This window comes from Oryzias latipes, chromosome 10, assembly GCF_053564925.1.
Source record: "Oryzias latipes strain Hd-rR chromosome 10, Olatipes_Hd-rR_3.1".
Classification (NCBI taxonomy): Eukaryota; Metazoa; Chordata; class Actinopteri; order Beloniformes; family Adrianichthyidae; genus Oryzias; species Oryzias latipes.
Genome location: NC_136246.1, coordinates 32,989,673 through 33,257,650, shown reverse-complemented (window position 1 = coordinate 33,257,650; position 267,978 = coordinate 32,989,673). Strand labels below are relative to the sequence as shown.

The following is a 267,978-nucleotide window of genomic DNA, read 5'->3' as shown; positions in this document are numbered from 1 at the left end:
ACCTTCTTCCTAAGCCTGGCTTCCACTACTCTTTCCCACAGCTTCATTGTGTGGCTCATCAACTTTATTCCTCTATAGTTGCTGCAGTTCTGCATGTCACCCTTGTTTTTAAAGATCGGGACCAGAACGCTTCTCCTCCATTCCTCAGGCATCTTCTCACTCTCTAGAATCCTATTGAAAAAACTCGTTAGAAATTCCACTGCTGTCTCTCCTAAGCACTTCCATACCTCCACAGGTACGTCATCAGGACCAACGGCCTTTCCGCTCTTCATCCTTTTCAGAGCCTTCCTAACCTCATCCTTTCCAATCTCTGCTACTTCCTGCTCCATAACAACCACATCTTCCTCCCTTCTTTCCCTGTCATTTTCCACGTTCATCAGCTCCTCAAAATACTCCTTCCATCTTTTCTGTACACTCTCCTGGGTTGTTAGCACCTTTCCATCTCTGTCCTTAATCACCCTTATCTGTTGCACGTCCTTCCCATCTCTGTCTCTCTGTCTGCCTAGTCTAGTGGGGCGGCCGTGGTGCAGCGGTAGGGCTGTCGACTCATGATCATAATATTGCAGGTTCGATTCCCGCCTTGCACGCCCATGTGTCGAAGTGTCCTTGGGCAAGACACTGAACCCCACCTTGCCTCTGGTGGGAGGTTGGCGCCAGTGTTCGGCAGCGGAGCCGCCATCAGTGTGTGAATGTGTGTGTGAATATGTGTGTGCATGGGTGAATGGGACTGTGACTGTAAAGCGCTTTGGGCCTTCGTAAGAAGGTAGAAAGCGCTATATAAGTATACGCCATTTACCATTTACCATTTAGCCTGTCATATAGCTCATCGTAAGCTTTCTGTTTGGCCTTTGCCACCTCTCTCTTCACTCTACGCTGCGCTTCCTTGTACTCCTGTCTACCTTCCTCAGTCCTTTCTACATCCCACTTCCTTTTAGCCAGCCTCTTCCTCTGGACGCATTCCTGTACTTCCTCATTCCACCACCAAGTCTCTTTACCGTCTTTCCTCTTTCCAGATGACACACCTAGCACCTTCCTACCTGTTTCCCTGATAATCTCTGCTGTAGTTTCCCAGTCATCTGGAAGCTCATCCTGACCACCCAGGACCTGCCTCAACTTCTGCCTAAATTCCTCACAAGTTTCTTCATTCTGTAGCTTCCACCACTTGGTCTTCTTTTCTGTTTTCCCTCTCTTCTTCTTCCTGACCTCCAGAGTCATCTTACACACCACCATGCGGTGCTGTCTGGCTACACTCTCTCCTACCACCACTTTGCAGTCATTAACCTCTCTCAAATGACCTCGTCTACATAGGATGTAGTCCACCTGGGTACTCCTACCTCCACTTCTGTATGTCACTCTATGTTCCTCTCTCTTCTGGAAGTAAGTGTTGACTACAGCCATTTCCATCCTCTTCGCAAAGTCCACCACCATCTGTCCCTCCAGATTCCTTTCCTTCACACCAAACCTGCCCATCACCTCCTCATCACCTCTGTTGCCCTCACCAACATGCCCATTAAAGTCTGCTCCAATAACAACTCTCTCTCCTCTGGGGATACTTTCTATGACCTCATCCAACTCACTCCAGAATCTCTCCTTCACTTCTAACTCACAGCCAACCTGTGGCGCATACCCACTGACTACATTCACCATCACCCCTTCAATTTCTAACTTTAGGCTCATCATCCTGTCTCAGACTCTTTTCACCTCTAGAACACTGTTTACAAACTCCCCCTTCAGAATCACTCCTACCCCGTTTCTCTTCCTATCAGCACCATGATAGAACAGTTTGTATCCTCCTCCAATACTGCGTGCCTTGCTGCCCTTCCACCTTGTCTCCTGCACACACAGTACATCTACCTTCCTTCTCTCCATCATGTCTGCCAGCTCTCTGCCTTTCCCTGTCATTGTGCCAACGTTAAGAGTCCCTATTCTCAAACCTATGTTCCTGCCTTTTTCCTTCTCTCTCTGGCAACGGACCCTTCTGCCTCCCCTCTTTCTTCCACCAACAGTAGTCAAATTTCCACCGACACCCTGTAGGTTAACAGCATCGGTGGCGGTCGTTGTTAACCCGGGCCTCGACCGATCCGGTATAGATTCGCATGGTTATTTTGGCAATTTTTACGCCGGATGCCCTTCCTGACGCAACCCTCTCTATTTATCCGGGCTTGGGACCGGCACAGAAGTTACTGGCTTGCAACCCCTGTGGCTAGATTATTCATTAATAAATACCAACGTAGACAATTAAACAACCAACCAATAATTATCTCACAAATGTATAAAAAGATCATGAAATCTGCTTAAATTGGACATATTATAAATGTATTTTATTTTGATTTAAAAACCTGCATATTATTTTATAACTGCATCATAATCTTCATTTTATGATCATATTGATTATTATTATTATAATTGTATGGTTTCTTACACAAACTCTGATCTCAAAATCAACATAGTTTTCCTATTTCACATAGTGAGCTTTTTCAGCAGAATTAGTCTGTCAATCAAACCGGCGGAGCCATCTTTGTGACTGGCTACCTCTTTCCCTGCACCCTAACCACATCGATCAAAGCGGGAAGCGAATGTGACAGTGCAGTTCATCTTCCTCAACACTAGGGGGACTATGCACCTCAACAGAGTGAATTATGCCCCCAAACCAACTCATTTGCCGTGTTACGCAACAAACGCAGAAAGGCTGTTGGACAAAAGTCTGTTTTGGTGTTGCTAAGAGAAGTCGCAAATCAGATAAAGCTCTGCGTCACAGCAGTCCAGCTGTAGCGTCACCAATGCTAATTTGGCCACAACACAGAACCCAGTACTACTCAAGAAAAATTATGTCCATTGATTTGTTATGAAAACAAAAAGGCCAATTATTTGTCATATTGTAGATGTCATTTTAGATGTACATTTTTTTGACCACCAAGTTTAAATTAACAAAAGCAACAAACAAATGTATCCATACAAATAACAAATCTATTTACAAATTATTATTCTTGAACTCTCATATGTCTAAATTTGAGCCTGCAGATATTCTCATTTTTATAACAATAAAATGAATGAAACAAAACAGACATACATAATATAACCACACATCATATCTCTGAATTTATCATTATAACACTAATTTATAAATTATAAATTATTATAACACTAAGCAGTAGTGGTGCTAAATAATCTCATCCTCCTCTTCCTCCCTCTCACTCATTGTGCAAAAAGAATTAAACATAACAGTACAAATAACTAGACAAAACACAGTTAAACAGTAAAACAACTAAACACATTTGGTCAAAAACCCACACTTAAACCCAAATCCATCCAGACAGGCAAAAGGAATGGTATCCCACAATCCCTTGCGGTGCCGATCTAACAGCAGCACCAAAGTTACACCTACTTAATTGAATTAATTTGAACGAAAGTAAAATAAATGTCTGATAACTACGTGTTCTTTTTAAGTTGAATGAACTCAAAAAAATGATTTATCTGAACTGAAGCAAATAACTAATTTAGATCAAAGTAAAAACGTTTCTCTTTCCAACATCCATATGTGGTCTTATCACCCTCTCATGGTGGAAAAAGTATTATCTGAGCTTCTTCATCCACTAAATCATCTTCAAATGGACACGCCATGCTGCTTCACCTCTCTGAAAACAAACTAACCTTCAACTAAACCTTCTACTGACCAGGCTATGTTCAGAGCATGAGTTGCTATGGCAACTTGACATACCCTGAAACATACCTCCATTTCTGGAACCGAAAGCTGAGGTTATCCGCTTCATTAGCCTCAAACTTACCGTGGGAGCTAGCATAACCTACTTTCTGGAATACCCCCCTGAAGTCCAGATGTTGTGACTCAACTTACAGAAAACCTGCCTGGAAACACGAGAACCTTCAGACATCGGCTGTGTATTTGTCGGTTTAAATTGTGAAACATTTAGTTTTTTTTTTTTTTTTGGTTTCTTTGTCCCTGGGATTTTAAAAACAGTTTTAAGCTTGAAATAGTATATCAGCAACAAAACAAGCTCAGTTCCTGGGCTAATAGACCACTTTGCATAAGGAGACATTTTAATCAAAATTTATCCCCCAAATTATGATTCCACTAGCTATGTTTTGTCTCAAGGAAAAAACAATGTTTCTCTTTAAACTAGCAGAACGAGTGAACTGCAGAAGGAGCTGCACCGAGTCTAAATTTAAATCTGCAAGTAATTAGATGGATTGTCTTTTTTATTGCCATATTATGAATCTCCAAATCTGTGGAACACCTGTTTGCATGAACTTTATGAAACGTGGGCGGTGACATGTTATTTTACGTGTCTGAAGCATCTGGAGGTTTTGGTAAAAGTCTGAACATTCAAGTCATCCAAAGTCCTCTGTGCGCTAAAAACCCACAGAACTGGACAATGAGTCCAGACGGCCCTTTGGTTTCAGCGTCCGTCAACCACAGCTGTGGACATCACAGCTGTGGTTGACGGAGACCGCTGTTCCCGGTCTCCAGCGGCTGCATTGGTGGTGTCCAGGGGGTTCCCGCGCCCCTGACCTTGCAGCTCTTTTTCCACACGGTGAGGGAGTCCACGACATCTGAACTGGGTGGACCATATCCCCAAGAAGCAGGTAGGGCCCCTTTTCTGGGCGCACCAGGGGACCCCAATTTTTCCACCGTTGCTCACAGCAACTAGAGCCTGGTCCTCAGGCTCACTGTCCCATGGCCCTGTCTGGGGCCTCTGCGGGTCGGTATCTGCCTTCCCAGTCCGGGGATCAGTTTCTGCCGGTTCCACCGGTTTGTCCTCAGTAGGGCTGGCGGGCAGGATACCCGGGTATGCTGGTCCCGGCCTGCCTCTGGAGGCGGGGGCGGGTGGGGGCTGCCAGGTCTGGTCTTGCAGCTCCATGCATGTGAGGGTGATTGCTCCTGGGTCTTTGTCCGACGAGGGAGCTTATGGGTGCCTGGATCAGCCGGGCTTCTGCGCTGTTTGCCGACAGGTGTGGCGTGCCAGGCGTCCTGCCTCTGCTGGAGCATTCCATGTGATCTAGAGACACTCTAAGAAGCACACATTCATTCAACCCACCTGCATATTCACTTTTGAACAAATATGGGCATTGTTTACTGTTTTTACACTCCTGTCTGTGTGCTTAACTTAATTTCAGTCGGTGATCCCTCTGAAAAGTCGATTTATGAATATCCTTAGAACCTGTAAATAGTTGTAAATAGTCAAATAGTTGTGTGCACACTTCTTGTTGGTGTGTGGTATGTGATAACTAAGGCATGTAATATACTTATGACACTCATGACTCTGTATCGACAGCTCCCCCTCTATCCCCCTCATATCTAACATCCCACTCTCTCTCCTTTTTTCCCATCCGGTCCAACCAGGAATGCATATAAATAATAATAATAATAAAGCTTAGCCTCAAATACAAAAGGGGTTTATACAAATACACCTTTTATTTGTCAGAAAATCCATAAACTCCTGTTGTAACAGTCAAATATGCCCAACACAAGAGACCTATAGCTCTGATCTGCTCGCTCAGCATTTGGACAGAACAGGTTAATGAAAAAAAAAAAAAAAGAGGATTTCACTTTGTCTGTTTCACTGTTGTAGAAATACAATGATCTCTGTGCATCAGAGGATGGTCAGCTAATGGTGTTTCTGCTCCTCGTAGTCTCTGCAGAGATCCACCCAAATACAAGTGTTTGTGCATCATTGTGTGTGTGTGTGTGTGTGGGTGTGTGTGTGTGTGTGTGTGTGTGTGGGTGTGTGGGTGTGGGGGTGTGTGTGTATGTGTGTGCATCAGTGTTTACTTCGGTCTGTTTGTGGTTGACTGCTTATGAAGAAAGAAGAGGAGACTTGGAGACAAGTGGCAGCCTCCTCTGTGCTTGCAGGTCACTGTTGGCAGTGGTGGAGGCGAGTGACACACACACAGAAACACAAACCAACAAACCCACAACACTCACTAGAACAATACAATGAAGATTCTCATTCATCAATGCCACGTTTCAAGAAGAGAGAACAATGACCCTACTTCATAACATAGACACAAAAACACACAAACTTGTAAGGTTTTATAAATATGTAAGAATAAACCTCAGATGCTGTTCTCTAAAAGGAAAGCTTGATTTGATCAATTTAACCCACTGAGAGTCAATGAGGTGGCAACTTTGATTAATAGTCTTCAGTCTTTGGTCATCAAATGATCAATGGCTTTTGCTCTAAATTATGAGACGGATTAAATTTACTGTTTCTTTAAACAAAAAAGACTGGAGACTAGTGAAGTCCTGAGTCAGAGTCATTTATTTCTTGAATATATTTCTTTAGCCAGTTTATTACCTTCTCTCCCCGACATGACCAAACCCCTATCAGTGGTCGGCCTGGAGTTCCTAGACAAATATTAAGTTTCATCTGAGAATCAAATATGTGACTGTCGTGTGTCTTCACCTTTTTCTCACCTTTTTCTCTCTATAATGTCCTATTATAGAGGCCATCGGCGGTTTCCCCGGCCGGTTGGCTGCCTCGGTCCCGTCGAGGCCTGACCAGAGCTCTTCTAGGGCCGGCGTTTGGGGGTGGGGGCCTGGGCTTGCTCCGGGGGGGGCCGGCGCTTTCTGGCTCCTCTCTCTCTGTGTGGGGGGGTGGTGCTGGGCCTGGGGTGTCTGCGCCTCCGGGGGTGGGGCCCCGGGGCTGGGTGGGCCTGGCCCCCTTGCTGGGGGGGGGGCGGGGGACAGCTGTTTGACCACCGGGAGACAGTCTATCATCTGTCCCCAACTTACCCCCTTCCTCATATAACCTCATAATAGGGTGAGGGGGTGGGGGGCTTAGCCTGCGATGAGCCTTGGGGGGGGGGGGTTACTAGGCAGTGGCCCCCCTCCTGTGGTTGCCGTATGGAGTGGGCCCCCCCTCTTTCGGTTTTATTTGCACCTTAGACATGTAGGGCCCTTGGTAGGGGGGGTGCTTGGACATCACTGCCTGCAAGCAGCGGATGTCCTCCTAGCACCCTACCCGCCAATTTTAACCGCACCTTAGACATTTAGGGCCCCTTGGTGGGGAGGGTGAGGGGACGTCACTGTGAGTAATCAGGAGATGTCCCCTTAGTGCCCTACCCGCCAATTTTAACCGCACCCCCCTTAGTACACACACCCCTCCCCCCTCAATATATACATCCCAACATAAACACACACACATGCACACACACACCCTTTCAAACACACATACACGCACACACATTTTGCAAGGAAGGTGGGACCTGGGTCCGTCTGTCCCCTGCCTCTTCCCTGGTGGGGGGTACGGGCCCCTTTGCAGCGGCGGCCGTGTCCCCGGGGTGCCGGCTTCCTGGGCCCGGCGGTGCTCTCTCCGCGCGGTGGGGGGGGGTTCATATTACATCTGAGCCGGGGGTGTCTGGTCCCTGGGGGGTGGGTTCTGGTCCTTGCTCCTGAGTGCTGGGCCCCGCCAAATTTCCAACTGTGGCCGAGCCTGGTCGGGCCATATTTACAACACCCCTTGTGGGCCCTCTTTTTTCCCCGGGGTTCCCCCCTCCTGGGCGGGGGCAGCGGGCCCCTGCCTCGCTCCTCCCTGGACCAACCGTGGGCCGGGCAGGTGGCTGCCTGGAGTGCGGAGCGGGTCTCCCTTGGGGGGTCCTGGCTCGTACCTGGGGTTGGGGCGGGGGGATGCCCGGAACTCCTGGGTGGTGGTGGGGTGCTCGTTTGGGGCTGTGGGCGTCCTTCTCCGGTGGGGCCCTGCGTTGGGTTCTCCCGGCGCGGCGGGGGGGCTGCTCTCCTGGTTGGGCTGGGGCGGCGCTCTCTTTCCCTCCGTGCGTCCCTGGCCTCTGGCTCTGGGGGCCTTGCGGCGGCCCTGCTGGCCCTGGCCTGGGTGGCGGGCTTGGTCGCCCGGGCGGCGGTTGTTCCCTGCCGGTTCCCGTGTGGCGTTGGGGGGATTCCGGCTGCCGCTGCTGCTGCGGTGGGGGTCTTGGGGTGGGGATGGCTGGGCACTCGCCCTCCTTCTTGTCACGTTCCACCATCCATTTTAGAAGAACATAAACACTCACCTGAGCATTGGTGTTAGCTCACCTTTGCACTAACAGTTTGCATGACTGAATGACTGAAATATTTCACACTAGTTGGTTTTAAGGCATAAGTATGCGTGTGAACACTATCTGTTTTGTGTACATGTCGACAGGTGGACATTCTTGCAGCTAGCAGGTGTGTTTATAACATTTGAGTGTGTGTGTGGACAGGCTCCGCCCCTTTTTTTTGTTTTTTTTGTTTTTTACTACATTTGAACCTTACCATAATGATTAACAACCAGTAAACTTGTTGCTTTATGCTGCTTCATGGTCTTATCCCCCTTCCCCTCCTATTATCACCCCCTACCCCCCCTCTCTCTAACGTCCCTCTCTCTTCTTCCCCTCTTTCCTTTTCCGTCTGGTCCAACACCAAAGATTTTCAGACATGATTGAAATTAATAAAGTTTGGCCTCAATTACAAAAGGGGTTTATTCAGACATACCTTTGGTTTGTCTGAAGATTAATAACCCCTCTTGTTAAAGTAAAATATGTCCAACACAAGAGGCCCTCAGCTCTCATCTGTCTGCCCAGCTGTTGGACAGGACAAGTTAAAAAAAAAAAAAAATGAAAACTGTCAAACATTTGAACATTAGGTGTGGGGGCCAGCAGGCTCCACCCACTAATATAAAGGCATCTGATTGGTCAGTTTCTAACTTGAATAACTGGAACTACAGAAAAAATATCATGAAAATATTAGAATTATGAGGAACGTGTTAAAAAAGGTACCCCTGCAAGAATGATTCTTCTGACCAATAGAATCACCAGCTAACAGCTGATTTTTGTTTTGGGATTTTGGCTTCTTGGAGTCCACGGGCACGTCCTGTTTGGAGCACCAAGGGGGAGGGGTCACTCAGTCTAGTTCTCACATGGTCAATGGTCCAATCCCATTGAAACTAGAGACTTGATCAAAAGTATTGAAAGTAGCCGAGAGCAAAGGATTAAGCGGGTTCCCAGACAAAACAGATTTAAAGGCAGCAAGGGGCTCAGGCGGTAGAGCAGATCGTCCAGTAACCGAAGGGGTTGACGATTCGATCCCGACTCCCGAGCGCAGCTCGTCTGCAGCTCACCGCTCCCCCAGTGGATGGGTCAAATGCGGAGAACAATTTCCCCATTGTGGGATAAATAAAGTCAACTTTTTTTCTTTCTTTAAACACCAACGTGAGCAACAAGAGTTTGGAGATCAATCACAAAAGCATCTGAACATGGTATTGTTACTGTGTTCTCTCACATATATAAGCCAGGAATCACCTCCTTTATGTTAATATCGTTTCCCACATATTCATGGCACCTAAGACAGAAATGGGAAAAGCTTTCTTTGGTTCTTTCCTGGTCTAGTCGCCTTTGCCCGTCTCTACAAAAGCCTCAACACCCAGAACAACATGAGCGGAGTCTTAATTCAGTTTATCTCCTGAATTATTCATGAGGACTCATCTAACTGCGAAGCAGCCGCTGGTGTTTGGAGGATTTTGTTTTTTTCCACACCTTACTGAGCTTTATATCAACGGGTTTACATTAAAGCTTCCGTTCGTGTTAATGTTGTTTTTCAGGCTTTTCAACTCTGTTACTGCTGGATTTATTGAAAACAAATCCAGTTTGAGTCTCTTTGGACGGTTAATGAAGCATCTGTTAACACAATCAAATGTCTGTAGACGCAGGAGCTGGAACCAACATGGAGATCAGTTTCAGCAGCTCACTTAGAAATGGTTCTTAATTTAGAAAACACCGGTGAAGGGCTGCTATGATGTCGACAACAGTTCCCAGAATGCAACAGTTTTTACTAGCTTTACAACCTTCAGTTAAACATGAAAGTGTGTATTGGGTTAAAGGTGATGAACTAAATCAACCCATCTTTTATAAAGACACGTTTCCATTGACTATAAAATTGCGCAAATTGGATTTGCAACATTAAGTTCGTTTAATGGACACATGACAATTTTGAAAAAGCTCACATTTATCGAAAAAGTCTTTGGGCTTGAAGATGGATTTTGAGGCGCATTGAAATTGACATATTTTGCTAAACTGCAATGGTGACGGACATTTTTCGAACTGCGTCGGACGGTCCAGGCTTCCACGGCGTGCGTTCATTTCTGATGATGCAAACTTCGTCAGCTATTAACCCTTACGTAATCCACACCCAGCAGCCAATCAGAATCAAGTATTCACCCGGACCATGTTATAAATTGTGGTTCACTTTTCATGAGTTTTTCCGTATGGTTACACATGTTTAGAATGTAACTCCCGGGATTAACGTGGGGAACACCGTATTTCATTTCTACCGCACAAAAAAAGACAAAACTACATTTTTGCGAATAATTGAAAGTTATCTAATATAAATCTATTATGACCTCCTTAAAAAATGAAGTACAACGCCTCTTTCCATGTTTGTAATTTCAGAGGTTTGGCTGCTTGTTCATTTGAGTCACTACAAGCTCCAGAACAAAGTGCAGAGTGAGATATCAGCTCTTCATCTCCAGAAGGCCATTGTCATTAATTAAAAATGTGGTTATCTCCTCCGCGCTGCCCTTCATCATTAGCAGCTCCTGTGCTTCACACAGACGCCGCAGGTCACCGTCAGGTCATCTGAGGACGTGGTCAGGCTCCATCAGTTCATTCTTCTGTGGAAGAATCGCCACACAAAGCAGAGACATGTTGGCAAACATCGCATGTCTGCAGTGTTTTGTTGGCAGACCATCCTAAATGTGCTCAGAATACAATATGTTGACTTTTCCTAACGCATATTACAGCTGTCTTTTCATTTCAACAGAGAAAAAAATGAGTTTGCATGTTTTTACATGTGTAGACCTTCATTTATGATTTTAGTCATCTGTGTAGAATATTTGCTTTAAGAGATAAAACAATGATGCCCTGCACATTTTGAATTCGCAGACGATACAACTAAATGTTCATTTGTTAGTGAAAGAATAAAAAGTGCACCAGTTGAGCATAAACATGCTAATCTTAGCATGGACAAGCTCAGTTCCAGAGGATATTACAGGAAAAAATGTTCACAAAGAGCAAAAAAAAAACATTTGATGTTTTTAGTTGGAATGAATGGTGTAGAACTAAAGGAAAAACAAAAGGAGGAAACAGCTGTCGATGATTGACAGCCAGAACCTGGTGTGACAGACAGGGAAATTCCTGAAAACACAATAAGAACCAAGGAAATAAAACTGAAAACCAAAGAGCACAATCCTCACAGATTTAATATTAGTTCTATGAAAAGGAAAATGCCTCCTGGACGCCTCCCTAGGGAGGAGTTTCGGGCATGTCCCGCTGGGCAAAAGGCCTGGAGAAGATCCAGGACGCGCTGGAGAGATTTCGCCTCCTGGCTGGCCTGGGACAATCATGCAGGCCCCCCGGAGGGGCTGGAGAAAGTGGAGGGCATGTTTGCCTAGACTGCTGCCCCCACGACCCGGTCCTGGATGAGCGGAGGAAAATGGATGGATGGATGGATGGATGGATGGATGGATGGATGGATGGATGGATGGATGGATAAAAGGATGGATGGATGGATGGATGGATGGATGGATGGATGGATGGATGGATGGATGGATGGATAGATGATCGTGGAGGACTTTATTTGGAAAATTAAGATCAAAGTCATATTTGAGTACTTCTTAATTCAAATGGTGTTGAATCAGAAGCAGATGAAAAAATACTGTTTGAAAAAGATCGTATTTGTGACGTAGAAAATATGCTGGGCGGGGCCACAAGCTCCCTGCTCTGCTCCATTCTGATCATCCACCTGCAGACAAACGGATCCATGAACGTCTTTGTTTTCCTCATCTGAGCTGGAATCTGGATCAGAACTGTACGGATGGATGGGTCTGATATTGCTGCCATTTTTGTTGCAGCAGTAACGTTATGTGCAGGAGAGCATGCTAACAGATGCATGATGGGAAGATGGTGGGATTACTCTGTGCCAGAAGCCCCACCCACAACTAAGAGGTACATTTCAAATGAACTCCTGACGTTCTGCAGAAACTATGTCCTATAGGAAACAAAACAGATTTTTTTTAAGATTTTGGCTAAAAACCGCATCATCATAAGAAGTCTGAAAAAGCTTTGATAACAATGATGATCAGAGAGGAGCTTTAAACAAACAAATGAATTTTTAGCTCATTTACAGTAAGTATTGGTTCACTATTATCAAACTTTAATACAAAGAAAAGTCTTGGAGATTTTAATATAAAGGTAAAAAATCTTCATATTTAACTCAAAACTTTTTTTAATAATGATCTAATTTCTTATCCTTCATTAAGTAATTGAATAAATAAATGAGATGTTTCTGTTTGACGGTTTTCTATTTCTGGGCTTCACATACATGTGAGCATAAACTGAACATGAACTGAAATGACCCGAGGTTTTTCCTGGCAGAAGCAGAAACGTGTTTTCCTTTATGAGCACTTTGGTGGAGCGGACCATCCTGCACTTGAACCTGGAGGCAGCTGGAGGTCCGTGAAGCTGGCCGCCACGCTGAGCCCCGCATGTCCGCTGCCGGACGGGCCAGACGATCCGCGGGGCCTGTGGCCGTTCTGCAGGGAGAGAACCTCACATTAACTTCCTGGTTGAACAGCAGGACCGGGCATCATCTGTGGCCAAGCTGCGCCCCCACCCCCTCTACTTGTTTTTGTGTGTTCTTGTCATCTTTCTGCTCTCTGAGGGACATCCAGGATGTGACACGGACCGGATCGGCTGAGAGGACTCGGGTTCAGCTCAGCTTTTTTTATCCACAGAAGTTTGATGAGAAACAAAAAAAAAGAAAAATCAACTCTCAAGTCACTCTTGTTTTCTGTAGAGGGAAGGATCAACATTTACTGAAGTAACTTTAGGTAATGATCCTTGGAGTAGTCTTTCTATAGCTCAAGTACTCAAGTACGTTTATGAAGATAAAGAAGTACTTTTACTCAGTTATATTGGGCTGTGTGCCTCAAATTACTTTATTTGTTTGGAACTTTTGGACCGTTTATTCTGAGAATGAACCATGAAGCCGGTTTGGAGTCGACGTTGGCGCTAAACCGTGTTGACGTTTGACTGTTGAAGCCTTCTGGATGTGGAGGATGTTCAAATCTCAGAGAGATGACAGTTTCGTTTGTAGAGTTGCAGCGATTCACTGGAAGAAAACGTCAAACTTTATCAGTTCCAAGCCCACAGGGGTTTCAGTGGGTGAATACTGTAAACAGGAAGCTCCTTTTTGTTGTCTTTTTTTAAGAATTATATTTGAGTTTCAGACCATAAATGAATATTGACTTTTTCATAGGATGCATACTAAGCATTTCTCAAGGTGAAATACTTTTACTGAAAAACATCTTTACCCGCCTCTGGTTCTCAGTGCTTCATTTCCAAAGCAAAGACACTAAAAGAATATAAAACATCCAAGTGGGACGGCGCTTCCACACAATGTTTGGCTCAAACTGTCTGCCGACATCATGCAGTACTCAGCTGGTCTCTGTTCAAATGCAGGTTCAGCAAAACCGTAGACATAAATGCATTAGATCATCTCAGACGTCACCCCAAACGCCTGAAGAAAAGCAGGGGTTAGCTCCGCCCACATCAAAGATATTTTTTTTTAAAAAGACAACGGCAGGACATCTTAGTTTGATTCTCTATTTGGTTTGACCATTCAGTAGCTCACCTGCCAATCAAAAAATACACCCCTTGAAATATGCATATTTGAGCTTTGATAAAACCCTGATGTGAAAAATATACGCACACCTCAGATTTATCATAAATACATCAAAAGATCCTAAAATCAGAGAGCACATAGGCTTATTTTGGGGTCTGCAACCTGCCTCCAGTGGTTTTTGTTAGAACTGCAACATATTTCGCCATTTGCATCAAACTCTGAACAGAAGCTGGGAGTGAAAACAAGGCAAAGAAAATGTTTTATTTTTGCAAATGCATCAACTTGATAAGAAATGAAAAGAAAAACAACATTTCTACCAATATTTGGTGTTTCTCTGGTTCAAACCACATTTCAGAGCAAAACACGGGATTTATGCACTTTCTTTTCCACATCTGATTTATTCAAAACCATCTGCACCTCTTTTTTTTGGGGGGGGGGGGGGGGGGGGTAAAACTCCATCCATGCATGGATTCCCATCCTGTCAGGCATCATTCAGAATGATCCGCTAACAAGGGCTGCAAATAAACACCATCGCTGAAGGTTTTGCAAACCAGAATGTCTGACTAAACCTGCAAAAATTATTTATAATGCATGGGTCATATTTCCACAGGCCTTTGAGCGCGTGTGTTCCTGCATGGGCGGCAGCTCAATGAGCGCAGAGTAAGAGGTGAATAAAAGCCAGGAATTCAGTTAAAGTATGCTAATGGCCTGCTTTGAGGGAAATATGTATTCAGAGAAAGCAGCCAGGACTCCATGCATCAATAAATGACTTTGGGGGCTCTGCTGCCTCTCAGGGATGCTGATATATCACAGGTGGAGGGAGAAGGAGACTGCAAAAGAGAGCGTTTATGTTGAAAATCTATGGAGAGAAAGAGCAGGACATCAATGGAGTAAGAATGAGAAAAGACACGACGGATGAAGCGGCTGGAGTTGTAATTCTAAAACGGACTCCTGCTGAAACCTGATGACTCATCCAGCAGGAAATGCTTTGTTTCACATCAGAGATAAGTCCCCGTCTCTTTTCCTCCAAGGAATCGGTTTCCTGATTGTGTTTTAGCTTTTTGGAAGGGAGCGTTGATGAAGCTGCTGCTGCTGCTGCTGCTGCTGCTGCTGCTGCTGCAGACCGTCAGCCAGAATTCAGAGCTGACCTCCAGACTGCAAAGCTGCTTCAGGATCTCCTCCTAAATGGGAGCTTCTGTTTTTCTGCCTGTTCTGTTTCCATTTAACCTTTATTGAGTTTGTAGATGTTGACCCGCATTGTGAATTTTGTCAGGATCATAATTTACAGAGCTTTTGATTGTAGTGGTGGATGAAGAACAGAGGAAAGCCGTTGTGCTGGATGTGGCAGTGCCAAGCGATGGGAACATCAGGAAGAAGGAACATGAGAAACTGGAGAAATACCAGGGACTCAGAGAAGAACTGGAGAAAGCCTGGAAAGTGAAGGTGACAGTGGTGCCTGTGGTAATTGGAGCACTTGGGGCAGTAACCCCCAACCTGGAGGTATCAGAAGTCAGAGCTTTGTCTCCCCCTCTGGTCACCGGCAGGAACCACCCCCAGAGTTCTAACCACACTTCTTCTCCCAGCAACCCCAGCGCACACGTCCTGGATGCCGCACACCTGACTCTCATGTACGATCACTGACAGTCTACTTAAACTCTGCACTGAGCCTCACTGAGTGCAAAGTATTGCTTGTGCCGCTCTGCCTTCCTTACTGAGAGTTGTATCCAGGCCGGACTTTCTGTCTCCTTTCCCTGTTCTGTGTTTGACTCTGTTTGGCTGCCCCGATCCTAACCTGTCTGTCCTCTGATGATCTCATGCCTGTTCTAGACCCCTGCCTTCCTGACTCTGATTTATCTTTGTGGACTTTTGGCTGAGCTGACAATCCTGCTGCATTTGGATCCAGTTGTCCGTCTGTTCTTGTGACAGGAGGAGTGGCCACAGCTGATCCCTGGAAAGACCTCAGACTTATTAGTCTAGAAAAGCTCAGGAACAGCGTAGATACTGCAGGACCCTCAAGCTCCAAGTGTATATGCAATTATTACATTAATCATACGCAATTGGGCGTCATTTTTGCAAATTTGTGGCTTTCCACGAACTTTCCACGTATGTCTAAGGGACTTTTCACGCACTACTATATCGCGTCGAAATGATGTAATTGGCACAGAAATTTGGGGTCCGATTCTCCGTAATTACCAATTCTGCATATTTGCGGGTGTCTCTGGTCCCTAACCCCCCCGTGTATATAGAGGGAATGCTGAAGTTGAAAAAGCAAAGAAGGTTCTGGGTTCTGTGTGATTCCTGAGGATGAAAGCTCTCTTTCCTCAAAGGCTCCATTATTTACATCCACCTCCATGTTCAAAAGCTCTTCTCGTCTTTGACTACTTTTGAAAACTTTTTTTTTCTCAGCTGTTTGCTGCTTTCTGACATGATTGACCTTTCTTGTACAAGAAAAAAAAATCAGATGTGCTGTAAGAAAAAAGAAAAAAAAAAGCCCCAGGCAGGAAATCTCATGGAAAATGCATGTTTTTCTGCCAACGACAGACCAGCCAAATGATGACAAACCAATTCAAGCCAACTCCCATCCAACAGACTCTGAAGAAATGGCTTCTGATTTGTCCAATGTGGCCTTTGGCCTTGTTAGTCTCTAAAAAGTGACAGACATTCGCAGCTACGTGCCAAGGACGCGGCAACAGGAAGCCGACTGAGGCAGGAGCCTGCAACCTTCAACACTGAGAGAGTCGTTGTGGCCGTTTTCTCAGGAGGAGCCGCCGTCTAACTTCACCCTTCGGAAAAAAAACACAACACCGCTTCATGCTGCCGTTCCTCAGGAGGTCAAGAGGTCAATGCCAAATATAAACTTATTCTGGCATGAATAAAACAGAAGTACAACAAGGAAAACATGTATTTACTAAATATGAATTATTTATTTTTTTAAGGTTTGACTATAACATTAACTCCTTATAAAATTAGAATATGTGTAAATCATTGGATTATCCCACTGCCGCAAATGTACACTATTTAAAACAAAAGTGCCATTTTCTGTCAAGTCTACCTCGATGTGCGGTCCTCCTTTTACCTTCTTATTGTGGTCGACCTGAATATTAACAGCATTCAATTGGTTTATCCAATAAAAACATTCATAACTTTAAAAAAATGTCAGCAAGCAGCCTTCTGGAAAGCAACGTAGCAGCAGTCAGTGATTTTTTTAAGAATACACAACGTTGAGAGAAGATCAAACCAAACTTCTACTTGAAACGTTTCGCCGCTCATCCCAGCGGCTTCACCAACCTGACTGATGTCTTTCAAACCTTCTTCAGTGAAAAAACTCATTTTACAGATGTGGTCATGTGACGGTCAGCTAGCATGTTGGAGAAGCTAAATTGGAACACATATAATTGATTACAAGACTTTAATAATATTCTTATTTTCATTTTCATATTTGTTTATTCAAACTATTTTCAACAATATTTTAAACAAAACTGGATTTTTCAGAATTTTTGTCAGTAAACCAAAATTCAGTCTAATTTTTTTATCCACTAAATAAACACTTGTTAGCCTTCGTTAGCCTGGCATTGACTCTCAGACACAAGTTGCACGTGTGTGCGCGCTGAGGTTCTGGCCCAGCCTCAGCTAGACCCTGCCTTCAGTGCCCCCCAGGTAAAGTGATTTCGAGACCCCTGGACTGGACTAGACTAAGCTAAACTGAGCATCCCTGTCTTTAGACCCTCTTCTCAGTAATAAAAAAACTCCTTCAAGAAAATTAAAAGTAGAAACCTCAGGGGTGTCCACATGAAGGAAGGATCCTCCCCCAGGACAGGCGATGTACCAGAACCCTTAGAGAAGAATTAACTTATCTAACCCTACAACTACATCTGTAAAGTGTAGAGATGAGGTCCACGGTCAGGTACAGGAACACAGACAAGCCAGAGGCGACATCCATGACCAGGTAAAGGAGCTAAGACGAGCCAGCGGGAATCTGAATCAATGCGTGAATGGCACTGCACCAAACAGAGGCGTGGAGAACTAAATGATAAATAAATGATCAAGAATAGAGGAGAGGAGAAGTAACACCTCCCTCATCTCAGTTAATAATTAATATAAACTTTAAATACGGAGGCGCTGAACACCGGCTCACTTCCTCTCCAGGAACGCCGGTCACATCAGAGCTTTCCACCTGCCTGAGGTTTTCCCCCACTCACGCAGGGGGGGGGGAAGAAATTACACGTCAGCCGCATTGTCAGAATGATTAATTTGCCTCTGCATCATGACATAGTAATCCTTCTCGCAACGGTGCGATCAATCACACAACGCCCAGTGGGTTGCTATGGCGCAGCTGAACGCAGGGGCGAGCAGGGCTCCTCCTGTAATACAGTCACAACAAACAGCTTGATAGAGTCTGGCTGCCTGGCAGGAGCCGCAGGATGACGGAGGAAACTCTCTGGAGAAGAGACGCTGCTGGAATTTCACGCATTCAAGAGCAGAAACGCACATTCATGAGTGGAAATAAGAGAACTCCCACCACAAAACCTTCAGAAAGTCTAGCACGCCTTCTGAAGAGGACGTAGAAAAAAGCCTGACTTAGTCGTATGGTGGTCTGCGGGAGTTAGGTTCTAAAATTAACGAAATCCACAAAGATTTCATCTCGATCTTCTAACCATAATCATAATTCTAAATAATATTGGATTTGATTTATCTGCGCTTTTCCAGCCCAAATGTGTCGGTTATTCATTCATACTTGGTGAGAAGCTACAGATGTGGCCACAGCTGCCCTGGGGAGGCGTGTCATTTGGTGTATAATTTAAGTTATGTTGACTCTTACTTAAATTAAACTGTTGCAGTGAAACGGAAACGGTGTATTTAGTTGTTGTGCTATTTTGATTATGTATCGCAAGTTGTATCGTCATCGCAATATTGATCACTAATATCGCAAGTTTTCCTCATATCGTGCAGCCCTGGTTTCATCAGACCAAAGCCCACTTTCCCACATTGGGAGATTTCAAATATCTTCTCACAAAATTAAGCAGAGCTTGGATGTTTGTCTTTCTAAAGGTAAGGCTTCTGTCTTGCCACCCAACCACAAAGTCCAGACAGGTGAAGAAGGCGGGAGGTTGTCGTCACATGTCCTACACAGCCAGAACTCTCCAGAAATTCCTGCAGAGTTGCTGTTGGCCTCTTGGCAGCCCCCTCTTTTTATCGCACCGTGTTCCCTCGCCACAACCTGGATCGTCTTTTGCAGTCACGCTTTTTCGCCGATTCTTTAGCATGTTTGATTTGCTTACAGTGCATTTTGGTCTACGTCCTGATTGGCTGTAGATCTTGACACTCAATCTCCTCTGTGTCTCCTGTGAAGAATGTGTTCAACTTCCCACATTTACAGACATTTTCCGTACTGGACTTAAATTTCCATGACTACAGACTCCAAAACAGCCAGAATCAAACAGTTAAGGTGATTAAAGACTCAAACCTGTTAATTATGAACAAATCCAGGCTACAAAAGCGAGCAGAAACTCAAAAAATAGAAAAATATTTATTTAATTTCCTCCCAATCCAGTTTCCATGAATACAAAGCTGAAAAAAACGTTCAAACCCTGCAGTAAAAAGTACTCGTATTTCTCCAAACAGCTGAACAGTAAATCTTCTTCTTCATTATCAGGTGAACGTGGTCTCCGGTCAGACATCTCTGACTTAGCCGTCGTTTGCTTTCAGCTCAGTAACTGAAGAAAAGACATCAAACTTCGGGGCAGAGAGCTGCATGGATGTTCCCTCATGACCCAACATTAGGAAACACGAGCAGCACCAGCACACCCCAACCGTCCCAGAGCTAAGCTAAGCTTTATTGCTCATAAATTACATATTGATCCAGCGGAGGAGGGGGTGGATCAGGGAATACACTGATCCACGGGATTGACTTCTGCATTTTCTCTGCAGGACACGGATCGAAATGCTGCTGTTCTTCTGTAAGAAGATGCTGCTGCCTCCTGGCATCTTCAGGCTGCAGCGTCTCACCAGACGATGTTTTACACCCACGTTGAGGTTCAGCCGGAGGAGATTCAGAGCAAATCCTCCAAGTTTGAAAGCAAAACAGTAGTTTTTAAGAACTCCTTTCTGGCTTAGACTGTTTTTTTATTTCATCTCTTGTCTTGTTGTCTGTGTGTCAGTCTGTCCCAGAAGGTAATAGATTCACTCGCACCTTCAACCGTGTTGTGTTTGGATTACATCTAACGCTCTCGTTGTGTTTGTGTGTGTCTGCAGGTGTGTTAACGTTACTGGGGGGATTTTTGAGGGAAAACAAACCGCTTTGGAATCACTTTTAAAACTAATATAACTGGTAAATTTACATTTTCTAATGACAAAAATGAGGATCAGAGATCCTGGGGAGTGCATGTAACCTTTTTTTTTAATGAACTAATAAGGGAAATTATGGGATTTCAGTTCAGTCTTCTTTAATCCCTCAAAGACATTTCTAAATTTAAGGAAAACTAGAAGTGCCAAACATTGCAGTTCCTTCAAAAACCACTAGAGGCAGGCTGCAGACAGACATCATTCTTTGTTGAAGCCCCTAAACCCAGCTTCTCTACTTTTGAGTTGTGTTTAACATGAAGCCGTGTGTGAGCCTCCCCTAAACAAAAAGAATGAGGGTCCACAGAGAAAAGTCACCTTTACCCTCAGCTTCCTCTGTCCAGACAGCCGCCCACTCATGACTTTGGTTTTTCGGTTGAAACCAGTGGAAATCAGGTTATGTGGACCGGAACTGGTGTCTCCAAACATGCAGCAACCCACAGGAATGTCCTGTGATAGAAGCCTTGATAACTGCAGCATCTTCAACTAAAGTCTGAGAAATGCTGTCTAACCGTCCGCTGAGACAGAGGCACCCCCCCCCCCCCCCCCCCCCCAACAATGAACAGCCAGGCTATGGAAATGTCGGCTCTGCTCACTGCTGGTGAGTCGCTGACAACCGTCCTTCCCTCCAAAGAAAAAGGTTAAAGTTTGGATGCTTCAGGAGGGTCAGTGCTAAAAGCCCTTCCAATGTTTGTCAGAGGAAAAGGTTGAGATATAATGTAAAGAAATGTAAACTCTGACCAGGAGCCTTTTGTCAAAACAGCGTGTGTGTGTGCTCCTGAAAGGTGTGTGTGTCTTTACATGCTGTGTGTAGTATTACAGCACACCTCACCTTACGCCATCGTGCTTCCTTTTCACAAGGATAATATGAATAGGAGGCTCCAATAGTGCTTTGTGTGTGTTGATCTGCTGCCAAAAGCACCATCTAAATATCAGCTTTCTGCCCCCCCCAGCAGGACAGAAACAGTGCGGCGTGTCGCCTTCAACCCGAGCCAAATTATCAGCCCACTATCACCGCGAGGGGGGTTCCATTAACACTACGAGGTGCGGCGTCACACACCTGACCTCACGCGCTTCAGGGGCGGCGTCAGGTCCACGCGGAAAGCGCTCAGCTTTCAATCGATTTCCTCTCTTCAGTCCAAGAATTTACATCTTGGAGCCTTCAGTTAAAACGCCACAAAGTTTAGAAGGACCCGATGTTCTGGACCAAGGGGGGGGGGGTCAAACTCAAATTCCCAGTGGGCCAGAATGAAGCAGTGCAGTAAAGTCACGGGCCAAACGCGATATTTACTAAAAAATTAACTGCAACAGATAATGTAATGTTTAACCTTTTCACATATTGTCTTCTCATGTTATATTCTGTCGTTACAGCCACGTTAGCTCCGCCCACAAGACAAACAGGTCTGTCTTTATGTTGGTGAACAGAGAATCTGCATCCCGCCTGTCTTCATCCTTTGTTTGGTCATTTTTGTGGAGGGTGATATTAATTTGTCTGATGTGACTGGAGCACGGCTGTCACTGACTGACAACAGATGAAAGGAGCGCTTCGACTGCACGCCAACATTCTGGCAAAGCATTGTGGGGTTTGTAGTATTGGCGGTACAGTATATACCACGGGCCAGCTCTAATGCACATTTGATAGGATCTCGCGGGCCGATCATAATTACACTGGAGTCTGAGTTTGACACACGTGTTCCAGACGCTGAATTGATGACGTTCTTGAATGATTCAGGTTTGATGATGAAGAAAAGCAGAGGATAGATGGAGCTGAGGGAAAACTTTAGAAAAGGATTCCTTCAGAGGAAAAGCCTCTTTCCTCTGAAGTCTGAAGTCTGTCAGTGTGGAAGATTTTAGTCTGTCTTCAGTTACTTAATGATAATTATCCATTTTCTTTAAAAGCGCCAAGTTTTAAGTTAGTTAGGAGTCTAAGTTACAGAGATCAGGAGGGAGGGACTTCCAGAGTTTAGGAGCCGCGTACCCAAAGGCTCGGCGACTCATGGTAACGAGACGGAACTGAAAGAGAACCAGAGGGGTTTGGATAAGAAGTAGGTCGGTGAGATAAGGAGGAGCCAGGTCATGGAGGGTGAACAGCAGGAGTTTGAATTGGATTCTGGAGGTTATGGGGGGCCGGTGCAGCTGGTGGAGAACCGTGGTGATATGACTGAAGGAGGGGGTTCTGGAGATGATGCGGGCCGCTGAGTTCTGGACCGATTGGAGCTTATTGAGAGTTTTTTGAGGAAGACGGAAAAGGAAGGAATTGCAGGAATCTAAGCAGGAAGTGACCAGACTGTGAACCGGGATGGAGGCAGAGCGGACGGCGAGGGAAAGACGTGGGCGACCTGGCAAACAGGAAGCGCCAGGCTTACTCCGGGCTAACAGCCCCGCCCACAACTCACAGTTGAATTTTTAATGAGCTCTCGCCGCTTTGCAGAAACTATGTCTTAGAAAACGGCAAAATCTTGACTAAAAGACCGCTGGGAACAATTTATAAAGTAGATCAGAAGATGATCAGGTGGGACTTAAGTTTGAATGTCTAAAGGCTTTTTTTTGTTTTTCTTCTAGATTTTAATTTAAATTGTAGCTTAAAACAATGAGTTAATATTCATGGTCAACTTCTGTGTGAATTTAAATTTACCAGACTTCCAGTATTGTAGGGAAATTTGGGGAAATATATAGAAAACTATTATTGATTTGTTATTTAAACTTTAAAAGATAGCAATTAATGCAATAAACAACGTTGGTTTTGTGAATCTATTAATTTATTGTATTTTAAAAATCAAACATGTTCAAATTTGTAGATGTGGTTTATGTAAGAATGTTGAAATTTTCTGTCTTTAAAAGCCCCTTAGAGAGTGTTATTTAGCTTCTTATGAGATGAATTTTTATGTTTGAATCATGCAGAGAAAGACGGATCGCAAAATGGAGATGTCCTTCTGGTTTTTAATAAAACAAAGGAATTGTTTGGATAAAATAATTAATTTATTTATTATTGTAAAAATGCTGATTGGTGTTTAAAAGGAAGTAAAAATGTTTTAAAGAACTTTATAGACTAAAACTCTAAGTTGAAGTAATAATAAAACTCTTTCTCTCTACTTTTCTGTCATCAACGACTGTCGACACATTTGATGAAAGTGACTGCATGAATATTTTTAAGGTTTTAAATTGTATCTGTAATGTAAAAAAACAGTTTTATTCCACTATTTAAATGGTGGGGAATCACTCGGGTGCTTTTATATCTTTTATATGTCCCACCAGTTTGAAGATTGCACAAAGCATTTAAAGAGATTAAACATGAAAAAGAAGAAGAAAGAGCCTCCATGGTTGTTCTTTTTTATCCTTTAGTTAAGGACTTACTGGTCTTTAGTTCCTATAAACCCTTTAAAGTGCTCCATAAACTCTTAACTCACCCGAGGTATCTACAAAACCTTTTAAAACTGTATCAGTAGCTTCAGGTTTTTTTAAATCATCATGATGTCCGGACCTGGTCGTGTCTTCTTCCAGAGCTTCTCATCCAACGCAGAGCCCTGAGCGCTCTGAACGTGTTCGCCTTCTTCTCTGAGAGCTGAACAGCAGAGCGGCGGATGTGCAAACAGCATCTGATGACAGACGTCGGCAGGCGGCGCGTCGGGGAGGATTAGGACTTCGGCCGTTCAGCAAACATTGATCTTGGCAGTTCATCAGCAGTGGCTTCATCCTTCAGATGAGCAGCTCCGTCAGGAAGGTTGGGATCAGCGTCATTAGGCGGGTTCCTGATGGAGCCGTTGGACTTCACAACAAACACGGGGAGGAAAATAAATCCATCAAACAGCTGATATGAAGAGATCAACCGAAGCTTCTTAATGATCAAACACAAACTTTAACAGAAGAAATGTTGAAGGAGCTAAGCCCACAACTCAGCTACTGAGATTGTTTTGACCCAGGTGAGGTTGACGCGCATCTGTTTGCTCCAGTCATTAAATGTCCACTCCCATTTTGTATGGCGACACATTGACATTTATTTGCTGTCATTTTGCAAACATACTTGCGTGTGACATTGACCAGCCTGCGTTCTTACGCTCGTGCGGTACTGCGGTCAAATCCATCTCAGTAGCTGAGTTGTAGGCTTAGCTCCTTCAACAATAGTCAAAACCCTTTGCCCTTGAAAGACGGGTCCAAGAACTGCTCTCGGACCCGTCTTTCAAAGTGGGCTCGGTTCGTTGGACCCGTCTTTCAAGGTGGGCTCGGTTCGTTGGACCCGTCTTTCAAGGTGGGCTCGGTTCGTTGGACCCGTCTTTCAAGGTGGGCTCGGTTCGTTGGACCCGTCTTTCAAGGTGGGCTCGGTTCGTTGGACCCGTCTTTCAAGGTGGGCTCGGTTCGTTGGACACGTCTTTCAAGGTGGGCTCGGTTCGTTTCCAATCGGACTGAGCTTCAGTTAGCTCTGAGTTTTCTCAGTCTGAACAGGCTCTGTGCTCGCAGCTGAACATTATGGGATGTAAACAGAGTAGCGGAGCAACGATGAGACACAGCAGCCAGATGAATGCAGGCTCATCAGAACAACTTTTAACGTGACAAGCATCGTTCATCACTGTTTTCCTGACAATCTATATATCATAAACGTGTGTCAACAAACCTTTTCAGCCGTCGTCTCCTCAGAAACCGCCCTGCAGCACCGGACCAAAGTAAAAAGTGTTGGACCTGCCGTTGATACAGACGTTCAGAGTTGGTCATCCAAGTAGAAAGTTTATCTTGACAAGGTTTGCAAAGTGGAGGACTTCCTTAATTCCCTTTGTAGCTGCTTTGCCCCGCCCTCGTAAATCCTGGCCAATGACTGAAGAGATCTTTAGTCCCATTGTTTTGTTTACAAGCTTTGGTTCAGAGCCGAAATGTCCACACAGCAATCTGAATGCAGACCAAACGAAAGGTTCAGGACTCCATCCGGACCAAATTAAGGACTGGGTCCAGACCAACAAACTCTCCCAGTCTAGTCCAAACGTTTGAGTCCCACAAATCCAAAGAAACGTTGGGTTGTTTTAATCTGCATTGAGATTTTAATCTCAAACTAAGTTGTCTCCTGTGAATTGTAGTTATAGTGAGCATGGTTTTGTAAATGTCTTAAAAACGATTGATGTTTATCTCATAGCTGAAATGAAGCCAATTTTAATGAGGTCAATGTTTCCTCCAGACGGAGGTCCAGACAACAACTGAAAAATGTTTGTTCATTTATTTATTGCACTTTATTCTGTTTCCTGCATACCAATGTTCTATCTCAGACATTAGTTCCCTTCTGTCACACATTTGTGCTGAATTGATGCCTCTTCTGGTAATGGAGCAGGATTTTAGCCCTGAGGAAACACAGTTGTTTTGTTCTGCCGTGTCTCTGACTGATGACCACCAGAACCTTTCCTGTGTTCTCACTGCGGTCCTCCATCCTCTGAACCCAGGCTGAAGGTCATCTCGGTTCTGGTTTTTGAACATTCAAGTGGTTTTTTTTTGGACATTCTGTCTCAGATCCAACAGCTTCTGCTGACAGATGGACGTTAGTAAGAAACACGGCGCCTCCAGCTGCTGCCGGAGTCCGGAGCCAAACAGCTTCCATGTAAACAAAGGACCTTCAGTTGTTACGTGTTTGCTGAAAATGTAACTAATGCCCAGAAAAAGCACCAGAGCTCATTTGTTTAGGGGGAGGAGACACAAGATCAAATAAAATGAGACGTTTTTCAAACAGGACAATGACAGAAGAACATTTGGAAAGACGATAATAGACTTGTTGTGGTTGGATTGGTTTGTTCTATTTGTCTGCGTTTGTCTGTCTGCATTCGTTTGTCTGCGTTTGTGCGTTTGCTTACGTGTCTCTACGTTCATCTGTCTGTGTTAGTCTGTCTGCATTCATCTGTCTGCATTCATCTGTCTGCGTTTGTCTGTCTGCGTTCATCTGTCTGCGTTTGTCTGTCTGCGTTCATCTGTCTGCGTTCATCTGTCTGCGTTTGTCTGTCTGCGTTCATCTGTCTGCGTTCATCTGTCTGCGTTCATCTGTCTGCGTTTGTCTGTCTGCGTTCATCTGTCTGCGTTCATCTGTCTGCGTTCATCTGTCTGCGTTAGTCTGTCTGCGTTCATCTGTCTGCGTTTGTCTGTCTGCGTTCATCTGTCTGCGTTCATCTGTCTGCGTTTGTCTGTCTGCGTTCATCTGTCTGCGTTTGTCTGTCTGCGTTCATCTGTCTGGGTTTGTCTGTCTGCATTCTTCTGTCTGCGTTTGTCTGTCCGCCTGTCTGCACATGAAAGTATTTGACAGAATCAGAAACCAGAATTGAACACTAGAAGTCTATGAGCAGACTTCAAACAGTATCGGTCAAAAATAACTTTCATTTGGTCACGTGAATCGCAGATTGCAATTACGACGGAGTTTAAAGGCCAGTTTACAAAAAAATGTTGTTTTTTTTAAGTACGACTTCTATGTCGTACATTTACGAGAAAAAAAAGTCATAACTGTTAATTAAATGTTACATTTTTCCCTATACATTTACAACTTAAAATCTCATAAATTAAGGAGGAAAAAACACCAACGTTGTCTGTTTATCGGAGCGTAGCCTGAAGATGCACCTTTGACAGCTCTTTGGTCACAGTTGAGAGGTTTAAGGCCGTGGACAGCTGTCTTTGCTACAGATAACCAGCTCAAACAGGTGATACATGTACAGGTAAGGAGTGGAGGATTGAAGAGCTTCTTAAAGAAGAAGACACAACTCTGTGATGGACAGAATTTTGTTTTTTTGTAGGAAATACACATACGTTCTTTAAAAATCCAACTTAGTATTTTCCTGGAATTTTTTTTCATCCTTTTACAGTTGAAGCATTTCCATCATGAACATTGCAGACCAAACTCAGCGTTTTAAGTTGGAGAACTTGCAGACTGTGACTAACAAACCCTTTCTGCCTCCCCGCATGTATCTGTGGGATAGACGCCGTGATTGTGTTGCTTCCTAAAGTCTTGAAAAAGTATTAAAGCAGATTCTTACTCAGTGTTTTGAGGTCAGGAGAAAAGCTGTTTCTGTTTCCTCACGCATCGGAGAACAGAGTGCATTTCTGTGTAAACAGGCCTCTTTCTCCGTGCAGCATATGGCTGCTAGTCAAAGGCTTCCTGCTGAAGCCCAACAAACCCCGGAGTTACATAACAGCTCCTCATTCAGTCTGCGGCTCTTTAATTCGGTATCGCAGCCAGTCACCAGAAACAACAATCTAACATCTCCTCTCTGAGCGTCATGGCGTTTGGCTGTGAGGGAAACTCCGTGTCTGGTCGCCTGTCGATCACCTTAACGGATCGGCTGTGCTTCCCCGCCGCTTTGAGGTGACCTGGCTGCAGGAAGTCTTCCAGAACGGCTAAACTTCACGCACGCTGCATCTTTTTCTGCTTCAGGTCATCACACGGATCTGATTCACATCGTTGTGCGTTTATTGACCTTTCAGCCGATAAATCAGCGAATCCCCGTCTGTCCTGCATGTTGTCGTGACGCCGCTGATTCAGAATGTTGTTGTTGTATCTGGAGGATTTTCAGACATTATAGTGACTTTGTTCATTTAAAAAAAAGCCAATAATGATCTAATGATGGGAAGAATTTTTATGACTCCAGGATTTATTTCATTTAGCAGAACCATAAGGGAAGGGTTTAGTTTGTTTGTTTTTATTTATTTTTGATTGGCAGTAGGTACATTTACTTTACTTTGTCCAATCATCCGTTTGTTGACTTTTGGTGAGGTGGGCGGAGCAAACTCTGATCAGTGCGCCCATCCCACTTCAGTCGTCATTTTTTAAGGAATCAGAGATGATCTATCCAGGGTTTACACGGCACCGTACGTCTGTAAAAGTTCCGCCATTGGCCCCCCCCACGTCACTGAACGCCTCACAGCTGGAAAAACACCTGTCCAACACAAAAAGCTGTGATTAAAGACTGGGTGGAGTTGATCGTTTTATTTGATATAAAATGAACCACTAAAAAAATAGTGAATCTTTTAAATTAACTTTGCTTTAAACTCGTGATGCCATAAATCTGCTTTTTCATCTCCACTCTGGTACAGAAAGATAATCTGAGTCTAGTCTAGAAGTGTAACTAAATCAAACACAAGCATGTTTGGACTCTTTTAATTTTAAAAGGCTTAAAAAACATTTCCTGTATCTTTCATTTTTTGTTGCTATAAAACATGATAAATTCTAAAAAGTAAAAACATCAAAATTAAATTAACTTTTAGCCTTTAGGGGAGCATGAAGCTTTTGGCGGCAAAAACACATTTTAGTAAGGAGGCGTTGGCGTGAAAGATGAAAGCTCACAGACCGTGTCGCTGTGCGTTTGTGTAGCTGAGTGAAGAACCTGGCATAGGTGTGTGTCTGTGTGTTCATGTGTGTGTCTAATTATAGTGAGTGCTCCTGTTGTGCGATTGGTCCTTACAGAGTCTGACACTCACATCAACAGAGACTGATGATGATGGATCTGCTTCCACTGCAGCGCCAAAACGCACAAAAACAAACGCACAAAACTCCCCCTTCCTGAAGTCGAGTTCTGCGTGTCATTTAGTCCGTGCACACGCACGTGCATGGTCCGCACGCACAGACTGCCTCGTGGGCATCACCTTAATGAGAAGTCCTGGCTGCTGCTGCTGCTGTTGGTTTGGAAAAAAGGAGGCGGTCACAAAACAGACACACAAAGCTGTGTAGACAGTTGTGTAGTTTCTCCTCTTTGGCTTTTGTTGAAGCGTCGCTCATTTACAGAAGAAGAAATGTTTGTCCTTTTTTTAAGATGCTTGTTACACACAAACCTAAAAAAAAAAGGATTTTACCTCCAAACAAACATTATCCTCATGAACCAACCACACTAGAACCGCCATCCACGTGAACCAAACACAATAGAATCTTTATCCACGTGAACCAAACACACTAGAATCTTTATCCTCGTGAACCAAACACACTAGAATCTTTATCCTCATGAACCAAACACACTAGAATCTTTATCCTCATGAACCAAACACACTAGAATCTTTATCCTCATGAACCACACATACTAGAATCTTTATCCTCATGAACCAAACACACTAGAATCTTTATCCTCATGAACCAAACACACTAGAATCTTTATCCTCATGAACCAAACACACTAGAATCTTTATCCTAGTGAACCAAACACACTAGAATCTTTATCCTCATGAACCAAACACACTAGAATCTTTATCCATGTGAACCAAACACACTAGAATCTTTATCCTCATGAACCAAACACACTAGAATCTTTATCCTCATGAACCAAACACACTAGAATCTTTATCCTCATGAACCAAACACACTAGAATCTTTATCCTCATGAACCAAACACACTAGAATCTTTATCCTAGTGAACCAAACACACTAGAATCTTTATCCTCATGAACCAAACACACTAGAATCTTTATCCACGTGAACCAAACACACTAGGATTTCAATCTACGAACACACACTAGAACCGTCATCCACAGGAACCAAACTCAGTTCCTCTGTGGATTGATGAGACTGAGCTCTCTCTCTGCAGGCCGACGTGAATTAATGAAAGTAACCCTCAAACATCTGTTGAAGCAGAAATAAGGAGGAGGAAGCATCTCAGTGAGTCATCATGCTCACTTTTTACATAATCTGATTCAGATTAGCTGCCGGACTCAGTGGAGTCTCAGTCTCTTCCTCCTCCTCCTCCTCCTCCTCATCGGATGCATCTGCTCACTGTGCCCCACGGGAACACAGCTGGGCTTCAGCTTCCACGGGACAATGAGGAGATGAGGAAGACGAGGAGCGCAGACATCTTTTCTGCTTTGATGAGCCACACATGGCTTCTTCACAGAAGTCTTCATGTTGCTGTGATTGAGGTGAATGAATCCAGAGTGTGACGAATCCGCCACAGATGTTTGCTGCTGTTAGTCTGGGTTGGACCCACAGAGGAGGGGGGAGGGGGGGTTGTTATCATGCAAACAGAGCCGCCCGCTCATGTTTGCACTCCAGAGAAGAGGATACAGTTATGGATCCACAAGCAGGACTTTAATACATCTAATGGAATCATGAATATGCAGGAATCCTCCAAAAGTGAATCAGAAGGTGAACTGAGAGGACGGCTGTGGAGCGTAAAGCCTGCATTTATCATTGTGGGTTCATTTGAACGCCGTAAGTTCAATGCAAACATTTCCACTCCCCTTGTAAAGCCTGAGGTCAGCAGCTGTGCCGGCTGTGATCGATGAGCGCGGAGACGTTGTGCCTCGTCAGCCGGTCCACAATGAGCCAGAATGACCAAAAATCCGTCTGATTGTTTCATCCACAGCGCAAAATATTTTCTTCAGCTCAGAGAGCAGAGACACTTCAGAGCAAATAAAAGGTTTTCTGAACTCTGAAACCCGTTTGGAGAACAAACCCAGTACAGCTTCAGGAGGTTCTCCTGCTTTCATCGTTGGATGAGGATGATACCGTTTAGTACAACCAATGTGGAACACCCCTGGAATGGGTCGGAACCAGGCCAGCTGCTTGTCCCTGGAATGGGTCGGAACCAGGCCAGCTGCTTGTCCCTGGAATGGGTCAGAACCAGGCCAGCTGCTTGTCCCTGGAATGGGTCAGAACCAGGCCAGCTGCTCGTCCCGGGCCTGAAGTAGGTCGGAACCAGGCGACGAAGCGGGTATTTTGACCGGTAAAGGAGTCTGCCGTGTGCAACTTAGGAGATTTTGAAACCAGAAAAGCAGATGTGTAGATGTTACAGCAGATGAGATGTTTAGCCATTTCGTCAGAGTTTGTGGCATTTTGTGAATGCTAAACACAAAAAAACTGCACAATGCAAACAATTTTTTATTCATTCGTAATGTGTGACATCACACCTGACATGCTTTTGCATAGAAAAATAGTCTGAACTTTATTTCAACAAAGACAGAGCTGACAGAGAAATCAGAGGAAAGAAAAATGAGTGTTTTAAATAATAGAGACAGCAAAAAACATTAAAAAAAAAAAAGTCTGGATTTGTTTCTCTTAAAACAGGGAAACTAAAAGTTAGCCATCTCCTGCACAGATTTGCAGCATCTTAGCTAAAAACGATGATCAGTTTTGTGGTGGTTGAACCTCAAACCACCACATAGGTGTAAGTATTTCTTTCAATGGAAACATTTACTATGTTTACTTAAAATAAATTAACAATTTGATTCATTTTGTTTTAAGTGAAAAGTTTCCATCCCAGGTGAGCCCCTCCCATAGTAATCAGCAGAGGAGATCGGGACATTCCACTGAGACACAGCAGGGATCACCAACTCTCCTCATGGACTCTTTGCTTCTGCAAAGGAAATTATTTAGTCCACTTTTTTTAAAGACTACTTTTACATTATACATATTTTGTTTGTTTTTGTTTTCCTGTTTTGCAATCATAGATTACTGAGTTGGTATGTTTGATGAGTTTGTTTCCCTCATGTCTCCAGTATGGTTTGTCCCGGTCTATAAAGCTTCTCCAGGTTGTCAGGGCTGGGGGGGGCCGAGTCTGGTCAGGCCTGTTCAGTTTAATCCCACTTGTTTGTTTCATTTAGTTTATTTTTGCAGTTGGTCCCAAATTACTTTAGTTTTGAAAATATTCTGTTTTGTACTTTTTAGTCTCCTTTACGAAACAAAAATAAAAATGAATTAAAAGATCTTGCAAGAAACCCCTTTGTCCGTTGACTGATTGTGAACCTTTACACGTTTTATTTCCAGAACAGAAAAACACAACTTCTGCCTCCTTCCTTCTCCCACTTTGAGCCCTTCAGGGAAATGTAATTGCCCCGCCCCCCCTGGCAGGATCCGCCTGTCCTCATGCGTTATTCATGCAGTCTAACGTGATGCATGGGTTTTTTTTTAAATGAGAGGTCATTGAGCGTTCCGGCTCCGTGGGGACTACCTGCCTGCGCAGACATGCATGACACGGCGTGCTCTGCGTTCTCCTCTGCAGCTCGCCGCAGGACTCCCTGGGTTCAGTTGTGTCCTTCAGGGTGAACTGCATGATGATACTTTCATGCTTGGTGGGGGCTTCAGGTCAGTATTTACCACATTTAAGAATGAAACATCAAACATTTAGAGCCGCTTTTGTGTTTTCACCAACTCTAACACACGGAACAACAAACGAACGTTTCATCACGTCTGACAGACTTTAGTGTCCGACGCTCACAGAACGTCATTCAGGGTCTAGAACACGTGTGTCAAACTCAAGGCCCGGGGGCCAAATGTGGCCCGTGAAAATGTGTCTCCATCTCCACTTAATTATGTAAAGTGCGAGATGTCCTTTATCAGAACGTCAATTTCTGATAAAGGACACCTCGAAGGACATTTTTCCACTTATACTTACAAAAGGACATACATATTGAATTAAATATTAGTACTATTAGTACTTGTTTTTCACAGAAACTGGACCATTTAGTTTGAGGTGGCACGCGTTGTCATGGTAACCTGCAGCTGGTGTGTGAGAACCCAAGCAGCAGAGGAAAATGGCTTCATTTCAGACTGTCAAAAATAAATCCTATATTTGCAGTAAAGACTGCTGGTTTTTGTCTGTTAAATGCCGTTTTATTTTATTTTGGAGTCGTCTTCTGTTTCCTCTCTGGATCTTTTCTGCCAAAAGAAACTTTCCAAATGCGTTGGTTTTAGGTTAACTTTTCTACCTTGGGGGTTTCGCAGCAGTCGCTTCATGAAAAGGAACGATGGAATTTCCCCACATGACCAAGCGACTTGACAAGAATGAGTCAGATGTGGTGCAGAATCCAGTAGGTTTTGCCTCAGAATCAGATTAGAAAATAAAAAAAATGAAATCTAGGTTGTGTCCAACCGTCCTGGCGGTTGAGTATGGAGCTAGAATGGCGACTTTGGTTTTGTACTTGTAGGTTATGTTCAGTAACATGCACACATTTTAAAGATACAAGTTCCGGGTTTTAGGCTACAGGTACAAAACAGAACCTGCAAAACAGTTTTTACCATATTTGGCATTCCTGGGAGAACCAATGAGTGGCGAATTTTGACCAACCAATCATGTTTCTAAAGTCTCCGTCCAATCATGGCGAGAGGACGGTAGTGCTCCAAAGTTACAAGTACAAAACAAACATTACAAGTACGACACTAAAGCCCCAATTCTAGCTCCGTAGTTGGGGATACTTATATAGAATATTAAGGCTTTGTGTCGGAACTCCTTTTTCAGGTGTTAATCATTCCTTTTTAATGGGATCCCTGGAGCCAATCAGAATTGAGTGTCCGCCCTGACCATGAATTATTCTAAAGAGCATCACTTTGGAATGAGATTCCTCACAGCATTACGTCGGCCTTCATTTTAAACGTTTGCCCAAACCACACGGATCACATTTTAGTTTTACCGTTTGAAAAGTTCCGTGAATTTAAAGGTGAGTTTTAGGGAAACAAGCTTGGGTGTGAACTACAGAGCCGCAGCCCTTCGGTCAAAACACTTCCTGTATTTTTTATCAGGTCTTCACACAAACAGTTTGGTCATGTGTGTCAGCTGGCAGTGAACAGTGAAACTTCACCAGCAGGAAAACACATCCACCCAAACCACTCCGGCTCTCCGCTCGCTGACAGAGCAGCAGGTTTTTCCCTGCTGAGCCTCAATAAATTATTCAAACAGATCAAGTTTGAATCTTGATCCTTGAAAGCTCCTGGAGTTCATCCGAAACCCAGTGTTTTCCGGGATCCTCGCAAGCTGTTGCCAGGCCCGGAATGCTAAAGTTTCCCAGCTCAACTTGTGCTTTCTGCATCGTATCCATGCGTTCACCAAGTTACCTCATGGTGATTTCTGGATTGGACTTCATTTTGAGGGAAAATCGGTCTAACTCCTGTCATGTTCAGTCTGAGACACGTGTCTCTCAAAGGATCGTTGTCGGCGCTCCTTTCTTCATCCCTGCACGGAGGAACAGATCCGTTTCTCCGCCTCGCAGGAGCAGCCAGCGTGCAGAGTGATATCAGGCCCTCCTGAGGCTCGTCGATCATGATTTACCTGGTGGAGCTCTCCATAACTCAGCAGGTCCTCGTGCACCATGAGAGCACAATTAGGTCTCCTGACAGCTGCATATTTCTTAGCAGGAGTAAAGTGGCTCCAACCTTTTAGATTAATCTCAGAGATGTTTGGACCGATGCAACAAAAGGACGACGTCCTGCTGCACTTGGTGCTGCAACAGGAACAAACACATCCCAGACTGACTCCTCCAAAACAAGATTCCTCCTCTTGACAGCTTTTAACGTTATCTGCAGATAGAATTTCACAGACATGCAAAAGATTCTGAGTTTTTCTCTGCAGAGTTCAGTAAATACTGGCTCGTGTTGTCCAATGTCTTCAACTTTAAGACTGAAACACGCAAAAGGCTAAATGAAATAACAATCCCTCCTCACTTTTTAAAATTCTAAAACCGATGTTGTGTATTTTCAGGGCGCTGGCAGCTACGCACTAATTTGGATGGCCAGTGATTATTCATGACATCAACGAGTGGTAGTAATGTCGGAATTTGGAGACATCATGTGCAGCGCCACTTTTTGCCCAGTTGATATCAGACTTGTTGTGCTTGTTCATCACTTTTTAAGGAAGTGTTGTTTAAAATTCGATAAGGCTGGGTTGATCTGTGGAGGGGGGGAAGTATTGCAAAGTTGGCGACCACACCGCTATAATTTGCGTTATGTCTCATTTGGGTGGTACTATTACATTTGTGGAGGTCTAAACAGAGGCAACACTAAAAATAGTAAAGATTGGTTAAAGGATGTTGAAATGGAAGCTAAAAGAATGTATCATAAAAAAAAATCCCAAATGGCGGAAAATCTGGTATGACAGAAGTGGGCGGTCACTCTAGAGACCGGGTGGAGCAACCGGCACCTCCAACTATGTAAACAGCTGAAGCTCCTCAGACCAAAAGACTTGAACATTCACAGACGGGTGATGAGATCTTCTGTGACACACGTGATCTGAAAAAGCTCACGACTCAGATACCACGCTGTCCGTAGACTGGTTGGAGGATGGTATCTGTAAAGATGGATCCTGCCTCAACTGCTCTGACCTTTTCTCTTGCTTCCCCGCCTGAGTGCATCAGACAGAGATCCTCTCAGGTCTCTGATGACTCCATAGCTGAAGCTCTGAGCTTTGGCTAATCTAAATTCCCTGTGTGGGTGGGGAGCTGTTGACCTCGACGGACATGGTCAAGAGTTGGAAGGAATACGTTTAAGATTTCCTTAAGGCTGACAGCCTTCCTTTAAACGATCAGAGGTAGAAGATCCAGCAGTGGGCCAGTCCATCAGCCCGGCTGAAGTCACTGAGGTTGTCAAAAAGCTCCTGGGTAGAACCAGGGTGGGTGAGGTTGACTCTGAGTACCTCAGCCCTCTGGACGGTGTGGGGCTGTCTTGGATGATGAACCTTCGTTTGTGTGGTATTCAGGGACAGGGCTTTTGGACTAGTAGACAGGGGGGGGTCCTTCTTTTCAAGAGTGGGGATCCAAGGGTGCGCCGCAACCACAGTGAGCTCACTCAGCTTCTAAGGGAAACTCTTCTCCAGGATACTTGAGAGGAGAATTTGTCTGATAGTCAGAGCGCTTTGGGGTCCAGGAGGTTTCCAACCAGTCCACATGTGCTTTGTGGATTTGGGTAAAGAGTTCGATGTTGTTCCCGATGTGTTCTGTCACTGTGGGAGGTGGTCTGATAACAAGGGGTTCGGAGCCAGTCCGGTCTTGAGTGAGAGTTTGGTTTGGTTTGTGGTTTCTAATACCAGTAGTAAGTTGAACCCACTCCTTGTAAATGTTGTACTCTGACAGAGATGTCCTTTGTCACCAATTCTGTTCATCATTTTTATGAGCAGAATTTCAAAGTCCTGCCAGAGAAACCAGGCGATGGCTTCAAGGACAGCAGTAGTTATGACAAACAGAGAGACGAAGGAAGGAAGGCAAAATAATTCAAGGTTAAAAGGCGTACAGACAAAAGAAGGGAAGAAAGAATCTCTCCAATTCATTAGTTTAGATGAATTAAGCAAATTGCTAAAGGTGGCCCCTACATGGACGGGAGGAAACGTCCTTCTTAATATGATTGCCAGAGGCAGCCATAACTGAAGGTTGAGGTTAGATGATGTAAAAGCGGGTCGGCCCGGATTATATGAGGGTATTTACAATGTGACGATGCCAGATGAACATCAGGAGAGGAACAGGTTCACCTTGATAGAAACTGCTGCTTTATAAACGTCTCAACACTGAGTTTACATCATGAACATAAATGTTACATTTAAGCTTTTTTTTTTTAACTCTTTAACATCTGAAGTCTTTACTTTTTAACATTTTCCTGCATGAGCAGCACTGGACAGTAAATGTGATTTTTAAAACATGCAAACCTAAATGACCTCCAATTGTTCAGGTCAAGCGCCAGAATCCTAATCAAAAATTAATAAAAAGAAAAATTGAAATAAAACATCCAAACTATTTTAACTTCTGAAGACCCGAGCTCTTGTTTGATGTGTTTTTTTAATTTCGCTTTGACTATGGTCATTCAATCCAGCATGAGATGTCCACGCATGACATCACGCAGGTCTAGAGTGTGACTGATCAGTTTATTGGTGTTGGAGGTGAGAAAAACTAAAAAAGGTCTGAAAAAACATTTCATTACATGATGAAAGTATTTTAAAATCCAGATTCTTTTAACATGAAGAACCGAATCCAAATTCATATCTGAGCTGTATTTCATTACTACAGTTAATCACCGATCAATTTTGTAGGTGTGATTGGAAGGGCGGTAGGTAGAGATGCCATGAAATGATGTTTAGCATTGTTACTGAGCTGATCCAATGCTAAATGATGGATGGGCTGGAGGTTAAATTGTTGTATACAAAAGAGCAAAACATGCTGATAAATTCATCCATAACCACACTCTGTTTTTCTACAGCTAAATACATCGAATTTGTTTGACGACACAAAACCAGACCATAGATTGATAAAATGTTCTGGTTTTAATCAAGTAAAGTCTCGTCTCTCTAGGTTTACAGGCAGACAAATACTGGATTTGAAGTTTCCTCTGTTTATTTTTGCAAACTTAAACTGTAATATGTCATCAATTTTCTGAACCCGCTAAATCCCTGTTGGGGTTACTGGGTTGCTGGAGCCTATCCCAGCCACTGAAGAGTGAAAGCAGGGTTCACTTTGGACAGTCCTTCAGTTCATAACAGGACCACACAGAGACACACTCACACCTCAGGGGCATTTTAGAGACACTGATAAACCTGTAGCCTGTTTTTAGACTGTAGGAGGAGCCTGGAGAAACCCCACAGGAACGAGGAGAACGCGCAAACTTCACACAGAAAGAACCCAACCGGGATTTGAACCTTCTCATCTCTAAGTGAGAATGCTAACCCCAGCTGCACCATGCAGTCTTACTATAGTATCGTGGAGTACAGAGATGTTGGAGCCCCTTTGGTGTGACCTGAATGTCCTCTGAGCCGGTTTCTGGTTAGAACCCGCTCTGTGTGATCAGTGTTTTACAGATTTGAAGGAAAAACAAAAAGCTGTTCAATGACTTTCACCAAAGTTAACACTTGTGACGACAGTCAAAGAAAAACGTGTCCTTAATTATTTACGCATGTCAGCACATTCCTCAAAGTCTGTGCTCTGATGGATTCAATCAACACTTTTGTCAGCTTCCATCTCATCCGGATCCGAACCAGTGATTTGGAACAAACAGGAGAAGAACGTCTCTCACTCTGCAGGTCTGAAGGACAAACAGCTGCCGCTCTTTGGAATTAAATCCCAGGTTTAGTGGAGGAACAATTAGCATTTGACTTTTATATTTGTCTCACTTCCATGAACATTAAACCCATGTCAACGTAACACAACCATAACAGGCGTGAAGACAGACAGGACCCAGAATGCAGTTTGAGTCCACTTCCCTTCAAGAGCATCTCAGCTCATTCCTGAGTCGTTCGTTACTTTCTGCCTCGTCCCAAACAACTTCCTGTCTTTCCACCTTCAGGCGAGGGCAGAACTCCTGCATCGAGTTTCAAGGCAGCAAAAATACATGGTGACACAAAGCAGTTGTATGTACAGTTTTGTCCTGCAATCCTCTTAAAAGATCCACTCCAGTTAAGACAAGTGTTTTTGGTGTTTTTAACATGTTCTTGTAGCATTTTTCTGATGATGGACATAGATAAATAATGGCGTTTGAAGAAGATTGAATTTGTGACGTAGAAAATATGCTGGGCGGGGCCACAAGCTCCCTGCTCTGCCCCATTCTGATAGGGGTGTTGGAAAAAATCAATTTGGCGATGTATCGCGATAGTTCATTTGGTGATACTTGTATCGATTGACAATCTTAATTTCATTATTTATGAGCGTCCTTCAGCATCTGACTCTTGTTTTCCACTTAAACCTCCGACCGCTAGTTGGCAGCAAAAACAACAGCAAGACATGAGCTGGATGAGGTCCGAAATACACGAAGGGGGCTTGACAGCTATTAATAAAGTATAGATTAAACATGACTGACATTAATCTGAACTGAGTTTGGGGATGAAAACTTGAAGCCAGTTTTGCCAAAAACCTAGTTAATTATGTTTCAATCATTTTTGTTTTGTGAGGGCAATTACTTTCTTAAAAGTAACAGACAATTTGGACAGTTTTGTATTTTTTCCTAATAAATGATTTTTATCTGAGTCATCTCCGTGCGCTTGTTTGAAACATTCATTCATCTTCTTAACCGTTTATTCCCTTTCGGGGTCACGGGGTTGCCGGAGCCTATCCCGGCCACTTGGGCGTAGGCAAGGGATACCCTGGACTGGTCGCCAGTCTGTCGCAGGGTGGAATATCCTCAAACACACATCCATTCACACTCACACTCACACCTATGGACAGTTTAGAGTTGCCAAGCAACCTATGTAGCATGTTTGAAACAGTTCTTCAATATAAAACGTGTTTCCCCACTAAGAGCCTGATATTGTAGCAGTCCCTCCTTTTATTCTGAAAGAGACATCATATCCATACTCAGCAGCTGCCTTTGTGTGTGTGTGTGTGTGTGGGTGTGTGTGTGTGTGTGTGTTTGAGTGCCACTTTCACTCAGCCTTGAGATTCCCCGGCAGCCTGCAGGCATCAGAATCAGGGTCACGTTTCAGCGGACACTTCGGACAAAACGCTCCTGAGGAGGAGAGGGAAAGACAGTGTGTAGCTCCGAGTGTGTAGCTCCGAGTGTGTAGCTCCGAGTGTGTAGCTCCGAGTGTGTCTTTGTGTGTCCTGAAGGGCTTCAATGATATCAGACAGATGAATCCAACGTTAAAGGTTGCTTCTGCTTGTCCATCTTCAGACTAATTAAGGCTTGTTTTAGTCACAAAAAAATATATTTTATGCTGTTAAATAGTTATTTTGAAAATTTCCTTTCTTTTTCTCTCCTCTGAATTTGGTCACATTGTGATAGAATTTTTACTGAAGTCAAACGTTTGCAGTGGATTTTTAAGAGCTTAACACAGGAATCTTCCCGGCATCGTTCCCATATGATCTGCTGGGACCAGAACCGGGTTAAGGGTCTGGAATGCAAACCGGTTTCAGAGCTGAATCTTCCAAACACTTAGATTTACATTTAAGTCTGTTTTTTTTTTTTTTGGTTTTTTTGGGACCACATCTAGATATATTGTAATTATTCAGAGGTCTGCAGAGTGACGCTTCTTTACTGTGCAACAGCAGAAATATATGAGTCTAAATCAGCGGTCTGTGGGAGGGGCAGATTCACAGGCTGCAGCTGATTGTTCAGAAAAGTACTGTTGTTAGTACAGAAAAGTACTAACAACACATAGAGGCACAGAGGCTTCATCATTGCTATTTTTTTTTAATGTGAGTACAGAGGCGTATATTTGAAATAGTATTTCTAAATGAGCAGTGGCTAGACTCTGCTTGGAGCTGGTCTAGAATGGAGATGTAAGGCTCCTCCTTCCCTCCACTAGCCTGGGTGTACACCTTGGGCAAGTGTTAGCACATCCCGAGCCTCCCTAGTCAGGGTACGACATTGGCGGTTCTGGCTATCAACTCGATAACAGTTCCGGCAGTCGGCAGTGATGTCTATGTCAACTCGGCAACATCTCTGGCAACAAGCAACAGAAGAGTTATGCAGTCGTCTCAACTATGTTGTGCCACTGGGCAACATAATCTTCTGCCAAGGGACACTATTGTGCACCATTTAGTGTCGTCATCGTAGGTGCAGCCTCACTTTAATCATGGAAGTAAATTCGAATTTGACAAGTCATATTACCGCATTCGGGGTAGCCGATGCGCCACAGGACACGGCCGTGGTGAACAAGAAACGAAATCCGTGCAAATCAAAATCACAATCACAATCACTCTCACTAAAGCTTGGTGCATGGAATGTAAGAACAACAAACGACAGTGATGGTTCAATCAGACCAGAACGCGCAACAGCCATCATAAGTAAAGAACTGGAAAAAGCCGCTATTGATATTTGTGCCTTAAGTGAAGTTCGTCGACCTGGAACGGGAAATCTTGTTGAGAAAAGCCATACAATCTTTTGGAGCGGAAGTGACAAGAAAGAAGCAGGCGTGGGTTTTGCCATCAAGAATGATCTCCTCGCGCAGTTTGATTTAAATCCAACCCCAATAAACGACAGACTTACCACACTACGAGTAATGTTAAAAGGTGGTGACTATTTGACGCTTATCAGTGTGTATGGACCAACTATGCAGAGGACTCAAGAAGAGAAGGAGCAATTTTACGAACAGCTTGGAGATTGTGTAGAGAATGCAAGAAATGACAGCATTATTATTCTGGGTGATCTAAATGCCCGTGTTGGAAAAGACTGGTCATCCTGGCCCTCAGTAGTCGGAAAACATGGAGTTGGAAGCATGAATTCCAATGGACTCATACTACTTGAATTTTGTTCCAGGTATCAGTTATGTGTCATGGGAACCATGTTTCAAATGAAAAACAGTCTTAAAACCACTTGGCAGCATCCACGCTCTAAACATCTTCACCAAATTGATCATGTACTTGCCAACGCAAGTGCAAAACAGTACATCACCACTGCAAAAGTTGACACCACAGCTGATTGCTTTACAGACCATAAACTACTAACCTCAAAATGCAAGTTCAGAATTCAACGTAAAAAGAAAGGTTTGAAACCCCCTAAAAAATTTGATATCACGTTAACTTCAGAAAAGAAACAATGTTTGAAACTGTTTCTTGATGAGAAGCTTCCAGATTGTAACCTTGATTGGGAAGAATTTAAAGTGACCTTGCAGGAAGCTGCTAAACACACTTTTAATCAAAAGAAAAAAGTAGCAAATGACTGGTTCGACGATCAAGACGAGGAGATACAACAACTCTTGAAAGATAAACAAAAGAATCGAAATGAATTACGCGAACGCATCAGGCTTTTGAAAAATCAATGGTTTCATGAAAGAGCAGCAGAGGCTGAACGTCACGCTCAGTCCAAAAACCACAGAGAATTCTATGCAGCTATCAATAAGATCTACGGTCCCAGGAGTAAAACCACACACCCAGTACGGTCGAAAAGTGGCGCCCTTCTTACATCAACCCCGAGCATTAAGGGTAGATGGGTAGAACACTTTAGCGAGCTACTTAACCAACCAACAACTGTTGACGCGAGTCTTATTGATGATATCGAACAGCTCCCAACCGATGTCTCACTTGATCTTCCAATAACTGAAGAAGAACTTGATATTGCACTCAAAAATACAAAACTTGGTAAAAGCCCTGGTCCTGATGGTGTTTTGCCTGAAGTACTTATACATGGTGGTAATACCCTAAAAGCATTCCTTTTCAAGATTATTTCAATGTTCTGGATCACTGAAAACATACCATCAGAAGTTACCGACCCAAACATCACCATCCTCTTCAAAAAGGGAGACCGAAGTCAATGCGGGAACTATCGAGGGATTTCTCTGTTAAGTGTGGTGGGGAAAGTGTTTGCTGATATCCTCTTACAGAGACTCAAACGCATAGCTGACAAGGTTTATCCCCAGTCACAATCCGGATATCGTGAAAACAGAAGTACCATTGATGGAATCTTTACTCTCAGACAACTTATGGAAAAAGCTAAAGAACAACGTCAAAATATGTACATTGTTTTTGTTGATTTTACCAAGGCTTTCGACACCGTAAACAGGGACTTTCTCTTTAAAATCTTGAGTAAGCTCGGCTGTCCACCAAAGTTCGTCAGGCTGATTCAAAGTCTTTATTCTCAAGTTAATGCCCGTCTTATTGTCGATGGAGTCTTGACCGAATCGTTTGAATATAACAGTGGTGTGAAACAGGGATGCAAGTTAGCACCCACACTGTTTGGTATCTATGCTTCAGTTCTTCTTCTACTTGCATACAAAAATATTAGCCAACAATTCAGTATCAAAATTAGATTCCGCTACGATGGTGATCTCTTTGATTTAAAGAGATTGAAAGCCAAAACCAAAACCTTTACTAACTTTATCAGAGAAGCACAGTACGCTGATGACATCGCTATCTTCAGCAACTCCTCACTTGGTCTGCAGACATTGCTAGTGGCATACAACGACATAGCAAAACGAATGGGTCTGTCTATCAATATCCAAAAGACTGAAACTATGTGCATTGGTCCAGAAGAGCAGTTTTTCATCAACGGCAAGCCAATCAAAAATGTAAACCGTTTCAAATACCTAGGGAGCATTGTTACCAGCGACTGTTCAGTAAAAGAGGAACTAGTCACACGTACACAAGCTGTATCATCTGCGTACGGTCGGTTACGTCAACGTGTTTTCGATTCCCATGACCTTACACCCTCGACAAAGCTGAAAGTTTATACCCAATGTTTGACGCCATTACTTACATATGGTTCCGAAACCTGGACACTGTACCGACATAACATCAGTCAGCTTCGGACAGTCCAACAGCGTCATCTGAGGAAAATACTAAGGATAAAGTGGAACGACTACATAAGCAACGAAGAGGTGCTACAGCGAGCGAATGCTGAGGATATTGAAATCACCTTAGTTAAAAGCCGTTTGCGCTGGCTCGGTCATGTATCTAGAATGGATAACAATCGTCCTGTAAAATCCCTCCTCTATGGTGAACTTGACAATGGTATTCGTCCTGTTGGTCGACCGAAACTAAGATATAAGGACACCTGTAAAAGTATTCTGAAGTCAGGAGGAGTTTTAGATCAATGGAAGGAGTTGGTTGCTGACCGACTGCTCTGGAGAAGAACCATCGTAAATGTTTGTGAAGCCGTGAATGCAAACCGAATTGCAAGCTATAACCGAAGAAAGGAGCACCGAGCACGAAAGAAAGCCTTGAATTTCTTTGGAACTTGAACTTGATAGAATTTGTCTTTATTATTTATGCTTTAAAGTGTTTTATCCGTATCGGGTTTAGGCGTATTATTATTATTATTATTATTTCTAAATGAGCTCAAAGTTTGTTATAATTAGCAACAAATAAAAAAAAGCCCTCCAGAGGAAGACGGGACTCAGGTGTTTAAAATGAAACCCGAACACTGGTTGGACGTGGATCAGTGGAGGGAAACGACATCAGGGATTCAATTCAGCTTTAAGCGTGAACCCAAAGGTCAGGAGTCCCAGTCAAGCTGTGAGCCTCAGGACCCTCTCCTCTGTGACCAGGATGATGATGATGATGATGATGATGATGATGATGATGATGATGATGATGATGGTTTATCACAGACATGTACTTTAAAAGAAAAGATGGGGATAAAACTAACAGAAAAAATATCTATAAGGGATTCAGAAGAAGTGCCCCAGACCAGTTTCATTACTACACACAGTACACACTATCTATTGTTGTCTTGTTCTGTCTCTAATGAGTACGCATTCAACCTCAGATACACAAAAAACACACAATTAACTACACATATGTAGGTGAATAAACATACATAAACACTTATTTAGTTCCATTTAAATCTGAATTCCCAACACAACCAAATGCATCCCAACACAAAATGAATTCATATTCACAAATATTTACAGATACATCAGTTTATTTATAATTTTGTTACAATTTTTTTTAAATAATATTTAATAAATGGTGCAATAATGCAGACATTTCAGATCATCTTTGATTGCCCAAAACAATTTTAAGCTTTTATTTTAGATTCATTACAGTAAAATCTGTTCTATTCATTATTTATGTCTTAATTTTCAATGACAATAAAGAATTTCCTAACAATGATGGAAACGTTTGACTAAAACTCAATTATGACATCAACATGACAGGAGGATGGAGTCAATTTGTTGATCAGGAAAGTCCAGAGGTCTTGTCTAGAAATTATAAATGAAACAACTGTGCTTCCTTTATATTCTTTGTGTTTTTATATTTAAATAAAGAAAATAATTTAATAATAAATTATCTTCTTTGTTGAAAAGATGAAGAAGGAAAACCTACTTCCTGTCCTGGCCTTTATTTTGACACTGTGACTTCCTGCTTTGAGCCGCTGGATCCTGCATTTTGGCGGTCTCATCAGGATCAAAGCTGAATGGGAGATGTGGATCGGCTCCGCTGTTTCAAGGTGAGTTCGTTTTTCCTTTTATTTCACTCTGATGACGTTTGAGTTTCTAAAATGAGTTTTTAATGTAGTTAACTAGGTTTGGAGGGAACTTTCTACCTCTTTCCCGCCCCCGTCGCTCTCCTTTGAAGCCAGGCAGGACAGTGTCAGTCCTTCAAAATAAAACAGGAAATAGAAATAGTAAAATAGTTAGTGTTTCCGTGTACTTCGCTCAAGGAGCTTCTATGTTTCTTCAAACGCTGTACTGGAAACACAACATGAAATTTTAATCACTAAAGCCCAAATCTTATGTCAAAATACTTGAAGCAAACGTGTGTTTTTTTTTACTTGAGACAACTGTTAGCTTATTGCTGTTTACGTAAAATGGGTTATTAAAAAAAGAAAAGACAATGAAACTTAAAAGTAAAACACACTTTATAAAATATCATCTTTCTTATAAATCAGCTCCTGGATCACAATGGCTGTGTCCGCATTCCCACCCGACAGTCTATTGACTACAAAACCAGACGTGCCCTGGTTTATTTGGACGCCACGCTCCACGTGAAAATCGACTCCACATCAGTGTTTTATGGCGACTCTTAATGAATTCACTGAGTTCTGAAGAGGGAAACGCTGATGGTTATTATGAAATATACACTTCAATACTTTTTTTTTTGTTGCAGCGATGCACAATGGTTTTTCGCAGAGACTTCTGGGAAATTTCTAGGGCACTCACTGGATTATAGAATTGTAGATTCAGACAGCACAAAAAAAACATGCTATAGAATGAGAATGGAAGGAATTCAGACACAACCTATGTCTTGGATAAAGAAAAACTCAAACCCAATTTTAATCTTAAGTCTGCCCCCCATCATCATAAAAATGTCACAAGAAAATACTGAAAAGTCCAAAAACACCAGTTTCATTGGAGAGGTCTTTGATACATGAAAAGAACATTTGCAATGAAGATACATTGAATCTTTGTCCAGTTTGAATAAAGTTAAATCGGTTTGATTTGATCAAATGTTTGTTTTGATTTGATTTTCATTCATCTTTTTTTGAGTCTTTAATTATCCAAGAAATCTGCCAAAAGTGGAGAATATATGAAAGAAAAACCCTCAAATATTATATATAAGGCAAGAAAAGAGAATTGAAACCAGTTGAGCTTCTGGTTCTGGTGGAAAAGAAGGAAACGACTGAAGACGACTGAACACAAAACACGACTAAATCCTGAAAAAAAAGAATAACTGAAAGAAAAAACCTCAAATGATCCGATAATCAGAACAATAGGAATTCTGATGGATGTTTGAGTTTATTTAAGAGTTGCTCCGGATTATCAAACATTATAATCCAGCCTCTAAACTGACAGATTAAATGATCTGTTTATTATCAATGAAATGCTTGATTGTAAATGTGTGTTTTTTGTGTGAAGGTTGTGTTTTCTATTTACTTGTGCGTCAAAAACAGATCAATATAAATATGATTCTATGGAGAAGTTTACAGGTGGAGACTTTCTCTTTTTTTGTCGTGGTGGTGGTGGTGGTGGGGGGGTGTCACGTTAAATAGATCAGAAATGGAACTCTCGTGTTTTCTTCAAAGGTCCCGCCGTGACATGTCCACGAATACCGCGTGTCTCTTTAAGCGCGGGGTTGTGCGGGGCTGTAAGGTCAGCCCTAACTCGGGCTGTAAGTTCACTAATTTTCCCTGGGGGGTCTCTGCGGGGGGCAGAGATCACGTTCACCACAGCGCCGACAGCCGCAGCCGCCAATCAGCTGCGAGCCTGCGCACCGCGCGGGCCAATGGGAGCGTCCTGTGGGCGTGTCCGTGCGCTGCAATGTGCGTATTTTGGAGTTTGGTAAATGACTGCAGCAGGAACACGGAGCCCCGCGCGCTGCCTCTGCCCCTGCTCCCGTGGGTGATTGTCTGCGCGCGCTCGCCTCGTGCCATGGAAGCGGATCCACGCCGCCCCTGATCTTTCCGCGGGGACTTGCCTCAGTTTTGTTGGGCGCGTGGCGGCGGCGGATGCGGAGCGCAGGAGCGGTCGCCGGCGCGTCTCCAAGTTGACCGCCACCAGACAATGGGAGCAGTTGAGCCGCGCTGCCGCAGCTCCGACTACAACAACTGCTCACCCCTGGGAGACGAGTGCGACAGAAAGAAGGAGACGCAGCAGCAGGAGGTGCAGGGGAAGAGGAAGAGGAGGCAGAGCTTCCTCTGCGAGCAGCAGCAGCAGCGCCGGGACTCCCGGAACAGCCGCTACGCACGGATCCAGAGCGCCGCGCGGCTGCCCCGGGGACGCATGTGAGCTCGAACCCGCCGCTGTGTGAGGGAGAGCGGTCCCGCGCGCGCGAGGACCCGGGGGATTTAAACTGCTGTCTGTTCTGGAGGCGAAAGCCCGCGCGGACATGTCCCACGTCCTGCTGTGGAATGTACACTCCGGACTTTAGAGGGATCGTGTTCTAGTGTGCGTAAACGGCAGCCCGGTGGGAAGATCTCCGGTGACTCCCGACCCCCCCCCCCCCCCTCCTCCTCCACCCCCACTCACCCAACCTGAAAACAACAGCCGGACTCCCCCGGCTCTGTCCATGGTCCTGAACGCAGTCTCTGCTTGGATGTAGCGGATGTGCCCCCCCTCCTGTGTGACAGCAGACCCACGCGTGATGTCTGGGAAGAGTGAAGGCACGAGCAAGCCGCCGCGCGGCACCGGCGGACGCGGGATCTGAGCCGCGCAGAGAAGCGGGACGTTTCGGAAAGCGTTCGTCCTCCTTTTCCACCTCTGAGGATTTTTTTTGTACTTTTTTTTTTTTTTTTTTTTAAAGAGGGGGGTTTATCTCCAGAAGAACACCACCTTCACCCCCCCATCCTCCAAAGAAACCATGAGGGCAGCAAAAATGCGCCGCCTGAACGTGCTGGGGATCTATTTGTGGCAAACTGTAGTATTTTTCAGGTAAGCAGATTCTCCTGCTGTTCCAGGATCCACAACAGATTTACGCGCAGATCCTGTTCAGCTTTGAGGAAACATCCTCTCTTCTACTGAAGTCCAGACAAAACTTTGGAGTTTTCTGAGAAAATGGAAATATTTGCGAAACAAATGCGACACTTAGTGGCTGTTTCATTCCTGTGACGTCAAAACGTAGCGTCAAATTCCACAAACGTCCTTATTTATATAAAATATTTATACAGATGGGCTTTAATGAAGGTCATGGCGTCCAAATAGTTAACATATTACGGAGAATAATGCGTTCACTTCGATTTGTTTTAACCCTTTAACATTGGAGCCGTCACCGGCGACAGCAAAATAACACGATCTTTGAACTACCGTAACTCTTCAAGCAGCTATGCAATTAACGTAATCCTAACAGAACTTTTTCTCTGTAAATCAGCTGATAAACGCTGATCATGTAAACACGGTAAAGTGTCGGCATATCGGCGCAAAAGTGCTTTTTTCCCGTTTTAGAATCCGCTGATTACGCTGATTGCGCAAAAATGTCGCAGAGTAACCGTTTCAAAAAACTAGCAAACATGATTAGAACTAACTAAAGCTCCAGTGTTGACGGGTTAAAGCACATTTGAAAAGGTCATAATTTAAACTTCGTTCAGCAGAAGTTAGCCACCTTCACAGCTAGCATGCTAAGCCTAAAAGGTACTTTTCTAAAGTGAATCATGAAGTAAAACAAGTTCGAAACCCACTCATGAATTAAAAACTGAATGTCAAAAACAATATAAAACATTTTACAGTGGAAGAATCTAATTGTAGAAAGTTGTGTGTGTATAAATATTTGCTGCAAAGCATGCTAACACCACGTAGCATGCTAGTGCTAGTAGCTCATTGCATTTTTAAATACAAAAAAAAATAATAATAATACAAATAAAAAGGTTTGAACAGAATTGCAGTCCTTTATGGAACCAGGAAGAATTAAAACATTTATCTGGAAAAATCTGACTTAATTTTATTTCAAACATTTTTTTTTTAGCATTTAGCATGTGACCGAGGACACAACTGTTATACAACAAAAGAACTGGGAGTGTTCGGAGTACGGCCTTCTGCAATGAAAATGTGGAAATATTATCAGCAGTTTTTTCACATTTTACTAGTCTGTGTTATATCAAAAACTAAAAGTTTAAAGTTCATTCTTTTGTAGTATAAGTATTACAAATTACGATTCACTTTTCCCAGAATTCAGTTCAAACAGGATTTTAGCTTCAACAAAAACAAAAATTCTGAAAAAAACCCTTTTAATGAATATGCTAATAAGCAACAACAAAGTAACAACAAAGAAAAGCCTTTCCGTGGATAGATTGTAGTCCTAGTGTAATGTAATAAACAAGAAATCCTTCTTAAATGTAGCCCAACACGTTTTTGGCTCTTCAGCGTAAACATCCTGGTCTGCAGAGGGGATCCAACCAAACACTCTCCCTACGATGCGGTTCTCTACGTAGATGAGCTCCTTTACCAAAGGTCTTGCTTGACATGATGCTCTGATTAAACATTGATGATTTTTTTTTTAGACAGCTTGAGAAAACAGGACTTTCAGACTCCTGGTTTTGGGTTTTTTTCTATGATCAAAGGTCATTTGCTTACAGACTATTGTTGTTTTTTTCTAAATCCTGTTTTCTGATGCTCTTCATCCTGGAAGATCTCGACCAGCACACAGTGTTCTACAGTCTGGTCTCATGGTGACATGACTTTTGGGTTTTCCTAGAACATTCTGGTCAGCAGTCGGGTTTCAAACACGCGGATTTCATCCTCTGGAATGTGGTTTGGACTCCAGCAACGTCCATAAGATGAGCGTGATGCTCATGAAGCATTAGGGACCCTCGTTGCTGCGTCAGCCCACTTATTCCTCAGAATTAGTGCGGTCTTTGTCCGTTGAGGTGATTTTTTAATTGCATAAAGTGGTTTTAAAATTTATGTTCCACTCAGAGACAAAGGGATTTATGGCGATTCCTCTTGTGGTCACCGTTACTTTTCAATTTAATTTTTTTTTGTACAGCTGTTTGCATCCAGTTAAACACATTGAAGAACGCGTTTGAGACCAAATTCAGAAAGCTGCTAATAAAAGAAAGGAAAGAAATGACGAAGAACGTGAAGACGCTTGGATCGATTGGCCTCTCCACCCTGCAGACTAATCAAATCAGGCAGCGATCGGCCAACTCCTTAAGACGGGGTGTAAATCTGTTTTAACGAGACCTGACGGTTTCTGCCAGAAGCAACCGAACCGAGCCCCGGTCTCATCCACAACCTCCTCCAAACCAAAGCCGTGCATGGCGCCATCAGCGTGAAATCTGCTTTAAAGATGTTACCAGACCTGTTCTCCAGTGCCGGTTCTGGATCCAGACGTCTGGGAACGGCACGTCCTGAAACAGAAACGACTCATTCCTCCTTAAATGGGCCGATACCCGGTGATGAGGAGGATGGACTGGGGATCGTTTTCCTGAAGCTGCTGGTCAAACATCGACCGCTCAGGAATGCCGTTTGACCTGAAGATGTGTGATGAGGGCCTTCTAGAGGGGTCCCTCGATCCTCCAACGTCACCCCTCTGGACCACAGAGATGTTGTGGTGGAACTTCAGAAGGTCTTCATCGTTGGTTTTCAAACAGGTCTTCATGGAAGAAAGGTCCCGTTGGGCCGTTTTAGTCTGCTCTGTGTCCAAACTGTGGCTGATTGATTGAAGGAAAAGTGTTGTGGCTTCCCGTTCATACATGACGAAGGTCGCACATGTCCAACAACTCCATGAAAACAAAAAGGCCAGATTTTCCAGATTTGCCGTATTCAAGAGGGACTGGAAATGAAAGAACTCTTAGCTTTAGATCGGTTTTATTAAATCTGTGGCTGCAGTTTGAAAAAGATCGTATTTGTGACGTAATAAAAGCGCTGGTCAGGCCGCTCTGCTCCATTCTGATGAATCCACTTACAGTGAAAAGGATCCGTGAATGCCTTTGTTTTCCTCATCTGAGCTGGGACGGAGGTGCGAGGGGCTGTAACCGAGCAGGACAGCATGTAAACCGAGAGCTCTCAGCAACAGGGAGGGGAAGGTGTGTGGCGGGGTTGCTCTGCCCCAACAGTCCCGCCCATGAACGCCTGCCGCTCTGCAGAAACTATGGTTGTGTCTGAATTCTGTCCCTACTCACTATAGAGGGTGTTGGCTATTTTCCAGTGCTGTTGGAATCAACAATTCCAAAAGTGCCCTAGAAATTTCCCAGAAGTCTCTGCGAAAAACAGTGTGCATTGAGGCTCACTATATGGGGAATATAGACCACAATGCATTGCGTTGGAGCAATTTTAGCCAAAAACATGTATTTAAATGTATTTTTTTGATAAACCATCAACGTTTTTAGCTTCAGAAGACAGTGGACTCATAAATAATCGTTGTTAACGCTCATATGAATTAGATTTGTGAAATCGATGAGGTCATGTCCAGCGTTTAAAAAAAAAAGTGGTGAGCGTGGCGTCTGAATTGCTTGTAAAATCCAGGGCGCGACATAGAGCCGCACTATATCGATTTTTAGTAGTTAGGGGTTAGGGCGGGAATTCGGATGCAGCCTTAGTCCACGAAGTATGACACAGGTTTTCTGATTTTGGCTAATAATAATAAGAACACTGGAAACTCTTTGAAGACAGATCCGAAGAGGATCTTTCATTCCAGCTCATTTGGTTGCGATGGAAAAGCAGTTTTTTTTTGTGTTGTGTATCGGTGCAAAACTGACATGAAAAACGGCTTTTCCACGTCAGAATCAGCTGATTGGCGTTGATCATGTGAACGTTGGAAGAGTTACGGTGTGTCAAAGAGCGTTTGTTATTTAGGCGTCTCCGGTGACGCCTCAGGCGTTAAAAGGGTTAAATGAACGGAGTGCTCCATTTACCATAATAATAGTTAACTGTGGTCACATTTGTGTTTTTGGTTGTTTTGTTGGTGTTTAAAGGTTTATCTTTTCTAATCAGACGTTCTAAGGGAGGACTTTTGTGAGCGACTCTTTAGTTCTGAAGGCTGAAGAGATCTTTGGTGCTTCTATTATTTTTAGCATGTGAAGTTTAAAGCATCAGTGATGTTTATGAGGATTTTTGTGGGAATTATTTCTCCTTGAAAGGATCTGTTTGACATGAACAAAAACCTGGAGATCTATGAATGAAAGTGTATTTTATGGAGTTCATGGATGAGAAGCTGTTGATACATATTTTGGGGTTTGTAACTCGCGTCAGTAGCTCTAAACTAAAACTAAGAGACAGAAAACAGCAAACAGAAAAGGATGATGTGGCTGATGACCTTGACGTCTGCACGATACCAGGACTCAGCATGCCGTCCTTCAGAGGTCAGAGGTCGGGATCATACTTCTCCATTTTATTCAGCTGTATGCATGAGTTGGATGCTTCTACTTCCACAAGCCGAAGTGGAAAAAAGTCTTATGACAGCAGGATCTGATGGTTGGAGAACTGTGGGTTTCTCTGGGCCGAAGTGAAGCTTTTGATGCAGGCGGCGCCGAACGGCTGCTAGTGCACCCAACGCAGCTCGGCTTCAGTCTTAACTGAAGGATGGGGGCTTTTACCCCTCAAACCATGCTTCCATTAAGGCGATCGCTCCACGGGAACCCGACCAGTTTGTGCCGTCTGCAGCAGATGAGCGCGTCTGAAGATTTTTTTTTCTTTCTGCACCAGTAAAAAAAATCAATTATTTCATTTTGCTTAGCAACCAGCGGTTATGCCTGTCACACGCACAATAGGGTTGTGCCGATTGACGATATCATCGTCCATCGTGATGGGTGACTGACATCCCGATGGAGAGACCACCATCGTGATGCCACGCCCCCGCCACGTTGCGCGTCTACACCATAAGCCGCGGTTACATGTACAAAATATCTTGATGGGATCAATGGTCAGATTAGAATCCAACCGTGTACATGGGCCCAGAAAAATGTTTTCAGAATAAAAAAACGTTCACTAAGGTCACACTTTCCGTCGGAATAAATCATTCGCACATGCGCAGTAGGGTTTGACAACCGGAAGGACATAAATTCCGCCAAGCGGCTTTTTTTTCAAACTTTATTGATTGTAACAATTCAATACAAAACAATGTTAAACAGCGCCGAGCGGCTATATACAGTGACATGTCAGCTCGGTAAAATACGAGATGATCTTCTGAACGTGCTTTTAATAATGTTACGGTTATTATGAAACACCTGTTCGCTCATCATTTGAATTTTAATCCGTGTGGTCAGTGCTTTTTCTGAACGGAGCCAGGATTAGCAGTATGCTAACACGGGCTAACAACATTAGCTTTGGGTGGTGCTGCTTGCTGGCTGCACGTAAACATGTAAGAATAACATCAGCCTTTATATAGTCAGGACACGATTGGAAACACAAATCCGCGTGATTGTTTGAATGTTTTCTAAGGACTGAGCGACATTTCTGCTTTGAAGCTCAAACCGCTGTGTGTGTGCTGACGATCCGAGCTGTGCTCTGACACACACTTTTAGACCCGGTTCTGAGTTCGGTTGCTTGTACCCCTAGAGCTGCGGGACGGATTGCAGTCTTAAATCTCCCACACATAGCGCTCATGTAACAAAGCCCCCCCTTCCCCTCAAACACAAAGCTGTAAGTCCGCGCTCCGCCGGTCCACTTCACTAGTTAAGTGCAGGAGCGGACTACTACTTTTCTATTTTGTTTGTTACTTTTTTGTTAAAGTCACTTCCCTCAGTTTATACTGGATCATCGCGGATGAGTCATTAGTTGGGAAATAAAATGAAAAAAGCAAAAAAACGAAAAGCAGTTATATAAGAACGAAAAATGTAAAAATACCCCCCCCCCCCCCCCCCCCCGACGATGTCATCGTCCATCCCGATGGTTGGCAGCAAACATCGTCAACGGCCAATTTAAGGGACATCGCCCAACCCTAACGCACAATGTTAACACGATTATAGCACAAACCACGAGTGGGTTCACTTTCTTTGTGTCTCTTAAACAAAACACTCAGGAAAACAGCGTTTTTTACAACTGGGGGGGGAAGCATGGCCAATGTCTCAGACTGTCAGTGTGTCCGGGCGGTAAAAGTACAGCGTAACGGCTAAACGTCTGACGTGGGTCAGAAATCTGGACGCCATGGGGACATTGAACATTTGGCCCGCTCCATTAACTGTACATTCGCTTGGTTGCTATGGCGACACCTCCCGATGGGTTGAGTCATTGAAAATCTTTTCAAAAAAAAAAAAAAAACAATAAATAGTTTTAGTTAAAATTCTCACAATGTTTGGACTAAATCTAATGATTGACCTAAAACAAACGGATTCTGTTTTAATGCTAACAAACTGAATTTTAATAAAAGTGAAACAAAAGAAAAATCTTTACGTAATGACCCGGATTAAAACGCCTAAATTGTGTAATTTTGCTTTCCTTCAAAGCTGCAGTTTGTAAATAAAATATTATGGTGGTTTAATTAGAAATTTACGGAGCCCCTAAAGGGGCCAATTAGTAAAATAAAAACTGGTACTCACCAGCTACTAACTGGTACTCACCAGCTACTAACTGGTACTCACCAGTTAGTAGCTGGTGAGTACCAGTTAGTTACTAACTGGTACTCACCACTCGTTTTTTTTTACTTCAATTTTTTTTCTTTTTTCTTCAACGTCCCTTTAGGGGCTCCGTAGATAATAAGCCTCTTAATGAATTAAAATGACACTGAAAGGCAATTATAAGCAGAGAAATGAGCCTGTAATCTGGTCATTTGTTTAGGTCCTGCTTTGCATTTGCCGCCTGCAGCTCATTTTGTGCGTTGTTTGTGTGCGCGGCCTCCGAGGGGTTTTATTTCTGCGGCGGTTTCCACCCTGTGAGAAGTAGCGCGGCGGCAGCACTTGTGCATTCAGAGGACGCCATTCGGTTAATGAACGGGAGGCGGCACACTGCTGCCTCAGCTCGGCGGGCCGGACTCCGCAGTTCCCGGTGAAATTGATATGTCTTCCCCTCCTGTCCTGACCCAGACCTCCTGCTCCTCATTCCACATTCAGCCTCATTACTAAACATTGATTAGCCTGCCAGCGGCGGCCCGGTCCTGATGAATACACAGTTATTGCTTATGCGTTCCTCTGCTTTCACTTCGCCAGTCTGAGCGAACGCGCTGCTGACAGAAGAAAGACAGTTTGGATTTTTGATACACAAACCTGAGAGTTCAGGCAGGAAAACAGAACCAGGAAAACAGAACCAGGAAAACAGAAACGGACATTGTCTACAAACGAATGGTAACTTGGCTTTCAAAGACGTAGACGGGTTGGAGCTGATGTCATTTGAAGTCATTTTTAGTGGAGTTTCTCTTCATGTCTTCCTTAGACTGCTGTTGTGTTTTCATTAGGCGGATGAGATTAGATTACATCTGTGAGATTAGGTCTGTATTCATGCAGAGGATAAACGTAATCTGTCAGAAATGTTGGGATGTGACCTCAGTGTTTGTCTAAGGGGTTCACTTTCAGATTCAACCAAATGAAATCAACTCAGTCGCCATTTTTTCACTTTACGGACGCCGCCATGTTGGAGCCAGGCATCGTCAGTAAACAGAGATCGGTCCGAGTTAGTCATTGTTTCTACGGTAACCATTCTCTCCAATCTGAACCTTTTGGATGGGGGCTGTCAAAAGTATGGAACGTATGGCCAGCAGGCTCCACCTACTTTTATCTGGTTGGTCAGTTAATAACTTGAATAACTTAAACTACAGAAAAAATATCATCTTAAAAAAAAAGAGGATTATCAAGAAGATGTTAACAAAAGGTACCAGAACGGTTCTTCTGACCAATAGAATGACAGAGTAACAGCTGTTTATTGCTCTGTAGAAGTCTAAGGGATTTTGGCTTCTTGGAGCCACTTCCTGTTTGGAGCACCAAGGGGGAGGGGTCACTCAGTCCAGCTCTCATATACAGTCAACGATGGAATGAAACACAGTAGACGGAAGCCATGTAGTCCAGACTGAGACCAGGCCAGCATCCCGTAGCCATGGCAACCATAGTTTTGTTCTTGCGAACGCAGAACAGCAGCGACACGAAGTCTGTTGGTCCCCTTTAGCCAAGTGGATGTTATGTCTGAGCCGCCTTCTTCCTGGCGTATCTTTTCCTTGGACAAAAACACGTAGAACGGATGTTTCTGTATGACTGGAATGTTACTGTGAAGGAGCCGACTGTTCTTCATACTTCTGGTGGAGAGCCTAATAGATGAAGCTGCGAGCTGCTTTCATATCTGCTGGACTTCATTACCCAGCAGCAGCAGCAGAACAGGGTTTGCTAACTGCTCTGCTTCGATGACAGGTGGAAACACAAATGTCAAAGTGGAGTTCAGCTTGTTCTGGATCTCCACTTCAAGCTTCCCGTCTCATTCAGAAAAGTTTTGTTGTTGGTGTTTTTGGTTGCACTAACTCACAGAAACGAAGCCAAATATTCATTAAGAAGACATCTGTGCAGATCTTTAATGTCTCCTGTGATGGACGGTTCAGGGTAGGGTGAACGCCGCCTTCGCCCAACAGGAGATGGGACAGGCTCCAGCATCCCTGTGACCCTAGAGGGATGAAGCAGCTTTGGAAGACGGATGGATGTTTGGAGCATCTTTAAAGAAGACTTAAGGAGTTGTCAGGATTTGGACTGCAGCAGATTTCAGCTTCTCTTACGGTTCAGATGGAAGTTTGGTTTGCACCAAACAAGGTGAAGACTCTGCCTGGAAGTGAGGGTCCTTATCTTCTTGAAGAACCGTTTACAGTAGATGTGGTTCAGCAGCTGTGAGAATGTAAACAAGCTAGCAAGGAAACCCGAGTGTGAAACTGACAGATCTGTCTTTTTCTTTAACTGCTGGGAGTCTAAATCTAGTGGAACCAGAACATTCTGCCAGTCCAGTTTAGTTCTGAGGAAAACAGTCAAACCCAAAAATCCCACTGAGGCTTTCTGTTTTTGTTCCTTTTGGAACCAAATCCGTCCATCCATCCATCCGTCCTATGAAGCTTTGCTAACGTCAGCAGAACCCCCAGACCATCAGGGTTCAGCTCTTCATATTCTATTATCCTTTGAGCCACACAGGCCCCTAACTCCAAGCACCACAGACTGACGTCTAAACCAGCAGTGGAGACTGTAACCCAGTGTATGACGGCATCACTCACACATGAAAAAAAGAGGCTGACAAACATCTACTGTTTCTGGATCCATGAAACGGCAGCATTTTGCCTTTTAAAGCCCACGATTTTGGCTAAAATTGGCAGAATCCGAATAAAAAGATCACGAGGAACGCTGTGAAAATAGACCAGTGGGACTTTAAGACTGCAGGTCTTAAGCTAACGCAGGGATTTAGGTAGAAACCGGCTCCTTGTGCTGCTCCAGAACCACGTCTGCAGAGATTCTGCTCGCCCACCAGAAGAATCTGCTCTCATTTCAGTCCATATGTGAGGCAGAACCAGAGGAACTGAGTCCAAGCGCAGCCACTGAATGTGACACTGTGGTCAGGCCCGAGGCGCACGGTCTGCTTCTGTTGACCGCTCAGGCAGGGATGATGAATCGGAGGGGGGGGTCGGCGCGGCGCCGCAGTTACAGAATGCCAATGTGCAGACCGTGACCGGCGGGGCCTGCCAATCAGTCAGTCAGGATGATTGTCAGGCCTTTGAAGAGCCATTGGCATCTCTGCCTTATTGCTTTTCTGCCAGGCGGGAGGGAGCGGATGATGGAACAGCCATGTGAGGAGGAGGCGTGGCCTAAAGCCGGGGGGATGTGGCTCGCCTCTGTGGAGGGAAAGAGCAGCGTTTATTTAAAAAGCAAAAGCAGCTCATTTGCATGAGTGTGTCGCAGTGAAACTGCAGAACCTTCTGCTTTTCCAGAAACCAGCTTTTCCCTCCCAGGAAACAAAGCCTTCATCCCCTCCTCTGATCGGCCTCTCTGCTCGTTCCTCGGCCTCCTCGCCACGATAACGCAGATTGATTGCCTCCCTGCTTTCTGGGTGCTCGCACAGATCGTTCCTCCGCGCTCCAGCGGGCAGCAGCCCTCAGTATGCAAACCGCTCATCTTCACCTTGAACAGAATGTGCCGGCTGACCTTTTTCTCCATGGATTTCTGTATTCAACAACAATTTATAAAAAATCTCTCAAGTGGAAGCAGCAAGAAATGTAAACGGGGGGGTCCGAACCCTCCCCTTGACTCTCTGTACTGTAACTGCAACACCCCCAGTTGTAGCGGCAGCGGCGTGAGTTCACGGCGGACGGGCGACCTTGAGGTTGGCCTTGGAGAAGCACACGGCTCCGTCAGGTCGCAGAGTAAATCAGACGTGACTCCACCCACTCAGGAAGTCGATGGTTTCCATTTGGAGAAGGTCCTCCTGGTTTCCCCCTCTGACGCTGCCTTTGAGCAAATGAAAGGCCTCACGCTGAAGCAGAAGCTGAACCGACGTCTTCCAGAGAGGAAGAGGCTGTCCATGTCCAAGAAAAGGCCTCTAATTGTTGTATGATCCCCTATGGGGTAAAGAAGGTCGATGACAAGATGTTCTGTCTGACATTCATTCATTTTCTTAACCGCTTTTCCCTTTCGGGGTCATGGGGCTGCTGGAGCCTATCCCGGCCCCTTTGTGGGTGAAGGCAGGGGACAACCTGGACACACACCCATGCACTGTCACACTCACACCTAGGGACAGTTTAGATTAACCAATTAACCTATGAAGCATGTTTTTGGACGGTGGGAGGAAGCCGGAGATCCCGGAGAAAACCCACGCAGGAACAGGGAGAACATGCTAACTCCACACAGAAAGGTCCCCCATTGATGTTGTTCTCCATGTCCCCCAGCCGGGACTTGAACCGGAGGCCTTCTTGCTGTGAGGCAAGAGCGCCAACCACTGCGCCACCGTGCAGCCCTAGTTCAGTCTGATATAAAAAAATAAAATAAATACAAGTTGTTTCTGGTGAAGGACAGTTTTCAAAGTAAAAGCATTCGAGCTTCTGGTCAGAATTAAGAACGAGCAGAAATACTAATCAAAGCTCAGAATTCACATCTGAATGTCAGAACTGTGAGTTTTAAGACTAACTCTCACTGTTGACCTTTCTGTTGGATGGAGCAAGAACATCCACCTGATCTAAACTGCACCCAACAGTAGCCGCAGCTACATGGACAACAGTGATGGGAATAAACGCCTGATCAGAGGAAAAATGCGCCCTGTAAACACGCCGTTCTAAATACTCTGACCTGATCAGACTCATTCGGATCAACATGGAGATAGCTGGTTATGCCGATTGTTGATCCGATTGTGGTGCATAGAAGCAGTTGATTCTGATGGTGGGTCACTACGGCTCTGGTTTAGGTCGTGCATGGACGGCGCGGCGCTCCAGAGAACGCTTTGGAGCACCAGAGGAGCACCGTGCTCCAGGTTTCCTCTGCAGGACAGAGCAGTTCCTGCTGCAGCTCAGACTGAAGGTCAAAGCTGGATTCAGCAGAAACTCCTGCCAGCAGGAAGCGTCTCTCCAGGATTTTCCCTGACGTTCCAACTTCTCCGTTCATGGAGAAGCACAGCTGAAGGGGCGTCACAGACTCGGATCTTCCGGGCGTTTTGACACGATCCGGCCTGACCGCGTTATTTACGACGCGGTTGCAGTGGCTGTGCGGCTGCAGCATTCATCACTCACAGAGCCCATCATAACTAATCATAACATATGGCGCCCATATTTCTCCGCTGTGATCAATGTCCCGAGTCCTCAAATGAAAAACAATCGACTTCTCTGCTCAAGTCGCTACAACTTCAGCGATTATGAACTTCTGGGCAGCTTCATCTGCAGAACCTGATGCGGGATAATACAGTATTGATCAGCAGGTGGTGACAGTTCGCTCCATAAATAACTAATTATTTTATCCAGGAGTCCTCGGGGCTTTGAGCTCAGTTAAGGATGAAATATTGTTAGAATTTATTGTATTTAGAGTTGAATTTGTTGTTTTTAAATGGAGATTATCTCAAATCTGAACTAAAAACATGAAGCCTCAGTGTGGAACTTCTGCACTTATTGTGTACTTGTTATGCTTTTCACACAAATGTGTTACTGAAAAGTTAAACATATAATACAGAAATACCACTAAATGTCTCTAAAATGAAAAAACAGATGAATGTTTTGGTTGTATTAATGTGAGTTTGTTTTCTTCTTAAATCTGTTTGTGGATGAAGTTTTAAAGACATTTATTTTTGGAAAAAACAAAAGTGTTTGATAGGGTCGGTTCGTAATCATTGAGAAACAGGCTGGGATTAGAAAAGAAGCCACTTATGTTAGTCAGACCAACAGAAAACTACACTGAAATATTCAAAGGAAATCACTGACAGGAACATTTGGACCGTCATTATTTTTGTATGTTAACATACGTAGAAATGTTCAGTTTGTTGAAATCGTCCATCTTTGCTGGTGATATAAATGTCTTTTGTTGTGATAAAAAACTGGAGAAGTTTTCTGATTCAGCTGAAATAGAAATAAACCGAGGATTTAACGCAGTCTGCACATTTTCATAAAACAAAGTTAATGACATTTAGAAATAAATCAAGCAACTAAAGAGGAAATCTGTATTTATATTATATAAATTAACATTTAAATGTATTGTTGTAATAATGGAAAACACTTAAGTAATGCAAAAACAATATATGTACAGTTTTATTTTATTAAAGTCAGATTCTTTGTCGATTTCCTTTATTCTACTATAAATAATCTGACTATTTTACTTATTAACTAAACAAACGACATGAGTGTATCTAAGTGGAAATATTGGTTTTAAAATGATGTGTTCTAAAAGATATTAAAAGTTAAACTTCATCATATAAGGGTCTATTTATGAAACGTTTGCTTTGATCTGAAGACATGAAACAATAAATGACATCATTAAGATGAATATTTATCCTACAATCAGGTTTCTCATAAAATGACTTCTCATCTGTTTGAGTTACCGCTTGGTGGAGTTTACATGTCTTCATGAATGTTTGGCTTTTCTCTCCGGTTTCCTCGGTGGTGGACTGAAGAACTGTCCTCATTAAACTCTGCCTTCGCCCCTCAGGAGCTGGGATAGGCTCCAGCAACCCCACCACCCCCGACTGGGACAACCGCGGCTCTAGAAAATGAATAAAAAATGTTGATTTTGTGTATTAAATGTTGGTATTTTGCTTCAAGGGGAGTCAAGTTGCTCAAATGTAGTAATTATAAAACATTATTCAGTAAAAAAAAACAACATTTGCTAATAAATTATGAATCTTTGATAAAACAGCTTTTGGTTGTTTTCAATAATGCATGACGGCTGCAGGACCTGCATCTCTTTGGGACTCGAACCACTAATTTCTTCCTGCATTTGAATTTCAGCCTCTTCGGTAGGAAAACAAGTGAAATAGAAATAAAAAAAAAAAAAACTTTCACCTCTCAGATGTTCTCGCCTCACTTACCTGTTTCAGGTGAACAGAAGCTGCAGGTGGGGGGGGTTAGCTGCCCCCACCTAGACCCAAAGTGGGTCAGGACTTGAACTTAGAGCTGTGGAGCAGTGGTTCCCCACCTTTTTAAGGCCACGGACCAGTATGACGTCTGTCTATTAAATGTAGCTTTCTTTATTTTGGAAGTGGAAGGCTCCTCTTCTGTCTCCTATCTGGGCGTTTTCCACTTGGTAGAGAAACTTTTCAAAGACGTTTGTGTTTACTCATTTTGCTAGTTCCTGGGTTTTACTTTAGCGGTATCCTGTCACATGACCCAGAAGAGCGCCTTGGCCTGCGTCAGGAGGGACATAGACGGATGGAACAGAGAATCGGGCAATTTTTCAAAATAAAACATCGGTCAGATTCCGAAATAAATAAAACTGAAGTCATGTAAGTTATTTATTCTCTCTGTGTGGCCCGGTTCCAATTGACCCACGGCCCGGTACCGGGGGTTGGAGACCACTGCTGTAGAGAAAATAGAAGTTGGAAAATAACAAATTTAAAGACCCACTCCAAGGAAAATTGTGTTTTTGGTGTTTTTAAGGACGCTTCTATGAAAAAAGTGTTGATTCATGCTAATAGCTGTGAATCAGGAGCAGGTAAAGAATACCGTTTCAAAAAAATCGTATTTGTGATGTATAAAACACTCTGGGCGGGGCCACAAGCTCCCAGCTCCACCCCATTCTGATTAGACAAATAGATCCATGAACGTCTTTGTTTCCCTCGTTTGATGAACTCCTGCCGCTCTGCAGAAACTATGTCCTAGAAAACGAAACAGGTTTTTGTATTTTGTCTAAAAGCGGCATCATCATAATGAAAAGACCACTGGGAACACTTTGGAAACAGATCAAACGATGATGCAAGTGGGCCTTTTTTTGAGGTGAGATTTGTTCTTTGTCCAATCCCGGTCGCCCTGCGTCAGACTGGCGACCTGTCCAGGGTAGGCCCCGCCTTCGCCCATGTTGGGGATAGGCTCGGGCAGCCTAAGGACCCCGAAAGGGTCAAAAACGGGTTTAGCAGATTGAATTAATCCACACCATTTGTGCACCAAAAATGCAACAAAAGTGATGAAACCTGAGACCATTCAGGAAGTGAAGTGAACAGAAGATTCCTTGAGGAGAACTGGTCCTAACATTCATGCTTTCCTTCTGTCCGTTCTTTGTTCTCAAAGTTTTTTCTAAATAAAAAAAACCCAAAAACCTTGAGAACTCTGAGTTTTACTGGGGTTTCATCAGATAAATTACTTAGAAGTCTACATTTTGCATGTTTTGGGTGTAAACCTCAATAGATTAGTAAGAATCGTCTTAATGTGAAGAAACGTTAAGTCAAGAAGGAAGAAAACCTCTTCCTGCTGTTTCTTCAATGCTCTTTGAACGTTTCTTTCAGGGTTTTATCAGGACTGATCTTAAACAGAACCAAACTCTCTGACTTGAGGACAAACAGGATCATTTTCTAGTGGAAATGTGCTGTAGGTGGATTAGCTGCTCAAACAGTTTGAAAGTCATGGACGGAGATGGTTTTGTCTCTTCAAACGTCCACATTCCAACAAATGATGATTGATTCTGACAGAACAGGAAGTTGTTGGGATGCTGCTTCCTGTAGCGGCTTTAACCCCGTTTTTGGGGTCTTTGTGTTTGGCTCCGTGGTCGTTTGGCGTCTGAGGCGTTGGTGCTGAGCCACGTTTCTTATCGGCCATCTTCAGGAAGGCTTTTGCTTTCCTGAGTGTTACTAAACACCAGATGAGATCAATTAGAGATTTGGGTCTTCAGAGGCTTTATGAGCATAATGAGGAACACTTAGGGCTAATGATCGGAGCCCTGCCTTCGCCTTTCGCTGCCTCCCCCACATCAGGCCCGGGACGACTCAGCTGTTTTCCTCGCCCGTGCTGCCTCAGCATTGGCCACGGGTCCCCACAGCCAGCATTGATCTGAAATAATGAAAGCAAATCCAGACTTTGATCACGGAAACCCAGAGAGCGGCGGCGTGCTCGGGGGGGGGGGGGGGGGGGGAGGGATTGTCAACAGAAGCAGGCGGAACGGCTTTGGAGCGGCTGCTGGTGAACGTGTGCCAGTTTTGTTGCTTCGTCATTGGCCCCGTTTCAGCTGCTGAAGTGTTTGCATCTCATGCAGAGGAGCACTCCTCGTGTTATTGGTGTCACGCAAAGCAAGACTCCACAGAATCCTGCAGAAATACACATTTCTTCTTCTCTGTGGACTCGGGCGTTTGGTGTGTGACTCACGTTGACCTTGGACAGGCGCTGCAGATGCCTTACCCCGAATACACGACGTGCTGTAATGGGAGCAACGCTGATGCGATGCTGCTACACCCTCAGTTGGAGAAATGTCTTTTTATTAAAAGTTTAGTATTTGTTTTCCATCCTCCACATGAAATTTGTGGGACATTTGAATAAAATTGACTTTTACTTCTTTCAAATGGTGTGTGGGATCAGTTATTTTCTTTCTAAAGATATGTTTGTTCTATTCAACAGACAGATTCTGAGCATCAGAGGTGTTTTATGTATACAGTGATCCCTCGCTATAACGCGGTTTACTTTTCACGGTTTCGCTACTTCACGGATTTGCATCAGGCATTGTGTTCTGCATTCTGATTGGCTAAAGAGTCACTACGCTTCTTCTCTACCTGTGCGTCAAAAACGTTGCAGTTTAATAGGTAGACGTACGTAAAACAGCTTACCAAATTTACATTACATACGTGCAAATTCAACAACAACAACATAATCGATGGTGGCCTGTTGGTGTGTAAGGATGTTTTTGTGAAGAAGAAAAAAGAGCGACAACAACAACTGCCTATCACCATGTTCTTCTCCTGAACAAACACACCTGAAGAAGAAAACACTGCAGAGCGGAGTCAGGATGCAGCGGCTCAGTCTGAAGAGCAGTGAAATACACCTGAGTCACTATTTGTCATACTTTACTTTGTATTTAATTCATAATCATTTTAAATTTTCTCCCGTTTAATCCAATTACTCGGGTCGCGGTGGGCGGGGCTAATCTCCGCAGTTTGAAGCCTTCTGTTCACATCGATGATTAAAAATTATTATTTGACAGTACAGTACAGATGTTATTTGTTTCTAAAGTACTTTATTTGTGAAACAAATGCTTGAGCCTGTAAAATGGTTTGTTCTTTCTTTTTAGAGTATTTAATTGTATAATAATAGTTAAAAAACGAGGTTTCTACCTCACACTTTTGCCTATCACCGGTTCTTTTTAGAATGTAACCCCCGCGAAAAACAAGGGTTTACTTTATTATATATTGCTTTATGACAAGTAGAGATGCAGTGATTGGAATCAAATGGTTCAGATTTGAATAAACTTTTACTTCTTCGTCTGCTTTGGTGTCTCACACGGTGTTCTCCAGAGAAACGACAGAAGTGATCCAATCGACTAGAACCTGATTCAGTTTACGCCACTTCCTCCCATTTTTGTTGGGGGACCATCCGCTTTCAAACCGGGCCGAATCGCACCGGAGTTTTTCTGCACGTGAACAGCAACCAGAGCTCTGTGGTCCAGTGGACCATCAGAGGAGGTGAGCGTGGTAGACCAAATGTTTCGGAGCTCATGTCCCGCCGTGAATGAACTTCATCCTCACTGCAGACTACTTCAGCAAAGCGGCAGAGCTTGTTTCGACACAGGTGCATGCAGAATGAACGGAGTAACACTCCGATGAGCAGACAATGAAGAATGTGGAGTTTCCTGTGAAGGCATATGGCGATCAAACCCTCAACCTCCCAGTTGGACCACCTGGACCTCCTGGAGCCTCGGATTTTATTGGAAACAGGTCCAAATGTGAGCCACAGCTGGAGAGAAGATCCTTTCAGTTGAGAAATCAAAGCAAAAGAGCATTTCAGCAAAACCCCCCTTGTGTTGAGTTATCCACGCCTCACGCTCTGCACCTGGTGTGAGTTCAACAGCCTCACACATCTCATCCACAGCCAAAGCTCTCCTCCTCTGCTGGGAGGGAAGGACTTTGGGAACGGATCCATTCATGGAGGCAGAAAATGCATTTGCGCTGTAGACGGGAAAGCATTAAGAGGAGCCAATTAGACGTACTTTGAGTTCATGCAAATGGGAGGCACCTGGCAGATGTTTGGTGCCTCTGCATATGTGTCTGAAGAGTGGCAGTGAAAACTCACACACCTCTCTGGAGCTTTACCTCTTGGTTTCATTTGTGAACTTAGCAGCTGCGTTTGCTGCTTCTTGTTTGAGGTTTCTCTGGTCCGTCTCAGCGTTTGCTTCCAGGATTTTTATTTATCTTCTCTTAGTTTTGTGACCTAAATACTGAGGTTCTGAGGTTTTTAGTTGAACCGTTGAGGGCTAACACTAGCAGTAGCATAAAGGAGCATTTGAATGCTTACTCTGTTAGCATGAGCCTCTCTTGGTCCTTCTCAGTGTCTCCTACTTTTTGTTGATCTTTGATCATCAAAACGTCACTCGACTAAGATGCTGAGAAATACTTAGAATAAATGAGTTTCAGTACAATGAGTTCAACTTGCTTTACATTCAAAAAGTATTGTTTCATTAAGCTCAAGTTTCCGAACGATGAAGAGGAGGCTGAGATGTGACAAAGGCCTGCCCGTCAGCAGTCTGAACCTCCCCCTCCCTGAGATTCGGCCTGAAGTGTCGTCTCCCACTTCACGTTGGTCGTTGAGGATGCGCGGCGTAATCTCAGTCTGTGATTAACCAAATTGAGGCGTCGTCATCCCGCCTGTGTTTGTTCCACGCTACCTATTCCACGCCGCTTTGTGCCGTCTCCGCGGTGCAGGGCGCCAAACAACAGGAAGTGTCTTTCTGTCGGAGTGTGATCCTATCACACGTGTCATTGTTGTTAAGAGGATTATGTTGGATTTGTCACATTGCAGCAGAAATGATTGCGGCTGAGATAATCTGTGATCCGCCTAATTTTGTCGTTGCCGTAGAAGTGAAGATGACACGCCTGCCGTCCCGTATTGATCGGATCTGATGGTCTGGCAGGAGCCTCAGCTTCTCCTCCGGTTCTCTGGGGAGGTTCTTCAAACAGGCAATTATCTCAGCGGGAGAATCGCTGATGGAAATCCGCTTGATTTCATCGCAGCTTGAGCTCTGATGTCAGCTAATTGTTTAACTAGAACAATTATACACCACTGGAAAGTAATAAATACTGTTTACTTTAAAAAAAAAGAAAAAAGGTACCTACCTAACAGACCTATTGGATATATTGATATATTTTATATATTGCACTGTAATCAGTTTCAAAAAATCTATCTATCTATCCATCTATCCATCCATCCATCTATCTATCTATCTATCTATCTATCTATCTATCTATCTATCTATCTATCTATCTATCTATCTATCTATCTATCCATCTATCTATCCATCCATCTATCCATCCATCCATCCATCCATCCATCCATCTATCTATCTATCTATCTATCTATCCATCCATCCATCCATCCATCCATCTATCTATCTATCTATCTATCTATCTATCTATCTATCTATCTATCTATCTATCTATCTATCTATCTATCTATCTATCTATCTATCTATCTATCTATCTATCTATCTATCTATCTATCTATCTATCTATCTATCTATCTATCTATCTATCTATCTATCTATCTATCTATCTATCTATCTATCTATCTATCTATCTATCCATCCATCCATCCATCCATCCATCCATCCATCCATCCATCCATCCATCCATCCATCCATCCATCCATCCATCCATCCATCCATCCATCCATCCATCCATCCATCCATCCATCCATCCATCCATCCATCCATCCATCCATCCATCCATCCATCCATCCATCCATCCATCCATCCATCCATCCATCCATCCATCCATCCATCCATCCATCCATCCATCCATCCATCCATCCATCCATCCATCCATCCATCCATCCATCCATCCATCCATCCATCCATCCATCCATCTATCTATCTATCTATCTATCTATCTATCTATCTATCTATCTATCTATCTATCTATCTATCTATCTATCTATCTATCTATCTATCTATCTATCTATCTATCTATCTATCTATCTATCTATCTATCTATCTATCTATCTATCTATCTATCTATCTATCTATCTATCTATCTATCTATCTATCTATCCATGTAAAGTTAAAAGTATTTCCTTCTTCTTTTTGTTTTTCATTTCATAGCAGTGTGTCGGTTGAACCCTGAGAACCAACAGTGTCTAATGCTTGATTTAATTCTATTTACTTTTAATTTCTTCCCATTTTATTGGTGAAGTTTTTGCTTTAACGGGTCCGGCTCTGGTTCCGGTGGTGATCTCTCCGGGCTCATGTGACTCAGCTGCTTCTCTGATGACCTCAGCGTTGACTTCTGTCTGTTTTTTTGTTTTGTTTTTTTCAAATTAAAAGGGGAATTCTGAAGAAAAAAAAGTGCAGCAGCAGCAACTGAAGCTCTGAATCCAGAAGAGCCTTTTTCAGACTCTGATGACCCAGTCCTGGTCTCATGTTTGATCAACAGTTCCACATTGAGCCGTGATTCTCCGTCTGCCTTTTGATCAAATTTTAAGTTGTGACACGTTTAGCGCAGTGGCATTTAGCAAACTGCGAGCTTGTCAAGAACGAGGTGTGTGACTAAAGGTCAAAACTGCCGACTTTTAAAGGCCACACATGATTCAGATTCTGGATAGGAGTCGTTGGGAATTGTGCAAAGTGTCATTTTGCTTGTTGATGCTTTAAATTTGAAAAAGGCAAGTCAGAAAAGTTATTGATAAGTTCAAATAATGTCATGTTGGTTTGGAAAACCTTATTGATCTGTGAGTTTTTCATTTGTTTTTAGAATTTTTGGGGGTTTTCTATTTGTAAAATTGTTTTTCTTGTACATTATTAAACATAATTACAAGCTTTACCCAATTTGTACATGTAAAAGAAAAGCCACAGAAAACAAACAAAAACAAGAAGAACGAATACAGATCAACCTGTACTAGTCTGGAAATGAAAGTGAAGCCATCCTTTGAGACATCTGTCCCAATAAAAATGCTTTTTTTAATAGAAGAAGGTTTTCAAAGCATTAATTAGTCTTAGTCATTCAAGGATCCATTCTTCAACTTTTTCCTGAAAAAAAACGTGTCTAAAAGTCTCTTCTCTTTTTAATCTATGCTTCTGCTGGAGCAGTTTGATCATTTTAAACTTTCAAACTAAAAGTCCCATTCATCAAAAGCCATTCATTATTCAGGACTCTGTAAAACTTTTCCTTCTGATCACCAACAGCATCCGTCACTGCGCGTCCTCTGTAATTATCTGCGTTATGATTTATGACGGTGACAACATCATCGGCATCACTGTCATCATTTGGCGGCAGAGACGGGGAGAGAGCGCTCATCCTTCAGCCGAGGAGGCATCATTCACTCAACGTAGAACTTCATCACCTACAGGAGCTTCACGCACATCGCCAAGACTTTGTTTTCTTCCCGAGAGACAAAACAAAAAAAGAAGAAGAAGAAAAGTGGTTTTTGTATTTCAAACACAAATGGGGACGTCCCTCAAAAAGCTGAGAAGAACCTTTGATTGTGATTCAGTGGTTCCTGAAGGATCCTGGGATTCTCAGTATTGACTGTAACTCCAGAACTTTGACTTGAATATTCGGCGGGTTTATCAGTTTCCCGCCTCTGTCTCTGTTGTGACCTGTAGGGTTTACTTTGTTGTTTGGAGGCTGATTAGATCAGTTTGGTGCCCGGGCAGACAGTGTTATGTGCATGCATGTGTGAAAAGGTGTGTTTATACAGAAGCTTGTGTGGGTTTGTGCTCATCCAGATTTGTGCACTCGCTCCGCTGTGTTTGTTTTCACATGTAAAGGCGCAGGAACTCAGATGAGATTTTTTATTGCTTTATTTTTGTTGGTCTCCCGTCACGCTGTCTCTGTAATTCCCATTTTCACCCGGAGGACAGCGATTCTGATCAGCAGCTTCCTGAGGCGGTGACGGCGTTGACTCCAATGCGTGTTTATGAAATGTAAATGGATCTATTTATCATGCCGTACGACACGATTCACCAACTTCATGCTTTGCAGTTTTACATTTAGGGACTGAATATTTCAGCGCAATCGACCTTATCGAGTGTCATTTTAATTCATGTGAGATTAATGCAGCTGCATTCCCTGCACTCATCAGGAGATACAGCTAATGGATCCAATATCCATTCCTTCATTTAACTTTCATCAAACTTTGCACGTTTCTGGAAAACTGTTTTCTACCCATTTGAGGACTTTTTGTCAGGAGCAGCGTCACGTTCCCAGACTTTAAATTGGACCTTTGCATCCCACTTCCCCCATTTGGGGCTGTGGGTCTTAGGCGGCGATCCGCTTTGATTGACAAATTAAGAATAACTAGATCGAACTACAATTCTTACCTTTTAATATATTATTTTAGAATAGTTTCTAAATCTATGACTTTTCACTGGATGTACAAAAATTTAAATTGTACATATTAATCACCATCATTTATATCTTTATTTATTTATTTATTTATTTATTTTTTTTTTTTTTTTTCTAACTTGTCCTGTCCAACAGCTAGGCAAACAGATGAGAGCTGAGGGCCTCTTGTGTTGGACATATTTTATTCTAACAAGAGGGGTTATTCATCTTCAGACAAACCAAAGGTATGTCTGAATAAACCCCTTTTGTAATTGAGGCCAAACTTTATTAATTTCAATCATGTTTGAAAATCTTTGGTGTTGGACCGGACGGAAAAGGAAAGAGGGGAACAAGAGAGAGGGACGTTAGAGAGAGGGGGGGGTAGGAGGGTGATAATAGGAGGGGAAGGGGGGTAAGACCATGAAGCAGCATAGAGCAGGCAGGTTTACTGGTTGTTTATCGTTACGGTACGGTTCAAATGTAGTACAAAAAGGGCGGGGCCTGTTCACACACACTCAAATATTATCAACACACCTGCTAGCCGCAGAAATGTCCACATGTCAACATGCACACAAAACAGATAGTGTTCACGAACGCATACTTATGCCTTTAAACCAACTGGTGTGAAATCTTTCATTCATTCAATCATGCAAACTATTAGTGCAAAGGTGAGCTAACACCTGTGCTCAGGTGAGTGTTTATGTTCTTCTAAAATGGATGGTGGAATGTGAAAAGAAGGAGGAGGAGCGCCCAGCCACCCCCACACCCATACCCCCGCCGCAGCAGCAGCGGCAGCCGGAATTCCCCCAGCGCCACACGGGAACAGGCAGGGAACAACCGCCCCCCGGGCGACCAAGACGCCACCCAGGCCAGGGCCAGCAGGACCGCCGCGAGGCCCCCAGAGCCAGAGAGCAGGGAGGCGCAGAGGGAAAGAGAGCGCCGCCCCAGCCCAGCCAGGAAAGCAGCCCCCCGCCGCGCCGGAAGAGCCCAACGCAGGGCCCCACCGGAGAGGGACGCCCACAGCCCCAGACGAGCACCCCACCACCACCCAGGAGTTCCGGGCATCCCCCCGCCCCGACCCCAGGTACGAGCCAGGACCCCCCAAGGGAGACCCGCTCCGCACTCCAGGCAGCCACCCACCCGGCCCACGGTTGGTCCAGGTAGGAGCAAGGCAGGGGCCCGCCGCCCCCGCCCAGGAGGGGGGAACCCCGGGGAAAAAAGGGCGGCCCATAAGGGATGTTATAAATATGGCCCGACCAGGCTCGGCCATGTTGGAAGTTTGGCGGGGCCCAGCGCCCAGGGGCAAGGACCAGGACCCACCCCCCAGGGACACGAACACCCCCGGCTCAGGTGTAATATGAACCCCCCCACCGTGCGGAGAGAGCACCGCCGGGCCCAGGGAGCCGGCACCCAAGGGACACGGCCGCCATTTATATCTTTATTTATAACAGGAGATCAGAATCAACCCAACATAACAGATACAAACACTGGAATTGAAAAATAAAGACGTTTAAACTAATGTCTCACGCAAAGGTTTTCTGTCCTCTTCCTGGTTGACTTCAGCATTGAACAAAACATAAAATTCACTGTTGTTTTGAATCATTTAACAGCAAATCCTGAAAATGTTCTCCATAGTTTTTCCATTCTAAAGGTTTTGCTGAGAAAACCCCCAAAACTTTAAATAAACATGTTATAGACGCGTTACAATGCAACTTCTCCAACACGCTAACAGATGGTCATGTGACGTCACATAACGTCGTTTTTGTATTCTTTTTGATTTCAAATTCAGTATATTTTTTATTCCTATTGTCAACAGTATTTAAAAATGGGTTTTTCAGAACACATTCAGTAAGCTGAACTTCAGTCTTATTGTTTTTATTTACAAAAACGAAATAGTTTAATTGTGAAAATAAGATAAGCCACCGACACTTTACTTTGAAGATTTATTTACTTCCTGTGACGGCAGCTTATTTAGTTTGTTTAGTTTATATTCCTAAAATCCAACATTATTCTTCCATTTTAGAGGGATAATAACATTACTTGAAGTTTAATTTTCTTGTACTATTCTTGACTATATTTATAAAGATTGCAAATCAGCGATCTGTCACAAGAACAGACAGACGTCTGGCTTGACATGCAGCAGGTTTATTAGCTCAGCTAAAAGTCCACAAAGCTAAATCAGGGTCAGGCAGGCAGGAGTCTAGAACAGGCATGAGAGCATCAGAGGAAAGACGGGGTAGTCAGGATCCAGATGAGGGTCGGGGCAGGCGGCAGGCAAACAGTCAGGAAACAGAAGATCGGGTCTAAACACAACGCTCAGTAAGGAAGGCAGAGTGGCACAAACTATACTTTGCGCTGAGTGAGGCTCAGTGCAGTGTTTAAGTAAGCTAGGACTGATTTGGTGAATGACAGTCAGGTGTGCAGCACTCAGAAACTGCACGCTGGGGTTGCTGGGAGATGTAGTGCGTCCAGAACCCTGGAGATAGTTCCCGCTGGTGACCAGAGGGGATACAGAGCTCTGACTCCTGACGCGATCACAAACATCACAAATACTTATACTTTAATTTTCGGGTACTGATTGCAACCATCTGAGTACTTGGATACTTGTTACAGCCCTACTTAGGTTTGATTTTAAACATTAAATATTCAAATATCAACACATGTCTTTTATTTAATTTTTATTTAATTTAAAGATTATCTTTAGGTCTGATAGAAAATATGTCTGTCAGAAAAAAAATCACCCTAACTGAAACTTTATTTAGTGAATTTTCATGGGTTCTGCTTTTTTCCTCAAAGCTGGAACAGCAGCTGGATGATTGTAATAATGGTTTGTTCGACGGAGGCAAAAGGTGGCAGCACATTAATCTGGGTTTAATGGCAGAGCCGTTTCTTTCAGATTACTTACAGGAGGAAAGCAGTGAAGAAGCTCATCAGTGACGTCCCAAAACAACAATGGCATTCATAATAGAGGCCATTCTGAGTCACCCACACGTTAAGGAACCCAAGCTCATGGACACAACTTTGATCAAAGTGAAATTACACTCTTGCATATCAAAAACGCACTTCTAACATTGTAGAAATTCAAGCTCTGATGCAATAAAAACATTAGAATTACCATATTATTCTGAGTACAAGTCATGGTTTTTTGGCATAGCTTGGCTGGGGGTGCGACTTATATGTGGTTATTATATATTCATTAGAAAAAGCGCGATCAGTCTTAGGCTATGTCGGAATTCAACCCCTAACTACTAAAAACTACACAGTGCGACACTCTAGTGCCCTGAATTCTGAAAGCAATTTGGATACCAGGTTCACTACTTTTTTATTTTATTTTAAACACTGGATATGACGTCATCGATTTCATGAAGTTAATATCTAATTGATATGAGCGTTTTGCGATGATTATTTATGAATATGCTGTCTTTTGAAGATAAAAACGTTCATTAAAAAAATACATTTAAATAAAAAATTTTGGCAAAAATTGTTCAGACGCAATGCATTGTGGTCTATATTTGCCGATCTAGTGAGCATCGACTTCTGGGAAATTTCTAGGGCACTCAATTTTGGAATTGCAGATTCAGACAGCACTACAAACTAGTGAACGCACAATGTAGTGAGTAGTGAAGGAATTTGGACACAATTTTTCCCCGGGGGGGGGTCCAGGAGGCATCCGGACTAGATGCCCGAGTCCCATAACTATTCTTTTCATTTTTTCAATATTTCTTTCAAGTTTAGAGTTCGGATTTGATCCCACAATAAATGTTGGTTTTATTTTGAAGAGCTCTAAACTGCAGTGTCTGTGTTGAGACTGAATGTTGACTTCCTGAAGCATTTCCTTTCTTTATACTTTTGCACTCATCACTACTCCTCTCTTGTTTCTCAGCTTGGCGGCGTCGAAAGAAGCAGCGGCGAGGAAGGCCACGACTCCGATGCCGCCGTCTGAGTTTCTGGACAAACTCATGGGAAAAGTTTCAGGTTATGATGCCAGAATTCGACCGAATTTTAAAGGTAGGATTTGCCACCAAGACTCAGTCGGATAAGGCAGGAATGTAGCCAAAAGTTTGATTTCTGCATTTTATTGAGAATTGAAGTCCATTTCTAGCAAAGCTCACCGCCAGAAAAAGGTTTGTATTTCTTGAATTGAAAGCTTGATCAGATGTAATGCTGTGCTCTCTGCTGAAACTCCCTGATGTCTTTGGTTGTTCTCAATCTCTTGATCTCTTTTACTTCTGCAGTGATGAATAAAGGTAATTCAGAACATTGCTGTAACCCTTTAAAGACAGATTTAGGGTTTCAGACCCCCAAACTTTTCTTTACCTCTCCCTATAACTGCACCTGTCAGAACCTTTAAACAGCATCCCTGTTGCGATAAGTTAGGATGGCTAGCTGCCATGCTAGCTGGCTACATTCCTTGGTATCCACACAGTATCCTGAGTGCTTGTTTTGGTGGTCAAGGTAATGTGCCCCCCTCCTGCTGCCAACCATGATGCATTAACGGTTATGGCATTATAGGAGTTAGCGACTTTTCCCTGAATGTTAGCCCCCATAAAGACACATGTCAGAGGTTTCTGTTCTCAAGCGTCTCATTTCAAAAGCATGACATACGAGTCAACTATTCAGTTTTTCAAAGTAAAATCTTATTCTAACACGGAGAAGCCAAAGACAAACACTGGGCAAAAAGCTGAAGACGGTTCAGACGACACATTTTAAAACACAAGGAAACAGAACTGAAAATGGTTTCATCTCACAGTCTTTCTCACAGGATGTGAACTGGTGCATTGGATTCTTGCTGCATGTTAGAAACAGCAGGTGGTCCGCTTGGATGAAAACTATTTTCTGGGCTGGTGTTTGTGTGTTACTCCACCTTCTTTCGACCGTCCGAGTATGAAGCCGCTGTTCAGTCTGTGACTCGCTTTACCTAAGGCTCATGGCTGCAGTTTGACTTCAGGTCCTTCTAAAGGTTCACTCACTGGCTGCGTTTCCACTGACAATAAAATTGCACGAATTGGACTTGTGATACTAAGTTCACCTAACGGCAACACGACAAAAAAACTAGTGTTAGCACGTGGAGGAAGGGATTTTTGAGGCGTGTCAAGTTAACATGTTTTGCAAAACTGCAGTAGAAGAACTTTCTGAATTAAATGAGTCATGTGACCAACAACCGGATGGCGATGCAGTCCTTGGCCGGAACTGGCGGCCTTGGGCGCTGCACGGCGGGCGCCACCAGAGGTCCCACAATGTCACACAGCTCAGAAAAAGTTGATCCAAAGCTCCTCTGGAAAACCACCATTTCTCAAAATGGCTTCCTCCCACGAGTAAGGAGATCGCCGCTCCACGGCCTGAAGAAGACGCCAACGTCTCCTTAGATGGATGATGATGAGCGCTAGCGCCGTGGCAGAAATCTGAATTTTGAATGTTTCTCAACATTTCTAGAATTTGGACAAAGTTTTGTGAACAGGTGTGACGGAGACGCAGCTAATGAGGACCGAATTTAGAAAAATGCCGGATTCTCAATCGTTCTGAGGAGGTGGTTTGACTCTAAACATTAGGGGTGACGTTTAAACATTTTTGGAAGGGTTTCCAGTGTTTGTCGTCAGAGCTTTAACATCCTAACTGATGGATAAAAACGTCCTACTATTCAGATTTGAATGGTTTTTTAGACTCCAAAGTCCGTTAAATCACAGCAGACAGAGGGTGAACTAAAGATGTTCTGGTCAGGTTATCAGAAATAAGCAGTGAAACAATGTGTTCTTCATCGTTTAGGTTGACCCCGTACCCGCTTAACCCTCTAACGGCCTAAGCTCTTGGAACCACCGTATCCATTTGACCGTTTACGCAATTGACCCATTTTTTTGATTTGACTTTAGTAAAATGTTGCACATAAGTGCAGAGCTTCAGAATCAATTGGCATGACGTTAATCACTTAAACGGTTGAAGATCTACGGTAGTTTGGACACTGGAGCTACAGTTCCGGTGTTCACGGTTTCTTCCATCGACTATTTTTATCTTATCTGGGATATTTATGCTTTGAACTTTTATGTCAGAGTTAAACCAATAGAGAATGTCTGAGAGTTTCCTACTTCAGCACAATTGGACCCTGAGGCGATTTCCTTATTGGACTTCCCCCGTGAAGCGGTACAGAACCAGAAAGATGCTGCACATGTCACTACGTCACAGGAGGAGTTAGAGGAGGGGATTCGGGGCAGGAGGTCCGGACGTCAAGTGTTTTTATTATTTTTACTCTGTTTCAGGTGTAATATTTCCTGATAGCACACTTAGCATAGCATTTATCATAATAGATCCGTAGGTGTGGAGCTAAATTTGATCAAAACAGTTCATTAAAGCCTCTTTTAGACCAGTGTTTTTCAACCAGTGTGCCGTGGCTCAAAAAAGGTTGAAAAAAACTGTTTTAGAATAATATTTCAGGCGTCTTTTATTTGCTAGTGTTATATCTAATGTGGAATGTAAACATCTTTGGAGATAGATGAACGTTTTTTGGGTTATATCTCATGTCAGGGGAAAGTTTTTGGTTATCCCATAATACCTGAGCTACTACAGTATTTACCAGTCATTTCAAATTGATCAGTAGTTCATGTTTTTAGCGTTTGCAGAACTTTTTACTCCACCAAAGATTATTTTCAGCCATTTTTAAAGGGTGCTGTATTTCACTTCACATTTGTATCATTTATGTCAGTTTAGCTGATCTTCCTTTAGGTTTTTAGGATGTTTTGGGGTTTTTTTGGCAGTAAACTAAAAAGAAAAGACTCATTTTAACATTAATTTGAGCATTTTCAGTTTTTTTCACATTATTTTTCTTTTGTTTTCTAAATAAACTCTAAGCCGTCTTTTTTTGCTTCCATTTTTTCTGCACTTCTGAAACTGTTTAATGTTTTTAGGCTTTTAGCGTCTGAAAAAAGCCGTAGATCTTGAAATCCTGGTAAATGAGCAGCATCTCCTGTGGGACCCGCCTCCTGGTCCTCCTCCTTTTTGAGGCTGATGTTGCAGGAGTCCCGCAGGAGAACACTTCCTCTGGCTTAATTTGATCTACAATGCACTTTAGACCAGAGTGGAAATGCTTAATACTTTAAGACAGAAGTAATCTTTAAGCTGCAGGAAGAAAAGCTGAAGCAGAACCTGGAGAGGCGACTCTTTGTCACTGAGGTTCCACCTCCCACCATGTCAGGAGGGGAAGATGAAGGAGACTCCTCATCTTCACAAATGATTAAAGAAGAGGACTTTTTAATGTTTTAAGGACCTAAAATCCTCCTTCATGTTTGGAAATGCTCTAAAGAAGCTTTTCCAGACGAGAGTCCTGAAGGAAAAACGGAGGATGGGAGGATTTTCATGCAGATATTTTAGGATCAAAGCTGAGTTTGGCTCAAAACGAGTCTGTTGTTTCTCTGAGTTCCTTTTAAAAATGCCTGTTTCCTCTGAATTTGATTCAAGTCTGATTTGTAAAAATCCAATAGATGCACTTGAGGCAGTGGCGGGCTTAGCAGTTTGGGGGCCCCGGGCGAACAATAACATGGGGCCCTTTGTACTCATTTTATTTTGAAATCCTTACCTATGAATAACTTTCCCAATGGTCCACTTTTAGACAACATCAATGTCAAGAATCCAAAGAACAAGAATGAGAATTGAAAAAACTGAGTTCAAATTTAAATGTTAAGGATGTATTTTACATTAAAACCATAATTTTTACTTTAAAAAAAAACATTACATTTATTAGATGCACTAATTTGTTAATCCCTCACTTCCCAGAAGAAACAATTGAGGATTTTCTGTCTTTAATTTGTCAGGTTTTAGTAAAGAAGCAGAAGAAACAGAGTTTTTTTTATTCTGTTCTTGTTTTTCCCTTTTTTAATGTCTCTTCCAGCACGATGTCTTCCTTTCTCTTTGCATTTTCCTCTTTTCACAGCCTCTCACATCACTCTGCTTCATTTGACCATTTCTTTAAAATATCCTTTGAATCATCATCTAATCTCTGCCAGATAGTCACGGTTTTCCCCCCTAAAGTCATCTAAAGACAACAAGACCAACAAAAAAACACACAAAATATGAATCGGTTATTCATTATCAGTAATTAATCATCCGTTATTTATGACTTCCTGATTTGATTGAAAGTTCAACTTGAAATTATGGATTCCTACGAACTTTACTAAAATTCACTGATGTTTTACTCAAATGTTAACAACAATAAAAAAAGCAAAGTGGAAAAACACTCAAATAATAGTTTTACTTATCAGCTTATCAAGAACAAAAGTGGAAAATATTCTTGTATTTTTACCTTTCATGAATTTATGTGAGATCAAATTAAAGCAAATGTATTAAACGAAACATTAAGAACTAAATCAAGTATCACCTCAGAATACTCCCCAAAGTACTGTAAAAAGTAACATTTCAATGTATTTATAAATCAAATCATCTTTTATTTTATATTCATACAAAAATCTTAGTTGTTTTTTCTGCCTCATTCTGTCTCTTTAGTGTAGTTTCAGGTCAGATCTGAAATGAAAAACATGAAATATCGTATAGAAAGTGAGGACATGGAATGAAAATGTCTGGAATGTAAAATAATAATATTAAGCTTTACAGTATCAGCATACGCTGAGAAAACTAAAGGAACAATCAACCGATGTCACTCAGGATTGCGTAATCTCAGAACTCGCAGCCTCGTGCTGATATTTAACAGGAAATACGCTAAAATAAGTGATTTTGGTGATGGGACGGGTTCAAATGATTAGAATCAAACTCATAAGTGGCTTTTCTGGAACAGGTTAGTGTGAACACACATCTATTTTCCTATCAGTAGGCTTTACATGGCTCTGCTCACTAACTCTGGAGTCTCTCCACTTGCTGTTGACTGGACTATACCATTGGTGCAGAAGGACATGGGAGGACCAGAGACTTTGACATGATCAGTATTATGCCGGTTCAGTGATTTGGGGTACTTTTTCCACTCTTACATTAAATAATGAAGGATGTAAACTTTATTTTAGACATTTTAGACAAGTGTTCAGCTTGGGGCCCCTAGACTGTAGGAGTCCCCAGTAATTGCCTACCTTTGCCTCCAGTACTTACATCTCTGTTTTTGACCTTTTAGTCAATTGACTTCTTCTTTAAAAGTCATTTTACAGCATCTTGATCGTTGACTGAAGTCTGTATCTATACTTAGGCGAATACCAGTTTGTAGAACTGTTTTTAAATCTATGTTTATGATTTGGGATTAGGGCATGTTTTCATGACGATGAGCGTTCCTTTTATATAATCTGTTTAGCTAATTGCGTAAGGCTCTATTGTTAGCAGACAGGCAGGATGCGAGTTTCCAGACTCTTTCATGGCTGTCAGGTCGACGGAGAGGCAAAGCGTGAGCTCTCCTCCGACTTGCTTATTCATGCAGTTTGCGTTCATGTCTGCGTCTGTCCCGTTCCTGCTAACTACACCCAAGCATCATCCTCCTCATGAAATAAACAGTTTGACATTTCTGCTCCTGAACCAACTCCTAGGAAAGTGGAATAAAAAATAAGACGAGGGATTTAGTCAGGAGGCTAACCCAACCGCAGTCATGCGAGAGTCCTCCAATCTGTTCCTGAGAGTCCAGACGCTCTGAACTCTGCTGGATCTGGTTTGGATATTTTTAGCAGACCTTACCTGTTTTAAAGCGTATTTTTAATTTAGAGTTGCAAAGGTGTTATAATTCTAACTAATTAAGGAAGTCTGCTCAGGGAGGTTCGTGTATTCATACTGAAACTCTTGATCCATCTGAAGCTTTCCAGATGGATCTTTTCTTTTCAGCGGATCTTTTCTGCACCTTTTTTCTTATGCCATTACCGAAAGAGGATTTATTTTTATGAAAATGTTTGATGCCCAACCCCAGGTCATGATGGTACCGCCGCAGGCTGCACGGTGCTGCAGGAAGTAGACAAGAACATTGCTTTCTCTGCAAGTTCTTCCTGTTTTCATCTGGTGGTGGTTTTAGAACCCGGGACCAGTTAGCGTTTCAGAATTCAGAATTCAGATTCTCTTGTAGTCTCCATTCAGACAATAGTTTCGTACCAACGTCTGACATCTTCACAGCGCGGTTGTGTTGCTGACTTCTACAAAAGCGGCTAAGTGTCCATCAATCTCCAGAGACGTCGGCATGAGGACCTTCAGCAGCTTTTTCCGTCCTCTCCAGCTCCAAATCCAGCAGCTGCTCTGAGGAAGCTGCTCTTCGCGGAGGCTGTTGTTGTTGGTTTCAGAATCCAATCTTGATGCCTTCCTTAAGCAATGAGGAAAAACCTTTCTGGTGAGGGAAATGCTGGTCCACACCATCATACACCCCCCACCGTACCATGGCAGTCTTCTCCATCATCTTCACACTTCGATCCTACAATCCATCCTTCCGGTTAGCTGCTCTCACAAAGTTCCCCAATGACGAAGTCGAGAACTGTAATCCTTAAAAACAGCAACTGCTCCAAAACGCCGGCTGTTCCTCCTAACATGGGGGAGACGTCTCTTCTGAGGGTGTTTTCTCCATGGAGTCAAACGTGGCAGACTGTCTCTGGCATTTCCTGTCCTCTGGACCAGCTTGGAGTAGGTACCATGACCAACTCCAACTATGGATGAACGTGAACCTGTTTTTATCCGTCAGACGTGACGTGGTGTTTTGTGAAGCAGACATCAACCCAACGCTGTGGTAGGACTGACGCTCAGAGTCACGGAGGAACCGAAGGTCCTGGACAAACTTTTCATGGACGCAGCTCTGCTGCTGTGTTCAACTATCCAACTTCATAGTGTTTATTTCCTAGAAGTATTTTTACTGACTGACTAACTACAAAACTGTAAAATACATTTAATATACAATCACAAATGTATTCTTTGAATTAGGAGTAAATACTTTCAAAAATGGATTTGTTCTTTCCAATGTTGATTCCAAAACCAGTTTAACTTGTTATAAAAAAGAGTTTTCCCTGTCGTTGTGAATCAGGAATTCCTACACTAAAAGCAGAAAAAACAGTTCATTCCATTAAAAATGCAAGAAATGGATTGATTTAATATGAACTCATTTGGCATCCCTTAATGGAGATCGATTATTAATCCTTTTTAAGGGTAATAGCTCAATACAGAAAATTAGAATGGAGGCGTTCTAAAAGTAAAAATGCTGGAAAACAAACTTCAGAATTATATCAGGAATCTTGTGATTCTGTGTTATTTTCCGTTAAATGCGCTTCGCCGTGCAGCAGCTGTAGACGGGTTTGTGTGAGCAGAACTTCATGAGAAAGAGACGAGTTTCTCCCAAGGCAGCAGAAATCTGGGAGGAAATCACGACTGGAATCTCCATCGTCTGAGCTCCAGCTTCCCATTGATACAGCGGGTTCTTCCATCGAGTAAATGAGAGGAAACGCTCCTGACACTTTCAGGACAGGACATTCATAATCTATGACTTTCTCTCCTCCATTTTGTCTGCCGGCTCTATCCTTCCAGCCCACTTTTCTGCTTCCAGTCTTTCTTCAGGGACTCATTCATGCTTTCTCCATCTCTGATATTCAGCTTCGGTCATTTCCTGCATCACGGTGGTTTATAGGAGTGTATGCTGTTGTCTCTAAGCCCCGCCTTTCTCTGCGATTACATTTCCTTCAGGGCGAGCAGGAGTCAAGGTCATTGGACAGAGCTCCTTCTGCATTCTCGCTTAGCCGTCGTTGATTTGTGAAACAAATTGGACGACTTTGACCCGTTGGAGCGTCGCTGCGGTCAGGGGCCGGCGTCACAGGACAACCTCCTCCCGCTCGTTATGAATGCCCAAGTGTCGACTGGAGTGTCGAACCGATAAATTAGGGTATGAGAGGAGGAGATAGCGAGGGGGGGCGTTGATGGAAAAGCGCCACTGCTGGTGTCTGCGCCGGCGTGATACCCGTTGTGTTTGTGCACACTTGATGAATGGCGCCGACTACAGCTGCGACTCCCCTCATCTTCTCCGCCATAACCTTGTCCTTCCTCATCACTCAAGCCCAACAGCAGCAAGGGCGACCGGGCCTGTGGAACAGAAGCCCCCTGGTCCCCTAACCCCTCCAGGATCTGCACCTGAAAATACCCAAACCCATGAGTTTGGTGGGAATATTTCACTTCACTGTTTTTGCTCTCGAATCCTTTTTCTGATCCACATGATAAGGTAATTCTGTCCCCTCCTGCAGCTCAAACATTTGCTGCTGCATGGCGTTTCGCCATCAAACTCCCGTTTTCCTGCATCTCTATCTCTGCTCAGCGGGGTTGGGGGTGTCGAGGTGGGACGCTGGTTATTAGCTGTCAGAGCCTCACGTTGGTTTGCTCTTATCAGCACTTGTTTAATGGCTACTTAATTGGATTAATGGTCTTAAGGTAATGAGTTTGGGATAGAAGAACGGCGGCATGGGGAGAGAGAAATGGATGGAGGAGAGACGGTAGAGGGGAAAGTATGTAAGGGGTGGGGCTTTGCAAACTGGTCAGTGTTGGAGGCATTGACTGTATATGCGAACTGGACTGAGAGGCCCCTCCCCCCTGGCATTCCAAACAGGAAGTACCCACTGGTTCCAAGAAGCCAACATCCCATAGACTTCTATAAATAAAGAAAAAGCTGTGTCTTTGTCATTCTATTGGTCAGAAGAACCAATCTGGATCTGAAACCTTTATGAACATGTTCTTGATCATTTTTCAACAAAACATTTTTCTGGATTTTATTTTTGCCTCATTAAAAGTTGGTGGAGCCTGCCGGCCCCCACAGCCAATGTTCAAAACATTAAACAGATTTCGTGTAGCCCACTTTCAGCAAGTTCACTCCTGATTGGAGAGTGGTTGCCAGAGAAACGATGACTCCAACTGACTCAGACCAATCACCGCTTACGGATGACCTCTAGCTCCAACATGGCGGTGTCCATATTCCCAAAAAATGGCGACTGACTTGACTTGATTTGGTTGGGGCCAGGAGTTAACCATTTTCTATGGATGATGTCACTCTAGCTCAGTCCAGTTCTCAGATACAGTCAGTGGTTGTGGGGGTCTAGATGAAGAACTCTGAGTGAGGGCAGCAGCAGTCTTCAGAGGAGTTCAGGTCCCCTTTGGTTTGCTGAGACTGTGGAGAAAATCCAAACTCGAATAAACTTCAAAGGTCATGAAACTGAGTCACGGTTAACGAACCCTCAAAACCATTCTGTTTGTCCATTCAGATGTGAACCTGCTGCCTTTTGGGTTTTCTTGAGTTCACCGAACCGAGGAAGAACATTCTCCATTAGGATTTTTCGTCTTGACTGCTTGTTCCGCCAATGCCCCCATCATCATTCTACCATCACCGTGTCTCGCTGTTGCACTAATTGTTTTTTCTCTGAAAGTTTTTTAGTTTGAGTCCAGATGTTTGGGGACTCGAACCCTCCAGAAGCGCCCCCCTGTGTCAGATGATTTGTCTAGAAGAAACAAAACTGGCTCTGTCAGTAGATCTTTTCTTGTCCGTGACAGAAAGTTTAAGGACATTCATGCTGCCGGGTAGAGACCCTCATGAGTGAAGACAAAGAAACCATCCGAAAGCAACCGAATGTTTGATAGAAGCCAAAATGACAAGCTCATTAACTAGAGTTCAGAAGGAGCTGATCAGGAGAACTGCCAAACGAGCCGAAAAAAATGAATGAAGGCTATAAATACCCTCCATCACGTCTCCTTCCTGCTCTAAAGATAGCAGAAACTTGGGATCTCTTTTAGCTTGAGGCGGTGCGAAGCTAATGTGGGCTGTGTGAGAGGAGTTGATGGCTACATTAATCTGTCTTCCTCCCTCTGCACTCCACTGGTCCATGGCTAATAAGTTTAAAAGGAGGGGAATACGGCTCTGTAAAAGGCGATCCGGTCCTCCTGCGACTCCCATCACACCTCTAATTACCAGCTTGGGGAGGAAAAGAAAAGGTCCAAGCCCGCCGTGTCAGTGTTTGAGGCCTCACTGAGAGGCTGAAGATGTTTACAGCCGAGACGCAAACGCGTGACGCCGTGGCTTCAGGCTCGACATGGCAGACATGTCGAATTTGTGGCTGAGAACAACTTTTTTCAGGTTGTTACCCGAGCAAAGTCGCGTGAACTGAGTCCTAATTATCAGCTGTTCTGAGATGGAGAACCCTGAAAGAGCAGCAGTGAAAACCAGGATGGCTGCAGTTAAGGGCTTAGTGAGAAATCGCACCGGGAGGGAGGGAAAAATTGCTTTTCGTGGGTACAAGAAGATTATAGACTTTAAGTCACCTGTCTACAACAGTTCATGGGCACGACGAGTACTTTCCATCCATCTGAGAAGCCATTCCCTTTTTCTTTTCAGTCTGACAATGACAGATTACAATATCGCTGCCGGTCCTCCGCACGCTGTAGTCGCCATCCTTCATGAAGGCGGTTGTCAAGTACAGCGGGCCGGGTTCACCAGAGTCTGATGCAGCTTGGAGGCAAAATAAGTCAGATCTGAATCCGTACCTGCTGCTCCAGAGAAAATCCTGCCGTTTGGATCTTGGTTGATGTTTTGCCACCTTCATAATGAGGGACTCGCCGGCCCCTTCAGACCTGATCTGGACCATGTTTGATGGTTTTAAGGTCTACTTCACCTTGATTGGAGTTTAACCACAGTGTTCTAGGTTTACGCAGTTTTTAGCCCACAGAAAAAACTTGGATACTTTGGAGAACGGCGCCGCGGCACTCATAGTCTGACCGTCACATTGGGATTATCTGGATTTGGATTGGCTGATGTTCCTTCATACGGTGCTGCATCTTTAGGCCTTACAGATTATGAAGGACTTTCAAGAAGCATCTCGAAACATCTATGAGGGTTTGGAGTTCCGTCAGCTCATGTTTTCTCTAAGAACTGATCTCTAAAAGAGTCACCAAGTTGAGGCAGTTGTCTCCAACTAGTTCAATAAAGTCCTAGTGTCTGTATTGTTAGCTGACTTCTCATGTTCTTCTGTTATCAGACACGGTTGTGTTTTTCACACACCTGACCTGACATGTTTGGACGGACGTCTTCCGTCTTTGTCAGAGTCGCCATGCGATGACGACTCTGACAAAGACGGAAGACGTCCGTCCAAACATGTCAGGTGTGTGGAAAAACAGACAAACAAACACACAACCTTGTCTGATATCAGATGAACCTAAGAAGTCAGACGTCTCCAACTGTTCTCATTTTACGTTCTTGGTTACAAAACGTGACTGATTAGAAAACTAAAATTAGAATCTGGACCTCCGGATGGATTCTCTACAGTTTGACAAACTATCAGGTGTCGCATACAGAAATGCTGTCACAAATTACGCTGCTGCTTTGATTTAATTCAAATTTATGTTTAGATTTGCACAATTGTGACTAGCTAATAGTGAAATACCTGAAAGAGAAGAGCACAGTTCCAGTTTTAAATGAGAAAACAATGTGAATAAAATGAACCTGGATCTGTTTCTTTTGCATTTGCTTGTTTTGGTGTCACAAAAGAATCGGATGAGCACTTGAAGGACTCGGCAGAGACTCGAATCAGAACAAGATCGGTGCTAAAATAAGCTGATCCTTCCTGTTTCAAAGGTTTTGAAGGTGCATCCGGAACTAAAGACCTTATAGAAACGATCAGAAATGAGTGCAGAGGCTTTAGAGGCTGTTGCTGCTGTGTGAAGGACACGAGCTTCAGACCTGATGAGCTTCAGACCTGATGAGCTTCAGACCTGATGCTTCAGCTTCACCGTCAGCAGAGTTTGACGGATTCTCTGCTGATGAGCAGAAACTTGCAGACGAGTCGGCCTCTGATCCCATCAGCCCCGGAGTTACGGTCGCAGGAAGTGAGGAGCAGCTTTTGTCTTTTCTTCTGTTCTGGCCCGAACTTTACAGACAAATCCAATAAACGGTGAATCTTCTCTGACACGTCCGGCAGAGTGGAGGATTGACTTTCCTGAAGGGATCGGGAGGAAAAAGGCCTCGTCACTGCGGGGCAATGAATCGCTGGTGCTCCTGCTTTCTTGGCAGCTTCTCTCTGCGGACTCTCTTTGTGCGTCTGACAGAAATGAAATGAGAGCTTGAAGATTTACATCTTTGGTTGGGGGGGGGGTTGATCCTGGCATCAGTCTTGAGTTTTGTGTTGCCGTTGTCAAACATGTAAGTCACTCATCAAACCTGTAGTCTCGAGGAAACTGCGATACCTGAAAGCCAAAAAGAGGCCAAAATCCACCTGAAGCCAGTTTGACATGTAGTCTTTGCATCTTCTCCTCCTCTTCCTCTCTCTGGCCTTCTGCATCCCCCCTGTAGTGCATTTTGCTAGTATCTAAAGCTCCTCCTGATTTAGCTGCATTGCAACTCCTCTTCATCTCAGTGCATCGCCTCTCCTCTCCTGCCCGCTGCAAGGTGGCAGTAGTTTGCGTCTCTGCAGACGTGTGCATCCCCTCTTTCCTGCTAATGCCTTCACAGTATGTTGCCCCCCCCTGTCCTTTCCTGCCCCTCCCGAGCTGCCCCTTCTGCCACACACTCGCAGAGTGTTGGCAGCAGTGTGACACCGTAGCTAACCGAGCCTTGCTGTCTTGTTTTGTACTTAATAGACAAAGCGGTTGTTTTCCTTAAGGAGGAGAAACAACCCAGACATGGAAAGGTGTTGTTAGTATTTGCTGTGTTTAATTCTGATCTTTTTTCTATTAGACCCCAAAGGCTCCAAAAATGAAGCTACTCACAAGAAAGGTACTTTCTTTTTTTTTTCTCTTTTGATTTCTGACTCTTCTTCTTCTCTCCCTCCCTGCTCATCGTTTTGTGTTTAACTCTGAATTCTGAAGGCATATACGTCTCTACATGTGTGTGCTCTGACTGAACGTATCCAGAAAGACGTTCAGTCACTTCCACAGCTTCCTGAACGGAAGCACAACTGACTGAGTTCCCGCTACAGCAATGTGAGATTTTCCTTCTCTGCAGTCAGTCGTCATTTAGTTACATTTCATCACGACTTCTGCCTCACAATGAGATTCTGACGACTTTGTGCTGCAGCTTTTGTTTAGAGACCCATTCCGATGATAATTGTGTTCTAACATGTTCTTGTGGCCTTTTTCTGATCATGGAGGACATATAGAAAGAAAGTTAAGATCATTACTGCATCATTACTGCATTTATTCATATTGTTGTTGCCCTGCTCCATTCTGATGACGAGCAGACAAATGGATCCATGAACGTCTTTGTTTTCCTGGTCTGAGCTGGAATCTGGATCAGAACTGAGATTGCTTGGTGCTTTTGTTGCACCGACAATGTTAGGTTGGGACAGTGAACTATTGGGAAACAGAGGGAAGATGGGAAGTGAGGACAGGCTTCCTCCGTGCCATCAGTCCCGCCCACAACTCAACAAGTGAATTCCTAATGAACTCCTGCCGCTCTGCAGAAACTATGTCTAGGCTAAAAACGACATATTCACAATAAAAGACCACTGGTTAGGCTTTGAATGTAGGTCAACTGCAGTGAGTCTTTTAAAACTGGGCTAAACACTGTACATTAAAACACCATCAGCCAATGAGACACTTTGACTGATTATGAGACGATGAAATGCCTCAGGTCAGATGAAGAAGGAAGCAAAGCAGTTACGATGTTTGAGGCTTCAAAACTTCCACAAAATTCATGTAACGTGAAAAAATGGCAACTGAATTGACTTCATTTAGTTGGAGCAGGAAGTAAACCATTTTCTATAGGTGATGTCACAATCACCCACTCCAGTTCTCTCAATGGTTTGAACCAGCCATGTCCAAAGTCCGGCCCATAGGCCAAATACAGCCCAGTTTCAGATATCCAGCAGGCTCCTTCTATAAAGTCAATAATAGACAACCAGCAGTGTTGTAAGGCGTTATGCATAAACCTGTGGCAAAATTGTCCTTCCACGACAAGTGGACATTGGCTTATTATTCGTGAAATTGAGACCATAACAGTTTTCAGTTCAGTTCAGTTCAAAGGTTAAGTTCAGTGTCAAAAGGCAGACGAGACATGCTGACTACGACAAGCAAACTGGGAGTTTACAGTGCGAAAATACATATATACACACATATATATATATATATATATATATATATATATATATACTGAAAAGACCACTGGGAACGCTTTGAAAATAGATCAGAAGATGATCGGAGCAGAACTTTAATGTTAATTCATTCAATTAAAGAGACAAGACGTCTTTGGTTTGGCAGCTCAAACACGCTTTTTTCCGGCATCATCGAGACAGCCGTGATGTGATTGATCGGATTAGATTCTCAGGAAAGCGTATTAAACATCAACATTTAAGTTGGTTTGCTCCGGTTGGCTCCCAAAATGCTGAATCTTCACAGTCTGACAGGCTGAAGCCTGAAAGGTTGACTTTCCTTTAACAGGTGCTCCAGGCATCAGTGCCACCATGAAACACCACTGGAGATCCACTGGATCCGAATGATCCAGTGGATCTCCAGTGTTTGTCTTAGAAATATACCTCACCTTCAACCATCCAAGAAAACCCCTAAATCCGGTGCAATGTTTGAATGGACATAAAATATTAAAAGTTTAAAAATGAATCATGAGACCAGGTCTTCAGGACAGACCAGCTCTTATATACAAATACACAAATGTTCCATGTAGGCTTGAGAAGTTCTACTGTGTTCCTCACTTGACTGTAGGACAACAATAAAATCAAACACGCACTCTCTGAAATGGAAGTAATTCCCCATAATCTATCATTTTTGACAGAAGTTCTGTTCTAAAAATAACCCGCAATGGATCAAATCCGGAAAGTAAAAATGTAGTAGTTTTAGTTATGTTAGTTGTTTTAAGGCTATAAACTCCTCACTACACATTTTCTACACTTTTCGCAGACAGACGTGAATATTTTTCTCTCAAAGTTCTAAACCTTTGTTGAAAAACAAGATCACACAATGAAAACAAAGGTCTGATTGTAATCGAAGGTTCATGTAAATGTGGCAAACTGAACGTATTCTGTACAGGAGACACGGCATGGAGGAGATTGATTGACAATGGCCCGTAGCCAATCAGGACACACAACACAGTCCGCTGTGAAACAAACAAACAAAACAAAAACTGCACTAAAAAATTGCAAAACTGCAGTGAACCATGTTCTAGTGAAGGAAGATTGCATCACAGTTTTAATTCAGGAGGATAAAGAGTGCATGAAGAAAAATGACTCACATGCGACAACGAAAGGTTTTAGGACTAACGGCATGAAGTCGTGCTGCTATTGCTATTGTTTAGGCAATTAAAGTGATTAAAAGTACAGTTTGATGATGTTAACCCAAGCTTCAAACTAGCCTGATTTGTTTCTTATCGTGTATCAATCATTACTAGTAACATTTAGTCATTCAAGCTTATTTTGTAATGAAATAATCTTATAATAGTTAAATAAACTTGTTTTCAACCACTCCTGACATGAACCTAAATAAGGAGGTCTTGTCTGTTTTATGAATCCTCTAAAATGTCTGATGACTAATGATGATTAAATGTATTAGAACCTTTCTTTCTGAAAATGGCTGCTGATTTTATTGCTCAGTCTCTTACAATACTTTTGAATCTGTCAATTGAAAATCAAGAAATTCCTTCCATCTGGAGGTCGGCTTATGTTGCTCCTCACTTTAAAGGAGGTGACCCAGCAGTTTTAACCAAATACAGGCCAATCTCCAATTTGTGTGTCTCGTCAAAAATTCTTGAGTCTCTTGTGTGCGATCAACTTCACGAGTTTTTGAACTCAAATGAGCTTCTCTCAACACTGCAGTCAGGCTTCAGGGAAAAGCACAGTACCATTCCTGCTGCTACAAAAGTGAAAAATGACATTCTTGTTGCTCTTGAATAAAGCAGTGCTGTGCTGCACTCTTTATTGATTTGTCAAAGGCATTTGATACTGTGGACCACATTGTGTTAAAACAAAGACTTACCAGTTTTGGCCTTTCAGGTCATGTAGTCACCTGGCTCACAAATTACTTAAGTAACAGAACCCAATGTGTTAGACATGATGGTCTGTGTTCTGCATTCTTAAATGTACACAAGAGTGCCCCACATGGATTCTGTATTAGGACCCCTCCCATTTGTTATGTATATCAATAATATAGGTCAAAATGTGTCTGATGCAAATGTGCATTTTTATGCCGATGACACAATTATTTATTGCTTTGACCCATCCCCTGCCACTGCTATTAAATCTCTGCAGAAAGCTTTTGACGCTATACAGCACACTTTTCTCCAGCTAAAATTAATGGTTAATGCAGACAAAACCAAATGAATGTTGTTTTCAACCTCCAGAAAAACACCAATGGTTTTCCCTACCGTCTTCACTCTGGAAAGAAATGATATTTAGGTGGTTCGTGTGTACAAATATCTGGGAATCTTGATTGATGATGCACTGTCATTCAAGCCCCACATTTAAAATCTTGTTAGGAAACTAAAATTGCAACTGGATTTTTTATTCCGAAACAAGTTTTTTTTCCATTTGGGATTAAAAAGCGACTTGTAGCAGCAACTTTTTTTAATCCATTTTAGATAATGGAGACCTTTTATATATGAATGTTTGAGTAAGATTGATTCTGTGTATCACGCCGCTTTGAGGTTTGTAACAAACTGTAAGGCACATGTGTCAAACTCGAGGCCCGGGGGGCAAATTTTGGCCCCCCATGTCAGTTTATGTGGCCCATGAGAGCATAAAAGTTTTTCATTTCTTAAAATAAAAAGTAAAAATTGGTGTGTATTCATTCATATCTAGGGGGAATTGGACTTGAGATCTCGGATTGGGGCAAAAGTACATTAGGACTTAAACACTGTCCATATAACCTAACCTGACAGAATCAAATGTAAAAGGATTTATGCTAAAGTAACAAGCAAACATGTGTTTTCTATGCAACTGGAATTGTCATTTTAAAAAGTTAGAATAAATAAATATTTAGTAATTTAACATTAAGGAGTAGTTATGTTTCTTTTTCATTACATTCAGTTACATTTATAAGTTACATTTGGCCCCTTTGAGGACAGACACTATGCTGATGTGGCCCTCAGTGAAAATTAGTTTGACCCCCCTGCTGTAATGATTGTGAACTGTACTCTGGAACAAGATGGTCTTCTCTGTCAACCAGGAGGTTTAAATTATCCAATCCGCTTCATTTATAGAGCACGTTTCCCAAACAAACAGTTTCCAAAGTGCTGTGCAGAGACTAAAATTAGTTCAAAAATTATTTAAAAAACAACAACAAGGAAAATACAACAATAAAATGAATAAAAATAAGATCAAAACACAAAGGACCACACAACACACGCCGTGTTGAAAGCCAGAGAATAAAAGTGATTCTGATCCAGATCTAAGTGCAGCAAACCTCCCTGAGATTATTTCCAGGATTAAATGAATAAACGCCAGGCTGGCTTTTTTTAAAAATCAATAAATATAAAAAGAGCCAAAAGAGTCTTTTGAACGGCTCTTTGGAATGAACAGATCCAAACGATCCAGCTCCCTAAAAAGAGCCAGAAATGCCATCACAAGCAGTTCCAAAGACTCAGGGGAAAACAGTAAAGTGCAAAACAGTGCATTGGTTTAGCCTCCCCTCTCTGTAGCTGAAGATGCTAACCGCTGTAGCACTGCAGGCGATTTTACACAGTGTCTCCTGTCAGTCGTCACTAACATGTATGTGGCCCTAATTCATATGCACAGAGAGAGAGGAGGAAGGCCTCGCATTTGGTGCGGTCACATGGTCCGTCCTGTGATTACTGCTGCAGGACGCTCCAGACATTTACAGCTGGTGATGGAGCGAGCAGCAGGGGTGATGCTGGGTAATCTGTCTGTGCAGAGAAACAGCCGCAGCACAATCCAACCAGCATCTTTCAATCAGATTATGTGTTTTTTCTATGCCACCAGCCGTGGAAAAGAGCTGATTGAGATGTTGCTGTCAGAAGTCAAAGCTCAAATTCATCAGCCTCCGCCACAAAAATGATCCTTTTGCGCCTCATTTAAAACCAGTGAATAAAGTTATCAGGAGGCCATGTTGCTTTGCAGACTAAAGACCTCAATTACCTCCTGAGCTTTTTCCGTGGCAGGAGACGGTGTTTCAGGCCCGTCTGCCTGCAGGCTGCAGCCGTGCATAACTCACTCCACGTTTGGAAAGGCAGGACAAAGCTGCAGAGCTAATAAATGACAGACGGACTCATTTCAATATGCAAACAGAGAGACGGCAACTTTAAGACGTAGACAGAGCAAAGTCAATCCGTTTTAGATGACAGCATTTCAGCCACAGTCAATCTGCTAAATGAGCCTAGCATGATGCTAGATGCCGTTTAGATGAAACCTAATTAAAAACTGCACAAGTCCGACTAATCAAACAGATGTTCTTATCCCGGCAAGTGGAGAATTGATTTCTGAAGCTTGGATGTTTGGCTGTGATGTAAGCATTGACTGTAGATGAGAACTGGACTCAGTGACCCCAAACAGGAAGTACCTGCTGGCTCCAAGAAGCCAAAATCCCCCAGACTTCCATAGAGACACAAACAGCTGGTACTCAGTCATTCTATTGGTCGGAAGAACCGTTCATCATCTGATACCTTTTTGAAACCGGTTCTTGATAATCACCATTTTTTTCATGATATTCAAGTTAATGAAGTTATAAACTACGGTGGCTGAGAGGTGCAAGACACGTTTACATTTAAGATACAACAACAAATCCCAGTACAAATGAACAAATACGGAAACACAACAGCAAATCAAAAACCAACAACAAAAACTTTTACAAATGACCAAACCCAGAAACACAACAACGAAAGCAGAGACACGGATCTAACAGAAATATCAAACCAATCGTGAAGTTTCCTTTATGTGGACATTATAAATACATGCAACAGTCCTAAGGCATTTTTCAAAGTGTATTACTGCAATAAAAATGACAACAATGTTTAGCAAGGTAACGTTTTTGTGTCACTTCCGGTATGAAGGGTTTTTCCTGTCCGTCAACAGCAGAAGATGGAGAAAAAGTGAGCAGCTGCTAACGAAAGGAAATACCCTTAATGTCTAAAGTGACCCAAAAACGTTATCTTGCTAAACATTGTTGTCATTTTTATTGCAGTAATACAATTATAAAATACTTTTGGACTGTTTGTAGTATTTATAATGTCCACATAAAGAAAACAGTAATAAAAAACTTTAAAAAAATCAAACATGATTGGTTTTATTTTACATTTCTTTCTGGTAGAAGGCGTGTCTCCGCTTTCGTTGTTGCGTTTTTGGACGCAGTAATTTGTTGTGTTTCAGTATTTGTTCATTAACACTGGGATTTGTTGTTGTTCTATCTTTAATGTAAGCGTTTCTTGCACGCCTCGGCCACCGTTATAAACGGATCAATCCGATGCCTCAATAAAGTAGGTGGAGCCTGCTGGCGCCCACACTCATGACGTTTGCCTGCTTTCAAGTGGAGGGGTGTGGCCTTCCAACAAGCTGGTAGAACAGGGTGGTTTCCAAAAAGTCGGTCCAGCTCTCACATACCGCCAACAAAGGACTGTTATCATGCTAATCTCAGGCTCGTTAGCATTATTTCATGGTAGACAAAACAGGTCACTTCAAACTCACATTTGATTTAAAATTCTATTGATTTTTATTTGAAAATGTAATTCCTAAACTAGCTTTGCTTGGTTGGTTCATACAGAAGTCTTTACTTCCATCAATATTGTTATTTAGTACAATAAAATGATGTGTTTTAGGTCAGTGTTGCAAGAAATGACATCACTTTATTCAGCCTCTGAAATATTCAGGAGAACTTAATCTTAATAACTTTGTCCGGGTTTTGCAGAGCTGTCTGCAAACATCTAAACTGTCCTGTTTTTATCAGTTTTGATTTAATTTGCTGTAACATCCAGTTTTCTGCTCATTGTCTTATTATTAGTGCAGATATTTTTACTTCCAAATAATAAGCACACTTCTGGTTTCCTGTGGGACATTTTTCTCAGAAATGTGAGTTTTTTTGTTCCATCTAAGGAGAAAATTAGCTTCAATTTAAGAAAGAGGGGAAGCTGTAATAGGACATGTTTGGAAGTGATGATAAAGGACGGACTGACAGAGCTGAAAGTGAAAGGAAAGAAAATCCAATGAGTTTGTTCAAAAAAGAAACAACATCTGACATTATTACTGAAAAATGTTCTATCAGAAGGAACTAAATTGAAGAACAGGAAATGGAAAAAAGGTTTATCACAGTTTTTACAAATGACAGAGAACCTGGTGATGTGAAGCTGAGCAGATTAGGCTCCGCCCCCTTCCGCTCACCTCCTCACATCCATGCCGGTCCAGAGGACATCTGTGGGCTCTCCTTTCTTCACCGCGTCCCTGCGGATTTCTGCTCGTTGCAGAGCGGCGGCGCCGAGGACGGCGGTGGAAAATCCCAGCGCGCCTCCTGACACTTGAACGTGACGACGGCCGCAGCAGATTGCTGCTATTTGCCTTTTTATTGAGGGCAGAAAAACGGCCTCCACGGGAATTTATGCTTATCCAAGTCGCCTGTCTGACTGAGAACACCTTTATAATGTGATTGCGCATCGCTGCAGAAAGCTAACGCTGCAAAAACAGTTGTGTGTTTGAGCACATGCTGTTGTTTCAGAGGCCAAAGCCTGCGCTTCTGCACCCACCGTCTGCACAGCAAACGCAGCAAATCCGTCCTCTGCTCCGGGATTCATCTCCTCTTTATGGCAGCTTGAACCCTCACCAGTCCTCCTATCAACTACCAGTTCACAGAAACAAAGGCTCAATTATTCTAATAGTGTTAAGTTGTTTGTATTTGATAAAAAAAGCATCGCTTTTGCTGAGGAAGCAGCTTTTTGTCCAGAGTGTTGGGATCAGAAGAGATGATGCATCTCCAGGGGCTTTCCAACCAAAATGAACTCAGAGTTCTGCTTCATCATTTCTTCAAAGGTACGCCTTTACTTGATGAAAGTGGCAGAAACAAATCAGATGATCCCAAATGCATGAACATTTTAGGTCCTTATAATGAATCATCAACGGAAATCCCCCAAAATAAAACAAATTTATGTTAGAAACCAGCAAAAAACAGAAAATCTTCTAGAATACTAATTATGCTAAATAAACATTTCTACAAAAAAGAAGTGAAAACACTCAAAGTGTTAAACAAAAGAATCCCTTCATTATTTTAAATGACAATCAAGGTCTAAGATTTCACTTTGCTGATTTTCAATACGGAGAAAAACAGACTATTTGAAATATGAAGAAACTGTTTTCATGCTGCAGTAAAGTTCAGCTAAAAGAAGCAGAGGAGAGGAATTTCTGAGTTATGAGAGGAGCATGAACTCAGCAGCCATCTGCGGATGCCAGAATACATTTCTATGATTTATTATTTCAAGGTTTTCAATTAAAAAAACAGTCATAAAGTCAAAGTCATTGTCTTTTCCTGAATGAAAGCTGAGAGCGGCGCCGCTCATCCCTTCCTCAGCCCAAACGGTTTGCTGTTTCCTTTTTGGTAACTATGATTATAAATATGAAGCCACTGCAGGAAAATCCTTCAGATAACGTTTCATTTAACAGCTTTGGAGTTTTTTTGCCTTCAAACACATCAGGACCCACCCGTTTTTCAAGGCACATTTACAGAGGTTTGAATTCGGAAGATGCATTTTTGCGGTGACATTCCGCAAAGGTCAGAGGTCGCGTATGCTACCATTCTTTTTGTCTTGTTGTGGCCAACATGAGGATCACTTCCTAAAAAAGGATTTTTTACATCTCCTCTTTCTCTGTTGCCAAGGCAACATCATTAACGTTAGTCTGATCATTCTTCAAAGGCTTGAACTGTTGTGATTCAGGCTCATATTTGGATTTATGTGGCAGAACGTTAATGACGCTACAAGCATCCCTGTTACGCTGAAGCTTTGGTCCTCAGTCTGCAGAGACCCTGCTGGGGTTCACCATCGACTGTATACGGGAACTGGACTGAGTGACTCCTCCCTCCTGGCGTTCCAAACAGGAAGTGGCTCCAAGAAGCCAAAATCCCACAGACTTCTATAGAGAAATGAACAGCTGTTACTCATTTGATTGGTCAGAATTACCATTCATCATCTGATACCTAATTATTTCAGGATTTTTATGTAGTTATAAAATAACCAACCAAATTCAACCCAATACAAGTGGGCGGGGCCTGGTAGCCGCCACTTCCAACGTTTAAAGCGTGATTGACAGATTTGGTGTAGCCTGCTTTCGAGTGGTAGGGGTGTGGCCTTCCAACCAGCTCACCTCTGATTGGTGAGAGTGGTTGCCTTAGAAACATTGACTCAGACCAATCACCGCTTACCGCGGATGTCTGGCTCCAACATGGCGGTGTTCGTATCGCGGCAAAAGTGGCGACTGGATTGACTTGAGTTGGTTGGAGCTGGAAGGAAAGCGGTTTCTATGGGGGAGGGGTGTTCACACTCACTCAAGTTGATGGTTTCACTCCGGCTGTCATGACGGTTTGAGGCTCATTTCTGTTGATACGTCTGCATCAGGAGTTTGAGAGCGCTAACGTGTGTGTTGTTGTCAGGATTTCAGTGATTACAGCTCCTCCCTTCACCAAACCAGCCGGAAGGCCGAGAACCAGAACCGAACAAAGTTTACAGTGTGGTTCTGGTCCCATGACAACAATAATTCGACCAAACCAGCAGTTTTATTTACTTCGTATTTCTTCTTTTTTTTTAAACCAGACTTGAAGTTTGTGAGGAAATACATAGATTTTTGTTGTTGACATATTTCAAGAGTGAAGTTTAAAAACTTTCTCCATCACCGTCATTTGGAAAGACGGTTGGTGCCATTCTAAGGAATCAAACACTTTAGTCCAAAAGAATTGTTTTTTAAGAGACATTTATTTAAAAAATGACCCTAAAAGCTGAAAGAAGAATAGATTTTAAGTATATTGTCTTTTTTAAAGACAGTTTGATCTTTAAAAGGTGGAAATAATGTCGGAAAAAGTTACCAAAGATCAAACAAACGGTTCAAACTATTTAGTGAGCAGAAGAATGAAAGACATCAGAATATATTGAAACGGTTGACACCCAAACAGACGAAGGGGTTAAACTGCAGAATGACCCTCTGCAGTGTTTGGTGTAACAGCTCAGTCCTGACACTAAACCTCTGAGGGCGTCGTTGAACCGATACGTGCACAGTTACACGTGCACAAACGTGAAGGATGCAGAAAAGACACACAAAGCCTCTCCTTCTCACACTCTGCCTCATCATTGCTTTTGTTAATCCTGTGACGCTAAGCCGCGCTCACCTCATGTCTGTCAGGGTGTCACGCCGCCGCCGCCGCCGTTCCATCATTGATTTCTGCCGCGCTGCAGTCGGGGCGGCTGCCAGCCTGTCGGGTCCGGAAATCCTTTATTCATCCGTAGAACAGGAGACGAACACAAACATGTTCTGTTTCAGAAATCATGCGAGGAACCTGAAGTATAGAGACGCTCTTCTAGTGAAGAGCAGGAAATGACGGCGGTTATGGGAGGAGCTGTCATCAAAGCGTACAACAGAAATATTTTTTCTTTTATTGCAGCTGTCCAATAAATGATAATTATCTACATATAATGACCCCAACCATCCACATCCACCCACCTGTCTGTGTGTGTGACTGTACAATGGCAATAAAGCTTTATTTCTTTATCTCTATCTCTAAAGGATGAATATATTTTATTAGCGACTTATTACCTTACTTTAAGGCCCAAAGCGATTTATAGCCACATGCCCGTTTACCCATAAATACACAATCACACACTGATGACTTACTCTGTCGCCAGCCTGCCACCACCAGGAGCAACGTGGGGTTCAGTGTCTTCAACACATGGCGGGTTGACCGCTCCACGCCTGCACCACCGGCCGCCCGTTACTTAGGTTTTACCTTTAGAGTTCCAGTTGAGTTGACCCAAGAAGATCTAATCGGGTCATACTGTGGTTTGTGACATTCACCTCGACATCTCTAGCTCCTTGGTCATCGTCTTACAGCCACGTCAATCACATTTACATTTTTGCTATTTTAACACATTTGACATTTAACACCTTTACTTATGCTGAAAAAAGACGTTTTAAGATGGGAGTCAATGGGGAGATGATTGAACCAGCCTCCAGTGGTGTTTGGAAGGACTTCGACCCAATTTGCCTCCTTAAGCCCCAGTCACTTGCACCCGTGTGATGGTTGACCCGTACGGGCTTTGTGGGTTTTTTGGGTTGTCTGGGTCCAAGAAAGGTCGTAGAGAGGACCGGCTGTATCTTAAGGGGAGCACAGGCGTGTCTATCAGTTCTCCTGAGGCTTGTATGGCCACCTTTAGGTACATCGTGAAAATGGAACATGGTACGATGTGGTGGTAAGGTTATCGTGAAGTATACGTACGGATTACGGAAGTTACACGCACATATGAAGTACGGCTGATGCAGTCGTATGTCACAGTGTAGTCGTTAGTGAGGTGTGAGTTCTGGCTCCTTACTGTGCAAACGCTGCATGCATGGGGTGAGCACTTTTTGGGGGGGCTAAGAAAATCAAAAATCTGTAAAACACACCTGTGTCTCACCTACACCCCCCTTACATGTTGCGTAAGTGTTCAGTACGACCCGTCGTTTTCACTAAACGTTTTCTAACTACAGGTTATTCGCTGGCGGTCTATGAGCTTGATATCTTAAGTGGGTCACCTCCATGCCCCGTACAGGTTTGACCTTTTTTTTGCCTAAGGACAGTTGGGGCTGAGGCCTTCGTCAGAAAAACACAGGCTGCTGCACAGAAGCTGTAACAAAATGAAATCTTTTCTGAAAACATGTTTGTGTTTTTGCGCATCAGTGGGAAAATACCTGTGGTTACATGTTTTTGGGTAAATTACATGTCGTGATGGTCATCCTTTCCTCATGCTGTTCCATCCATTTACTACGGATCTGCTGCATGAGCTGCTGCAGCTCTGCGCGGCTGTGTACACGAGAGTTGGGGGGGGGGTCACATGCGAGTCCATGCGAGTCCAAACACAGAGAGCGCCATACCGCTGAGAGCCACGGACGCCACTTTTAAGTAAACAGGCGCAGGCAGACGCTCACACACAGCGCCGCCTCAGGTGTTTCTGACCATGCTGCCATCCACCCCCCCCCCTTTCAATGCGTCGCATTTCATGATGAAACCTGAGCCCCCCCCCATGGCTGAAGGAGACAGAAGATCGTTTTCCAAACGCTCCTTCACTGTGGAGGAAAATGAAGTTTCCCTAAAGTTCCCGTCGTCGAGGACGCCGTGACGGACGGCCGAGTGCGACGGCAGACGAAGGCGGCGTTCCTCATCCCTTCACTCCAATTCAAATGTGACAGGAAGTGCTTCTCCCTGTTTACCTGCTTGCTTAAAGGAAAAATTGAGTTTCTGTTTCTGTGCGAGGCTGAAAAATGAAAGAGATGTGGCAACAAAAGGAAGGCGGAGAGGAAAGCTGAGAAAAGCAGAGCAGTCAAAAATAAATAAATAAGAGTCTTGTTTAAATTGTGTTGTATTACTGAGCCAGGAGACAGACAGCACTTTACCCCGAGCAGCTCCTGGGTTTGATGTTGAGCTCCTTCTTTGTTGTCATGTCTGGATGTAATGGAGGATGAAATTGGATCAAACTGCAGCAGAAAAACTCGGTTATTCTAGTTTTTCAGCTCACCCAATCATTGTATTGAATTTTTACCAAAACTCTATTTGGGAAAACCGTTGGAGGAATAAATATGTAATCCCTTTTTTATGGAAAAGTCAAGTATTAGTTCAATTCAATTTGTTAAAAACCAAGAATAGACCATTTGTGTGCAGTTTATGTTCTAAAAACAAAACATTGTATTTTTTCTTGATTGCTCTTTTATATTTTTTTATCAAACAAGTATTTGATAATATGAAAGCCTAAATAAAAATAAAATAAAATTAAAAAAATAGCAGCAAGTCCCGAACTCTAACTCAACCCAATCAGCTACAAGTCAGCAGATCAGCTGATCTGGTTCTATCTCTTTTTTTAAATGTATTTATTTATTTTTAACTTGTTCTGTCCAACAGCTGAGCAGACAGATGAGAGCTGAGGGCCTCTTGTGTTAGACATATTTTACTTTAACAAGAGGGGTTATTAATCTTCAGACAAACCAAAGGTATGACTGAATAAACCCCTTTTGTAATTGAGGCCAAACTTTATTAATTTTAATCATGTTTGAAAATCTTTTATGTTGGACCGGATGGAAAAGGAAAGAAGGGAAGAAGAGGGAGGGATGTTAGAGAGAGGGGGGGGGGGTAGGAGGGTGATAGTAGGAGGGGGGGGGGTTATGTTGTTCTATCTCTGACTGCCAACATCAGCAGGAAAGCTGAGACATATTTGTCACATAAACACATGAATGGAACAATCAAACTTTCAATTTGGGCTCAAATTCAACCTAGAAAATGCTGAATTGGTTTCCCTTTGTGCACCGCCATAGACTGGTAAACCATCCAAGAAAAACCTCCTCCTCATCCAACAGGTAGCTGGGTGGGGGTTCAGCATCCGTGGGACCCCAGATGGTGCTAAGTAGGTTAAGAAGATGGATGGATGATGGATGACTGGATTGATAGATTTTCCTATCTTCCTATCTGAAGGTGGTCAGTAACCTTTAAGTACCCCAAAAAACTAGGAATTCAAATTTGAGCCAAACTAAAGATCATCATCCAACATCACCATTTACCAGAGTGGGACAATTTAACAACAACACGTTCAATAGATAGTTGTAAGCTTGAGCCATTAAAGAAAACGTGCGGCTGCTGAAAACCTACAGAGTGATTCAACTCTCTGCTTTAACTACACAAAAATTAATAATAACTAGAAGGATCTGCATTTCCACAGGAAAATGCAGGGTTGAATGTTAGATTTCTGAATGAAAATGAACCTTAAAGGGTCATAATTGGCAAAAAAAAGAAAGAAAGAAAGAAAGAAAGAAAGAAAGAAAGAAAGAAAGAAAGAAATGATCAAAGTTGACCATAAATAAAGTGAAAACAGCACAATAACAAAAAAAATATGTTTGTGAAAGATGTCAGAGCCGGGTATCAAACCAGCGAGCTTCTGCTCCAAGGATTCTCCATGAATTTCAATGGAGGCAAAGATCCTGGAATATCTGGAAAAGTTCAAGGATTTGAAGGAGCAAAAGTCACAGCTGGAAAAAGATAAAAGAGCTGAATATTTAAATAGCTGAAACATTGTAGGAGGAGTTAAGGAACAAAAAATGAAGGAAGATACTAGAATAAAGAAAGAGAGACAGGAAAACAATGGAGTGAAGGATTTATACCATTCAACCAATAATAATAATGGATTGAATTTGTGCTTTTCCAGACGCTCAGACCGCCTACAACGTGACCATTAATATTAAGTGTATGAGAAAAAAAAACCATATTTTAGACAAATGAAATGTGTTTTTTTTCTTCAAATTTACTGTTGTAATAAGAATTCCCTCCCAATGTGAGATCAATGAGGAATTATCTGATATTTGGATCATTTTAGAGCAGGGGTCGGGAACCTTTTTGGCCGAGAGAGCCATAAACGCCACATATTTTTAAATGTAATTTCGAAAGAGCCATACAATAATGTAGTGTCCCTTCCCCACACTGAGGCACGGAGACTTAACCTCTTTTAAGGTTCTTTATTCTGGTTACTGCAGACCGCAACAAACGCCGTACAATTAATTCAGCAGCTCCTAAATCTCTCCCGCTGAAACGAGAGAGCTTCTACCAACTTTATATTCCCCTGCTCCCGCTCCAGCCCTCCCATTTCCCTTATTTGGCCCATAGCTGAACCCCATTGGTCCAAACTACCTAACAACAGGCTGACCGACAGAACTGAGAGCCAATCAGATCTCTGCTTGATCGATGCGTTCAATGAACTCCAGAACTTTTAACGCGGCCCAACAGCCAAGTTAAACTCAGTCCGCGACAATATGTTTAAAACTAAATATACAAGTGAATGTGTGCATTTGATGTAATTTCAACATTTTTAAAGTACAATAAGTCTGTGGATTCTTTTTAATAACATTGTTATGCTGTTGCTAATAAATGATGAGTATTTCTCGTGGTAGTTTTGCTGATGGTCTAGTCTGGTTGATCCGTGGTGAGTTTCTGCTTCATGCAGGCGTTGAGACTTTAAACGTGATTTTAGGTTAGTATCAATGTTCTGTAGATGTGAGACAGACTGCTCACATGCAGACGGGGAGCCAAAAACACACTCACACGCCACAGTGAGTGACGGGCAGCGGATTTTACGTTTTTACAATACCTGCGCGATTCACCTGCTGCCCCCCCCCCCCCCCCCCCCTGCTTTCTTCCTCACACATCCCGTCCCCGCATCTGCGCGCTCTTTCTCAGAGACGGGAGCGCGCAGTTTTGGGCACGGCAATTCACAGGTTTCAGGCTGGTACAAACTCTGGGAAATAATAGATAATAGTAAACTGATAATGCTGGCGCAGATTTTGTTCTCCAAGCACCGCTACTACTGCGCGCCTCTGGCATCGCATCGCGCCCGAGAAGGACTGGTCTAATGAAAGAAAAAAATTATAATTAAAGATTTGTCTGCGAGCCACATGTGACCATCAAAAGAGCCATATATGGCTCGCGAGCCATAGGTTCCCGACCCCTGTTTTAGAGGAACCTAAAGTGAGGAAGACTCTCCAACACCGGATCCTTTTGATCTTTGACCATCAACGTATCAAAGCAGCTTTTTTGCTTTCTTTAGCTGGAAAGACTGAACTTTAACCTTTCCACTCAAGAACAGAAGACAAAGATCAGTCGGATTCAGGACTTTGCTCAAACTTCCAGGCGTGTCTTGTTTGCCAGCTCGTCAAGTTGCTGTAGCAGCTCTGATTTCTTTGCATGTAGGAACAAAATGATCTTCTTCCCAAATGTCTGGAAATAATGGAGAAGAAAAAGCAGCCGTACAGTTTTCCACTCTTCTCTCTTTTCTTTCGTCTTTTCAATCTCGCGGCTTGTAAAATGAGCCTCGTTTCTCTGCCGCTGTGTGCTAGGAATATATATTAGCTCAATAAAACGTAAAACTGCTTTCCCCAGACCGTATAGCCTTCAGACAGTATCTTATAAATATTCAATGTCTCACAGCCATTGTAGAATTTTTTGCTGAAGGCAGCTCAATTGCAAAAGACCAAGACTCCGTGTGATTCTGACCATTATTCATCTCATTTGTGTCCTCTAACTTTTGTTTAGCTCAATGCTATTCGCGGCTGAAAATATATGCCCCCCCCCTTTGATGCAACTGAGGTGTCACTTATAGGATAAGAAAGAGTCACCCAAAGCATTAAACTCCAGATGTTTGTTTTATTGGCCTCTTGAGTCCCTTTAATGACAACACTGCAACAGAAAGAGGCGGGCGGATCTTCACGGCTTCATTAGTTCCACTCGGTGGTCCAGGTTTGCATGGGGGGGGGTTTGAAATGAAGACGTCCAAATTGACCAGTTAATTAGTCCCTGAAAAGGATTGCTGATGATGATGGGGGGGTGGGGGTGGGGGATGAGCCCTGGGGGAGCAGTCTGCCGGCAACCATGAAGGAGTTTAGGATTGTTGGTGGGAGGAGCTGATGCAGTGAAATGTGGAGGACATTCTGCTGATGGTTCTCAGCTTTTTTTGGTGATTCTTTTGGCATTTAAAGCCGTAGTCTCAACTGTCCTCGCGGGGGGGTCCGGGCCGTTTCAACTGTCCTCGCGGGGGGGTCCGGGCCGTCTCAACTGTCCTTGCGGGGGGGTCCGGGCCACACAGGTGCTGCAGCCTGACTGTTAGAAATGAGGAGAGTAGACAATCACAGAGTAGTTTGTGTGGACGTCCTACGGGCACTAGCGTGTCGTGTGCACACCCCCGTGTGTGCAGCATTCGTGGTACATTCCATGAGGGGCCTGTACTCACACCTTACTAAGGACAAGAGAGCGGCGTTAGCATGGCGTACGACAGCATCACCTGTGCGTGTAACTTCCATTATCCTTCTTCACAATACACCTACCACAATCACGACAAAGGTAAGTTCCATTTTCACCCCGAGGGAACGCCAAGACACACCTGCGCTCCCTTTGGGACGCCGCCGCACCTGTACGAGTGCTGTGGCTAAGACTGAAGAGCTGTTTTGCTCCAGGAAAACATCCACTCCACTCGGCCAATGAAAAGTCTCTCAGTCTTCTGGGTCACGCTCAAATCAACATAGACGTGTAAAAGAATTTCTGTAAATCTGCCATTTTTTCCGCTTCAGAATCCGTCAGAATGACGTCATTTGTGTATCCGGTTGAAGAGTTACGGTGTCTGAAAAAAGCCAACATGGAGCTAAACCTGTGACGTAGAAGAGTTAACAAAACACCTTGGCGTTTCAGATTTCTGTGATGTGCCGGGCGCCACTTTCTGGGTGACAACAAAGCTAAGGCGCCTTTTTACGTCCCCTAAATATCAGCAAAGTCATGCTAGGAAACGGCAGAAGCTCAACAACCATCCGGCTCTCAAACATGAGGCAGGACACGTCAGCACAGCCCTAAAGACGAGGCGTCTGTGGATCTGGGGTTTGAATAAACCTTTTTCTTGGTTTTGAAAAACAGCTGATCCAGATCCAGAAGGTTCCTGCAGGACTCTGAATTCTTTCCTCAGACCTGGTTTAGACGTTTTCATGCGACTGAACCTCCAAAATGTTTCTTCATATCGTTTTTAAAAATTTCCTGGTCTGAATGTGAATGTCCAAGGCTAAGATGGCATTCCTGTGGGTTGGGGGGGCAGAGGCTTTAGATAAAATCAGGGGTCAGTCACATGAACCATTCATTAGGGTGGTGTCCCTTGGTCGGGAGGGGTTCCTGGCCTGCTGGTTGTCTCTCCTCACAGGGAGGGGTAACCCTGAGATCTGTGGTTATTCCTTGAGGTCACACCTCCCCTGGGCCCGGGGGTGTCCGTGTTCCTGTGGTGTTGGCTCTGGTTTCACCTCTGGCGTTTTGGACCTCGGTACCCTCCCCAACATCCTGGTTGGTCCGTGTTCGTCTTTCCTGGCGAGGAGCCCCGCCTCTCCTCCAAGGTGGGGGTACTGGCAGGTGGTAGGACCCTCGCCCAGGCCTGGTGAGACTCTCTGGTTGATGGGGCTTCATACTGGATCCCAAACATAGTGGGGGGCCGTTCTCTGGCTGGACTGGGGCTTGTGGTCTCTGTGATCCTTTGCCTCCACTGGTTTTTGGGGATGTGCCGGTCCTTCTGACTTTGGTCTTCGTTGCTGATGTCGAGTTCTCCCTCAGTCTGCCTCAGCTCGGGTGTTTGGTGACTTGGTGTGCCCCCCGCCTCTTTTTATTGCCCTCAGTTCTAGAGACACTCACCTGAGCACAGGTACCTTTGGGCAAACAGGACAACAGGACAAACTGGAATCATCCAGCTGGTTTCCATGGAGACAAATGGAAAAACCTCTCAGCACCAAATCTGTTATTTTACGATCATTTATTTCTAAATTAACCAAATTCAAACTGTAGCTTTTTTGTTACATAAAATTCATATTTATTTACTGACTTTTGTAGGGCGATTACTTTAAAAAATACAAAAAAAATACAAATAAATAATCAAAGAAACCATTGTTAATATGCGGTTAAATGCAGTGTGGATTTATTTCCACTTATTGGTGCGATTCTCTTCACTCGAGCTCCAGGAATCATCGTGTGGCTGCAGAAAGTTCTGCAGTGGCACATAGAAGACATTCAGAGACGTCGCAGGGCAGGTTGTGGGTTTGCCTCCACACCAACGCAATGGTCCAGCCCATGAGCAAATGCAAAAAAACACTACTTCACGTTTGAGCGGCAACTTAGGAGAAAAGACTTCACCGCTTAGCTTGATGTAGAAACGCTGCAAATGACTTATTACAATTTTAACACATTTAATATTGAACTAACAAAATCTAGTTTTAGTTTGAAAAGTATCTGATTTCCTTTCATTTAGGATCATTCTGTCTGTTATGTCAGTAAATTCCAGGTCCGTGTTGTTGAACGTTTCAGAAACACTTCAGGAATCAAACCTTCTCCTCAGCGTAAAATCAGTTTCTGCTCTGACAAAGCGGTTTCCCGCCGCACTGCAGAGCCACCGTCGTGCCGGTCAAGCCCCCCCTGCTGTTTGGACCCACTTGCTGCAACACGCTAACATATGGACATGCAGAAACCTGGCGTGTTAAAGCCGCCTCCATCCAAAAACGCCTTCCAGTGCAGCGCTGCGGCGGAGAGTCTTCAGGACCTGATCACCATTCCGGAGGCACCGTCATTCTCTGCATTTTGTGACGACGAAGCACAACAATGATCCACTAACACTAATTTACTGACGTGTGGGGAAAGTATGAAAATGTTGTAACACAACAATATAACACAATAACGTAAAATATGATGAAAGAAAAACCTGCTTTAAAACAGAACATGCTTGATAATGCAGATGGTGTCAAAGCTGCAAATTCTGCATTTTTAAATCTGAGAAATATTTTGTTAAATGGAAAATGAGAATTTCTGCTTGACTCAGAGAAATACGCTAAAATAGCATCTTAAGCGTGTAAACTGTGGTTCAGATTGGTCTCATCTTTCAGGCTACATACATGGACTCTGTCTCCCACAGCAGCAGGAACACGGGCGGGTTTTCAGCAGCAGCTTCAGGTTAAGTTCCGACGCCGCGGATCATCTCGTGTTTTGACGGGACAGCTGAGTGTTGGGGTGAAACGCCTCCGTCAGGATCAGACAGGATGAAATGTTAAATCGACCGTGAAGGAAAACGTCTTGTGATACAGAATCGGTGGGAAAAAAAGCCGCACCTCTATAAATCATTAACAAGCAGCCAATTACCGGCTGTTGGCTGGAAGGTCTCTCCTGCTGCTGCCGGGTCGGATTCATGCATCTTGATGTTTTTTACAAACAAGGACATGAAATCCAACAAGTAAACCAAGGATTTATGAAAATAACACTAACCGCTAGTTCATTATTAGGATTTTCCCTCGAGCTTGGATTTGTTATGTCCTTTAACTTTAAACTGTTTGTGGTTGGGGTGGGGGGGTACATCGGTGATCAGATGCATCGATTATAACCCCCAAACAGCGTTTTGGGACTTTCTAATGATAAATATTAGTGTGTTTCAGGGCTAAGCGGTACTTAAACGTTCGTTGATGGGCTTAGATGTCCGTCGAGGGCCGACGGGTCGTCACGTGAATTCGGATTTTAGGTGTTCAAAATTTTTGGCGCGTATTTAATGCGGTTTATACACAATTTTTACCAAAATCGTACGCAATTGTGCGTGAATTTTACAAGATGCTCACGCAAATGTGTGGCTTTCCACGACCTAAACTGCATAACGATGTATAGCTTTTATATCGCACACATATCACGTTCAAATAATTGACGGATGAATTGCACGTAAACAGCACAATAATCAGGCAGGGTTTGTGGCGCTGTCTCCGGCGCTCTGCGGATGCCGGGTCATGACCCCCCCTCCCCGGCGGGCGCCTAGCAACAGACTTAGAGTTAGTGTGGATCAGGGAAATGCGACTGCATGGCGAGGACCAGCGGCGGGAGCTGACCATGGTGCTGACGCGATGTGATTTCTGCCGAGCGCTCTGAATGTCAAAGTGAAGAAATTCAACGAAATTGGGTTTGCGTGTTCGTTGTGTGGTTTCTTCGTACTCCTTCCGTGGTTTTAACGTGGTTCATTCATGAATATTCTGTGAACATTTCACATAAAGACCACAACTTTTTTTCACTTATGACCAATTGTCATCTGTGCAAAATGCGAAAATGTACGCAGCGGCTGTGAGACACGACCTTTCGTTGTGTCTCACCAAAGTTAAGGATTCAAACAAGCAAACATCATATTGCACACTTCCACAGTGTTTTAAAATATTAATCATTTCATAATCCAAATGTTGCTTCCTGACTTGTAATCATGAGGCAACTAAAGATTTCCGGTACTAGTTTGTGGACACCAAGACCCCACCCCCCCCTAAAAAAAAGAAGAGTCTCTTTGACTTCAGCGATCCTTTATGGTGATGCAGAAGGAGTAGTGATGGAGTCATCTTTCACGTTGTCTCACTGTGAGGATAAATCGAGAACCCCCTCCAGAAAGGAGCTGCATGATCACCGATTTCCAGGGAGAATCCTCTCACTTTTCATTTCCTCCTTCACACACACACAGTCTCTGCGTTTGTGCCATCCTGCATTATTGCTGTTGTCACTCGTTTTAGTGGAGGTGGGGTTCAGCTCAAGTGGGGGAGGGTTGACCTGACGGTTTCTAACCGACGGGCCGGCCGTCCCGCTGTGCGTACAAGCCTGCGCGTCAGACAAAAACAACACCAGTGCTGCAGATCTCTGCTCCATCATTAGCTGCAGCCGGCGCGATAATCGAATAGAAAACTAACCGCACCTCATTTTGAAGAAGGCAGCCATTGAAAGCGGGGAATCTTCCGTCCGTTGACTGGCCGCACAGCAGAGTGTAACTGTGCATGACGTAATTATTTATATCAGCTGCAATAGGTGCAAAAGCAATGAGGCGTGCAGATTGGATGAACGCATGCAGAACTGTGGTGCAGTTTACCAAAATGCATGACGTGTGTGTGTGTGTGTCTGAGCAGCGGCCTTCCATCAGTGATTGTGTGTCCATTCATGTGAGTGCGTTTGTTTGCTTACTGGCACAAACACAACGTGTTAGCTGACTGTTTTGTGTTCTCTCTGCTCGGTTTGGAGGTTCTTTTCTGTTTCACTCTATTTACAGACGAAGGAGATGCGCAGAAATGTAGCTTAGAAATTATTTAACTCTTAAAAGTCAATAATGGAAATCGTGTGTTGATAGAAAACCATGCAGGTGCGTCTTTTATGAGACCACCCTCTTCTGCTGGGTGGGAGTGCTGGCCCGTGCTTCACCCCGGGTTAAACACCGTTCCCCCCAGACAGCCGGCGTCCCGTCATCGTATAGCAGCCTTAAACCAACATGGCAGCTCTGCCGAGCCCTGGATTCATCCAAACGCTAAAGTGGTGTGCACGTACGTCCCAATGCAACCCCAGCGGACGGCTTCTACTGAAACCATAGATTCACTCGCGTGCAAAGTCAAAGTCAGTTTCCGGCCTTTGAGAGTCGAGAGGCTTTTCTCTCGTCTGGAAGCTTACCTGACATGAATCGCTTTTAGATCAAAGTGGGTTTTGTGTGCAGATCCAAGAGGACACTTGGGAAGCTAAAACAGATCCAGGTTAAGGCTCTACATGAGACTTAATCGTCGACCGAACCAGTTGGTCCATAATATGAAGACGTGCAGCGATGCCGCTGAAGACACGCCCCCTCTTTAGACCGTAAACGATGCTCCTGAAGTTCCTGTGAAGATATTAGCGACTGAAATGTGAGTCGGGATCCTTCGCTGGCTGAGTATTAGCAGCATAATGCTGGAGGCTAACATCTCTGTTTGGGGTTTAAAGACCCACTTTCTCATGATGAAGGGCAAATTTACAGAAGTATGATGAGTTTTCCTTCATTCAAATCCCTGTGAACCGGGAGCAGACGAAAAGAGGCCGTTTGACAAAGCTTGTAGCGGTGACGTAGGTGCTACAGCTCCCTGAAACGATCTCGTAGAAAACAACAGATTTTTAAGATTTTGGCTAAAAATGACATACCATATTTTCCGGACTATAAGTCGCCCTTTTTTTCATAGTTTGGCAAGGGGTGCGACTTATACTCCGCAGCGACTTATATTAGAACTAAATTGAAATAAATACATTGTTAACCCTCCTGTTATGTTCATTTGTGAGGAACAGAGATGATGTTCCTGGGTCAATTTGATGTATGAGGTATGTTAAGTGTTAAGAGTTTGTTAAGTGACACAGAGAATCAGCAAACTTTTTTTTACAGTAAGATCTTGAAGGCTAACAACATAATATTCTATTTTCCAATGATTTCATAGATTCAGAAATGCAATAAAAATGACAACTGTTTCTACAAATACAGGATGAAAACAGAGTATTAGTTGGCCAATGATGCTTCATGAAAGGAATAAATAAATAAGTTTGAGAAAAAATTACTGTGAAATTATGAGATAAACAGTCTGCTATGATTGTGTCATATGAGTTTGTGCAAGTTATCAGTTCTTGGTCTCAGATTTTGTCAAATAAATTTCCCGTCAAAATGCGACTTATAGTCCAGTGCGACTTATCTGTGTTTTTTCTACTTTACTTTACTTTTCTACTTTTGGGCTGGTGTGACCAGGGCTCGACATAGCCATTTGTCCGCTGGCCCGGTCCTGTTTTTCGAGCAGTACGGACCACAAGACGTTATTTTTCACTTGTCCGCTCGGGCCACTAAAATATCTAACGGTTAATATATTTTTCACCTTTTTCAATAAAGTATATTTTGCGAAAACGTGTAGATTTACCTCGTCTTCATAATTTACTTTTTCTGCAAGTCCTGTGTTCAGACTTCAAGGGTTTCTATGGGAAACCTTTGATCACTTCTCCTCCTCTCCCGCCTGCGCGCGGCTGTCACTGCCGAGCACCACGCGGCACGCGCTCACTCAATTTTTTTTCAAACTTTATTGAATGTAACAATTCAATACAAAATAATGTTAAACAGCAACAACAAAGGAACAAGCCAGTGGGTTATTATTACATTTTAGGCAGATATATTTAAACTGACACACATATCAGCGCGCCCCCCTGGTGGTTTTTCACCGCGATGATCATAAATCCAACACCGTCATTGAAGAGAGACTGAAGCATGTCAGAGATGTGGAAGACATGGCAGGAATAGATAGGAATATGTTAGTAGTTATTAATTAGTAGTATGGACAGCAAGATATTTAATGAATGCATTGAAGATGAAACTGTATCCACTAAGCTTTAAGCTGAATGTCAAAGAATCAAAGGCAACTCAAAATACCTGAATCTCAGACTCAAATGCAGTATAACTTCAAAGTACTCAATTTTGTTTTTCTTTACAACACTGTAAGCAGTATTTCTAGTTAGCTGAATGATCTCAGTAATTTAATTTTATTGAATTTTTCAATTATTTAATTTAATTAAGTAACTAAAGTAACTAAAAAGTAAATGTAACTTTGCAACAGTAACAAAAAGCAAAACCTCAAGGCAGTCAGGGCAAAAAAGTAAATAAAACTTCTTAACTATTGATTAGGAACAAATGTGAAATAGCAGTGATTAGAAGCAGCATGAAAACATCTTAACTAGTGTTTCCTACTACACTGCAGCGCTCTCTTCAAAACATCTGAAACAGACTAGAGCAGATTTAAGTTTGATATGGTCTATTTTCAGTAATTGAAAAAGTGTATAAATAAGTGCTAGATGTCACCAGAATGCACCATATTAAAATTTTCCTGGGGGGCATGCCCCCGGACCCCCCTAAAGTTGCAAGCACCTGCGGAGCGGCGGGTCTCGCTGTGCGCGGTGTCTGGCCAGTAACTTTCAAAAGCTACTGGCCCTGTGGGCCAGTGCAAATTTCTGGGCTATGTCAACCCCTGGTGACTTATTCTCCAGAGCGACTTATAGTCCGGAAAATACGGTAATCATAATTAAATGAAAAAAGATCAAAAGATGATCACAGTTGGACTTAAAAAGGTTTTTCATTCGAAAATTAGCGACTAGAATGTTAACCAGTTAAGACGTGGGCTCTTTGGGGTTTTATTCAATTTAATTTTCTTTAAAAAATTGCGAAGGTTGAAGTTATTTCTATACAAAATAGTGGCCGGTAATAAAAAACGGTTATCCAGTAGATCTTTTAAAAATTTACTGGCCAACGTGGTCGGTGACTCATAAATGAAACTTCGGCCTGTGTGCGATAGTATTACAGTGTTTAAAATCCGACAACAAACAGAGTAATGTGCTCAGAAGGCATGTTCCTTCTGGAAATAGCACCATCAACCTTTTTAACCAGCTGAACAGGAGCCACCAAACGTTCTGAATGTCAGACTGAAACAAACGATGATTCTCCAGCAAAAACCAAAAAAGGCCGATCTGCTTAATCTAAACGACCAGAAGAAACTCAGACCATTTGCTTTTAGTTCCTGGCGTATTCACAGCATGTTGACAAAAAGGACAGTTTTATGTTTGTTCTGTAAAACTTGACAACATTAGAATTTATTTGTAGAATTGATGTTTGGTTGTAAATGGAACGGACCGAACAGTTTAGTGTTCTGTTTTATTGATGTTCCCTTTTGAAACTTGAAAGCTTTTGCTTTAATTTTCCGTTTGGTTTGTTAATATAAAGGGGAAAAAACAGTTTAAAGGATGATAGGAAATAAATATTTAAATCTAAACAACCTGCTGATGATTACACATTTCTCTGAGCAAATGTTCAAAGAGTCGATCGCCACGCACCCAATGAGAGTGAGTTGAGCGGCGAATCACCTCTTTGCTCGCCGCCACTAATGGTATTCTGGTTAGTTTCTTTTCCTCCGCTTAGTTATTTAATTATCCTACGTCTTTGTCTGAATGTATAACTTCTGATTGTATTTTTTTGTGCATTATTCTTACTTTGATTGCTTGAAATAAACCATTTCAGATCAAAATGAGTAATCTCCTTAAATTCAGTGGCTCGTCTCGTCTGATCTGAGGTTAAACACACTAAGGCCATCCTCCAAAAAAACAAACAAAAGATAGGTGGTCCTGCCAGAAAACCTGGAAGTAACGAACAAGCGTATGTGTTGACATGACCATCATCACTGCAAGATCAGCCTAAACTAGGCCTGCACAAGAAATCGCAAATGTATCGCTATCACGATATCCAGCTTTGCAATACACATATCGTGAGAGACAGTGAAAAATCGCAATAAATGGTAAACCTTAAATGTGCCTTCATGTTGTTGACCAATCGGATGGAGCTCTTTTATGTTAGATGCTCACCTCCTATGTAAACGAAGATAATTTAGAGTATAAGTAAGGGTTAATGGCGGATGAAGTATGCATTATCACTTTTTAAACGCACGCCGTGGAACTGTCCGACGCAAAGTACTGCCACGCACCGAAGTGTGTTAACAAGTGACAATGCACACTTCGAAGGCCATTAACCCACTTATACCACTTACAAAAGCAAAAAATATTAACCAGTTTTTAGTCTTTAATTATTTTTTTCCAATTTGGATCGCTTTTTTCACGAAAAGCGGACTATTTGTCACGTGGTGCGGCGCCTTGTCATGGTGACAAGGTGCCGCACCACCACTGCAGTCCAGATTCGGCTATATGAAGCGATATATATATGCTGATCGTCCCGATGGGTTAAATAAAGCATCAGGTCAGAGAGGAAGTTCTCCTCTTACCGCTTGTTTTTGTCCAGATGATGAATCTAAAGGTTGTTTTAAAGAAGCTGGCGCAGTGATACAGAAGATTTAAGATAGGTGACCGGAACTACTTTTTGGGGCGTGCGGTTATCACTTTTTAAACCACAACAAGCAGCCAATAAGAATCGAGTCTTCACCCGGACCAAGGTACAATTCAAGTTAACTCCTATTTAAATTGAACCGTTGCATTGAAATGGAAATGGTGTTTTTGGTTGTTTTGCTATTTCTTTATGTATCGCAGGTCATATCGTCATTTTAATATTGATCACTAATATCTCCTATCACGAGTTTTTCTCAGATCGTGCAGCTCTAGCCTAAACGTCGACCATTCTGACAGGAACTCACTCAGATCATTTATTTCATCTTCAGTTAAGTTCATTAACTTGTGGAAAACGTCACATCCTGGTTTTTCCAGCTCTGTCTGTGTCATCGTAGCACAGCAGGGAGCCGGCATCTCCACCAATCCACATGGCATCCAACTGTACATACGTCGACTCTAGCCTATACAACTCATTGCTAAAAATCAGCTACTGCTGTCCTCATTTGCACTGCATTAAAACTTTCCCTCAGACATCAGCGTGTTGAGGTGAAACGCATCTGTCCTGCCGCGTTCCCGTCATGAACACCAAACGTTCCCATCCATGGATGCCCCGGATCTCCTCGTCCGCCTGCCTCCCAAACTTCTCCTAATGAGCTTTGATGGGTGTCCGATTATGGTCACAGAATTCTGCTGGGCTCTGCTGAAGATGGGCTGTAGCAGCTTTTTCTGAAGGTGTAATTAAGAAATCCTGGTTTCATTCAAGCTTCGGTTTCCGGTTTCTTATGTAATCTGGGGTCTGTCTGTCCAAACGAGTGAGAATTTGGCCCAAACAGGAGAAAAGCTGCGTCGGTCCGTGACTCACTTCCCGGCTGTCCTCCATGACAGTTAATGAGCTGTTGCCTCTTCCTCCTCTCTATCCTCTGCTCTGCTTCCTCGCCTTTATTGGAAAGCTATAAAGGCGAGTCTTTCTCCCTCCGTCCTTCACTGGATTGTTGTAAAATCAAGACCCTCTCCTCCTCCCTTTGTTTCCCTCTTTCTTCTGCGTTTCGCTCTGGGAGGGATGTCAAAAAAAGACAAATTATGACATCCCTCGCTCGCCTCCCCCAGCAGCGAATCGCTGAAGACGACTTGAAAGGAGGATTTTGAACAAAGCCGGGACGCAGGAGGAGAATGTCAGAGAACCTGAGACGGGCCTCTGAAAGGACGCCCGGTGATAACGTAATACCCGCTGGTTTACGGAGAAAGCCTTTGATGCACTCAGACGCCTCACGGCTCAGTGGGTTAGTGGAGCTTTCATATATCAGACGGAGGCAGTCAGGTGGTCCAGCAGGTGAGCAGAATCTACCAGGAGGCCATTTATCTTCAAGGGGCTGTTCTTTACTCAGCTGGTAGAGTTCTGGTTTCAAATAACGGTTTTATTTGCTGCTGAGCAACAAAGTCAATTCAGCTCCAACTGATGATAATAGATTTTCAGTTTTGGAGCTGAATGGGGCGTGACGTACGTTAGCTCTGTTAGCTAGCGCTCATGGACGCTCACGTTGGATCGTTTTCCCTCCTTCCACCGCTGGTCTTCATCACAGCTGGATTTTTCATGGAAATGATCTCAGTTCATGTTTGCAGCCGCGTTGAAACTACAGCTTAAACTTGTTTTAGGGCCTTTTAGCCACTGGGACGCGTGGGGGGGGCTGGTGCAAGTGGGAGGGGCTATAGGATGCCTATAGCCCCTCCCACTTGCACCAGCCCCTCCCATCTATGATAATCCCCACATGTAATAGCCCCTCCCACCTGAAGACCCTCCCACCTGTAGCAACCCTCCCCACCTGCAGTAGCCTCTTCTGCAATGGCCCCTCCCACATGTAATAGTCCGTCCCATCCGTTGCAGCCCCTCCCACCTGCAGCCTTTTCTCAAATGTCTTAGGGCATGATTGTCCTAATAGTTTCCATTTTTCTAGATGTTATATTTCAGCAAAGCTCCTTTTATGATCTTATAATAAAAATGCTCCGCTGTCGTCACATGGCGAGCGTCAGACGACAGGTGGCGCTCCGAGAATGTTTGGTTTTTAGGGAAACTTGAGGAGAGATCAACAAATATGAGCCTGTCGTTAGCATATATAGTGTAGAACCTTTTCATCCTTAAATGATAAGATCAGCTGTGACCACAGAAAAGACCTGGACACAGCGGTATCTGCCCCCCACCCCCACCCCGTTCTGTGCCTCCATATTTCCAGTTGTGAGTAATCTATTGTTGGTTTCTAATTGGATGCTGGACGCGTCACCCGTTCGGCCCGACGCAGCGCATTCTCCACAGCTTTTGTGTGTTTGTGTGTGTTTGTGTGTGTGCTCTCACATGATCTTCCTCCCCAGCGGCGTCCAGTCCTTCTTATGCTGTGACAGGGAGAGTAATTGGCCTTCAAAGTAATCCAAAGGTCCGCCTTCATTCTCGCCGCTGGCGAGTGGAATCCCAGCGTGTGCTGTGTGTTTGTGTGTGTGTTTGTGTTTGTAAGGTAAAGCTTAACCTGAACTTACACAAAATCAGTCCTAAAGTCACTTTTCACAAATGTTGTAAACATTTTAGCTGAACTTTTCTCGATAATGAATCAAGTTAAATGTAAAAATATGACAGTTAAACCAAAGCTGTCAGGAATATGTCTCACTTTAAAGTATCGTTTGTTATTTTTAAGTTTCTTCAAGTTATCATGAAGTTTGATTTTACAGTTTTATTTCATCAGCAAAACAGTTTTCATGTTTACAAAAAATATTGAGGTTTTTTTTTTATATATAAAATAATTATTTTAGTTTTTACTCTGAATGAGAAAATCTCAAACTTCCTCTTTAGCGTTAAACATCAATAGTTAACTCTGTTGAAAGTATTTGTAAGTTTTTGATTGTCACTTCATTTGTAAATCTGATGTTGCAGAAATACACAACTTATTAGGAAAATGCATACAATTAATGAGAAATAAATAAACACCAAAAGTTTCATAGACCCAAAGAAGGAAATGTCATTGAAGCTTTTGCACTAATCTCTGAGGTCAGTGTTTAAATAATCAATAGCTTATAGTACATTTTTGCAAAACCATCCCAAATCATGGCCTCTCCTCCGCCGTGCTTTCTGGTTTTTGTCCCAAAGTTCTACATTCATTTGAGGAGCAGCTAAAAGTTGATCCATTGATTTTGTGAGATGAGTTCTAACAGCAAAGTCCAGATGTTTTGTGAAACCAGACGAACAACTTTCAGCAGAAACCTTTTTCTCAAATGCTGCTCCGGTTCTTCCGGGTTTGAAGAACCGACTGAGAAGAAGCTTCATCTGATTCTGCCGTAGTTCCTGTTTGTGCAGAGCGGGTCATGAGTGCATCGACGGAGAGATTGATTGATTAGCGACAAACCAACGTTATTTCTGTATTTCAACAAAGACGTCTTGTAACAGATGACACAGCGGCGAGCAGTCTTCTGGTGTGAATTAGACAGACTGCAGCTATTTAGATGCGTTTGGCGCCCCCTGTGGCTGCAGGTGTGCTGACATGTGAAAGTCTTTACCCTTTGAGGACGCTAAAAGATCATGCTGCTAAATGGGGTACCCCATCTGGTTTGGTTTGATTTAAGGAGAAAGTTCCACCAGCTGCTCAGGTGGAGGCGCTGTTGTCCCAAACAGGTTCAGACCGGATGGAAAACAGCTGGAAAAAGGAATATGGGACTGCTCCCACTCATCCTCTGACCATCATGTATGAAGAAGCTCCCCCGCCTTCACCCAGCAGACATCACACTGTAGTGAACCCAACCAGAGTTCACCTGCAAGAGAACAGAGAACCTCAGGAGAGCAAACGAGAGATCAGGGGAGCTTTCACACCTGCAGAACCATGAGAGGAAATCCGACCAGGACCAAAGCGGCACCAAATGTAATCGTGTCATGAGTCCATGTTGTTCCTCACTGAGAGCTTTAGATGTTTCCGTGAATAAACCCAGACCTGTTCAGCTTCAGTGCCGGTGAGGCGGTCTGTGGTGTTGGTGGGACCTGCTGGGGGCGGGTCCACAGGTCCTCCCCGTTCCTGCGTTTTTTTCTTCTGCCCCATCCAGACCGTCGGTGCCGCGGTCTCACCTCTGTCCTCTGCTCTCTGTCGTTTCTGCAGGTCCACCTGTAAACGTCACCTGCAACATTTTTATCAACAGTTTTGGATCCATCGCTGAAACCACCATGGTGAGTAGGTCATGTGTTCTTCAGCCCAGGCTCCCCGTTCCCCAACGGGATCAGACAAAGCTTTCCCCGTGTGCGTACAGTGTGTGTGTGTGTGTGGGGGGGGGGTATTAAGTATGCAGACATTTCCAAATTTGTATCTTTATTTTATTATTAATCCCTGACCAGTCACTGTGTAGAAACGTCAAACGTTACATTCAACAGCCATGAAGAGAATTGAACCAGCAACCTCCTCTGAGCAGCAGATGATGTTCTACAGGATACAAAGTTAAAATAGACATTAAACAGGACTTAGTGTTGGCTGTTTTTAAAGTATCTTTCCTATTGTAGTTTGAACTTCTTCCTTAAATATTTTTATTTGACGACACTCCAACATGCAGATTATTAATGAACCTATAGATCTACGTTTGATGATTCTGCTGTTCAGAGACGCTTTTTAGATTTCACACTAAATGACTTTGATTTGGGGGGGAAAACAAACCGATCTGTGGAGAAACTAGTCTAACTGTGTTCGGACAAACCTGCAACACCTTCGTGTCTGAGGAAAATCCACAGCAACTCCTAACAATGTCAAAATAAATGCACAAAACAATCAAACAGTAAGAAATATTGTCTAAAGATGGAAATCAATAGAAACACTAATGTTGAATTAAAGTCTCTCCATGAAAATGTTTAGAAAATAAAAACGTTCTCTGTTGTTTTGATTATGATTCGCAAGTTTGAACCAAAATCCCACAAACTAAATGTCTTAAAAATCCTTATTTCATGTTTAATTCCAAAATCTTCGCCTTTGGTGCTGAGCTGACTAGCCCCGCCCCCTACCCGCCCCCCCCAACACCGACTGTCAGTCTCTATTCTCCGAAGAGAAACGGTGAAAAGTGACATAGGTTTGGTTCCAAATCCACACCTTTTGAACCAAGCGACAAAACAAATGTGGACCAGAACCTGCTGTTTCATAAAAGTACACATGAAGAGAACTTTGATCGGAAAAATGAACATGCAGATTGTTGAACGACGTCACACAGCAAATACAATGAAACGCCACAAAGGAACTTTTTTCTTGGCTGCATGGAGCCAGAGGAAGGGTTAGGTTAGGATCACGGGTTATGGTTCAGCGGCAAACGCGATTCGAGCGGCAGACACTACCGGCGAGATTTGAGCGACAAGCAAAGGTCTGGCAGCAGCACGATTTGAGCCCAGTTTGGTACCCGTCTGAACCACATTGCTTGGGACGGGTACTGTTGGGTGGAGGCGGGTTCACCCTGGACAGTCGGTCTCCGATGGAGCGATCCCGATCACTATGGGAGGCGAGCCTGATCGGGCCTCCAGAACTTTATGATATTTTTCTTATTTTCATGGAGGCAATAATAGAAAAGATCCCCTGATTTTATTCCTGTTTTTATTTGTACCCTCTCTGGTTAATGCGGGACAGAAAACCTTCAAACTCGGTCAAAGCGAGAACACAAATGTGGAGAAAACCTTTGGGACAATAACTTTAAGTACGACCAAATCCAGCCGTGGACCCCCTTAAAAAATATATGCGGGCAACAGTGCAGCAATGCCCCCTCGTGTCTTCTGCTGCACATGAGCTGATTTAAGGGTTAAGGTCACGCTGAACGGGGCGGATCTGGGAGCTTCCTGCGCCGTTGCGACATCACCACAGCTCATTCATTTAAACCGCAACAGTTTGATTGACAGCAATTTAAAAGGAGAAATACTCAGAAATGCAAAAATGAAACAATTCTTTTTAGTACATTTGTTCTCTTTCATAACCAAAATGCCACAAGCACATGTCAAAAACTCCACAAACATGATAGTCCTCAGAGGGGGACTTTGAATCAAATAAAAGTATCTGTTTCTTTGTAATTCAGAAAACATCTGAAGCTTCTTCAACTCTTTGCTTTTTTGTGTACGTAAACAATAAATGTAAACATTTTGATGAGATGTTGTCATGATGTGAAGGATTCCTTTAGAGGAAAATGTCGTTCCTGTCTGAAGCGTGGCTTCAGGTCAGCCGGGTCCCTGTGGACCCGTCCATGCGTCTCATGGAGGACGTGCGTGAGGAGGTGAAGGTGAGCGAGTCGCCATCGCCTCCTCCCTCTACCTGAGCTGAATCCCGTCAGGAAGTCATGACAGGCGTGGGATGAGAACCCGCTGCCGCTTCTCCTCACATTATTGTTGTTCGTGTCACAGCAAGCTGATGAAGACGAGGAAGAGGACGATTGCATTCCTTCATGCGTGCTTTAGTGTCTGGGTGTAGCACAGGCTGGAATGAGCGTGGCGTTGTGTAAGTACGGCGCTCTCTTTGCTAATGGTTGTGTAGCGGCGTGTCGGAGGCAGATGATGCCTCCAGCCTTCCTCCTGAGGTGGAGGCGATGGATGCAGAGCTGCGTCAGAGGCAACGGCGCTTTTCCTGCAGCCACTCGGCGCTGCTGCTCAATATTAAACGGACACGATTCCCTGCAGGACGTCATCAAACCGCAGCAGGGAGACGTTCGTTTCCTCCCTAATGCTGGTTTGTCGTACCGACCTCTGTAACACAAACAGTGTGTTTTCAGGAACACTGCAACACGGAGAACGTTCACTGAACCATCAGTATGCCTGATAGTGTTTCATTCATGTTCAGCCTGTTACTTCATCTCTGCTTTTCAGTTTTAAATTCCTCATTTTTGTTTTGTGGCTTTTCTTGATCGTTTTGTGATTATGAAGTGGATAATTCAGCTTTTGGAACATTTTCAAGTGAAGCATTTATTTTTTTAAAAAAGGTTTATTGATGCATATTGCTTTATTAAACCCCCCCGACCCGCCCATCTGCCCTGCCAGCCTGGTCCGAGCTGCATGTGAGGAATTCATGGGAAAAAACCCTTTTCTGTTGGTTTTATCTCCATAGCAACCGTTTTGTGTTTTGGTCGCCTGGGGACGACGGACAGGTTTACGTCATTTTGTAGAAAAATTGGTAAAAGTACATTTTTAGATTTCCTTGGCAACAAAGGTTATTTTAACTAACCACACCCACTTTCCTAATATGTTCATATCTTGTGATCTTGTTTTTTTAAGCTTGACGATTAAATTTTACAAAATTCTGGTCATAAATGCGCAAACAAAAGCAGAGCGCTGCTTAGCGAGCCCACCACGCTAACGGCGTTTGAAATCCACAACATTTTTTCACAACTACCTTCCTAGTGATGCTCCATGGGTAAGAAGGCATAGGAGTTTAAATTTGTAGCCGGTAAAAAAAGGTCTATATTAATTCAATATGGCGGCCAAAAGGTCAAAGGTCAACAAAACGTCAGTTATGAACGTAGACTTGGGGCAAATCCAAATTCTTCCCCTACATTTAGCCCTCCAAGCGGGGAGATATGGAAAATTCCTTTCTTGAAATTTGGTCGACACCACCCCTCGATGATGTCATGAATAGTTACTACGCCAGCGCGTAGCCGCCAGCGCGTAGCTGCCAGCGCATAGCCTCCAGCGCGTAGCCGCCAGCGCTCGGAAAACACAGGACGACATCGGTTTGATCATTTTTAAGAGTCATGCAGAAGCAACAAGTCATTTAAAAGTAAACCTCTGTGCTTCAGAGCACCGCCATGTGAAGATAAAGGTTTCTTTTCTGCGCCAATACTCCTTAAAAACACACGCTTTTGGACACCACCACAGCTCCAAATACCCCTACACTTAGAGAGGTAGGGAGAAGCCGGAGAGGTGAAAATCTTCCAATTTTAACCTTTCCCACAAAATAGGTCCTGTGGCCATCCCACAATAATTTCAAAATGAGCTTTGGACATTGATGACACGTGTTTTGGTTTTGTTTGTGGATTTATTTATTTTTGGCCAATTTCATTTCTGACTGTTTTTTCATCTTTTTCATTGTTTTGCAAAAAACAGAACTTTCCCAGAAAATTGTTGTTTTTTTTTTTTTTGGCAAATAGACACCTTTGGAAAAACACAATTCAGTTTCTTGAATGCATTTATTCATTTATTCTTTTTTTCTCTCTCTTTTGTGCTTAAATCACAGCCTAGTCTTGGTGAGGTCAGATATGTGGTTTAGTCCTGGAGTCAGTAAATGCATCACAGCTGAATTTAGCCTTTTCTACACTCATTCAAATCATCTTTGTGAACTGAATATTTATTTGTGTTTACCGTAAACGCACTTCAACATTAATTAAGAGATGAATGGAAGGCTCCATGTGGGCTCTGGCCTCCTGTGGGAGTGAGAGCGTTCGTGTCGGCTGAAAACATAATTACCGTTGTTTGGAGGAAGTCCAAACAGAGCCGGTTCTGGCTAGCTCCTGCCCTTTCCCCGCTCATATCAAACTGCAGGCGTGTTGGTGACTGATGACGGCGGCACGAACTCCCCCGTTCCGTCTCCGCGTCAGCACACACTCCTCGTCTCTGCAGCATTTCGGCCCATTTGTCACAATCTCAAGCAGAAGAAAAAGGCGTCACGTTCCCAGAAGGTCGAGCTCATTTGTCTCGTGTGAGATGTTTAGTGTAATAAACAGTGATAAACCGAGGACGGGGCTCGCTCAGGCTACGCTTCCACACGCCTCTGAGCCTGGCTGCTGCTGCTGCTGCTGCTGCTGCAAATGCCACCTGCTGGGGCTGCCGGCGCTCACGCCCCACCCTGCAAAGCCTAATGATGGCGGCAGCCCAGCTGAAGCAGCCGGGCTCCATATTCTCAAAATAATTGACAATTAGGGAGATATGGGAGCGAGGTAAATGCCAACCCCACGCTGAAAATGCTGCTTCTGCCTTAAAACCTAAACCAGAACGGATGGCGGACGGCGCTTTTTAGCAGAGGAAGACGGCGAACCCGGATTTATGAGACATTCTAGTGTCAACTCAGCTTAAGTTGGGAAACACCGTCTGTAGCATCAAGAACCGCTTAACCTGGTTAAAACCTGCACGCACTTTTCATTTCACCACAAAAGGGCCTCAGACGTATTTACGATTCATTTGAAAGATATTTAGGGGGCAATCAGCTGATACCCACAGGGCACAAACACATCGATTAGAAATCTGAATCATGGCTATTTCCATCTTTACAGCTATACATCTGCATTATACATTCAACTAGCATCCATTCAGAAAGCTCTGTTGCACAGCTCTGTTTAGATTTCTAGCAGACAACCTTACCTCAGTCAATCGGTCCCATCATGCCTTGCACGTTATAATCCGCCCTTTTTCTCGAGTAGGCCAGGGTTGATTACATAGGATAATTAAATAACATAAAGAATTGTTTAGAAAGTGCATTAATAATGGTTTTGTTTGCTTTACAGTCCATTTTTCAAACTTTTAAGAGAGTTTTTGTTAAGATGCAAACAAGATCCAGAATGCTAAAGGACAATGACATCCAAAAATCTGTAGACATTGTAGATGTCCAGTAGACATCTGTAGCTAAGTTCTAGTAGACATTCTTCTACTAGTCTTCTACTTGGGGTAGAATTGATTTAAAGTTGAAGGACAAATGTGTAAAAATCATCTTTATTTCTTATTTTTGTTGGATGTTTGCTCCTCAGCTTTTCAAAATAAATTACTGTTTTTATTAAATATTTAGCTTTTGTTTGGTTTGTTTTTTTATGTTCTCCTTCTGGATTAGTTCCTCCCCCCTGTAGCTGGATTTCATCTGCAGATTTTTCTGAAACATTGATTAGCAGCCAGGAAAACAAACATGATTTGGTTTCTTTTTTTTACTTTTTTTCCAAACATTTTAACAGACACAAATTTTTAACAGTGAGACACGGCAGAGGATGGGTAATGAAAAGGGCCATTTACCTTTGACCATGAACACATCCAAGAAACTAACCCCCATATTTTTAGGTTCAATTGGGAATTTACCCAGAATCCTCTCCCTTAAGTCAGACTGTAAATCCTCCAAAGGGTGTGCTTTTACTTCCTAGCTCACTGTTGACTCTCTGAAAAAAGAAAACAGGATGGATGATGAAGTTTGACCTAAGGTTGAAAAACACACCAATTTGTCTGTTTTTTAGCGTGATCTTTGTTAAATGAAGGATTATAAGGGATAAAACATGTCATTATTTTGTTTTATTGAGTTTGACAAGTTGAACTTAAAAGGTTCAAATTCAGCATCAAATCATTTTTCTGGTGAAACTCTTCAGTCAGTTCTGCATCTCAATCCCTCCACGGCGCCTCCTGTCTTTCCACCAAAGAAGTGCATCCATTCAAGAAAACCTCTGATTCCAAAAGTCCTGAACTTTCAAATCAGAAAAGAGCGGCAGAGGCAGAAAAGATCACTCATGAAGCACCGGGCTGAAACTCCCCTCCGTGGTAAAACGTTTCTAAAGAGAAGATGATGTACAGATGAAGACCCATAACCACCTGCTCATCTAGACACGAGGTCCCGTCCATCACTACTCTGTGGCTGAATCAGCAGTGCGATGACCCGTGACCAGCTTTCCCATGTCGTTCCCATTTTCTGATAAGAGCAGCTTCTTTGTGTTGACGTGTTCTACATCCCGTAGATTTCTATCCACTTTTCTTTGCCATTTATCTTCCTTTGAACTGCGTCTTTGCCCACATTTCTGTTGGAGATGCTTTTATCCACGACGTCACACTGAATGGTGGAAGAAGTTAAGAAAGCTCTTGGACTTCCGTACAAAGTTTGACAAGTTTAGCATTTTGAAAGCAAAGAAATCAAAGGTCTGTCAGATATCCCATACAGGTGAGACTTAGCCCGTTGTAGCTTCTGAGTAGATGTGCCAAAGGTAAAAGTGTTTCCAAAAAGCATCAAACCTGCAGTTAGACGATAAAACCCAAACGTCTTTACCAACAAAGCTGCAGTTTTTCATCAGTTCAACCACCAGTGGATGAAACTCTAACCTGATTAATAAAGAAAAGCTGCAGAGTTAAGGCGCCATCTCATGTTTTTTATGCGTCTGAATACATAAATTACGCAGACAATCATAAGAGAAGATTTTTATTTCAAATGATTTTTGCTGGAAACAGAGAGGTTAAAGTATAGGAACCAACACAGAGCTCTGCGGGACACCGTGACCCACTTTGTGCATTTGGGCTAGTTTTTCTCCCTAAACTTTTGAAATGTTTTAAATGAGGTTTATTTTGTGTAAAGCATTGAACATTGAGTCCAGAAGACAAGTTTTCCAGATGACTTTGGTCCTGATCTGCAGTGATTCCTCCAACTTCTCTAGGTTAGAAAAACCGACACTTACGTTTGGCTCCATCGAGGCAAAGATTGCTGCTTTTCTTCCTTAGTTGCAGATGCTAAAATGTTGCTTTGGTTCAGTTTCCCGCTCTGAAGTTTCCCGCCCTCCCATCCTGTCTTCCTGCAGGACTACAGAGTGAACATCTTCCTGAGGCAGCAGTGGAACGACCCCCGCCTGGCCTACAGCGAGTATCCCGACGACTCGCTGGATCTGGACCCGTCCATGTTGGACTCCATCTGGAAGCCGGATCTGTTCTTTGCTAATGAGAAGGGCGCCAACTTCCACGAGGTCACCACGGACAACAAGCTGCTGCGCATCTCCAAAAATGGCAACGTGCTGTACAGCATACGGTAAGCAGAAAGCCCGGTCCCAGGTCCAGAGCTCAGATCGGCTGTTTCACCGATCTCACTGGAATGGAGATTTTTTGAAGGTCTGGGCCTGGAAAACATCTGGGAAGTTCTGTCGTCTTTGAGTTCAGGCCACTTTTCCGTTTCCATGGCAACCAGTGGGCTGGGCGCTCAGGAATAAACACGGATGTGAGTTAGTCTGGATTGACAGTAATCCCAGAGAAAGAACGACTTGGATTGCTATCAATATCACTTGAGGGTCTGTAGATTAGGACGGAAGAGGTGCGTGAAGTCTTCCTGAACAGAAGGCGGCGCCTTCAATCAACACATCTGACTGAAGGTGGCGCTCTTCAAGCAGCTGGAGGCTTGTTTGTTTGATGCCATTTTTTCATTACTTCAGATGAGGAGCAGGATTTTTTTTTTGTCTTGAACCCCGATTAGAATCAGGTCCGACTTCAGACTCAGAGGTCAGAGGTCATGTCCATGATACTCTTTCTTCAAAGTCATGTACACACGTGTTTTTGTAAATAACGAAGCCTTTCAGCTGCTCCATCACTCTGTTACCATGACAACAGTCCAGAAGAAGCAGCTGCTGATTGGATTTTTTTTACATAAATAGAGAATTGTGCTAAAACTGAAATGTTAAAGCTGTCAGAATGATAAAATTGAAACCGCGAGCGGCGTTGTGTAGCCCACAGGTGGTACCCACCCAGACCCCGCCGCCCCCGTTTGAGCTTCCCTCACTGGCTGAGCCACGAACAGATCCAAGAAACTTTTAGAAGAATTTGGCAAAATTACATTTTTACATTTCTGTGGCAGCAGTTTTTTTTCTTTTGGTACAAAGCCCATTGAGACGCCTGTTTCATTTGGGCTGTACAAATAAAATGGAATTGAATTAAATTAACCACCGCCCTTATTCTCAACATGGTCATATCGTATGTTATATCATTTTAAAATATTCTGGTTAAAATGAGCGAGCAACAGGGGAACGCCACCTTTGTGAGCTCGCCATGCTAACAGCGTTAAAAATCGAAATCCGACATTTTTCCCAAGTAGCTTCCTGATGATACTCTAACAGTTAAGAGGAAATCCAAAGGAGTTTACATTTATAGAAGGTAGTAAAGGGAATTTTTTTGGGGGGGGGGCTCTCCCCATGATCACTGGTCAAAAAGACGTCAGGCGTGTTGCGTGTGTGAAATTCCATGAAGATCGCTCCAGCAAAAGCTTTCTTTTCCATTTTAAAAAGTGAAACGATCACATTTGACCACCAAATGACCACCAAGGCCTTAGGTCCTGTGGGCATCCCATAATAATTTCAAAACTTTCTTTGGTTATCCCTGACATCTGTATTTTCGTTTCATTCATGGAAATCTTTTTGGGAAATTCCCAGCGTCCAAAAACATGCTTCATAGGTCAATTTGTGACTCCAAATTGTCCATAGCTGTGAGCGTGAGAATGAGTGGGTGTGTGATTGTGGCCCTGCGACAGACGGGCGACCTGTCCATGGTGTCCCCTGCCTGTGGCCGTAGGTGGCCGGGATAGGCTCCAGCAGCCCCGTGACCCCGAAAGGGACAAAACGGTAGAAGAAGATGAATGAATGAAAATGAAGAATCTGGTCCTTCAGTTTCGTTGGGACTGAATTATACAGAAAAACTGCGTTATTCGTAGTTCTTTGGTGATCTGAAGTATTTAGCATGAATTTAGGCTTTTCAAGCTGCTATTGTGCCATTGTGGGACTCAAAGGGAACTCTAACCCTGCAGGAAGCTCAGAACGCCAATAATTCCCACAAAAGTGGCAGGAAATTGGTTTTGGTCCCGAGTGTGGAGGTCGCTCTGAAACGTTGTCGTCCATCTGTGACAGACTTATTTCCTGCACTCCACTTCTCTTATTGCATCACAGTTCATGGTTTCTTCTGATTTCCTGTGGCCGTCCGGACCACGCTCCTCTCCCTCCTCGCCGCGGCGTGATAGCCCACTCTACCCTGTTAGTATTCCAGCGGCGACTCGGATCCGTTATCGGCCTCCGTGTCCGGCAGGAGGAGCGGAGACGATCCTGCTGCTCTCATTTTTTACCCTGACAGCATCAGAATGAACCTGCTGTTGATCAGTCTGATCTCAGAGGCTCGGATATTAAAGCGTCCAGGAGAAAAGGCGGCGTGGGGGGGGGTAAATGCTGTTTACTGTGTTTGTTTATCGGCAGGAAATCCTCCTGGAGGAGTAAACGTTTTCGGACCGGGCCGTTCCTTCACGAGGGAGGATTATTAGAATTGTGGATCCTCTGCAGATCATGTGGAGATAAAAAAGTGTGAATCTGGACGTTTTATTGACAACCCCCCCCAAATCAGCTGCAGGTTAACCTGCATTTTCCACACTGGAAAGCATGAAATGATTTTCCACCTTAAAAGCCCACCCCCCCACTTGCTGAAGCTGCATCCGCCCACCGAAGGATCTTCAGCAAACCTCAACCCCCCCGGTCCTCCGGATCCAATTGGCTGTCGGCTTCGTCCAGCCGTTCCTCGCCTTTGTCCCCTCTTGCTCCCCCGCAGAAGGTCGTTCTGCAGACGCCCGCCGCCACTTCCTCAGCTCACGTTTAAAAAGACGCGCCGACGCGGCGGCTGCTTCTGACCACGGACCGTATGTGAGAACCGGACTGAGAGTGACGTCATCCACAGAAACTGGTTTATTCTGGCTTTCTGCCGCGTTAGATCCCGATGGCGTCTGTAGGCAGCGATCTGAGTTTCTATGGTAACCACTCTCACCAATCAGGAGTAAGCTTGTTGGGAGGCCACACCCCTTCTATACTTGAAAGCCGGATACACTAAATTCGTCAAATGTTGGAATGATGGACATGGGGGCTAGAAGGCTCCGCCTACTTTTATTGAGGCATCTGATTGACAGAAAAAAATATCCTAAAAAAATGAGGATTCTCAAGAAGATGTTAAAAAAAAGCGACAGATCTAAAAACGGTTCTTCTGAACAATAGAGCGACTGAGTAACAGCTGTTTATTTCTCCAAGTCTATGGGATTTTGTACTTCCAGTTTAAAGACATTGGGGGGGGAGGGGGGGGGGGCTTATCTAATAGAAAACGTACATTTAGATGTAAATAAACATAAAAGTTGTCCAAGTCTGAGAAATCTGTCAGGTACTTTGGTTTCTGAACTTCTTGACGTTGAGCTTCCTGTCAGGAGTTTGGAAGCCGGTCCAGGCCCAGTAAACTGCATGAGGTTCAACAGACCGGACGTGGAGGGGTCCCTCTGGGGTGGGAGGGGTCCTCAGGTCAAATCAGCTTCATCCATCTGGAGTCTGCTGAGGGCTGTGAAGACCAGCTTCTGCGGTCCTCAGCAGCCCGCTCTTCATCCTCAGACCTCTTGTGTGGTGAAGATGGAAGATCTGACCACACGACCCCCTCCGACAGAGAAGGTTACGGCGTGACGTCTGCTTTGCCACCATCGTGTAGCAACACCACGTGTGTCCATGAAATGACTAACAGGCCGTTGGGAGACTGACACCAATGTTTGTTTTCCTGCTGGTTTGCAGAATCACTCTGATCCTGGCCTGCCCCATGGATCTGAAGAACTTCCCCATGGATGTGCAGACCTGCATCATGCAGCTGGAGAGCTGTGAGTAACCACACAAAAACCAAACACACACACTCCAACCCACCCCCGCTGCAGATCTGCCTCTTCCCACCCCTCTGTTACTAAACGGTTTGGTGTCAAATCAAAGCCAGCTTTGTTTGTGTTTAAAAACCGCCTAGTGGTCACCTGGTGAACTGATGCTTTTGTTGTGAAAGCAGCATCAAACAGGAAGTCAAACAGAAATTGTACAGAAGGAACTTCCTGATCAATAACTTTGTTTGTGATGCTGTCAGGAACCAGCTCACATCCTGTTAGACAGAATAACAGTGATTCTTTTTTTTTAAATAAATGAATCAGAACCGATTCATTTTTGCTAAATTAAGAGAAAGAAATGACGCAGAAACGATCACAAGTTGTTGCAAACGTTCTACTTGGTGTGATTTCATTTCCCTCCACGAGCAAAGGGAACACTGAGAGCAGAGAGTGAGAAGATTTATGATGTTTTTACGGCTTTTTAACCCCAACAACAACGGAGAGCAGCAACCTGAAAACCATCTGCACCTGAAAGGACTCGCTCTGCTGCAGTCGCTCTAACCTGCTGCTCCCCCCTGCAGTCGGCTACACCATGAACGACCTCATCTTCGAGTGGGACGAGAAGGGCGCCGTGCAGGTGGCGGACGGCCTGACGCTGCCTCAGTTCATCCTGAAGGAGGAGAAGGACCTGCGCTACTGCACCAAGCACTACAACACAGGTGAGGACCGAGGGGGAGGAGTCAGCGGCTCTCACAGCTCTTTGTAGGGTCGCAGACACGTTTTAGTTTGGAGTCTACTCCTATTTGAGCTTCATCCTGATCTCCTGTTTGGCGGGTCGGACCCCGCCGGCAGGAAAACGTAAAACTCCTGAGTGGCTTGCAGAGGTTCTGAGCATTTTCTCTCTCTGCTTCCATCAATCACTGATTTTTCTCCTCCATGTTCACAGCTTGGTGTTAGAATCTTCCCTCCTTCACAGAGAAGTCTGTCATATCTCACCCCTTCATTCCTCCGTTCCCTGAAAAGACCATTTTCCCTCAGTTTTATTCAGTTAAAATATATGGAAGGTGCCCCCTGGTGGAGAACCTGGGGAAGACGGAGACCTGCTGGGGAGACTACGTCTCTCAGCTGGGAGGGGGAGAAAAGTCCCAACCGCCCGTGACCCGCCACCGTAAGAGCGGGACAAAATGTACGGATGCATATTTGGAATATTTAAAAGACAGCGGTGAAGATCTTTAGCTTCTGCTCCCCATGGATGTTCAGGTTCTCCACATTTGATCCCATTTCTTAAGTTCACGATGAATCTTAAGTTCGCTGCGGTCTGACTGGAGAAACGTCTGGATAAAAGCTGTGTGAGGATCCAGATGAGTGAGCAGGTCATCCGGTGAAGATCTGCTGAAGGAGGAAGACAAGACAGCAACCAATCAGAACGCAGGAAACAAATCAGGTTTCACTGAAGTGAAGAACCAAAGATGACAAAACCACAAAGGCTGTATCTGAATTCCCACCCTAACTACTGAAATACTACATAGTGCGGCTCTATGTCCGAATAACTTTTCATTTGTATTTCTTTTTGACGGGATTTATGACTTCATTGATTTAGTTCAAATCTAATTGATATGAGCGTTTTGCGACGATTAGATAAAAACGTTGATGGTTTATTTAAAAAATACATTTAGATACATTTTTTGGGCAAAAATTGTTCACAATGTATGTGGTCTATAGTCACCGATCTAGTGAGCATCTATGCACACTGGTTTTTCCAGAGACTTCTGGGAAATTTCCAGGGCCCTGGATTTTGGAACAGCCCTAGAAAATGAGGAGAGTAGGGAAGAAATTCAGACACAACCCAAAAGTCTCCAGATGAAAACGGGGTAATGGAATCTCAAAGTGTGTGTGTCTTTGTGTGTTTGTGTGTCTTTGTGTGTGTGGGATGTGGAGTCGTGTCAAGGCTCTCCGTCTGAAGGCGGGTCGTTCATCTCCAGAGAGGTGACAGCAGGTGTCAGCTTCTTCCTGACTGATGCCTCGGAATGAGAACTAATCTGCTCTTCACACACTCCAAAAACACACAAAGACACACACACCTGTAAATCTCTTCAGTCACATGAGCTGATTATCCTCAGCACACCTGTTTGTTTGGTTTTTTACCTCTGTTTGATTTCTGGTTCATCGTCTTCTGATCTATTTTGTGTTGTAGACAAAATCTGAAAACCTGTGTCGATTTCTAGGACATAGTTTCTGCAGAGCGGCATTAGGAATTCCCCTCTGAGTTGTTGGTGTGGACTAAGCCCACCCACACTTCCCATCATCCATTTGTTTACACCCTCTCCCGCCGTACATCAGCATGGGGCGGAGCAAAGAGCTTGTGGCCCCGCCCAGCGTATTTTCTGCATCACAAATACGATCCTTTTCAAACAGCAGTTTTTCATCGGCTCTTAATCACAACGATTTCAGTAAAAAGATTATTAGGAAATACTTTACATTGGAAGAAACCACAATGTCATGTGGGTTTCTAAATAAATGTCGTCCAGTATCAAAAAAATGCAACAAAAACACATTAAAAGCACCAAAAAGACCATTTTTATGGGAGTGGGTTTTATAAAGTTTCAGCAGAAGCTCTTCAGCTCTGTTGCTCCGTTCTTCCTGAAGATTCTTGCTGCGTCATCACACACTGAACTTTCTTAGCTGTTTAAGTCACTGTGTGGATCACATGATGCGTGTCTGTGTGGATCAAATGTTATGTGTCAGTGTGGATCACATGATGTTTGTCTGTGTGGATCACATGATACGTGTGTGTGGATCGCATGATACGTGTGTGTGGATCGCATGTTGTGTGTCTGTGTGGATCACATGTTGTGTGTCTGTGTGGATCACATGATGTTTGTCTGTGTGGATCACATGATGTTTGTCTGTGTGGATCACATGTTGTGTGTCTGTGTGGATCACATGATGTTTGTCTGTGTGGATCACATGTTGTGTGTCTGTGTGGATCACATGATGTTTGTCTGTGTGGATCACATGATGTTTGTCTGTGTGGATCACATGATGTTTGTCTGTGTGGATCACATGTTGTGTGTCTGTGTGGATCACATGATGTTTGTCTGTGTGGATCACATGTTGTGTGTCTGTGTGGATCACATCATGTGTGTCTATGTGGATCACATGTTGTGTGTCTGTGTGGATCACATGTTGTGTGTCTGTGTGGATCACATGATGTTTGTCTGTGTGGATCACATGATGTTTGTCTGTGTGGATCACATGTTGTGTGTCTGTGTGGATCACATCATGTGTGTCTATGTGGATCACATGTTGTGTGTCTGTGTGGATCACATGATGTTTGTCTGTGTGGATCACATGTTGTGTGTCTGTGTGGATCACATGATGTTTGTCTGTGTGGATCACATGATGTTTGTCTGTGTGGATCACATGATGTTTGTCTGTGTGGATCACATGATGTTTGTCTGTGTGGATCACATGTTGTGTGTCTGTGTGGATCACATCATGTGTGTCTGTGTGGATCACATGTTGTGTGTCTGTGTGGATAACATCATGTGTGTCTGTGTGGATCACATGATGTTTGTCTGTGTGGATCACATGTTGTGTGTCTGTGTGGATCACATGATGTTTGTCTGTGTGGATCACATGTTGTGTGTCTGTGTGGATCACATCATGTGTGTCTGTGTGGATCACATGTTGTGTGTCTGTGTGGATCACATGTTGTGTGTCTGTGTGGATCACATCATGTGTGTCTGTGTGGATCACATGTTGTGTGTCTGTGTGGATAACATCATGTGTGTCTGTGTGGATCACATATTGTGTGTCTGTGTGGATCACATGATGTTTGTCTGTGTGGATCACATGTTGTGTGTCTGTGTGGATCACATCATGTGTGTCTATGTGGATCACATGTTGTGTGTCTGTGTGGATCACATGTTGTGTGTCTGTGTGGATCACATGATGTTTGTCTGTGTGGATCACATGTTGTGTGTCTGTGTGGATCACATGATGTTTCCTGTGTGGATCACATGTTGTGTGTCTGTGTGGATCACATCATGTGTGTCTGTTTGGATCACATGTTGTGTGTCTGTGTGGATAACATGTTGTGTGTCTGTGTGGATCACATCATGTGTGTCTGTGTGGATCACATGTTGTGTGTCTGTGTGGATAACATCATGTGTGTCTGTGTGGATCACATATTGTGTGTCTGTGTGGATCACATGATGTTTGTCTGTGTGGATCACATGTTGTGTGTCTGTGTGGATCACATCATGTGTGTCTATGTGGATCACATGTTGTGTGTCTGTTTGGATCACATGATGTTTGTCTGTGTGGATCACATGTTGTGTGTCTGTGTGGATCACATGATGTTTGTCTGTGTGGATCACATGATGTTTGTCTGTGTGGATCACATGATGTTTGTCTGTGTGGATCACATGATGTTTGTCTGTGTGGATCACATGTTGTGTGTCTGTGTGGATCACATCATGTGTGTCTGTGTGGATCACATGTTGTGTGTCTGTGTGGATAACATCATGTGTGTCTGTGTGGATCACATGATGTTTGTCTGTGTGGATCACATGTTGTGTGTCTGTGTGGATCACATGATGTTTGTCTGTGTGGATCACATGATGTGTGTCTGTGTGGATCACATGATGTTTGTCTGTGTGGATCACATGTTGTGTGTCTGTGTGGATCACATCATGTGTGTCTGTGTGGATCACATGTTGTGTGTCTGTGTGGATAACATCATGTGTGTCTGTGTGGATCACATGATGTTTGTCTGTGTGGATCACATGTTGTGTGGATCACATGTTGTGTGTCTGTGTGGATCACATGATACTTGTCTGTGTGGATCACATGTTGTGTGTCTGTGTGGATCACATGTTGTGTGTCTGTCTGGATCACATGTTGTGTGTCTGTGTGGATCACATGTTGTGTGTCTGTGTGGATCACATGATGTTTGTCTGTGTGGATCACATGTGGTGTGTCTGTGTGGATCACATGTTGTGTGTCTGTGTGGATCACATGATGTTTGTCTGTGTGGATCACATGATGTTTGTCTGTGTGGATCACATGTTGTGTGTCTGTGTGGATCACATGATGTTTGTCTGTGTGGATCACATGTTGTGTGTCTGTGTGGATCACATGATGTTTGTCTGTGTGGATCACATGATGTGTGTCTGTGTGGATCACATGATGTTTGTCTGTGTGGATCACATGTTGTGTGTCTGTGTGGATCACATCATGTGTGTCTGTGTGGATCACATGTTGTGTGTCTGTGTGGATCACATGATGTTTTTCTGTGTGGATCACATGTTGTGTGGATCACATGTTGTGTGTCTGTGTGGATCACATGATACTTGTCTGTGTGGATCACATGTGTGTCTGTGTGGATCACATGTTGTGTGTCTGTCTGGATCACATGTTGTGTGTCTGTGTGGATCACATGTTGTGTGTCTGTGTGGATCACATGATGTTTGTCTGTGTGGATCACATGTTGTGTGTCTGTGTGGATCACATGATGTTTGTCTGTGTGGATCACATGTTGTGTGTCTGTGTGGATCACATGATGTTTGTCTGTGTGGATCACATGTTGTGTGTCTGTGTGGATCACATGATGTTTGTCTGTGTGGATCACATGATGTGTGTCTGTGTGGATCACATGATGTTTGTCTGTGTGGATCACATGTTGTGTGTCTGTGTGGATCACATGATGTTTGTCTGTGTGGATCACATGATGTTTGTCTGTGTGGATCACATGATGTTTGTCTGTGTGGATCACATGTTGTGTGTCTGTGTGGATCACATGATGTTTGTCTGTGTGGATCACATGTTGTGTGTCTGTGTGGATCACATGATGTTTGTCTGTGTGGATAACATGATGTGTGTCTGTGTGGATCACATGATGTTTGTCTGTGTGGATCACATGTTGTGTGTCTGTGTGGATCACATCATGTGTGTCTGTGTGGATCACATGTTGTGTGTCTGTGTGGATCACATGATGTTTTTCTGTGTGGATCACATGTTGTGTGGATCACATGTTGTGTGTCTGTGTGGATCACATGATACTTGTCTGTGTGGATCACATGTGTGTCTGTGTGGATCACATGTTGTGTGTCTGTCTGGATCACATGTTGTGTGTCTGTGTGGATCACATGTTGTGTGTCTGTGTGGATCACATGATGTTTGTCTGTGTGGATCACATGTTGTGTGTCTGTGTGGATCACATGATGTTTGTCTGTGTGGATCACATGTTGTGTGTCTGTGTGGATCACATGATGTTTGTCTGTGTGGATCACATGTTGTGTGTCTGTGTGGATCACATCATGTGTGTCTGTGTGGATCACATGTTGTGTGTCTGTGTGGATCACATGTTGTGTGTCTGTGTGGATCACATCATGTGTGTCTGTGTGGATCACATGTTGTGTGTCTGTGTGGATAACATCATGTGTGTCTGTGTGGATCACATATTGTGTGTCTGTGTGGATCACATGATGTTTGTCTGTGTGGATCACATGTTGTGTGTCTGTGTGGATCACATGTTGTGTGTCTATGTGGATCACATGTTGTGTGTCTGTGTGGATCACATGATGTTTGTCTGTGTGGATCACATGATGTTTGTATGTGTGGATCACATGATATCTGTCTGTGTGGATCACATGATGTTTGTCTGTGTGGATCACATGTTGTGTGTCTGTGTGGATCACATGATGTTTCCTGTGTGGATCACATGTTGTGTGTCTGTGTGGATCACATGATGTTTGTCTGTGTGGATCACATGTTTTGTGTCTGTGTGGATCACATGATGTTTCCTGTGTGGATCACATGTTGTGTGTCTGTGTGGATCACATCATGTGTGTCTGTGTGGATCACATGTTGTGTGTCTGTGTGGATAACATGTTGTGTGTCTGTGTGGATCACATCATGTGTGTCTGTGTGGATCACATGTTGTGTGTCTGTGTGGATAACATCATGTGTGTCTGTGTGGATCACATGTTGTGTGTCTGTGTGGATCACATGATGTTTGTCTGTGTGGATCACATGATGTTTGTCTGTGTGGATCACATGTTGTGTGTCTGTGTGGATCACATGATGTGTGTCTGTGTGGATCACATGTTGTGTGTCTGTGTGGATCACATGATGTTTGTCTGTGTGGATCACATGTTGTGTGTCTGTGTGGATCACATGCTGTTTGTCTGTGTGGATCACATGTTGTGTGTCTGTGTGGATCACATGATGTTTGTCTGTGTGGATCACATGTTGTGTGTCTGTGTGGATCACATCATGTGTGTCTGTGTGGATCACATGTTTTGTGTCTGTGTGGATAACATCATGTGTGTCTGTGTGGATCACATGATGTTTGTCTGTGTGGATCACATGTTGTGTGTCTGTGTGGATCACATGATGTTTGTCTGTGTGGATCACATGTTGTGTGTCTGTGTGGATCACATGATGTTTGTCTGTGTGGATCACATGTTGTGTGTCTGTGTGGATCACATGTTGTGTGTCTGTGTGGGTTTTTTAGGAGTTTTTCCTTACCGTGAAGGGGGGTCTAAGGGCAGGGATGCCAGTATAGCTTAGTCAGTTTGTTAGTTCATTTTAGTATTTTCCTATTGAACTCATTTTATTCGTGATCCTTTTGATTTCATGTTTTACTTTGAAGTCCATCGAGACGACTGTTGTTGTGATTTTGGGCTATACAAAAAAAATTGAATTGAATTTGATTGAATTGGATTGCATGTTGTATGTCTGTGTGGATCGCATGTTTTCTGTGTTGTGAAGAAGATCCGCCTCTAACAAAGGGGAATTCATCCTGTGACAGAATTGTGTTGTTTTGTCGTCTGGTCTGTCTGCAGGTGAGGATGTGTTTTTTGGAGGACACAACAGGAAATAAAATACACAAAAACTGACACTGAAATACTAAAAGCACAGAAACAAAAAAAATAGAGTGGGGGTTGGAGGATCCCTAACTTTCTTCCTGCTGAAGTAGGAGGAGTCACAGCAGCAGCAGCAGGAGGAGGAGGAGGAGGCTCATTAGGAGGAGGCAGCAGGTAGAACGTTCATCAGGAGTTTTGCTGACTCGATCGTCCTGCAGACGCAGGAACAAAAAGAGGAAAACGCTGGAAAGGGGGCCACGGCGCCGTGTGTCTCCCCGCTGCCCTCCTGTGTTCTCCTACTCTCCTCCGTTTCTCCTGGGCCTCCCTCACATCCATTCTTCAAGGACAATTTACTCCCTCGTCCTCCTCTCCTTGCTTCCACTCTCCCTCTTTCCTTTTTGCTTCTTTATTCTCATCTCATCTTGGGCCATTACTCTCCGGCCGTGCCGCTCCCTGTGGCTTCACGTTGGCGCACGTGACCGCATGCGCGTGTGCTGGCGTGCGCGCTCCGGCGTGCGCTCAGCTCGCCGCTTCCCAATCAAGCATTAAGAGGGAATTAAGGTGTCGCTTCGCTCGGATTTATTAGCTGCAGTCTATTGTGACTCCAAGAAATAGAGGGCTTTTCCCTCCTTCGCTTTTTATTTCTTTTCCTGCCCCCACGGCCCCCCCACACAGTAAAAGGCCTGTTTGAAATACTAATTACAGTTTCTGCTGCATTGCAGGGAGTCTTTGTTCGTCAGATCACATGTTTTTGTTGATTAGACAATGATCAACAAACAGCTGAAGGACCAGATAGTTCCAGTCAAAGCATCTCTAGAACGTGGTCCAGACCCCCAACCACCACCACCACATGTCCTGCTCATCCCACTTTACCTGCATTTGACCCTAAAAACACAAAGGGGGGGCAGCGTTAATCTGCTAAAGACTGCAGATTTAACTGTACTCTGATCCAGAAAACGGCTGCTGAGGAAACTTAAAGTGCAGTTTTGTGACAGAGAACATATAAAATTATCTTTATGAGACACATTTGTTTCATTTAATAAGAAAACAAAATGAAGTCATGATAATAACAATAATAATAAATAAAAAAGAGCAGAAAGAAGAAAACGTACATTCTCCGATGTCTCACGACATCAGTAAAAGTAAATCAAAGAAAATGAAAATGATCTTTACATAAATATAAAGGTCAGTCTACATTTTAAATAAACATAAATACATACACATTTATCTACAAACACTCATTTAATCTTATTTACCTTATGGGAGCTTTTTCTGTATTTAACACAAACAAAAGGCTCACCGGGTTTTAGGGCGGGGACACGTTAACACACACCGGGAAGACGGACCTCCATGAAAATGTTCACTTTTCATTTCCTCTGCTAGTATTCCTGCATTCAGCTGATTGGTGACCGTAGAGACGCTTCTCCCAGATGTTCTCTGGTCGTTAGTCCATCGCTCCAGTCGCTCTTCCAACTCGGGCCACCTCGCCTTGTTTCCATGGAAACCCAGCTGCATCTTCTTGATTATCGGAGTTTGTTTTCCAGCCTCCTCCACTTGTGAAGCGTGGATTCCTCCCTCTTGAATTCTCTGCTCTATTCCCATGTTCCTCCGCGTAGCTGCAGTTTAAACTGTGCTTCCCAAGCATCTCTGCATTTTTTAGGGTTTCCAAAACAAATATTGTTAATAACCTACATACCTTTGTACTATTCGGGGGGTGTCTTCTTTCACGTCCTCACTTCCCTCCTTACCGTTCTCATGCTGTCCTCTCCTACGTCCTCTTCACCGAAGCCACGCAACAACACATTAGCCGCACCGCACCGTAAGTTTACGACTTTTAAGTGCGCCCTATGGTTGTGAAAGTACGGTAATATTTGCTGAGCCTCCCCCCTTTAATAAGACTTTTCAGTTGATTTAGTACTTTTACTAAACTGGATAGTACTTTTTTCTTGTACAGATGATTTCACATGTTAGGTCCGTATACTGACATCTTTCCAACGCCTTTGTTCTTACCTTTCTAAACATTTGATGTCCTTTTAGGTGAAAAGGACTTTGTCTTTTATTGAATTTAACCTGTAAATTGAATTGTAATGTCTTGAGTTTGAAATCAGGTCACTAGATGTTAGCATTTATAAATGACTGCATAGCGGTCCGGATGGGGCTCTGTATTTACTTCCTGTAATGATTCTTTTTGCCTTTTCTGTGTTAAGATTGGGGTTAAGCATGTTTTACAAGTAGTTCCCTGAATAGCTGTACATCATTGCAGGTGTGAAGCAATCAGAGAGTCGAACAGTAAATGTGATGCTTTACGGTGAAGGGACTAAAATACCAATTCCTTTGGCTTTTATGGTCCACTCGAATCATGAGATTCAAAGCCATCACCATTTCATTGCAACATACAACAGATAAATAAACATGTAAGGTGTTAAATACAATTAAAAAATGTATATGGAAGATAAAAGAATATGAGAATAAAATGCATTTTGCCAGTGAGGAGGCCAAATGCTGTAAAAACACCCCGCTGATGTTCCTGCAAAAAATGAAACAGCATTTTAGTGGATTCCAGTAAATGTTCGTTAAATCATTCATTCAATCATTCTTGTTAAGAATTTGTTTCGTTCCTGAGATCCTGAGCTGCAGCGATCGCAGGAAAAACAGAAACATCGGGAAAACCGGAAGCGCGAAGGCGGAGCATGAACGAGCTGAAGAAACGGGAGAACAACAACTCTGACAAGCATTAACTTCAGGGATTCAGTTTGACTAAAGGAAGGTTTTCTTCACCAGCAGAAACTCATCTTCTGTCTTCAGACTACGCTCTCACAGAATCATCAGTCAGAGATCTGAGGTGGAATCAGCACAAACTTCCACTGGTGGATCATTTGATTTAGATTTGAAACATGGGAAGGTTTATGGGTTTCCGTCCTGTCGGCACACTGCAGCTGCACCAGAGAAAACCCAAATAGAACATTTAACTTAGAGAACGTCAGGAAAATCTCTTTACTTTACCAGGAAAAATACTTTTGTCTTCTATCCAATATAACAGAACAAGAAATGTTTCCTTTTTTAAAGTTTTTGGGTGGAAAATGTTTGAATCGTAGACGACGGAAAAGCTTTTATCTTGTGTTCGGACTGTGAGGAGATGTTCTCCTCTGTTTGAGTCGAGGAGCTTCAGACGCTCTGAACCGCTGGTGTTTGCAGCGTCGACTGCAGGAACTCACGCCCGCGATCGTTGCAATCTTCTTATCAGGTAGAAATATGGACGGCGCTGAAAAGCTCTGAAGTGGATCCCAGCTATAACTCAAGTCTGAAGTCCTCCCCTCCCCCCCCCCCCTCCTCCTCCTGACATTTTCCACAGTCTCTCCTCCAGTTTTCAAGGGTTAAGTCAAACTGATGGACTGCCCTCCGCCGCTCCTATTTGATTAAATGGACGGTCGGCCATCTTGTTTTCTGTCCTGCAGTTTATTAGACGACCCAGTGAGTTCATTACATTACAGAGTTGGGGGAGTGGGGGGGGGGTCTACTGCTTCAGCTCTGCAACATCTTTATGTCATCAAACAGCTCGCCGTTGTGCGTCCATCACTGTAGCAGTGATTCAAACACTGTTTGCTGCTTACAATAGAATTTACACTTCAGCTGTGAATATAAACGGGATATTTGTGAACAACGATGTCTCACTCTGATCGCCTTCTGGTTTAATTTAAAGCCTTCCCGGTGGTCTTTTGATGACGACGACACTGTTTTCAGCCCAAATCCCCAAACCTGTGTGGTTTCTAGGACATAGTTTCTGCAGAGAAACTGCCGGGAGTTCATCAGGAATTCACCTCTGAGTTGTGGGCGGGACTGTTGACGTGGAGTAAGCCCGCCCACACTTCCTGTCATCCATCTGTTTACACTTCTGCTGCTTGAACACATCTGTTTGCACTGTTCCCCTTTCTCCCGATATTCCAGCTCAGACCAGGAAAACAACGACGTTCACGGAACTGTTTGTCTGCATCAGAAAGGGGCGGAGCAGGGAGCATGTGGCCCCGCCCTGAGGATTTTTCTTTTTGAAAACAACATTTTTTTCGTCAGCTCCTGATTCACAACGATTCAAATCAAGAAATCCTCAGAAATGCAATTTTCAGCTTATTTTCTCTATAAATGTCCTCCATCCTCAGAAAAATGCTAGAAGAACAAGTAAAAAACTCCCAAAACACCACAACCTTTGGAGTGGGTCTATAACTTTTATCGTCTTCTTGCCTGCCGTCCAACCAAGAGGAACTTTGTGAATTAAAGTTAAAGTTGGGTCAAATTACATCTGTGAAGGTTCTCATTCATCCAGGGGACGTTGTCTTTGAGTCAACTGGACTTAAAAACTTCTTCCTTGAAACATTTCACCGCTCATTCAAGTGGCTTCATTCATCTCCGAGGACTCAACTTCTCAACTTTTCTAGTTTTTCTGCCACCAAAAAAATTAAATAACATGTTTTGGCTTATTTTTGTTTGCTGTTAATTGCTGCTATCCCAAAATGAGCGAACAAAACAAAAGGTGTAATGAAGTTTAAAAGCACAGAAGAGCATTGTTCTTGGGTTCTGCGGGGGTTCTGATGAGCGTTGATCCATCAGAACCCGACGGTTTGATTCCTTCCACCTGAGCTGGGAATCTGGTCCAGGGGTGGAACCATCAGTCATGACCTCATCATTCAAAACGTGGCGTTTCTATGGTGAATACTTTGTCACATCTCGTTTTCAATTCTCGCTTTTTAACAGACAATTGCTGGTCATTGATTCTGTTTGTTAAATTGGATAAATCTTCATGAACCTCTGATGATCTTGAATCAAACAGCTGCAGCCGCTGCATGAACAGGAAAAAGTGGGAGGATCTGCGGTTTAATGGCGGCCCTGCTGCTGAGGTTTAACTCTCAGATGGGGGAGGAGCCTAACCAAACAAACAGTCTATATGTTTTTTCAAAACTTCATTCTGAACTGTGACGTCCAGCCGTTTGGATTTTCTATGACAGTTTGAGATCCTTCTGACAGTGATTTGATGGAACGCGGCGTTTCGCCGTCATTAACTTTGAGTTTTTTTTCCCCCTGAAGAGCACTGCATGATGGGATTAGTTCCAGACTTGTGTTCTGCAGACTGGAGAACCTCTCAGCGTAATCCTACAAAAACAATTATGTCAGCACTTAAGCGCTCAGCTGATGTGAGGCTGGGGGAGTCTGCCGATCGGATCAGGGGCGCTCACTCAAATAATCCAGCGTTTTGTGATACAAGCACCAAATGTGATGGAAACCCTGTTTATGGAGAGCATGTTTGCCACAAGATTTAAAAATATATATAATATTTATACCTGTATGAACCCTTCAAGTCATAAGACTGCATTTTGTGCATGAACAGTTCATTTTGTTGAGACTGGAGCAAATAGAAATCGAATTTCTTTGTAACAAATGAGAGTTTCATCTTAATCTTTAATCTTGCATTGTTCTCGTGGCTAACGTGCTTTTCTGAAAGAGGTGATGCTAACGTACATTTATGCCAGTGGCGTGCGGTGAGTTTGATGGCAGGTGAGGCACCGAAAGCTTACATTTTTTCCACTTACTCTTGTGTTCTTTAAAACAAACATTGAAAACCATGTTTGGCTTTACTTTTTGAGGCCATGCGCCGATCGTTCTCCACAAAAAGATCTATGATCTGTTGGAAAAGTCTTCCTCACTTTCTTATATAAGTTTTGCTATTTTATCACACTGGCCGAGCCTCACCTGCCTCACCTGCCTCACCTGCCTCACCTGCCTCACCTGCCTCACCTGCCTCACTTGCCTCACCTGGCCGCACGTCACTGGTTCATGCCAAATGTGGTGCTTGTACCACAAAACGCACGATTAGTCTGAAAAAAGTGGCTCCGCTATCAGAGGAGGGGCTGCTCTGGTTGTCGTGACCTGACCCCCCCCCAGTGGGGACAGTCATTGGGACAATTTAAACGTGTGTCCATTGTGTTCTTCATCCTCCCCCTCAGAGTGAGAACTACAGGAACCTCTCCAGAATCAAACAGTCAGAGAACAAGAGAATTCCTGGAAACCAGCAGACGCCCACTGGGTGTTATAACCTCATTTCTAACAGTAAAACACCCCGTTTGGTGCAGTTTTGTATGTGTACGTTTACTTGAACAGTGTGTCTCTGTACTCTTGATGGTGAAATCCTGCTGAATGACGAGTGAGGAGAAGTCCGTCTAACAGAATCCCCTCCCCCCTCAGGTAAATTCACCTGCATCGAGGCTCGCTTCCACCTGGAGCGACAGATGGGCTACTACCTGATCCAGATGTACATCCCCTCGCTGCTCATCGTCATCCTATCCTGGGTCTCCTTCTGGATCAACATGGACGCCGCGCCGGCCCGGGTGGGTCTGGGCATCACCACCGTGCTGACCATGACCACGCAGAGCTCCGGCTCCAGAGCCTCGCTGCCCAAGGTGCGGACGTGAAATCAGGAAAATGCAGAAAACAGGAGGGATGAGGGCAGAGCAGAAAGTAAATTCAGTTAAATGTCCGGCAGACGTTAGGTGGACTGATGAGGAGAAAACATCAGCAGAATAAAAATAAATAAAAATAAAAGTTTGATTTTCAAAGTAAAAAAATGTTTTCCTGCAGAAGATTTACAGGTAAAAAAAAGGAAAAGGTTGGGGTTTGCGTGAGCTCGGGGGTTTGTGTAATATGTCCAGGGATAATCCACACACAGACACACACTCATCTGTGCGTTTGTTGACATTAGGTGCTTCGTGCGCTCTAAAAATTGAACAAGTGAACCGTGGTTCCTCTGCAGCTCAGCTGTCACAGTAATGATCACACAGCACAGCTGAGCTTAGGTGGGCGTAGCGCTCGCACACAAACCCGTGCGCACGTGTGAGCGCGAGCAGCCCCGCAGACACACACCAACACGTATGGCTCTCCGCTCACGCCGCATCACGCCAGCGAGGCGGAGATGAGGCGAGGACGCAGGAGGAGGAGGAAGGTGCATCCAGGAATATCAGGAGGAAGATGACGGCTTTCTGCTCGTGTCGCTTCTTACTTCATCGCTTCACTCCTTCCTCCTGACCAATGAACGACCATCAACCTAATAAAACTCAATAACTGTGACCCGACTGAAAGAATAAACATCAGCGGCAGAGCAGCAACCGAATGAATTTAAACCATTTAAACGTATTTATGGTCTTTGAGAAACGTCCATCTTCCTTAAGGCAGACCTGAAGCTCCATAAGAAAGGAGAAAACACACAGAAATGTTTTCCTCTTCTCTGAAATAGTTGAAGAAAAGAAAACATAAAGGGGAGAAACTTTGCTAGAAATGCAGAAACAAAAGCGTCGTTAGCTAAGAAGCTGCAGGACTGCAGTTGAGAAGAGGAATGTTTGGATGTTATTATATTTTCAATCCTGAAAACGTTCAATAGATGCCAAAAAACGTCATTAAAAACATCCAGAGATCTAAACTCAAATCGAAAACAGAGGAAACGTAAATATATCTGCACTATAATTAAACTCAGGCCGCAAAAGTCACCAGTCTTCCAGGTACTAAAGGACACAGAAAAGAAGAGAAACAGCATAAAAAAATATTTCTATGTGAGCTTTAATAATTTCTGATGTCAAAGTATAAAAAGCTGAATCCTGTCCGAGAAAAGCAGCTCAGATACATCAGGCTAAAAGAAGAATTTAAGTAATAACAAACTAGCAAATAAATAAACACAGACATTTACTGGTTTCTGCTAAATCAACCTAAACTTTACAAAAGTCGAACAATACAGTGAATTGTTTAACAGTGCTTTACAAAATAAAAGCATTCTTCAGTTTAAAAAGTAAAAGCAGAAAAAAGGCTCTGAAAAATGCTAAAGATGTGTTTTTAGGGCTTCATTCTGAGTTATATCTGACAAGAAACGAGACATCCGTTTAAAAATGGAGCATCAGAAGGATGGAAAAGAAAACCCCGAGGAGAAATTTAGAAAGCTTCTGAGGTTAGAAGGTTCCTGATTCTAGGAAAATCAACGCTGTGGTGAAAACAGAGCTTAAAATGACTTTAATACAGTTTCAGTCCTGAGCGGAGGAGCACTCACAGGCGTTTGGGGATGAATGTTTTCACAGCAAGTGTGAGGAAGCCTGACAAACACAGAGTGTTGGCAGAGAAGATTGAAGGTCAGAGTTTAATTGCAGTTTAAACAGCCGATCGTTGGTTTTTCTCTGCGTGTCGCAGAGATGGGATCTGCTTCTCGGGTCCGTTTGGAGACGGAAAAAGATTTTGGACCTGAGACACAGAAACATGGAAGGCAAACTCCATTGTAATGCATGGAGCACTAGTGTCATATAGGAATATTTAGAAGAAGAGACTGCAGAAAACATTATTTGATCTGTCAGACATTTCCTGCAATTAATGTAACAAAATAATAGTTAGCATTTATTTAGCATCACTTCCTGTTTTTAAACCTTTTAAAGCCATAACTTTTTAACAGACATTCACTTTGTTTTGTTTTCTACAATAATATAGTTTAGTATTTAATATTTTCAGAGTTGTTTCAGCATCTTCATTGCCTTTAATGATCGAGACTTTAGCTACTCAAAAATGATCCAAACCCAGGAGTCTCTGGATCAATTAGATATTCTTCTGACTGTAACTTGTAAAGTTTGAATTAATAAGATCAGACCAACCCCTCCCTGACCGTGACCCCCTTTTTCCCGCCGCAGGTGTCCTACGTAAAGGCCATCGACATCTGGATGGCCGTCTGCCTGCTCTTTGTCTTCTCTGCCTTGCTGGAGTACGCCGCCGTCAACTTCATCGCCCGCCAACACAAGGAGCTGCTGCGCTTCAGACGGAGGCGACGACACATGAAGGTGAGCGTCTTCGCGGCCCTGGTCAGGTTTTGTCCCTGTGGACCAAATGATCCTGTAGAGCGGTTCCTCTGGACCAGTGCTTCTCAAATAGTGGGGCCGTTACCTGTAGACCTGTTCCTGTAGACTGTTACTATTGGCCGTTGCCTGTAGACCGTTGCCTGTAGAGGGGTCTTGAATAGTGCCTGTATAGCGGTTCCTGTAGACCATTACCTGTAGACCATTACCTGTTGGCTGTTGCCTGTAGGCCGTTACCTCTAGACCGTTGCTGTTGATTGTTACCTGTTGATCGTTGCCTGTAGACCGTTGCCTGAAGAGCGGTTCCTGTAGACCATTACCTGTAGACCGTTACCTGTTGACTGTTGCTTGTAGACCATTGCCTGTAGACCAGCTCCTATAGACTGTTACCTGTAGACCGTTACCTGTTGACCGTTACCTGTAGAGCGGTTCCTGTAGACCGTTACCTGTAGACCATTACCTGTAGACCATTACCTGTTGACTGTTGCCTGTAGGCCGTTACCTCTAGACCGTTGCTGTTGATTGTTACCTGTTGATCGTTGCCTGTAGACCGTTGCCTGAAGAGCGGTTCCTGTAGACCATTACCTGTAGACCGTTACCTGTTGACTGTTGCTTGTAGACCATTGCCTGTAGACCAGCTCCTATAGACTGTTACCTGTAGACCGTTACCTGTTGACCGTTACCTGTAGAGCGGTTCCTGTAGACCGTTACCTGTAGACCATTACCTGTAGACCATTACCTGTTGACTGTTGCCTGTAGGCCGTTACCTCTAGACCGTTGCTGTTGATTGTTACCTGTTGATCGTTGCCTGTAGACCGTTGCCTGAAGAGCGGTTCCTATAGACTGTTACCTGTAGACCGTTACCTGTTGACCGTTACCTGTAGAGCGGTTCCTGTAGACCGTTACCTGTAGACCATTACCTGTAGAGCGGTTCCTGTAGAGCGGTTCCTGTAGAGCGGTTCCTGTAGACCGTTACCTGTAGAGCGGTTCCTGTAGACCATTACCTGTTGACTGTTGCCTGTAGACCATCTCCTATAGACTGTTTCCTGTAGACCGTTACCTGTAGAGCGGTTCCTGTGGAACAGTCCATGTTGACCATTTCCTGTAGAGCGGTCTTGAATAGCGTTTCCTGTAGATTGGTTCTAGTAAAGTGTTTTCTTTTGTTTTTTTTCTTTTCTAAAGTGGTTCTTGAAGAGTGTTTCCTGCTTCCGATCTCTTGGTGTTGGCGATGGTCAAGTTCCTGTTCATCTGGTTTGATCTGTGCCTGAATCCACAGAACAAACGCGGTGCTGGAACTGCTTCTCTCTCTGCTTCCTGTCAAATACTGCTTGATAGAAGTCCTGTGTGTCACTTCAGTGCTGGACTGAAGGCTGATCCGTAAAACAAAAACAAGATTCAGACCCAAAAGAAAAAGAGCCAAAAGCTGCCTTCTTCCTGAGAAATCTCTGTTTTCTTCAGACCTGTAGATGTTTGCAGGAGGACCTTTCTGCCTGCATCCTGAAAATCCTCAGAACATCTCTGAGATGAGCCGCTCCTCACCGTTAAAATACTAAAACCTGGAATGAAAAATTGCGTGCTACTCAGCTGAAGTGTTGTGTTTGCCCTGAAACTGAACTCCTCACCATAATCGCTCTCATATTTAATCAGGAGACAGTTGCTCTGCTGGAAACCAGAAATCTCTGAAGGATTTGAAACATGTTAACAACAGACGTGTCTTAGTTCTGCTGGTAGAGTCATTGTAGCATCATGGAGGAGAAATAAAAAGAACCAACGACTGAAAAGGTTAAATACTATTTTACTTTAAAGGTAAAAATTCACATTTATGTTCAATTTTCTTGACAGATTTTAAAAAATGCTTTCTGAAGGACTGTTTATCCAGTGGGACACTGTTTAAAATAATACCCATTTTTATAGAGTAAATAACAAAAATGCCTTTAACAGGAAAACCTGCACGGCCCCGTGTGAAACAGACCCAAAACCGTGGCGTGTGCTGAAATTCAGGAATGCCAGCGTCTGTCCGTCACCGTTCCTTCTGTCTGTGGAAGTTTCAGCTTCCAGCAGAAACGTCCTGAAACTGAATCAGAAACCTTCTCATTGGTTCAAACCGAACTTCCTGCTTGAGCTCACAAACCCATGAAGGAAAATCTCCTTCAGGGATTCCTGCTTCAGGACAGAGTTTGGGGTTCCATCAATTTTGTATTTATTTATCCAGGATCTGAGGCCAGACCATCACACTCCCACCACCATGCCTAACTCTGCGTTCGCACAGAACACGATTTGTGTGACATGGAATTTGCGTTGGCCGCCCCTCCTCCGTCTCTCTGCTCGCTACTTGTCCAAAAATGTGTTCACAGGCTTATCGGCCCGGCCGCGTGTGGGAGGAGCTACCAGCTGTCGTTTTCCTTGGAACATTTCAGTGCAGGGAACACAGTTCATGGTTCCATCAGAAACAACAAGTTGAGATCTCCTGAGGCTACAAAGCAGCCCACACCATCACACTCCCACCCCCATGCCTGACTCCGAAAGCGCTAGTGTTTGTCCAGATGTTGTGGATTCCCTTTTTCCGTAAAGTTCCTCTTGGGTTTTTGGACTCTTTGGCCACTAGCTCTTGCAAAGGTTCTAGTCTGACGTCTAATGGAGAGATGTTCCTCAATCTGATATTCTTTTTTTTTGCTTAAATGAGATAAAGAATAACGGAGCATCAAGACACTTTACTGTTTTACTCTCCATCTCTGAACCTCAAAGGACTGAAATGTGTTTTGAGGGTTTTTTCTTCTCATCCTTTAATTCTCTCCTGAAAATAGACCCTCAGACTTTTTCATGCAGATCTTCTTCCCATCTGAACTTTCACAGATTCAAATCCAGAGACACGTTTAGAGAACAAACACAAGAATTTGTGATTCTTTTCAAAAACTACAACCCTGACAGAAATGTTTCAACTGTAGTAAATATAAAAATCTGGTTCTTTTTGGATTCCTTAAAGCTGCATTAGGTTCATTTACTTAGTTACGAACCGAGTAAATGTAAAAAGTGTCTGTTGGTTTTACTTTGACGGTCCAGGTCCTGCGGGGAATGTTCGGTCCCGCATGGCCTGCAGAAAAACACAGACGCCCCAGAACTGCAAAGAGGGGGCTGCAGGTAAAAAAATCATCCATATGTGCAGGCAGGAAGGGGGCAGGTGGGGGGGCAGATTCATCTTTGCGTCTAGCGGACATGCTCGAGTGCGTTCCCAAGTGCTGCCGTGCATGTGGGCGTTAAAGGGCACGTGCTGGCGCCGAGCGATTCCCTCTGACGAGTTGGGATGTGCGCGCTGCAGCATTCCTGAGGAATCGTACGGAGAAACCGAACCGCAGACTCCGAGACACTTCCGCTCCCTGAAGGTCGAGCAGTTTTCCATCTCTGAGTCCGACAAACGAGTGGAAACTTTCCCCGTTTGATGTCGGACAGTTTGGAAAAAACACCATTTATTTAAAAAAGTTGTTAATATCATGTTTATTGATCTCTTATTTGCACCTTTTAGACAATAAACAAAGAGCTTGAATCCCATGAAATTGAACCCTCAACTCCCTGCGGAGGCAGAGCTTCTCTAATTATTTATTCCAGTCCTTTAGTGGAAAAAAAAGCCTTTTTGTGAGCAAATGTTTTCCACATCTTCTGCCGAAAATCTCCGTAAATGTGAGTAAGTGGAGGTGGGAGGTGGGGGGCAGTAATATAATAAAAATAAATCTATAAATCCCTAATCCCACTGTTGTCATCCACGATCCCCTGAGCCCTGACTGCAGGTGGAGGGGTGGATTAGCGGTCTGCCTGCTGCAGCACTTTCAGGGAGTCAAACCTCAACAGCAACACCACCACCACCCCCGGCTCGCTGTTTTTTTGTGTTCTGCTTGCTCCTGACGCCCCCCCCCCCCCCCCCCCCCCACCACCATTTTTTGGCCTTCAGACACTAAAACCTCTGGAGTTCATGAAAAAATAAAAGAAAAAAAAGGTTTAGACGTATTTTTTCCTTTTGTACGTACAGAGATGCGAATGCTTTTCCACAGCAGCTCAGCGACGTTTCTGCACAGACTGAGTCTGAAAAAGTGTCAGCGGCTGAATAATTCCTACGACTTCATCAAGCATCAGGATTGTAGATGGACACCCCGCCCCCCAGAAATCAGTCCCAGTGGAAAGATGTGGCGGTGCTGTTGCTGTTGTTGTTGCTGTTGTTATTGTTGTTGTTATTGTTGTTGCTGTTGTTATTGTTGCTGTTGTAGTCATCATCGTTGTTGTTGTTGCTGTTGTTGCTTTTGTTGTCATTGTTATTGTTGCTGTTGTTGTTGCTGCTGTTGCTTTTGTTGTCGTCGTTGTTGTTGCTGTTGTTGTTGTTTTTGTTGTTGTTGCTGTTGTTATTGTTGCTGTTGTTGTAGCTGCTGTTGTTGTTGTTGCTGCTGCTGCTGTTGTTGTTGTAGTCATCATTGTTGTTGTTGTTGCTGGGGGCTATTCCCGGGGGGTATTCCAGGAAGCATGTTTAAACTAGCCTGACTTTAAGCCTGAACTCTGGCTGAAATCCGACTGAACTTGCTTACTCTGGATATGTCGGTTCCAAAAGACCGGGTATGAGTTGGCGTAATTACGCCCGACTTGGTAACCCTGGGTTAATGTTCGTGCACAGAAGGTACATAAAGACATTCTCAATAGATCGCCAATTTCCGGAGTCACCATGGAAACACGTGGAGAAAAAAAGAGAGCGCAATACTTTAGTGAGACGGAGTCTGAGATGACGGCGTATGAAGATTATACGTCCATCAAAAAAGTAACACGGCTGCATCATCAGTAAAAAGAGTTTCTGCTTGTAGTAGAAGAACAGACAAAGTAAACGCACAAGTTTCTGATCTTATTTCCATTTTCCTTGTGACGCATATATATATATAACTTATCCAATTTTGCCAACTTAAATGAATTACTTCTATTGGTAACAAATAATTGAGTTAAATTTATTTAACCTAATTTCTTACGTCTATAAAACTCAATAATTGTTTATACAACTCAAATTTATGTATTTATCTAACTAAATGTCATATTACTCCAATTCAATTAATATTTTTTCCATCGTAATTAATTATATTTCTTGATCTCTCATATGTCTAAGTTTGAGCCGGCAGATATGCTCATTTTTATAACAATAAAAAGGACGGGAAAAAATGCACGTTGCGCACAAATTCATAAAAGCATTTTCTTTCATTGTCATTACCGTAATCATCGGTAGGGGTGCTATATAAACTCATCATCCTCTCCTTCACTCTCACTCATGGTGCAGAGACGTAAGCACAGTAGGACAAAATAACTCAGCAAAACACAGTAAAACAGCTAAACAACTAAACACATTTGGTCAAAAATCCACACTTAAACCAAAATCCGTCCAGACAGGCAAATTAAATGGTATCCCACAATCCCTTGCAGTGCCGATCTAACAGCAGGACCAACGTTACACCTACTTAATTGAATTAATTTGAATGAAAGTAAAATAACTGTCTGATAACTACGTGTTATTTTTAAACTGACTTAACAAACAAATGATTTATCTTAAATGAAGCAAATAACTAAGTTAGATCAAAGTAAAAAAGTTGAATTTTCCAACATCCATATGTGGTCTTATCACCCTCTCATGATGGAAAAAGTATTATCTGAGCTTCTTCATCCACTAAATAATCTTCAAATGGACACGCCATGCTGCTTCACCTCTCTGAAAACAAGCTAACATTCAACTAAACCTGCTCCATACCAGGTTATGTTCAGAGCATGAGTTGCTATGGCAACTTGACCTACCCTGAAACATACCTCCATTTCTGGAACCGAAAACTGAGGTTATCAACTTCCTTAGCCTCAAACTTACCGTGGGAGCTAGCATAACCTGCTTTCTGGAATACCCCGCTGTTGTTGCTTTTGTTGTTGTCGTCGTTGTTGTTGATGTTGTTGTTGTTGTTTCTGTTAATGTTGTTGCTGTTGTTGTTGTTGTCGTCAACATTGTTGTTGTTGTTCCTGTTGTTGCTTTTGTTTTCGTCGTCGTTGTTGTTGCTGTTGTTGTTGTAGTCAGGGAATGTAAAAACCTGCTACTCACATGTTTTCTGTAATTGAATGAAAAAAGAAAAACTAGACTGAATGAAATAAAGACTGAGCTTCAAAGAAGGAAGGTTTGACGGCGGTTAAAGCGAAGGCGGAGTCTGAGAGTCGGCCCTCCGTCTGGAGCTCCTGCGGCGTTTCACAGCATCACTTCAGCAGAAGGAAACACCGAAACTGGAAGAAGACAAACGATTGGGGCAGAAAATCTCAAACAGCCTATTCAGATCCAAGTATCATAAAATAACTGCAGGAGTAGATCTAATGTGATCCTGAACGTTAATCCTGCCCGCTCCGCTGTAGAATATCTTCACGATGGCGATGGCGAGGGCCCTGAGCTTCACGTGTGCTTCGTTGAGCTCGTTTCTGGCGGCGTGAAGCCTCGGCCGGGTTTCCAGCTGGCCGCCGGCCTGCAGCAGAGCAGCTGTCTGAGGATAACGAGACGTTCACACGTGGTCCGAGCCGGTTCCTACATGCTCCAGAAAGGAGGAAAGTCCAGCTGTTTCTGGTTTCTGTGATGTAACCACGACCTCTGACCTCCAAACCGCTCCTGGCAGCTGGAAACCTGCAGAAAGGGGCTTCCGGCATTTCTGCTGCTGGACACGATCCCTGCAGCTCCGCTCCGTTCTGTCCATGCTTCAGATGACCAGAAAAGAGATAAAAAAGGAGTTTAAACCCCAAACCTACAGATCATAATGTGTGGGAGTTCACTGACAGGTTCATCATCATCATCATCATCATTTAAGAAGAAAAAGAAAACCGTTTCCTGAGCAAAGATTGGCTGCTGCAGCATCCGCTGTCAGCTGAAAAAAACTAAGAAAACTGCAGAAATCTGGCCGATCAACGCCGAAAATGTTAAAACTGCTCCAGAAATGTATGAAAAAGTATTTCTATTGTATTATTCACCCGCCCTAATGTGAGCAAATATTAAAAGTCTCTGATTAAATGTCAAAAACACAGCTAATGAAAGAAAAGTCTGGTTTTCCTGCCTGTTCTCCGTGTTTCTGTGATCCGTTTGGATCCTCAGGCTGAGTGGAGAACAGGTGGAGGGTTCTGAACCCACCTGACGGCTCTGTAGTGCGGCTCTATGACTCGTGGTTCTGCTGAGAACGTCTCTGTGCAGAACGGACTGAATCCAGGATTCCTGCCTCCAAACGGCTGCAGCTGACGGGGCGGTTGTACTGCAGGTCCCCCCCCCCCCCCCCCTGCTGATTTCTGTTTTCTGCCCCGATGCTTCATTGATCCATCACTGATAGTCCAGGGAGGGAAGGGGGAAGGGGGCCAGAAGGAGGCGATCGGACCAATGCTACCTGCTTCACAAGGCCGTCTAATGAGGAGGGGCAGACCGCAGCCCTCTGAGGCTCATCTGCCTTTCCATGCAGAGACAGCGCCCCCTGCTGGGGGGTGAAGGGTACTGATGCAGTTTGACCTCCTCCCTCGAGCCTCTGATCTCTGAGAAAAGAGGCGGAGTTTAGAGGACGTGGTCAAAATGACCCCAGAAGAGTCAAACTGACTCTCCTCACATCAATTGACCACAATCAAGATTTTTCGGGAGGTGGGGAGAGGCGATGGTTTGAATCCTGGATCCCAGAGGTTGAAGGAGTCAAAAGATACGGCTGTGTGAGGAAGAGGAGCTTCACTGCTGCAGTAATCAGTGACTCCCATTAGACCAAGTCAAGCTGAAGATTGACAGGTTAGAACTCGGCGTTTCGCTAATCTGTGTCCAGATTAGATTAGGAGGTGCTCGACCTTGTAGGAGAAAAGACATGTTCTGCATGTAAAACAGCGGCTGGAGCCTGTCAGGCTTTTATTTTGAAACGTGAATTTCTTTTCCTTTGTAGCTCGTTTTTAGGTGGACCCAGCAGACGTCCCACTGACCAATAAGAGGCCAATATCGTATAGAAAACATAAAATAATAAGGATCATGAATACCTAGAATTCAATAACTAAACAGACATTCCTGCCCTTAGGCCCCCCCCCCCTTCTCTGTAAGGAAAAACTCCTAAAACAACCGGATTCCGGGGAAAAAAGAAGAAACCTCAGGGGGGTCCACATGAAGGAGGGATCCTCCCCCAGGACGGACAGGCGATGAACTGGCGCTCTAAAATAAAGTAGGTGGAGCCTACTGGCCCCCACGTCCAAAGTTGAAAGCTTTTGATAGACATTAACCACTTTCTAGTGGTAGGGGTGTGGCCTTCCAAAAAGCTCACTCCTGACTGGTGAGAATGGTTACCATAGAAACGTTGACTCAGAGCAACTCGAACCAATGACTGTTTACTCACGAGGTCTGACTCCAACATGGCGTCTTCAGTACTGATTGTCCAAATTGGAGGGCTGCGTTCTGCTGACGTCACAGCGCCGCGACTAGTGCTGTCCAAATCCAACGACTCCTTCAAATGTGGCCCCTCTATGAAGGGCATATCCCAAGATGCATTGCTGCTGACCCCGGAGATTTTCTGACAACAATGGTGGACTGTGCAGTGGGACCCAGAGTTGGAGATAATGACACATTTTTGTAATCACACCTCCAAGATTAAAAGTTGGATCAAAGAAGACAGTAAGATTTCGAGCTCCACGCCTGGTTCACTACTCCTCTCTGTCCGGGACTCACGGTTGCTAGGCGATAGGACATTCACTGATTGTCTAAAGGGCTAGACTCGTCCAAATTCCCAGCCGTTAACATCCGGCCCACCCGCTCAACGAAGGACTCGTCCAACGGTGACCGGGAAGGACGCAGCCCTCCAATTTGGACACGCCCGTGGACTTTTAAAGATGTCACACTCACTCAGTCCAGTTCTTTGATACTGTCAATGGGAGGAGGCTGAGGCGTTACCCTGGCAACCGAGAAACCGAAACAAAACAAAGTGCAGAAACTTTGTAGTTGCTTGTGACCGCTGTGAAGAGGTTTAGGCGCCTAACGGGACGCATAGATGAAAGCATTCCTCTCCACGGTTTGGTCAGACAGCGCCCCCCACAGGCAGAAGCTGCTGAAGCTGCATGGTTTTTTGCTGTATAAAAGCTAACCAGACACAGGTGTGACGTCTATCAGCATTCTGTGACCACAGGGGTGAAAGACGCTTCCATGGAGGCTGACCTTTATGCGTCTTCACACAGCGTCCCCGAAAAACTCTGCTAATGGGATTACCAACAGATGAAGAAACAAGAGGATTTCTGGCACTACAAGGTTTGCAAGGAGCTGCTGGTATCAGGCCCCGCCCCCAACGCTGCTCTGCAGTGGGATTTGGTGGTTGGTTTGTTTCCTGCAGTTATGAATGTATAACTTTTGCTGGCAGCAGCAGCATCACTGACTGCAAGGACCAGATGGTTTTCATCTTTGAGCAGGAAATCTGACCCCCGCCACATGCCTGAAAATCATCAAAATGTTCACACACCTATGTCCCGGCGAAAACAATTATTTTGGGCATAGCGAACGACCCCACGCCAAGATGATGACATCACAGAGGTCAAAGCGATGGGTCGAATATCAATTATGGGGCCAAGAAAAGAAAAAAAGATTTCAAAATACAGTAACAAAACCAAAACACACATGACGGGGATATCCTAAGGAAGATTTGAAATTATTATGGGATGGCCTACGGCTTGGCGGCATTTTTTGTGTTTTTCCACAAACGACATTTTTGTTCATGCAATTTTCTCCAAATTTCAAACACGCCTCTACCTTAAGTCTACAACGACCTCTGGAGTTTTGTCGACCTCAACCTGACGCAGCGTTATGCATGTTTGTCCTGGGACAGGTTTTTGTTTATTATCAAAAACCTTTCAAAATAAAAGGATTGGAGCCTGCAGTGATTCACCCTCCAGACCTTCAGATTCAGCGTCCAGCTGCGTTTTGTGGGTTTCCATGTCTCACCTGCTGATGACCTGGATCAGGCGTTTGCTAATAAAGAAGAAGACACCATGAGGACTGCAAAGTGGTTTAGGATACTTTAGACATAAACATCTATGCATTAAAGCTCAAAATCTAGCTTCTCACTTTAATAATTTACTGTATTTGATCTAAAATGTCACGTCACCAGACGCTAGTAAGAGACTTTGAGAGCTTGACTGCAGGATGTGGAGAAGAGCTTTTCGTGTGAATGTCATGACGAAGAAGTAGAAAAGAAGGAGAGCAGCAGATCGTGGGGATAATCATTCCAGGTCAGCAGCTTGATGAGTAAAAGACATTAACACAGCATGGATTAATGCACGCACAGGAGGAGGAGGAGGAGGAAAACAGGGTCAATCTCATGGATCAGATGAAGAAGCACTTCTGGGTCCTGCAGCTCTGCAGAGGCCTGGTGGCAGAGATCTGCAGTTTGTCGAAAACAGGATAGAAAAATGAAGAAAAAAGAATAATTGCAGGAGCTGCATGAGAAAATCCCGCTAAAGCCAAACTAATTAAACGCTGCTGCTGAAACGGAGACGCCTTAATAACTCTCCAATGAGGATTTCTTGTTTTCCTCGGACCTCATTACTGTTTTCTCTCAGAATCTGCAGAGAAAACAGAGATCAGACCTTCATCAGAGTTCTGTTGATATCAGTGTTTCTGTCCCACACATGAGTGGATGGAAGGTGGAAGGACGTCGCTGCATAGCTGCTCCTCTGCAGCGATAGCCGACTGCTTTCAGACCGCAGTCTGGGTTAATGTTCACAGACGGCTTTGCATGAGGCCAGAATCGATTTAGGTTTCTGGAAAATCTGTTTTTCCAATGAGAATGCTTCTAAATGGAGCGTAGTTTAAAAATGTCTTACAGACGATGAAGATTCATTAGACAAAGTGGTTGTTGTGCACGAGTCGGTTCTGGTTTGTAGAAATGTAACAGAAAGGCTGGTCTTTCTTCATTAGCTGTAGAAAAATCCTTGAATGTCTTTTTCATTTCTTCCAGGTTCAAAATTCTCACGTTCACGCCTTGCTGCGCACATTTTTTAGTCATTTTCCGGTCTCTACATACAAAATTTGCCTCCATTGAATGCGCGTTTGAAGTTAAAGCAGTTAACCTTTGACCAATCAGGGATTCGGTGGTGACGTATGGAAGAACCCACCGTTTGAAAACTGCTCATGGTTCCGGTTTGTGACACCGAGTCGTTCATTTATCAGAGCAGAGCTGTGATAGAAAAAGTCAGCAGCAATAATCACCAGATCTACACCGAGACTCTTCCGACTGTTGGTGATGGACAGACGCCAACTTCAGCCGTGTCCGACTTTTAAGGTGTGACGGATAAATACTACAAAATAAAACAATACCGTCATAAAACTGGTATTTTCCACATATAATAATTAAGGTAAATTATCAACTTGATTAGCAACATCTTTGTAACATAAGAGTCTGTATCTGGATTTCTTTTATTTTGAAGTAACTATCCGTTCCCTCATCGGCTGCTTTCTCCCTGAAGAAACCTTTCATAATCATCTGTTTTTTTTAATTCGTCATTTTGGGGCTTTTGAGTTAACGGTCAGAGCAGCTGCTTTAAGGAAGTAATGGATCCATTTTGGCCTCGTGACTGGGACGAACGTCTCGACGTGCATCAGGCGGATGTGGTGGACATATCCTTATGACTGTCTTAGCTAACTCCTGTCAGGTTTCCAGAAGGTTCTGCTGAGTTTGTTCTGAGTTCTGAGTCCCTGATCTGCTGTTGCTGATTGATTACCCGTCAGTATTTATAGATCTCTGCTTCCAGCCTCGCTCTGCCCTGTCTCTCATATTTTTGTGGTGTCGCGTTGAGCGTTTTTCTGTCCGGATCCCTTTGGTCCCTTCGTGTTTTTCTGTCCTGTTTTAGTCGATTCAGCTCCTCAGAACTTCTCCTACGTTGACATTTCCTGCACTCATCAGGAAACATGGTAGATCACACTAAGAGCTAAGCTCCGCCTCCAGGATCTCACACCTGCCGGTCTTTGTGGTGCTCCTGCATTGAAAATGTTCCAAATCTGCGATGCGCCTTGGGGGGGGGGCTACTTGGGAGTGGCCCCCCTCCTATGGTTGCCGTATGGAGTGGGCCCCCCCTCTTTCGGTTTTATTTGCACCTTAGACATGTAGGGTCCTTGGTAGGGGGGGTGCTTGGACATCACTGCAAGCAAGCAGCAGATGTCCTCCTGGCACCCTACCCGCCAATTTTAACCGCACCTTAGACATTTAGGGCCCCTTGGTGTGGAGGGTGAGGGGACATCACTGTGAGTAATCAGGAGATGTCCCCTTAGTGCCCTACTCGCCAATTTTAACTGCACCCCCCTTAGTACACACACCCCTCCCCCTTCAATATATACATTCAAACATAAACACACACACACATGCACACAAACACCCTCTCAAACACCCATACACGCACACACATTTTACAAGGAAGGTGGGACCTGGGTCCATCTGTCCCCTACCCCTTCCCTGGTGGGGGGTGCGGGCCCCTTGGCGATGGCGGCCGTGTCCCTTGGGTGCCGGCTCCCTGGGCCCGGCGGTGCTCTCTCCGCACGGTGGGGGGGTTCATATTACACCTGAGCCGGGGGTGTTCGTGTCCCTGGGGGGTGGGTCCTGGTCCTTGCCCCTGGACGCTGGGCCCCGCCAAACTTCCAACATGGCCGAGCCTGGTCGGGCCATATTTATAACATCCCTTGTGGGCCGCCCTTTTTTCCCCGGGGTTCCCCCCTCCTGGGCGGGGGCGGCGGGCCCCTGCCTTGCTCCTGCCTGGACCAACCGTGGGCCGGGTGGGTGGCTGCCTGGAGTGCGGAGCGGGTCTCCCTTGGGGGGTCCTGGCTCGTACCTGGGGTCGGGGCGGGGGGATGCCCGGAACTCCTGGGTGGTGGTGGGGTGCTCGTCTGGGGCTGTGGGCGTCCCTCTCCGGTGGGGCCCTGCGTTGGGCTCTTCCGGCGCGGCGGGGGGCTGCTTTCCTGGCTGGGCTGGGGCGGCGCTCTCTTTCCCTCTGCGCCTCCCTGCTCTCTGGCTCTGGGGGCCTCGCGGCGGTCCTGCTGGCCCTGGCCTGGGTGGCGGTCTTGGTCGCCCGGGGGGCGGTTGTTCCCTGCCTGTTCCCGTGTGGCGTTGGGGGGGCTCCGGCTGCCGCTGCTGCTGCGGCGGGGGTATGGGTGTGGGGGTGGCTGGGCGCTCCTCCTCCTTCTTTTCACATTCCACCATCCATTTTAGAAGAACATAAACACTCACCTGAGCACAGGTGTTAGCTCACCTTTGCACTAATAGTTTGCATGATTGAATGAATGAAAGATTTCACACTAGTTGGTTTAAAGGCATAGGTATGCGTTCGTGAACACTATCTGTTTTGTGTGCATGTTGACATGTGGACATTTTTGCGGCTAGCAGGTGTGTTGATAATATTTGAGTGTGTGTGAACAGGCCCCGCCCTTTTTGTACTACATTTGAACCGTACCGTAACGATAAACAACCAGTAAACCTGTCTGCTCTATGCTGCTTCATGGTCTTACCCCCCTTCCCCTCCTATTATCACCCTCCTACCCCCCCCTCTCTCTAACGTCCCTCTCTCTTCTTCCCCTCTTTCCTTTTCCGTCCGGTCCAACACCAAAGATTTTCAAACATGATTGAAATTAATAAAGTTTGGCCTCAATTACAAAAGGGGTTTATTCAGACATACCTTTGGTTTGTCTGAAGATGAATAACCCCTCTTGTTAAAGTAAAATATGTCCAACACAAGAGGCCCTCAGCTCTCATCTGTTTGCCTAGCTGTTGGACAGGACAAGTTAAAAAAAAAAAAAAAAAAAAAAAAAAAAAAAAGAAAATGTTCCAAATCCTTTCTGGACCAGAAACTGAGAATGACAGACGTCTGCAAACGAAAGCTGCAGAGCTGAGAGGAAGAACCACCTTTTATGAGCATCAGAGTCTGTTTTCTCTGCTGCCTGGAGCTGCTTAAAGTCCCGTTAAAACCAACATTTTAATGGAAATTATTTAAGCAAACAAAAGGTTCTACTTTTTTTAATCTGTTGTCATAACAATCACTAAAATCTCAGAAAATCTCAGAAGTCCCCGATCATGGAAGCATGGATTGTAGGAATCGTTGCATCTTGATAATGAAGATTCATTCAGAACTTCTTTTAACTTCTCAAATTTGCGTTCATAGCTGCAGAAAGCGAGGCGGATCAGAAAAACAGACAGAGGCGTTTATTTAAACACCAGTCGGTAACCTTTGCTGACTGCTCATGATAATCTGCTCAGGTAATCACATCAGTGAGGTGAAGATACGAGCGATCCAATCAGGAGATAAAGCCATGACAGATGGAGAACCAAAGAGGGCCGGCTCCTTGGATTCTTTTATTCCCTAAAAATAAATCACATCTCTTTCTTTTGTAACCCTCGTCTTTTATCTTTCTCGTTTCCCTGCTTTCAACTCATTTCTGAGCTTTCCTTTCTCATTCTTTCCATTTTTTTATGACTTGTAGCAGTTCTCTGCAGGATCTGGTCTTCTTCAGTCTGTCTGGTCAGACTGCTGCACATTGTTTTTACAAACGGGTTTGAACGACCCGGTTCTGCAGGGAGACTCAAGAGCATCGTTAGAAAACGTCTCTTCCATCTACAGAAGGTAGAAAGTCTCCACGTGGATCTGGATCTGGTTCGTCTTGATTTGGAGGGGCTGTGGTTCCTCCCCTTACATGTGATGCTACCATGTACTAAAAGTGTGTTCAAGGCGTTCAGCGCGATCTTGAACGTCGGGATACAGTCGTGGTAGAAGCGAACCAACTCTTTCTCCAAGTCTACGAAGCACATGTGGACTGTAGGGGAGCTCCCATGATCCTTCAGGCTCTCTATGTAAGTTGAACAGGTGAACCGCCGCTCCACAACCAGGACGAAAACTGGACTTTTGCTTCCAATCAGTGGTTTGAGTGGGACAGATCCCTGAAAAACTAGAACGCACTAAACGTGGAGCAGAGACGGGGGGGTGGAGCAGGAAGGAACCGGAAGAACCGAGAAAACAGGAAAAGGTGGAGGCTGGAATGTGAAACCTCAGGAATCGTGTCGGCCCAGATCATGGATGAATGAAAGTGGACTGAAAGGTGGCACTGCTGTACAGCACACGGAAAAATCCATTTGGTTTGTCCAATCAGCAACAGACATTCCAGCGGCTGATCCAGCCCCCCCTCCCCCAGCTGTCGTTGACACGTAAGGGTTAGCGGCCAACGAAGAAATGAACACACGACGTGGAACCCTGAACCGTCTGACGTTAATGCAGATAGTACACACTTGGAAGGCCAGTAACCTACTTTTACCACGGTCACTCACGAAAGAAATGAAGATTCAATCCGTTCTTAGTCCTTGTCAAGTGTTTCCTAATTTTCTGGTGGGCTTTTCCCACACTTGAAAAGGGCTGAGCGTCCAACGTTGAAGATCGATTTACTCAGACTGCCACTTAAGATCAATTCCTAATCTTTAACTAATTTCCATTTGATTAGTCAGCAGTCAGTAGGAAAAAAACTTAAACACACACAACAATAGTGATAAATAGTTACAAATTCAAATTCCATTAAAAACAAAACATTGATGTAATTTGAAGCGCCTCAGTTGATAAGCAACCTCACTCGTTTACTGTAATTACGTTCTTGTTTAAGTTCATGTATCAAGTCTAAATTCATTCAAGAATTGCTTTAAATTCACATTATTTAGCGAATAAATACATTCATAAATAAACCTCCCACTATAAATTTACAAAAGTTACAATGCACATCCACAGGATAAACATCAAAGTCCTTAATAATGAAAGTTCCGACTGGTACGTGAAGTACACACAAACACTTGCAAAGCGCACAATTCATTTCCACAACACACCAAACAAACAAGTTATTCTAGCGCTTGGATAAAGTCAAGTTTATTCCTTTTATTTTTCCGGTTTGGATCGCTTTTTTCACAAAAAGCTCCGCTGCTCCAACCTCCAATCTCGACCACAGCGGCAAAGGAAAGCGATATATCTATGCTGATGATCACGATGTGTTCAACAAAGCATCAGTTCAGAGAGAAAGTTCCTTTCTTACCGCTGGTTTCTGTCCAGATGATGAAGCTAAAGGTTGTTTTAGAGAAGTCGGCGCAGTGATACAGAACATTTAAAATATCTGACCGGAACTACTTTTTCGGCGTGTGGTATCACTTTTTAATGCACACCCAGCAGCCAATCAGAATCCAGTATTCCCTCAGACCGTGGTATCTCCTGGGTTCTGCTTCTGTTGTTGGTGTTCCTTGAAAATACACAATGAACAGCCTCCACAGCTCCCTCACCTGAAGCTAGAAGGGTGGAGCTCCTTTCCTCCATCTTTTCTTCACCTCCTCCACCCCCCCACCAACGTGTACGTACCTCCTTTAACGCAGGTTTTTCTGAGGAAGCATGAGATGAATCACCTGGGTCATCCCAGGTTTCTACCGACAACACAGCAGTGTCCTCCGGACGAAGGCCTCCTCCCGTAGCGTCTCCTCCTCTCCTCCTTGGGCCTCCTCCTCACGTCCACATTAATCTCACGGCAGAGAAAATAAAGCCGAGCATCTGTAATAGTTTAGCTGCGTCACTGAAGGACAGGCGGAGGTCGGCTGTCTCTGCAGCCAACACGTCAACGCGGTTTGTGTGTGTGTGTGTGTGTGGGAGCGCGTGCACGTCTCTGAGCGTGCACCTATAATAATAAATGACTGGGTGTGGATGCAAGGACAGAACAGGGACAGTGCTAAAAAGGTTCACTGCCTTGTGGTTCAACACACAAATCCATCTACAGACGCACACGTCTGTGTCTGCTACACACAGACCGACACTCACAAGTGTCACAGCTGCAAATGGAGCAACATTCAGAAAGAAACAGAGACGATGCAAACACACAAGAGAGCAGAGACGCTGTGAGTGAAAGTCTGTCAGCTATCAGGCCACAAAACCGAAAAAAATCTACTAAAAATAAAAAAACATGTGAATAGTTTAAGTTAAATGACCTGCAATATACAGTATAAATGTCAATCTCAAGGCAGAGGGGGCGTGGCCTTCTGCACTGAATTTCCCTTCACAGTGACATCATCATCTCATCCATAAATGTGTGACATTCCGGCTGCAAACAATAAATCCGGTCTGAGCTTTTATCAGGATTTGAACCCTCTAACACCAAAGATGTTTAGCGTGACTTTGTGGCCGTTTATCATCGTAATTCCAGCGTCTTCTGACGCCTCGACCTGAGTTATGGAAACGGTTGAAGAGCTACGGCAGTCAAAAGAACGTCGACACTGCAGCTAAAGCATCCGGCTCTGAAAAGTTAAACATTTCACCGGAATTATCAAAAGGATATCTAATCTAAGCCAAATATGTCCAGTTGGTTGTATAAAGCAGGAGGGAGCAAAGGTCAGGAGGATCATCTTCGTTCTTTTCCATTTCTATGAGAGATCCAGCAGAAGGTCCGTCTGAGGATTCCCAGAACTCTTCCAGCTTTTTGTCCAAAATATTCCTTCAGTCTTGAACCAACGAAAGGCTGAAAAAGATGTTGAATTAGTGCTGTTAACCTGTGAGAGCAGACGTTCCTCAGAGGATAAAAGCATCTCCATCTGAGGACCGACTCCCCGCGGTGACCCCCATGACCTCCGGATGCGTCCCCATCCTTCAGTGGGAGGAACTCTGCTGACATCCACCTTCAGCGCGGACAGCTGCGTGTTTGATGGAGCAGAAAGAAGAAGCTCTGTTAAATACTGGTAGAAAAATCATTAGAAAGAGCTCAGCGGTGGACGCTGTGGCTCGGCGCGTTATGAAGTGGCATTTATGTGATTAGGCGGAGCTTCAGAGGTTCTTTCTTTGAAGAGTCCATTGAGTGAGGAGAAAAGGGACCGGAGAAGCAAAAACACGAGGACGGAAAATGTTTTCAGAAATAAACGAAACCAGAAGCTAAATTACTGAAATGTGTGGTCTGAGCAGGAAAACATCTGAGTTCCACCCAGAGCTTCAATGAACTGAAACTAAATCTGTGTCAGATTATTAATCCAAACCTGGAGGGACTGAAAGCAGAAGAAAAACAGAGAAACTACAAAACCTTCATTTCTACTGCTTCAGACCATCAGGAATGCTCGTTACGTCGATCGTGATCCACCGGTCGATCTTCAAGGTCGTGAGGGTCAATCGCAGGCCAGCAAAGATAAATGACCAGAAAAACTAAAAGTATATTTCTAGACAATCTGTCAGCAAATCAAAATCCTCACCGAGAAGGACGGGACTTGATTGACATGCAGAACAGCCAATCGAACATCCTCTGAAACACACGTCACTGCACACACGTGTTTAAATACACTGAACGCTAATCCTGTCTGTCATCAGAAAGCCGCTTTCTGCCCCGCGGCACGTCACGTCCCCGGCAGAAGACCACTCCGGCCCACGGGAGTGTTTATTGAGGCCCGGGTGGAGCTGTGGATCCGAGCTCAGTAAGGCAGCCGTGTTTCCTGTAGTGCTGCTCATGGAGCCAGCAGCGCTTTAGAGATGCCAGGTTGCCCCATTGCACGGTTAACGGGCGGCAGTGGCTCAGGAGGTTGAGCAGGTCGTCCAATGATCGAAGGGTCGGCAGTTTGATCCCCGCTCCCCCCAGTCAACTGTCGTTGTGTCCTTGGGCTAGACACTCCCCCCTCCCTGCCTCCAGTGTGGCCCCCTGGTGCATGAATGTCCAGGTGAGGGTCAGAGGGGCTGCAGGTGCGAACTGGCAGCCACGTCTTTGTCATCACCAAGTATGAATGAATGATGGACACATTGGAAGAACTTTGACCGTCTGGAAAAGCAGATCAATTTAATCCATTGTTTGTTTTTTAATTATTTTACAGCAGAGCAGGAAATACGATAGAATGTGATGTTTTGACTTCGAGCTCTGATCCAAGATCAGTGCTGGCAGATTGGGCGGTTTGAAGTCTGCGTTTAATAACAGAATCCAACAGTTTGGTCTCTGGAGGTTTTCTGATCACTTCCTTGGATCAATAAGAGATGTTATCTGTTCTCCTTTCAGGTTCTGAAGCGGTGTAGAACCTGAATCGTGTGTTCTTGTGTTGCAGGAGGACGAGACGGGCGACGGGCGCTTTGGCTTCCCCGGGTACGGCATGGGCCCCGCCTGCCTGCAGGCCAAGGACGGCATGGCCATCAAGGGCAACAACAACAACGCCCCCACCTCTGCGGCGCCCGAGAAGAGCATCGAGGAGATGAAGAAGCTGTTCATCGGTCGGGCCAAGCGCATCGACACGGTGTCCCGCGTGGCCTTCCCGCTCGTCTTCCTCATTTTTAACATTTTCTACTGGATCACGTACAAGATCATCCGCAGCGAGGACGTCCATAAGCAGTAGCCGAGGAGGTGACTGAAGTCAGACAACTTTGCTCTTTTTTTCCCACTTTCCCCCTTTTTTCAGCCTCTTCCTGGTTCGGTTGCATTTTGCATCCCTCTGAACCGAGAGCGGTCATCAGAGGCGTCTCCCCCCTGAATCCCCCGCCCCCCGTCTCCTCTTCACGCCCTCTGAATAATGCGGACCGGTGCAATAGCAATGCAGTAAAATGCATGAAATATGAATGTGGCAATATATTAAAGAAAAGAAGAAAAAACCCCAAAAACTGTTTGGGAGTGAAGGAACTGCAGCAGAGAGGAGGAAGCTGAGAGGATCTTGTATTTAATTGGAGTTTTTGTGTGAAGACAGATATATATATATATAATTCTATATGGAAACAATGGGAACGGGTGGGGGTGGGGGGTGCAAGAGGCTGTGTATCATACTCATATCTATTATAATTTAAAAGAACAGGAACTCTGTGTCTACCGGATGGCATCTGAGCGAACAGACAGGAAGAAAGGCGGATAAGTGCTTCTATAACAAAGGTATGCAAGGATCCCGCCTTCCCTATATATAGATTTGCTTCAAACGTGTATTGCAAGCACTCGCCAGAGCTTTACTGCCCTCCCGCTGCCAACGCCACAGAAACTGCAGTCGGTCCAGGTTCCGCCGCAGACAGAACCGGAAGGACAGAAAAAAGAAAAAACCTCTGGACTGACGGAAACCTGCGATCAGCAGTCCTTACGTACTTTCGTATCGCATCAACCGTTGGGTTTGGATTCTGCTTTTGTACCTCTTTGTTTGTGCCAAACGAACATGCGGCGGTGCGGCGCCCCCATAACCCTTCTCTGGAGGAACGCCTCGATGTCAAAAGCGGATTTGTTCTCTTGTTTTTGTTTTTTTTCTAGAGCGGACGTTCGTCCTGTTCAGAGCTGTGAAAACGGGTTTGCTCCTCTTCTGGTGTTTCGTTCTTCTGCACGCAGTTCCCAGAAAACCTGAGTACAAACGTTTGCTTCGGGGGGAAAAGAGCTGCCCAAACCTGCCTGGACCTTCCTTCCAACAGACCCACAGCATCACACTCCCACCTCCATGTCTGACTCTGAAAGTGTAGCTTTGAATCCAGATGTTTTCTTTTTTCCAGACGGTGTGTCTGATCAGAAGAGGTTTAACCTCCAGATGTTGCCTGTCTCCATGGATCCATGTTGGTCCAGAAGTCTCCTCCTTGTTTTGCTGTCATAACGTTGTTCTGGATTTTGCTGTGTGGATCTGTTTCTGCTGAGGTTCAAAATGATTCTTTTTTTTACGGTGGAGGGGGGGCATTCTGTACAATCAGCTGGCAGAGATGGACACCTACAGAAGTAAATGTACTCAGGTTTTCTTTAGGTTGAGTTTAGAATGAGGGGCTAAGGCTTCTTCGCAGCACTGGATGAAGTTTAAGAAGAAAAAAAAAGCAGTTTCTCTTGTTTTTGGAAACATTGACATGTTTACACCTTCGTAGTGCTTCCTTGCTTTGATCCCACCTAAATGTGAGAAGTTTAGCCCCGCCCACTTCCTACCTAAACTCCAGATTATAATGCTGTTGTGTGTTCATGTCCTTCACAAAGCCTCATGAAGCTTCACCGTGGCCCACGCAGAAGAACAGAAGAATTTGGGTTCTTTTTGGGGGGGTTCTGTGGGTCGGGCCGGCTGGTACCTTTGAATGCGGATCTGCTTTGCACCAGGCTTCTATGCAATGACCCGAATATGCAATCGTGGTTTTGGGTTCGTCTTCGTAGCTCTTCCATTTCAGGCAGCTGCTAGCATCTCCGAGAAAGTTCCTGAACGTTTTTCACAGTTGTTGTGATGTTTGCCGTCAGCGGAAGACCTCAGCAGAAGACTGCATGAAGATTTAAAGATAGAATCTGCTCAGAGCAGAAAAAGGCTAAAACAGAGCTACAACACGCGTGAACTCAAAGTTCAGACGTTTCTCTTCATTTTCAATTGACAGATCAATATTATGTAATGGGATGTTATTGGTGGGATTTGACCTTCACCTGCATCTTTGCACCTGAGTCTCATTCTGTGCTGTGAGACGAACCTAAATGACATTTAGGACTAAACTCAAATGCATTCTTTTCGTAACGACTTGCATTATTAGCATTGATCCGATTCCAGTTTGAAATCAAACTGCTCATGCACTTTTCTTTCACATGCACTCATCAAAAATATTTCCAAATTTTAAAAAAAAATGTAAAAGCAAAGAAAATGTAATTTTCTAGAGCTCTACTCTGATGAGATTAACTTAAAAAAGTAGTTTGCACCACAAATATGTGTTTGCTGACCATAAAGTCTGTTTTAAACAGAAAAATCCGCCAAATTTGGCCTCAGCCTTAAAATGCTTTTTTTCTGGAATATTAAGTTTCAAATTTGGATTTACAGAAAAAACTAAAGCAGAAACAAAATAACCTCCAGGATTTACTACTGAGAGACTCGGGAGATGTTTCCCAGCACCTTCACACTTATTCTAAGATAAAGTCAATTCTGTGGGATTAACTCACTAGAATGCTAAATGCTAGCATCTCCTGTTATCTAATAAGGAATTTTAAGCTACGTTCACACCTAACGCCATCTGCGCAGCGATCAGAGGTCCTGCACCACATTTTGACCGTCAGGCGAGGCGGAATTCTAGGATGTTCTGCCATGTTTCCAGAGTTTAAACATCCAGAACGAGTTGCGTCAACCAATCAGGGACTCGGCTTTGGTATTCATGATGCGTTCAGTGGGTGGAGAATGTGACTGCTGTCTAAACAGAGGCGTGAGAATCACGTTGGGTGTGAACGCAGCCGTATCCAGATTGGGATTCCAGCACTTTGTGTTTGCAAACATTTCAAACTATCAAACATTCAAGTTCAGTCATTTCCAAGCAGAAAGGTGCTAGCTGCTACAACCCCTCCTGGAAATATTGTGCTTTGAGTTTGGAAAAGACGTCCACATTGGTGATCTCATGAATGAAGAGAAGTTATTGCTTATTCTAGATTATATTGCTGGTTAAAAAAAGATAAAGCTGCAAGTTTTCGCACGGTAAATGTCTCAAAACATTAGCAGAAAGGCTTTTTCTTGCTCTTCTGTTGTATTTGATTCCACTGTTGTTCAGAATCCCGTTGTGTTTGTCGATGTATTTTTATTTTAATGAACACATTGTGGACCACTGATGTGGTTCACAACATCTGTGACAGCCTGCAGGACCAGCTAACTTCTCTGTTGCATTTTGACTTTTTGATTCATAAAATTATTATTTTATTATTCTCATTTAAGGAAAAGGATTTATCAGATCATCAAACGTAAAGCTCTGCTAATTTATACAATTTATCTGTGTTGATTTTGTGCCAAATATAAATCCAGAGGGAAGTTGGAGTTCTGCTACTTTGAGACGTTTTGTTTTTGTGTGACCGCATTACTAAAACCTCTTTGTTTCTACAAGTAAACAGTTTATCGGAATTAGATTTTTTCATTTCTACGATGAATCACTTTGTTTGCTTTGGGGGTGAGTAAAGATGATCCGAAGGGCTAAGCCGAACACACCCCAGTCTGAATACTCCAGCATGAGATTATTGGGGAGTCAAAGTGCCAGAAAATCCACAACCTCAGATTGATCAAACTCATCCAGATGCTTCTCTTCATTGGAGATTTGTTAATTCTTTATTTAAAACAAAAAGGGTGAATAGCTAATTATGAATCTATTTAATTAGATACCTCCAAAAAATATGTGACTTATTATTGATGTTTGGGATAAAATTTAAAAAAAAACTGTTGTTTTTTTCAAGAAAATACCCTCTAAAATAGAGCTTACTGAACCCAAAACATCTGAAAAAAGGAATTTGTGTTTCATCTTCAAACTTATAAAACCATTGAATATTGTTTGAAAACAAACTTAGAGTTTTATAATTATAACTTTGGCTGATGCTAAAATGAACTTTCTCAACTTGCATCTCAGGTCTAGTTTTACCTCCTGAGTGGAAAATCCAAACCGAAGGAATTCCAGCGGAAAGTTTCACATAGGATTCAGTTTGACTTACAGTAAACTGCACTAGTTTGATATCAGATCATTGAAGAAACTATTTACATCCCCAAATAGGCCCTGGCTCATTTATTTTTGTAGGTAAAGCCCGCCTACCAAAGACAAAAACGGTCCAAAACCAGCTGATCAAACAGTAGCACACATGATTTCCTTTAATGTGTTAAAGTCTGACAGTAGTTATTTATGGACCAAAGAATCAAACATTTTCAAAAAGAAGCTTAAAATGTTCAAATACATAAATAGCATGTGTGTAGCATATAGGCAGAGCGGCTGTTGGCGATGAAAACACCGTCTTTGAAGGGTTCTGTTGGACCACATTAGTCCCTCTGTTTGTTTTCATGAAGGCGGGCATTGCTGATCGTCATTTAGCTGAAATGCTATTAAAGAAAACATCTCAGACTGAGCAACCATCAAGCTAGTTTTAGACATCAACACTTTCTGCTTAAAGCGCCGGAGCTTTAGCTCCAACGTTGACGTTTTTTGAATCATTGTGACTCGTTGACCGTTTACGCAAGTGAAGGAATTCCAGCAGAATTAGATGTGAGAGTAGCAGCTTTGAAATTATATGCAACACTTTACTAGCATAAAGTAGTCAAGTACTGTAAAGTGTTGCTAAGATGCTTTTCTTCCACACCGGAATCTGTTGGAATAACGTTAATTGCGTAAACGGTTGAAGAGTTACAGTCACTCAAAGATTGTGTCTTATCGCCGGTATCAGCTCTGGTATTAAAGGGTTAAATGTTAACATTGGTCCCAAAAAAGTCCCAAAATATTTTCTTTTTTCTAAATTACTTGTACAGCTCGATGTAGAAAAATCTGGATGATAAATTCTGAGATTGGTTGCTATAGATGGATGTTTACAGAACTCTAAACACAAATTTTTTTAAATCTACAGGCAGCTTACTGGAGCCAAAGAGTGTAGCAGCTGAAGCCCTTTCTCAAAAATTAACGAGGGATTGCAAACCTTGAAAAAAATACTTTTCTATGTTGAATTCAAAATAGGAACTACTGATTGTTTGTTAAAAAAAAACAAAAAAAAATAAAAGAATTGATTCTGTTTTCTGTTAAAAAACAAAACCTGAACAAAGTTTTCTGTGGAGATGACCGTTTTCTTCTTTGTGTGCCATAAACGCTGCAACTGGAAGCACTTCCATAAGCCGACGTCCGTTCTCTCGTGCCATATGGGGTTGAATATGCAACTACAGACAAGGACCTACAAGCATATCATGCATCTCTTCAACCGCCATCTTTCATGAGCCTTTTCCCTGCTGTGGATCTCCTGTGAACCGTAGTCTCGCTGTGTCATTGACCTCATTCCATTCATCCTTGAGGATGTTGTTTGGGTTCGGGAGGACTTCACATTATGAAACCGGGTTAATATTTCATCACACTTTGATGTGATGTGGCTAGTTTGAAACATAAGGGAGGAGTTTGTGAAAGTTCTGAACTGGGTTTAAAAAAAAAAGCATGGCTTGATTTCTTGGTGATTGGTTCCACTGGTTTTAAGTGGAGTTTGTACACTTCACTTATATTTTATTGTAATAACTGTACAAGCCTATACCACAAGGGACGAAGGAAAAAAAATACAGTGACCCCTGAACTGCTGTGAACTAAAGGAAATATTATTTATTGATTGAATTTTATTTGCACAAGTTGGAATGGCCTTAATTTAGCTTTACTTGCTTCTGTTGTGTATTGGCACAAAGTGCACCTGTTTAATTTGCAAAATTGAAAAATGCTACTTATGATGCTTATAATCTGAGTGTGCACATCAAAGCAGGATGAAAAAAAAAGAATCAGCAAATCCTTTTTATTTTTCATTAATCTGAGAAGTGATATTTTGCATGAGCATAAGTAAAAAGGCAGATATTTTGGCTTGTACAAAAATGTGAAGCAATTTGAAGAGAAAAATAAGAATGTACCGTTTCTGCTGTATCTGTATATATCTAAATATTTATTGAAATATGTCATACTACTAATTCTATAAACGATTAAAAGTTTTCTCAAAAAAAAAAAAAACTCAACCTGTTTTTGAACATTGTCAAGGTTGTTGAAGTTGGAGCTTCTGTTTTCTGTTATTCAACTCAAGGATCTGTGTAACCATTCATGAAAAAGTATTAAAAATAGCAAATAAATGAAAACTGAGGGTTGTCTGTTTTTTACAAGGGCACCAAAACAGTATGGGAAATGGCCAATAGGGGGCGATCTCTGCAGGTATAGTGGACATTTTAATAACGACTTTAACAACTTCATGATGTTTGCTCTTAAGTGTGTATTCTGTGTAGTTTTTTTTGCCAAAATAAAAGTCATTGTCACAACTTTAGCAAAGCAAAAAAATAATATATATATATTTTTCCTGTATTATATTTCCTTATGTTGTTTTAAATAAAACTCTGTTTTCTCCTAGTTCAAGTGGACCTAAAAGAAAAAAACTGAGCTGAAAGGTTTCGAGGAAAGGAGGGTCCCCTGAAGTGCCTGTAAAAAGTTGAGCCTCATAACTCACAAAAACAAACACACACACACACACACACACCCTCTTCACCTCTAAAACGTCCATTTCACCTCCCTTCTGACTTCACGCCGTTTGTCTCTGTCAGAAGCGTCAAACTTCAGGCCTCAAGGTCAGGTGCTCTGCTTATTCTCTGACCCATACTGCTCCTCCAGCTGCAGCCAAAACACACCTGATCCAGGTAAACAGCAGCAGGGACGCCTGCAAAAAACAACAGCAGGCTAAGGTTCAAACCCTCAGGCCTGAGGCCTTTCAACAGCAGATACTTTTTTCCAACATTTAATGCCTAACAGCTTTTGTATTTGATGGAACATCATAGTTAATACAACGTTTTTTAGTATTTCCTTTCATGTTTGACAGTTTTCTGATCTTTTGCTCCAACACGAAGAACAAAAGGAGGCGAAGAGCAGTCGGCGGCGCACAGAATTAAAGATAAGATCACTTGAATGTTTTTCATTGAACCTGCAGGAAGGTTCTTTTGGCTGTTTCAGCGCTCTGTGAGCAGAACCTGGAACAGATTCACCTGCTTAAAATCAATGCGAATCGTGGAGTCGCCCCGCCTGCAGACCCTCAGGAAACTCCAGCATCCACTCGAGCAAGAAATGAAAGCCAGTGCGGTGAGTTTGTTCAGCAGAGCAGCTTCAGAACCGGGTTTCACCTGCAGCTGGATTGACAAAGAAAACCAGGAGGTTTCGTCAGGTTCTGCAGGTTTTTGGCTCTCTGGGAGGATTAGAATCCAGTTATCGTTTAACAGAAGGAAAAGTATTTTTATTGAAATGATTTCCAAACGTTTACGTTATTGTGATGATTGTGGTTTGATCCTGTTTTCGGTTGTCCTCCCATCAGCCACACCTGGTTGATCATCAACAGCTGCCTTCATTCCTGTTAATCACCCTCAGTCTATTTAAGTCTCTGCTTCTCAGGTCTTTATGGTCAGCTCATCTGTTTGTCCTCATTTTAGTTCTCCTGTGTGGTTTTAGCCACCTTAAAGCATATTATTATATTTTGTCCATGCATAATCATTAAATCCTTCCAAATGGTCTGTCCATTCCCTCTTATTGTGTTTAGGATGGTTCTGCTGCTTCCAGACAGACATATTTTCATATTGGAGCATTTAACCAATCACATTTCAGCTGTCCTTTGTCGCCAGGCAGAGCTAAAGAGGCCTTCACTATCCGTTCTGCAGGCCTTCTAAAGCTAAAACAATGTTGTTCGTTCATTTCTTTCAACCAATCAGATTCTGAGTTGGTGTCAGCAGGGCCGTCTAGCAGCTTAGGCAGCGTCATAGTATTTAGACCTTCTGATTGGACAGAAGTTTCAGGAAGTCACATGCGCTTCAGACCGTCCCTGTGTCCACTGCGTCTGTCCAGTGGACATTTTTGGCTCTAAAGCGAATTCAAACCTACAGAAACACAACGGACAGACGCTCAGCACTGATGATGGAATAGAAAAGACTTCTGGATGGAACTGAAGACCATAATCTACATGACAGGGGGAGGACCTCTAACCCTAACCACTTTTGATTAGTGAAATGATCAATATAAAAAATAATATTCCACATTTTTGTGGTTGTTTTTAATGCTTTTTGCCGCCTGTAGTTGCATAATGAGATTTGTTTCCTGTTTTGTTTATTCCATTTATTTAGAGGCATTTGTTGTGGCTGCAGGAATTTTCCATGCATCCTGCAATGCAAAGCTGGTTTCTGCATCCTAAAATGGTTCATGAGGGATTCAGACGTAACACCACTGGAGGCCCGGGTGTGGAAAGCCCGGTCCGCCTGAACGGCAGCAGATGTGACGGGGAACGTTCAAAGAGATTCTGCAGGAACCACAGCAGTTTGTTCTGCCCTCGGGTTCATGGAGGCGTGCAGAACATTCTGCACATTCTTCCAGATCTCATCAGCTGTTGTTGTTGAACAGAAGCGGGAATCAGGGGGGTATTCCAGAAAGCAGGTTATGCTAGTTACCACGGTAACTTTGAGGATAAGGAAGTTGATAACCTCAGCTTTCGGTTCCAAAAATGGAGGTATGTTTCAGGGTAGGTCAAGTTGCCATAGCAACTCATGCTTTGAACATAACCTGGTCTGGAGCAGGTTCAGTTGAAGGTTAGTTTGTTTTCAGAGAGGTGAAGCAGCATGGCGTGTCCATTTGAAGATGATTTAGTGGATGAAGAAGCTCAGATAATACTTTTTCCACCATGAGAGGGTGATAAGACCACATATGGATGTTGGAAAGATAAATTTCTTACTTTGATCTAACTTAATTATTTGCTTCAGTTAAGATAAATCAATTCTTTTTAGTTAAGTCAGCTTAAAAATAACACGTAGTTATCAGACATTTATTTTACTTTCATTCAAATTAATTCAATGAAGTAGGTGTAACTTTGGTGCTGCTGTTAGATCGGCACCGCAGGGAATTGTGGGATACCATTCCCTTTGCCTGTCTGGATGGATTTGGGTTTAAGTGTGGCTTTTTGACCAAATGTGTTTAGTTGTTTTACTGTGTTTTGCCGAGTTATTTTTCCTGTTGTGTTTAATTCTTTCTGCACCATGAGTGAGAGGGAGGGAGAGGAGGATGAGGTCATTTAGGAGCACTAGTGCAACTGTATGGTATAAGAACTGAAGTTACAGTCAGAGTCGTGATAATTAAATACATGGTATATCTTGTAAATCCACACTGTATCATTTATTTTAATTTTATAAAAATGAGAAAATCTGCAGCCTCTAATTTAGACACATGAGAGTTCAAGAAGAAGAATAAATTAATATGGAAAAACATTCAATTGAATTGGAGTAATATGACATTTAGTTAGATAAATCTGTAAATTTGAGTTGTATAAACACAAGAAATTAGGTTGAATAAATTTAACTCAATTACATGTTACCAATAGAATCAATTCATTTAAGTTTTATAAATTGTAAATACAGTGGTGGACAAAATAGTTGGTACCCCTCAGTTAAAGAAAGAAAGTCCACAATGTTCACTGAAATGACTTGAAACGTTCAAAAGTAACAATAAATTAAAATGTATTGAAAATTAAATAATCAAAATCAGCCATTACTTTTGAGTTGTTGATTAACAGAATTATTTAAAAAAACAAACTAATGAAATAGGGCTGGACAGAAATGATGGTACCCATAACTTAATATTTAGTAGCACAACCTTTTGAGGCAATCACTGCAATGAAACAGTTTCTGTATTTGTCAATGAGCCTTCTGCACCTGTCCACAGGTATTCTGGCCCCCTCCTCATGAGCAAACTGCTCCAGTTGTCTCAGGTTTGACGGGTGTCTTCTCCAAATGTCATGTTTCAGCTCCTTCCATAGATGTTCAGTGGGATTCAGATCTGGGCTCATAGAATCCACTTCAGAATAGTCCAACGCTTTTCTCTGAGCCATTCTTGGGGGTTTCTGGCTGTGTGTTTTGGATCATTGTCCTGTTGGAAGACCCATGACCTGAGACTGAGACTAAGCTTTCTGACACTAGGCAGCACATTTCTACTCAGAATGCCTTGATAATCTAGAGATTTCATTTGACCTTCACAACTTCAAGACACCCTGTGGCAGATGCAGCAAAGCAGCCCCAAAACAGAACTGAGCCTCCTCCATGTTTCACAGTAGGGACAGTGTTCTTTTGGTTGGATGCTTCATTTTTGAGTCTACCAACATAGAGCTGATGTTTCTTACCAAAAAGCTCCAGTTTGGTCTCATCGTTTTCCCAGAAGCTTTGTGGCTTGTCAACATGCATTTTTGTAAATTCCAGTCTGGCTTTTTTCTGATTTCCTTTCAACAGTGGTGTCCTCCTTGGTCGTCTCCCATGAAGTCCACTCTGGCTCAAACAACCACGAATGGTGTGATCTGACACTGATGTACCTTGATCTAGGAGTTCACCTTTAATGTCTTTGGAGGTTGTTCTGGGCTCTTTGGATACAGTTCCAACTATCCGTCTCCTCAATTTGTCATCAATGTTCCTCTTCCTCTTCGTCTAGGGAGGTTGGCTACTGTCCCGTGGGTCTTAAACTTCTGAATATGTGCCACTGTAGTCACAGGAACTTCAAGCTGCTTAGAGATGGTTTTATAGCCTTTACCTTTACCATGTTTGTCTATAATTGTGTTTCTAACGTCCTGGAACAATTCTCTCCTTGGCGTTCCGTTGTCCATATTACACACCTGTCCACGACACAGCAACGTGACTATGTCTCTCTATAACCCTTGTGTTATCCTAGGCACTTTAACATTGGGAGTTGGGTCATCTAGACCCACTAGACAGTGCTCTGAACCTTTTTTCTTCAATGATTTGTGATCTTCACTGGTGTCCATGGATTACATGAAATCTTTCCACCTTTATCCACCTTTGTCATGGTAGGGAGAACATGTCAATGGGAGGGGGGGTCATCTAAGATAGCACAAGGGCTAGTGGGAGACAGTCACGTTGCTGTGTGGTGAAAAGGTGTGTAACATGGACAACAGAAAGCCATGGAGAGAATTGTTCTTTAATGGTTTCTTAGATGTTTGTGGTTGTGAACCCACCCTCCCTCATGACTCCGCCCTCATTCCATGAATATTTTAAAGTTCCAGCTCTGATCGTCTGATCCAGATTCCAGCTCAGACCAGGAAAACAAAGATGTTCATGGATCTGTTTGACTGGTGGATGATCAGAAAGGGGTGGAGCTGGGATAGTGTAGCCCCACCCAGAGTATTTTCTACATCAAATATCTTTTTGAATCTGCGTTTTTTTTCTGCTGCTCTTCAGTATTTGAAGATTTTTGGAAATGCAATATTAATCCTTCGTCTAAATTCAAGCTGATTTCAGACCATTTTTTAATCCGGAAAGCGATTTGTCCGTAGAGATCAGGTCTTTATTTGCCGGAAAGTACGTTCGGTTTGCTCAAAAACCCGGATTTCCGGGAATTCCCGGAAGACTTTCATCACTGATTTTTTTGTCTGATTAAAATTTTCTTAGAGCAATCCCATCATTTCAGAACTCTTTCCAGATGTCCCCGCCCCATTCTTTGTTTTGTCAGTGGATCTTTTTTGGCCACAAAGTTCCTTTTTGTGGGTGTAAATGTTGGTGATGGGGTCAAATTCAGGCTCAACGGTGCCGTAAGAAAGATTCATCTGGACCTTCAGACCAGAATAAAAGCCCTACTGACGGTCCAGAACCCCAGGGTGCCCCCACCCCCACCCCGCGGAACCCCAGTCCCCCAAACAGGAAGCAGTCGGTGTGAAAACAGTAAATGGTTTAATTTAGTTCTCTCGTCGGCATGAGCTTAAACATGATGACAAATGAAGTGCATTGGTAAAAAAAAGGCGAACAGGTTTGATCCATTCAGACACGTTTGTGTAGATTACAACATCGACATCAAAGAAAACTACAGTTCAGCTCGTGACCTGATAAAAACGATGGGCGGGGCCATCGCTCGAAACAACGGTGGCAGCAATACACAGGATTGCCCAAAGCAGTAAAAGTACACGTTCCTTTAAGAAACAGGGAGAGAACTCGGAAAATAAAATAAGCCTCTGGGTCTCTACATCCCCAATTCAAGTAATATTTACGCCTTTTTGTTGGTTTTTCATTTGTGAGATTCAAGTTCAACGCCAAAAGTAAAGTCAAACTGAAGAGAAAAGAACCGGTTCCTGAACGCACCGCCGTCTGAGTGCAGGAACCAATAGGATGGGAGGGGGTGGGGTCACTGCAGACCCCCCAAACAACTCCTGCAGCCTTTGAACACTCCTTCCAGAAATGTCACGGGGGGCCGGGGGGGGTTCAGCGGGAGCCAGAGTGAGTGGATGGTTAAAAATGCGGCTGCAGCTTCTGTTAGGTCTGCAGCCGGAAAACTGAAGCTCACTGACGGGGAGCCGAGAAGCGGCTCTCGCTGGGGCCCGCCCCCCGCCCAGAGCCAAAGCTGGGCTTCTGGGACATTCCCCCACGAGTGGGCGGTCCTCTGGGTCCGCCCCCAACTCGCTCTCTGGGACCGCCTGGGCCCCGGGGCCTGGAGTCCCGCCGGTCGCCCTCCCTGGCGGAGCGAGTCTTCTTTTCCTCCACGTTCAGGCGGATGTCTCCTCGGAACTTGATGGGCTGAAAGAACAGAACTTCTCAGAACCGGTTCTTCTGGTTTGGATACAACCCGACCGCCGGGCCGGATGGACTCGGACTCACCTTGTTGTTGAGGATCTTCTGAACCGGTTCAGAGTCATCAAACACCACGAAGCCAAAATTGGGTAGCTTCCCTCCGCTGTTGATCCTCAGCTCCAGAACCGCCCCGTACTCTGCAGGAGCAGAATCCGTCAGTCAAACGGGGTTTCAGCTTTCACGTGGAAGAGGCTCCGCCTACTCACGCTCAAAGAACTCCTTCAGTTCGTTTTTGTCCACGTCATGGGGAACGTTTCCAACGAAGAGCTGGTGCGCGTCAGGATAGCGGACGATCCTGCGACCCTCCGGCTCGCCCTGTTCGCCTTCTCGAGCTGAAACAGAGAAACCACCAAATCTAAAACGCCATCGGTTTTAGAGTGCCGTCTCTGACAAACAGGAACTTTTGAAGAACTCAGATCAACGAGAACCTGAATAACTCCAAACAGACACTTCTGATCCAGATCACTCTGGGTTTAATCGTGAGCCAATCAGAACGCCTGGTCGTGTACCTGGTCGCGGCCCCCTGTGTGTGGGGGGAGGGCCCCCGGGCCTCTGCTCTCGCGGCCTCTGCTCCCTCTGTGGTCTCTGCGTCGTCTGAGACTCTGGCTTCACTTCTGTTCTCACCTACAAACAGAGGTCTGAATCTAGTTTTCATTTTCTACGTCAGGACTTTGCTGGAGTACCTCAGACTTACCGGAGCCGCGGGGGCCACTTTGACAACATGTGGGCTGATTCCGGACACGGCGATGGCGCCGCTGGGAGGGAGGTTCTTACTGGTAACAGACGCCCAGGAGAACGGCTGTGGGCGAGCAGAGAAAGGCGTTAGAGTGGCGGTCTGGTCGCGTTCCGTCTGTTCAGCTTTCTTAGACGTACTCTGTTTTCTTCCGGGGCGCTCGGAGCGGGCTCGGCCGGCGCCGAAACCGGTTCTGTGGTGGGCGCTGCGGGGGTGGACGGCCTCTTCTCCGTCTGCTCGTCGTCAGAGTGCGTTTCTGTCCGGCTGTCGTGGGCCGTCTCCGCCTCAGGAGCCTCCAGGTCCTTCTCCACCTCCGGCTCTGGACTGGCCCCCACCTCCTCATCGTCACCGGGGGCGGTGGGCTCAGAACTGCCAAGAGGAAAGGGAAACGCTCACTTTGAAAACCCGACTTAGAGTTCCACTTCAGGTGGAAACCCCGAAGCTTCGACGCACCAGGCCGTGGGGTCGTAGAAAGGGGCGGGCTCCTCTGTGGTATCGGGGGAGGGGGCCCTCTCCAGATCCTCATCTTCTGACTCTGTAAGGACAGTGGTGTGAAACGTTCAGACTTCCTGACTGAAATTAGAAATCCTCAGATCTACATAAGAGAAGCCGTCTGACCTTCAGGAACCTCGGAGTCCGAGTCGGCAAACACCTCGTCCTGGTACCTGAACACGTCGTTGTGGACGTAGAACTTGTTGGGGACCGTGCCCTGTGGGAGCACAGAGGGAGTGAATGCTGGGGAACGGACACACATGCTGCCGCGAGTTTTGCCGTGGCACCGACCTCCGGTGCCAGTACGAAGGTCTGCATGAACTTCCTCATGGGCTGCAGGTTGTTGGAGAGCTCCCCCATCACCTGCACCACCACCCCTTCGTTCAGGGTGGCGTGCGCATCCACGTGCCGTATTTTGGTGTGACAGTCCCGGAAACTCAGCGCCATCACCCTCTTGTGGATCTCCTGCAGGAGTTGGAGCAAAATGCGACATTTATGAGCCATTTTAGGAAAGCGAATGAAAGACAGACGGGATCTATGCCTCAACGGTCTTACCGACTGTCCATAAACCGGCTCCAGCGGTTTGCCATTGCCGTCCACACCGCCATGCACGTACGACGAGTTCTTCCCGTAAAACCTGAAGGCGGAGGGAAAGCGCCAGACGGTCAGGACACCCGAACACATCTACAAGCCTTGGTGGTCAAACCGCGGGCGGGGGCGTCACCTGTGCAGGTAGTCAGGGGCCTGGTTCAGGAGCGTGTAATACTGTCGGACAAACTCTCGCCCGACCAGCTGGGCACTTGGCTTCTCCATCACCATTTCTTTGGTCAGCTGGAATTCTCTGCAGAGAAAGAACAGAAGGGAGCGTCTGAGCTGCGGTGGTTATCCAGGCGGGGGGGAGCCCCACAGCCCTCCCCAGCGACCAATGAACCTCTAAAAAGAATCTCATGGTTCACAGCTGATGTCTGCCACGCCCACAAGAACCAACGGCAGCATGGGGGCAACAAGCGTTGGGTGGACAAAGCGAGCGTGAAATGGAAAGTTAAACAACTGCTGCAAAATGACTCATCTTTAGCTAATGTTTCTGTTGCTCTGGCGACAACTTACAAAACCCTAATCAACCAAATGTGGGGAAACTTCTGAAAAAAGGTGCAACACGAGCTTCCCACTCAAATGTAGTAGAGAATTTCAAACAAACCTTTATTAGCAAAGGTAGCAGAACAAAAGAATTTCATCGCTGACGTTCATCCAGAGTGATCAATGTCACACCAACCGAAACCTGTGACTGAGTGAGCGACGGTTCTGAAGTCACTTCGGATCCAGGAAACGGCTCCAGGTCCACAACACGAGGGGGAAACCCCCCCCCAGATGTTTCAGATTGTGTATTTGGACGCCATGGCAACCGTTGAATAGAAAATAAGAAAAATGTTTAAGTATTGCAGATGAGGCATTTATTCTTGTTTACGCGAGCATTAGCCATGATTTCCCAGGAAGGGGACGAGTGCAGTAACAATGCCCCCCCCCCCCCCCCCCCCCCGTCTGATGTGGAATGAGGTTAGAGACCATCCTCCAGCATCATGCAACCAGCAGCCGCAGTCTGAATCAGCAAATTTCAACACCAAAGAGAGAAATCCTCCTCTGTAGAAAAAGCCTATAAATGTAATACATGTGTACCAGATAGCAGAAATGTGTCGTTATTTTCTCACTAAAAGAAAAGTGTCACCAGAATTTCTACATGTTATGGAGGATGGACCAGGATCTTTCAAATGGGATCCCAAAACCACAAACCAAAGAAGCCTGCTTTCATGGGTGGGGGCGTGGCCTTCCAACAAGCTCACTCCTGATTGGAGTCAGACTGCAGGCCTTAAGGGCCGTTATCCAGCAGGTTTTTCAGAAATCAGGTGTGTTTAGCCAATAAGGAGCTTCAATTTCAAGTTGATGGGAAGACATGTGGGACACAGGCCAACGAGGCCTGGAGTCTGACACTTAGAGTGGTTGCCATAGAAACACCGATCAATTCAGATCAACTCTACGTCTGCCTCCAACATGGCGCCGTCCGTTTCACAAAAAGACAACAAGAAGGCGACTGGAATTCCTTCAATGGGTTTGAGCCAGAAGTGAACCTTCCTGCCTCTCCATAATCAGAGGACGATCAGTTTGCATTTACACTGAAGTGAACCACACCAGAGTTCATCTGCAAGTGGATTAGATCATCTTGCCCTGATGAAACCGGATTCTCTAATTGAACAGTTCTTTGGGTTTAATACATCCCCACTTGAACCTGGAAGCGCTTTCACGATTCTACAGGGTTTGACCCCCCCGGCAGTGACGGGTTCTTCCGGGTTTCCAGGATATTCCTGATGTTTTGCACATGGCCATGATCCTGGATCAGGAGGGATCAGCCAATCAGAAGATGTTGATCTTCTATTCTGTCAAGTGGGTTTCACGGACAAACCAGGAGGGACGGTTCAGGGAGCAGACGTGCCGCCACAGACGCACATTCTTCTCTTCCCACTTCAGTTCAGCACCATAAAGCGGATCTGGGTTCAAATACACCAGAGGTTCTGCTGACAGAACCGGAAACTGTTGGCTTGGAGGACCTGGAAGGGAAAGGTGAAGCTCTGAGCCCAGAAGGCCACGAGCCACTTTGACATCTGTTCTCACGGCCAACAGCCATCTGCCATTTTTAACACGGAACGGCCCGGGAGCTCCCGCAGTCACGCGGGTCTGATCCGCGAGGGGCCTAACATAGACGGGACCAATCATTTAACGTGCTTCCGCAGAAGTGCGTGGAGATCTGCACGCGCGGCCCGCAGACAAAGACCACGCCGCGGGAACGGCGACGGAAACGGCCGACCCGCGCGCTCTCTTTCCGGGACCGCGCTGACACGCGCCCCCGAGGCCTTGACAAATTTAACCGGGATTCACGTGTCGTGCGCTGTCCTGGTCCATTCCGATCTAATCCGGGACAGCTGGACGGGCCCACCAACCCCAAAAGACGAATTCTGACGGGGGGGGGGGGGGGGGGGGGGGCGCTCAGCAGCCCCAGCACGTGTCCCGGGCGGTGCTCGTCCACGCTCCGATCCCGACGCCGAGGCCACAAAATGACGCTTTTAACATCCAAAGACGCGTAGAAACGAAGCTAACTCTGTTTAGGGAAAAGGTGAATTTACCCCACGAAAAATAAGGAAAGAAAGCTGGAAAAACCAGAGGGGGGGGGGGGTGTGCTAACGAGGGCTGCGGCTAATTCCTGCAGCTCAGAGTAAAACCAAGCCGTCGTGGGTGATTTGTAACAGCAACAATTTCATACATATGTCGGAAAAAACCCATTCCGGACTTCTGATCGCGATTAAAAAGCAAGTATAAACGTTTAAATCGGATTTCAGCGCGTCCGTCTATAGACCGCGCGACAATGTCAAAGGAAGCTAACATCAGGATGTAGATGGAGCCCGGATGAGCCACCACGTTAATCCTATTTTCATTCTAGTTTCACTTTCTGCCTGGATTCAAACAGTAGGTTTGACATTAAAACTTACCAATGAGTCAATAGTTTTTGGAAAATGTATAAATATATTTTTTAATCTATGGACTTCGACGAGGCGCTGGCGCGGCTTCGCGGCGTGCTGTAGAGCCCGGGTACCGGTTTCACCTCCGCAGCCAAATCTGACGTCCCTCCGTATAAAGAAGCTTCAGCCAATGAAATGACGCATCCACGACCCGCTGACCAATGGGGTGAGAGAATGGCAAGCCTCCCGCGCATCCAGCCAATCGCGAAGCTCCCTCTATTCCAAGGGAGCCAACCACCGCGCGGCGGTGGCAGAGGGTGCGATGGTTATACCGACAGGCGTATCCCGGCAGATTCTCTACACAGATGTGCACCAGCGGCTGTCCACCGCGTGGAGGCGACAAATGCGTTCAGAATCAGTGATTTTAGGTCGCCGTGAATTTTTCATCCAGAATTATCCACCGTCATCAATCAAAGGGGTTCGAATGCGAGAGTGCTTTAGCTTTAAAATAAGCAGGTGGGTAAATGTAACGCCATTGAGACTGAAATGACTGCAGACAGTCAGAGCAGACTGGAAAAATGTCTGCTCCTGTAGTGCACTAAAGAAAAACGTGTAGTGCACTAAAGAAAAAGAAAAGTTCATCTTTTTAGTCATCTTTTAAAAAGACAAACTAAACACATAGAGCTACTGATCCCATGACTAAACTGCTGCAGATGTTTGAGCCTCAAACCACAATATGGCTGTCATGATGTCAGCACAGAGACATCAGCTTAAAAAAAAAAAAGAGCTGATATTAAATTACAGATGTCTTCCGTTGTTTCCTCTGTCAGAGTCAGGGGGAGTTTTTCCTGCTGGGGCACGCTGGGTTCACGCCGCTGTGCATTCTTGCTGCTGAGGGCTGGATGAGCAGGTACAGATGGTAACTGGGTGCTGCGTCTCTCCCTCTGCCGTCTCCCAGGGGACCACGAGCAGCTGTGAGCGGTCGCTGCCGGATGCCGTTTGCTCTGAGAGGACTGCATGTTCGGCACAGGTTTGCTGCAGCCCTAAAAGGTTACTTTTCCCACTGTTTGGAAGACGTTTTAAACATTTATACTCTTCAAATGATGGGGGAAAAACACACATGGGGTTTATTTGTGAAAACGAATAAAACCTGGAGTGTTGGGTCTTGAATGGGGGAAGGAATGCCGGAGCTCCTAACATTGAAGGTTAGACTGGTTGAGATGTTGCACAGCTCCTACAGACAGCAAACAGAATCAGGCAGCACTCAGACGCAGATGATGGATGTGGTGGCTTTGGCTTAAATGCTGAACCGTCTGCAGATAATTGAAGCTGGTGGTAAATTTAAAAAAAGAGGCTGGGAAATGTGCAAACAACGGTTTCAGTTTAACAGATAAGATGGAGGCTGACAGACACGATGTTCAGTTAACTGGATGTTCTTTCGTCTGAGTTTTAAATGGGTCACGATCCATCATGTGTGTTGAGTTCTGTCAGGAAACGAGATCCCGGGGGAAATCCTGAGACGCTTAGCAGCAGCTGCTGCAGGTAAACATGGAGACATTGGTTCCTGAAGGAAGGTTCTGCAGACCGACGGACGGAGCTGCTGCTGCTGCTGGATGAAGTCTGGAAATGTTATAGTTCCTCCTATAGCTGTCTGCAGACATTCAGGGCCTGATGTGGTCGGAGGTGGAACATATGCTCTAGAACCAGCGGTTCCTTTGGCAGGGTTCTTTGGAAAAAGAAAATAAGCAGAGTTGGCTGCTGAAGCAGAGCAGCTGGAGGTTTGATCGCTATAACATCAGATCACCTTCTGCTAAAAGTCGTGTCGCACAGCCGCTACGGACATTTAGTGCATAATGCATGGATGAAAATTGGTGAATATATGTGGAAAAAGTAGGAAAAGTTGTGATCTTTACGTGAAATTTGACATTTATCACGAATGAACCACGGTAAAACCACGGAGGAAGTTCGAATAAACCACTGAAAGACCACGAACATGAACCGTGCGTGATTATTGCTCTGTTTATGTGCATAACATTAGTGATTCGTGCATGAATTACATAGTTTTAATGGGAAATGTGTGCCGTATGTGCAAAATATAAGTTATACATCGGTGGATCATGTGTGAAAAGTCCATTAGACAGACGTTGAACAGTCATGGAAAGACAGAAATTTGCCTATGCATCTCACCAAAATCACGCGCAATTGCGTATGATTGTCGTAATAATTGCGTATAAACTACATAAAATACTCGTAAACTGCGTAATTGTCAACCGACCCAAAATTGTGTACAGCTCAAAACTGATTTCACGCAAAGAACCGTCGGCCGTAATCCTCGACGGACGTCTGCGCACACCGACGAACGCAAAAAACGCGAATGAATGACATTTATCACACATGGATCACGAAAGGCCGACATTTCATTCGTGGGAAATGCACAAAATGTGCATAGCGGCTGTTTGACTTTAAAGAGCTAGTCAAGGGGAGGAGCCTAAAGCAGGTGACCCCCTCCCCCATCCAGAGTGTTGCTCTAACAATTATCATAAACAGACAGGAGGGACTTTTGTCCATCCCCATTCCTTTCTGATGCTCCTCTCTTCTGTTTTTCTCAAACATTACTTCAAATTTTTTCCTTTTGTTTTTAATGTTTCATTTATTGGGGGGGGGGGTCCTGGGACACTAAAACTCGCCACTGATCCTCCTTCAAGTCAAACAGCATTTCATGAGTCTGCTGGACTCCTGATGATATATTTGTCCTTTTCTATTGTTCACTTGGGGAACGTTCACTTTATACCAGGCAATAAACGTCTTTTCATGAGTGTATTGGAGTGAAATAATCCAGTCTAATGGGATTTGTCTGATTGTTTTTAGTGCCTGGAGGAGCTGCAGCCCACACCTCTATTCTTCCTCAGCTCATAGAGGTTTAGTCCACACGTGTAAGAATATTTACGTGTCTAAAGGTGCTTTTGTCTGGAGAGAAACTGGATTTGAACTTGTAAACGCGGATTCCTTAGAATCAGTGATCTGGGTTGAACACAAACTGCTGCTTCTTCAGAATAGTGAAAGGATCATTTGAATCAGTTGGTTTGACTTTATAAAATCAAAGTAGCTTTGTTGAAATGACGATGAAGAAAATCATGAAATTGGAGAAAAACCCTTTGCGGAAGTTTAGGAGAAGATAATTCTACCTCAAACTATCAGAAAAATGTTTTAAAAATATCAAATAAAAAATGCTTCACCTGAATTCTATTAACGAAAACAGCCTCCAAAGAAAAGTAGATTCGCAGTAGATTTGACAAATGCAGGCATGAATGTATGCAGAGATCTCCACATCATTTCATAGACTTTTATTCAGAAAACACTTGGTGGTGCGCTCAGTCAGTAGAAACACGGGAGAAAAACTCCGCCTGCGAGGTTTTCCCTCAGTCCAACAGTCTGATGGCCAAACACACATGACAGAAACAAGAATCCAACACAGAGAGTGCAAACAGACCCAACCCTTTGTTCTTGTAGGAAGCAAGCGAAGGAAGTATTTATTTAGAAACTTTATTTTTCACTTTACAGTTTCATCTCCCCAATGCGATGCGTTCAAAGGCCCTGAACGAAACGCAGCATCAACAACAGAGAAGATGGTCAGCGACTCAAATTTACATCCGAGGTTTTCTTTACTGGGTCTTTAGTTCAACTGCTCATGATGGTTAGTACAGACTGTGCAGATTTCTCTTTTAGTGGTATAGGAAGCAAATATCATTATTAAAGAAAAATACAAAGAAAAGGATTTGCAATTAGCACCTTTAGCTGTTATCTTTTAACTTAGGGATCAGCACCATTTCTGGTTAGTAGCAACTAGTTGGTCCTCAAACTGCCGCTGGTCAGAGGAGTTTAGATGACGAGATCTTTGTCCACGTCCTCTGCAAACACAAACGCACAAAATCACCTTTAGAGGCTGGAAAAGGGAGATATTAGTGACAGAAAAAAAACAAATAAACCTTTTTTTTCTTCTCACATTCAACTTCCTTTAGAGATGAATAACCCTTAAACAAGAAAGAGGTCGCCGGTGACACAACAACACGCGTTTTTTGACGAAACCTGACTCTTTGACCGTTCAAAGAGCCAGTCGACATTTCTTGTGTTAAATGGTTAATCACAAAATCGTTTTTACATTTAATTTAGCATTGTCAGCTTTTTTAGCATTGTTATCTTTGTTAGCGTTGTTAGCTTTGTTAGCATAATTAGCTTTGCTATCTTTGTTACCATGATTAGCTTTTCTATCTTTGTTAGCATTGTTAGCTTTGTTAGTGTTTTTAGCTTTGTTAGCATAATTGGCTTTACCATCTTTGTTAGCATTGTTATCTTTATTAGCGTTTTTGGCTTTGTTAGCATAATTAGCTTTACTATCTTTGTTAGCATTCGGCTAATCAAGCCTTTTTTTTTTTTTTTTTTACAAATGTTTAAGGTCCTTTGACTTTTTGCAGGAACAAGTTTGAACAATAAAAAAGGACAGTGGTCTGATATTTTTTTTTTTGCATTGAGCTATTTTCTAGAATTGATGTGTTTTCAAGTTATTTTTCCTTTTCACTTCAGCTGTCGGCTTTGGATTTACATGGGATGCTCTTCCTGATCCTGATCCCTTATATTGACGTGTTCTCCCTACCATGACAAAGGTGGATAAAGGTGGAAAGATTTCATGTAACCCATGGACACCAGTGAAGATCACAAATTATTGAAGAAAAAAGGTTCAGCGTGTCTAGTGGGTCTAGATGACCCAACTCCCAATGTTAAAGTGCCTAGGAAAGCACAAGGGTTAAGCTAGCTAACAGAACTTCAAATAAAGCCTGTAATTTATCATTAGTCAGTTGCACTAAAACTTCAGGTCCTAAAAACCCTAAATCCTAAAAATGTTTAGTAAAATTGCCGTAAACTTGTGACCCAGATTTCATAAGTTTGGACCAAAAAACCCCAAAACAAACCACCATTCTTGTTCTTTGAAACCGACACTCACGCTCTTTGATGCCAAAGCAGGCGGCCCACTCCTCCAGGGCGATGTACTTGTCTTTGTCAGCATCGCACTCCTCGAAGAAACGGGTGGTGCAATGCTCCATGGGAATGAGGGGGGCGCGCAGCGGGGCGAGCTCCGAGTGTGTCAGGTATCTGAGTGTCCACAAACAGAAGGACAATCAGCAACAACAGCGCAAGCAAACCTTTGTCGAGAGAAGAAAAGCCTTCCCTGCAGCCTGTTTACGGGTCAGGTATGGGTGTGGGTGGAGCTAGCCTAAGAAGGGTTTCCAGGTACGGACCCGTCAGCGGGGTGCTGGTCCAGCTGGCCAAACTGCCAGTGGACAGGGAAGATGTACATGTTGTAGTTCTTCTGGAAATCCCGAGCCAACAGGTCCAAAGAGTGGTCGCCCGCCTCCAGGCGCTTCTCATTCTCGTAGATCTTCTTTACCTGAAACATTAGCGTTAGCGTTAGCGTGTGCCTGAGGAAAACTTGCATCTAGGCGAAAGAACGAGTAAAGACGCTCAAAATGTAGGTACAGAGGAAGTTCAGGAGGAAGACGTGGGCCTCACCCTGAGCTTCTGCTTCTCGGTGAGCAGGTTGTTGTCCTCGTCGCGCGCGTACAGAGTCACCAGGACGTTCTTCAGCCAGTCCCTCATGCGCAGCGGGAACTCCGTCAGCTCGTTGTCCAGGCAGGGCTCGATGACTGCGGAAGAAAGAAAAACTCTCAGTGTTTGCTTCGGAGCAGGAACTTCACCTCCAGGTCGCTGGAGATGCTTCCTGTTCAGCAGGTATTCAGGAGGTAAAACTTCAGCACGTTTATTGAAGAGCAAACTCTGATTTTCCCAACTTCTTTCTGCTTCAAATTCTGTCCAAAGAGTTTTCACCAATTCACTCGTCAACAGGAAGTAACCTGAGGTCCTGACGAGTCTCTCCACCTGGATTTACGAGAATCCTGTTTCTTACAAATCAAACATTTACCAGTTGCTGTTTCATTCCATTTAGTAATTTACAAAAGTGGTCCAAACCTGCCCAACGCCCCCATAAACAAAATCCCCCCTACAGCCTAACAAATGTTCCCAAAGTTCCTCCTCAGCTCACAAACTGATGGGCGATGTTCCACCTCCAGTTTTTCAGATAGAGAACAAGTTTCATGGTTCCATCACAAGTTCTTGAGGTCCTGAAGCTGCACGGCAGCCCCACACCATCACACCTCCACCTCCGTGTATGGCTCTGAAAGTTTGAGTCCAGAAAGTTTTCTCTAGTGTCTGACCAGATCTGTAGTTCAGAGGTTTAGCGGATCATCCAGATGTTCCTTAAAAGTTTCTTTCTCCTTAAACTCTCCATGTTTGTCCTTTCTGACTGTTGGATCATGACCTCTGACCTGAACTGAGTCTAGTGACCTTCTTTCTAGCTTCTTCTGCATCTGGATGAGTCCTCCTTAAGTCCTAGGACTCTTACTTGGTCTCTAAAGTCTCTTTAAAACTTGAATTTTGTTCTGGATTGTCTTTCCAAGACAAGAATTTTGTTCTAGATCAGAAAATATTGGAGATTGGAGTAGAGTGTGCAGGTTCTGAATCTGTCGTGTACGACACGTCAGGCAGGGTTTTTGATGGACTTTTGTGTGCATGAATAACTGTACTGAACAAACACCATGACCTCCATGAGAGCCTGTGAGCCTGGACTCCCCTTGCACCACCAGCTTAGCCTGCAAGCCTGGGCGGGTCTACTCAAACGCTGCAGCTGACGTGATCCGACATGAAGGCCCCCCCACCCCCACCCCCCAGCCACAGCAGAGAGCCCACGCTCCAGAAAAGGGAAGATCGTTATTTCAGCAGCTCACGTTTGCAGGAGCCGATGTAGTCGAGGTGCAGCTTGTGGCCCTTCTTGGTTCCCTCCAGGGCGCACTTGGTGGCGAAGAAGTGGCAGGATGAGTCATAGGTCTTGTTGTCGTTGCCGCAGATCTGAAAAGAGGAAAAAAAAAACTCATCTGGAGGCTACATCTGTGCTGAATTTAACTGCAGGTTTAACACTCAAACATATTTCTTCTCCATGTAAAACTGATTTTTACTTGACTTTAATTTGAAAAACCAGTTTTGTCCTAAAATATTGTAGCGACCTGGGGGTTAGCCCCCAGGTCGCTACAATATTCAGCCCCTAAGACTCATGGGAAGTGGGGAATCTTGGTGTGAAAACCATGAGTGAGAGGGCTGGGAACACAACTGACGTACATGCTGTTTGTGGTGTGTTCAATTAAATGGGTGTTGATGCTGGAAAGTAGATTTAGCTTCTCTGTCTATTTCTTCCTCCCTTAGACTGTCCGGGGTCGTGTGGTGTATGGGGCACGGGCGGCTCTCCAATGAAGGAGCTTTATTAGCAGCACAGCTATAGTGACGTATCGGCTGGGTCGCTACAATATATATGATGTGAAAACTGATAAAAGCGTCAAGTAACCTTTTTTTCTGTTCATTTGAAGCAGAACTTTTGATTTCTGCCACGAGAGCTCGTTTGTGGACGTGAACGCCGTCTGGACTCACGTGCTCAAACTCCCCCTCGGCGGCGGGGCAGCTGGAGGGGTCCTGGCACACGCACATGGGGGTGTTGGTGTCATCCACCTCACACACTTTGCCCTTCTTGCAGCGGTGGTTCAGGCAGGGATCTGCAGGAAATCACGGCGGGAAGCAGGAATCTGAGCTCACACCAAACTGACATCTCAACGTTTGTCCCCTTCAGGACCAAAAGCATCCTCCGTTTTTGAGACGGACGCTGCGAAATCCGGTCGAAAGCTCTTCTGAGCTGTTTCTGCTGCACATGTGGAGCGTTTTCAGCTCCGGCCGGACCCGGCCGAGCCGCCTCCTGACGCTGGTGGAACATGTAATCACAGCTGTCTGCTCCCAGCCTGTCATTACGCCGGTTTACCCGACCGAACCCACGAGCTCCACGCAGCTGCAGAAGCCACTGCAGCTTTTTAAACACAAATCCTCTTTCATGGAAACAAAAACCAATCAACACACCTCTCAGAGGAACGCGCTCTTATTTTGAAGGCCGCAGTGATGGATGTTGAGGTTAAAGAAGAATTAGTAAACGGTGTTGGTGGTGAACCTAAACAACTGCAGCATTTGTGTACTTACTCTCAGCGGCATCCTCCACAACCTCAATGGCTTCGTCAAACTCCCCGACCTCCACCTGCACGGGGTTGGCCCCCACCTCAACCTCCTGAAGAGCAGGAGACAACATCAGGCTTTTGCAGGAAAACACTCCAGCTTTTGTTTTTAAGTCTATTTCTAATCAGCGTCCACTTTAACCAAACCACTAATCTGTCTCTGCTTCCCTGTAAAAGTTAAAAGAAGTCTGTCGCTGAGGCCAAAGGCAAACCAGGAAACCACCACATCCAACAATAACAAGCAGCTGCGTCCACACCAGGCCAAAAAAAGGCTAAAATTACCAGCTGTGGGATCCGAGGTCCCGCTGGACCTCTGGAGAAAAAATCATTCCCTGTTCTCATGAAAGCTCCGGCTTCACTTGAGGCTTTTTTTAAGGGCTGCAATGATCTCAGAAGATTCTGGAATTCATGGTTTCCTGTCTTCAGAGAAGAATGCAGGAGAAGCTCAGAGCTGCTGGTGTTTCAGCATCAACGGCGTTTACTTTACGAAACACCAGTTTCATCTTTCAAACAGGGTTTAAATCTGTAAAAATCCTGCTCTGGTGCTGATCAGTGCAAAGGTTACGTCTCAGTTTTGCACTTTTACCACCGTGTTTCATTGCAGTTTGCATTAAGCTTCAGATTTTTGTAAAACAAAAAACATTTTTATTATATTTGTTATAATAAAGTTGTGACACATCATTTCAAACTAGTTTCCACGTCTAAAGGTGTTCCTGTTTCTGAAGCTAGCTCCACCTAAAGTGCTGCTTCTTCACGCTTCACTTCCAGCCAAACCTGAACTGAACTGGAAGCAGTTTGCTGCATTTTGACACATCTTTACTGAATATTTCTAAGGAGCTCTTTTTCGGGGGGATAAAGATGGTGAGGTCTGTGATGGACGTACAGCGAAGAGGAAGGGGGAGGCGCTCACACATTTCTGTTTGAAACAAACGTGACAGCGTTGGTGTTACACAAGCGTGCCCGTTTTGCAACTACAATTACAAAACAGATATATCCTGACGAGGATCTAGCTTTGGTTTGGATTGAACAACAAGGTTCTAGTGGAGCTTCGACGTCTGGAAGGAGAATCGAGACGTTGGACTCTTGGACTGACCTCAGCTGGTTCCTCTGTGACCAGCTCTTCCAGCGCTGGCTCCTCTTCAGCCTGCAGCAAACACAGATGTTAAACCACACGTGACGAGCACAGAAGCTCGCCATCTGAAGGAGGAAACCTGATTTTAGTTCTTCACACAGTCGAGACAGCAGACAGAGCAAATCCAGCAGACACAGAGGACAGAGCAGATGCAGCGAATACAGAAGACAGAGCAGATGCAGCAGACAGAGCAGACGCAGGAGACAGAGCAGATGCAGCAGACACAGCAAATACAGCAGACAGAGCAGACGCAGCAGACAGAGCAGACGCAGCAGACAGAGCAGATGCAGCAGACAGAGCAGACACAGCAAATACAGCAGACAGAGCAGAGGCAGCAGATGCAGCAGACAGAGCAGATGCAGCAGACAGAGCAGATGCAGCAGACAGAGCAGACGCAGCTACACCCAAGGCAGCAGTTTGGTTTACATAGAATGAACCCTTCCCATGTGGCAAAACCACATAGAAAAATACACAGGAAATCCATGTGGGTGAGAACTTATAATTATCTTCAGAAAGCGTCACACTGGACAGCCCCCCCCCCCCCCCCACACACACACACAAACTGGTTAACTTACAGGAGCAGCCATGGCGTGGCCAGCCAGGCACAGGAGGAAGACGATCCACACCCTCATCTTCAAAGTCTGTTCAGCGAGACACAATTTTTTAAATATTTGCTTTTGTGATTTTCCAGGAAACAAACATTAGTCTTTAGCAGCTGCTAAAAACGGTTGTGTATGCGATGTGGACATTTTCACATAAACGCAGATACTTTTACTACAACCAGAAAGCAGAAGACATTTCCAAACGACCTAAAACTGTACAAGGAAGCTGTCCATTTCACACAGAGGAAAATCCTCATCATCTTCCGCTTTGTGCGTCTAGAGTTGAGTTTGGAAAAAAGCTGCGATCCCACAGCTCCTGTTTTCAGGAGGACTTCCACACTTTTCCACCTCCTGAGGCGACTGACTTTCCCTGACGCTTTTCCCCCCACGCCTCGCCTTTGAAGACACGGCTTCCCCTCGCCGTCATGAATCAACCTTTTCCATGCAGGTCACCCAAAAAGAATGTGGTCTGCAGCTTTACGGCAGTTCGATCCCCGGCTCACGTCTCCTCAGAGGAACACAAAGGCATGACCTCCTTCGTGACTCAACGCCAGGACTCAGACGTTTGTGTTTCAGCCTCGCTCACAGCTCCGTTCTTTGCAGATCCACATTTTCTTCTGGATGACTTGGAAAGTGTCCAGCTCCTGCGGCCTGACAGCAAGACGTTTGGTTTTCCACTGCGGTGATAGACAAGAACTAAAAGTCCATGCTGGTCTCGTCGGCTCTAAGAACTGGGCTCTGGATGTCTGGTGGTTTCTTCAGATCCACTTTTGTAAACCTCAGTTGAGCTCTGATGTTCTTTGAAGACAAAAAAATGACTTTTCTTTCTCCTCTTAGCTGAATTCCTCTTGTCTTGTCACGTTTCCCTTCACCAGACTGACAGTAAATCTCTTTTTTGGCAAACTAACTGATGGATCATTTCCCAACTTCTCCCAGTCTATCTAGCTTTCACACTGCACTCGTTGGTACAGACCAAATTGCCTGGAAACAGCTGATGGTTGGGTTCTCTGGCAGGTAGTAGAGAGAATAATGAAGGTGGAAATAAACTACAGAGGCGTTGAGACGGGTGGAGCTACATGGTGGTGTGACGGTTCAGGTCCAGACCGGAACCAAATCCTGCTCTTCAGTTCTGCCTTAGGATACGTGGGATTTCAATCTAAAAATTTCGGTTTGGAGCCCCAAAGTTCCCCCCTTCACCCCGACTTTGCCTGCAGAGGGCAAGAATAATGACCCCCCCCCCCTGAAATCTCATTTCCTGTTTCTGCTGTGAGAGAAATCCCCCCCAATCCCCCATCCTGTCTGACCGCCCTTGTTTTTGGATGTGCTCTCAGAGGACATGCAGATCCCTTTTGCTTGGTCTGCCCTGCTCTCTGTACGTTATCTCACTTCACGTGAACGTCCTTTATCAGGCATCACCCCCCCCCCCACACACACACACACACACCTGTGCATGAGGGCGGATAAAAAATCTACACTGTTATGGTCTGCAGGACTCCGAATCTGATGGTTGCATCACACAGAGGGTCCAGACTGTAAAGATCCTGGCCAGACATCAGCTGCTGTGGGGGGGGGTCCAAAGCAAAGCAGAGCATAGTTTGGATTCCACGGGAAGCTGTGAAGGTCAAAACAAATCCTCCGGTCTGGGGAAGATTTTTCCTCAGCACCTTTGGAGCCCAAAACTCCCCGACGTGTTCAGACACACGACGGGAGAAAAGCTTCAGCCGAGCGTCGAGCAGCGGAGGAGGAAGAGGAGGAGGAGGAAGGGGAGGAAGAACATCTGCACCACAAAGCCTGTTACACTGACTGACGGCTCCACCGTCCGTTTTTAATCACGTTTTGTTCAGTCAAACTTCTGCTTGACCTGCATTTTTCTGATTTCTATCATTTTGTCGTTTGCTTCAATGTGAAAAAAAGAAAGTTTCAGCTCAACAGGTGAAGCTGGGAGACGTGTTCATGTTCTCACCTTCCACTACCAGAGCACAATAACAGAGCAGCAGGTACGAGACGTCGCCATGGTAACACTTTGCAGGCCGTGGCAGAAAATACTCTAAAAATTGCTTCATTAAGGGATTTTGTTTCAATTACAGTCATATGTGTTTTTGGCGGACTGCCAAGCTGGGAGTAAACCAACATTAATCACATATTTGCAAAATGCCAACAAAATCTTCATTTCCATAACAGTTATTCTTAAATTTCACTCACATTTCCTGTGAGTAAAAAAAAAAGTGGTTCAGAACCATCGACTGTAAATAAGAACTGGAGTGAGCGAGTGTGACCCCCCCCACCCCCATAGAAAATAGTTTACTTCCTGCTGCAACCAATTGGAGTCAATTCAGTCGCCATTCTCACGCGATACGGACGCCGCCAGTGAGCAGTGACTGGTCCGAGTCGGTTTCTATGGTAACCACTCTCACCAATCAGGAGTAAGCTTGACAGAAGGCCCCCCCCCCCCCCCCCCCCCCTTGGACACGAACCCATGGCGACATGAAATCTGTCAAACGTTTTTAATGATGAAAGAGGGGGCCAACAGACTCTGCCTACTTTTATTGATGCGTCTGATTGGTCAGTTTATAACTTGAATAACTTGAACTACAGAAAAAATGTCGCGGACAGAAATGCGGATTGTGGCTCTTCTGACCAACAGAACGACGAACAGCTGTTTATCTCTCTGTAGAAGTCTATGGGATTCTGGTTTCTTGGAACCACTTCCTGTTTGGACCGCCGGGGGGGTGGGGGGGGGGGGGGTGGAGTCACTCAGTCCAGTTCTCAGATACAGTCTGTTCTTGGTCAAATTCCTGGCACCAACCATGTTGATAATAAGAAAAATTAATAAGTCTACAAAATCCTATTCTCTATGTGTAGGGGGGGGGGGGACTGCAGTTGCCATGGAAACGTGACGCTCTTCATGTGATTTCCTCCTCCTGTGTTCACACGTACGCAGATGTAAAACTGTAAACTTTGTGGCATGAAGGTGGACAGAAGACTTTCAGTGAGAGACATTCATGTTTTTCTCCAAAATCTCATGGTGGGATTCCAGAGAAACGCCGTCCGGTTCTCCTGTCTACATGGAACCGTGTCAGAGATCAGATGCTGAGGACTGCATGTTCTGTCCTTCATGGCCAACGGAGTAGAAAGTCCAGAGGATCTCACAGATAATCCAAAGGATTTCTCAGCGAACCAAAAACTGATCTGTGCTCAAAAGAGCTCCACTTCTTTAAGAGTCTTACAAAAATGCCCGTTCAAATGTGGATCTAGATGGTGACTGAAAAGGCACCCAAAAAAAGGAGGACGAGTGGGAAAACGAGCCCGTTCCCATCATCCGCTTCCAAATGGACGGACGCGACAGCAGAACAACCTATTTTCTTTGGAAAGCCGCTCTCAAAGTCAGACTTCAGGCTCATAAAGGGCCCCTTTTCCCCCACAAACCTGTTTCTTTTGGGTTAGTTAGGTGAGCTAGAGTAAACGCGCCGTGGAGGAAAACAACCTGTGCAGCGGCCGCCTCACTCACATCTCCGCTTTTTCCAGCAGGACTCAAAGGATTGAGAGGAATCCTTTGTTCTCGCCCTCGTGACACAAACGGCGAGTCAACAGGCCCTCAGCAAACGCAGCAGAAAAACAAGACGGCGAGTCGCCGCGTCTGAGGGACGGCGTGAAGGAAATCTCTGCTGCTCGTTTAAGAAATAGGTTTTCTTCTGAAGCAACTGTTGGGGTTTGTAAACGACCTACAATGTCTTTATTTTCATCAGGAAAATTGGATTTTTTTTTCATATTTTCCCGGTCTGGGGACAAAGGCAGTTCTTCTTTGGACTAAACTGCCTCCCTGTTTGCAGTAAAAAGTGTCGCTTTGCTCTTTTGTTGTTTGGAGGCGTGGTTTCCATGCAGTCTGTCCGTCATCATCGCGTCAGATTCTCAAACCCAGAAGGTGTGAGAGTGAAGAGTTAAAAAGATCATCTGACACATTTACTGAACAATTCAGGAGAAACGTCTTTGTTTCTGAGGCCTCTGCTTGCAGCAGAACATACATGAACTCATTAATTACATCTATTGCTTTTGACGCGGATGTTTAAAGACATTTTGATTGATTTTTACATTTTAAATTGAATCTTTTGAAATCTGTCTTCTATCAAACTGCTTTCCTATTTTTTCTTTGTCCAGTGAACACTTTTATTTTCAAATTGGGAGAGATTTCAAATAATTTTCTGTCATTAACTTCACTTTCAAATCTTTGAGTAAGTCAAAAAATCTCACCAGAAAACTTTTATACTTTGATAAAAACGCAATGACAAAGTTTCAGATTTGTGTTTCTTTCTATCCAGTTTTTGCTCTCAGACACCTGACGTTCATGCCCCGCCCCCATCCACCTGAGACGTCCCGATACAAAGAGCCGTTGTCATGCAGAACTAAAGTCACCTGACCCCCCCCCCCCCACCAGCAGAAATGAGTCTCTCTGAGCTCCACCCAAAACCCCCGACTGCTTTGTCTGTTCGATCTTCTTTTACTTTGAAGTAAACGATGGAATCAGTGAGGTTTTCAAAATAAAAGCGTGATCCATGTGCTCCAATGTGGTTTGGTTGGTTTCTCTGAGCTGCAATAGAAAATGTGTCTCTAATTTGGAGTAAATGTACTTTTTGCTGTTGATTTCTGGGTTTTTGTTCTGGTGAATACAGGAATCACTGCTTTCATCTGAGCGTGTTTCAAGGTTTTATTGTCATAAACAGCTTTAGTGTGATAACATGTGATTAAAAAAAAGTTTTTTATTTTCATGAAACATCAAAGATTTATAGACATTTTTGGGTTTATATGAAGTTTCTTCTGATGGGGAATCACTAAATGAGAATCTGAAGAACAAAGTGGATCCAAAACATGGTTTGTGTGGAAGCCTGGAGGGGCCATGCCAGTGATTTCTAAGCTTCATGAACAGCAGAAGCTCCTTTTTATGCTAAAAGTTTATTCATGGTTGGAGAATTCTGCTTTTGAATGTAATTTTTTTCAGCTGACGTGTTCTGAAAGGTTCTGGGCTTTTCTGTGAAAACGTGGAGACAGAAAAAGTTTAGGACTATGAACCGACGGCTAATTTCAGCTCAATTACCCCAAATGTTCCCACCCCCAGGTGAAGATGTTCTTACATTTGACCTTCAGCCAGAAACCGAGCAAAACCGCAAAACTCTCAGCTTGCGAGACTCCTGGTATAAGAGAATCTGCTTCCACCTGTGCTTTTCTTTGTCTCGTTGTTTTTCCTTGTTTTTTCCAGGTCTCCCCTCCTCCTCTTCATCATCTTCTTCCTGTCCTTCCTCGCACTAAACTGCAGACTCTCCCTCCACGTCGAGGCCAGACAGCAGCACAATCCCTCCTTCTTGTCAGGAGATCAGCACTCGTCTGGGGGTTGCCAAACTGGCCCAGAGTCCCACCACCTCCTCCTCCTCTTCCTCCCCAGTTCTCTAGTCTGTCCATGAAAAGTCCTCTACAGGTGTGACCGACGTGGAAACCAGAGCAAACGTTCCCGGAGGATCCGAACTGGAACGTGGAGGAAGAGCAGAAGCCGGAGCAGCATTGTGCTCTCTGAGCGGCAGGAAGTCCTGCGACCAAACAATGAGTAGAAGCTGTGGATCCAGGAAGAGCTCTTCCAGACTTTCAGGCCTTTGCAGCGGATGGAAACGTTTTGTCACGGAGCACAACCAGAAGGCCGAGCTCTGCCCAGCCGTGCACGGCCGGATGTGGAGGACAAACTCCACCCCCTCTGCTCCCCTGAAGGAGCCTTTCTGCAGGCGGTCACCGCCTGAGAAGATTAACCTTTCTGCAGGAGGCGTCTGCGCCGGCTCTCAGCAACAGCTGGTGAGTGATCGCCATGGCAACCTGCATTCCTGTACAGAGGAGTAATCAGTCGGAGTCGGGGAGGGCATGGGGGGGAGGAGGAGGGGGGTGATGGTGTAGCACAGGAGGGTATTTGTGGAGAAAAATGTTCCCATTACTCCGGCAGGCTTTGTTGAAATTAGAGCCAGTCCCCCCCCTCCCTCCCTCCCTCCGTCCCTTCTTTCATTTCTTTTTTTCTTTCAGTTTTTCAAAAGAAATGGAAAAAAAATCTGCAAGTTTGCTGAAAGTTTTTTGTTTTTTGTGAATCAAAAGTTTTATAAAAAGAAAACAAAGCGGTTGGCATCCCCCCCCCCCCCCCCCTCTCTGCCGATGTGGCACACAGAGGGTCTGCGCAGACCGTCTGCCTCTGCAGACTTTGTGCCTGCAGGCAGCAGTTTCCATCCTGACCCTCTTTCTGGATTCTAGCCCCCCCGACGGTCACGTCTCCGTTTGGACAGAACAGCCTCCAAACGGGACGCAGCGGCTGGATTTCTGAGTCCGAGTGAGACCTCTTACCTTCAGCTTTGGCAGCGCAGAGAAGTCAGGCGTGTGCGGGGCCCCAGGACGATCTGACGCGCTCTGCAGTTTTACACAGAAGACATTTCCAGTGGGACGTCCCAGCCCGGCCCTCAGATGCTCCTCCCCCTTCTGCTCTGGTGGGCGGGGTTTCATCCTAAAGAGAGGACTTTCTTCTTCCTGCAGCAGAATTCAGATGTGAGGGTTTGTGAGCTGGAATCTGAGCTCCCCTGGGTTTTATTATTTTGTTTTGTTTTCTCCTTTTGTGGTGAAGCGGTCTGCGCTCCAGCTCTGATCCGGTTCATGTTTGCTTTCACACCATGTGAACCCAACCGCGTGGAATCCTCACCTGCTGTTCCAGCAGCTGCTCTTTCAGGAGCCGAACCAAGAAAAAACCAGCGGTGAGAAAAGACCAACACGACCCTGAAGGTCTGTCTCTGAAAAAAGCAAACCTTCAGTGGTCGGGACTGTTGACTGAGAGTAAGCCTGCCCCCACTTACCGTCATCCATCTGTTGACACGCTCTCCCGCTAGCGAGCAATATCAGATCCATCCATCTGTCCGGGTCTGATCCAGATTCCAGCTCAGACCAGGAAAACACAGACATTCATGGATCTGTTGGTCTGCAGGTGGATGATCAGAAAGGGGCGGAGCATGAAGACTGTGGCCCCGCCCAACTTATTTCCCACAACAAAAATAGGATTTTTTTAAACTGCATTTTATCGTCTACTCCTGATTCTCGACGATTTGCATAAAGAAATACTCAGAAATGTCATTTTAATCTAAATTTTCTTTATAAAAGTCCTTCATTATCAGTTAAAATGCCACAAGAACGCGTTAAAAACATCCAAACACACCGTTTTCATCACATCTTTAAAGATCTTCCAAACACATCGACAGACGAGGTTTTTCCAAGAGACTAAGCTGTGACTCGGTCCGATTCCGGTTTGCGGCGTTTCCGCTTGTCCTGCGCTGCAGCTCCAACAGTTCGATGGCGCCCTGAGACCCACCTTCCTCTGGGAAACGGCCCCGGACGGCGGTCTGTGTTTGTTCTGCCGCCCACATTCAAGGGGAAAACAAACAAAAACTGTGGCTGGGAAACCAGCTTTACGGTCAGAAACCTTGCTCAAGGGCACCACGGTGAAGTAATAAAGCTGCAGGAAACATTTCTGGTCTTCTATGCTTCCCAGGTTCAATCCTGCTGATCTCAGGACTCGGACCAACAAACTTTCAGCTGGAATTTTTTAATCCAGATTCTGTTGGCTAAGTTTAAATTTAGTCACATTTTCCTGTTTTGTTTAACGTTTGATCATTATTTGTTAGTGCTGCCATTTTTCTGTCTCCTCTCCACTTTCGTTCTCATCAGCCGGGATCAGGAGAACAGAACCGGGATCAGGACAACAGAACCAGGATCAGGAGAACAGAACCGGGATCAGGAGAACAGAACCGGGAACAGGAGAACAGAACCGGGCCAGAAGGTTTTTCCTGAAAACAGAAACAAAAACAACAACCAGATGCTTCCGATAAAGGTCATCGCCGCGGAGCTGGAAGAAGGCACGAGTCGCAGCCGGGGAAACGTCTTTGGACGCTGAAACATCGTTTCCACACAGTCAGGGGTCAGAGGTCAAGCTAACACGCCGGACTCTGGGCATTCCTCCACGAAGCAGCGGGCGGGAGACCAGGAAGCTTCCAGCTGTGTTTTCATGCTGTTTCAGGTTGTTTTCTCCTGCATTTGTGTGATAAAGTCGTTCCCTCTTTGTTCTGTTGTTGATGAACCTGCAGTCACTGTGGAGGACTTGACCTCATCTCCTCACAGGCCTTTGCATTTACTGCCAAATGACCAACAGAGGTCACTGAACTGACTCTCTGATGGATTCATATCAACACTGGAAGCTTCAGCTTCCATTTGTTCTTCTGCAGAACCAAAGACTTTCTGTAAAAAAAGAACTGCTCTGCTAAAATCCCAGCATCCTCACTGTGAAACACAGCGGTGGTAGCATCATGATGCCGGGCTGACTTGTTGAGTCACAAAAACCGACACCTCAACGAGGAAGAAAAGCCGTGTGAAGACGTTGAAGATAAAAGCAGAACTTCAGGACTTTGATGAGACTTTCATCGGTTCTGACATCCTGACGAGGATGTTGTGAAAATAAAAGTAAAGGTGCTTCTGCTTCTCTGTTCTCTTTCCAAACCATCATCACACTCAGATGTAGATTAGACAGACGTTTGTCTCTAAATTAAAGTTACACCTTAATTTATTGAAAACTCGAACTGGTCCACGGCCACCAAGCTGGTTCCTCTGGATCTTGGGGGTCAGACCTGAGCGTCCCGCCTCCTGTGGGAACTGATGCTTCACATCTCCATGCAGTCGTCTCTCGCTGTAGAGCGGTTCACCTGTTACAGCCTCCAGGGTTTCAGTGTAACTTTGCATGTTTTAAAAATATAATGAAGTCTTCTTTACTCTGGTTGGCTGTTGACCTCGTCAATCAAAGTCCTCCTGTACAGAATAGTTTCAGTTTGCCTCATTTACATGAATCTTTAGTCGCGGTCAGATCTTCATTCTGTAATCCTGGACTTATTTTCCTATAAAAGTTTGAGAGAGAAAAGTGTAGAAAGTGTGCAGTGAGGAGTTTTACTGCCTTAAAATGATTTTTGAAGAAACGAAGGGAACAGCGTGCACTGCAAAGACACGCCCCCTAGAAATACCTGAAAAAAAGTATTTGAGGCAGAAGAAAATCTGCCAATAGCGTAAAAACTTTTCTTATGAAGAATCCTTCACCGATAAGAACCCAGACCCAAAGTGGTGTGGGCTGTACCACACGACTCTGATGTCATCACGGGTTCTTATGGGCTGAGAAAAAAAAAACCTTCTGACGTTTTCTTAGATTATTTTGCTTTTGTAAAACTTTCTCGTTAAGAATATTTTTCAGTATTTCTTGAAGCAAAAGTCTTTTTTTAATGTCTTAGGATTCTGTTTTGGGAGTAAATTGTTGTTTAAGGATGAGTTCTGGGTTCTGAGAAGCCCGAAACGCTCTTCACGTTTGCGTCTGAACTCTGGCTCTCCTTCGTCACCGGGTCAGTCATGAACTGGGCCGACCCAAAACCCACCAAAACACTTTAGTGCTTTCTAAGAAGAAAGAAACGACTACAATCATCTGTGATTTTCTTTTTCTGGCCTCTTTACAGCCCGGCGTTGGGGGGTGGGGGTAGGGGTGGGGGTGGGGGGGGGGTTGCTGAGGGGTGTGGTCAGCCTTCCCGTCTGGGAACAATTACAGGTACGCTCCTCGGATCTGAGCGTGCTCCGTCCTGCAGAGCTCAGGGTTTCTGGCGAGACGTCTGCCACGTTTACAGTGAGAAAAGCAGTTAAAGTACAAATGATGTGGGAGGAGGGAAGAGGACCGCCCCCCGCTTCCTCCTGCTCTTCTCTCCCTCACATGTTGAACTCACAGATGGAATGGAAAACGCCACGTAGCATCGCTGCCCCCTTTCCTAACCCCCCTTTATCCAGCTGCTTTGCTCCGGGTCTGCAGTGTGGGAACGGGCCGCAGGAAAAAAAAAACTCCCACCAAAACAAACAAAAAACACGACCTGAACCCAGAGCCGGGGGGCCGGAGGAATGCTCCCGGGTCTGTAGGTGAACAGCAGGTGTTTGAGCGTCCTGCAGGCCCGAGGAAAGGACTGAAGCTCCTCTGAGGGGTCGACGTTCCCGTAAACCTGCCAGCGTTTCCTGGAACCGCAGAGCGGAAACTCACCAAAAACACACAAAACCAGGAACACTGCGTCCCCGTGTGAAACCCGCAGCGGCCAACAGGCCGGAGCAGATTCTGCACACACCGGAGACCAGAGGAACATCTGGACACACAGGAGGAAAACATCTGGACTCTAACCAACACTTCCACAGTCAGGCATGGTGGGGGGAGTGTCATGACCTGGGACCACTGAGAGTTCTGTTCTCTACCAGAATGAACTATTGTTGCTCGAGGACACTACAGTGCAGAAGCAGCAGGGTGCAGTTGATCCACCCCCCCTCTCTCCCCCAGACACTGTTGATGTCGTTGCTGCGACACAAACTAGAGGCTGTTGGCTTTAATTCATGTTTAGCTTTCAGTCAGAACCTCCACCTCTGCTTCTGAGCACCAATGAAATGACAGATTCTCTCTGAAGGAGGCCAACAGATTTCAGATTAGAGAGGCTCCTCCAGCGAGGGAACCTGTAATTGTCAGCTTTGTTGGTGCATGAAGGCCAAAACGCCGAGACGGGACCTTTGTTTACCTCTCAGCCTGGACGACGACGTTCAATAAAAGGTTTTCTGCCTTCGAGGGAGGTCTGCGACTCCATCGTTGTCCTCGAAGCCTCCCGGCGGGGTCAGCCCGCAGACCGCTGCAGGATCGGAGGCCGTCATTACCCAGGAGACGACGGGGGAAGCTCACAGCGCAGACTGCACTTCAGGTTTTAGAGGAAGCACGACATTTCTGTGCATTAATGTGCAAAGTCTGCATAAAAACACCCGTCTACACAGGGATTACAGGCGTTGTGCGGTCCCTGAAGTTGATTTTTTTTGTCACACTGAGTTCAGATGTGTGTTGTTATGTGGAGAAGGGCCCTCATAAAATCTTGTTGTCGTCCACTTTACACTTTCTGCTGCAAAGGACTCTGGGAAATTGTGGTTATTGAGGATTTTTGTTTTTTCAAAATTTGTGTTGATTGAATTGGAACATTTTCGTTATTGTGTTGTTGTTTTTGTGTTGTTAAAGGGGCTGGACGTCCAAACCCAACACAGGAAGGGACCTCGGCAAGTAGGTGGGTGGGGCATCAAGCAGGTGGGCGGAGCCCTGATTGAGCTGCCAACCTGGTACTCTGGATGAAACGGCTTAAGAATCTTCAAAACTTAAAGCTGCAATAATGTTAAAAATGTGGCAAATTCAAAATCTGAATAGTATTAAACTATGTAAATATTAATGCTAAACAATGAAATAAAAGAGAGGAAATTTGATCGTTTTAAATTCAACTTCAAAAAGAAACTAAAAGGATTTCCAGAAGAACATGCAGGCTTGATGCTGTATTGGTGAATGAAAATGAAACTTAAAGGGTAAAAATTAGCAATAAATAAAGAAAGAAATGATCAAAGTTGACCATAAATAAAGTAAAAACAGAACAAAAATATGTTTGTGAAAAAAGCCAGTGCCGGGTATTGAACCAGCGAGCTTCTTTACTTCACAGTATTCAACCCATTATCTGAAAAAAACAATCAGACATGTGCTGATCCACCTTAAAACATCAAAGTCAGAGGAAAACTGAGGCTTTTTATGGATCTCAGTTTCTGCACAATGATGTCGTGTCTGCGGATGGAAAGATGAAGAAGACTTTGGTGACGTGAACATCAGAGCAGAAACCACCAGTTCTGCTCAAAATCAAACATTTCTCAGGGAAAAACCCCACGGTGGGGGGGGGGGGGTATTTATGAATGAGTGAGGTAGATTTTCACAGGTTGGATCATGTCTTCATGCCTGTTCAAGCAGAGCTGCTCCCAGCTGGCTCAGCAGAAACACACAGCCGCTCCACACAAAACCTCGCTCCACGGACGCCGTCTTTGTCACCACCGGTTGGTACCGGCCCCGACCGGAACCTGGCATTCTGACCCCCCCCACCAGCAGAAATGAGTCTCTCTGAGCTCCACCCAAAACCTTCGACTGCTTTGTCTGTTCGATCTTCTTTTACTTTGAATTAAACGATGGAATCAGTGAGGTTTTCAAAATAAAAGCGTGATCCATGTGCTCCAATGTGGTTTGGTTGGTTTCTCTGAGCTGCAATAGAAAATGTGTCTCTAATTTGGAGTAAATGTACTTTTTGCTGTTGATTTCTTGGTTTTTGCTCTGGTGAATACAGGAATCGCTGCTTTCATCTGAGCGTGTTTCAAGGTTTTATTGTCATAAACAGCTTTAGTGTGATAACATTTGATTAAAAAAAAGTTTTTTATTTTCATGAAACATCTAAGATTTATAGACATTTTTGGGTTTATATGAAGTTTCTTCTGATGGGGAATCACTAAATGAGAATCTGAAGAACAAAGTGGATCCAAAACATGTTTTGTATGGAAGCCTGGAGGGGCCATGCCTGTGATTTCTAAGCTTCATGAACAGCAGAAGCTCCTTTTTATGCTAAAAGTTTATTCATGGTTGGAGAATTCTGCTTTTAGGTGTATTATTCTTAGCCGACCCGTTCCTGTTTGTGTTAGTGAACCCCTGCTGGTTCCTCCTGGACAGGAGGTTCTGTTCCTGTAAGATACCATCGTCTTCCAGACCTTTCAGTGGTTCTTCTGGGCTTGTCGGAGCTCGCCCGTGCTTTCATCAGTGCGTTGTGCACAAAAGCGTGGTGGATCAAAATGAAGATCATGCTGACAAGGAGACGTCTGACGGTTGACCGTCTTATCGGTGTCTTTCTGTCGGGATCAGGAACATTTCTCCGTCTTGGAACGCAGCAAAGATGGAGTCTCCACGTCCGTCTTTCAGCAGGTCGAGGACAGATTGGTCGTTTTTTTTCTTCAGTCACAGATCTGTAGGAACAACCTGAAGATGGACTCCTGCTGTCCTTTAGAACACAGGAGATGTAGACGAGTGAGGGATTCAGCGTCTTTCTGCTCTCTGGGACAAAACCTTCATCCTTTTGTTGGTGATGTCATGTGATCCCTGACAGAAAACTCTTCTTCTCTTCTTGTTGTGTTCTTCCTCTCCTCTTCTGCATCGTTTCTTCATCGTTCTGTCACTATTCTGTTCTCTATCTGCCCCCCCTCCATTATTACTTACTGGCTGTGACAGTGGAAAAAACTCTGGACTGTCAGGTTGAGGGTTTGATGCTGAGGTATGTTTGCTGCCGTCTCTGGAATCCAGCAATAAACCCGTTAGACGGAGAAGCATCGGTCTGAGCTGCTTCCCATCAGAGGACCCAGCAGCTGGTTGAGCGAGAAGCCTTCAGTCGGGGGGCTTGAACCCCTAGATGTGTTGTTTCTTCTCCATCAGATCCCAACATTGACAGCAGACGGAGCAAACCGGTTGATGGACAGCGCCTCCTGGTGGTTGAAAGGATAAAATGTACAGAAATGTCGGAGATTTTCACAGGAAGTTCAGGAAAACGAGCATTTTCATCTTTAAAATAAAAACAGAATAATAAAATATGATGATTAAAAAATTCTACAGCCAATTGAAGGGTAATAATTTGCAATAAATGAATGAAATAATACAGAAATGATCAAAGTTGTTTATATTATTATGTATCTTATTATATAACCTTCATTAATACCTTCTTAAACTTAAAAAACTTAAAATACATTCTGTTGTGAGGAGTCGCTCCCCTCTCTCCCCTCTGGCCATCAGCAGGAACGGACCGCTTCCTGGTGTTTCCACACTACATTACCCATCAGCCCTTGCCCTCAGTACCTGGATGTTCCCCAGCTGGTTCCACTCATTCATGACTCACCTGTCTCTGCCCTGCAATCACCCCTCTGTGTGAAGTCCTGCTTTTCTGGCCGTCGTCCCGTGTTCGCCCTGCCGCCGCCCTAACCTGCACAGGTCTTTGTCCTAGTCGGGAGCTGACGGCTGCCTTTCAATGTTTTCCTGTTTCCACTTAAATTCATGAAGACTCTTAAAGGCATGTGGATCCATCTGCCTCCGCTTGTTTGTTACATCTGTGATAGTTTTGGGAACTAAGAGGCAAAGTTCTGTTTTTAATATTTGGAGTGAACTGTTGCAGGACGAGATGATGGATTGCTGTAATTTTAGGTTAAATATTCAGGAACGTTTAATTTTAAGGGAACAGATCATTGTCTCATAAACACAGCAGGCTTTTCCAGAGATCAGTGGTGATTCTCTTCTTTTCTTGTGTTGGTCACGTCTGGTTTTAGTTCTTCAGCAGCTGAACTTCAGCCTTAGACCAGAAGCTCTGTGAACTCTTCTTCATTTCCTTCAAACACCATCAGTTGTTTTTCCAGCAGTCACTAACCTGCAGTCCTCGAACCCACCACTAGGGGGAAGCATGCCAAAACAAAAGAACTTTCAGTTTACACAGAAAGGGGCCTGTTTCCGTTTTCCATGGTCTTCTTTTTTTTTTTTCAACTTGTCCTGTCCAACAGCTAGGCAGGCAGATGAGAGCTGAGGGCCTCTTGTGTTGGACATATTTTACTTTAACAAGAGGGGTTATTCATCTTCAGACAAACCAAAGGTATGTCTGAATAAACCCCTTTTGTAATTGAGGCCAAACTTTATTAATTTCAACCATGATTGAAAATCTTTGGTGTTGGACCGGACCGAAAATGAAAGAAGGGAAGAAGAGAGAGGGATGTTAGAGAGGGGGGGTGATAGTGAGAGGGGGGGGGGCATGAAGCAGCATAGAGCAGACAGGTTTACTGGTTGTTTATCATTACGGTAAGGTTCAAATGTAGTACAAAAAGGGCGGGGCCTTTGTTCTGTTGGTCTGCAAAGTTCTACAGACTCTGAGATTCTCCTCCAACTCTAACCGCGTCTTCATGTGATGTTCAGATGTTCCCCTTCTTCAGAGCCGAGTCCTGGCTTTCTCTTGGGTTGCTGGTTGAAGATCTCAGAAGGTTCTGAGACACATCAGGAGGTCGACGTTCCGTCGGGCTCGAGTAAAGAAAAAGCACCAACTCTGCTGAGTGAAGAACGTTTATTTTCTCGATGCAGAAACCATAAATTAGGACGGAGAAGTTCAGGAATGGAAACAGTTGAGACAGATGAAGGTCTGAGGAGCAGAGGCGTCTCCTGAAGGAAGCAGACAGATGTTTCAGATGTTCAGACGCACTAAGCTAAAGTTCAGGAACTTTCACCCAAAGAGTCCGGAGGTTCTGCCAGGATGTGGACGATGCTGCAAACAGTTCCCCGTGTCTGCTGAGCTGTTCTCCTGCAGGAGCTTCAAGAGGCTGGAACCCTTCAAGGCAGCATCTCCTCCATCATGGAATCATTCAGAGCAGATCAGAATCATTGGGAGAGAACATCTGAAGGTCAAAAACCACAGAAGCAGATGGATGGAACCGCGGTTCTGGGATGTTCTAACACGGCGTCTCCCTCCTCGAAGCATGAGGAGGTTTCTGAGGACGTCCTCCTGGAGGGAACACATGTTCTGGTCCTAACCTCCACTCCAGCAGCGAGGACTTCCTGTAGGAAAACAATAGACGCCTCATGAGGATGAGCCCTGAAGTTCACGCTCCAGTTGAAGTGTGGACTCCATCACCTCTGTCACAGCAGACTCCTTCACTTAATGCCGTTGTATTTGACCTCCTTCCCACACTTCTTCAGCGTCTCCATGAGCGCGTCCACGTCTCTGTCCGACTCGATCCACACCAGCTTCTTCGCCAGATCGATCTCGAACTTCACGTCTGAAAAGGCAGAACAGTTCCCATCATCCCCTCTGCTTTTGGTCCCGAGCAGAACCTGAGAGGAGCGGGTCAGAGCGCAGAGACGGGAAGGAGCAGGCGCACCTGTAGACGCGACGGAGACGCACCTGGAGGCGCTACAGCGTCAGGTGAGCGAGGGTTCAGTGACCGCTATAAAAAAAGCTAGGGGTTTCAGAGTTCTCCGTTAATCCTGATGAATTACAAACAAACGTGTTTTTTTAGCATGTTACTCTGAGTTGTAATCTATTACTATTGTCGTGTTTTCAAATAGAAACAAAAGTCCAGGGGGGTATTCCAGGAAGCATGTTTAAACTAGCCTGACTTTAACCCTGAACTCTGGCTGAAATCCGCCTGAACTTGCTTACTCTGGGTATGTCGGTTCCAGAAGACCGGGTATGAGTTGGCGTAATTACGCTCCACTTGGTAACCCTGGGTTAATGCACGTGCACAGGAGGAACATAAAGACATTCTCAATGGATCGCAGATTTCGGGAGTCACCATGGAAACGCGTGGAAAAAAAGAGAGCGTTACACTTTAGTGAGACGGAGTCTGAGATTTTAATGACGGCGTATGAAGATTATACGTCCATCAAAAAAGTAACACAGCTGCATCATCAACAGAAAGAGTTTCTGCTTGTTGTTGAAGAACAGACAAAGTAAACGCACAAGTTTCTGATCTTATTTCCATTTTCCTTGTGACGCATATATATATAACGTATCCAATTTTGCCAACTTAAATGAAATACTTCTATTGGTAACAAGTAATTGAGTTAAATTTATTCAACCTAATTTCTTACGTCTATAAAACTCAATAATTGTTTATACAACTCAAATTTACATATTTATTTAACTAAATGTCATATTACTCCAATTCAATTAATATTTTTTCCATCGTAATTAATTATATTTCTTGATCTCTCATATGTCTAAGTTTGAGCCGGCAGATATTTTCATTTTCATAACAAAGGACGGGGAAAAAATGCACGGAGTGCATAAATTGACTAAAGAATTTCCCGTCGTTGTCATTACTTCAGTAAGCGGTAGGGGTGCTATATAAACTCATCATCCTCTCCTTCACTCTCACTCATGGTGCAGAGACGTAAGCATAGTAGGACAAAATAACTCGGCAAAACACAATAAAGCAGCTAAAACACTAAACACATTTGGTCAAAAACCCACACTTAAACTCAAATCCGTCCAGACAGGCAAAGGAAATGGTATCCCACAATTCCTTGCGGTGCCGATCTAACAGCAGCACCAAAGTTACACCTACTTAATTGAATTAATTTGAATGAAAGTAAAATAAATGTCTGAAAACTACGTGTTATTTTTAAACTGACTTAACAAACAAATGATTTATCTTAACTAAAGCAAATAATTAAGTTAGATCAAAGTAAGAAGTTTATCTTTCCAACATCCATATGTGGTCTTATCAGCCTCTCACGGTGGAAAAAGTATTATCTGAGCTTCTTCATCCACTAAATCATCTTCAAATGGACACGCCATGCTGCTTCACCTCTCTGAAAACAAACTAACCTTCAACTAAACCTGCTCCAGACCAGGTTATGTTCAGAGCATGAGTTGCTATGGCAACTTGACCTACCCTGAAACATACCTCCATTTCTGGAACCAGCTGAGGTTATCAAATTCCTTAGCCTCAAACTTACCGTGGTAACTAGGATAACCTACTTTCTGGAATACCCCCCTGGTGCTAAACTGGTATTTGAAAACCCGTCTTGTTGTCTCTGTCCTTGCACGCCGCATGCGCCTGTCACTGATGTGATGTCATTAATGCGCAATTTTGTAGTTCTTTACAGAATTCACCCAAAGCCATTACGCCATAAATGTTACCGATGATGTAAGAGTTAAAGCCCAACGAGGAGAGCCGATCACATCCAACGTTAAACTGTGGAACAAGGTGTGTCACCTGTAGATTGATAAAAAGCTCGTGATAAATATGTTTTCAGAAAAATTAGTTAAATTAGACTTCTTTTATTTTTCTTAATTGTCTGGAGATTGAAAAGAAAAAAATCTCCCTTGTTGGTGTAAAGGTAAAGTAACTCCATTATTTTGGTTGTATTTGGATCTTTTCCTTCACCACAAAGTAAATAAAACCCCACGAGCTTCGATCTGTAACTCAGGTTTAGGTTATTCGTCAGAAGCGGGAACAGGCTGGATCTCACAGTTGATGAGGAAACGGGACTTCAGGTCAGACGTTCTGCAGATTCTCTTCTCCTTTTCACCGCAGAGTTCCCCTTTTTTCCTGCTCTTCAGTTTCACTTTAATGTTGTTTTCATTTTTCTTTCTTTCAGGGCACAAAGAAGTAAAAACTGAGCAGAAAAAGGTTATTTATGAATCTGATTAAAGAAAATGCAGTTTGCTTTTCTTCCTTACTGTAAATTAGATGCAGGACCTGCAGGTGTGAGTCTGACCAAGTAAGAACTTAAAAGGAAATAAAAGAAAAGGTAAAGAACATTTTAATATGTTCAGGGAAAACTCCAATGTTTATCTACGGCTCAAAAGACTTTCATAGCTCATGAACTCATCTTTAAAATGATCCTTTAGGTCCACTTATTCTGGAGTTTGAATGTAAACATCCAAGTTTTCCGTCTACTTTTACCTTTTGTTAGTCATTGTTTGTCTATCATTATGTGCACAATGTCTGTGTGTTTCTTGTGCTTTTTCCTGCCTTTGGACAAAAGAAGGGATTTTGCTTTTTCTAGTCATTCCAGCATATTTACGTCTGCTAAAACATTGAATAATATGCAGTGTCCTCATTTCTAAAACACAGTTGTGTGCTTTGGTGTGTCTGGTCTTTGCACCAGCTGTAAGGTTCTCTCTGCTTGACAGGAGTCATGCTTTAGTTAAGAGGAAACTCCTTCAGTAAACCCTTTGGGATGGCTTTGTAAAGATAAACTTCCGTTTAGAGGCAGTCCCGTCCTGCTCTGAATTCACCTTTGAAGGATCATGTTAGTGGTTTAAAGAAACATTCTGAGGGCTTGTGGGAAGAAAGAGATTCCCTGAAGTTATCTAGCACGTCCTGACCCCCGGAGAGAAGATCAGCTGACTTTGCAGAGCCACGATACGCTGACGCACATCAAGTTACAGCTGAGCTCAGCAGTGCAAGTGAAATATGTGCTTTTTATTTTTTTTTATTGCGCTCTCACCTCCCAGCTTGTTGAGGATTCTGGTCACGGCTCCCGAGCAGCCCTCGCATGTCATGGCCACCTCAAACTCGTGCTTCTGTAGGGGAGAGCGTCACTTGTTAAACCTTCACCTGACCTCTGACCTCCGTCCAGTCAGGTCTCAGGGAGACCCATAACTGTCATTTTTATCGGTCTGTGTTCCTTTAAATTATTACAAAATAAAGGAAGACATAGGGGGAAAAAAATCGTAAAAACTAAAATGTGACTAAAGAAAGCAAAAAAACTAAAAATGTATTTGGGCTGCACGATAGGTTATAACACGGTAAAACAACGTATACTAATAATCTGTTACAGGTAAGCGTCTAATCTTCCTTAATGTACTCATACTTTTAATTTCCATTTTATTCTATCCTTACCATAATCTTTGTTTTTTTCTTGTTTACTATGTAGTAATTCTGTTCTCTTTATTTTGAAAAAAGCAGCAAAAACTACAATCGTCTAAAAACGACATGAATCATACAAGAAAACTACCGCAATCACCAAACTACTACATAAAAGCTAATAACGAGCTAGTTACGGATATTCTAAACGAAATGCAAATTGTTAGTAAAACTGTAAAAGATCAATTGTTCAGCGATCGGGCTAAAGTGAAAAAGTTAGCTTAAACCAAATGCTAAGCTACACATTTAAGCTAAACTTGTCCATAAAATGATAATAACAAGTCGTAACAACTTACAGTCATGTGTGCAGCGATTTTTGCAAACTGCTACACAAATTAACTATGAACTTTATCCTCTGTTTAGCTAAAAGATTTGAAAATGCACCATAAAAATGGAAATGTTGAGAAATGTTTCTTGCTTGCTGACCGCTGACGAGCTAGAGAATTTCAAAACAAAAGTTTCCGGTTTGGAAAGTAGCTCATTCTTTTTTCTTTTTGTGATTATGCTATAAATTAGTCCTTCATGTTAAATGAAAAGAAATGGCACTATTCTCGTATGTTAAGCAAAAAAACAAAAAACGTAAGGAATGAACCTCTTAATTTGTAAGATCACTTCCGGTTTAGGTTTTACACTCCCCTGTAATAAAAGCCAAGGTGCTCCTGACTTTTGCGTATCTTGGTTGGCCATGTGAGAGAATTTTACATAATAAATCTGTAAAATCTGTAGTTATATTAGTATTTGATGTAAACAGTATTTGTTAAAAAAAAAGTATACCAACAAATCGGCATTTTTAACATCCTAAACCCGTAATGGCAAAATTTAAACTAATTATAAACTTCTAAGTAAATACAAACATATATTTGAGTTTTAAAGGTCTTGCAGTCATATTTTCAAAATATATTTTTACATTTTCAAATATATCTTAAAATGTTTTTATATGTTAACAATTTTGTTAAAGTTTACGTTTATTTTTAATTCAAAGAACCAAGGATTCCGGGTTTCTTTCATCTATTTATTATTGTTTAAAAAATAAAAACGCTAAACAAAAAAAACAAAGACTCTATATATATCAGATCTCCTTTTAAAAGTTAAAATTAGTCTCCATGGCAACGGTACGTCAAGTGGGACGACACGTCCTCCGCCCGGGTCACGTGACCACACCGCTGGTTCTGCTGCTCTGCCGTTCCGGAATCTGTGCCGCGGCCGCTGCGCTTGTTATGATAGGAAAATACGAGGGTTCGCGTTGACCGATACACGGCAGGCGGGGAGGAGAAGGGAGCGCGCGACTCTCAGGTAAGCCGTGTGCTGCTGGCCGTGAGCCAAAGGTACCGGGTGTGTTTACCAACCCAAAAAACTAAGACGGCATCGGAACCGCCAGCGAGCGAGCTAGCGACGGCTAAACCCGGTTTGTGGCTGCGCCAGCGGCGGCTGTCCTCATCCTGACAGGCATCCCGCGCTTATCAGCTCTTGTTATTGATCGGGCAGGTGCACACAGTGTGTTTGTGTCCGTAAAAGGCGACTCTTTCCAGGATGTTTTTTTTAACTTTATTAACAAATATTGCACATACAAAATACCAAATACAAAACTCCGCACTCTGTGTGTATAACAATTTTCACGTTCGCCAGGAAAATGAACAAAAATTCAAAAAATCATAATGACAACAATGTAAAACACGGATGTTACGCTCTTTAGCCTGCATGTTTCGGCTATTATTTTCTGTGTCACGGATAGGTATGATTTCTGTCCAGAATAACTGAGCTCGAGACAGACTGACAAACGCGCGCGCGCGCTCACATTATCGATGGGATTACCAGACATTACCTGTGTGCCGTGGAAGGTCAGCACGTCTCCTTCTGAAATATCAGCATATCAGACATATCAACATATTACATTAATGCCCTCAAGTGATTATTCTATTAGTGTAATGTTTGTTTTTATCCACAATGAGGCGCAGGTTTGCGGGTCGAAAGCTACGTCATGACGCTAATGTTAGACTAGGGCTGTGTCCGAATCTACAATTCAAAAATCCAGTGCCCCGAGAAATTTCCCAGAAGTCTCTGCGAAAAACCAGTGTGCATCGATGATCACTAGATCGGGAAATATAGACCACAATGCATTGCATCGTAACACCCCCCCCCCCCCAAAAAAAAAAAAAAAAAAGATTTAAAGGTATTTATTTTAAATCATTGTTTTTGTCTTCAGAAGACAGTGGACTCATAGATAATCTTCACAAAACGCTCATATTAATTAGATCTTAACTGCGTAGAATTGACGTCATATTCGCCGTTTAAAAGAAAAAGTAGGTAGCGTGTCCGAATTGATTCAAAATTCATGGCTGTACATACTCCTGCACTATATCGTTTTTTTAGTAGTTAGGGGTTTGGGTGGGGATTCGGATATACAGTAGCCTAGCTTTTTTTCTCTCTCTTGCTAATTAGGTTTTTTTCCATCTTTTTTCAGTTAGTGAGCTTATTTTCTCTCTGAGTTGCTAAAGTTTAACAGTTTTTAAAGAACATTTTAATGTTTTTATCGCTGTTGGAAGGTCAGAACCACTGATTAATATGAGAACTAGACTAAGTTTTGGCTTCACCCAAGAAAATGGTTTATTTCCGGCTCCAACTAAATGAAGCTAATTCAGTTGCCCTTTTCTTTATTAATACGGATGACGCCCTGTTGGAGCCAGACGATAACAGTAATCAGTGATTGGTCCGAGTCGCTCTAGGTTAACATTTCTACGGCAACCACCCTCGGCAATCAGGAGTGAGCCTTTTGGCAGGCCACGCCCTTCCATTTAAAAGTGGGCTACGTCAAATTAGTCAAATGTGTTGAATGGTGGACGTGGGGGCGAGCAGGCTCCGCCTACTTCTATTTAGACATCTGACCGGTCAGTTTATAACTTGAACTACAGAAAAAATATCATGATAAAAAATGAGGATTATCAAGAAGATGTTAAAAAAAAAGGTATCGGAGCAAGAATGGTCATTCTGACCAATGAATGAGTGACGGCGGTTTATTTCTCTATAGCAGTACTTCCTGTTTGGAACGCCGTGGGGAGGGGTCATTCTGTTGTGACGAACAGCATGCTAACCAGCTCTGAAGGCCGGTGACAAGGACGGGTTGTGTTTGAATCCCTCACTACTTCCTAACCCCTAAAATAACGCCAGAATATCCCGTCTGCTGGATTTAACGTCATTTGGACGCATGCTAAACAACAAATATGATGATGGCCATTTGTCAAAGTATAAACCTAAGTAACATTTTATGAATTAAAAAAAAGTAGTATTTATAAATCCACTGGGTTCTGAGGATGAAAACGTGGAAGATTTATAAATAAAAAAATAGTTTTACAAACAGTTTTTCAAATGACAAATCATTCATACGCAAAGCATTGTGGTCTATATTCCCCAGTCTAGTGAGCATTGATGCACACCGGCTTTTCACAGAGACAATTTCCAGGGCAGTGGATTTTGGATTGTAGCTTGGGACACCCTGAAAAAATGGCAGATGCCTTTTGTTCACCAAGTAGTGAGGGAATTCTTCACTGTCAAAGGACTTCCTGAAGATTTGAATCCATTTGTTAAACATGTGACTCATAATCAGCCAAAAATTAAATTTCCTGAGTTCCAATCAGACAAACTTCGTTTTGAGGATGTGGCTAAATCCAGTAACATCATTACCGTATGTGTGCTGAGATGAGGGCGTGTGCGGTTACGCTAAGTCATGGACACGCAGACGACAGTCATGCTAAAAGTGACTCTGCAGATGGTTCCCATAGATTTAGCAGCTTCATCAGCAAAGCACTTCAGGTTTTAGACTTCAGGTCCCAATGCAACATCACCATGGACACATGGGCTGTGTCTGAATTCCTTCACTACATAGTGCGTATATGGCGTGTTCGCCATTCTCTAGTGCTGTCTGGATTTACAACTCCAAAATCGAAATTTCCCAGAAGTCTCTGGGAAAAACCAGTGTGCATCGATGCTCACTAGATTGGTGAATATAGACCACAATGCATTGCATTTGAAAATTTGTTGCAAAAAAACAAACGTATGTAAATGTATGTTTTTAATAAACAATCATCTTCAGATCACAGTATTAGATCGTACGAATTAGGCTTTCACTTCGTGAAATCGATGATTGATGACGTCATATTTGACGTTTACATCAGGGCTCCAGACTAACTTTTTTCACTAGGAGCACAGTGGCCCCCAACTGAAAATTTTAGGGGCACAACCAGAAAATTTAGGGGCGCATACCGTAAATCAACATGCTAACCAAATCTACTAATTTCCACTGTATTACTAATAAATACTTTAATATTAGATGCAGAAATTACAATGTGCTGTTTCTAATTCAGTGTCACATTTTATTCTGCACTTTTGAAAATGCAACAAGAAGGTAAACAACAGCACCATCGCTGTCATGACAGTACAAATAGTAAACAAAACGGATAGAAATTCATCTTTGTGACACCAAATAGGTGCTGCCAAGATGCACAATAAGCGTGTTTGAGATCACCCAGGTGGATGCAACGCTGCGCAGATCACCTGGTGTGTGACATATATTTTAGCTCCAACATCACCTGTCAATCATCACAAAAATATCAGGAGAAAGGGGTGGGAGCAAGGGGCAAATCTACCCGAACACAGCTGGAAATTTAGTACGGAACTGACTGAAAGCTGCCCTACAGACTACAAAAACCATGTGTCCTGATGGTTTTTGTAGTTGAGTGATTAATTAAAATAATTTAAAATACCAATTGATTAAAATATATAATACATATATCAAAAAACATTCAAATAAATATAAAATATGTCAGAACACAGTACACACTAAGGGGGAGAGGCATATTAAAAATAAATTGAATGTTAAGGACAACTCCAATTTCCTGTTCTCTTTCAGTCTCGCTGCAGATCGGCCTTCATCTCACAACCCCCCCCCCCTATTCTTCTCACAACACATGCTTTGGCCGCCTCACAGATCACGCGAGTGTGTGCTCGCGTTTCATGAGTATGTGCGTGAGTGTGTGTGTCTGCCTGCGTGCGTGTGCGCTCGCGTCTCATTGATTATTTCATTGATCATTGATGTGCCCCTTCCACGTTAAATGTATAAAAAATACGGAGGGAGGGGGAGGCAAATTTACTGGTCGCACATGTGCGACTGGATGTAAAATTCAGTCGCACACTCTCAAATTTTGGTCGCAAAATGCGACCAATTGGTTGCAGTCTGGAGCCCTGGTTTACATCCTTTTTTTTAAAGTAGTGAGAATGGCGTCCGAATTGCTTTTCAAATCCTGCATAATCCAGCACTGTATAGTTTTCTAGTGGTGGGGGTTACCGTGCGAACTCATTAACAGGTCTGTTATCTTCATCAGTGAAATGTTGATTAAGCCATAGAAACCTTTAAGTGGATGCAAAGCTACAGAAGACCTTAATGATGCAGGCGTGCCCCCCCAGAAATCCACCAATCTACATGCACGCCCCAAAACCCAGTTCTGACAAACATGTGATTCCTGTTTTGGTGTGGTGTGGTTCTGTACCTGTGACGGGATCAGAAGATGATCTATGTGAGAATCTTAACGTATGTAAATAAAACCCTTTATGTTCAAAGATCTGGATCATTAACCTTGAGGTTCAAAATAACCGAGTAACCCGAATAATCCGGATCAAAACCCACAACCTCAGACAACAGACGTTTCTTTTGGATCCTGACCTTTTTGGCAAAGCAACGTGTTTCAGATCTGACACCGAGACAGAGTTTACACTGAAATTTTTAAAGCTTTTTATTTAATTTAGAACAAATAGAATCAAACATGAGCGATTAGCCTTATATTAATGCTGACAGAGGGTGGCATTCACTTTTCTTTTTCCAAATCAGTAAATTGGAAACATGAATTCATGTGATCGTTTACATGGTTTCTCAGGACTGCGCAGCATTTCTGCTTTGAAAAGCCGCCTTCTTTAGCTCACACACCGTCCCAAAGCCGCTCCCCTGCTCGGAGACTTGGTTCTCGTGAGTCTGGCATCTCGCTCACACAAAGCAGCCGGATGGACCGCGGTCCGAATTCTCCTCCGGAGCGCAGTCTGTAACAAAACGCCTCCCCTGCCTGCAGACAGGAAGCTGAGAGTCCAGCTGCTCTGCTCAGAGACACGCTTCACTCGGGTAAAGCAGGCAGGCGGTCCTGTTCGCGCTCCAAAGCTTCCTGTGGAGGCAACACCGTCTATGCATGACCTAAACCAGAGCAGTAGTGACCCACGATCGGAATAAAGTGTTCCTATGCACCACGATCAGATCAACAATCGGCATAATCCACCAATCTGCATCGAGAAGAAATGTTGATCTGAATGAGTCTGATGGAGGCAGAGTGTTCTGAACGGCGTGTTTACAGGACGCATTTTTATTTTGATCAGGGGTTCTTTCCGATTACTTTTGTCCATGTAACCAAAGCTAGTGAAAAGCCCCCAATGTCCCCTGTAGAAACCCAACGGAGTTCATTCAGTGGAATGCAGTGATTGGAGGATGTTCAGGTTTAGACAAGTCGTCCACAGAGGACACTTTTCTATTGGTGGAAGTCAGTCACCTCATAAATACTGTTGTTCAACCAGATAATTGTTATGTTTGAAGCTTTTCACTTGTTTTTGGAAATCGTGATAAATGGATGTAATTATTTAGAATATTAAATGAAACGAACATAAAAGAGTTTAGAAAAGCCAACAAACCAAAGCAAAAAGTAAAAATATCAACTTTGGTCCAAATGAATCCAAAGAGGAAAGTTTGCTTTAATTAGAGAGCCAGACGTGATAAAGGATCATTTCTGACACATCCAGTCACTGAATACGAGCCAACAGTGGAAAAAAACCAAGTCTGAGTGGAAAAACCCACCAGAACCAGAACTCTGTGGGAGTGGAAGACATCAGTAAGGAAGGATCGGGACAGAAGTCTGAACCCTTTCACAATAAAAGAGCCATTTGAATGAGTTTCTTGCTATCTAGGGTTACATTTTTCTACAAATAAGTTTTAAGTCTTTTCATTTTAGCCAGCAGCACACCCAAAGTCCTTTCAAAATAAAATCCACCCTCTGTCCTGCTGCAAAAAAAAGCATTAAAAATTCAGAAAAAGCCAAGTCATGTATGACTTTTTCCATCATGAAGGATGGAAGCTTTTATTTTTTTCAGAGCCAAAGAGCCACAATGAAGAACACAGCCTTAGGTTGCAGCCCCATGCTGAGATGCCCTTTGTAGCTGGAGGGGCGGAGCATCCAGGTGAACCGCCGCTTTATCAAAAAGGAAAATTCTGATGCTTCCTCCGGAGGGTTTTTCTCACCTTGATGGCTGGGATAAGATCCGACCCCCCCCCCCCCCCCCCCCCCCGCCAAGCCCACTTGGCTCAGAAAAACGATGGATGGAAAGTTTTAGGACTTAAAGATAAGGAGGATGTTTAGTTTGTTCCCCACAAGAGAAAACCTGATTACAGACATGATCTCATCAGAAATGACTCCAGGTCTCCTTACCAATGATAGTTACCATGACAACGACCCCCCCCCCTTATGGCAGAGAAGGTCCATGATGATTTAAGGTCCAGGAAGGACACAGCAGTGAAACGTCGTTTCCTCTTTAGGCCGTTTGTTTGTAGGATTTCCATCCTTCCCACTGCTGCTGCTGTGTTTGGGTGTCGTTCTGCTGCAGACCCAACATTCCCTTAAGGTCCTGACCTGGTGGAGGATCAATATTCAAGTTCAGTTGGATCAAGACTGCAGATTGCATCATTGGTAACGTGACCCCCCCTGTAGATAAGGCCAGCTCAGTAAATAAGTTCTCTCCTCTCTGCAGACCTCAGTCGGTTTGGAGCTGAGAGGAGGCTGTAGCTAAAAAAAACCAAATTCTCTGCAGACACGGGTCTGGACCCAGCTCTTTGCGCCTGTAAACCTCACAAAGACGCTTCTGATGGCGAAGTCCATGGCCCTGCTAGCCTCCGGGCGCCACATCCCTTACGGATCCACTTTCTGTCTTCTCCCAGTTGGAACCTGCGGATGCCAGACTCCGGGTCTTCCCTGCATTAGGCTCTACGAGGCCGGGATCGACGACGGCTGGCCGCCCCGCAAAACCTTCCGACCCACCATGATGGCGTCCAGTGACGTGGACGTCAGAACCGATGGTACGTGTCTGTTTTTTCATAGATGATCAGAATGGTCCATCTTAATGTTTTATTTATCATTTTGGACGCCTTACTTTTCTTTTTTCGAGCATAAACTCCTAAAACAATCAGAACAGTGTCGGCTAGTCGCTGCAGGAACTCACTCTGGTTGCTTTCACACTGTGAGGACACATTCCTCCTTGGGACACAACATTTCCCGCTCCTATTTGACAGCCACCTGCCGCTTTGGGTGGATCCCAGTTCTCAAAAAAAGACAAACAAAGTCTCCTTGTTGACGTCACTGAAGATCACTCTGGGTCAAAGCAGAGGAGGAAGGACACATCAGCAGAATTGAACTTTTCTGCAGAGAAATGGGAGGTCGCTAGAAATGCAGAGGAGCGAAGAATCGGCCTAAAACATGTAAATAATCTGATTTGAAATGAATAGTTTTCATCGTACAGGAACAACAAAATCAAGAAGAGCTTTTAGGTCAGTGCATCATCATTTAAACATTATTTACAAATAGGGCATCATTTAGTTCTAAATTTACAGATAATATATGAATAGTCCTGGTCTTTAAATAATTAAATTACTTAATTAAATTAAAATACTTTTTTTTATAATCCCTTCTGGATTAAAAAAAAACAAAAAACGTCTAGAAGGACGTCTGCGTTCCATCGATTAATTTCAGCTTTAACCACAAAATAACTGCAAAGGATTGTGGGATTCGGCGTCTTTCCTTTCAGACGGGGAGCAGCAGAGCCCCTTTGGCTTTCAGGGGAGACATGATGTCGCCTCGGGGTCACTTCCTTTCTCATTTCCTGGATAGACGTCGGGAGCAGACGCCGTCCGCCTCCTGCTGTCTGCGTCTTCGTTTCTATCTGCATCATGAAAGGGCAAATATTTACAGTCAGCTGCTTCACAGGAGAGAAGAATGCAGAAGTCACGAGGTGCAGACGGCGCTTTCTGCCTCCTCCGCTGAACTGTTCATGTTGGGCCTGAATGCCAAAGTTTTAATCTTTCCTCGTGTCTTTTATTCTGAAGTTCAAAGGAAGTACCAGTAAAACTCCCAAATATACTGTACCTGTGTTTTCTTTGTGGTTTAGTGGAGGAATGTGGAGTGTTTACTGATTCTCATCCAGTTTTCATAGAATGTAAGTTTTTTTGTGTGGTTCTGAAGATCTGAGCGCCGACCTCCTTCGAAAATCATTTCCACGCTGAGCTCCACGCTCCTCTGAGATCTTTGTCGTGTTTCTACACGTCTGAATGCCTCAGCACTTCACAGAAGTCAAAGTCTGCAGGTCAAAGAGAAACCTTCTCACTTTTGCTTCATTGTTCTCAGACCAGAACCCGTCAGAACTGGACGCTCTGTGTCCGTCTCCTCCCGGGCCGACCCGACCCCAGCGCAACTATGAGCGGATCGGAGGACGAACAGGAACCTCGTACGTCCTTTAAGCCCAGGGAAGCTCTCAGAGCGACTGTAATCAAACCAAATGACCTCCATTTCTTCTCATCTCCGCAGCTTTTTTCAGACTTTGATCCACCTGCTGAAGGGGAACATCGGAACCGGCCTGCTGGGCCTCCCTCTGGCTGTCAAGAACGCAGGACTGGTGGTAAGCACGCTACGCAGGCCCGTCCCAGAACAGAACCGGCCGTTCTGTTGGTGTTTCCACCAGGAGGTGAACCGAGCAGGAAGTTCAGACCATTCCTGAGCCGAGGGAAGGATCCAGTTATGATCCAGTTATGATCCGATCACGATCCGGTCATGATCCGGTCATGATCCGGTCACGATCCGGTCATGATCCAGTCATGATCCGGAGCCCGCTGGCCCCCAGGACGAGCGTTGGTTTTTCGGGTAACCGGACTCTAAGTGGTTGGGGCGTGGCCTTCCAACAAGCTCTCTCTTGATCGTTGAGAGCGGTTGCCATAGAGACTCAGACCACCTCCGAACAATCGCTGCTTACTGACGACGTCTTTCTCCAACATGGCGGCGTCCGTATCGCAAAAGTGCGGCACCTGAATTGACTTGAATTGTTGGAGTTGGGGGGTGGGTCACACTGACTCATTCCAGGTCTCTAATACAGTCAATGGTCGTATGGTAGTTTTCAGCCGTGGTGTCAAACCTATCTGGGTGTAAACCGGTCCTGGTCCTGACTCTGGCTCCTGTTCTGTGTCCAGCTCGGCCCCGTCAGCCTCCTGATCATGGGCGTCATCGCCGTCCACTGCATGCGGCTCCTGGTGCAATGCTCCCACTACCTCAGCGCCAAGTAAGTGAAGCAGCATTTCACTGCCTTCTGTCACCTGTTCCAGGTAAACAAGGACACGGCCTGAGCAGTGATCCACATCCGAGACCACTGAGAGCAGCTTCTTCCTGTTTAATGAGCAAACAAGGAACAGAAGAAAAGACATTAACATCTGAAGCAGGGATTATTTGATCACACCCAAACGTAAAACTACAGGAAAAGTGGTCATTTTCTGACAGATTAGGTTAATCCAAGACAGATTAGCATCTGCAGGTGAGGAGAAGCTGTGGACATTCAGGCTGGACAGTGACGGATCCCCCGTGAACCACTCGGCCGGATTAAAGAGGACATAACAGATCTAGAGCGCCAGCCGAGGCGGGAAAAACTTCTGCCCCAAACAGGAAATGGACAGGAGAGCCTGTGGAAAGAGCGAGGACGGCTGCCCCTCCTCTTTCCGCTTCCATCAGGACTTTTCCAAAGGTCCACCCCCCAAAAATCAGGAGGTGCAGGCTCAGATGAAGGGCTACAGGAGGAAGAATTCCCTCTTTTGTCGTTTCTGACGAGCTGCAGCTGAATTTGCTGCGGGCAGAACGTGGATGGCAGCTCCTGAAGTTCCTGCAGATCTGTGCTGAACCTTTAGCTCTTGAGGTTGGCAGGTTGGGGGTTTGGGTTCATGTCTCCCCCCGTCTGTGCAGGATGAACAGGCCGTCCATGACCTACGGCGAGGTGATGCAGTACGGCATGGAGAACGTCCCGTGGCTCAGGAGGCACTCGCACTGGGGCAGGTGAGGGCTGGTCGTTTACCTGCAGAGAGTCAGTGATGTCAGCTTTGACTAGAACGCCCAAAAGTAAGGAAATGGTCAAACAGACAGGAAAGTCTCACTACTTTTAGAGAAAAAAAACACTTCATTAAAAAGATAACTTTATTTAAATGCAATCATTCAAATAAATTAACCCCAATTTAATCCTGAAAACATCAACAAAACAAAACAAACTATGGAGAATGTTAATAATAGTAAATGAAAGGTCAGACATTGAATATAAAATACTTAGAACACTTTAATAAAAAAACATTCCAGTTATTTGCTGCGTATTTGAATAACACATCTGAATTTCATATTCCTGTTTGACTTAATTAAAAGTCTTGTTTATATTTTTAAACATTATTTTAACTCTATTTATGTCAGAAATGTTTAAAATGTTTCTGAATAAGATTATTGTTACAATAATATAATTTATACTTTTCATTCAAATCTGGGATCATCTTGATATTTTAGCATGAATAAACTCAGGGATTAAACCTTAAATAAAACCTTGAATAAACCTGAGATTAAACATGGGATTAAAGCCAGAGTTAAACCTGCTATTAAATCTGGAATAACCACACGATTAAACACGGGATAAAATCTGGGATAAACTCTAAGATTATATTTGGGATGAAAGGTAGAATAAACCTGGAATAACACCTAGGATTAAGTATGGGGCTAAATCTAGGATTAAACCGGCGAAAAAACAATGATTAAATCTAGAACAAACCCAGGATCAAATCTGGAATATAATCTTTGATCAACCTGGGATTATACCTGGGATGAACCCTAAAATTATATTTGGGATGAAATAAACCTGGAATAATTTATTCCAGGTTTATTCTACCTTTAAATATGGGGCTACATCTGGGATTAAACAGTGATTAACCTAGAACAAACCCATGATAAAATCTGGAATATAATCTTTGATCAACCTGGGATTAAATTTTGGATAACATTTAGGATTGAGTATGGCAATAGATCTGGGATTAAACCTGGATTAAAGCTGGGAATAGCTGCAGTGGTGATACATTTACAAACGTTTACATTTATAGCATCCCATTTTCATGTTCGACGTGTTTCTGCTTGACGTGACCCAAAATCCCTATATTTAAATGTTTATGCTAATAGAGGAGATTTGGAAAATCTTACAAGTAAAAACAAAGAATCAGAGGTTAAGAGTGGAAAATCCCCCGTTTCCCAGAAGAGTCAGTCTGCTGAGGTCAAACGTTTCTTGACCCGCGTTGACCTTCATTGATGGTTAAACTTTTCCTAAAGTACTTCACGATGGGGGGGGGGTTGTTTTTCTTAAGGATTCTGCAGTTTTTTGTTCTCGTCTTTGAAAAATCAATCAGCCGCTTCAACTGATGCTGAATTTTTTTTCTTCCTCACTTCTCTGCTGTCTTTGTGTCTCAGGAGGACGGTGAACACCTTCCTCATCATCACTCAGCTGGGCTTCTGCTGCGTCTACTTCGTCTTCCTCAGTGACAACGTCAAGCAGGTCTGTATCTCAGCCGCGCACGCCGCACTCACCGCGCACGCCGCACTCACCGCGCACGCCGCGCTCTTCCTCTTCTTCTGCAAGAGTTTGACCGCATCTTGATGAAGGCTGTTTTCTGCTGAGCCCCAAAACGCTGAGAGGAAATCCATGTTTTTATCTATTGAAGAAATCCGCGACAGCGGCCGGTCACATGCAGACGCCTCGGTGACGGTTTCCATAGGTTATGTAACAGGGGGGGTGGGGGGGTCAACCTCAGATGGAGATTTCCGTAAAGAAGGTTTGGAACTGGTGACTCCACAGTTTCCTGAAGTGGAGTTAGAGAAAAAACCTGAGGTTTCCAGGTGGTTATAGCAGCTCCGCCCTCCACGCTTCAGTCAGGGGTCACCCACGCAGAGCCTGCAGTTTTGCCCCCCCCCCCCCCCCCCCCCCCTCCCCGCTCCACCATCGTCCGTTCACCGTCTTTGCTTTAACAGCCGTCAAAGTTGCTGCTTGACGCTCGTCAAAAAAGCGCGTTAACCCGGAGCTCCCGCCACGTGTGGGAGGAGCTTACACCTCGTCCCGGAGAAGGCGGACGACGAGAGATCTGGTTTTCATAGCCGCTGCTCCTCTACAACCAGTGGGAGGGGCTTATAGCAGTGTGAAAGTCTGGACAGGATACGTTCTGACATCCCCTCATTCTCTGACTCTTTAAAATATATATATTTCCTTTTTACAAAATGCAATGTCTGTGGAAAAATCTTGGAAGGCAGATGAAGCTTCGTTTAGAGCTGCACGGTTTTTAAAAAAGAACAAAAAATGCAGTTTGGCTTCTATGTAGGCCGAGTAAATTCCAGAGACTTTTGACAAAAGTGACAGCATTAAGATGAAAAAGCTAATTCAATTCAATTTTCAATTCAATTTTATTTGTATCGCCCAAATTCACAACAACAGTCGTCTCAATGGGCTTCATATCGGTGATTGTAAGGTAACCATACAATAAAAAAGGATCATAAATGCATAGAATTCAATAGGATAGTACTAAACTTTAACTAAACAGACCAAACTAAACTGGACATCCCTGCCCTCAGACCCTCCTTAGCGTTAAGGAAAAACGCCTTAAAAAAACAGATTCCGGAATAAACAAAGAAACCTCAGGGGTGTCCACATGAAGGAGGGATCCTCCCCCAGGACGGACAGGCGATTTACCAGAACTCAAAGAGAAGAATTTACTTATCTAAATCTACAACTACACATTTAAAGTCCAGCAGACGAGCTTCATCCAGATGGGTGGGGGGACAGTCAAAGGCGCGAGACGAGCTGGAGACAGAATCCACAGCCAGGTGTAGGAGCAGGAGCAGAGGTGAGCCAAAGACGAGGTACACGGTCAGGAACTGGAGCACGGATGAACCAACTGGAGTCTGGAAGCACTCCCACTCCCCAGGAGGGGAGAGGAAAAGAGGGACAATACATGAATCACTTCACCAGACAGAGGGAACTAAATGATGAATAATAATCAAGAATAGAGAAGAGAGGGCAGAACCCCAGAGCACCATAGTTACCCCAGCTTCAACTTCTAGCAGCCTTTTAAAAGAAATAGTTATTAAGTTTAATTTAAACAAATTAACATTAAGTTAAATAATCTCTGAATACTAACTAGTCTGACAATAAGCCTGTCCACAGAGGAATGTTTTCAGTCTAACTTTGAATGTAGAAACTGTGTCGGGCTCTCTTCCATGAGCTGGGAGTTTATTCCATAAAACAGTAGCTTGATGACAAGCCAGCAGGTACTTCCTGTTTGGAATGCCAAAGGCGGAGGAGTCCCTCAGTCCAGTTCTCATATACAGTCAATGGTTTGAACAAAGCCTCAAGAAGCACGGCTGTTTTATTTTTCCATTAGAAACCAGCGGATTTGACTTCATTATTTCCGATTCTTTAGTGTGCTTTTATTCTGAAGGCTTTCAAAAAAGGGATGCAGCTTCCTGCCACTAGGTGGCAGCAACCAGCTGCCTTTTTGTCTAACTCATTAAATAAGATTTAGTAATTCATCAAACAAAAGCTGTCTTTCTTTTTGAAAACTTTAACTAAATGAGAAAACAGTTTTTTAGAATGATTATTTTGAAAATAATTGACTAATATACAGAAATAGAGAAAATCAGAAACCACAAAGAGCATCAATAAATGATTGGAACCAGTCAGGTGTAGTTTTTACTGTGATTTAAAAGATCGAGCTGCTTTGGTGTTTCCTATGAGTATTCATGGATTTCAGTTTCCCTCCTTTTTCTGGGTTCTGGTCTGAAGCGGATCGGGTCTGCGTGACCCTCTGTAGACCATTTCTTATTGGCATTCTTCTTGAGATGCGGGTTACGCTGCCCAAGACCTGAACCACTGTGAGTGGAGCTGTGGGGGCATAAAGATCAGCTCCACCTCTGCATTTAAGCAGACACCATCACATGATCAGAAAATTCAGATGACAGCATCTCCGTTCCTGATTGGCTCTCTCTCCCCCCCCCCTCAGGTGGTGGAAGCAGCCAACGCCACCACCGGGAACTGCCACGCCAACTACTCCAACCAGACGGCGGTCCTGATCCCCAGCTTCGACTCCCGCCTCTACATGCTCTGCTTCCTGCCCTTCATCATCCTGCTGGTCCTGATCCCCAACCTGAAATTCCTGGCCCCCTTCTCGCTGCTGGCAAACGTGGCCATGACCGCCAGTTTGGTCTTCATCTACTACTACTCGCTGACGGTAACCTCCGCGTTTCTGTTCCACGCAGACGCCACCCCAGCTGCAGCTGCAGAGCCGCAGCCGCGGAAATCAATCATTTGGAAATAAAACTTCTAAATCAATCAGTTGAGAAAGAAAAGGGAAAATAATGAAAAGATTTTATATTAAAAAAATAAACTAAATAAGTGAATGAACACATGAAAACTCAATATGTCACATTATGTAACTGCATAATATCTGGCGTGAGGAGACTCTCATCTCTGATGCTTCTGCTTACCTGTGAACCCATCACCTGATTGGTTAGCAGGACACCTGAAGGAGTCAGCTGTTCTGCTCTTTGAATAGAAGACTAGAAAGAAATGTGGCCTAAAGGTGTTTAGGAGCTCATCCCATTCGATCTATAGTTTGTACCAGGAAAGGCATGTCCATCAGGTTTTTTTAGCCCGACCCGATTCTTTTGATAAGAATCCGTCGAGTCCCAGTCCAAGACTGTAAGACCTGAAAAATAAAGGAATGAATCGAATAAACGGATCCAGGTTTCATCTACTTTTTATTGACTTTTTTTTATTATCGTTTAACAGTTAAACAGCTTTTGTAAAGTAACATCAACCATTAAGTAAAAGTAATCAAAGTACGAACAAGAAAAAATAGAAAATATTTAGTCATGTGAGAAAAAAATCTTCAAATAAAAATGTCTTCCAAAATCATTGCTGTAGCATAAATATGACGAGTTTTCATGATTAGCATATATCAGCAGAGTCATTTATTTGTTTTACATGTTTTTTAGAAGATCATAGATTTTTCTTTTATCACTCTTTACTGGAGTTGGCACTTTGTAGACGGTCCCTTAGCAGCCGTCTGGCAGTTTAATCATCAACAAAGAGAAAAATCTGCTCTTTTTTTCTGAAATGCTTTGGAAGATCATTGTTTGAATGAAGACAAACCAATACAAACACTTCCCGTCCATTTGAAATGTTAGTTATTGAATCTGTGAATATCTTGAAATGTTTTTGTGCGTCTTCTGCTCAAACTGCTGCTCTTTACGGAAGTAAAATGTCTTCGTCCCTTCATGATTTATTTGTCATAATACGCCGCTGATCATAATAATATAATGAATAAATAAATGTCCCTCTGATAAACATCTTTAATTGGATTATGATCGTTTGTGCTGGAAGTTCTCCTCCATCGTGTCTCAGACATGCATCCAAACTTATTTACCTGAAACCTATCAGGATTTTATTATTTGTTGACACTGTTTTGATGAAATCTTTTCGTTGCCGACTCATAGATGAACATCATAAGAGGCTTTCACAGCGGGGAAGGTGGGGATTTGGTGAACGACTCGTTTTTGCGTCACGTGGATCAAAGTTACCTTTCCTTCATCATCATGAAAGGAACATGAAATGTTTTTTTCTTGTTTTTCTTCTGCCGCGTATGGAGCAGAACTTGTTCATCAGAGGGTGTTGGTTGTCCTTCGTTGACACATTTAACGACCGGCACCGCGTCATGACAGCGCCACATAAACGGCAGCGCTTCTCTCCCACGATTGCATTAAATAATTGCTACAGGCTGCGGTAACTGTCAGGCTTTGGCCAGCAAATGATTCCCGGAGCGCCAGGCTGGGCGTCCTCTTTGCACAAGGCCTTATTGAATGTGATTGGCAATTATACATGGAGAGGACCTCTTGACTGCTGATGTGATGTGTAGTGAGAAAACAATTTTGTGGTATCTAGGTGAGCCACCAAAGAGCTTTGTTTTTTATGATATAACGGAGGATTTCTGCTCTTTTTTTCTCTCTCCGTAGAACATAACATATCCCATCAACCTCCCCAAGGTTGGCCACGCCAAAGACTACCCTCTGTTTTTTGGGACGGCCATCTTTGCCTTTGAAGGGATCGGAGTGGTACGTGAACGCACCGCAGGACGTGACCTTTCCACAAAACCCTACAAAACAGAGACGAATCTCAAACTATTTTATTAAAACTATCAAACATTTAACATTTTCTTAGCTAAAAGTCATATAAAACTACAACTCATGCATGAAACTGGACTGTTGTATAGGAATGTTGCCTTATGGAGTTCCACAGGGATCAATGATTGGCCCACACTCTTTTTTTGTTTGTTATTATGTTTACTAAAAAAATTTCCACTGTAACCAGATCCACGTATCAGTTATTTTATTATTGATGACAAAAATAATTAGAGGTTTGAAACAAACTTATAGATATTGCAAATGTATGCTTTTCCTGGTAGGACTTAAAAAAGTTTTTCGCAAACTAAAAGTCATCAAATATCAGATTTACAATAATGATAATAAAGTTTATGCATATATATGTAGATATAATAGTATAAATAATTATAAATGTAATTAAGAGTCAATTGTTTATGCATTTAAGGAGTCGAAAATCAAATGAAATGTTCTTTTTATTTCAAAGTCCATATGTTCGATTTGTGTTCCTGAAACATTTCATTTGCTTTTATTTGTTCTCCTGATTGATTCCAATGTTATATTCCTCAGTGGTTCATATATATATTATATTACATTGTTCTATTATTCCATAAATAGAAATAACATTAGAATGATGTGAATGTGAGAAATACATTTCACGGGTTGTAAAACCATTTTCCCATCAGTGAGAGTTGGCTAAACGGTACAGTTCATTATGAGTGACAGGGAACAAACCTTCTCATTGTTATTGGTATAAATCAGATTTATAAATATTTGTTTCTTCTGAAGCCCCTTTGGTCACAAATCCTGTACATGCTGCGTGTTTGTTTTCATGCAGGTTCTCCCCCTGGAGAACAAAATGCAGAGGCCTGAGAAGTTCTCTCAGGTTCTGTATTTGGGGATGGGCATCGTGACCTTCCTCTACATCAGCCTGGGGACCATCGGGTACATCTGCTTCGGACAGCACATCGGCGGCAGCATCACTCTCAACCTGCCCAACTGCTGGTAAGACCCAACCTCCGGACGATCAATCTGATCCCTCATGGCGTCCGAACGCTTCCCGTTCACTCGGAAGAGGAGGAGACGCTCTGTAATCACATTTGAGAGACTTTTAAGGGGAAATGTTAGGATTTTTGAGCACACCAGGTGTTCCACAGGCACGAAAAAGTCCTATGAACAGATTGTATTATCCTCAGATATTACCAACACATGTATTTACGACCAGAAACTGATTTACATAAAACTGTTTTTGTGTCCGGCACATTGTTTATTTGTTAAATTCTTAAATAACCCCTTGATAATAAAACCTATCAGTGAGTTGACCTGTTCTCTAGCGCCACCATCAGGTCAAGCTTTTAAATTAGAATTAATGTATCTTGAAAAGTTTTTTATACAAATCCTCTCAAATTTCCTGACAACATTGATGACCACAAGAGTTTAAACCTTATTGGTTTTGGGGATGATATGACCTTTGCTGTAGCATTTCTTAAAAGAAGTTGTGATGTCCTGCTCTTTCAAGACAGTTTATAATTTTAAAATTAGCCATATAAACTCATATTAAGGTATATTAATCTGATATTTTGAAGTATATCTTAAAATAAAGCTTTAGGTACATGTCTGTTCATATGGTCATACATTCAAACTATCCTTATTTCTAGACCAATTAAAATACACATTTCAGGTGAAGTTGTCAAAATTCCAAATAAAAAAAAACTAGCTTCATCAGAGATGAGACGTTTTTAAGCTCCTTTGACTCTAAAAGATGTTTAATAGTCTCAGCAAATTGTTGAAAAGTTACTAAGTTAGTTTGTTTTATATCAAGTGTGAAAAGATATTTAAAGTAGAAACCAGGCAAAAATACTTGATATTTTGTGGTTTTGCCGGGAAATGCCTAAAGCACTTGAGGGTGAAAGATGTTCAACGAGCAAACTGACACAAAAAAGCTGTATTTGAATTAACAAAGGTGCCACCATCAGGTCAGACGTTCAGATTTAGCGTTGGTGGATCTTGAAAATCTTTCATCCAAGTCTTTTCTAATTTGGGATTCATGACTCACAGAATGAAGTTCTTCTCCTCACCCCCCCCGCTTACGTATCAACTCAGGTGTGGGGATGTTAAGTCACACACAGACAGACACATTTTACACGGCTAAAACAGCCTGGGGTCAAATTGACCCCAGAAGAACAGCAATGCATGGAATATGTGTTCAGCACATTGGATCATGATAATTTTATGCTTAATCAGTTTTCCCCATCAAATTAGGAAAAGTTATGAAATATGAAGCAAAAAAAAGTGAACTATTAATTTTTGGATAATACACATAGAATGGGGTCAAATTGACCCCAAGGACAATAGGAGGGTTAAAGATGCTAAGCATTTAAAGATGTTCTGGGTGTTTTCTAAATTCCGGCTGTCTCTTTTCCTCAAACATGCTCAGGTAGAGATGTGTTAAAGTTTCAGCTCGTTTTCAGTCCGTCCTGCTCACATGCTTTCATGCTGCCTCTAAAAGTCACGTGGACTCTGTGAGGCTGGTCTCCATCACCACATTTCACCACAACTCATGCGTGCTGGAGGAGCTGACGTTGGATTTGTTCCTGCGCTTCTAATGAGGAAGTGTTGTCTTTGTCTCTCAGAGGATCTAGTTAGGATGTTACTGAATGAATTTGTGTTTAATCTAATTTGCAACAGCCAGCCTCCAACTGCTCGTATTTGAACACAGAAGCTCCAAATGAATATAAATGATCGGGGTGGAACGCTTTCCGTCTCCGGGGCTTCACAGCAGCTTAATCCGGCCGCGGCTGAACTTCTTCTTGGTAAAAAAAGGACTTTCTTCAGCTGAGCTTTTTGCTGCCCGCAGTAACTTCTCAGTTCTTGTGTTGTGCAAACAAACTGGCTTTGATGTATCTGTAAATGTCGACTCCAGCATTTCCTGTAGACCAGAGTTTTTTTCTAGCCAAGCACATTTTAAGGCTCTTGAAAAATAATCTGCAGAGTTTGATGTTCTTTCAGATGTAGCTGCTTCATAACAGCTTAAATTGAAGATGTTAACTCTGGTGGTTTAGCTTAAATGCACATCACGTTTGTAGGAACATAACGCCGTGTGCATTTGAGCGGTTATCACACTGTTCTGGCTGTCCAAAACCATCCAGTAGGGGGCAGTGTGCCCTGTTCTTTATTGGTTTACCATCCACCAATAAATGAAAGAAGAAGAAATGAAGTCGTCTTTAAGAGCTGAAGATGTATTTTATATTTTCCGCTGTTTTTAGAACAAAGAGATGTTTGCAGTTTTTCTTTACGTTGTGTTTCACAAACAAGACATTTAGCATTTTCTCGTATTACTTCAATAAAGTTCATAGTCTTTATTGATAACTGACTTCTTAGGTTCTTCTGTTATCAGACAGGGTTGTGGTTTTTTTTCCACATACCTGACATGTTTCGACAGACGTCTCCCAAAGACAACGGCGCCGCAGCAAACGCCGCTCCAACAACAGAAACGTTCCGCTTGAGGTCCTTTCCTTAAGTGACTGACCTTGGGCCAGTCCAGAGAGACTCTGAACGCTCACACCTATTCTGAAGTTCAGGTGGAAGAAAAGCTGTTGTGTGATTGGCCGTTCTGCAAGGATGATGATTGGCTGACAGAAATCTTTGTGAAACATATTTTCATTTTTTTTCTCTCTGGTCACATGTCCACACCTTTTCATTTCCCCTTGTGTGTCTGCACTCCACGCTTTTGATTGACCATCAGGTTCCTAGAAAGACCTTACTGGGCATGCTCAGGGCTTGTTGCTCCGCCTCTTTGCATTTGATTTTCCCTCTTATTAGAGGCGATTTCGGTATAACCGACATATCGTGTCAGCAAACACTCTGTCCATCAGGTTTTTAAAGAATTTGAGCACAGATGAAGACGAAGCAAGAAAATATTTTAAATGAAGTGATAAAAAAGTAGAAAAACACAGACCTACTAATTGAAGATATAACGGGGGGAGGTAACGATGGAGGTTTTGCTTGGTTGCATGAAGTCCGGCATCCTGGCTCAGTCTGTAATGATGACATCAGATTGATTCATCACATGTTAGTAATCAAATACGCTGTCTTCTAAGACTACTGAACGCCATAGATTAGCTGTCAGGTATAGTGAAATGAGGGTCTTGTTCCGACCTAGTCTCTACTTTGTCTCCGATAACAGGATGTACCAGGCTGTCAAGCTGCTCTACTGTTTTGGGATCTTCATCACCTTTGCCCTGCAGTTCTACGTTCCCGCAGAAATCATCATCCCTTCTGTCGTGGCTCGCTTGTCGGGGCGATGGGAGACGGCGGTCAGCCTGGCGCTCCGTATTCTCCTGGTCATCTTCACATGTGAGTAAACGCTCTGTAGACTCTGAAGGTCTGCTGTAGCTTATTGATACTGAAACGGCTTTGAGGCTTTTGTGATGATGCTTCTCTGTCAGTAAAATAAGGTTTCAGCTGATGATCTGGATCAGCTGACAGATGCATAAAGAAGTTGGTGCCTTTAGCAAGGCGGGTTCCTCAGAACGGATGTTCTTTGTGTGAACGGCTGGTTTGATCCTCTTTGTTTCCTCTTGTCTGTTCACTGAAAGGATTGGATCGTCACACAGTCTACTTTTAGTGAAGTTGCACAAATGGAACCTTTTCTGTAGTCTAAACATGTAAAGAAATGAATTTTTATGAGCGATTGTGTGAGTCAGCCAGTACTGACTGGAGACAAGACATTTGACAGGTGAAGCTTTTTCCACAGGTGTGTGTAAGACATCATGGACAAAGTAGACCAGACGTTTGTGCAGTGAACTTTTAGAGATGGTGCTAAATCTAGCTGCTAAGAAAAAGAAAAAGACCTCACCGCACAGAAAACGTTTTTCGGGGAACGAATAGATTTAGCATTTAGTGGAAGAACATAGACGCAGCAACACGTACGACTTTGATGGCAATATACGAAGCATACCATTATCATGACAGTCATCGCAGTAAGGTGTACAACACTGATGACGGTTAACGTAGCATAGCGCACGACTGTCATGACAGTAAAGTCTACAAGGTAAATGCAGTAATGCGTACGACCATGATGACCGTGAACGCGGAAAAGTGAAAGACCATTAGGACAATATACCGCAAATTTGTCATTATCGCAATATCCAGCTCTGCAATATGCATATCGCAAAAGACGGCGAAAATAGCTATAAGTCGTAAACCTTAAATGTGTTAAAACAATCTTATGGCAGCTTGAGGCATTTAACGAATCCAAAAATCCCTTAATGCATTTGACCAATCAGATGGATGCCTTCACGTTGTTGACCAATCAGATGGAGGCCTATTATGTTAGATGTTTGTCACCTGTATCAACGAGGGTCATTTGGAGTGTAATTTTTGATCCGTTGCAATGAAATGGGAATGATGTTTTTGGTTATTTTGCTATTTGTTTAAATACCGCAATTTGTATCGTTATCGCAATATTAATCACTAATATTGCATATCGCGAGTTTTCCTCATATCGTGCAGCCCTAAAGACCACGATGGTATTGAAAGGTGTAAAGCATGACGACAATGAACCTAGAAAACGTCATGCCCTTAAATCTAATATGAACATAAACATATCGATAAAGCCCACACGTTTAAATTAATGGACGGCCGTGGTGCAGTAGTAAAGCGGTAGACATCTGATCGGAAGATTCCAGGTTCGATTCCCGCCTTGCCTGCTCATGCGTCGTCCTAGGGTGAGACACTGACCCCCCCCACCTTGCCTCTGGTGGAAGGTTGTGAATGGGTGAATGTGACTGTGACTGTAAAGCGCTTTGGGCCTTCAAGGAAGGTATAAAGACACTAGACAAGTATACGCCATTTATGATTTATTAACTGGAATCTAGCACGAAATGCCAGTATGTTTACATATTAAGGATTTTCTACTCAATAATAGTCATGTGACCAACAGGAGAATACAGAAACGTCTTGATAATGTGTGAGTATGTAAAGACCAAACCAAAGGCCTTTAACTTATATAAGCGGTGCAAAGAAAGTTTGAAGAACTTTTTTTTGTGATTGAGTTTGTGCTTGCTGTATTTGATTAGTTCTGTAATGTTAAAAAAGTACTTTCTCCCACTTCCCTCTTAGGCTAAAATAGACCCAACTCTCCGTCTTATTACAGCACAGTTCAAAAGCCATCGTCCATAATGCCATTGGGAGTTCATTAGCGCCTGTGGTTACTTTCAGAGTTCTAAAGTGGCCTTTAAAGCTGGATGATCTGCTTCTCTGTGAAAACATCTCCAGCTCATTTCTTCATATTTAGCTTCCAAGCAGGCTGCCTTTCTTGTATGTTTCTGAAAGCTTCTCCAAGTTTGTTCTCTGCTCTTGAAGCGCCTTTAATTCGCTCTTTATCAGTGGAGAACCGAGAAAGCAGCCTCTCCATGTTCTGCTGTCCAAACGCGGACCGGCTAAACGTCCCCAAAGGGTCCCCAAAGAGAACGGCAGAGAAAACCCCCCAGGCCTTTCTTAAGTAGTCAAACATGAGACGTTGAGGCGAATCGCTAACGTCTGTTTTCGTGGCTTCTGCTCACAGGTCCAAGAGCCAAAGTATCTCTGCGGAGGCCGTTCAACACGCAGTATGGAAAGACTTAATGGAACTCACTGTTTGTCTGTAAACTGGAATAGATTTTTTGTACTTTTCAGCTCTGATCTGTTGGTTTCAGTCTGAATCCGTTTTGAACTCCTAGCTCAGTTTTCCGAAAATCGTGAGCATTTTTTTTTGAGTGGCTTTTTTGAAGTGTTTCTTACGGAGCCCGGGATCTGACATGGGTCAAATAATTAAATAAACAAAACGTTCCCACAAAATAATATTTCATTCCCACAGAATAATTAATGCGTGGGAACGGAATCATATTCTGATATACATTTATCCTGTTGTCTTTGAATGCACCAGGGACACGTTGATTGGTCGAGATGCATTATGGGATATGTGTGATGCATGATGGGATACGTAGCATGTAGCCTTTGGATGTAAAGTGGCTGCTAAAGAGTATATTAATAAAAGACAAGTCCTGAATATTTTTATTCCTATCCGACCCTAAACTACAATATCCCATAATGCAGCTGGCTGTCCGTCTACCGGCCAGCCAGCTGCCCGAATGCTGACAAGACGAGCAAAAGAGCTCCACGGCGGGCCGGAGCTTGTAGCACATTGCTCATGGCTCGAGTGATCTATGTCCGGAGAATCGCTGCGGTATGGGGAAGCAGGAAGCTTGGGCATCCTAAATATTATGATATTTTTCTGATTTTCATCAAGACAATAACAGATCGATTATTCTTGTTTTTATTTTCCCCTCTTGAACGAATGTGGGTCACAGAGACACGGAAGTAGCGGCAGAAAGCGGCTTTTGCGGCAGGACGGACGGAGATCGTACCGGGATGAATGAACGCAGACATGGAGACATGATTAACAATGCTTTAGTGCTTTTTAAAATACAAATATATCTGATATCTAAACATCCTCAGTGTCTTCCATCCAATGTAATGAGACACACACAGACAGAAATGTGAAGGTATCTGCTGACATCCGTGTTTATGAATGACTAATTACGTGAATAATTATTTCGTTTGCACAAATTATTTCGAGGGAACGGAATATTATTTTGTGGGAACAAGATACTAATTTGTGGGAACGGAATATTTATCATTTTACTCATGTCAGTTCCCGGGGTTCAAATCCACCTGCTGAGTAAGCAGGTTCATCTCCAAGAGTCACTTTGTGAAACACTTCCAGGCTTCTGCTTGATGGGACAGGTTCCTAATTCGGCCCCCCAACACATCTGCTCTCATCCCACTTCCAGGCAACAGAATCCCCCCACCCCCACCCCCGCTCCTGCGTTTGCTATTGATCCCCATTCAGCCGAACTGCTGATTCTCGGACTCTCTCTTCATCTGCTGACGCTCCGGTCTGATGTGGAGAGGCGCCGCCGTGCCGCTGCAAAGGCACCTTGATGCTCAAGGCCTTTACTCCACATTCATTTAGAAGTACACTACATAACGGCCAACACTGCACACACCACACACGTACCCCCACCCTACATGCTCAAAGCCTTCGTACCAATCGTCCTCACAGGTGGATACAGGCCGTCTTTGGGTGAAAAATGGTCAAATCTGTAAAAGAATATCAAGGTTGTAGACTCCTCCGTGAACCCTCAGTGTTTTTTCTGCGGGTGACATGTCGTAGTGAACACTTCAACAACACGTAGGCATAAGTAAGGGGGAAGTAGGCGAGAAAAAAAAACCTGCAGGCAAGGATCCTGTTGGTGCTGTTCACGCGACATGTGCACGCTTTTTGACTGTTACAAATAAAGAAATTAGACATTCAGAGTGGGATTTGTGTAGTCATCCTATAGGCCTCCTACGGGCACTTGTGTATCACGTGCACAACCCGTGCATGGAGCATTTCTATATCAGTCAGGAACCAGAACACAAACCTTACTAATGACTAGAGTGAGGCGTAAGGACGGCGTACAACAACAACACCCATATGTCATAAGAGTGTGGAACTTCTTTATACGTACGAAAACTTCAAGATACACTTACCACACACAAGACAACGGTACCTTCCATTGTCATGACGTCCCTTTAAGTAGCTGTATGAGCCATAAGGCAACTGCTAGACACACCTGGGCTCGCCTTAAGATGCAGCCGCTTCTCTGTATGACCCTTCTGACCCGGACCACCCAAAAACCTGCAGAACCTGCATGGGTCAACCCCCGTATGTGTGCATGCGACTAATGCTACGTTGATACTGGGCTTTCAAGGCGCTGAAGGTGGGCTCTTATGCTCTTTTAGCATATGGTGTACACACTGGACGGTTGCTACCCAAGACTAGCGTGTCTTGGTGCGAAATGTGGAAGCTGTGCAAATCTTGTGAATCTTGCTTCAGGCTTTTCCTTTCACCGCTCTATTCAGATCTAGGAAAGATCTGGTGTAGTAGTATTTATTCATGTTATATCACGGTCCGGGTGAAGTCTCTATTCTGATTGGCTGCTGGGTGTGCATTAAAAAGTGCTTAAAAAGTGATAACTGCACGCCCCAAAAAGTAGTTCTGGTCACCTATCTTAAATCGTCTGTATCACTGCACCTCCTTCTTTAAAACAGCCTTTATCTTCATCATCTGGACAAAAACAAGCGGTAAGAGGAGAACTTTCTCTCTGAACTGATGCTTTATTTAAAGCATCGGGACGATTAGCATATATATATTGCTTAATCTTGACTGCAGCAGTTGTGCGGCGCCTTGTTACGTTACCATGACAAGGCGCCGCACCACGTAACAAATTGTCCGCTTTTCTTGAAAAAAGCGATCCAAATCAGAAAAAAATAGAATTAAGGACTAAAAACTGGTTAATATTTATTTCTTTTGTAAGTGACCATGGTATAAGCGGGTTAATGGCCTTCGAAGTGTGCATTATCACTTTTTTAACGCACATCGCGGCGGAGGACGGTTCAGGCTTCCACGGCGTGCGTTAAAAACAGAACTTTTCAAAGGTCGGTACTTCTGTGAATGAAACAGAGGCGCTACCAAATCAAAGTCCAAGTTCAACTGGTTCAGCTTTCTACGTTCACTCAACGGCTGTGCATTTTTGACGTAGAGCCTGAAAACGGACTTAAAAATTAGCAACACGTGCGTGAGAGTTTTGAACGTGGAAGCTTGAAATCAGCGTTTACACAGACTTTTCAATGGGAATGGTCACTCGGTGTGACTGTAGTATTAGGCTGTAGCTCCTATCTTCTCTGCAGAGCCCCACGGTCAGGTCTTCTCTGCGTTTCAAAGTTGCAGGTCTTCTTCCGTCTGTGCTGTGACTCATTTGTAATCCTCTGGAATAATTGTGCTTCCTCCCCTTACCAACCTTCCTGGTTGTCTGGTTGAAGACGATGTGTTCACGCCGTCGTTTTATCTCACAGCCACTAGATTCCCTGAAACGGGTCAGTAAGTTGGTGTCTTTGATTTAAAGTAATTGCCTCTGGTGAATGGATGCAGAAAGGATTTTGGGGATCGGCTCAGGCCAGAGGAGCGTCTTCACTTCAATATATGGAAAGATGCTGTTACAAAGTCTGCAATTTCCCATGTAAATAAAGCTCTTTGCTCTCATCATACACAGCGATTGATGGCGCTAATTAAACCCAGAATAGAACGAGTGTCGATACCAAATCGACACTGTGAGATGTGGATGCTTGTGGAGACCGGAGAGCGGCTTTACGCTGGTTTTGATGTTGTTTTAGGGGAGAAAAGCCAAGGCCTTCTAAACGGCTTACTTTGTCAAAAGCTCAGAGAGGAAGGCATCATTGGGTTTGGAGCAGCCGAATCGATGTCCAATCCTGGTGTAATGAGGAGGACGGAGGTTCAGCTCCATGTTTTAGGGAGCTTCAGTGAATAAAAGTGAAGGCTTTCAAACTATTGGATCAAACTTTGATCTGACTGCCATCTAACTGCTCAAAGAAAAAAATGTGAGTTTAGCTTAAAAACTTATGAATAGATTTTAAAAATGAAAGGAAACTGCAGCTTTTTTATGTTCTTGCTTTCATGGAATGACTTCATTCTAGAGTTCTTCAGGTTTTCTGAGGCCTCCACTGTTTGTTTTGGGATGCTGTTTAGTAATTTGTAATATGAATCATCTCTGTGTGAATCATCCTATTTAGTTACATTTTTTAAAAGCCTGTAAAAACAGCAGCATCATTAATATTCATAACTAGAAGAAGCTGCATTTCCAGAAGGAACTGCAGGGTTGATGAATGAAAACGAAACCTAAAGGGTAAAAATTGGCAAGAAAGAAAGAAAGAAAGAAATGATCAAAGTTGACCTTAAAAAAAGTGAAAACAGAGCAATAACAAAAAAGATCTGTTTGTGAAAAATGCCAGAGCCGGGTATCGAACCAGCGAGCTTCTGCACCAAGGATTCCCCATTTATTTCAATGGTGGCAGAAATCCTGGAATATCTTGAAAAGTTTAAGGATTTGAAGGAGCAAAAGTCACAGCTGTAAAAAGCTGAAAGAGCTGAACATTTGAATAGTGGAATGGTTAAAATAGCTGAAACATTGTAGGAGGAGTTAAGCAGCAAAAGATGGAGGAAGATACTAGAATAAATGAAGAGAAACAGGAAAACAATGGAGTGAATACTTTATAGAATGCTTTATAGCATTCAACTAATGATGCATTTATTTGCAGTTCAGTGGTTAGATTAGAAGAGGATTTCACCAGAACAGCTGGAAGTTCAGACAGCATTTGAATTTAGTTTTTTTTAAAAGCTCTATAGGCAGAAAGAGTTTCTTTAAAGACCCACCAGGCATCTGGACACTGTTGTTTGGGAGTAACAGTTGGACTGGGATTAAGTTTTTTTCCAGGTTTCCAAGTCTCCCCAGGGCTGAGGAGTTAAAAAATACACAGCAGGGAGTCCCGGCTGCGTGCAGTTCGGCCCTTCCAGCAGTCGTTTGTCTCCGTTCCCTTTATTAGCTGTGATTGCAGCTCTGTGCACACGACATGCAGTTTGCTGTGCAGGTGTGTTCACATGAATGCAGATAAGCTAACAAACAGGAGGAGAAATGCGGGCGAGCATGCTCCGGCGTCTGTCTGCAGAGCGTTTGCGAGGCACCCTGTGGTTTATTTGGCGGCGAGGGAGGATTGCGCCGTGACTGTGGATGAAGGGCCGCCTTCCGCCGGGATCCCACTGCTTACACAAAGCACACCAAGAACGGGCAGCTGGAGGTGGAATCACCTGAGGAAACGTGTGCAGCCGATCTTCGTCCTCGTCATCACCTGACACTGTGTGGTGCAATAAACACATCAGTGCTAAAACCTAAAAAACTGAGAAAGATGACTTTTCTTTCCATGCAACAATAGTGTCCTGTTTGATCTGAAAAGGACTAATGCTGATCCTCTGAATCCTCGGTCAGATCAGTGAGAGACGAAGGAAGAAGGGTTTCAGCCCACAGGAAATGTCCCTGACTGACGTCTCGGAAAGCTTCTCCTCACGGTGGGAGTTTTGTCCTGAGGCAGAAACCTGGACGCCGCCTCACGCCGAAGCCTCTTCTTTTTTTCGGTTTGAGTTCGTACCTTCAGATAAAAGGAGGATGAGGAGCACGCTCTCCTTCGCGCTCCCACTCCAAAGCTCGGTTCATTTCTTGTGAAGTGAGCTCTCCAGCATAAACCTGTAGCAGATTTAGCAGAGGGTCTGAGCGTTGCGTTGGCGAGCAGCAGCCAGTTTGTTGGCGGATTACCTGAAGGCCTTTGATGCCGTGCTGAGACGCCTCGGCTTCCGTGGTCAGGCGGTGGTTGAGCTGCAGTGACGGAACACTGCCTCACTAACCTCCTGTGCACATGTCTGGTTATGATTTGTTTGTGGCATTGTAATGCTAAACTAGAAGGAGCTGCATTTCCAGAAGAACATGCAGGGTTGATGCTATATTACTGAATGAAAATGAAACTTAAAGGGTCATAATTGGCAAGAAAGAAAGAAATGATGAAAGTTGACCAAAGATTACAGCACAATAACAAAAAAAGGTATGTTTGTGAAAGATGCCAGAGCCGGGTATCGAACCAGCAAGCTTTTTGTAATTTACCTTTGCCGGCCTGCGATCTACCCTCATGTCCTTGAAGATCAACCGGTCGATTGCGATCAACATAATGAGCACCTCTGCTTTCTAGTATTCAACCAAAAAGGCTTTCGTCTGAAAAAATACAATTTGATTTGATTTTGATTGAAGTCAAAGCAATAAAGAATTTACACAGATTTATCAAACTCATTACAGAAAAGATCAAATGCTCTAAAAATACAGAAAATAAAACAAATAAAAGACACTTAAATCAAATTTGCTTAATTAAAAACATTGGTCATTAACTAAAGTCAGGTAGAGCTTGATTTAATGCTTGAAAAGGAGTTTATATAATCCTACCCCTACTGGCTTTCGTCTGAAAAAATGTCATTTAAATTTAGCATCCGTTTTGTAAAAAGATTGAATTTGTTTTCTAACAAATTATTGTTTTCTCCAGTTTGACTGACAGTCTGTGTTTAGCTCTCTTTAACAGACCAACATCTAAATTCATGTTGTACATCCGTCTCAGAAGAAGCGACTGACAGTCGACACACCTGGTTACAAACAAATGGATGATAAACGCCAAACAAAATCCCCCAGAGTTCTGCTAGATAGATTCTTTCTAGATACTTATCTTAAAAACTGCTGCAGATTTCAAAAAGGTTTCTGTTTTTCATGGAGTCTCTTGTGCTCTTAAAGAAGAAGATGCTCGCAGAAAAGACCTTTACTTTGAAAGGACCAAACAAACGCCCTCATCTTGACACACCTTTCAGTATTAAAGCCACACTCTGATCATCTTTAGATCTATAGTCCAGGCGTTCCCAGTGGTTTTTACATTATGATCATGCTGTTTTAGGCAAATTGAAAAAAAACCTGTGTGGTTTTCTAGGACGTAGTTTCTGCAGAGCGGCAGGAGGCGGAGCAACCCCACCCCCACTCCCCATCATCCATCTGTTTATGTGCTTTGCCGCCAGCTAACAGCTAAACTCACCGGGAGCGTTGTTGGTGCTGGTCGGATCCGTACGGTTCTGCGGCGGCTCGCTGGTCATTTTCGCTCTGAAGGCGCCTCCTCCCTTTGTCTGCTTCTCTTTGCCGGAGGCCGCGGCTCGCCTGTGTTGTTAGGCGGTTGACGGGAACAAGAGAAGACACGTGGAAGACGCGCGAGCCCCCTCTTCCTCAGCTTTCATCGTGGTCCCGGAGCGCGGTGTCACAGAGGTGGCCCGCCGCACGGGCGCCGCATGCGGTCCCACTGCAGAGCTGTCACATCGGATGTTTTTTCTGTCTTCTCTAAACGCTGACGCGCTCGGCGGTCGCGTTCACCTCACGGAGCCGGTCCACCTCTGCGATTTGGCCTTTGGTTTTGTTCCTCGCTCAGCACATGTGATTCGTCTGTGAGACTCTGAGGTCAGATGTTGGCTGACGAGACGGCCTGGATGAGAGAAACTCTGTCAGCACGCCACCGAAAAGCAAACGCCAAAACATTGAAGCAATTCTGCTCTGGTTTATGTCATTTATATTCACTCTAATTTAATTTAATTTCATTTTACATCATCATCTATGAAACCCTCTGATTATTTTGTCTAAAAGCGTAAAGATGTTTATTCAGGAGTTCACGGTGGTGTAGTGGTTGGCACTCTGGCCTCACATTAACCAGCTCCTGGTTTGAATCCACGTGCATGCGTAGGTTTTCTCTAGGCTCGCTGGTTTCCTCCCAATTCCTTTGTCTTGATCTTATTTTTTGGATTCTAAATTGTTATTTAAGTGAAACTGCTTTTCTTTGTGTTTGGATTTTTCTGCCCCTCGTTCAGAAGCAGTTTAATGGCCAAGTATGAGTGCACATAACGGAAATTAGATTTTGGTAACTAATGCTGTCATATACGTGACACACAGACACAAATGAAGCATAAATACGTGCAAAAAGTACATAAAGATTTGATTTGATTGATTTTGATTTATTTCAAGCACTGAAGTCAAAGCAATAAAAAATGTACACAGATTTATCAAACTCATTACAGAAATGATAAAATTCTCTTAAAAAAAGAGAAAATAAAACAAAAAATAGACACTTAAATCACATTTGCTTAATCAAATACAGTGATCATTTAATAAAGTATAAGTAGAGCTTGATTTATTGCTTGAAAAGGAGCGGGAAGAAACAAGCTTAAATAATCCCAACCCTACTGAGTTCATTCGTTTGATAGTGTTACATAGTTTTTGTAATCCGGTTCTGATCCGATAGATTCTTCTAAAGTTACAAAATCCAGTTCTCAGTAATGATTGATTATCTGAAGTTATACCATGGTCCGGGTGAATACTCGATTCTGATTGGCTGCTGAGTGTACATTAAAAAGTGATATATTACAGGATAACCGCACGGTGAAAAAAGAAGTTCCGGTCACCTAGCTTAAATGTTTTGTATCACTGCGCCGGCTTCTTTAAAACAACCTTTTGCTTCATCATTTGGACAAAAACAAGCGGTAAGAGGAGAACTTCCTCTCTGAACTGATGCTTTATTCAACTCATCGGAAAGATCAGCATATATTTATCGCTTTATATCGCCGACTCTTGACTGCAGTGGTGGTGCGGCGTTAAAAAGTGATAATGCACACTTCATCCGCCATTAACCCTTACAAAACCCTTACACAACATTAGGGCTGCACGATATGAGGAAAACTTGCGATATGCGATATAAGTGATCAATATGGCGATAACGATATAATTTGCGGTATATAAACAAATAGAAAAATAACCAAAAACATCATTCCCATTTCATTGCAACAGTTTAAAAATTATACTCCAAATGACCCTCATCGACATAGGTGACAATCGTCTAGCATAATAGGCCTCCATCTGATTAGTAAACAATGGGTAAGCGTCCATCTGATTGGTCAAAACATAAAGGGATTTATTTGATGCGTTAAGTGCTTCAAGCTGCCATAAGATTGTTTTAACACATTTTGGGTTTATGATTTATTGCGATATTCACCGTCTTTCGCGATATGCATATTGCAGAGCTGGATATTGCGATAACAATAAATTTGCGGGATATTGTGCAGGCCTACACAACATAAACAGTAACGGTAACCGTCATGTAATAATCATTGATTATTAGAACACATGATCACATTAAACCAGTAATTATTGCTACACATTGCAGATCAAGTCATTCATGGGTGTCAGGCTTCATGGCTACCAGAAAGGAGACAAAGTCTCTGCAGTCTGTTTATTCCTGGACAATAAATAATTTTCTGAGATGTCTGTACCAGAGAGCACAGGTGAAGCCTCGCGTGCAGCTAGAGAGCGGTCCACTGCAGAAGAATCAACACGCACCCCCAACACACGTGTGCAGGACTATATTATTGCAGAGTAGAAGATGGTTACCAGGGAATAGAAGATAGAAGGAAGCCTGCATTCTGAGCGGTCCTGCTAGTCCTTGATGCTGCCTCACAGACGGGTGTCAGGACAGTTTTCTTTGCTTCCCTCTATCAAAGTTGTGGGATTTCGGTCGGTTTTCCTAATGTGAACATTTTTTTTGAACGTTACTCCAAATAGTTAAGAAGAGCAGCAGATGAAACTCAGAGAGCCTCAGATGCGTTTCAGAGATGGGGAGGACTCAGCCATGCTTCTGCAGGTTTGCCTCACATGCCGCCACTGCGCCGATGCCTCACTACTGTTTCTGTCACAGCAGCAGTCAGCGGACGATAACGTGATGCAAAATTCCCCACCGAGCGTTTTCCTGAGACGCCAACAGCCGCTGACAGTAAAGGTCAGATCTGAGGAACGAACACAGCGTTTGAACGTGCAGGTCACGTTTCAGAGGCAGCCTCATCTCCTCATCTCATCTCTGTCTCCAGGCGGGTTAGCTTGAGGACATCGGTCTTTATCGAGGACCCCCCCGGAGGGTTCTGGGAGGTCACACATGCCCTCAAACCTCCCCTCGCTCTCATCCTCACCATTTTCTCCCATCCTCAGTCTGCTCTACCTCATGGTTTTTGTCACTTTTAGAGTGCATAAGAAGGGACTCTACTAAACCTTAAAGTATTTAGAATCCATGTATGTCTTTCCATCGAAACACTTATGATCACACTTCCGAGCTCCAAGCTGCTGTTCTTCGTTTTTTATGAATGTTCTGAAGATGTTGGACTCTGTTCCATCAAACACTGAGGTTAAGAACCGGTGGTAAGCTCCTCCAATCACTGCTTAATTACATTCAAATCCTTTTTGCTTTTTTGTGTTTGTCAAGTCAACAGTTTTTTTTCCTTTACAAAAAACAGCAATGTGTTATTTTCACAATAAAAGCCCAAGGGAAGAGGAATGTAAACAGGACGTGTCTCAACAGGACAGGAACACCAATAGCTGCCATATCTAAAGGTCATGGTGGATCAGAATGGTTACACCTATTTCACAATTATTTGTCTAAAAGTCTTTGAAGGATCCAAACCAGGAAGTGTGAAGGTTTCCTCTAAAGAATCGTTTTGTTTGTGTGTAGAAGCAGCGTCACAGGATGCAGGCCAGCGTCAGACGAAGTTTTCAATTCTCAGTTCATCAGCACTAGCTCTGAGGTCCAAACTGGACACGCCCACCTCTCACGTACACGCCCACAAATAGATTGCTGAAATGTCATCACACCGTAGTAGTCCGTTTAGTTTAAATCGAAGGGACAAACACTTGGTTTGTTGAGCTCTTCCCACCATGGACGTTCAGGTAAGGGTTAATGGCCTTCAAAGTGTGCATTATCACTTTTTAACTCACGCAGTGGAAGCCTGAACTGTCCGACGCTTCCGCAAAGTGTGTTAAAAAGTGATAATGCACACTTCGAAGGCCATTAACCCGCTTATACCATACTCACTTACAAAAGCAATAAATATTAACCAGTTTTTAGTCCTTAATTCTTGTTTGTTTTTTCCCGATTTGGATCGCTTTTCTCACAAAAAGCGGACTATTTGTAACGATGCGCCGCACCACGTAACAAATCCACCACGTAACAAGTCCGCATGGCGCCACACCACAGATGCAGTCAAGATTCGGCGATATATATGCTGATCTTTCCGATGGGTTGATTAAAGCGTCAGTTCAGAGAGAAAGTTCACCTCTTACCGCTTGTTTTCGTCCAAATGATGAAGCAAAAGGTTGTTTTAACCCTTGTGCCATCTTAGATGACCCCCCCCCCCCCCCCCCCCCCCCTTACATTGACGTGTTCTCCCTACCATGACAAAGGTGGATAAAGGTGGAAAGATTTCATGTAATCCATGGACACCAGTGAAGATCACAAATCATTGAAGGAAAAAAGGTTCAGAGCTCTGTCTAGTGGGTCTAGATGACCCAACTCCCAACGTTAAAGTGCCTAGGATAGCACAAGGGTTAAATAGTGATACAAAACATTCAAGCTAGGTGACCGGAACTACTTTTTTCACCGTGCGGTTGTCCTGTGGTACTATATCACTTTTTAACGCACACCCAGCACCCGGACCGTGGTATAAACCAGGATATCGTGCACATCATCATGCAATTCAGTCACACCCAAAAACAGGAAGTGATGTCACATGTCAAAAGGAAGCCTTATTTTGTTTTTCAGAAGGTAAAATCCTGTTCAAAGTAGTTTCAATTTTTGTTTTACGCTTACGTGTTTTTTGAGTTATACCTTTAAGGCAAATGTAGACATTTGTTCAGGAAAATAAAGGTTTTATTTGGATTAGGGAGGGGCTAAGGCGTGGGACCCGTAACGTCTAGCTTTTTTTTGTGTTTTTTTTATTTTTATTATTGGCTGTGCCATCTTATTTTTGAAGGTATTTTTTTTAACGTTATTACTGTTAGTGCAGTTTGTGATTAATGCTTGACTAAGACTTTAAATAAGAACCAAGTAAAGCAAAGGAACCCTGTCCAGATCGTTTGGGCTGTTCGTTCTCAGCCGGTGAAAGAAAAGCAGGAGATCCCCAGGGAAGCTCTTCTCTTCCTCCTTTACTTTGCACAAATCCCTGTGGCGCTTACAGCCTACCATGTTTGTTTTTAGGACAATCATTGAGTTTTTTCACGAGCCCCCATTACCTGAAGATAAGAGACTCTTTAATAAAGAGGGCTGTTGTGGCCTCAGGGGGAAATACTAACATTTAGTCTGAAATAAACAGTCATTGATCCTGTTGGAGAAGCTTTTATTTCTCACCATCAAAAGGCTTCAGTCAGTGAAGGAAAGAGTCAGTTCACATACTCAACATGCATCACAATGACTTCAAAATGCATTTAAATTTCTTTCAGCATCACTTTAATGTCTGTTATTATATTAACCGTAATATTAACAAGGATAGGTTATATCCGCAGTAGTAATCATTCTTATACTAGGATGGCAGATTGGGGAATCAGAGTTAAACATTTAAATCTTTAAATTAGTCCGAATTTGACCAGTAAGATGTGTAAGATCTGCTGGGACCTAAACTTTATTCAGCTAAAGTGGGAGGTTTCGTTGGTGTTCTTTTATCTACATGAAAATGTCATTGGGAGACCTTTAGTGGAACTGAATCTGCATCTGCATTTGTTTGCTTTAAGTCTTAGTTACATGCTCCTCCAGCGAGGACTGCGGTTCTTCGGTTGTCTGGACCAGTGGGGGATTTTAGAGAGGAGAGGCCACATCAAGGCGAATGCAGGTGTGTCTTGCGGTTCCCTTGAGGCTCGTATGGCCACCTCAAGATGCGACATGGAAATGGAACGTACCAATCTGCAGGATTTGGGGGGTTGGAAAAATGAAAAATCCGTTCGACATGCCTGCGTCCCACATTCTTCCCCCTTACTCACCCTTACGAGTTCTCCACCGTCTACTGCAGGAGCGGCGTCTGAATGACTGCTGCTTCCAGCGGTACTTCTGTCTCTCTGTGACCCAATTTGATGACCTGCCGTCCCGCATTAGTCCAAGGAGGGAAAAATAAGAATAAAATTAGACAGTCTTTTATTGTGGTCTCGATGCAAATAAGAAAAATGTCACTTAGTTCAGGTACAATGATCAGTTTCTCCTCAAATTGCACCGCAAGACTTCTAATCATGGCTGTACATTGATCCTGTTGGAGAAGCTTTTATTTCTCACCATCAAAAGGCTTCAGTCAGTATTGAAAGTGGACCCCCCCTGGTTTGAACTCAGCTTAAGGTTTTCATTTAATCTTCAACTCCTGTTACAAACACTTTCAGTTAAATTCAAACCTTGTTAAAACACAAACACTTCAGTAAAAACCAGTCTTGTGGTTAATCATACGGTTATTCATTTAAAAGGAGAATAAAGTGCTGCTTTCTTGTGCGTATTTAACGTAAACATATTGGATTTCTGTATGAGGACGTCTGAGGGGCAGAGAAGTATATTGAAGTTGTTGAGGTGGTGAATGAGTTGGAGTTAGCAGAGATGAAGATGCTGAGTTCACAGTAGCTCACAGTAGATGTTGTAGAGATTAGAGTCCAGATGATGAATCTGGTCACAAAGGGAGAGGTTACAATCCTCTTCCTTTTGGATCTGTTAGATTCTGGGAGACACTCATGAAAAACACAGTCGTCCCGCATTTGAAATGTATGGGTTGCAGTTGGCATTGAAATGACTCCAGCTCTTCTTTTTTGTGTTCCTTTCATGTTTTTATGTTTTTTTTTGGCATCTTGAAGGTGTCACACAATACAGTGCTCCATTTCCAACAATTGAAATGGCCGGCTAGAAAAGGTCTGTAGATGACATTTGGATGTTTTGAAAGGCGGCACTCTAAATACAATGGCAGGTCATTTTTGTGTGCTGTGTCGCTCTGTTCTTCAGAGACAGAACCTGGCGTCTTCGTCCCGCCTGTCTCCAGCCCCACATGTTGCTGACATCAGCAGAAGCCCGCGGCGTGATGTGAATGTTGTTTTTATGCAGCTCCATCTGCTTGTTGAATGTTTGGAGCGGCGCTCGTTTTGAATGATGCCGTCTGTCTGTAATCTGACGGGTTTTTGTTTCTTTGCTCGCTGCTTTTGTCGTCTTTTACTTGAACTGTCATTTTGGATGATTTGCTGCTCAAACACTTATGACGTGTTATGATATACATTTATATATAAGGGATCTTCTCATCCTCCAAGGGTGGTTCCTCCCCCCAGCTCGGGTCTTCTCCCAGAGAGCCTGCAGTATCTCAGCTGTTCTTTTCTGGACTGAGAGGTCTGAGGTCTTTCCAGGTATCTGTTGTAGCCACTCCTCCAGCTTGGGGGTTACTGCCCCCTCAAATTACCACAGGCACCACTGTCACCTTCACCTTCCAGGCTTTCTCCAGTTCTTCTCTTTTATTCCCTGGTATTTCTCCAGTGTTCCTTCTTCCTGATGTATCCGTCACTTGCTGCCACATTCACCACAACGGCTTTCCTCAGATCTTTATCCACCGTTACAATGTCTGGTTGGTTCTCCACCACCTTCCTGTCCATCAGGAACTGTTTTTTCTACCACTTTTAAAGGTGTTTCCAACCTCAGCATCCTTTCACCAACATGATGACTGGTCCTCTTCTCAAAGTGTCCAAAGCGTCTCCATCTGCTTCTCTTCATGTATCTCCATAACATTAAGCAAATGGCTGACGTGTTACATTCAATGTAGGGGTGGGTTATTGATCATTAGATGCATCAGTTATCATCCATAAACCATCCTGAATCGCTTTGGCAAATTTGAATTATTAAGAATAGAAACATTATTGGGAATTAAGCCGAACTTAAACGCGCACAAACACGGCGAACCCTCCAGACCGGCGTGATCCGACCGGCCCCGACTTCATTTAAACACCCATTCCGGTGAGAATTGTGTTTTTTTTTTTGTGTGTGGCTGTAAGCTAGCAGGAGAACTAACAATTCTGGGTGATGGGAAGGGGGTGTGGGGTTGCTCCACATCAACAGTCCCGCCCACAACTCAGAGGTGAATTTCTGATGAACTCCTGCCGCACTGCAGAAACAATGTCCTAGAAAACCACACAGGTTTTTGTTTTTTGGATAAAAACGGCATCATCAACATTAAAAGACCTCCGGGAACGCTTTGGAAACACATCAGAAAGATCATCGGAGTTTGTAGTTTGAAAAAGTGTACAAACGCAGCCTCATGGAGTTTTGATCTGCTCCTTTTTGGATCTAAAAATAAAACTGCTGATAAGAAAAAAGTTTTTAACACAGACTAAGCCGTGTGTAAAAAAATAATTACTCCTCATAATTCTGCAGCTTAAATAAGGAGCACATTTATAACCACAGAAATGCAAATTGAAATCATTTGGTGTGATGCTTCAGAAACCATAAAGAATACTACAAAATCGCAAACAAAAAAGGAGAAAAAAATGAATCCTAATCAAAGAGAAATGCTGAGTGTGCAGAAAAAACCTCAAACTGATTTGTAATGAAATGGGGTTAAAATGGAGCATGATAGAAATAAATAAATTATATAAATGATGACATAGCTTGTGTAAACTGTAGATCTGCAAGATGTTTTTTTCTTTTGTGTTCATTCTCCACAGCGACTCAGTGATGGAGATGAAAGCGACTTTTGCAGGATGGTTTTTCTTCACACAGATTTTTCTGCATTGAACCGTGATGTTTGACCATCAGAATGAGAAACCTAAGCAAAACGTTCAACCCCTTCCAGGATGCGACCGTTTTCTGCTTTCAGACTTTAAAACACTTGCTCTGATGCCTTAAGACTGACGTTTTTTAGGTGGTTTCTTAGAAATCTGAAAGTATTTAGCCGTTGAAATCCTTTGTGTCGTTCACAACAGAAAGATTTTTTATTAACACAAAGATTTAGACAGAGAGAAATGTGTTTTTTACCACGTTACGCTCCAAAGTTTTTCTATCAACTTCCTGGTTAACTTCAGCAGTAATCAAAACATAAACATCACTGTTGGTTAGGATCATTCAACAACAATTCCTGAGTGTTCTCCAGGGTTTTACTGATTACAGCTCTAGTACATAGATGACAAGAAGACAGCAAATTGAGATGCAGCATTAAGATGCAGGTTTGAAAATGGAAACCTTTACTGACACTTTATTTTGAAGGTTCATTTACTGCCTGTGCCAGTGGGGCATTTGTTGTTTTTTTAGTTTATAGACCAAAAGTCCAACAATATCCTGCATTTAAGGGTCTTATTTACATTACTGACGTGTACACTACTATATTTATAAAGATTACAAATCTGCGATCTTGGGCGTTAGAGATGTTTGGACTTATTTTTTTGCGAACATACTGCAAAAATCCAGGTATGAAGACACTTTTTCAGCTAATTCACAGTGTTTACTCTTCTGATAACTGAGAATTTGTTGCATTAATTCAGCTGGAAATTATTTGTGTTAAGGTTTTCATGAAACCTTTAAGTTTGATGTTTTTGCAGACGACACTCAGCTTTATCTCTGCGGTTGGTTGAAACCTAAACCAACGGTTCCTTCCGCATTGAGATGTTTCGGATGTCGGGACACGCCGTTTTTCCGGTGGGACAGTGGGGAGTTTTGAAGCTGTCCGCGGATCGTGTGTTCAGATGATCGTGTTTCCACCGTTCCTCTCAAGTCATTTCCAGTTTTGTAGTGAAGGCAGGAATAGATCTGCTCCATCGGCTCTCTGGACGTCCCTCATCTTTGACATCTTTGAGACCAGATGCAGGAAACGAGCGTCCCGCATCCTGAAAGACCCCACTCACATCCTCTGTTCTCCCTGCCCCCCTCTGGCAGGAGGCTGAGGAGCATAAAGAGCAGGACCCCCAGACTGAGGAACAGTTTCTTTCCTGAAGCAGTCAGACTACTGAACTCAAAAAGATCACTGTAACCCCCCCACCCCCATGGACAACTCACTAAATCTCAAGTGCAATATCATAGGACTGTGCAAAACTGTAATATACTCTCCACTGTGCAATACTCAATAGGAATCATACTCTCACTGTAAACGGCTGGCCCGGGACCAGAGACCCTAAGTCCGTTTTATCACTGTGATAAAATGACAATAAGGATTCCTGATCTGGTGGAGAACATCCACCCGTCAGCCCAGTGTTTAGTCCGCGTTCATCATTTAGAAAAAGCGGTTTTGAACTCCGTAATGTTGGTGCCTTGAAGATATTTTAAATCTCGTTAAAGCTTCAACAGTTAAATACGTTTAGGTGAAAATGAAATAAATGGAAGATGCCCCCCCCAGCAGACTGGCACCTCCTGATGAAATGAATTCTCAAGCTCGCTCAGAGGAAGAGGGCGACCCTCTCTGCCTCTCCTGGTATTTCCAACAACCACGAGGCAGAAGAAATTGAATGCCACCCTTGAATGGATCACTGGCATGGGGCGTCCAGCGGCCGCCGCTTCTGATTGCTCTCACAGTGTCCCGAGGGACAAACTCCGTCCAATCGTCCGCTGCGTGTTTGTAATTACATCTGTGGAGAGTTGTCCACAGACTCCTGCAGCGTCTCCACCTCTTCTCTGCCAAAATGAAGCCTGACTCATGTTGGCGCTCGCTTGAACGCTCGCCTGTCGGAGAAATGGAGATGAACTCCATGATTCCCGCCGTCCTGCTCGTCACAGCGGGGACAGTTGAGCTGCGGTGCATTCATTTCTTAATGCTATTAGTCACATTTATTGTTATTACTCTACATACTTCATTTCAGCAGCGTAGCTAGTTTAATTAAATTCAAATTAAAAAGTCCTTTGATTCATTTGTGGGTCCTGCATGGGAACGCAGCGACCAGAACCAGAGCCAGCGAGGCCTCCACGGAAAAGAAATAAATCACACTGAAGGAATGCTAATATAAACGTATGAATCTGTTTAACATGGAGGAGGCGGTTCTGAAGAGAAGCTCAGTCCAGAATCTGAAATCTGTAGTCAGAGATGCTGTTAGGATCTCAGTTATTAGTCAGTGACTGGGAGCAGATAGTTAATCTTTTCTGAACATAAACTTAGTCACTTAGAGCAAATGCTTTGAAGTAAGAAAAACTACTAGGCAGGAGAATACTTTACTATTAAAATATACACAGAAAAGGACCAAACTAAACATTAAGGCTTGTGTTTTTCAGAAAACAATGTTTATTGTGGGAGGGATGTTAAAAAAAACCTTTATTCATAAAGTAGTCATCTTTATTTTTACAATAATTCCAGATGTTTTAAGGCTGTAAACCTCCTCACTACACACTTTATCTCTCTTGTTGAAACTCTCAAAGTTCAAACTTTTATGGAAAAATCCAGGATTATTGAAAACAACACCCACATTAAATCTGATGACAATCAAAGGTTTATGGACTGAAGTTTTGGCAAACTGAACACATTCTATACAGGAGACGCAATACAGAGGAGATTTAAAAAGCAGGCAGTTACTGCTCCCAAAAAAATGTGTAAAACATCAAGAATGCAGAAGAGGAACCCCGACAAAGCACTGGACCGCCGTAGCCAACGTGGTTCTGTCAGGAAAGTCGAACAAAACCTTTCTGAACGAGGCCTCATAGAAGTTTTGACATTTACATAAGATAAATAAAATGCTGAAATGTTTGTGGTGTCCTCCATTATTGCACTTTATTTACCTCGTTTGTGTTACTCAGATAAGCTAAGGGGCAACTAAAACAGCCCACCTGAGTGGGCGGAGCTTCACCTTTGTTGGTAAACAGAGAGAAAGATGATCTCTGACTCCACAGAGTCAACAAAGGTGAACCAGAGGTTATGTAGGGTAAGAACGAGGGATGGGGTCAGGCGTCAGAGGATGGCGGTGTTTTTCTCGGAGGGGTCGCCATTAGACATCCGACATAAATGATGAACTCTACAGACATTACGCATCACCATGCAGGAGCTGGGATGCCAGGCTTTGTCTTTTTAACACTGTTTTCTAGATTAGAGTGCCTGGAGGAACAACCGGTTGTGTGGTTGGGATGTCTCAGACTCCCGTTTTCATCTCTGGGGAGGGCAGTCACCTGACCTAACAGCTAATCATTCTTCTACTAATGTGTGTCGCCATCCATTCCACAGAGCGCCTTCAGGGTAATAATGCAGTTTGCTCCTGAGAGACACGCGGCGTTTGATCATCGCATCGCCAACAGCAAGGAGTTCAGTTTGGCATTACAGCATTTACATTAGCTGACAACACAACACTGCTGAACACTGCTTATCTGGCGGCAAAGTCGTGTCAAAGTTGTGAGAAGCCAAAAGGCCTTTTGTGCTTTGAAAGCATAAATCTGGAGGCAGCTTTGAAGAGCCGGACCTTCGTTTTGTCCTGAACTTCTGTTTGGCTTTGAAAAAGCCGGGAAACGAGGCAATAGGTTGTCGTCACCAGTGTGACACAAACGACAACAACTGTTAGCTGCACACAAACTCATTTGTGCTGAATTTATGTGCAAAACATAGTTTCCTGTAGTTGCTGCTGTAAAAACTGATAATGGGCTGTTGTCTAATCATTTCAGACTTCTTCAGTTTGTCATATTTGTTTTGGAAGAATCCATTGTTGAAAACGTGTTCAGCTGTCAGACACAGATGACCGTTTTACTCCTGATTAGTGCTGTGGTCAAAATGATTTCTCACATCAGTCAACCATTCCAGACCAGAGCTTCAGCTCTGAACTACCGTAACTCTTCAACCGTTGATGAGAAAAGCAGCACTGGACCTAAACACAGCTGCTTCTAACTTCACAATCAGTTGGAAATTGTGTCAAAAGTTGTGGTAGTTTGAACAGTGTGTGTTATTTTGCGGAGCTGACTTATCTTTTTTTATTTGATGTTGTTCTGTCCAGCAAACAGATCAGAGCTGAAGCTTCTTGTGTTGAAAAAGTTTACTGTTACAATTATATATTCAATTCAGTTCAACTTTCTTTAATAAAGCCCAATATTACAACACAGTTGTGTCAACGGGCTTCATGAACTGTGCAAAACTTCAAATACAACAGCTGGTTGCCAGACTAAACTAAACTGTTAGACCCTCCCTCTCTGTAAGGAAAAACTCCTAAAAAAATAAAAAATAAAAACGGATTCCAGGGTCTGAACCCACCAGACAGTAGACCGGACGTGTGGTGGCAAAAAACCCCATCTATTTATAGTCGTCATTTTTTGAAGAGCCTTTAGAAATTCTCCGTTTATGAATAAACACAATGTTCTTCCAGAAACCTTATGGACCTCTTTATGTGAGAACAAATGTAATTTTACAGGTTTTTTGTCAGAAAACGCCAAGAACCCTAAAAGGACTGATGTGATTCAGTCAAGCCACTGGAAAAATACACGTATTTTATCGCAGCTGAAATTCATGAAGCTTGCTTCTGTTTTCAACTGAATAATTAGCTGATGGCATTGAATGCAGAGAGAAGCCAGGAACAGTTTTGCGTTAACAGAAGGATATTTAACTGTTAGGCCTTCACAATAAATCGCACATTTATTGTTATCGCAATATCAAGATGTGCAAATGCAGATCACAAAAGATGGTGAAAATTGCGATTAACGGTTACTTTAAACGTGCTAAAACAATCTTATGGCAGCTTGAATTATTTAACTAATCAAATAAATCCCTTCATGAATCTGAACAATGGAATAGACGCCTTTGATGTTAGCTGTTCACCTTCTATGTAGACGAGGGTCATTTGGTGCATCATTTAAGTTATCGTGATTTGGATTTTAATTAAACAGAAAAATAGAAACAACGTTTTTGGTTGTTTTTTTATTTGAGTAAGTTATATATCGTCACAGCAATGTTAATCACTGATGTCGCGAATCACGAGTTTTCCTCTTATTGTGCATCCCTACTAACTGTCCTTAAAGCCCCCTCCAACCATCCTTGGCTCTATGTTCAAAGCGTTCCCAGTGGTCATTTAATTATGATGAGGCCGTTTTTAGCCAACCTAACACGACTGATGCAACAAAAATGGTGAGCAATATTGGAACTATGCAACCGTAGAGTTTTGAGCCGGAAAAAGACGACACAAGAAAATGTTAAAAGCACCAAAAACAGGATTTAGTGTGTGGATAGCATACAATTCACTAATGTCCTGGTTAGGAATCTGTCCTCTGTGCCATAAAGTGATTGCGGAACCATCCAAGAACCTGCAGTAGCCATTCGGGTCAACCCCCCCCACACAGGGCTAGGAAGGCTTTAGGCCTTCACATGGCAGCAACAAACCCCATAACTAAGATGTTACTCCACACGCGAAAATAGTCTTATTTTACATGACAGATGGTTGAGCCAGCGTTGAGTCGGGAAACCGAACAATCCAAGTTTGAAATTGAAATTTTGTATTAAGGACAACTTTCTAATTTTACTGTTTTAGACCGAAATCTGTCCACGTTAGTGCTGCTCTCTGTTTTCCTGAGGCATTTGAGTTCAGGGCCGGCCCCCCCTCGCATAATTTGTTTATTCTGGTCCCGACCGTTGGCTGAAACATCCTGAGAGCCAGTTGGGACGGCCGCTCCATTTTTAATGAGCTACAGTTCAGCCGGCTCCGGCTTTGCCAGATGAAAGGCTCCCTGAGCTGGAGGCGACCGCGGTCCCGCTGCCGCCGCCGCCGCCGCCGCTTCCTGGGTGGGTGGTGTTCGCTGCTGGCAAGGTGAAGACAAAAAGACACAGGGGCAGTTTCTGATACGTTTCGGCTGAAATGAAAGGAAAGGCCTCCCCACCCATCCTTAAATCCAGCCCCGGGGCATTCTTACTGCCGGCCGCAGCCTTCTTACTCTGGAAGTAATTGACGGGGTTTTGCTGTAGAAGTCTATCTCCCCCCACTAAGTGGATTTAGCTGTGAAGCTGGGGGCTTTCTTCAGAAACTGCCTGCTGACAGTCTGAAAGCTGCCACATCCTCACGTCTCTCCGTCCCTCTGAGTTCTTCTTCATTTTCTGACTTCCAGCTGCTTATTTGATCTGGCTGGGCTGCCTGATCTGCGTTTGGACGCCTTTGGGTGGGAAGAAACTTCTTTGCTGCTCAGTGCAAACCCTCTAAAGCGTCAGTCCAAGTTTCTCTGCACGAATGATGGATTTGATGAACATGGAGACCGCTTCCCATCAGTACGCTGCTGTAAACGGACACAAGCGTCAGGAAATCCAAGTCCACTGGAGCTTTAACGACTGTTTTTTGACTCCAAAGTTCAACCAAACATGGTTGAAGCTGGCTTCCGGGGGAGAGAAGCAGAAAGATCAATGATGGTGGAAGAAAACAAAGAGCTTTCAGTGGTTTTCCTCTGATGAAGTGGGATCAGCTGCATTCGAGCGGCACCGCTCACAGCAGGAAGTGGATCTAAGGCGCCTTCATGGGCTCACAAACCTTTAATGAGTCTTACCGGACTCCAGAGCAGCTTCGGATCAACATGGAGGACGGGGCAGAGTGTGGATGTCAGCATGCGAGGATAATCTGTAGAGCCACAAACGGAGGATTCCATCTTTGTTCCAGGAAAAGGGATTTCCATGGAGGTCTGCAGTGACTGTATCAGCTGTAGAAGCAACGTCCCCCATAGTTGATATTTTTTGGCATCAATAAGAAAACTCAACAGGATCTCAGTCAGATTTAAGTCCAGAAGAAACCGAAAAACCTTTTTTTGGTGAATCTATTCAGAGAATAAATGTTTGTGTTTGGACCATTTGGATCATCATGAACTGCTGTAGGACCCTCATGAATTACATCCAACGCTCAGAATTGATGGTTCTGTTGGTTATAGCAAATCATTTAGGTCCAGAAGCTGCAGGGCATCCCCACACCATTATACCCCCACCACTGTGTTTTGGTGTTTGTGGCCGTTCTCCTTCCATAAAATGTCTCTTGTGTCTGATCAGAACTCTTGTCCAGAGGTTTAGTGGATCATCCAGATGTTCCTGTGGGTTCTTGTCTTTCTCCTTGAACTCTCCCATAGATCCATGTTTGTCCAAAGTCTCCTTCTGACTTTTGGGTCATGACCTCTGACCTGAACTGAGTCCAGTGAGGTCTGACCTTCTTTCCAGCTTCTTCCGGATGCGTCCTCCTCGTCTCCTCAGACTCTAGCCGTTCGATCTGTGAAGGTCCTCGTCTCTAGGGTCCTAAAGCCTTTTTATGTTCAAATTTGTCCGTTTATCTGAAGATCCAGACATTTGTGGCTCAGCTTCTCTTGAAGAACTTTGATTGTGTTCCGAAGTGGCTTTTTTTCTTTCCTGGAGACATCACAAAACGTTACATTTTAAAGTTTATCCAATGACCTTGGTGTAATTTTTAGTTTTCCTCACTCAGAGGTGGTTTGAGGACAAAGTGGGTGTAACTCCACTTTGCTCCGCCCCTCCTCCTCCCGTCTCCTTTCAATCGGGGCCCACTTTCTGCCCCCGCATCTCCAGGGACGTTCGCCAGCTCTGTAGCCCTTAAGTCGGCTCGTTCTCCCCAAAGCCCGGCTCGCCCCTTCAGGCCGCCAACGGCTTCAGATGAAGTCTTGGGCGCCGCGCTGACGGAGCGCCTCCAGAATCGACAGGTTGCCTTTCTCCCTGCCCTTGAGGTTAATTTCACAGGCTTGAATGGGCGATGGCGAGCAATTGATTACACTTCAAAGAGTCTTTTCATCCGCCGCCGCTAAGGTGTTTCAGACGCCGCGAGAGAACGAGCACACCTGGCTGCTCCTCATCACCACACTGTGAGGAAGAACTCATCTGCTGATACATGGCTTCATCGACAGCAAAGCTTGATGTCAGATGTTGTTTCGTTTCCATGGCTGGCTGTTGGTGATTGTCTCCGTAGCAACAGGTAAAGGTGACTTTGGTATTCGCTCAGACTGGCATGAAAACAATCCTGCAGATTCAATTCAAAGCGGCAGGGAGGTTTGATTCCACAGCATCCTTTGTTAGAATCTGTCCTCCATCAAGCTGGTTTTTCTGAGCAATTTAGTGTCGTATAAAAAAGTTAAAGACGTCATAATTCTGTCATTTCCAGACCGGCATCATGTCTGCATCATGTCTGCAGAACACGTCTGCAGAACACGTCTGCAGAACACGTCTGCAGAACACGTCTGCAGAACACGTCTGCAGAACACGTCAGCAGAACACGTCTGCAGAACACGTCAGCAGAACATGCCTCGCTGAGCTCAAAACTCACAGCTAAAAACGACAGAAGATGATTATGGACAAAATGTTATGATGCAGATTAATGCAGTCAAACAGTTCAATTCCACCAATGACACGCGTGGAGAAAAAGTTTACAAAACACTAAAGAAGATGACAACGTACCTACCGATACACAATCCGTCCAGCCCCAAACCAAACCAAAATCATCACACGGTCCCCCCACAACACAACAGAACCTGGCTAAAGGCTAAAGGCCATCTCACACAGCCACTACGCACCTCTTGCTCATATTTCACGGATGAACACTGGTCATACATGCATATACATGGTAAAAGTGAAAAAGGTTGTGGTCTTTATTTGAAACTTTCACAGATGTATCAGGAATGAACCACGGAAGAAGTACAAATAAACCACACAAAGAACACATGAAGCGTGTGTGATTATTACTCTGTTTATATGTAATTCATTAGGGATTTATGCGTCCATTATGTAATATTAACGTCATGTGTGCGCCGCATACGTGACATAAAAGTTATAGATCAGTGGTACATGTGTGAACAGTCCGTTAGACATGCGTGGAACGGTCGTGGAAAGACACAAATTCAAAAATCAAAGATCTGCATTTCCAGAAGAAACTGCAGGTTTGAATGTTATATTGCTGAATGGAAATGAAACTTACGTCATGATTGGCAAATAAAGAAATGATCAAAGTTGAGCATAAATAAAGTGAAAACAGCACAATAACAGAAAAGATGTTTGTGAAAAATACCAGAGCCGGGTATCGAACCAGCGAACTTCTGCTCCAAGGATTCTCCATGAATTTCAATGGAGGCAGAAATCCTGGAATATCTGGAAAAGTTCAAGGATTTGAAGGAGCAAAAGTCACAGCTGGAAAAAGTTGAAAGAGCTGAACATTTGAATAGGTGATGGTTTTTGGTGTCTACCTGAGAATAGGGGAGAACATGTGTTCCTTTGTATTGTAATGAGGAGGAACCATCTAAGAACTGGACTGGGTGAGTTAGTGTGACGTCATCCATAGAACTCCAACCAAATGAAGTCGATTCCGTCGCCATTTTTCCGCAAAACGGACGCCGCCGTGTTGAAGCCAGAGGTCATCAGGAAGCAGTGATTGGCCAGAGTCGGTCTGAGTTTCTGTGGCAACCACACTAGCCAATCATGTGTGAACTTGTAAGACCACACCCCTTCCACGCTACACCAACTCTGTCAAACCTTTTGAAGGGTGGAGGTGGGGGCCAGAAGGCTCCACCTACTTTAACTGAGGAATCTGATTGGTCAGTTTACAACTTGAATAACTTGAACTACAGAAGAAATGTTGTCAAGACAGCAATCAGTAACTTTTGTTTTTTTCTCTAAGTGGCTTCTTGAGATCACAAACTTCTCACAAAGGGACTTCTGACATTTTCTGAATCAAACTGAGAAGATATCAGGATAGTTTGAAAACTTGGGGAAGGTTTTCAGAGATTTGCTTTGGAAACCTTTGAAAAAGTTTCGTGAAATTCTCTCAGGATCAACATTTTGTGGCTCTTAAGGTGAAGAGTTTCTAATAAAATAAAGAATAAAGTTTTATCCACATTTGTGAAAGAAGTTATAAATGTTGGAATCAAAGTGAACCAGACTTCAACTGATGTCCAGTGTCCAGATTCTGATCATCTTAACGGGTCTCTCTCGGTCTTGTTCCAGGCGTTCTGGCCATCCTGATCCCAGAGCTGGACCTGGTCATCTCGCTGGTGGGCTCGGTCAGCAGCAGCTTCCTGGCGCTCATCTTCCCGCCCATCCTGGAGCTCATAGCCTTCCACTCGGAGGGCGTGTCTCCTCTGGTGACCGCCAAGAACGTTCTCATCAGCGTGGTGGGCTTCGTGGGCTTCCTGGCAGGAACCTACATCGCCGTGGAGCAGATCATCGCCCGGAACTCGCTGAAGCACGAGGAGACCCTCTCCAGCTTCCTGATCCAGTGACGCACAGACTGACGGCAGGTGGGAGCGAACCAACCTCAGATCGTTTTAGGGCGGGTCTTCGGTTTCCACCGTCTGATCTGTCAGACACGCGTGTGTTTGGATGTCATGGTGTCCGGCGCCGTCTTTCAGCGGCGGCCCCGCTCCCAACCGTCCAGTCATTTAGTGCAATCCTGCTGTGCTGTCCGCTGCTGAGCCGTTCCTCCATGTTGGAGGCGCTTCCTTCCACAGATTTAAAGAGATTCGATCGGTTTTCACCGTCATTCAACGCCAGAACCTAGAAATCAGACTACCTCAGCCGACTCCCGCCCTAAGTTTGAACCGTCAACGCCGTTCTGCTCCTCCGTCATCCACGGACTCCCAGCGTGTTGAAAAAACGTGGCACTTTGATTTAAGCCTTATGTGGTCAAACTGCACTATTGTAGGCAACCCATTTCACACACACACACACACACCCACACCCACACCCACACACACACACACACACACACCCACACACACACACACACACACACACCCACACCCACACACACACACACACACACACACTGCTATAACCAAGCTTTTTCTGCTCTAAAACCACCAGGTACTTAGGTTTGATGGGATTTATGCGTTTCAGTTTGGAGAGTCAAGTTTTAGTACAGTCTGTGTTTAACACGACGAATGACAAGAATTTGAATCATTTTTAATATTTTTAGCATCATGCAGGAAAAGAAACAACTCCGCCCCTTATCTAATGTCACCATGACGACCTGACAGAGTTTGAGTCTGAAAATGTTTCTGCTAATTAACTCATTTTTTGAGTCACTTTAGAAAAGCGTAAAGTGAAGTTCTACCGACATTAAAGAACGTTCCAAATGGATGCCATGACATCGTCTTTGTGAAACTTTGCAGATGAATCTGAATGTTTCCTGCAGAAACGTCTGCAGCATCTGTGGACCCATCAACAAACGCTTCTGTCACTTTCTCTCAATTCATTTCTGAAGTGTTTCCGCTTCGCCAAGCTGTTTTTATTTTTTGACAGTGTTGGATTTTATTTTTTCATGTCCTGTTTTATTGTTATGGTGACAGCGTGCGGGCCTCTGCCGCCGGCTCGCCGCTAACACTCGTACTAATACGAACGCTTTCATACCGCTTCAGTGCACAGCTGTTTGTGAGCTCACGTCTGTGCTGCAGTGTCCAACCGGTGCCGGCTTTACATCAGATGATGTTGGTTTCACAGAGAAATAATAATAATACTAAAGGAAACAGCGATTTCCCTGCAGGTGAACTGGTGGACTGAAATGCTGGAGCCTTGTTTTCTGCCAAGTCAGATGGTTTTCACTGCAGCACTTTTGTCATTTATTCATTCCTTTTTCAGAATAAATAACAAAACAAACATCTCTCTGTGTTTTTTCTTCTGACCACGCTTTTTCAGAACTCTCACCTGGGGAGTCATTCTGTCACATTTGGACCTTTTTTAAAGTCCCTTTCACTTTTACTTTATTCCAATTTAACCAGAAAACATCTATAAGAAAGGAAGGAAGGAAAGGGACCATCAAATGCCTAAAAAAATCCCCAAAAAGGAATTTCTTTGGATTTTTTTACTGCATTATTGCCTCGTTGAACTCTCGTGCTGTCTTGTGGGGTCCAGATGACCCCACTCCCAATATGCGCACATTGGGAGTGGGGTCATCTGGACCCCACAAGACAGCACAAGAGTTAATGGTGAAAGATGTTTCTGTCTCAAAGACGGTTATATTCTGTGCCATAATGGCCCACTGCTTTTAAACGGACCTGATGGATTAACGTTCAGAATGAAACGTTCAAGAGCTCTGAACCAGTCCTTCTGACCTCACAGATGATTGATTTACCAACAGTTGCTCGCATCATTAGTTCCGCCCGCTAAGCGGGTTTTATTACATTTTATTTATTTTCTAATTCTAGTCAGAGTATTTTAGATTTAGTAAAAAGAAAAGACGGAGGCGTTAAAGGTGGAACCGGTTTGCTGCGGAGAAAAGCTACGTTCAAGCAAACGCTTACAATGAAAAGTCCGTCTGAACGCGCGTTGCAGGTGTTCAAAACGTTTAGGGGTCGCTACACACGTTTTTAAGACCGTTTTTGAGCTATGCGTGCAAAAGGCACGCCCGTTGAAAGGTCACATATCCCACAATGCCACCACGCTGTGAGCTAAATGCAGGTTTTTCAACATTTCCGACTTGCCTGAAAGCGTTTGTAACGGGGAGGCAGCAGTCACATTTTTACACGCCGCGAGGCGGCCGCCAACGTTTGAAGAAAAAGGTCGAATGAGACGGCTACTGGACGGGTAAATGTTGACGAGTAAACAGGAAGTGATGACATTTTCTCAACCTTTGCCTCTAAAACGGTAAAAAGATCATTCATGGAGACATGTACTCTTTACATTTCCATTCATTATAGTTTCTAATCCTGCTGAACTTTCTAAAGTTTGGATCTCAATTGGAGACAAAGCAAAAGGCTGTTTTGATGTGGAGTTTAAAATTATTCTGGACTTTTTTCACTCCCAAAGTCAGTTCAGTCACCAAGCCCAGATTTTGCAGACACGTCTTTGGGTTGGTGCAGCATTTGCCTCTTTGGCGAGACTCCCTCTGGTCGTGGACACCATTGTTCTCCGCCTGCACAGATCTGCCTCCAGAGAGCACGCAGCCCAAGACCCGAGAAGGTTTTCACTCCTTCAGGAGTCCTGCTTCTCCACAGCCTCTCCTCCCCTTTTTGGAGTCTGTCTGCATTCACACTGTAGTGAAGTGAACCAGAGTTCATTTGCAGCAGGGAGCCTCATTCTCAGTAAGTAAGTAAATGTTTATCTCTCTAGCGCCCTTCTCGGATACTAATCACAAAGTGCTTCACTTTCATGGTAAAGACACTTTAAATGACAGCCATTCATCATAGACATCACACAGACAAACAAAGGAGGTTGTTCCAGAGACGAGGAGCAACAGCTTGAAAAGCGAGCTCTGCTCTGGTTTTATAGCAGGTTTTTGGAATTTGGAAAGGTTTTTGGCCTGAAGACGTCAGGGACTGAGCTGCTGAGTTGAGGGGTTCAGTTCAGCAGTTTGTCCATGCAAGGCTCTGAACATTACAAGTAAAAATGTATATACAGTGATCCCTCGCTATAACACGGTTACGCTACTTCACGGATTTGCATCGTGCATTGTGTTCTGCATTCTGATTGGCTAAAGAGTCACTACGCTTCTTCTCTACCTGTGCGTCAATAACGTTATTGACGTTGCAGTTTAAATGTTCACGTACGTAAAACAGCTTGCCAAATTTAAATTACGTACGTGCAAATTCTCTTGCAATTTGGAGTTTCTCTAAAACCCATAGAAAAAAGAGCGACAACAACTGCCTATCACTATGTTCTTCTCCCGAACAAACACAGCTGCACCGCGGGCTTCAAAAGAAGAAAACACTGCAGAGCGGAGTCAGGATGCAGCGGCTCAGTCTGAACAGCAGTGAAATACACCTGAGTCACTATTTGTCCAACTGTACTTTGTATTTTTTTCATAATCATTTTAAATTTTCTACCGTTTAATCTAATTACTTGGGTCGCGGTGGGCGGGGCTAATCTCCGCAATTTGAAGCCTTCTGTTCACATTGATGATTAAAATTATTATTTGACAGTACAGTACAGAGTTATTTGTTGAAAAAAAAAACGTTTCTAAAGTACTTTTTTGTGAAACAAATGCTTGAGCCTGTGAAATGTTTTTTTCTTTCTTTTCAATGTATAATAGAGTATTTAATTGTATAATAATTGTTTGAAAAATATAAAGGTTTCTACTTCACGGATTTTGCCTATCTCGGGTTCTTTCAAAAAAGCATTTACTCAGCCACCAATGGTGCCAGTTTCTCCCATTTAAAAAGATGAGAGGGGCCTGTAATTATCAACATAGATGAACCTCAACTCTTTCATTCATCTTTCTCCGTTTGTTCCCTTCCGGGTCACGGGGCTGCTGGAGCCTATCTCGGCCACTTATGGGCGAAGGCAGAGTCACCCTGAACAGGTCGCCAGTGTGTCGCAGGGTCACAATCACACACCCATTCACTCTCACACCTAGGGACAAATAAGAGTTGCCAAATTAACCTATGACGCATGTTTTTGGACATGTTCATGGAGAAAACCCACACATGCACCTGGAGAACATGCAAACTCCACGCAGAAAGGTCCCCCATTGGTGTTCTGGTCCAGGTCCCCCAGCCGGGACTTGGCCTGTGAGGCAAGAGCGCTACTGTGCTACCGTGCAGCCCTAAACCTCAACTATGGGAGACAAAATAAGAAAAATAATCCAGAAAATCATATTGTCTGATTTTTAAAGGATTTCTTTGTAAATTATGGTGGAAAATAAGTACTTGGTCAATAACAAAAGTTTAGCCAAATACTTTGTTATTTACCCTTTGTAATCATACTTTTCTGTAAGTCTTCACAAGGTTTTCACAAACTGCTGCTGGTATTTTAGCCCATTCCTCCATGCAGATCTCCTCTAGAGCAGTGATGTTTTGGGACTGTCGCTGGGCAACACAGATTTTAAAATGCTTCTTATGAAGCCACTCCTTCGTTACCCGGGTAACGTGTGTTTGGGATGGTTGTCATGCTGGAAGATCCAGCCACGTTTGATCTTCAATGCTGATGGAAGGAGGTTTTCACTCAAAATCTGACCATACATGGCTCCATTCATTCTTTTCTCTACAGTCATCAGTCGTCCTGGTCCCTTTCCTGAAAAACAGCCCCACAGCATGATGCTTCCACCCCCATGCTTTACCGTAGGCCTGGTGTTATTTGGATGCAGCTCAGCATTCTTTCTCCTCCAAACTAAACGAGTAGAGTTCTACCCAAAAGTTCTATTTTGGTTTCATCTGACCATAGGACATTCTCCCAATCCTCTTCTGGATCATCCAAATGCTCTCTAACAGACTTTAGACAGGCCTGCACATGTACTGGCCTTAGCAGGGGGACACGTCTGGCACTGCAGGGTTTGAGTCCCTGGTGGTGTAGCCTGTTCCCGTATTCCCTGCCGCCCCCGTGTGGGTGGTTATCTATAGAAACTGGATATCTATAGAAAAGACACCTGTCCACAACCTTAAACAGGTGCCATTAATACAGGTAATCAATGGAGGATGGAGGATCTTCTTACAGAAGATGTTACAGGTCTGTGAGAGACAGAGATCTTGTTTGTTTGTAGGTAAACAAATACTGGGCTTGGGTGTGGGGGTGTGTGTTTTGGGGGTGTGGGGAGTGGTGGTCTGGCTTGGCTTGGGGGGGTGGTCACTTTGCCTGTGCTGGGGGGGGGTTGGGGGGGCTGCTCGGGGGGAGGCAAATGGCGGTTGCCCCGGCCGGTTGGCTGCCTCGGTCCCGTCGAGGCCTGACCAGTGCTCTTCTAGGGCTGGCGCTCGGGGGTAGGGGCCTGGACTTGCTCCTGGGGGGCGGGGCTTTGTGTGGGGTGGGTGGTGCTGGGCCTGGGGTGTCGGCGCCTCCGGGGATGGGGGCCCCTGGGCTGGGGGGACCTGACCCCTATGCTGGGGGGGGGGGGGGGGGCTGGGGGACAGCTGTTTGACCACCAGGGGACTCTCTACCAGCTGTCCCCAACTTACCCCCTTCCTCATATAACCTCATATTAGGGTGAGAGGTGGGGGGTTTAGCCTGCGATGCGCCTTGGGGGGGGGGGCTACTTGGCATTGGTCCCCCTCCCATAGTTGCCGTATGGAGTGGGCCCCCCCTCTTTCGATTTTATTTGCACGTTAGACATTTAGGGCCCCTTGGTGGGGAGGGTGAGGGGACATCACTGTAAGTAATCAGGAGATGTCCCCTCAGTGCCCTACCCGCCAATTTTAACTGCACACCCCTTACTACACACACCCCTCCCCCTTCAATATATACATTCCAACATAAACAGAGACACATGCAAACACGCACCCTCACAAACACACATACACGCGCACACATTGTGCAAGGAAGGTGGGACCTAGGACCATCTGTCCTCTACCCCTTCCCTGGTGGGGGGTACGGGGCCCTTGGCAATGGCGGCCGTGTCCCCTTGGTGCCGGTTTCCTGGGCCCGGCGGTGCTCTCTCCACGCGGGGGGTAACATTACACCTGAGCCAGGGGTGTCCGTGTCCCTGGGGGGTGGGTTCTGGTCCTTGCCCCTGAGTGCTGGGCCCTGCCAAATTTTCAACTGTGGCCGAGCCTGGTCGGGCCATGTTTACAACACCCTTGTGGGCCCCCCCTTTTCCCTGAGGTGCTCCCCTCCTGGGCGGGGGCGGCTGGCCCCTGCCTTGCTCCTCCCTGATCCAACCGTGGGCCGGGTGAGTGGCTGCCTGCAGTGCGGAGCGGGTCCCCCTTGGGGGGTCCTGGCTCGTACCTGGGGTTGGGGCGGGGGGATGCCCGGAACTCCTGGGTGGTGATGGGGTGCTCTTCTGGGGCTGTGGGTGCCTTTCTGGGGTGGGGCCCTGCGTGTGGCTCTCCCGGCGCGGCGGGGGGGCTGCTCTCCTGGTTGGGCTGGGGCGGCGCTCTCTTTCCACCCAATGCCTCCCTACTCTCTGGCTCTGGGGGCCTCGCGGCGGTCCTGCTGGTCCTGGCATGGGTGGCGGATGTGGTCGCCCGGGGGGCGGTTGTTCCCTGCCTGCCGTGTGGCGTTGGGGGGTTCCGGCTGCCGCTGCTGCTGCGGCGGGGGTCTTGGTGTGGGGGTGGCTGGGCGCTTCTCCTCCTTTTTCTTGCACTAATAGTTTGCATGATTGAATGACTGAAATATCTCACACTAGTTGGTTTAAAGGCATAGGTATGCGTTCGTGAACACTATCTGTTTTGTGTGTATGTTGACATGTGGACATTTTTGCAGCTAGCAGGTGTGTTGATAATATTTCAGTGAGTGTGGACAGGCCCCGCCCTTTTTGTACTACATTTGAACCGTACCGTAATGATAAACAACCAGTAAACCTGTCTGCTCTATGCTGCTTCATGGTCTTACCCCCTCTCTCACTATCACCCCCCCCCTCTCTAACATCCCTCTCTCTTCTTCCCTTCTTTCCTTTTCCGTCCGGTCCAACACCAAAGATTGTCAAACATGATTAAAATGAATAAAGTCTGGCCTCAATTACAAAAGGGGTTTATTCAGACATACCTCTGGTTTGTCTGAAGATTAATAACCCCTCTTGTTAAAGTAAAATATCTCCAACACAGCTGTTGGACAGAACAAGTTAAAAAAAACATATTTTTTTTAATTTACAAAGAAATTCCTTAAAAGTTCGACAATGTGACTTTCAGGATTTTTTGTCCCTCATTTGTCACAGTTGAGGTTTTAGGCAGTGGAATCCCGTTCACGTGCCGCCACAGCAGATCAGTCAACTGGAAGCTTGAAGCAGTGACCCAACCCGGATGTTTTTAAGGGGTCCTGGTCCCGCTACTATCAGGGAGTTGGGCAGTGCTGTCAATTATGCAATTATGTGCATGAGCAAGGTTGCATATACCTATGGT

At 44.0% G+C, this 267,978-nt stretch overlaps 5 protein-coding genes and 5 long non-coding RNA genes across 19 annotated transcripts; 5 read left to right on the top strand and 5 right to left on the bottom strand.

The window, feature by feature from the left end:
• The first annotated feature begins 44,404 nt into the window (after window positions 1–44,404).
• glra1 (glycine receptor, alpha 1) lies at window positions 44,405–170,195 on the top strand. 6 transcript variants are annotated; one of them, XM_078954432.1, is made up of 10 exons: window positions 44,405–44,507; window positions 73,181–73,305; window positions 85,937–85,975; window positions 116,700–116,767; window positions 124,075–124,298; window positions 127,834–127,916; window positions 128,489–128,626; window positions 142,013–142,227; window positions 144,484–144,630; window positions 163,734–170,195. In XM_078954432.1, the coding sequence occupies exons 1-10, from the start codon at window positions 44,482–44,484 to the stop codon at window positions 164,016–164,018; spliced, it is 1,350 nt and encodes a 449-aa protein (XP_078810558.1). In that variant the 5' UTR covers window positions 44,405–44,481; the 3' UTR covers window positions 164,019–170,195. The 6 variants fall into 6 exon arrangements, with proteins under 6 accessions (XP_078810558.1, XP_078810559.1, XP_023815173.1 ...); XM_023959405.2 differs by lacking the exon at window positions 44,405–44,507 and adding an exon at window positions 44,930–47,427; XM_078954434.1 differs by lacking the exons at window positions 44,405–44,507; window positions 163,734–170,195 and adding exons at window positions 44,930–47,427; window positions 147,000–147,719.
• Window positions 170,196–175,785: 5,590 nt separating this feature from the next.
• On the bottom strand, window positions 175,786–181,615 carry g3bp1 (GTPase activating protein (SH3 domain) binding protein 1). Its single transcript, XM_004073615.4, has 12 exons — window positions 181,455–181,615; window positions 178,643–178,759; window positions 178,474–178,555; window positions 178,210–178,383; window positions 178,045–178,135; window positions 177,880–177,961; window positions 177,567–177,795; window positions 177,388–177,492; window positions 177,203–177,317; window positions 176,900–177,025; window positions 176,721–176,830; window positions 175,786–176,639 (listed from the first exon to the last, which is right to left on the bottom strand). The coding sequence occupies exons 2-12, from the start codon at window positions 178,735–178,737 to the stop codon at window positions 176,406–176,408; spliced, it is 1,443 nt and encodes a 480-aa protein (XP_004073663.1). The 5' UTR covers window positions 178,738–178,759; window positions 181,455–181,615; the 3' UTR covers window positions 175,786–176,405.
• Window positions 181,616–181,701: 86 nt separating this feature from the next.
• LOC110015800 (uncharacterized) lies at window positions 181,702–185,196 on the top strand. The gene is made up of 2 exons (XR_002291069.3): window positions 181,702–181,940; window positions 182,255–185,196. It is a non-coding gene; the product is annotated as an uncharacterized LOC110015800 (long non-coding RNA).
• sparc (secreted protein, acidic, cysteine-rich (osteonectin)) lies at window positions 184,919–197,720 on the bottom strand. Its single transcript, NM_001104877.1, is given in 10 exon segments — window positions 184,919–185,332; window positions 186,424–186,572; window positions 186,719–186,867; window positions 186,990–187,123; window positions 188,261–188,381; window positions 188,955–189,076; window positions 189,549–189,633; window positions 190,674–190,724; window positions 191,288–191,353; window positions 197,681–197,720. Coding segments are annotated over 9 exon segments (897 nt in total). The 5' UTR covers window positions 191,345–191,353; window positions 197,681–197,720; the 3' UTR covers window positions 184,919–185,303.
• LOC110015799 (uncharacterized) lies at window positions 193,768–199,849 on the top strand. 4 transcript variants are annotated; one of them, XR_013658684.1, is made up of 3 exons: window positions 193,768–194,762; window positions 194,843–197,146; window positions 197,591–199,849. It is a non-coding gene; the product is annotated as an uncharacterized LOC110015799 (long non-coding RNA). The 4 variants fall into 4 exon arrangements; XR_013658685.1 differs by having other exon boundaries at window positions 193,768–197,146; window positions 197,591–197,878; window positions 198,870–199,849; XR_002874036.2 differs by having other exon boundaries at window positions 193,768–197,146; window positions 199,046–199,849.
• A 3,726-nt stretch (window positions 199,850–203,575) lies between these two features.
• LOC110015798 (uncharacterized) lies at window positions 203,576–205,233 on the bottom strand. The gene is made up of 2 exons (XR_002291066.3): window positions 205,153–205,233; window positions 203,576–204,745 (listed from the first exon to the last, which is right to left on the bottom strand). It is a non-coding gene; the product is annotated as an uncharacterized LOC110015798 (long non-coding RNA).
• On the top strand, window positions 205,223–209,211 carry LOC144994946 (uncharacterized). The gene is made up of 3 exons (XR_013658686.1): window positions 205,223–205,244; window positions 207,117–207,210; window positions 208,889–209,211. It is a non-coding gene; the product is annotated as an uncharacterized LOC144994946 (long non-coding RNA).
• atox1 (antioxidant 1 copper chaperone) lies at window positions 206,339–211,259 on the bottom strand. The gene is made up of 4 exons (XM_020706830.3): window positions 210,964–211,259; window positions 210,249–210,324; window positions 206,920–207,064; window positions 206,339–206,843 (listed from the first exon to the last, which is right to left on the bottom strand). Exons 1-3 carry the CDS (start codon window positions 210,967–210,969, stop codon window positions 206,940–206,942), a joined length of 207 nt encoding a protein of 68 aa, XP_020562489.1. The 5' UTR covers window positions 210,970–211,259; the 3' UTR covers window positions 206,339–206,843; window positions 206,920–206,939.
• On the bottom strand, window positions 209,349–209,525 carry LOC144994947 (uncharacterized). The gene is made up of 2 exons (XR_013658687.1): window positions 209,476–209,525; window positions 209,349–209,386 (listed from the first exon to the last, which is right to left on the bottom strand). It is a non-coding gene; the product is annotated as an uncharacterized LOC144994947 (long non-coding RNA).
• Window positions 211,260–211,774: 515 nt separating the features above from the next.
• slc36a1 (solute carrier family 36 member 1) lies at window positions 211,775–261,876 on the top strand. Of its 2 annotated transcripts, none has more exons than XM_011480567.4 (12): window positions 211,775–211,960; window positions 218,685–218,822; window positions 220,144–220,243; window positions 220,324–220,414; window positions 220,980–221,068; window positions 221,740–221,829; window positions 223,267–223,351; window positions 225,846–226,073; window positions 227,857–227,955; window positions 228,839–229,005; window positions 232,187–232,356; window positions 260,225–261,876. In XM_011480567.4, the coding sequence occupies exons 2-12, from the start codon at window positions 218,786–218,788 to the stop codon at window positions 260,497–260,499; spliced, it is 1,431 nt and encodes a 476-aa protein (XP_011478869.1). In that variant the 5' UTR covers window positions 211,775–211,960; window positions 218,685–218,785; the 3' UTR covers window positions 260,500–261,876. The 2 variants fall into 2 exon arrangements, with proteins under 2 accessions (XP_011478869.1, XP_078810557.1); XM_078954431.1 differs by lacking the exon at window positions 211,775–211,960 and adding an exon at window positions 218,291–218,436.
• The last annotated feature ends 6,102 nt before the right edge of the window (window positions 261,877–267,978 follow it).

Coding starts and splice junctions, on each gene's coding strand:
- glra1 (XM_023959405.2), top strand. CDS start 47,357: ATGAGGGCAGCAAAAATGCGCCGCCTGAACGTGCTGGGGATCTATTTG. Junction 47,428..73,180: donor CAAACTGTAGTATTTTTCAG/GTAAGCAGATTC, acceptor CTTGTTTCTCAG/CTTGGCGGCGTCGAAAGAAG. Junction 116,768..124,074: donor CCATCGCTGAAACCACCATG/GTGAGTAGGTCA, acceptor GTCTTCCTGCAG/GACTACAGAGTGAACATCTT.
- g3bp1 (XM_004073615.4), bottom strand. CDS start 178,737: ATGGTGATGGAGAAGCCAAGTGCCCAGCTGGTCGGGCGAGAGTTTGTC. Junction 178,136..178,209: donor CCTTCGTACTGGCACCGGAG/GTCGGTGCCACG, acceptor GTGCTCCCACAG/GGCACGGTCCCCAACAAGTT. Junction 177,493..177,566: donor GCGCCCCGGAAGAAAACAGA/GTACGTCTAAGA, acceptor GCTCGCCCACAG/CCGTTCTCCTGGGCGTCTGT.
- atox1 (XM_020706830.3), bottom strand. Junction 207,065..210,248: donor AATCCTCAACAAGCTGGGAG/GTGAGAGCGCAA, acceptor CTGCCTTTTCAG/ACGTGAAGTTCGAGATCGAT.
- slc36a1 (XM_011480567.4), top strand. CDS start 218,786: ATGATGGCGTCCAGTGACGTGGACGTCAGAACCGATG. Junction 221,069..221,739: donor TCCCACTACCTCAGCGCCAA/GTAAGTGAAGCA, acceptor CCGTCTGTGCAG/GATGAACAGGCCGTCCATGA. Junction 232,357..260,224: donor TCTCCTGGTCATCTTCACAT/GTGAGTAAACGC, acceptor GTCTTGTTCCAG/GCGTTCTGGCCATCCTGATC.